General features: G+C 37.1%; 2 protein-coding genes and 2 pseudogenes across 2 annotated transcripts; 1 reads left to right on the top strand and 3 right to left on the bottom strand.

Moving 5' to 3' along the window:
• The first annotated feature begins 22,088 nt into the window (after positions 1 to 22,088).
• Positions 22,089 to 52,839, top strand: RMDN1 (regulator of microtubule dynamics 1). The gene is made up of 10 exons (XM_020970090.2): positions 22,089 to 22,318; positions 29,401 to 29,518; positions 38,008 to 38,095; positions 39,597 to 39,756; positions 40,307 to 40,396; positions 45,074 to 45,129; positions 48,045 to 48,132; positions 50,200 to 50,230; positions 51,831 to 51,964; positions 52,755 to 52,839. Exons 1-10 carry the CDS (start codon positions 22,190 to 22,192, stop codon positions 52,803 to 52,805), a joined length of 945 nt encoding a protein of 314 aa, XP_020825749.1. The 5' UTR covers positions 22,089 to 22,189; the 3' UTR covers positions 52,806 to 52,839.
• Positions 52,840 to 71,772: 18,933 nt separating this feature from the next.
• Positions 71,773 to 215,523, bottom strand: WWP1 (WW domain containing E3 ubiquitin protein ligase 1). The gene is given in 27 exon segments (XM_078153653.1): positions 71,773 to 73,459; positions 74,749 to 74,821; positions 75,164 to 75,260; positions 79,002 to 79,106; positions 84,750 to 84,870; positions 86,235 to 86,375; positions 86,460 to 86,593; positions 88,024 to 88,154; positions 88,157 to 88,182; positions 89,604 to 89,692; positions 94,638 to 94,709; positions 94,800 to 94,872; positions 103,914 to 104,042; positions 104,179 to 104,263; positions 104,367 to 104,421; positions 123,134 to 123,308; positions 126,253 to 126,348; positions 128,208 to 128,547; positions 140,189 to 140,373; positions 141,946 to 142,012; positions 142,113 to 142,250; positions 146,952 to 147,076; positions 156,512 to 156,650; positions 165,308 to 165,398; positions 170,216 to 170,266; positions 201,615 to 201,687; positions 215,435 to 215,523. Coding segments are annotated over 24 exon segments (2,766 nt in total). The 5' UTR covers positions 165,378 to 165,398; positions 170,216 to 170,266; positions 201,615 to 201,687; positions 215,435 to 215,523; the 3' UTR covers positions 71,773 to 73,359.
• Positions 184,365 to 206,646, bottom strand: LOC110196718 (E3 ubiquitin-protein ligase RNF126 pseudogene; annotated as a pseudogene).
• Positions 215,524 to 269,650: 54,127 nt separating the features above from the next.
• On the bottom strand, positions 269,651 to 271,235 carry LOC110196717 (spliceosome RNA helicase DDX39B pseudogene; annotated as a pseudogene).
• Between the last annotated feature and the right edge of the window lie 10,513 nt (positions 271,236 to 281,748).

Genomic DNA, 281,748 nt, shown 5'->3' with positions numbered 1-281,748 from the left:
AGTTTGCCTCAGTTTCATTATCTATAAAATGGAAATAATAATAGCTCCTACCTCCCAAGACTGATTGACGGAGAAATTGAGATCACATTTGTATAGTTCTTTGCAAACTTAAAGTATTATATAAATGCTAGATATTATTTAATGCACACCATAGACAGAGATAGAACAGAAAACTACCATTGAAACCTGGGGAAAGTGGTGACAAGGAATTGGGAAAATAAACCAATAAGTGAGAAAAGCTTGGATTTCCTCTGGATCACAAGAATTCCTCCCCCCCACCACCCTTGCCCCCCATGCAGTTATTTAGAGTACAAAGGTTACCCTGTCTTTGTGCTCCAGAAGGTAGCAGGCAACCCCACTCTTCCACTCTACCTCAGACACGTTACAAGGGATCACACCTTATTTTACTTTTGTTACTATTCACATTGGGGTAGCTTTGAGTGTTTCAGAAGATATCCTTCTTTCATCGATAACTCATTAACACATCATCTCCTCTAAGAACAATGGTTGCTCTACATAAGCCACAGTGTAATCCCAAATCACGATTTACATGCAAGAAGTGCCAGAAAAGACATCAAAGACATGTATGACTAGAAAAAGCTTCAGGAGAAGTAGCTCTAGGATATAGTGAATAGAGAGCTGGCCTCAAGTCACAAAGACCTGGGTTCAAGGCCTGCTTCTAACAAAGGAAGGTAAATTTTGAGGGTGAAGCCTACTTTGATATCATGGAGTTTATTGGCTAGATTTCTTTTTTAAATACCATGACTGAAATCCAATTCACTCTAGCTCTCCTGGGTTGGCCAACAATAGGTCCCTGCCTTAGCACCACTTAATGGTTATTTTTTGAGCCCAGATGACTCAGAGTGAATGTAAATAGTAATTGTTTCTCTTTTGGCCAGAAACAACCCGGAGGGTCTCCCCTTCCCAGTTTTTTTTTTTAATTAAACGGGCCATCCATTGGCCCACTTCTTACACAGCCCTAATCACTGAATGGATGTTGCCTCAAAGTGAGAACTTGGAAAGACCTTAGCTTAAAAAGGCCAAGGTCTCCTACTGCATGCTGGGTCAACTCCAGTTGTCCTGATCTATATCTGGCCATTGGATCCAGATGGCTAGTGAGAAAAAAGTGAGGCTAGGGACTTTGCACAGCCCTCCCTCACTATAATCCAATTCACTTGCAAGTCATAGCATCAACTTCCTAATGTCATGATCCTCATCAAAAACAAAGGACAAACTATACACACAACCTCTAATACATACAAACTGGGAGATTCTCAGCAAGTCCCTTAACCTCTCAGTGCCCTTAGGTAACTTTATAAAACCAAAAGTTACAAAACTGGTGCTGATCTGTATATTTTACATAAAGTTCCCAATACCAATAAAATCATGAGTTTCAAGATATATGCATGTATATATTTGATTATATATATGGTTTTATATATATGTACACATGTATATTTAAAGATTTCAGACAAGGATGGTTATGTAGCCAGAGTAAAAAAAACTGATGGACAGTCAGAGTGCTGCATTTGTACCCACAAAACATTAAAATACTTTGAGTAATACTTCCAAAGAACTACTTAGATCAACCATGGAGGATTTACACAAGGACATAGACAAGAATTACACAGGATAAGAAGGCACTGATGAATTGTACCATGCCCCAGTATTGAGTGTATTCACATTGATTGATCATAAATCCATTGAAGTACTTAAACATTTTTAAAGCACTAAACTAGTGACTAAAGATATAGAGATAAAAAAAATATGACACAGTTCCTACCCTTAAGCAACTTAAAGCTAATGGGGGAGGGGATAATGAAATAGGAACATCAATAACTGGTAACAAATTTAATTATAAAAGATCAAATGGATTAGGATGAGAAAACAGTCTCGGGACAAGAAAGGACAGAATAAAAAAAAAGCTAATTGGCAATTGGTACTACAGATAAGTAAGGATTAGTAAGAGAGTACAGAGCTACCCTAGAAGAATTCAGGTTAACTGGACCTTATAAATGCACCCTGGCTCTCTCACTGATGGGCCAATAATAGGTCCCAGGCTAAGCCCTATTTGGTCATTCTTTGGGCGCTGATTGGCTTAGAATGAATGTAAATAGCAATTGTTTCAGAAACCCTGAGAGTCTTTCCCTCCCAGATCTATATATTTTTTTAAATTTTAGTTTTGCTTTTATTTTATTTTTATATTCAGTTTCAAATTCTAGCCCTCCTTTCACCCCTCCCCCACCCACTGAGAACTACAATACCTATTTTACATACAAAGTCATGCAAAACATATTTCTGCATTAGCTATGTTCCACCCCTACCTGCTACCCCCCAAAATTAACAAGAAAAATAAAGGAAGGGAAAAAAATATGCTTCAGTCTGCACTCTGAGTCATTAGTTCTCAATCTGGAGGTGGACAGCATTTTTTATCATGAGTCCTTTGGAGTTGTGATGAATCATTGTCTTTCATAGTTGACTATCTTTACAATACTGTTATTACTTTGTAGATTGCGCTCCTGGTTCTGCTCATTTCACTTTATATCAGTTCATATAAATCTTCACAAGTTTTTCTGAAACCATGCCCCTTATTTTTCCTTATAGCACAATAGTATTCCAGCATATTCATATACCATAATTTGTTCAGCCATTTCCAAATTGATGGGCATCTCTTCAGCTTCCAATTCTTTGCTACCACAAAAGGAGCTGCTACAATATTTCTGTACATATATGTCCATTTCCTTTTTTCTTTGATCTCTTTGCAATACAGACCTAGTAGTAGTATTGCTGGGTCAAAGGACCTACATAAAACAGTCCAGAATGGTTGGATTAATTCATAGCTCCAACACAAGTGCATTAGTAGACCTGTTTTCCCACATGCCTTCCATCATTTGTGACATTTATTTTAAGTGATTATAGATTTTTTAATTTATTTCTTGAGAATTAGTGTGAAGGTAGAAAGATCATTAGCATATACCAAGCATCAGAAAATTGAAGTCCAGCAAATTCTAGTACTGGCTGCCTCCAACCAACTCTATGATATTGGGGAAACCACAGTATCTCTGGGCATCAGTTTTCTCATCTATATATTGAGCAAATGACTACCTGTTTTCCGAAGTCCTTTTCAATTCTAAAATTCCATAACTATGACTTTATAGTTCAGTTATATTCTGGGCAACTGAGTTTATTAAATAGTTGAGTGTTGCCTCAGTACTTGAAATCTTTGTGTGTGCATATGTGCGTATCACAGTATTTTCCCCTTGACTTGAGAGCTCTGGATTTTGGCTATGGGTTCTTTCAGAAGGTCATCATGGATTGGTTTTTTTCTATTTTTCCTTTTTCCTATGGTTCTCAAGGCAATTATCTTTTATGATTTCCTGAAATAACAACATTCAAGTTTTTCCTTAGTTGTATTTTTCTAAAAGTCCAATTATTCTCAAAATATCCTTTGGCCAATCATCCAGGGTTTTTATGGTAGATATTTTTATTATTTTTCAATCTTTTGAGTTTGTTCATTTTCTTGTTGTCTTCTGGAGTCATTGAGTTACGGTTGCTCAGTTCTCATTTTCAGGGAGTTCACTGAGTCAGTAAGGTTTCTCACCTTCTGTTTTATTTTTTCTTCTTCCAGTTCTTTCTTCTAGCGCTCTTATTTTATTTATAAATTTCATTTCTAATCCTGATTTATTTCTTCTTACTTCTCTTGGAGTCATGGTCGAGTTATTTCTTCTCCCCCTCCCTTCAGATTCTGCTTTTGTGTTTAATTCTTAGTTATATAATATTTCTTTAAAGCCATTTTCATATGCCTTCTGACTGCTCCTTCTCTGTCTCTTTTCCTGGATCCTGCTCCAGATAATGCCCTCTTACATTAGTCCTCCAGATCTTTTTTTTTTAAAGAGGCCTTAAACACTGAACAGGTATTGCCTCAGTTAAACTGAGACCTGTTAAATACCTTAGTTTTCTATTGGTTCTAATTCTTACTTACAACATGACTAATGTGAAAATATGTTTAACAGGAATATATATGTATAGCCTATATCAGATTGCGTGCCATCTTGCGGATGGAGGTGGGGAGGCAGGGGGAGAAACATTTAAAATTCAAAAGCTTATGGAAGTGATTGTTGATAAATCAAAATAAATTAATTTCAAAAAAAAAATAAAGACCTTAGTTTGAAAAGGCCAAGGTCCTCTACTGCATCCTGGACCATCTCCAGTTGTCCTGATCGATATCTGGCCCCTGGATCAAGATGGCAGAGGAGAAAGTGAGGCTGGTGACTTTGCACAGCCCTCTCTCACTTAAATCCAACTCACTTGCACGTCATTGCATCGCTTCCCTGATGTCATGGTCCTTTTCAAGAACAAAGGACAAACAGCAGCAACCTTATAAATAAATTGATCATGTACTAAAAGGACTGGCATCTATGATTGCTGAGCCACTACCAATGATATCTAAAAGATCATGGGATATGGTAGAGGTACCAGAAGATTAGAGAAGGGCAAATGTTGTCCTGATTTTCAAAGCAGAGAACAGTCTGCAAACTATAGGGCAATGAGCTTGACTTTAATTCCTGGGAAGAATCCAAAATGGACCATTAAGCAGATAGTTAAAAAGAGTAACTTCAAAGAGCCTACATGGCTTCAGCAAGAACAGGTCATTGCTATATGTACAAAAATATTTATAGCCTCTTTTTTTGTGGTAGCAAAAAGTGGAAATTGAGAGGACAACCATCAACTGGGGAACAGCTGAATAAACTGTGGGATAAAATTGTGATGGAAGAGTATTGTTCCATAAGAAATGACGAGAAGAATGGTTTCAAAAAAACCTGTGGTGACTAAGTGAACAGAATCAGAAAAACACTGTATACGTAACAATACTATTGTAACTATGATCAACTGTGAAAGACTTAGCTACTCTTATCAATACAATGATCCAAGACAGTCTGGAAGAACTAATGATGAAAAATCCTATACACCTCCAGAGAGAGAACTGATGAACTCTGATTGCAAACTGAAGTATAATATTTTCGCTTTCTTAATTTTTCTTGGTCTTTTTTTTTTTGCAACACAGCTAATAAGGAAATGTGTTTTGCATGATTTCATATATATAATTGATACATAGCATGACTTCTCAATGGGTATGGGAGAGCTTCTAGAGAAGGAGGGAATTTGTAACAAAAAATTTTAACCCAAGACACTCAGATTTTGATGATAGCCCAAACACCCTTGGAGAAGTGCTCGTCAGAGAAACAAGCTTGATCACTATGCCATCATTAAGTTTCCCTTGATCACTGAGTCTGCTATGAAGAAGACTGTTTTTTTGTTTTTGGTTTTTTTGGTTTTCTTTTAGGCAATGGGGTTAAGTGACTTGCCCAGGGTCACACAGCTAGTAAGTGTCAAGTGTTTGGTCTGAAGCCAGATTTGAACTCAGATACTCCTGAATCCAGGGCCGGTGCTCTATCCACTGCACCACCTAGCTGCCCCCTATGAAGAAGACTGAGGTCAACAACACCCTCATCTTCATTGTGGACTTCAAGGCCAACAAACATCAAATTAAGCAGGTGGTAGAGAAAAACTGTACAACATTGACATGGCTAAGGTCAGCACAGTGATCCAGACTGATAGACAGAAGAAGACCCATGTCTGACTTGCTCCATACTATGATGATTTAGATGTTGCCAATAAAATTGGAATCATCTAAACTGTGACCAGCTATCCTACTCCACCTACAATAAAAAGGTTTTCAGTATAAAAAAAAGAGTATTTTTTCCTAATACTGAAAATATGTGATGGATATGACTATTTTCCCTAAGAAAGAAAAGGAGGTAGTAGTAGTGGGTCTGAGACAGTACCCTGGTCAGAAACAGTCACAAAGTTGGGAGCAGTGAGTTGAATCAACATCATGACAAGGGGCCTTGCTGAGTCTCTCCTAGATATGGTGCATTACATTGCCCTTATGAGTACTTAGGGATGATATAAAGTGGGAGGTTTTATGAGGAGGAAAAGCAGACCTTACTGCTGATTGCAATAGGCTAATCAGTTGCTATGGGAGGGGGCAATTCAGACCCAAATGATCATCTGGGGTTCAAGAAGGGCATGATTCCATGATTGGCATTTTGAAATGCCTTCCCCAATAAAGGCATATTTCTGTGTGTTTCTCTTGCCACACCAACCCTTGAGAAGGCAATTAAGGTAATCTTGTTTGCGTTGCTGTTTCTCTTTGAGCATTTGTGTGTCTGGGATACTCTTGGTCCTTCCCCATTGGTTAGAGGTTAGCTTTTATTATTTAAGGAGTCTATGAACCTAAGGCCTTCATAATACAGACCAGAGGGGCAGCTAGGGGGCACAGTACATAGAGCACCAGCCATGGAGTCAGGAGAACCTGAGTTCAAATCCAGCCTCAGACACTTACTAGCTATGTGACCCTGGGCAAGTCACTTAACCCCATTGCCTAGCAAAACAACAATAACAATAACAAACAAAACAATAAACAAATAATACAGCCCAGTGACATCACTGATATTCTAAATGAGACCCTGCCCCTCCAACCACTAAGGTGGTCTGAGAAACTCAAGCATTATACCTGTTACTTGTTACAAACATTACACCAGATCTGCCTCTGACCTTGAATCTCCAGATAGTCCCATTATGGCCAGGCCTGCCATTAAATAAGCCCAGATCATGAAAGCATACTAAAGTTTAGAATATTTCTAAACCAGAAATAGGATGCCAGTGACCCTTTATCCAGAACCACTAGTCATGAACAGTCAATGAAACTGATTACTTACATAGGTTGACCATACCTCAAAAGGAGATAAATGCCCAGTTTGAGAAAACAGTCTTTAGCTTTTCCAGGTTCCCTCTTTAAGACCTAATCCTTTCCTCTGTTACTTTTTCAATCACACTCATACAGGCCTTTAAGATTTACAAAGCACTTTTCAGATAACAGTCTATCCCTTAAAAATGGATTAGGCACATACTACATACATGGTGCTAATACAAACGTGCTAGATACTGGAGATTCACTTAACCTTGTTTGCCTTGGTTTTCTCATCTATAAAATGAGCTGGAAAAGCAAATGGCAAACCTCTCAAGGGTCTTTGCCAAGAAAACAACAAATGGGGTCACAAAGAGTCGGACACAAATGAAATGACTGAACAATAAACTGGAGTCTCAGAGACAAAAATTGAACAGTCTTTGCCATCAAAAGACTGCTAGGTAGGTAATATAAACAGTAGCATCCTGTTTTACACATGAGGAAGCTAGGTCTTTGAAAGTTTAAGTGGCTTGCCTAAGGTGACATAACTAGTGAGGGATAGAACTGAGACTGCAATCCAAATCCTCTAGGAAGTCAGTGTTCTTTCCATTACATCACACTGCCTTTTCAGATTCATCCATGAAACCCAGTCAAGCATGGAACTGAGAACTGTACATTTACTTGCTGACTAAACTAGGCTATGATCTATAACTGATCTGCCAAGAGGAAAGGCTAATGACTGGGTTATGTCCTAACTGCTAGACCAGAGCAAAAAGATAATATATTTCTTTTAACAATGACTAATTACTTTCAGGGCAGTTAAGTGGTGCAGTGATTAGAATGCCAGGCCTGGCATTCTAATGCCACTGATCTTCCTGAGTTCAAATCTGACCTCAGACCCTAGTTGTGTGACCCTGGGCAAGTCACTCAACCTGGTTTGCCTCCAAGTGATATCTCGACTCACAGGTGAACTGGTTTTAAATGACACAGATTTGCACAAACTCATCAGCCTCACTCTCTTTTCTAGAGCCATCAAAGGCCAATGGCAAGAAAAAAATCAGGATGACTGGTGATGGCCTGGGATGCAGTGAATGACCTTGCTGCCTGCTATGTCTGACCAACCTCTAAGTGCTTTAGATGCCTTTGTGGCCCTTGGAACAAACTGCTCTCATCTACCCATTCTGCATGCTTGGGTTAAACACCCCTCTAAAATGGATTTGAAGCCTGTTAGTTACCCTCAACCTGCTTTAGCCTGTCTGCCAAGATGTTTCTTCCAAGGGTGTCTCTGCTGCAGAGGCTACAGCTTCTTGGAGCCATAGATGAGAGTTGAGTGCCAGGTACACACAGATGAGCAGCCCTGAAAAGAGTTTGGTAAGCCCTCACACCAGAGGTGGTAGTTGGCATAATACAAAGAAACAATTACCTCTAATTCTGGACCCTAGGCTTCTCTACACAGACTAAGATTTAGTTACCTTCTTTGGCTGCTATAACATACTGCTCATATTAAGCTTGTAGTCCATTAAAATCCCCAGATCTTTTTCAGATAAACTGCTTGAAAGTATGTTGTTGTTAAGTTGTTTCAATCATGTTCAACTCTTCATGACCCCATTTGGGGTTTTCTTGGGAAGATACAGGAGTGATTTGCTATTTTGTTCTCTAGCTCATTTTATAGATGAGGAATTGAGGTAGTATAGGGGAAGAAGAGAAGAGGGCCCAAGATAAAACCCTAAGGGTTACCTAAAGTTAGAGGATATGATTTGGAAGATCAATTAAAGGAGATAGAGAAGAAACACCAGGAAAGAGGGGTGTCCCAAAAACCTAGAGAAAAGAGAATATCAAAGAAGATAGAGGGATCAACATTGTCAAAAATTACAGAGAGGTCAAGGAGGTTCCACTTTTTTTTTTAAGGCAATTGGGGTTAAGTGACTTGCCCAGGGTCACACAGCTAGTTAAATGTCAAATGTTTGGTCAGAGGCTGTATTTGAACTCAGGTCCTCCTAACTTCAGGGCCTGTGCTCTATCCACTGCACCACCTAGCTGTCCCAAGGTCCCACTTTCAATGCTAACAGCAAGGAGGCTGCATTTAGCCAACCCAAGGATTCAATGCACAGGCTCACAACAAAATTCAACCCCACACTGCAATCTCCCCAGGGCCATGGAGACCTGGACTCCAGGTTTCAAAAGTTTGTTCAAGCACTGTGGCAGTACTCCAGGGGCAGAAACTTGCTGGGCATGGTGGGAGGGAAGGAGAAAGTAGGGATAGTAGTTTGTACTAGAAAAGATCTCTGCAGCAGAGTCATGAACAGAGGGAAAGTGAAACGGGCAAGACACATTTGGGCTTGAAACAGAGCTCAACACACCACATTACACCACACCACAGCTACAGAAATCAACCACATAGCACTGTGGAAGCTCTCTGAACCGCTCTGCTGGGCCAAAGAAATGAGAAACAAATGGAGTGGGACAGTCCACTGGAACAGGTCATCACGTGTCCACGTAGGGGGGAGAAGGGGTTTTCAGGACTCAATTAAGTTGAGAGGAAACTGCTCAGCCTTCCAATTGGGTCCAGTTATGTCCCCTCCAAAAATTATTTGTGGCACAGAGCCAGGCTGGTGATCATGAATTGCCAAAGTGAGAATACACTGAGTTGCTTTGAGACCAAGGAAGCCACCATCAGAGGACAGGGATTTAGACAGTGAACAATAAGAGGAAATAGTAAGTGGGGGGTGGAGTGGGAGCTCAAATTACCCAAGATCTCAGGAAGAAGAAAACTCAAAGACAAAAACTGCACACGAGCAGATAAATCAACAGGGAAGATATTAACAGCAAATAGAAATATGACCTTCAGATCAGATAGAATTCAGGTGTCTATGAATAAACATTGCTATAACCCGAGTCCCACATTAATGGGTTTGGGGAGTTTGACTACACTACAAAAGAAAGAAAATGATCCAACAACTGATGAGACAAGAGTACCCTATGGAATTTGAGCAAATACGGAACAACAACATATTTTTCCAGAGTGGTTTAAAAGACAAATGAGAATTATGAGAAAAGAATTTATGGCTTGCATAGCAAAAATAATAGGCAGGATAGAAAAAACTGGGATCTGCTGTGGTGTCTCACTAAAGAAATAAAAGAGAGAACAATAGAGTGGAAATACAAATACAAAGAAGTAAAGGACAATCTAGAAGAAGAGAAGCAAAAAAGAAAAGAAAAGAAAAAGAAAATATGTTCACTATGCAAGCAAAACATATTGATTTCAAAGACAGGATGCAGAGAGAAAACATAAACATCATAGATCTTCCAAAAGAACACAACAGGGCAAAAAAACCCTTAGCATCACAATTCAGGAAATAATAGAAGGGAACTACCCAGAACTTCTGAACATAGAAAATAAAGTAGCAATTGAAAAAATCCATAGCTTGTCTCTAGAAAAAAATATCCAAGGCTGCAACCTCCAAGACACAACATGGATAAATCTAATAATTCAATTCAGACACAACAGGTTCTGTAGAAAGACCTTAAAAAACAAAGGAAAGGACAATCTAATAGCACAAGACTATTCTGTACACACCATAAAACACAGGAGAGAATGAAATTACATATCCCAAAGAATATTTTAGGAAGAATGCAGCCTGGAGTGAACTACTCAGCAAATCTGAGCTTAACTAGAAGTTTAAAAAAAATGTTCAATAATAAAGAGAAATCTGAAATATTCTTAAAACGAAAACCAGATCCAACAAATTTATTTGCTTCTTGGAACACCCAGACAATAGGAACACAGCAGCCAAAGACAGCAAGAGTAACAGAATGACAGCAGAAATACCAGCAGTACAAGATTTTTTCTAAATGAACACAAGATAGGGATGAAAGCAAAAGTTAGGTAGAGGTAACAATGGCATTATGGACAAAACCTGGTGACACTCTGCTTACAAATGAATCAATATATTTTTATGGGATTAAATTATGAAATGAAAGAATGAATGAAAGAAGAGGAAGGGAAAAGGCAACAGAGGGGAGTGTGTGTTGTACATGGCTTGCAATGAGGGGAAGATGAATCAAGAAGAATCTACAGGGCAGTGGATGAAAGAAGGGGGAGAGGTTTGAAAGGGGAGAGGAGAGAGAACTTGTTTTGGTAATAAGCGAGGAGTCCTCTGATGAATGTTCCTATGGGTAAAGAGAGATATTCTGTAAAAGGAGATAGGGACATTGTGTGTTGTGGTCTAAGGGATTTGGTGCTTGAAAAGACCACTTGTCCTATCTTGAGAGGGAGGAGCTGGAATTCCTAGGAGCAACTGGTACCTGGAAGAGTGAGAGGGCATGGATCTAGGGAGGAGATTTTGAGGTGAATGGAGAAAAGAAGATAACTGGGGGTGTTGAGGTTTAGGGATGCTGAGAACCCCAAAATTCAAAGGCAAGCAATTGGCTCAAATGAATTCAACTCGCACCTTCTTTCAGCCAAAGACAAGGTTTATTAGAACACAGATTGGGGTGAGCAAGATTACTAGTAGGTCTGCTCTATTCTTGCACTTTAATGGAGGCAAGTCAGATCTTTTATAAAGAAGACTGTGGGAACAGAGAAGGAATCTAGAAGGAATTAAGGGTGAGAAGTGGCCAGGGGCCATCTGGAGGTAACAGACAATGAAGGGCTAGGCAAGGTTAGAGGTAACCAAGAACTGAGAGATTGGGCATAGGCCACAATGAAAGGCCAGTTGAGAGGATTACTGTGATGGGTCCATGCCGCAGGTAAACACCTGAGGCTTGACCTTGTGGGAAAATTCAAGAAAAGTTCAGGGGGAAGCGGGGTTTCCCAGAGCCTGTACCCTGTCAGGGGTGGGGAAGATATTGATTAATGGTAGACTGAATAATCAGAGATGTGGTGGGGGAGGTGGTGCTTTCATAGCACATTCTCTTCTCTCTCATCTGTAGGAATTAACTTTATTCTGGGAGTAAGGCATGATGGAAAATGGAAATCCAAAGAGCAAGTTCTACCAGACAGTGATAGAAACTATCTAGAGGGGAGAGCACAGAATGAATACCTCAGAAGTTTTGATTCCATGAGCAATATTGAGAAAAGAGCAGAACTAGATAATTATAAAAATAACAAACAAGAAAATGAGGGTCTACAGCAGGGATGCGGAACCTGCACCCTTGAGGTCACATCTGGCCCTCTAGGTCCTCAAGTGCAGCCCTTGGACTGAATCCAAACTTCACAGAGTAAATCCCCTTAATAAAAGGATTTGTTCTATAAAACTCGGACTCAGTCCAAAGGCTGCACCCAAGGACCTAGAAGGCCACATGTGGCCTGGAGGCTGTAGGTTCCCCACCCCTGATAGAGTAAATAGAAAGAAAGGCTGGATAATAAGAGAGTGAAAGAAATCTCCTCTGGAAAGGGTGCAAAAAAAATGAAATTTTAAAAACTGATCAACAGGACCAGTTGAAGAAGAGGAGAGGATGGGAGAAATCTACTTGACTAACAGAGAAGGAAAGGAAGTGGGGGCAGACTGTTAAATAACTAAATAAAAGAAACTAAGTAAAACACCAGAAGGAAAGAGTTAACTAGAAAAAGGAATAGATCCAGGGTGAGGGAAATAGAGCCATTGGGAATAGGAATGCCTTAAAAAGAATAAGCTAAAGTATCTGAAGGAACATAGTACTGTATTTACAACTGAAGAGGGAAAAGATGATCATAACTTTAAAAAATAGTAGACACAAATGGAGGACGAGATGAACATAATTTATAACTTTAAATATGCATGGATCAAACAATACAATAAAATAAAAAATTTACGATAGAAAAAACTCTACTATCTGTTGTTCACAAGAAACATATTTTAAAAAACACACAGAATAAAACTAATGAAAAAAATTTGATTCATGAAGTGAACTGAAAAAAACAGTAGTGGAAATCATGTCAACTGTCAAAGCAAAAACAAACATTCAGAACTTAAACGGAATAAACAAGAAAACTATATCATGGTTATAGGAATAATAGACAACATCAATATCAGTAATAAACATATGCTCTAGATGCCTTAGCATCCAAATTCATAAAGGAAATGTGAACTGAGCAACAAGAAGTCATAAACAGTAACATGATAGTGAAAGAAAACTTCAATATCCCTCTCTCAGTTTTGGAAAAATCTAACAGAAAAATAAACAAAAAAAAATATGGAATTGAACCAATTCCTGGAGAAACCACAGGGAAAAGAATTAAGGCATCTTCTAAATGAAACTGGAAAAAATATGCATATTTCTCAGTACCACATGGAATTTTTACAAAAATTGACCACATATTATAGCAAGCAAATATAAAAAAGCAGAAACAATTAATACATACATCCTTTATAGACCATAATGCAATAAAAATAGTCATGGTTCACGGACCACAAAAAAAACCCAAAACCAACAAACAGACTCAAATGGAGATTTAACAATAAAATCCTAAATAATGAATGGGTCAAAGAACAAATTATAGAAACAATTTATAATTATGTGAAAGAAAATGACAACAATGAAACAATATATTAAAATGTCTTGGATGTAGCTAAAACAGTCCTCAGGGGAAAGTCATATCCCTACAAACTTACATTAACAAAATAGAGAAAAAAAAGATTCATAAACTGAAAATGCAATTTTAAAAAATTAGAAAGCCAACAAATAAACAAATCTAAAATAAGCATAAGGGATATAAAAAATTATAGGAGAAATAGATTAATTAGAAACAAACCAAAAAAAATACAGCCTATAGAAATGATAAATAAAACTAAATGCCTGCTCTTAGAAAACAATATTAAAACTGATAAAACTTTAGCTAATTTGATTACAAAAAGGGCAGAAAATCAAATCAATAAAATAACAAATAACCAAAGTGAAATAACAACAAAACCAGAAGAAATGAAATGAATGAACAGAACATATGCACAGTTATATGCTAACTAACCTGAGAACACAAAAGAAATAGAGTAACACTTTCAAAAACATAAAACAGCAAAACTATCAGAAGGCCAGACAGAGATCTTAAATAACCCAATTTTAGCAAAAATAGATCTCATTGTAAAAGAACTATCAAAGAAAAAAACTCCTGGTCTTGATGGATTTACAGGAGAATTTTATAAAACTCTTAAAGAAGGAGTGGTACCAATACTTTATAAATTATTCTCAAAAATTGAGAAAGTACCCTACCAAAATCCATTTATGAGAGAAACATAATCCCAATACATAAACCAGGGAAGGACAAAACACAGAAAGAAAACTATAGGCCAATGTCATTACTGAATAGTGACTCAAATTTTTTAAACAAAATCCTCACAGACTACAGCACTTTATCCAAAAAATCATTTGCCATCACCAAGTGAGAGTTAAACCTGGGATACAAAGATGGTTCAACTTTAGGAAAATAATTAATATAATTAATCACATTAAAACCAAAACATTCAAAAATACATGATCATCTCAAAAGAAGAAAAAAAAATTACTCTTTTATGCTAAAAAAAACCCCTAAAAATATAAGCATAGAGGAACTTTTAAAAAATATTATGAAAAGCATCTATCTAAAACCAAAACCAAGCATCTTGTGCAATGGGAATACACTAGAATCTTCCTAAATAAATATAGGAGGAAAACAAGGATTCTAACTCTCTCCACTATTATTTAATATAGTTCTGGAAATGCTAACAACAGCAACAGACGAGAAAAAATGTTAAAAGCATAAAGACAGGCAAAAAAGAGATAAAACTATCTTTATTTGATGATAAGATGGTAAAGTTGGAAAATCCTAGGGAATTAGCAAACATACTAATTGAGACAATTAGTAGCTTCAGCAAGTAGAAGGCTATAAAATAAACCCTTAAAAATCAACATCATTTCTATATGATAACAACAAAACTTCAGAAGCAAAAATAGAGAAATCTCATTCCAAATAAGTACAAAATGCATAAAAGATCTGGGGGTCCATCTACCGAAGACTTGTATAGATTTGGTTACAAAGTACTACTTTAAAATGGTTTAAACATCTAGAGGAATATTTAGTGCTCATGCCAATGAGCCAATTTAGTGACTGTGCCAATATGATAAAATGATAATACTTCCAAAATTAATTTATACTTTTAATATTATGCCAATCAAATTATCAAAGAGATACTTTATAGAACTTTGTAAAATAATAGCAAAATTCCTTTGGAAGAACAAAATATCTGGAAAATCAAGGGAAATAATGAAAAAAATAGACTTCAGACTATATTATAAAACAGGATTTATCAAAACTATCTGGTATTGGTTAAATAGAGATAGATCAATGGATTGTTGTTTGTTGTTGTTCATCCTTCATTCTCAAAGACAACCAATGACATCATGAGGATGATGTCTTGACTTACCAGTGAATTGGGTTTTAGTGAAGTGGAGCTGTGCAAAGTCATCAACCTCACTGTCTCCTCCAGAGTCATCGGAGTCCAGTGGCAAGACAAGAGTCAAGATAACACAGACTAAACAAACAAGATTGAGAAACAATGGAACTCAATAACCCAGTGTTTGCTAAAGTGGAAAATATAAATTATCAAGGAAAAAAATTCCTTATGTGGTGGCAAAGAACTGGTGGCATCAGGGATGCCCATCAATTGAGGAATGGCTAGACAAATTGTGGTATAAGATTGTGATGGAATACTACTGTGCTATAAGAAATGATGAGCTTGACAATCTTAGAAGAACATGGATAGACTTGCACTAAATAATGAAGAGTGAAATGAGCATAAGCAAGAGAATGTTGTATACAGTAACTATAATTTTGTTTTAAGAACAAATTTAAGTGAATAAGTCATTTTGACTCTCATAAATATTCAAATTAACTATTAAATGTCCTATGAAGAAAGATGCTATCTGCATCCAGAGAAAGAACTGATAAATAGAATTATGTATAGAATGATTTTACAAACATACATACATACACACACACGCACACACATATTTGTGTCTAATGGTAGCCATCTTGGGGGGGAGAGAAAAAAAGGGGAAAAAAGAAATTTACGTGATAATTTTATTAATAGCAAGTTATACATAATAGATTTGCAGTTTCATGTGCAATCATCTTTTTTATTATATTGTTATATAAGTGCTCATTTTATTCCACAAATTAAAAATAAAATAAATAGGGGCAGTTAGGTGGCACAGTGGATAGAGCACTGGCCCTGGAGTCAGGAGAACCTGAGTTCAAATCCGGCCTCAGACACTTAACACTTACTAGCTGTGTGACCCTGGGCAAGTCCCTTAACTCCATTGCCCAGCCCCCCCCAAAAAAATAAATAAAAATTTTATAAACTGCTGGGAAAACTGGAAAGCAGTCCAGTAGAAACTGGGCTAAGATCAACACCTTGTATATTCCTCATTACACTCTAAATGGATACTGAACTTTAACATTAATGATCAGACTATTAAAAAATTAGAAGAGAAACAGTTCATATACTTCTCATATCTATTAGTCAGATATGTATTCTTAACCAAACAATTAGTAATTATAAAAGATTAAATAAATAACTGATTACATGAAACTGAAAAGCTTCTGCACAGACAAAATTAATGATTCTAGGATAGGAAGGGAGGAATCAAATGGGGAAAAAGGTCTTTATTTCAAATTTCTCTGATAATCCTATATATCTGTTATCCTATATATAATCAATTAATAAATGTATGTAAGAGTAATAGCCATTCTCTAATGGATAAATGGTCAATAGATATAAACAAACATTTCTCAAAAGAATTTCAAAGTCTTCACCACGACATGAAAGAATGCTCCAAATCATTCACGATGGAAAATGCTATCCACATTCAGAGAAAGACCTCAGGGACTCTAAATACAGATCAAAGCAAACTATTTTCACTTAAAATTTTTTTTTTCACGGCTTTTTCCTTTTGGTCTGTTTCTTCTTTCACAACACGACTAATATGGAAATATATTTTACATGATTGCACATATATAACATGTATCAAACTGCTTACCATTTTAGAAAAAGGGGAGAGGAGGAAGGGAGGGAGATAATTTGGAACTCAAAATTTTGTAAAAATGAATGTAAAAAATCACATAACTGGAAAAAATAAAATACTATTAAAAAGTAGGAAAAAGAAAGAATACCTCAAATCACTAATAAGAAAAATGAAAATCAAAGCAACCCTGAGGTTTCTCCTCAAAGCAGTTTGGAATTATGCAAATAAAGTGACTAAAATGTTCATATCCTTTGAACCAGAGATTCCAGTATTGGGCTTATACCTCAAAAAAGCTATCTATAAGACGAAAGTCCCTATACACACCAAAATAGTTATAGCAACACTTATTGTGATAGCAAAGATTAGAAACAAAGTAGATGTTTATCAACTGAAGAATGGCTCAACCAATTATGTTATGTGAATGTAATGGAATATTACTGTTCTGGAAGAAATGATGTTATGTGATGAGTACAAAGAAACATAGAAAGATCTACATGAACTGATATAGAATGAAGTAAGCAGAGCTAAGAAAACAGTATATATGATAACTTCAGTGACGTAAATGGAAAGAATGGCCATAACCAAAAAATCAAAAGTGAATGTAACAAAATTATAAAGAATAAGTATGACTCAAATGAAGGAATATTAGAAGACATCCCCAACCCACCACTTTACAGACATGGAAGATCCACAGGTATTATACATTACACATAATTTTGGACTTTTTCAATGTATTGATCAGTTACACTGATTTTTTCTTCCTCTTAAAAATACTATTTGTTATATGGGATAGTTCTCTGGAAAGGGGAGGGAGAAGAATATTGGCAATAACTATGGTGATATAAGAAACAGAAGACATCAATAAAAACATATTTTTAAAAAAAGAAAAAAACTAAGAGATTCTAAGAAACCAATTTCACAAAAACTAAATGGGGGTGGCACTGGGGGCTGGCTAGACAAAAATTAATGTTAAGAAGACCTGGGGGTTTGCTGGACTGTCAGCCAAAACATCTAACAAAATCTTGTCCTGTGTTGAGAGGCATAGTTTCCTAGGATAAAAAGGTAAAAGTTATCCTACATTCCAACCTGGTCAGACCACAGCTTTATTGTGTTCAGTTCTCTACACCACATTTTACAAAGGTCATTGATAAGCTAGAGAGCATTCAGCAGAGACAAATAAAATGACTAAGGGCCTAGAATTCCAGCCAAGTGAAGATCAGCTGAAGGAATCAGCTGATGTTTAACCTGGAGAAGAGGAGACTGGATAGCAAAGAGATAATAAGCATGGTAGAAACATCAGCAAAAGCAAAAGAGTCCCTGTCCTCAAGGACCTTGTCTTTTAATGGGGGGAGAATGTGTACATATGCAAGTATATATATATATATATATATATATATATAATATATGCCAAATGAATACAAGTACTTTTGTTTTTTAGGGGGAGGGGATCTCAAGAAAAGAGATCTTCATGTTGGAGGTGGTGCTTAAGCTGAGTCTTAAAGGAAACCAAGAATCCGGAGAGACGGAGGTGAGGAAAGAATATGTCCAGGTATGGGGGACAGCCAACAAAAACCATAGAGACAGGGAGACAGAATAATCATCATAATAAACCTAATATCTATGTAGTGCTTTAAGGTTTAAAAAGCTTATTACATTTGATCCTCATGACAAACCCTAAGAGGTAGGTGCTCTTATTATACTCATTTTACAGATAAGAAAACTGAGGCAGGCAGATATAAAGTGACTTGCCTGTGATCACACAGTAAGTATCTGAGGCAGGATTCGAATTCAAGTCTTCCTGACCCAAGTCCAGAATTTTACCCACTATGCCTCCAAAGTGCCTCATGTAGAGAGCTCCAGCTGTCCTGGAGATGCTCTATCCTTTCTCTGGAGCTATTAAAAAATGAAGTAGTTTGCTTTAAGAGGTATTGGGTTCTCCCTCACCGGAGATTTTCAAGCAAAGGTTGGATGACTATTTGTTGGGTATGTTTTTAGAAGGATTTTTGGGGGGTTATGAAGTGAAGAGTAGAGAAGGTCCCTTCCAAGTTTGAAATTGTCATTTTTTTCTATATTAAAAAAGAGGCCCTTATATATATTTGAAAAGGTGCTGGCTCTAGCCAAACACTTTTCATATCCTTTACAAAGATAGAGTTGGTTTTTTTTTTTCATTTTCGTGCTTCTCTTTGCCTGTTTTGCCAAACTAGAATGTCCTTCATTCCCTCCAATCTCACCTCTTTGCCTCCTGAAATTCTACAACACCTAGATTAAATGTGGCCTCCTCTCCCAGGCCTTTCTTTATCACATCAGCCAAAAAGTTATTGGATCACAGGATCTGGAGGCAGAAAAGTGACCCATTTCCATAGCTAGCAAGGAGCAGAACCAAGATGTGATTTCAAATTCAGCATGCTTTTGACTTCATTATCTTGCTTCTAGTGAGCCCACTATCCTACTATTGAACCTGTTCATGTGAAAGATTCTTTTAATAAGAACTATGATTTCACTGATATTGAGTGGGAACTTGGGTTGAGGAAATTCCCTTTAAAATGCAAATGAGCACCTATGCAATGTATAGTCTTAAAGACATTAAATGAATTGTCTAAGATCACAATGCTAAATGTCAGAAGTGGTGAATGAACCCAGGTTGTCCTGACTCCCAGATCAGCTTTCTATTCCACTATACCAACATAAAAAACAGAACCTGCTAAAACAGGATATATCAGTAAGAAACCTCAAGCTAGTCAAGTATCAATCAGTTGTGACGCAAATAAAACTGAGGTAAAGCATGTTTTCCCTGAAAGGGGAAATTATAAGGGTAAGGAGTTTAGACTCACAGGGTATGAGAGAGTAATAACCTGTGCCAGCTTGAATAAGTCTTACAAATAGAATTAAAATCAATTTTCGATTTTACAATTTGCAACATTGTTAACATAGAGTATAATAACAACAATAATAACTAGCATTTATATAGCACTTACTACGTACCCAGGCACTTAACAGTGCTTTACAAATATTCCATTTGTACTTGCAACGAAGAAAAATCTGATTTCAAATTTTACTTCTAAGATTAGCTATGGGACCCTGGTAGAACCTGAGCCTCAATTTCCTTATTTGTAAATGAAGATAATGTAAAATGAAGATAATAATCTTTGTCATAGCTACTTCATAGAATTTTTGTTTTAAAGGGAGTGTTGTGGTCTAAGGGTGCTGGGAACCCCAAAATTCAAAGGCAAAAGGCATGGGTCTGCCTTGAAAGAATTCAACTCAAGCCTTCTTTCAGTCAGAGACAAGGTTTATTGTATTGTCAATAGAAGTAGGCCAGACTCTTAAGGACAGAGACTGTGGGAAGATTTGGATGTGATCAAGGAGTGGCCAATAGTTTGGGGTGACTGGAAGATAAAAGATCTAGATGGAATTAAGGAGTGGTGAAATAGCCTGGGGTAGGGCCAGGTGCAGACAATGAGGGCCACAATGAAAGGCAGTTAAAAGGATTATACTGGGATGAGACTTGGTTCAGGGTCTTTGGGGTCCTTTTAGGGTCCAGCACAAATCCCAAATCCCATCAGAGATAATATATGAGTCAGCAAGTCAGAATGAGGAAAGCTGGCCTTAGAATTAGGAAGACGAGTTCAGGTCCCTTCTCTAGCACATAGGGTCTTAGTGACTTTGTGAAAGAACCTCCTAGGGCCTTAGGAAACTCTCTAAGACTATAAATTGCAAGGTGCTAACCTGCATTACTAGGTATTTTCTCACTCAAGAGCTCTTATACCAATCTCAGGTCCAGTTCCTATCCTATAAGACTAGAGTTCTGAACCTCGGATTAAGAGGTCTCTGGTGTGGCAAAAAGATTAGAGAGACATAGTTTCTGGGTAACTAATCATTTTATTAATAAGGCCAGCACATTATTAATAAAAGGATGGTCATTTGGCTGTCTGTCTAGACCAAAGACCCTTAATGGTGGTGGGGTCACAGTTTACATGCCCTTGGAAAAGTAGGTGTTCCTGGGGAATGGCAATCAACTTGGATTGGTTGACACAATGGGAGGTATGGCTATATTAAAATGAAGGTCTTGGAGTAGTGACTTAGGTCACTCAAATCTTGGTCAAAGAGATATTCCCTGTCTTAATAAAAGGGAGAATCAACCTCTCCCAGGATCTGTAAGAGCAAAAACAATAAGCAGGAATACACCCATTAGCCCAAACTTAGAATTTCTTTTACTGTCTGATTAGATCTTGGCCTGGGGTAAATCTTTAAGATAGATTTCCCACCCTGATTGGTTTCTGGATGAGGAAGTAGAAAAGGGGAAAGACCTTGGTCCTAATAAAATAGTCAGTTATTAAATGTAAGAAAGAAATATTCATTTCTCACACTGGATAGATTTCAGGTACCCCTTATCTTGGAAGAGAAAAAAATACATCTTTATTTCAATAATTGGTAATCCTATGAATTGTATTTTTTGCATTTAAAAACACTATTCTGTGAAGTGCCTTCCCTCAGTGAATTATTTATCTTGAGCTTGCTTTGTTTGCATGTTATCTCCCAATTAGATTGCAAGCTCCTGGAGGGCAGGGACTCTTTTTTGCTTCTTTTTGACAATGCCTAATAGTACCAACACAGTACGCACTTCTGGTTGTTTAGCTGTGTGACTCTTCTCGACTTGAGGTTTTCTTGGCAACGATACTGGAGTAGTTTACCATTTCCTTCTCCATGTCATTTTCCAGATGAGGAAACTGAGGCAAACAGGGTTAAGTGAGTTGTCCAGAGTTATAGAACTAGAAGTGTCTGAGGCAGGATCTGAACTTAAGTTTTCTTGACCCCAGGGCCGGTGCTCTATCCACTGCGCCACCTAGCTGCCCCGGGAGGAAATTTTTTAAAAATTTTATTATTTCTTTTTTTTAGGCAATTGAGGTTAAGTGACTTGCCCTGGGTCACACAGCTAGTAAGTGTCAAGTGATTGGTCTGTGGCCGCATTTGAACTCAGGTCCTCCTGACTTCAGGGCCAGTGCTCTGTCCACTTCGACACCCAGCTGCCCCTCCTAGGAAGAAATTCTTGCACAACGAACCTGTATCCCGTAGGTTACCTGGCATGGGGTCAGTTAGCAAGTCAACCAGCATTTATTAAACGTCTACTATGTTCCAGCTAAGCGCTGGGGATGTAAAGAAAGGTAAAAAAAAAGAAGTCCCCGTTCTTAGAGAGACCACAAGCAAACACCACGCCCAAGCCGGAACGAAGGGCGCCCCTTGGCGCATGCTCCGAGCTTAAGCGAGCTCGGGGCCGGGGTCTTCCCGGGAAGCTCCGGCCGACTTCTCTCAGTGGTTCGATAGGAACGTCCAGAGCCGGGACCCTGTTTCTCCTCGTGGCACTTTCGAGGCGGGAGCCTCCTCCCTGCCCTTTGCCCCGTGAGGGCCGGGGCCAAGGAGGGCTCCGGCCTTCGCGGCTCCACTCGCGGCTCAGTCCCAGCGATGGCGTTCGCGGTGCGGTTGCGCGGGCTTCTCCCCTACCTTCGCACGCGGCTCTGGGCTACGGCGGGGCCCGAGGCGGCGGGCTGCGGGCGGCGGGGCCGTCCGAGCCTTTGGCTAGGTGGCAGCGAGGTATTTCCTCCGCCTTCCCCGGGTCGGTGTCCGAGGTGCCCGTGGGGGTGGCGCGGTGGATGGGGGTGTTGGCTGAGCTGAAGGGCGGGGGTGAGGTGGGGGACGGTGTGAAAGACCCGGGATGAAATTCCGCCCCGGACCCCGCCTCGTCCCGTGACCCAGGGGGCCAGTCGCTTAACAGCTGTCGGCCTCAGTTTCCTCATCTGTAAAATGGGGATGATAGCAGCACCAAGGGCTGTAGTGAGGCTCTAACGAGATACCGTGTGTAGAGTGCTTTGCAAAGCCTAAAGCCCAGTCCACCTGCCAGCGACTCTTGGTCTCCGAAGAGCCCGGGGAGCTGCTGGGCGGCCGCTGCTGTCCACACCCGAAGAGCCTGCCTTCCTGACTGTCATTAAATACCGGTTTATTTTCACTTTAAGTAGGGTTTGTTGGTTTCTGATCTTTGCCTTCACTTCTAAAACAGACCAGCAAACCCTGCTTAGAACTCTGTCTCTTAAAACTACTCACTTTCTGACCCCTTGTAATCTGGCTTCGTTGCCCGCTGCTCTCACGCAGCTGTTCTTTCCAAAGTCACTAATATATTATCACCAAATCCAGTGTTCCCTTGGCAGACTTTCTACTTTACTGGCTGGATCCTCATACTTTGACCTCTGGGTGTATCCCAGGCTTCTGTCCTTGACCTGTTCGTTTCTTTCTCCACAGTTTTGCCCTTGACAACCTCATCTATTCCTATGTCTGGCTTCAGTTATCACCTCTATTTCTATGTCTCCCAATTCAGTCTCCTCCCTCTCATCTCCCCAGAGTGCTAATAATGTACTTCCAGTTGTCTACTGGATTATTTTACTTGGATATACATGTGCAATTGCCATCTCCTAGATAAAAGAATAAATAAGTGTTCCATGATTTAAGTATTTAATGACACTTTTATTCACTGCTCAGTACAACTAAGGAAAGAATGTCTTAGTGTGGCCTGGAAACCTAATTCAGCTCTGCTGGTCATCCTCAACTACTTTACTCTCACAACCCACATATCTGGGCAGTTGTTAAGTCTTGTAGCTTTTGTCTTGAGCTCAGTCCACTTCTCCGGTGGATTCAGTTATCATGGTTCAGTTATGCAGATGATTCTCAAATCGATTTATCTAACTTTACCCTTTCTGCTTACTTCTAGTCTCACAGATCCAGCTGCCTGTTGAACGTCTCAAACTGTATGTCCCATAGACATTTTAAACTCCACATGTCGAAAATTGAACTCTTTTTTCCCACTAAACCTTCCCTTCTTCCTGACTTTCCTTTTAATATTACGGGAACCTCAATCCTCTCAATCCATGGCTGGAAATCTAAAGTCCTGACTCTCTCTCCTCATATTCAATTTGTTACCTTGGTCTTCATAAACTCTCTTGCATACACCTCTTTCTTTCTTTCCTTTGATAGTGCTAACCACCATGGTTCAGGCCCTTATCGCCTTATACCTGGACTATCACTGGTGGGTCTGCCTGCTACAAATCTCTTTCCACTCCAGTTCATCCTCCACTCAACTGTCAAAGTGATCATAAGTGCAGGTCTGACAGTCACCTCAACTACTCAAAAAACTGCCTATCATTGGCATTCAGAGTCTTTGATAATCCAGTCCTCCTCTCCTTTTTCAGTCTTCTTGCACATTACTCCCCTCCACACACTCTTTGATACATTGACACTGGTCTCCTGGCTGTTCCTTCCCAAGATGTTCCATTTCTTCATGCATTTTAGTTCTCCATGCCTGGAATTTTCTCCCTCCTCATCTCTGCCTCTTGGCTTCCCTTGCTTTCTTCAAGTGCCAGCTAAAATCCCTCCTTCTACAGGAAGCTTTTTTTGAGTCCTCCTAATTGTAGTGTCAAATGTATCATGTATCTATCTTGTTTGTATATAGTTGTAAGCATGTTGTCTCCTCTATTAGACTGAGAGGAAAGCAGGGACTGGCTTTTACCTTTCTTTGTATATTTAGTGCTTAGCAGAGTGTCTGGCACATAGTAGGTGCTAATAAAGGCTTGTTTTCTGATTGACTGGAAGGGACATTTATAGCATTAATTATTACCCTCATTTTAAAATTACAGAACATGGCCCCCTCTCTGCTTGCGTAGTTGCATATCCATGTATTTGTTCACCTTTGACATAGAAGTTCTAAGGGTAGAAGGTTCATCTTAGGTTTTCTGCTCCTCTCCCCCAATCCCTCTCCTGTTGTACTTATACAGTTGCTTTCCCCTCTTTCATCTTATTCCTTCTTCCCAGTTGGTTTTGGTCCAGGTTCATTTCCTGTCTGTAAGTGCTCTTGTAGTCAAGCTTTATCAAAAGCATGTAGTTCTCAGCAATCAGTATACACTCACCTGTTTCATTTCATATACTTCCTTTTTGTGCTAGGTCCCAGTCTCACTCTATTCAGTTATTAGCTTTTAAAAATTTATTTAATAGTGTTTTATTTTTTCCAATTACATGTAAAGACAATTTTCAGCATTCATTTTTGGAAAGATTTTGAGTTCCAAATTTTTCTCCCTCCCTTTTTCCCCTCCACAATCCCCAAGACAGTAAGCAGTCTGATAGAGATTATACCTGTGCAATCACGTAAAACATTTCCACATTAGTCATGTTGTGAAAGAAGAAACAGAACAAAAGGGGGAAAAACCCATAAAAAAAGAAAGTGAAAATAGTATGCTTTGATCTGCATTCAAACTCCATACTTCTTTCTCTGGATGTGGACAGCATTTTCCATCATGAGTCTTTTGGAATTGTCTTGGATCATTGTATTGCTAAGAAGAGCTAAATCAATCCTAGCTGATTGTTGCACAGTGTTGCTGTTAACTGTATACAATGTTCTCTTGGTTCTGCTCACTTCATTCAGCATCAATTTAAGTCCAGGTTTTTCTGAAATCTTCCGGCTTGTCATTTCTTATAGTACAAATAGTATTCCCTTTTATTGGTATACCACAACTTGTTCAGCCATTCACCAATTGATGGGCATTCCCGTAATTTCCAATTCTTTGTCACCACAAAAAGAGCTGCTATAAATATTTTTATACATGTGGTCCTTTCCCCTTTTTTATGACCTCTTTGGGATATGGACCTAGCAGTGGTATCGATGGATCAAAGGTTATGCACAGTTTGTTTGTCCTTTGGGCATAGTTCCAAATTGTTCTCCAGAATGATTCAATCAGTTCGTAAATCCGTCAACAATGCATTAGTGCCCCAATTTTCCCACATCTTCAACATTTATCATTTTCCTTTTCTGTTATATATTAGCCAATATGATGGTGTGAGGGGGTACCTCAAAGTTGTTTTAATTTTCAGCAGACATTTATTAAAGTGCCTAGTATGTATACTGTTAAGTGTTTGCAAACACCAGCCATCTCCACCACTTGCCCAAATAGTTGCCAAATCCGTTTGGTTCTGTGACCAACCCTTACTATTTACTCTTAACAGCCACCTTCTGTTTTCTCCTGTAAACTATTATAACATAATATAATAAATATTGACATTATATACATATAATATGTTGTATATTTATATAAAATTAATATAATGCTTTTATAATATATAATTATATATTCATTTATCAATAATATATTATATAATAAATAAAAACAATAGAATATGAAATAGAATGGCTTCCTAACTAGTCTTCTTATCTCCAATCTATCTCTCCTCCAATCCATCCTTCACACTACTGCCCAAGTAATCTTTGTAACACACAATGTACTTCCCCTCTCAAAAACCTTCAGTGACTTCCAGTTGCCTACCAAATAAATATAAGTTCCAGATCCTGGTATTCCCAAGGCCCTCTATCATCTGGCTCAAATCTTTCTTTCCATCCTATCTCGTATTATTCCCCTTCTACTACTTACTCATTGTCACCTGTTTTCATCTTGTCTTATTCTGTCTCAGTGCCTTTGTTCATGCCACATCATCTCTCCTCCCACCCCATGTCTGGAATGTATACCCCAGTTTGAAGTTTTGCAAGGCGCTTGGTGTCTCCATGCAGCTTTCTTTGACCCAGTTGAAAGTGTGCTCTCCATGCTCAAATTTCTTATACATCTTTTTCGTAGACCTGTAATAAAGTTATTTATTTATATCTTCCATTCTAAATTGGATCATCCATGATAAAGAATCTACAGCAGTAGACAGGAACTTTCTCATCATCATGAAGTGGTTCTAGAAAGTATCAGGGATGATATCTTGAGCTTTCTGAGCCCATTTATTTGTATTTTCATACTCTTTCACTAGCAGTATGTGTGTATCTTCTATGGAATAAGATTTTCTTTACATACTTGGCATTGTCACTCAATTTTTGATGACCGCTATAGTGATCAAATGACAGTTGATTGTGCTAATTAAAGACCTCTGTATTTGCCAACATGCAAAGTTTAATACTTACGAATCAATGAACTTGAATTATTTTCATTATTTAATTTCAAGATGTTTTTCATACTGTTGCTAAACATTACAATTATGAACAATTCTTTATACTGTTTGCTAAAGTCTAGGGAAGTTAAGCAACTGCCCAGTGGTATAATTCTTCTTGTACTATAGCTATCATTTTTTGTGACTGAGTGAAATTTTCTCTTCTTGTACTCCAGGCACCAAGCATTTTTTTCTTACTTGTAAACCATTATGAAAATAAATGAAATATTAAGTTGTAGGTGTATATATATTCATATATGGATATTTATGTTTATTGGGATACTTTAAGATCTATGGTTTTGACTGATGTGGTTATTTTCTTCAGTAATATAATATTTTTCCTTTATACTTTAGTAGCCTTCATGAATTATGATGAAGAAAAACTGATCACCTATTGGCTAACCTTTTCATAATTAGTCTGAACTTATTGAGGCCTATACTCTAACACTTTCTAGAATAGTAGGCCCTTCCAGACCTTACTTTCTACTAGCATACCTGAGAGAAATCAGGGCCACATCCAGTAGAATGTCAGCTCCTTGTGGAAAGGGACTGTCTTTTATATCTGTATTCCCAGTGCTCAACACAGTGCCTGGCACATAGTAGGCACTTAGTAAATGCTTATTGATTAAATCTTAAGTGGGGAATATATACAACTGCTATTTCTACAAACTCACATTTATGTTGCACTTTAAGGTTTACCAAGTGGTGTCCTCACATTTTCTGACTTAAAGGCTCAACCTGATATAAGCTAGGAGTGCCAGTATTAATTTCTCCTTTTTACAGATGAGAAAACTGAGAGACATAAGGGAATGTAAATGACTTGCACATGGAGCAATTAAATGTCAGAGTAAGGATTAAAATTAATTTTCTAGCTCCAAAGTCCAGTATTCTTTCCACTGCAGCTCAGTTATATAACATAGATATATAATATTGTTTATATGAGTATGTTTGTATCATTATATTATTATATAAGTATAATAAATGTTTCTGTAATAGAGTACAACCTATATAATATAGTTATCCCTTCCACATTGCAACTTTTCCTATTGCAATTTTGATATATCACGGGTTGGCATAAAATATTAAATAGGAATTTGGGGGGAGTTTTGCAGAAGCTGCAGAAGACACACAAAGGCCAGTAGATGACACAGAAAAAGTTTAGAAACTCAGAAATGCGTAAAATATATGCATAGTATTATATAATATCAACCCAAATTTTATAATATGGTACAGCAAACACTCCATGAAAGAAAAAGAAAAAAATTCAGACTTAGTGATATGAAGGGAGGGCCAAAAAATTCAACATGGATTTTCCAGATTGTAGGGGGTGCTGAATCCCTAACCCCCACAATGTAGAAAGGATAACTATATCATATATTGCTGTTCAGTTGTTTAAATCATGTCCAACTCTTTGGGTTTTTCTTGGCAAAGATACTGGAGTGGTTTGCCATTTCCTTCTCCAGCTCATTTTACAGAACAGGAAACTGAGGCAAAGTTAATTTCTAGCCCACGTCATATAGCTAATGCCTGAAGCCAGATTTGAATACACACACACACACACACACACACACACACACACACACACACACACACATAATGGAGAGAATACCATACTTGGGAGCTAAAAATGTGAATTTTAACCCTCATTCTGACATTTCATAGCTTTATGTTATAAGGAAATTATTTAAATTCTGTCTGTGTGTGAGAGTGTGTATAATTGGGAAAGCACTATAACCCATAGGTACAACATGGAAAATTGTGGCCCTAGACCCATATACAGTAGAAGACAAAATACAAACACTAATTTGAATGCTATTTTGCTTATTTGGAGGAGGCACCAGTTGGAAAAATTCTGGATTAGATGCATTTTACTGGTCCATAGTTATTCATATTCCTTTGCGCTCTCATTTATTTTGAATCAGGACAGGTATGTAATAAGTAATACTTTATACATATATTAAAGCAAATTTCGTAGGACCCTCCCTCTGTCTCTCAGAGATATGGTTAACTTTTTTAACCTAATATTTTAAACTAAATGTTGGATTTTTTTAAACCAAAAATTTTTAGATATCTGGCTATCCCTAAGTATGTGAGTAAAAATTTTTTTATTTCTTACACTTTAAATATTTGCGTCATGGGGTGTCAGAAGGGGCAGTGGCTCTGCAGTCAGAGAACCTGGTTTTAAATCCCACCTCTGATGTTTACTTACTTTTGTGACTGTGAGCAAGTCATCCTCCCTAGATCTCAGTTCTCTCCTCTATATAATGCCCTGTAGGCCAAACATAAAATGAACTAGGTGGTCTCTGAGGTGTCTTCTACCTTCACAACTTCTGTCCAGCTTAAAAAATAACCTTATGAGTTGATGTAGCCCAAGATTTCACACAAGATTACCCCACAGCAGTTAGCCTTATTCACTAGACTGTGTTAAATCTTGCTGTCTCTAAGAAGTGATTATAAATGTTGTATTGGTGTGAAATTTGTCTCACTAAAGAATTTGTCAAAATAAATAATTACTTTCCTTGACTGTCCATTATCCTTAAGATGTGTTATTTAGGGGGAGGGAAGCAGACAGGGGAAAAATGATGTAATTTTTGTCAAGGATATCAAGTCACATTTTGCAGCAGTTTGATAACTGTTACCATTTGCTTCCTTAGATTCTTAGAAATGCTGTAGTTTTCAAAAGGGGCCTTATAATCTCAGCATTGTCTTATTTGGGCTTTGAAACTTACCAACTGATTTCTCAGTCTGCTGTGGTTCATGCTGAAGTCAATGGTAAGTGTTACTTCAGTGTCTTAAAAGCTTATTATTGTGGTTTTTAAAATGTAATGTTTGGATTATTTTTGTGTGTATGTGTGGGTTTTGTTTTGTTTTTTGGCAAAAAACTTATAGTAAAACAGGTATAGTAGGCATTGAACAAACATTTTCTACTCTTGTGAACTTGGTGATCTGGCATGACAATATGCCTTATTTCTGTCATAATTTGGGCTGCTTTTTAATAATAAATCATTGGTATCTGCCTACAATGATATAAAGAGTCCATATTACCAGCATTTTCTATTGCCCTCTTTTTGATCTACTCAAGAAGGAAGAAAAAGAAGTATAACAACATGGGCTTTGAACAGAGGATAACAATAACAGGCAAGGTACATAAATAAATATTTATTGAATTATAAAAAACAGAATTAATTAAAAAGTTAAAAACCAAAATAGGTTTTAATATTTTGATGTGAAATAGCCAACATATAAACAAATCAGAGCCAATATATATGTTTAGACATAGCCATAATAAAATTTTGAATATTCATGTATCTTTTTCATTGGCGAATTATCCATGCCCCTTGTTTTCTGACATTCGTGAAACCTACTACCGCAGCCTAGATAGGTAAAGGAAAAATAATTTTCCTCTAATCCGTTAGTTTTGCAACATAGTCCTGTTAAAAGTTGTGGTAGTTAAGGAATTTGAGGCCGTTAGCCAAAATGATTATCTTTGGATCTCTCAGTCTCCTTTCCTGGATTACCGTCTTTGACGCATCCCCATGTGTGAATGTAGCTTAGGACTCTGACTTGGGCCCTCTTCTCTCTAACCTCCACCTTGGAGATCTCTCAGCTCCCATGGGTTCAATTCTCTTGTCCATGCAGATGACTCTTATGTGTAGATGAGCAACCTTCATTTTTCTCCTGAGGTCAAGTCCCATATTCCCAGTAGCCTGCTGTACCTGTCCATCTGGTTGTCCCATAGCCTTCTCAAATTCATTATGTCCAAAACAGAACTCATAGTTCCCCACCTAAACTCACTTCTTCTCCTGACCTGCTTCTTTCTTTTTCTTTTCACCACCCTTTCAGTCACCTAGATTCACAGCTTCAGTCATCCTCAACTCTTCCTTCTGTTTCTACCCTATTTCAGCCATTCAGTTGCCAAGACTTGTCAGTGGGAAAAGATGGATCATAGGGAAATAGATATGGAGCTGTAAGAGAGACCATATAACCGAATTCCCTCATTTTACAATTAAGGAAACTGAGATCCAGAGAGGTGAAGGGATTTGGCCAAGGCCACACAAGTAAAGTAAGCATCACAGGGATTTGAACTTAGGTCCTTTGATTAAAAATTCATGCCCTTTTCTCTGTATTACCTCTTTCTCTCATCCATCCCATTCTCTACTTGCACAGCCAGCCGTCCCAAGTGAGGTGCTCCTTAGCTCTTGGCTGGACAATTGTATAAACGTCTGCCCCCATCCCTCACCCCCAATTGGTCTTCCTCTGTCCAGTCTCTTCTCTTTCTAATTCATTTCTGCACAACTGACACAGTGATATTTTGCACAGTGTCTAGCATGAAGTAGGTACTTAATAAATGATTGTTGATTAGTTGATATTCTGTTCTGTTTTTTTTAATGTAGAAAAACAATTCCATCATAAACACTTACAGTTAGTCATGGACAGTAACAGGCTGCTGGTTGGACAAGTTACCCCAAATGACATCATATAGAATGAATGGTCAAGGACTAATTCCATTTATGTGAGGTTGAAAAAAAATTTTTTTTTAAAGAAAGGAAAAAGGAAGAAAAGAAGCCATCCAGAATTTTAAAGCACTTGTCAGCTACCAATTGTTCTGTTTTCAGATTACTGAGTAGTCTACCAGTAGTATATCTGTCAGGTAAAAACATACACCTTTATAACCTGGTGGTCCCAAGTTAAAAAAAAATTCACAGAAAGTAAAGAAATAATATGAAAACATAGCTCAAGAAATATGGTTAGTTGATACCCCTAAAGCACAGCTTCTGATTATGTTATTCCATTTTTCAATAAGTTTAAATGGTTCTCTGTTGCTGCTAGCACAAAGTGCCATTGAAGCTCCAGAGCAGTCTTGGTTATACAACAAACTCAATCTGGAATCTTTGGCAAATATTTAATAAGAATACATTATATTTCTACAGTACTTGATGCTTTTTAAATAGTATACAATATTGTCATAAGATGTAGGCATTAGAATTATAAGGGTTCTTAGAGAGTGATCAGACAATCAATAAGCATTTATTTCTTAAATATCTGTTTTGTGACACGGATTGTACAAGGTGCTGGGGATAGAAAGGCAGTAATGAAAGTCTGTGCCCTCAAGGAACTTAAATTCTTTTGAGGAGACAATGTACACACACATGAATGCATGCAAGCACTCACATCTGCACATAGCAAATACAAAGTAACATGGAAGGGAAAATAGTAACATCTGAGGGGATAAATAAAAGCTTCACATAGAAAAGAAGTGTTAGGCACATGGCACATGGGCCACACTTGGCCCATGACACTCCTGAGTGAGGCCAACACCAGATTAAAATGAAATTGGGAAATATTTAACAAAATAAAAGTACAACAAAATACAGATAATATACTTTTCAGCTAAGTCATTGTGTGGTCCCCAGTGATCCTTATGTATGGGTTAATGGCTTCATTTCTATTTCAGTTTGACACTATTGATGTAGAAATGGGCGCAAGTTGAATTGTTAAGGAAGCTGGAGATTTTAAGGTGGAAATGAGGAGGGAAAGCAGTATAAGGATAGGGAGTTAGAGTTGGTATGTCAGGTGTGAGAAAGAACAGTTTACTTGAGAGACAGGAAGCATCCTGTAATCAAATTGGAAAGGAAGACTCATCAAGAATCTCATCATTTAGAGATCATTAAATCAGATCCCTTCATTTTCATAACTGAGGAAACTGGAGGTCAGAGAGATTAAATGACTTGCCTGAGGGCATACATTTAAGTTAGTATCAGAGTTTGGGATTTGAACTCAGGTCCTTGGACTTAATATCTGTACCCTTTCTACTCTATCACATTATCTTCTTTAATTTTCATAGCAATCCTGGGAAATAGTTGAGACAAGGATTTTGTATTCATTTTACAGAAGAGGAAATTGAAACCTAAGGAAGTTAAACAATTCAAGTAGTTCTTTATCTGGTTTAATAGAAGAACTACTTCTCTTTTCACTATCACTACATTAACTCTTTGTATTTGTGACTGCAGTCTCCTTCCCAGGCTGGAAATAGTTGTATTAGTAAAATGAATGACTAGATAACCAAATAAACCATTTTGAAAATTAAATGGAAGGTTAATATATTTTTAAATGAATATGACTGATGTTTTTTTTAAAAAAGAAGCTTCCATAATGGCAAAGTATAGTTAAAGATGTTCATGTTTTTAGATTTTTGAAATATTGTAATATTTCTAAACATTTTGTTCCTCTATAAAATGAATTGCAGTATCATTTATTTACATGTTTTTATTTTATATATTCTTCAATGTGTTTTGAAAATCACTTTTGGGGGCAGCTAAGTGGCGCAGTGGAGAGAGCACTGGCCCTGAAGTCAGGAGGACCTGAGTTCAAATCCGGCCTCAGACCAAACACTTGACACTTACTAGCTGTGTGACTCTGGGCAAGTCACTTAACCCCAATTGCCTAAAAAAAAAAGAGAGAGAGAGAAAATCACTTTTGATACTTTATGGCAGTCTCAGTAAGCAGACCTTGAATATTTTGAAAATTATTCTAAGAGTATAGGATATCAATTATTATTTAATTATCCTAATTTTCTTTAACTAAAAGTTGGATCATTCATATCTAATTTTCTATGAGATAATCCTAACCATCAATTTTGATTGTTAAAGATAAGAACTAAAATAGGTAATTGTAGATATTCTTAATTACCTTTCAAAACAATAATTCTATGAAATTTCACATTATTAATATTTACAAATTTCACATTGTTCCATATAATTATTCTCAAGTAATTTACACAAACATTGTGTTTGCTTTATAATTTCTAATCTTAATATCTTTTGGGAATTAGTATCTAATTTCATGATAATCTGCAAGCAATTCCTTAGTGAAAAATGATTTCTTTCTCTCCCTTTTTTTAATGCTTGGTCACATAAATTTAAAGTGTTTTGTCGCTTACTGGGATTAATTCATACTCTTTTTGGCCTGGGGGCTTTAGAGATGAATTAAAGATTAAGTTTTATTTAACATTTAGGATAGTTTTAATGTGAATCCAGTTATGTGGGAATGAAACTCAATTTAAGTAGATCACTGGGTGATTTTTGCCACTAGATGGTGCCAACAATTAACAGTGATTCTCACCACCCTCTACCCTCTGCAGGGATCTGGACAGCAGCCCTAACAAGTCTTGTAGCCTCTGCTGGAACACTTGGAGTGACAGGATACTCAATACTTTGCTTTCCTTTTTTTAAACAAATCTAATTGTTATTCAGTTCTTTAAGTGGAGCTTCCATTATAGAATATGCCTAATTACTCTTCTACCCGACGATTTTTGAAATACTTGAAGGCAACTATCCTGTCACTATTTAGTCTCCAAGCTATGACATCCCTCCTTCCTTTAGCTATTTCCCAGACACTATGACTTCAAGATATCACATCATTTTGGACATCCTTCTCTGCAAATATTTCAGTTTTATCAATGTCTCTTAAAATTTAATGCCCAGGAACAATGATGATACTGTATGAGACACTTTCATAATATAATTAAAATGTGGGAAAATGAACTTTCCTGGGGTGAATAAAATCGAATTATGCTATTAGTGCTAGAAGCACCCTGGAGAGGTAACACATTGAGTTAGTGGTGGGCTAGAGTTCAGATCACCATTTTCCTAGTCCAGTACTCTTCTACTCTACCAAGACAAAATTGGTTGCATGCACAATGCTTAAAAGAAGAATAGAGAAGCTATTCATTTCTGTGGGTCAATCTTCTTTCATTCATTTAAAAAATGTATTTCTTAAGGAGTTCCCTTCTCTTTCTTCATTAGGTGGTGATACTTGCTGCTTATGTCCACTTTATTAGGTCACTATTAATTTTGATTAGAGTCATTAGGCCTTTTTTATTAGCCATTTAGAGACAGAGTTCAGGCTCTGTTAACTCCGCTTCTTAACACCTAGATAGGAGCCCCAGAAATTGGTCGTGGAGCCATGCCAGTTGTACACAAAGGAGTATTTAACATTCTTTCGGGAGCAAAATCTGTTGTTTGGCAGAAAGAATGTAGTTACCCCTTCAAATGAGACAACCACAGTTTACTTGCTTGGGTATACGTAGAAAGACTGTGGCTTGTTCTTTCAAAAGTTTGAGGAAATATCTCTTAGACATCTTTGAGGTTAGTAGCTAAATTTAGAATTTCACTGTATGATAATAAGTAAAATTACATCCCAAGTTCTGTTTATCTTATATTTTAAAATGAAGTTTGGTCCATTTCTTAGAGTGTGGCTTCTTATGTCAATAATGTAAGCTTATTTTTAAAATATTTTCAGGAAAAGCACAGATCATTAAGCAAGTTTAAAAAAAAACCACCTGATTTGCAAATAATGTGGGGTGGTGCACATGCTCCCACCATAGTATGTAAGTCTATAGTGTCATAGTAAGTGTATTTTTTTCTTATTGACTGTACACTTTTGACTTTCATGAAATATTTTTTAGAATTAGGAAATAATATTTTAAAAGACTGCATTTATGTCATGATACTGAACTGTATTATTTAAGAAATTTAGAAATTAGTGATTTGAGATAATATAGAATAAAAGTGCATATAATAATTAGTTGAAATAATTGACTAAATTTATCCATAAATTTTTGCATATTGCCTCAGTCGAATGTGGAATTCATAGCTCAAGTTTTAAAAAGTGTCATCTTTCTCTTATGTACTGGTGCTCAGGAAAATAAAGATTACTCAGTACTCTACATGATTAGTAAGTAATACGTCATGTTACATGAACCTAATTTAGTATAATTAATTCCATTGTTGCTTAACATCAGATAATAAGACTACTTTTTAGTTATTATAAAAGGATGTATGTTCTTAAATCCCAGTCTTTTGAGATTGAATGATTGATGGAGAAACAAATTAAAAATAAATGAGATGCAGCAAACTTGTTAAATTAAGTCTGCCACATGATTTTTAAAAATATTTGTCATAGAATCTAACGAGATTAAAAAAGGTTATCAGGAAAATCCTGTGTGTTTGTATGTATAGGAATTTGTATATGTGTATATCTGCATATTTAGATATGTCTCTGTATATATGTATTGATATACATATTTACACTTATATACCTTTAAATAATTTTTTATTAGGGCACACAAATTAAAGATTGGATTAATTCATTGCAACAATTCAGTAAACAGGCAGTGCCTACTGTTTTCAAGGTACTGCACCAGGTGCTGGTGAAAATTTGAATTGAATAAAATTGAATATAAAATTGAAATAATGCAGATTCTTCTCTCAAAGAACTCTTCATTCTACTGGGAGATAGATTCTACTGCATATGGAGATAAAACATGTACAAAAATAAGTAATGTCATGAAAGGAGTGAGGAAAGGAGTGGAGCTGGAAGGAAAAATTTAGACTGTTCTTGGAAAATTTGAGGTAGGAGAAAATACTTTCAGCTACAGGAAACAGAAGGATTTATGATTATAAAAGGCCTTGAATACCAAACTAGGTGGTTTGTATATTATTCTAAAGACAGTAAGGATCTACTGAAGATTTTTTGGGCAGAGAAGAGACATGATCTGTGCTTTAGAAAGATAATTTGATAGTGCAGTAAAAAATAGATTGGTGAGGGGAGAGACCAGTAAAAAAGCCACCATAGCTGTCCAAATGGGAGGTGATAAGTACCTGAATTGATGATAGCTGTTTGAATGGAAGGAAGGGGATAGTTTTGAGGAATCAACGTGACTTGGCAAACTGGATTTAAGGGGATGAGGGAAAGGGAATTGTCTGAGTTGACCCCAAAATTATAAGCTTAGGTGACTTGAACAGAAATAGGGAAGTTTGAAGGAGAGGATTTAGTGGAGAAATCTGATAAATTCAGTTTTGGTCACATTGAGTTTGAGATTTTGGTTGGTGTACATTCTAGGAAAACAAAAAGCCTTAGTTTGTGGTAAAACAGTATTTTACTGCTTTTCAAAAACCATCCTTCCAGTGATAGGCGCAAAACAGCTTACAAAATTTGGGATTTTTGAAATTATACCTGACTTCCTAATTTGTTTTATAAAAGTATGACTAAAGAAATGAACGTTTAATTCCCTTATGGGTCATTTTTTCTCTTTATGTTCCCAGAGTGTCACACAGTGCTTTGCATACAGTAGACACTAATAAATGTTTGTTGAATTGAATTGCTTTAATTAGCTTCATTCAGTTACTTGGCCACAGTTTACTTGCTTAATCTTTTTATATTTTAACAGCTTTAGAACTGTTTCTTTTATAATGGAATTGGATGAGATAGTATGGTTGAATAATTCAGAAATTTACCATCTTTACTGCTGGAAAAACAACTTCAAACATATATCTTAGTAACTGTAGGTCAGTATCATTATCTTAGTCTATAAAGGATGATAAAATTGTTTTAAAAAGCTATCTCAAAGTCTTTATAGGTGAACTTTCCTTTTTCTTGTGTGTAGGGCTTGCTTTTAGCTTCATTTAGCTTAAAAGAAAATGGTAAAGTTTCTGTATGAACACTGTTATTACACTATTAAGGTATAGCTCAGCATTAGGTTGTGTAAGACAAGTAGCCTGCATTTTTATAGATAGAAATATGATTCCAAGTGCTTCATATTCCCATGGTTTTTATATGCAGTTTATTTTGTCAATTCTTTATGTGTTTCTATTTTTGCCCTTTTCTAAAACTCCCTGCCTTAGTTTTCTATTTTTTATTACATAGGTCATTTTATGTCATAGTTCAGGACTGTTTTTATTTCTCTGTTATTTTCTCCTTATGGATATTAGTCATGCTAACATGATGTTGGAAATTATTCTGGTATTGTTCTTCATTTTATAACAGTGAGAGTCATCAACAATGATGACAACTATAAGAAATAGAAAAGTTTGAAGGTACCTTGGGGTAGTTTTCATTATTACTGTTGATTCTCATTAGGGTAATTATCATCATTATTACATTTTAAAAGTCTTTTATGGTGTATTGTTTGATAGAATATCAGTATATTTTTGTCTTTTAGAATCTGTAATCTAAGCTTTTAGATGACAACCATATGTAATAATCAAATTTATTGTTTTGGAAGTGTTTTATATATCTCTGTATACATATATCTATATATATATAGATATGTGGATATCTATATATAGGCATAAATATGTGGATATGTATATATGTGTATGTATTATATGTTCATATTCTTATTAGATAGAACTGTTAGCATCTTTAATTTGGCTAAAACTCTTATTTATTGTCTCTCTCTTCCCTTACATGCTCTGAAGTTGAGGAAATCCTTGAACAAGCAGACTACCTATATGGCAGTGGAGAAATAGAAAAACTTTATAATTTGCTGGCCCAATACAAACAAAGGTATGCAATATTATTGTAGCCCAAGTTTTTTGACTGACATATCTTTTTCAACCTCTTGCTTTTTAAAAAGTAAAATGATGTCTCATGTTTTGGGGAGTTTTTTAGATGACTATTGTGTCCTATATTTCAAATTGGCTTGTTTTTAAATATGGTTGGAAGCTTAATTCACTGTATAGTATCTTCTATCTTACATAGAAGAAAAAGCATCTTATGTGATGGCAATACAAAAACAAGCAAAAAACAAGCAAGTTCCTGCTCTCAAGGAGTTTACTTTATTCTAATAAGGGAATATACTTGAAAAGGAGATGAAAAGGAGAGCTTGTTTGGAGAAGTCATCTAGGGAGTATCGAATTGCTTCAGGTTTGAAGTAAGAGTGAATGGTGTGAGGACTTACATGGAGGTTGGCAAAGTACTCATCAGAGAAAGAGACTATTGAAGTGAGGGTGTTGCCATCCTGAGAAGGCTGCTGGACAGAGGTAGAGAGGTCATTTAGGAAGTATTAGGCTAGTCAGATTTTAAAGTGAGCATGGATGGTGTGGGCTCTTTCTCAAATAGAGGATATCTTTGAAACAGAATTACTATATTTACCTGATTATCTCTGTTTTACAGAAGATTGGTATTCTGTTGTCTCTACTTATAAGTTGAAATATCATTTTTCCTATTCATCATACATGGTAATTTCACAAGTGTAAGTAGTCACTATGTTGTACAGTATATTTAGAAAAACAAACAGAAGAATATGTTTCTGATTCCTTTTCTTTAAAAATAAGTCTGATTTGCATTTGCTTGAAATAAAGCTATTACTCTTCTTTAAACATAAGTAATATATATGTTTACTTTAAATAAGTTATTGTTCCTTCTGGAAGATTTCATCATTATCAACAAATAATAGTACCCTGATTAACTAGGTTATTTTCCCTGACTAATGGTGTTATAAAAAGTTTATGCCAGAGTCCTTGAATTATACAAATACTACAACTAATATAAAATGTTAAAAATAAAAAGATTGATCTTATAAAGTATTGAACTAATGAGATACTTTTCAAGAATCTAAAATTATCCTTCATTTTCTCAAGTTCTTTCATTTAGGTAGTTTCTAGTTTGTGAATTTATAGTCATTCCATAGGAAATAGAGTAATCTTTTACCAAGTATTGCCTCTAGAAATTAAGCACTGGGTTATTAAGTCATATATATGTATTTGTGATTAGGCTTATAGTATGTTTTACTGAGTTAACTTTTTGTAGACTGTTTATTGGAATCACAAATTTAATGAAATGTTCTCCAAAGATCTGAGTAAGTTTAAAGAACAAGTTACTTAAGGAAGTGCTTTGTGCATGCAACTCTTATAACATTCTTCAAAAAAGTTTATAATAATTGTTGCATAGTATTTATACTCCTTCAGTCACTGAGCAGAGAGGCAGAATTGATTTATGATAGTGATCTCTAATCATAGAAGATAAATGAATACAAGTGAGGTTCCATAATATATTTCAAACCTAGTGAGGATGCAGAGTTGCTATGGCGTCTGGCACGGGCATCCCGAGATATATCTCAACTTAGTACTACCTCTGCAGAAGATAAGAAACGGCTGGTATATGAAGCTTTTGTGTATGCAAAAAAAGCACTTGAAAAAAACGAATCAAGTTCTGCAGCTCACAAGGTAAGATATCTAGAATATGCGACATATGAAAAATTTGAGAGATAATTTCTGGATAATTATTTTATTAATTGTGGCTAGCAAATAATTAATAAAAGGATGGTCATTTGGCTTTCTCTCATAAACCAAAGACAAATCATGGTGACCTTTCAACACTTCTTTGTCCTTGGAAGACTCTGTGTTCCCAACGGGCAGAAATCAACTCTGATGGGTTTACAATTAATGAGACAATGAATATTATAATGAGAGGTAGACCTATTCTAATGAGGGGCTAAATTCTGTGAACCCAAAAGACAACTTTATCCAAAGTCCTTTTATTCAGAACAAAATATAAGAAGGTAACTCCTAGCTAACCGTAGCCAGGGATGGACTTCCGTGGAGTTTCCAAAGCACTTAATTATAGAAATGACCAGAGAAGAAAGGATTCAGTCTAGGAAGGACTCTGTCCTTGAAGCTGACTGTTTCTTGAGGACTAAATTTTGAACCATTATGTCAAAAGTAATATTTCTAAAGCTATACTTAATACTCATTTTCTTTCTTTTTTTATTTGTAGTGGTATGCTATCTGTATCAGCGATGTTGGAGATTATGAAGGTATCAAGGTTAAAATTGGAAATGCCTTCATTATCAAGGAACATTTTGAGGTACTGGTGAATTTAGTTGTTAAATTGGATTTCTTTTCTTCATTTAATGTTGTTCTAGTCCATATAATAGGCCATATGACTATCAGACTGGACCAGAGTCACAGCTGATGCTCCTATTAATTACTTGTGAATTGTCAGCTTTGGAATATGAAGATGCTTTTCATAAAATTGTCAATTTACCTCTGTAGATATGGCTGCATGATATAACATATACATACATATTTCCTGACTACCCCAACCCTTAGGTTGTTAGTATATCCCTACATTACTTTGTATCTTGTATACAAAACCTCACAGTGCCTGTTAGTTGATGGTTTTTTAAAAAAAGCATTTGTTGTATTGAAGCAAAAATACTATTTTTAGAGGCTCTTCTCTAACAAAGTGTATTGGCAGAATCATCCAAAATGCCCTGAAAGATGTAACAACAGAGATAAAAAGCTATTCTGTTATGCTCCACTCGTTAATATCAAGCAAAGCATGAAATAAGATCTATATTCTCCAAAGATGTTTGACCTTCATGGATGAGGTCCAGCATAGTACAAATTAAAGAGACATTCCTATAGTTATTGAGGTCCTTCAGACACTCCTGCTGGTAGATGACATTGTGTTAATTGCATTAAGCCCTGGAACATTTCAGAGGTTCCACAATAGGAGTCATGAAGTCTAAAAACAGTTTAGGATAACTATCTCCACAGGAAAAACTAAATGGACATAGCATACCTATTTTCTAGACTTTGACATGCAGTTTGATGGACAACTTGTAGAGCTCATTCATGTACATGTATATGGGACAGACTTAACAAATGGATAGTAAGCTGGACTCAGTTAAATAGGAGAAGGGGGAGCAGGCTGCATTACTTTTGGGAAATTGCTCAGTGCTTTTAATGATCCCATACTTCTCCTTTAATCATTGGTCAGTCTTTTAACACCAGTTTTCTTCTTTGTGTTACCATATGGCTGCAAGTCATGGAATACCACTGATTTTGTGGATCATCCAGAGAGCAGTGATAAGAGTCGTGGCTGTATGAGCAGGCTGTAAAAACATTACAAATGAAGAATTATGCAGGAGAAGTAATGAGAAAAATGTTATCTGAGAAATGGACTAAAAAAATGGACTAGTTACATTGTAAGAGTGTAGGACAACCACAAATAGCTCATGTTCCCCAAAATGACAGAATAAGAGAGAAGGAAGACTCCCCTCTTACCCCCATCCCAGTACATCGAATGGACTCCCTTTAGTGAATTTATGGGTGAATGAGTACAGCAGCCACACGAGATGGTAAGGCATGAATGGATTACAGTCTACATCATTGGGGGGATAACTACATTAGGAAGATTATAGATCCATTGGGACAAGAAGGCATAAAAGTACCAGTGGTGTACCTTTTAATCTTAAACTGACTTCTATTGATGTATTATTTATACATATCTTACTTTTCTCTGCTGGGATCTTGGGAAAAAGGTCCATGTTTTATTCATTTTATATCCCTCCACAGGACCTTGAACAAAGCCTTGCCTATAATGGGTAAAAAAAAAATTTATAAAAATAGGAAGAAAGCATGGATGGATTTCAGTATAACTAGAAGAGCAAGTGCCCACACTTACAAAAGTATGGCTCTATTAAGGTACCCCTGAAGTATGTACACACATGTGAGTCTTACTTTGGGAGAGAGGAAGTACCTCATACTCACATAACATATACATGCAAATATGTGTATATCTGCATATATGCATGTGTGTAGGAAAGGAATAGACTCAGATAATACATGCCTATATGTATATGCATATGTGTGCACAACCACTTGATTGCATATATACATATATGTGTGCACATAAATATATGTACACGTATACATTTGTATATGTATATCTCCCACCCCCAAAAAGTATTCTCTGCTATTTTCTTGGGCCATGTATATCTAAATATTATTAGAATGTATTTTCTCTCAGCTTCAGTTTCCTAATCCATAAATTGAGGGATAGATAATAGTAATAGCACCTACTTCCTAGGCTTACTGTGAGGATCTAATGAGATAATTTGTGTAAAAGGCTTCACAAGCCTTAAGTGCTATACTAGTCACTCAGGAAGTATTTATTAAGCCTCCATGACATTTCCCAGCCATCTCTACTTTGGCCTGACTCCCTGATCATCTCTACCCTTCCTGAAATTCAGAGTCTACCCCTGAGCCCCCCAACTCTGAGAGATAAGCTTTCACCTTAGCTTGCTGGAACCTCCTGGTGGTCTTCTTACCAAGGTCTTCCTTCACCCCACTCCTGCCTTTTTCAGAATGAATTAGAGTAGAAAGAGGCATGAGACAGAAACCATTTGGGAACCTATTGAAGTAAAAGAGGAAAGGTGAGGAGGCGCTGAACTAGGGTTATGGCTAAGGCTAAATTTGCTCTTTTAAAAGTGGTCTTGGGGCAGCTAGGTGGCACAGTGAATAGAGCTCTGGCCTTGGAGTCAGGAGGACCTGAGTTCAAATCCAACCTCAGATACTTGACACTTACTAGCTGTGTGACCCTGGGCAAGTCACTTAACCCTGATTGCCTTACCAAAAAAAAAAAGAAAAGCAAAACAAAAAGGAAAAAAGGGGTCTTGAGCAAATAAATTATATAAGCAAGATTATGAGGAGAATATTTTCCTACTTAATAGAACAGACATACTATAAATATTTTAGAAATAAATGATTACTATAAATAGTTTAATTACCAATTATTTAGCCTACATTTTCAATATGCCAGTCTTTCTTAACCATTTATTAAAGCAGGTCTTCTACTAATAAACATTGATTTAGTTTAGTTTTTGAGGTAAGGTAGTGTGTTGATAAAAGCACTGAGTTTGGATTTAAAGTATCTGGCATCAGATTATGACTCTTGTTATTTATTTGCTTTATGGCCTTGGCCAAGTCATTTCATCCTTCTGGACCTCAGTTTCCTCGTCTATAAAACAACTAAATGATGTCTAATAGGCATTTTAACTTTAAACTCGATGATCCTGGGGCAGCTAGGTGGCACATTGGGTAGAGCACTGGCCCTGGAGGACCTGAGTTCAAATCCAGCATCAGACAGATAACACTCACTAGCTGTGTGACTCAGAGCAACTCAATTAACCCCAATTGCCTCACAAAAAAAAAAAAGGGAAACAAATAAATTCGATGATCCTAGTTACTCCATTTACAGGAAGCAAAAGCATACTAATTTAAGCATCTGATAAATACAATAAATAAATAAATCTGATAAATATAATAAATATATAAATAAATCTGATAAATCAAAATAGATTTATCAAAATAGATGAACTGGTATGTTTACTAAATTTGCAAAATTATTCTTTGCTTTGTAAATGGATTCTCTGACTCAGAGTCCCTTTCTTCCTTTAAGACACACTCAAATACCTTCTAATACCTGGAGCTTTTCCTGATCCCTCCCAACTGCTAGTGCCCTCTCTCCCAAATTTCCTTTTTATATGTATATCTTTATATAAATATGCATATATAGACATATGTATGTATTTATTGACTTTACAATTATCATATTATGTATGTTATGTATATTACTACATCTGCACACACATATACATTATATATGGTATAATATATACCATATATTAGGTTTGTGTGTTATATACGTTGGGGCTGTTAGGTCATACAGTGGATAGAATGCTAAGCCTGGAGTCAGGAAGATTCATCTTCCTGGTTTCAAATCTGGCCTCAGACACTTACTAGCTGTGTGACCCTGGGCAAGTCACTTAACTGTTTTGGCCTCAGTTTCCTCATCTGTAAAATGAGCTGGAGAAGGAAATGGCAAACCACACCAGTATCTTTGCCAAGAAAACCCCAAATGGGGTCATGAAGAGTCAGAAAAACAACTGAAAAACAACTGAAAAGCAGCATATTACATATAATATGTATGTTATAATGTAAAATGAAATATGTGTGAGTGTACTCATTATCTCCTCTATTAGAATGTAAGCTCCTTGCAAGTACAAATTATTTCATCTTTGTCTTTGTAACCCCATCACCTAACACAGTGCCTGACATGGATAAATACTCATTTATTGTTTCATCTTTTCCTTTGTATCTCTGGCACCTAACATAGTACCTTGCATATAAACAGGTGCTTGGTAAATGTTTGTTGATTTGATTTGAATTGTCACACAGCTAAGTAGCAGAAATGGTATTCAAGCAAAGTTCTGACTCTTTCCATTATGCTCTTCCCCTACAGCACGCTGCATGATATCTCTATAAATTAATCTACGAATGGAAAAGAGTACTTTGCAACTTCAAAAGGTTTTCTTGTGTTCTTACATTCTAACAACAGAAAAGGTGATTGCAGGCAGAGTGACAGCTAAAGACATAGAAGCATCCTCTTGTGTTTATTATTTTACCTGCTAGCCTCAGCCATCAGTTTCTGAGCTTCAAGCATGAAGGCATCTTCACCTGGTAGTTGTAGTCACTATTTTAGGTATACATTTAAATGAATTTTGTCAGTTCAAGTTGAATTATTAGTGTGAGGGAAAGTTTCAGTTCTCAAAGAGGAACTGAATTATAAAGTGTTTGGGGTTTTTTTTTACTTGTTTTTAATTATGTACTTTTTCTGACTTATTAGGCAGAATTTATAAACAAAAATAGCAAGTATTCAGAAATAAACTTTGATATTATTCTTGTTTCTTCCTAGAGAGCAATTGAACTGAATCCTAAAGATGCCACCTCAGTTCACCTTATCGGTCTTTGGTAAGCTTTTTTAATTTTTTTTTTTCAGCTTCTTGAGGAGATTTTTTTTCTTTTTTTTTTTCTTTTTGGTTTTTTTGGTGAGGCAGTTGGGGTTAAGTGACTTACCCAGAGTCATACAGCTAGCAAGTATTATGTGTTTGAGGCCAGATTTGAACTCAGGACCTCCTGACTCCAGGGCCAGTGCTCTATCTACTATGCCACCTAGCTGCCCCAAGATTTTTTCTTTTTTTTTTAGCTTTTATTTAGTATTTTATTTTCCCCCAGTTACATGTAAAGATAATTTTTAACATTCCTTTTTAAAACTTTTAGTTCCAAATTATCCTTTCTCCTTACTTCCCACCCCTCCTCATTGAGAAGGCAAGCAATTCAATATAGGTTATACATGTGTAGTCATGCAAAACATATCTATAATAGTCATTTTGTGAAAGAAAACAGACACAAAAAAACTCTAGAAAAATAAAGTAAAAAAAAGTATGCTTCAATCTGTATTCTGTCACCCATCATCAATTTTTTTCTCTGGCAATGGATAGCATTTTTCATTATAAGTCCTTCAGAGTTGTCTTGGATCATTGTATTGCTGATCACAGCTAATTATCTTACATTATTGTTGTAAATTTGCACACAGTACATTTCACTTTGCATCAGCCCATGCATGTCTTTCTAGGTTTTTCTGAGAGCATCCTGCTCATCATTTCTTTTTTTTTTTTTTTTGATTTTTGGTGAGGCAGTCAGAGTTAAGTGACTTGCCCAGGGATGCATAGCTAGTAAGTGTCAAGTGTCTAAGGTCAGATATGAACTCAGATCCTCCTGACTCCAAGGGTGCTCTATCCTGCACCATCTAGCTGCTCCCTATCATTTCTTTTAGTACAATAGTATTCCATCATAATCACACACCACAACTTGTTCAGCTATTCCCCAATTGATGAGCATCCTTTCAGTTTCTAAATTTTTATCCCCAGAAAAGAGCTGCTATAAATATTTTTGTATGTGTAAGTTCTTTTCGTTTTGGGATATAGACCTAGTAGTGGTATTGCTAGGTCAAAGGGTATGCATGATTTTATAGCCCTTTGGGCATAGTTCCAAATTGCTCTACAGAATGGTTGAATCATTTCACAACTCCACCAACAGTGCATTAATGTCTCATTTTTCCCACATTCCCTCCAACATTTGTCATTTACCTTTTCTGTCCTATTAAGTCAATGTAATAGGTATGAGGTAGTACCTCAGAATTGTTTTAATTTGCATTTCTTCAATCAGTAGTGAGTTAGAGTATTTTTTCATATGGCTATAGATAGCTTTGATTATTTCATCTGAAAGCTGATCATATTTTTTGATCATTTATCAGTTGGGGAATGGCTCTTATTTTTATAAATTTGACTGAGTTCTCTATATATTTGAGAAAGGAGGCCTTTATCAGAGAAACTTGCTTCAAATTTTTTTTTCACAGTTACTGTTGCTAACTATACTTCCCTCCATCCTATCCCTCCCCACCCCCATTTATTTTATTTTTGTTCTTCTTTCACCTTGTCCCTCCTCAAAAGTGTTTTGCTTCTGACTGTCCCTCCCCCAAAGCTATTTTATTTAAAGAAACTTGTTTTGGTGTATTTTGTAAGCAAATTCTGTATTCCGAAGTATATCAAAAGCATAATTTGAAAGTGCTTTTTAGAAAATGATTCAGTATCTGCAGGTTAGATCCTAGAGAAATATTAAACTTGGTTATAAAATCATGTGTTTTCTTCCTGTCTTCTCCAGCAAATTGCCTCCACAACTATTCTCCCTCCTCTCTAATCTTGGGTTCCTTCCTTTCTACTGGTTCCTTTCCTATAAGCAAGTCTTAATCTTCCCTATGCTTAAGCAACTCTCACTGTAGCCTCCCATTCCCTTTAAGCAATTGTCTTGTATCTCTTCTCTTTTTCGCAGCCAAACTCCAAAAATATTTGTCTTCATTTGGTCTCTCTTGCTTACTTCTCAACCCTTGGCAGTCTGTTTTCTGCTCTCATTCATCTCTTAATTGCCAAATGTGATGACTTTTTTCTCGGTTCTCCTACTTATTGCCCTTTCTTCCCGGATACCGTCTCTTTTGGGTTTTTGTGACACTGCTGTCTTTGGTTCTTCTCTCTGATTGACCACTATTTCTCAGTGTCTTTTGCTGGCTCATCATCTATATCATGCTTCTTTACTGTGAATGTATTCCCAAAGCACAGTTCTGAGCCCCTTTTTCACTCTACATTCTTACTTGGTGACCTCATTGGTTTCCATGGGTTTATTTATCTCTGTGCAAATGATTCTCAAATTTATATATCCAGCCTTCATATCTGTCCTGATCTCTAGGCCTGAATTGCCAGTTGCCTTGTGAACATTTATGTTAAGGATACCATCATCCTTCCAGTCCCTCAGGCTTATAATCTCCCTGTAATTCTTGACTTCTTACTTTCACTCACTCACCATATCCAATGATTTGCTATATATCACTCTTTTGTTGACTATTATTGTTTGTATTATCCTATGTCCTTGCAAAAATGGGGATTTTTATCATCTCTACAAAATTGTTTCTAACTTGACCACTTGGTTTGATTTTTAGTATTTTCTCTCAAACATTTCATATTCTTCTACCACAATTCACAACAAGGGCAAAGACTGGATACTATCGTTTATTTTCTTATGATGAAATATAGGAAAAAGGACCTTATAGGTTGATTTTGGTCCATTGCTGGATTTGCTTGATACTTTTACCATCAGCACCCATGTTAACTTAGTAGAAGTGTATGAAGAGTAATAAGTGAAGCAAACAAATCACTCGAAGGGAAAAAAATTTGAGTTTATACTGTAAAATCTTTAAGATGCATTAGATTTTGGGGCAAAAATGATTGCTAAAGTAGTTTGGGTACTTTTTAATGTTATTTTTTCCCCTCTAGGTGTTATTCATTTGCTGAATTGCCTTGGTACCAAAGAAACATTGCTAAAGTGTTGTTTGCAACTCCTCCCACTTCCACATTCGAGGAGGTAATGTAATGTCTTTTGTTCAGTTCATTTATTATGGAATTCTTACCTATATCTTCATTCTAGAGGAAACACAGATCACAGAATCACAGAATCCCAGAGTTGGAAGAGATCACCTAGTCACAGTCATACCTGAAAAAAGATTCTCAATACACCATACTCCAATACAGGCAGAGCTAGCTTCAGGATCAGGCATCCTTTGGCAGTTCCATTGCCCATTATATAGTTCTGGGTTGCAGTTCCAGGGTGGAGAGGAATGGTTGCAGTTTTAAGGGAGCAGGGGTCCTACTTGGGTGCAGGTCGTGGTTCAAAGGCAGAGAAGAGCAGTTCTAATTGTGAGGGAGAAAGGGGCCCTCCCTGGTTAAAGGCCAGAGCACAGACTCGGAGGGCAGTGACCAGAACTTTATTTACCCAGATGACATCGCCTTGGAAGCACTGAAAACTTACAGACCCTCACACTTAATTGTAAAAGTAGCTGGACGTGGAAGTCAGAAGATCAGGCCAGATATTCTTCCACCCCTAAGGTGAACAGAGCCCAACTCTAACCTAAAGTCTAAAGTTAAGAGACAGGCTGGAAAAATGAGCAAATGACCAAAAAAAGAACTTGATCATAAAAAGCTACTCTGGCAACAGGAAAGCTCAAGACACAAACTTGGAAGAAAATGACTTGAAAACATTTACAACCAAATTTTCCATGCAAAATGCAGATTGAATACAATCCCAACAAGAATTCCTAGATGAGGGGGCAGCTAGGTGGCACAGTGGAGAGAGCACCGGCCCTGAAGTCAGGAGGACCTGAGTTCAAATCCGGCCTCAGACCAAACACTAGACACTTACTAGCTGTGTGACTCTGGGTAAGTCACTTAACCCCAACTGCCTAAAAAAAAAAATTTTAAATTCCTAGATGAGCTTAAGCGAGTTTTTTTTTTTCAAAGAGACAGCAACTCTGAGGTACCACCTCACGCCCTTCACGTTGGCTATGATGACAGAAAATGAAAATGACAAATGCTGGAAGCAATGTGGAAAAAGAAGTACATGCACTTGCTGGTAGAACTATGAACCTGTCAGATCATTCTGCAGAACAATTTGTAACTAAGTCCAAACAGCTATATATAAAACTGTGCATAACCTTTGACCAAACAATAGCACTACTGGGTCTGTGCCCCAAAGAAATCAAGGAAAAAGGAAAAGGACCTGAGTGTACAAAAATATTTATAGCAGCTCTTTTTGTGGTGACAAAGAATTGGAAACTGAGAGGTGCCCATCACTTGGGGAATGACTGAACAGATTATGGTATATGAATGTAATGGAATACTATTTTGCTATAGGAAATGATAAAGGAGTTGGTTTCAGAAAAACTTGAGAAGACTTATATGAACTGTTGCAAAGTGAAATAAGCAGAACCAGTAGAACGGTATACCCAGTAGACAGCAGTATTATAAAGATTGCTGTGAATCTTTGTTGTGATGTGAAACAATATCGTGAAAGACTTAGTAACTGATCAGTGCAGTGATCTACTACAACACCAAAGGACTCATGATGTGAAGTGCTATCCACCTTGAGATGGACTGATGGACTCAGAGTGTAAAGTGAAGCATTTTTTCCTTTATTTTTCTTGCTTTTCTCCCCCCACCCATGGAACATGGCTGTTTCAGAAATATATTTTGTATGGCTTCATATTATAATGATATTATATTTTTTACCTTCTCAATGGGTGAAGGAGGGGCAGAAGAGGGAGAAAAAAAGAATTTGGAACTGAAAATAAAAATACAGAGAACATCCATTCTAAGAAGAAAAGTTGGAATATAAGACTGTTTCATTGCTGTAAGAATGAGACATAGGGGACAGCTAGGTGGCACAGTGGATAGCAGCAGCCCTGAAGTCAGGAGGACCTGAGTTCAAATGTGGCCTCAGACCAAACACTTGACACTTACTAGCTGTGTGACCCTGGGCAAGTCATTTAACCCCAATTGCTTTAAAAAAAAATGGAGACAGATTTTTAATGAAGAGTACCTTTAAAACAACTTTTAAAATATTTTTCTCCTTAAACATTTTTTTTTCCTTTAACAGGCTCTAAAATACTTTCAAATGGCAGAACAAGGTAATATTTTTGGTCAAATATATATATATACACATACATGTGCATATGTTAGACATTTAAATATAATACACGTTTAAAATTATGAGAATATGTAAAAATGTATGTGATGATTTCTTTAACAATTCATTTTCCATATTTGATGCATTTCACTAATTTTTTTTATTAAAAATGTTAAACTTAGAGAAAAGCCTAAGTGGAAAACATGCTTCTATTGAATTAAGAATCCAGAATTTTGAGGTTGGAAAGTATTTAAACATCAGTACTTCCAATTTCTCATTTTACAAATGAGGAAACAAAGGTGCAAGTGCCCTTACTTAGTAAATCAGATACAGAGATGATACCATAAACCAGGTCTTTTGGCATCCTGGCTAATGCTTTTCCCATTTAAAACAATGCTAATTTCTTTTTGAAAGAAAAGTATTAAAAAACTTTATTTAAAAATCAAACATTTATTAAAAGCCTACTGTTGTGTTAGATTCTAGAGATATAAAGACAAAAACAGTCTCTGCCCTCAAGGAATTATGTTGTACTGTAAAAAGAATGAAGAAAATTAGCTGTAAAATTATGACAGACTTCAACTTACAAAGTATCTTCATGAGAGTGGAATATACAATACATAACTATGAACTTAAGAATCATTACATGGAAATGTATAGATGACTTCAGATGACTAACACAGGTGAAGTTCCAGATCACTCACAGAGTACTGAGCAAATGGGATCAGTTACAGATTTATTTCTGGATGTTGGTTTTGAGTCTAGTTTAAGGGAGGGATTCATTGTTAAGAAGATTATATAGCATCACAGAGGTGGAAATTCATAAACTGTACATGTGATAAAGAATTCAGGTTTCAGTGAGTAGGCTTAGCACCTTGAGCATGAGTTTCAAATCAAGAAATAATGAAGTTAGTGAGGCTAGGCAGGTGTGACTCCTCATGAGTGATAATCCCAATAAAAGAAAAACTGTATAATACCTATCTTGTTTACTGTCTTTTAGCATAATGTGCTGATGTATACCAGAGCCTGTGTTAAGTACTAGGAAGAACGATGGACCAGGAACAAGTAAATCTTGTCACACACTGGCCATCTGTATCCTTAAAATAGTCACTTGCCCTCCTCAAGCTTTTTGTCGCCTCATTTGTACTTCTTTGAACTTATATAATCTTTCTTTTCTAACCACTTCAGCAACTGAAATTATATCTGTAATAGTCACCCTGAAAGTGGAATATTCAGTTCAGAACAGACAGATGAGAGAGCATGAAGTAATAAAACTGCTGTCTGGTCACACTCGAAATCACTTCGGCCTCAGTGGTGGTCATCTGAGAAGTGTGGTTTGTTTTGTTTCACATACTACATTGTCTTGTTTGGTCACAACACATCTAATACAACTGATGTAGATGTTTTGGCCAAAATTATAATTTTCCCAGAAATGCATTTGATGTGAACAGTTGCATAAAAAAGAACTACAGCAGTATGCTCCTTGCACATGAAAGTCATTAACCTGTTCATGAAATTTAGACAGAAAATCCATAGTCTTTACGAATCAAAACAGTGTAACTGCGACCAAATTGAGGTGAATATGTTCTTTCTTCTGTGTTCAGTGCATCCAAACTTCTACAGCAAAAATTTGCTTTTCTTGGGAAAGACTTATCTGAAGTTAAAAAACAAAAAGCTTGCTGCCTTCTGGTTATTGAAAGCCAAGGACTACCCAGCTCACACAGAGGAGGACAAACAGGTAAAAAGCTAAAGAGCTGACAAAGAGGTTCCCCTCTTAAGAAGAAAAGAAAATGTAGAATCTGACTAATAGATTAGAGCTAATTACACATCAGATATTAACGAACTTGAAGGAATTAGAACTGAGCCTTGTCTTCTTTTAAAATCATGAATCTGATTAAGTGCAGTACTAGTCATTTCACAAATTATATTTAATGGCCTTTTATACTCTGGTTTCTATATGAAAAATCCTTAGTTGTTATGATTGAACATATTTTAACCAAAAAAGAATTACTTGATATAGTATAGGATAATTTCACTAGTGTACTACTTTACTAAACTAAAGGAACAATTAGTAATGGTGTGAATGAGGTGTCATAGCCATGTACTGCCATAGAAAGTAAAAGTGTTTTGAAGGAATTGTATTTATTCATTGCCAAGAGACAGAATAAAATAATAGATTCTGTTGGTGTGGGAATTCTTGGAATATACTGACCATTGTTGTAAATTTAATTAATTTTCACCACTTATTTGTAAAAGAGGCAGGACATAACAGAATGGGTAGACTGTTGAATTTAAAGTGAAGAAGATTGAGGTTCACATATTAATTGTGAGACTGTGGAAAAATCATTCAGTCTTTCTGAGCTTAAGGAAATTCTGTGAACCTATTAATTACATGTACAAACCAGTTGTAATCTGTGTTGGTATAAGGAGCTCCCCTACAAACTGTAGGTACTGGATGTATTGATATATTTATGAAAGAATAGTGTTGGGCTCAGAATGTTGAGTTGTATTACTGTTTCTCATTTTAGGTACAAAAAGAAGCCGCCGAGCTGCTCAAATCTGTTGGCGACAAGAATTGAGAACTTTTACTTGAATAAAGCAGCACATAAAAGATTTCTAATAAATGTCTTTTCATTGAGTTAATCATGTCACAGCCAGCCCAGCTACTGTCACTAGCTGATGAGCAAGGCAAGTATTAGGCATTCCAGCTTCCAGTCTTGACAGGAAAATCAGTCTTTGATGATGGGAAGTGTAAACTGTATGGGAAGGTACTGAGACAGAATGGAAGTGCTCACTGTCCAGGTAATGGTTTTTCAGTGGAAACTCCATCTATAAACATTTAGGGCAGGGGGCATGTGTGAGAAGTGGCATATAAGAAGCAAGTTGGGATATGACCAGTTAACCAAAAGATGTCTTGAAAATAATGATCAGTAGAGTCAGTAAACATTTATTAAGTGCCTGTTGTGTGCCAGGCACTGTGCTAAGTACTGATTTAGGCTAAAGTGGTGCTTTTGATGCTCCAGCTTTTTGTCAACAAGTATTAATTATCCTAGTTGTCTCTGCCATTTTAAGTATATAACCTTAGTTGTGTGATCATTTAACAATTATTTGTCCAAATCAAGTTTCATTGGATAAGACTGAATACTTGTGTAGCATTAACTAGAAACATACTTTAATTCAGTAGCTGTATTTTTCCTGTGTAAACTACAAGAGAAATGAAAAGAATTTAGTAACTGCCCTACATGGAGGAAATGGAAAGATAATTAAACTTGGTACAAACCTGAACTGCTTTATCAAATTCCAAACAGGCTGCTGTCCAAATGCACACCATCTTAACTAATTATCATTTAATATTTTCACAGTATAGCTGCCACTTATTTTTATGAAATGTGGATCACCAGTCATCATGACTAGAAACCAGAACTCTTAATTCTCCAGTAGTTTAATGATTTTTCAGCCACTTCAACAGTTATTAGGCATCTACTGTGTGCACATTGCTCTAATTAGTACTAGGTTAAATATGAAGTTAAGCCCTGGTACCTGTCCTCTTATACAGTTATCCTTTCCACACTGCAATTTTCCCCATCGCAATTGTGATATATTGTGGAGTCAGCATAAGAAATTAAATAGAAGTTTTGGGGGAGTTATGTAGAAGTGACAGATAACACGGGAAGGCCAGGGAATGACCCACAAAAAAGTTTAGAAACTCAGAAATGCATAAAATATATGTAGAGTATTGCATAACATCAACATATTTTATCTTTTAATACCATAAGTATAGTTTCTTTTTTAAAGTTAAAATAAGTAAAAAGTTAAAGTTTGCAAAAAGAATGTGAAAGCCAGCAGGTAACACACAAAGGCTAGTATTTTTACTTAACATTGACCTACATATAGCCTATGACAGGGGTTGGGAACCTGTAGCCTTGAAGACATATGTGGCCCTCTAGGCCATCAAGTGTGGCCCTCTGAATCCAAACTTCACAGAACAAATCCTGCAGGTTCCCCACCCATATAAGAGGATTTGTTCTGTGAAGTTTGGATTCAGTTAAAGGGCCACTCTTGAGGACCTAGAGGGCTATGTGTGACCTCAGGGCTGCAGATTCCCCATCTCCAGACTGCAGATTCCCCATCTCTGACCAAATATTTAACCCAAAATTTACAATAAGGTACTGTTAACACCCCATAAAAGAAAAAGAAGAAATTCAGACTTCTCTGGTATAGAGGACCAAAAAATTTTACATATGGCCAGATTGCTGGGGCACCATACCCCTAAACCCTGTGATGTGGAAGGGATGATTGTAGTTTATAGTCTAGTAATGATATTGGGTACATGTACACCTGGATCCTTTGTTAATTGTAATACACGTTACATACATGTCGTTATTGTACAGTCATTTTCAGTTGTGTCCAACTCTTTGTGACCCCATTTGGGGTATTCTTGGCAAAGATACTAGAGTGGTTTGCCATTTCCTTCTCAGGCTCATTTTACAGATGAGGAAACTGAGGCAAATAGGGTTAAATGACTGGCCTAGGATCACACAGCTAGTAAGTGTCTGAGGCCAGATTTGAACTCAGGAACATGAATCTTCCTGACTCCAGGCTCAGCACTGTATCCACTGAGCCCGTGTATCCTCTATCCTCTATCCTCTCGCTCCAAATCTAGTGTTCCTGCCAAAATATCCCTTTAAGCTTTAAGCTCTAAAAGTGAAACTAAACCAAAGCATTTCAGGTGTCCTCCTAGGTGCCTCAAAAACATCAGTTTTGGAAAAGTGAAAATATTCACATGTAAACTTTAGAGAAGCAGAAAACAATGTTTTATGAGATCCAAAGGGAAAAAGATTATCAACCAAGGGTTTTAAAGGAGAAATAGACAAAGGAGGCAAAAACAGGGCTTTCTAGAACTGGGAGGAGCATAAGCAAAGGCATGGAGATGGAAATACATTTATTCAAGTACTACTGCATGCAAAAGATTGTGTTCAGGACCAGGGGAAACACAAAGAGGTTCCCCTCGTAGAGCTAACAGTTGAGTAGAGTGACAAGTACTAAGCCCAGTGTAATATTATATAAGTGTATTTGAGAACTACAGAACAGTGATATGTGAGGGCCAACAGGGACAGTTCTTACTAAATAGGAATCACAGAAGGCTGTGGGAAGGTGGATTTTTCTCCTCTCAGCAAAAGGTTAGGTAAGAAAAGAGAAGACAAAGAGAACCTGCTAGGTAGGCATGGATCAATTCATTCTTTTTCTTTTTTTTTTTTTTGGCTAAGCAATGGGTTTAAGTGACTTGCCCAGGGTCACACAGCTAGTAAATGTTGTGTGTCTGAGGTCGGATTTGAACTCAGGTCCTCCTAACTCCAGGGCTGGTGCTCTATCCACTGGGCTGCCTAGCTGCTCCCTGGCATGGATTGATTCTTATACAAAACAACAGACTGGGCAATGGAACAATGTTATGTAGTTTGGCTAGAGCACAAAGTGTAGGACAGGAATAAAACAGAAGGCTGGAAATTTGGGGTGACAACAGATTGTGAAGAGATTTGAATGTGAAAGGAATCATAACCTTTGTTATTAATTCATAGTGTCTGACTCTTCATGACCCCATTTGGGCTTCCTTGGCAAAGATATTGGAGTGGTTTGCCATTTTCTTCTCCAGCTCATTTTACAGATGGGGAAACTATGCCAAACAGGCTTCAGTGACTTGTCCTGGGTCACACAGCTAGTAAGTGACTGGGGCTGTATTTGAACTCTGGTCCTGACTCCAGGGCCAGCACTGTATCTACTGTGCCACCTACCTGCCCCTGCTTTAACTTTAGAGGCAATAGAGTCATGGCAGACTCTTGAACAGATAGACAAAGATTATTCTGACAGCTGTAAAAAGGAAAGATTGAAAGAGCAAGAATGTGGAGGCAAGGAGACTTGTTTGTAAGCTACTGCATTAGTCCAGACCAATTGTGACAAAGATCTATGGTGGTTGTAGGAATTAAAAGAGGACTATGTGTGTGATTGTGGATAAGGAAACAACTGGATGTGCAGAGTAACTATGTGGGAGGTAAGGGAAAGGGAAGACTCAGAAGATAAGACTAAGATGAGGGTAGTTATATACTCCGTTAATCTTTGTTGGGAAGAAATGTGAAAGTTCTTACTTAAAAGTACTTCCAAAAAAGTTTTGTCAAGCCATTTTTACAGTGCTTTGATTTAGTCTGATAAATAATAGTATAAAAATTGTTAACCCACATGTAGCCATTAAAATGCATTTTGCTAACAAAGTTGTATTGTTTTCACGACGTCCTTAGTTCCTATTTAGACTTTTCCAAAGTTGCTGTTTTTGAGGCACCCAGGAGGAGGCTGCAATGCTTTGGTATGTATTTGCTTTTAGAGCTTAAAGGGATATTTTGACAGGAGCACTAGATTTGGAGCGAGAGGATATAGGTCCAAATCCTATATCTGCCATTTATTACCTCTATGACCTTGAGCAAGCATCTTAATTCTCTCAGTCTGTTTCCTTATCTGTAAAATGAGGGGGTTGTCTACATTAATTCTGAGGTCCTTTCCAGCTCTAAATCTATGATTGTATAATCTAGTTCAACCCTCTCATTTTACATACATGAAAACAGACGCAGAGAGGTTGAGACTTGTCCAAAATCATAGAATTCAGTGCCAAATCAATTCAAGTGTCCTTTCCTCTCAGTGTTCGTGTGTCTCATGATAGAAAACATCAGTGTTAGGACTCTTTAAAATTCTGAAGTCCTATCCTAAACTGTGAACACTTCAGGATTCCTTACATCCAGAGGTTTTTCATTCTCCCCTACTCCAGTCGCCATAAGAGGCCCTAGGGAATTATTGAAAAGGGAAGAGGGCAATCGTGCCCTTCTGGAATAAATGTGAAGATACCACTAGTTAGCCCGCAGTTCACTGAGAAAGTTACTGAAAAAACCAGGCAGGTATCCTAAAAAGTCTGAATTGCGTAAGAGTTGCTACCTACACAGACAACCCCTGCAACCTCTGTTGGTCACATTAAGATCTATAATAGACCCCCTGACAGTCCTGTAAACATTGCATTTCTTTTGGCTACAATTTGTCTTGAGAGTTACATGTTAAATCTGAGAGAATAAGGGCAGTGAGATATTTAAGTTTGTGTAGACCAGAGCTTAGAAAATATTTTACAGTGAAGGACTTTGTCTCTGATTTTCCCTGCCTGGATTTTGCCTCCCTTTATCTAATAGGGCTAATTTCCAGTTCTTGACTGATGGTAACTGGATAGCACTAGGTTCTTTCAGTGGATCTGTGACATAGATATAGACACTCTCCTTCTCAGAGAAGAACATAACCCATCCATTCCATCTCATCCTGTGTTATTCTTGTCCATGACTTCTTACATTTTCCAAATGGGGTCCACCTTATACATGGGAGCCCTGCCTTGACATCTCTTGCCATTGCACAGATACCAGTGGATTCTTCATTGCTTCTCCCTTGTTCTTGCCCCATGAATGGCTCCCTTTTCTTTCTTTTCTTTTCTTTTTTTTTTTTTTGGTGAGGCAATTGGGATTAAGTGACTTACCCAGGGTCACATAGCTAGTAAGTGTATGGGGCTGGATTTAAACTTAGGTCCTCCTGACTTGGGCTCGTGCTGTATCCACTGCACCACCTAGCTGCCCCCGTTCTGATCACATCTTTGATGGCATCATTTATACCAAGAGTGTCAAACTGTATATCCACTAAGCAATGTAGCAGAACCAGACTAAAACGTAATTGAGAAATGTTTAACAAAAATACAACATGGAAATAGTAACGTGTGGTTTTCTAAGTCAGTATGTGGGAATAGGGATCCATTTCTCTCTCATTTCTACACCACAGCTTTATACCACTTCTCCCTTGTTAATAATATGTTCCAGCCTACTCAAGCCCATCCTGTGCTTCTTTTGGGTTAACTGCAGTTTGAATTCCCTGAAGATCACCATATTTCATGGCTCCTAGTCTTACAGTGTCACTAGAAAAATACTGGTATTTAAAAGGTAGATCTTTGTTTCAGTGAGCTTGAGCTTAAAAATGTTGTAGTTTCCCAAAGTCAGTCCAGCCTGCTGTCTTCCTCCTGTTCACTTCTGGGACTATATCATTGTGCATTTGATCTGTTTGTCCAAGATACATTCACTAATGGACCAGCACTCTTCTGAACAAAGGATGAATGAAAAAGCATTTAAGTGCTTACTATTAAGGGCAGATGATGAGGCCTGGAGGTCTTTAGGTTACATAAGTAGGTCAGGTGACATTTCAGAGGACTCAAAGCAGCTAGTAAGATGAGAAGGACCTTGGAAAGAATGAGAGTGATAGGCCTGGTGGTTCTCCATTTTATCAGAAGGAATAGAGTTGTTGACTCCCAATTCATTTAAGCCCTGGTAGTAGGTAAGCAGTCTGTGCTAAATGGGGAAGGCACCAGCTGACATTCCTGGATGAGTAAGATAATAACATTCCTCATCAGCTTGTTTTTGTTTTAAATCTCATTTAGTAGGCTCTGCAGTATTCTAGGGCTTGATGACATGAACACAATGCCATACACAAAAAGATGGGGTTATTTAGGCATTCTATTTCAAGATATTAATCTAGATAATTTATATTTGCATAAATATTCATCAATTTTGCCCAGATTGTCAGATTTATTGGCATATAATTGGGCAAAATATTTCCTAATAATTGCTTTAATTTCTTCTTCATTAGTGGTTTTCATTTCATTTTTTTTACTGGATATTTTTTTTTAAATAAAATTAACCAATGGCTTATCTATTTTTTTTTTCATAAGACCAGCTCCTAGATTTATTAGCTCAGTAGTTTTTTTTTTTTAATTTTCAATCTTATTAATCTCACCTTTGATTTTCAGGATTTCCAATTTGGTGCTCATTTAGGGATTTTTAATTTGTTCTTTTTTAGGTGTTTTTTTTTTTTAGTTGCACACCCAATTCATTGATATGTTCTCTTTCCATTTTGTTGATGAAAGAATTTAGAGAAATAAATTTTCCTGAGTACTGCTTTGGCTGCATCCCATAAACTTTTTTTGTCCTTCTATTTAATGAAATTGATTATTTCTATGATTTATTCTTTGACCCACTTATTCTCTAGAACTGATTATTTAGCTTCCAATTAAATTTTAATCTATCTTTCCATTGCCCTTTGCCGAATGTAATTTTTATTGCATTATGATATGAAAGGAATACATTTAATGCTTCTGCCTTTCTACTTTTGATTTTGAGGTTTTTATGCCCTGTTACATGGTCAATTTTTGTTATGTGCTGTTGAGAAAAATGTGTATTCCTTTCTGTTCCCATTCCCATTTTCTCCAAAAGTCTGTCATATCTCACATTTCTAATATTCTATTTACCTCCTTAGTTTCCTTCTTATTTTTTGGTTGGATTTATCAAGTTCTGAGAGGGGGCAGTTGAGATCCCCCACCAGTATAGTTTTGCTGTCTATTTATTCCTGTAACTTACTTAACTTCTCCTTTAAGAATCTGGATGCTATACCACTTGGTGCATATATGTTTAGTATTGATATTACTTCATTGTCTTTGGTACCTTTTAGCAAGATATAGTTTCCTTTCTTATCTCTCTCGCTGTCTTTTTTTTTTTTTTTTTGGTGAGGCAACTGGGGTTAAGTGACTTGCCCAAAGTCACATAGCTAGTGAGTGTTGTGTGTCTAAAGCCGGATTTGAATTCAGGTCCTCCTGACTCCAGGACTAGTGCTCTATCCACTGTCACCTAGCTGCCCCTCTTCCTTATCTCTTTTAATTAGGTCTATTTTTGCTTTTAATATGTCTGATATCAGGACTGCTACTCTTGCTTTTTTTTTAACTTCAGCTGAAGCATAATAGATTCTGCTCTAGCCCCCTCCCTTTACTCTGTTTGTCTCTCTGCTTCAAGTGTGTTTCTTGTAAACAACATATCATAGGATTCTGGTTTTTGATCCACTGTACTATTGACTTCTGTTTTATGGGAGAATTCATCCCATTCACATTCACAGTTATAATTACTATCTATGTATTTTTCTCCATCCTATCCTTCTTCCTGTTTGTCTTCTCTCTCACCTTTTCCTTCCTCACCAGTGTTTTGCCTCTGTCTACTACCTCCCCTGATCTGCCCTCCCTTCTGTAAGTCCCCCCACTCCCTTTACTTTAATCTCCTCCACTCCTACTTCCCTGTCAGATAAGACAGATTTCTGTATTCAACTGATTGTGTATATTATTCCCTCTTTGAGCCAATTCTGATGAGAGTAAGGTTCAAGCGATGCCCATCATGTACCCTCCCATCTCTCACTCCATTGTAATAAGTCTTTCGTACCTCTTCATGTGAAATAATTTACCCCATTCTACCTCTCCCTTCTTTCTGTACCAGTGTACTCCTCTTACTCATCCCTTAATTTTCTTACATCATTCCTTCAAATTCATCTTATATCCATACCTTCTATGTGTATTCCTTCTAGTTGTACTATCAGTGATATCATTTTTAAGAATTTCAAGTATCATCTTCCCATGTAGGAATGTAAACAGTTTAGCTTTATTGAGTCTCTTATGTTTTCTTTTCCCTTTTTACCTGTTTATGCTTTTCCTGGGGCTTGATATTGGAGATCAAATTTTTGGCTTAATTCTGGCCGTCTCCTTTTGACAGCTTGAAATCCTTCTATTTCATTGAATGAGTATATTTTTTTTCCTTTTGATGTATTATGCTTAATTTTGCCAGGCAAGTGATTCTCCTTTGCCTTTTGGAATATCATTATTGATCACCACTGATCTTTTAATGTTGCAGCTACCAACACTTATGGCTCCCTAATATTTGAATTATTTATTTCTGGCTATTTGTAGTATTTTTTTTCCTTCACCTGATAGTTCTGAAATTTGGCTATAATGTTCCTTGGAGTTTTTATTTTGGGATCTCTTTCCTGAGGTGATTGGTGGATTCTTTCAATGCCTATTTTGCCCTCTGGTTCTAGGAAATCAGAGCAGTTTTCCTTGACAATTTCTTAAAAGGTGTTGTCCAGATCCTTCTTTTGATTATGGCTTTCTGGTAATCCAGTGATTCTGACATTGTGTCTCCTGGGTCTATTTTTTTTTTTAAAGCAATTGGGGTTAAGTGACTTGCCCAGGGTCACACAGCTAGTAAGTGTCAATCAAGTGTTTGGTCTGAGGCCAGATTTGAACTCAGGTCCTCCTGATTTGAGGGCCACCTAGTTGCCCCCCTGGATCTATTTTCTAGGTCAATTGTTTTTCCCATGAGGCATATTACATTTTCTTCCATTTTTTTTCATTCTTTTAAATTTGTTTGATTGATCCTTGATATCTCAAGAGTCATTAGTTTCCGCTTGCCTAATTCTAACAAGAGTTTTCCTTAATTAGATTATGTACTTTCTTTTCCATTTGGCCAATTGTACTTTTTAAGGAGTTATAAAATCTTCAGTAGATTTTTGTATCTCCTTTTCCATTTGGCCAATTCTAATTTTTAAGCAGTTGATTTCTTTTTCCAGGCTGCTGACTCTTTTTTCATAATTCTCTTGCATACTCTCATTTCTTTTCCCAATTTTTCTTCTGCCTCCCTTATATGATTTTTAAGCTCCTTTTTGAGCTCTCCCATGAGTTCTTTCTGGGCTTGAGACCACTTCCCATTTTTCTTTGGGGTTTTGCCCATAAGTGTTTTGACACTGTTGTCCTCTTCTGAGTTTGTGTCTTGATCTTCCCTGTCACCATAATTACTTTCTATAGTCAGATTCCTTTTTGGTTGTTTTTTTGGCCTTTTTCCCTTTCTTTTAAATTTGAGTTCTGCAGCTGGGGTAGAAGAGGCCCTGTCTCAGGCTTCTTGTGCCAGTGGCTACAGGCCCTGGCTGTTTACCTGGTGCTGCACCGAGGCCCCTGGTGGACCCTTGTTATCTGGTGTTGTGCTAAAGGGTGGGGTGAGGTCCTGATGGAGGCTGTAGGAATCTATCAGCTTACCTGGTGCTAAGCCTGAGACCCAGTGGTGATTATCAAGCATGTGCTGAAGCCGCTGAAGTGTTTCTGTGTTAACCCATGGCTACACTGAAGCAGTCTGGCTGCTTGTGGTTGCCTGTTTGCTATGCGGAAACACGTGGCAGATCTGGTGCTGGTGGCTGCCTGTTTTCTTAGGTACCTGTAAGGTTGCCATTTACCTGTTTGCCCAGAGCTACACTGAAACTCATGGAAGCCTGCTGCTGGAGGTTGCCTATTTTCCTGGGATTATGTTGGAGTGGGGTGGTTTTCCAAGTGGAGTCTGCCCATCTTCCTGGCTATGCTAAGGCACGTGGGCGGGTCCTGGCATTGGCGTTTGCCTGCTCCACCAAACTGGGGCTCAGGATCTCCTGCTGGTTTGATGAGGCGGGACTTGCTGCAGCCTTTTTGGGATGCTTCCTGTCCTGGACTATACCCCACTTTTACCCAAGTGAGACAGACCTTTCTTGCCAATCTTCCAAGTTCCTTGGGCTCAAAAATTGTTTCACCCCATTTTTTGCTAGTTCTGCTCTTCTAGGATTTGTTTTGGGGTACTATTTTATGGTTGTTTAGAGGTGAATATGGGAGAATTATGGCAATTTACTGCTTACTTTGTCATCTTGGCTCCCAAAAGACTTCTTTTTTAAAATGAAAAGCTATTTCAAAAACGAGGTGACTGGATTAATTATTGGAGAGGCTGTGACACATTAATTTTTCATACTGTTCTCCTGTCTTTCAAACACACACATGCCCATACAAATAATAATGTGCCATCTGGCCTTTCAAGGCAAAGCTTTCACATATAATCAGACCATGCATTTGCAAATGTTTACTAAGCACCTACTGCTTGCAGAGCACTGTGCTAGGGGTTTAACACTGAAATGAAGATAAATAAAATGCAGTCCTTGTCATCCTGTATTTACAAGGGGATAAGCTGCCAACATAGATAATTGTAATTCATGATATTAAATAAACACATTAGAAAGGTACAAGCAATATGCTACATGAGGTAGAAAGAGAAAAGCCTTTATCTACCAAGATCTACTCCAGATATGAAAAGTACTGTGTGAGAATCTATAAAAAATAACCGCATACATACTACATATTCCCAGCTCTTACAACGTATGTTCCTTTCTACCTCTGTGGGCTATTTTGCTTTAGTATGTTATGTCAAAGATGGCTATTGCTGCTTTTTTTTTGTAGCCTCAGTAACAAATGTATTCTTGATGTTATCCCAACACCTTCACTAAAGTTCTATTCTGAAAGTCCTCCCTGACACCATTTTGTGGTGATGTCATTTTGGTCCTCTTTCAGAATGAAAGACAACAACCAATTCCATTAAGTGAAGATACTTTCTAAAGAGTATACCCTCTCATTTGGTGGCTTTTAAATCAATAAGCACTTAAGTGCCTACTATGTGCTAAGTAGCATGATGGCTCTGGGGATTCAAAGACAAAGATGAAATTGTCCCTGTCATCCACAGGGTGCCACAGCCAAAATCCAGAGTTTCTGTGTTAAAGAAAAAAAAAATATTGCAAGCATCCAGAGAAGGAATTTAATTAAGTACCAAGGAACCAGAGTCAACATCACACAAGACTTGGGAATTTCTACTATGAATTAAATATAGAATATAATATTCTAAAAGGCAAAAGATACAGGCATCCAATCACAAATAACATCTCTCAAAGCTGAACTTTAATAGAGTAGAGGACTACCAACCATTGCTGATGAAAAGATGAGAGCTGAGTAAGAAATCTGAAATACAGGAACAAGTGTCAAGATAAGCATAGAAAAGGTAAGTTTATTTGAGCAATCAGATAAAGGCTGTATGGCGAGATTCAGTGCTAACGTTCTAACAGGGAAAGAAGAAAGAAGTGTTCCTTCAAAACTTTAAGTAGTTAAACAAGAAAAACAGAGGACCTGGTTGAAGAGAGTTGGGAGGGAGCTGTTTCTATTTTTAGGGTTAAAGACAAAGAAGAGGATAAAATTAATACACAAATGTAGTAAGGAGGAAAAAGGTTGTAGAACTTTTTTTTTCTCATAATTTGGGTACATGAGAAGAATATACAGACATGAATGAAGGAGTAGGGAAAAAGGACATTAGATTAACTTTGATCTGGACAAAGGAGGATTTAACACTGACTGATACAACATGCAGCGTGGTGTATAAATTCATCACATTCAAGAGTGAAACAAGAGGGGATTAAGAAGGAAGGAATAAAAACAAGCAAAACAAACTTCCTAATCCTGAAGGGTGAAAAAAATTAAAGAACTGGAATCTAAAAAGAGGTGTCCATCAATTGAGGAATGATTGAATTGTGGTATTCCTGATGAAATATGACTGCACTATAAGGAACGAGATGATTTCAGAGAATCCTGTAAAGTATAAGCTGAACAGAATCAGAAAAATTTATGCTAAGTCAGCAAAGAAAAAATTTTAAAAGACAAGAACTCTGATAAAAACAATAACCAACTGTGTATTTTAAGACCTAGCAATTATGAAGCATATAACTCACCTACTGACATAAGTGATAGACTCCAGGTTCAGAGATCCAGATTTTTTGAACATGGACATTCTGTAGATTTGTTTTGCTTGACTAGCTTATTTGTTAAAAGTGTTTTTTATTTTCTGTTTTTAATGGGAAGTGGTGTTTGTTTGGGAAGAGGTTAGCAACAGTGATGCAAAAAAGAGGGTCATTTGGAAACATTTTCAGAGATGCACAAATAGAAGGAAGTATAGACGAGTATGACACCTTTGAAAGTAATGTGTGGAATTTATTATATACTTAAAGGAAGTGATAGAGATTCATGGTTTAATATACAATTCTCTTTTTGAGTTCTGTGTACATGGAAAACCTTTTTTTTGGTCATGGTTTTTCATGGAGCCCAATGATTCTTTTTCCCCACTTCCTTTCCTTCTATCATTTATAAAGTTCCTCTTTTTATTAAGCTATTATTAAAGAACATTTATCAAGCTCTTCTTGTGTGAAGTACTAGGCACTGGGGAAAAACAAAGTTTAACAAAGACATCCTGCTTTCATAGGGCTTACAGACTGGTAAAACACAAAATATAGTATTATCACATCACAGTCAGTTACCCCCATTCAAGTCTTCACTATTATGTCTTTTTTTAAACTAGCTGTTACCACCTCTCCCCAACCCCTAACATCATTACTGCCAGCAGTTCTCAAGTAATAGTTGATCCCTTTAGTAACCAGGTATTTCAATCACTATTAGTTCATCTCAGAAAATTACTTAACCTAAAAACATACGGGAAGCTACATCATTAAGATTTATTCTATGAAACAGGGCAAGCCCTGAAAATGATTAATTCAGTAGTGATTTGCTGAAAGCCTATACATTAGGGCTAGCTGTCCCTATTTTTATTACTTGTATCTCTGTTCCCTTATCTTCAGTTTGCCTGTGAATAGGCAAAAATAAAAGGTGTCAAAAAAAAGTCAGTAACTGATTTTTAACAAGAGTGTTAATAGCCAAGGTCCTCTAAAAATCCCCAGTTGGACATTCTGAATGACAAGATTTTGAGCTAAGAGCTAAGACTGATTAGAAAACATATTCATATGTGATTGGTATCTAATTAAAGAGACTCAGCCACATCTTCAAGCATTAACTTTTCTTACATGAGAAAAGCTTCACATGGTACTGAGCTTATTAAGCCTTTTCCTTTCCACAAGAGCGACTATGAGATTAAGGATTATTATAGCTTCAGTGTTTTGTTATTAAAAAAAAAATTTAAACTTGGCCCATTCTCTTCTTTGTCTCCTCCCAGTTCAAAATGTTTAATCTCTTAAAGGTTAGCATGCTCTTAGACTTAGAGTTGGGCTTCACCCATTCAAGCCCAAGTTACCTTTTTGTGGTCTTGGCCTTCCCTCCTGCCCCCCCCCCCCAATTCTGGCTTTCGTAGCCACTATAGCCATTCTGCATCTGATCATAGCTCTTTCCTTTCACATAATTATTGTTTATCGGATTTGTTCTTTGAACCATTTGTTATTTTGTTGCTTGGGCAAGGTTCTATGGCTCCTGCAATTCTTTTTTCCATGACTCATTTCTTTTCCCTTCCCCTCCCCACCCAAACTCATTTATAAAAATATTAAAAAACTCTTGCTTCATCTTTTCTAGGAATTCTAGTTGAATCTAGGCTGTGTTTTTTTCTTTGAGGTCTGGTTTGCAGATATTTTGGAATCATTCTCTTCTGGCTTTTTGTCTTCAGGGTACCTTTCACCATAATAGCTTTTTCCTATGAGATTCTTTTCTTGTTGCTCACTGTTCCAGCCTATTTCTTGACTTTGGACTTGATGTTAGGACTAGTCTCTGCACATTTTTGGTGGGAAGATACAGATCAATTATTCCAGGATTTCAGTAACAGCTCAGGCTAGAGACCTGCAAGCTTTTAGTGTTCCCAATGTGGTTTGATCCTGGGCAAAGTCTAACTACTGCTGGATTCAGCACTTATCAGCTAACTGGAAAGTTCTGTTGGTTCAAAATGATAGAATTGTAGGCTCCTCTTTGGTCTGGGATTTCTATCCTGGTTACTCCTTTGGAACCTTCAAGCTAGAAACTGCAACTGAGACCTCTTTCTGTTTCTAGGATCTAAGCCACACTAATACTGCTTACTTCCAAACTTGCTCCTCTCTCTATACATTGTTTAGAGTCTAGACGTTCCCAAAGTAGGCCATACTGCCCTCAGAGGGTCGCTGGAAAAAATCCAGGGGGGCAGTAGTAGTCTTGAGTGCAATTGAGGGGGGTGGAGCATGGAATAAAAGAGGCGGTGAAAGCATAAGGAAAGAAGATAAAAAAATTTTTTTGAAAAACCATTCGTACATGTTTCATCTGTTGTGTAACAGTTAAAATAAACATACAAAATCCAAGTTATAACCTATCAGTGGTTAAGTCTGCTGACAGGTCTTAACAAGCAAGTGTTGTCAGTGTGAGCATGCCGCACATAGTCAGAAGTCCAGCATGCATCAGCAGGAATATGTGTAATGACTTGTTTACAATATGATACTACACAGTTATGTGATGCAGTACTGCATCATCAAAATTTCAATGCAGGAAAAAACCCCACAAATTTATAATAAATTATTAATGATGTATCATTAAAAAAATTATGTATTGTTTCAAATGCTGCAAATTTCAAAACAACAACAAATGTTAAAGAGTTAAAGAAAGTAGATTTCCAGGGTGGAGGGGGGTGCACTGAGTAATTTTTTTGGGGGGAGCTAGGCAAGGGGGTTGACTTGCCCAGAGTCACACAGCTAGTGAGTGTTATATATCTGAGGCCAGATTTGAACTCAGGTCTTCCTGAATCTGAGGCCAATGCTCTATCCATTGCACCACCTAGCTGCCCCTAAAAAAATTTTTTTAAAGGAGGTGGTAGGCCAAATAAGTTTGGGAATCTCTGGTTTATACCCTGTAGGCACTCCTTACCTAAGGACACCACCCTTAGGCACAGGTATCCTTTTCAGTCCATCCTGGATCTGTGACCCAGAACTAGATAATGGGTGACAAAACTACAAAACTGCTAGTTGGCACCATTCCCACTCTTAGTGTGGGTCTCAAACCTCCTCTTGCCCTAGTACACTGATTTCTTTGTACTGGAGTGCCCTGCATGGCATGTTCCTGGCCATACTTCTTCCTCATTGTCACAGACTTCTGTCTCCCTATGCCAACAGAGTATGGAAAAATGACTGTCATTTTTTCTTCAATTCATCAATGAGGATTGAAACTAATTTGTTTTCTACATCTGCTTGGAAGTTTTTGGTGGGGAAAGCTTCCGACACTTCTTTGTGTCATACTGGCTCCACCTCCCAAAACACCCGCTACTTAGTAATTCATTGTTGTTATTATTTGGGTCTGTGCCTCTGTGATCCTGGAATTGAGTACCATTTTTACTGTATTATGGATGTATTTATTATTTCTGCATCTTTACACTTATTTGCAATATCTCTGTGCCATAACAGATGGTTAATTTTTGTTAAAAGTTCTATATGGTGCTGAAAAATACATATATTCTTTTGTAGACCCATTTAGAAAATGCATTAAGTGTTTTAATGCTAGTTTCTCTAGCAACAGTTCTCTATTTCCCCTTTTTGTTTATCTTTGGATTTATCAATCCAAAATGGAGAGATATTGAAATGTGCCACTGCTATTTTACTGTCTTCTTGTGTTACTTTACTTGTCATTGTTGCTAATTTCATGTGAAGGACATAAGTTCAATACTGATGGTGGTTTATTGTTTATGGATTCTTTTCAGCATGTTTTGCTGGCATATTTTCACACATTTAAGCTTATCTTCATAGAGTTCATTTTTGTTATCCCATTAATGAATTACCTCACATCTATCACATTTAAATAATTCACATATTGCAACTGGCATATTTCAGTGAAACAATATTAGAATTCATAGTAGGGGATTTTAATATAGATGCTGTTTTCTCAAACACCCTCTCCTCAGTCTCCTCAACTCACAAGACCTTATTTATACTTCACCTTCATTGCATCTCAGCCAACATAAAGCTATAGTTATGCTCTTGACTTCAGCATCACCACAAGTTCCATGATCAAGAATTCTGAAATTTCTTCATACAATAACAACTTCCTATCATTCTATCTCTGTGTCTAATTCTCCTTGAACCTTTTATTCATTCTCACCATGACCTTTCTCTGTACTTTCCCAGGATCTAGCCAAACTTTATTATTTTCCAAATCTTGCCCCTTTAGTTAACTAGTTCAGCCTAGTAACTATCATAAGCTATGTCCTCTTGCCTATTGCCATTCATAACTTCACAAATCTGATCATTTGACTTCTTCACTCCTACTGTGCATGCTGCTAAAAAGTACTGGCTGGGTCCATTGCAAATAGCCAGGCCCTAACTGCAGCAGGGTTATCTTTTAACTCTTTAATTCATTTTCTATCACCCTTCCCCCACAGCAGCTCTCTTCTCAAGCTTCCTCTACTCTCTTAACAGAGGGACAAATTCACCACAAACTTCCTCTTCTTCCCTACTCTACATGTCCAAAGCACTTAGCATCATTCCCCATTCTTCTTTCTTTACTCTAGTCTCTGATGAAGTCAGACTTTTGCCTGATCAGGCCAAATCTACTTAGAAGTGTGATAAGGCAGGTAGGTAGTAAAATAGCTAGTACTGGATGTAGAGTCAGGAAGATCTGAATTAAAATCCTTCCTCAGATTCTAGGTGTATGATCCTGGACAAATCATTTAAACCCTATTTGCTTTAGTTTTCACATATTTAAAACAAATAATGATAGCACCTACAACCAATATTTGGTATGAAAATAAAACAAAATAATATATGTAAAATGTTTTGCAAATTTTAAAGTGCTATAAAACAAGAGTTATTATCGATTCCATTTCCTCTTCTGGTAGACTGCACCACCCCACTCTACCCCTTCTGTTTTACTTTTCAACTTCTATCTACTAGGGAGATAATCCTAGTCTTACAAATCTGATAACTTTTCCTTTCTTCTCATCTTCCCAGACCTCTCTGCAACATTTGTCACTGCTGACCACTCTTTCCTCCCTTTCTCTTTTCTGGTTTTTCATGACATTGCTGTCTTGGTTCTTCTATGTATGTATGTGTATGTATGTATGTATGTATGTATGTATGTATGTATGTATGTATGTATGTATGTATGTTCTATGACACTCAGGCTCTTGGCTGGATCATCATCTATTTCACATCCCTTTCCTGTGTATGTATTCCAAGACTCTATCATGGGTTCTCCTCTCTCTACACTATCATTTAATGGCCACTTAATGATGATCTCTATGGAAATAACTCTCAAATCTCTATATTCAACACAACTCTCTCCAAGCTCCAATTAGAGATCTGCAACTGCCTAGTGGATATTTCCAACTAGATGTCCCATAGCCATCTCAAACTCAACATGTGCAAAATGTAACTCACTCTCCATCCTCCTCTATCAAATATACCCCACTTCCTGTCTTTGCATTTAAGGCACCAACATCCTTCTAGTCACCTAGGTTTGCAAGTTGTGAACACAACTTCTTCTTTATCCTCACTCCACATATCCAATCAGTTGCCAAGTCTCACCAATCCCACCTCTACATCTCTTGCCAAGTCTCCTCTCCAGTCACATGGAAACCAGGCTATTTCAGCTCCTTAGTACCTCCTACACAGACTATTGCAATAGTCTCCTAACTGGCATACCTACCTCAGATCTCTTGCTTTTTTATTAACTCATTTCCCACATAGGTGTCAAATTTCCCACGCTCAAGAAGCTTCAGTGATTCCCTATTGTGTCTAGGATAAAATACCAAAAATTCCTCTTCTTAAATCATTTTATCATTTCCTAAATAGTTCTAACCTATCTTTCCAGAATGATTTCACATTATTCACCCTCACACATTGTATATTACAGGCAAACTGATTTGCTGTACCAATACACAACATTCTACTTCTCTACCTCCACACCTTTGCACAGATTCTCATTCGTGAAAGTCTCACTTTCCCCTCTTCAACTCTCTGATCCCTTCAAGATTCAGCTCAAATGATGCTTCCTACAAGAGACAAAGCCCAATTGTCAGTCCTTCCCTAGAATTTGTATTTTGTTTCACCTACTTACCTGAATACAGTGGACAGAACAGTAGATGGAGGGCTGGACCTAGAGTCATGAAGATCTGAGTTCAAACAGTGCCTCAGACACCACCTTAGCTGTGTGACACTGGCAAGTCACTTAACTAAGTCTCAGTTTCCTCATATGTAAAAGGGGGACAATAATAGCACCTATATTTCAGGGTTGTTGCAAGAAAAAAATGAGATAATATTTGTTAAGGGCTTTAACCTTAAGTGATATATACATATATATACACACACACACACATATATACATATCTGTATATATGCTTTAATTATCATTATTATATACATGTTGTTTCCCCTTGAATAACTATAAGTTCCTTGAGGGCTGGGAATATTTACATTTTTGTCTATCTTCAAACCCTAGTAGAGTAACTGGGGTAATATAAGCTTGTGTAACTCAATTATAACTTATGTACCTAACATATATTTCTAAATTATTGTCTTTCTGTTAATTAAGAATCATGACATGGAAAACCGATCTTTAAAAAACCTTTCTACAATCAAACTATCTTAGTAGCTACTTCTCAATTGTTAGAATATCCTACATTTTCTCATATTTGATAACCCTCATTGTTTTTTTCAGAAACCCATGTTTTCTAAGGTGATTTCAATGTTATTTCTGAAAAGCAAAAATTTTTCAGTATTTAAAATAAGAATTACCAAAATATTTTTCAGTTTTAATATCTACAAAGAAACATACTACAGCCACATTTGTTAGCCTTGAAATCATATAATGTGGATATTATCTTTCATGTCTGATATGAATGTCTCCTGGTATAGTTTAAGCACATACACATCCTACTGTTTTTAGAAACATAGAACAATTTAATAACCACCTATCATGTAATTCTTTACATGCATAATTTTAAAAATCCTTTAGTTGTGAAATTATCCTGGTGTGTCAGAGTCAAGAATATGGGAAAAGAGTCTATGTAGCCAATGGGATCACTGCTTTTATTTAACCTGTACAGAATAAATTGTGAATTTTGAATAAAAAGGCAGAACACAATCTAAGTTAGTATGTAGAAAAATAAAATTTTGGCAAAGTAAAAAGTGTTATATCGGGAAAATAAGTAGTATGCCAGTATTTTCTGTACTCACCTAGCAGTGAAATATGTTACAGATATAATATTTTAAGAAATCAGTTTCGTGGGTATATAAAATTTTGTATAAGTTAATTTAATGGAATTTACAGTGCATATTGAAAGCATGATACAAATGGTAATTTTAATTTTCTTATATTAATAAGGAAGCACAGTTTGCTACAGGTAGCACTTAACATAATTCACATCAGATTTATAATTTGTTACACATCTTTGCAGTTCAGCAAATGCCCTCAATACTGGTAAAAACAATTCTAAAATGTTGTTCACTTAGGACAGAAAATAACTTTGTCTACATTTAAAAAATGACAAGATTTTAATATATGCTTATTTAATTCAGGTATATAGAATTTTACATGAACTTAAAGAGGGATGAAAATATTTCAAGACTAATAGAAAATCATTAGTTTTATAGTTTAAGTGTTCAAAAGCTTATGTAACTGTTGATTGATTTGGATTTATGTAACCAAAACTTGGAACATAAAAAAGTAGTGAAAGTTCACATTACCTTTCACCTATTTCTAAATATCAAATTACATCAGTTTATCATGAACCTAATTTGAACTATAATCAGAGATTAAAATTAAGCAAAACAAAAAAACCTCTAGGAATAACAGAATTTCTTTTAAAAAAAATTGAAAATTACCTAGCATCCCAAGGTAATATGTAAACAAACCTTTATGCTGCTCAATGAGTTGCGTCCAGTTCCTATAATAAACTGTTAAGTGGCATCAGTTGTATAGCATTCACTTTATCGTACGTGACTGTTATGTAGGCAAAGGTTTCATTCATTATTTTTGCCACATCATTAAAGTAGCAGAGAGGGGTTAACCTCAACTGTTATGCTTATTTTAAAAATAAGTTGACAGAATTAGGCATCTGTCTTCAGAAAAGCCAGCAGAATTTTTCTATGTACCCTAGGTAAGTGTTGACCTAAGTCTTTAATACCATCCTGAACAGCCATGCAATTAAACAACCTTGGGAGATATTGCATAAGGTAGAGCATGGAGCAGTTTGCACATTTTTGTTTCTGGATAATACAGCCAAGGTAAAGCAAATCCAGGTCTTTTTCAATGGTTGTAATGTTTCATATACTTAGAGCTCTATAAAACTAGAGCCACTAGTATATAAGTATATGTACACATATATATTTTAAATAAAGTCTCTTGTCTGCTTCAAAATTTAAGGGTGTTTGCTTTTTTACTGGTCAGTCATCTCAAGGGGGCAATAAATACAAGTAAAAAAGGCTGAACTGTTTTGCATATCTTTGTGGAAGAATGTAGAACATTTACACGTTTTAGAGTTCCAGAAAGGTCACTGTATGGACTGAACAGCTTATGTACAACATCTGTGCAATTTTACTTGGCTGAGTATTTTAATGCAAGAGCTCCTCTTGGACAAGAAGCCACAGTTATTCTTGTCCAAATCCCTCTGTCTCTTCTATTGCAAAAAGCAGTTTCTCCTTTAGCTGTTCGTAGCTTTTATATGGTGGTAGATCCAAACGATTAAAGCTGAATAAGAAGAGATAAAATAAGTCACATGTATTAGTAGTGAACTGCATTTAAGAAAATTATAATGTATTTTTAAACCTAAGTTTGAATACTTATCTGTAAAAACAGGGATAATAATAGCACCTACCTCCCAAAACCGTTGTGAGGATCAAATAATTATTTGTAAACTGTTTTGCAAACCTTGTAATACTATAAAACATTAGTTACTATTATTAATAATATCAACCTCTTAAAATTTTATTGTCCAGATACAGATATAAATTCTCACAGCATTCCCACAGAAAATTGAAAATACAGTCAGTATTTGTTTAATATAAGTGTTCCTTTAGGCAGCCCTGCCTCCTCCCTAGCTCTGCTGCCCCACAAGTGGCTTCAGTGCCTAGAGTGGAAGATCCCTGGCCTGAGGCTGCCCTGGCTCCCCACCCTACCCCACCCTCAACTCAGGAGCCAGAGCTCAGGCCTGCCCACTGGGGAGCTGAATGTGTGCAATGTGAATTTATGCAAAATGAGAACAGGGTCTTTATAGCCACAGAGGGTAGATGAAGATCATGTATATTAAAAGAAAATTACTCAATTACCTGCAATTCAAAATTATGCAAATATTTGTCTGCCTATGTTCCAGTTTCTTATGACATCTATAGTTCTGTGTCTTGATGTATAATAATACACACACACACACACACTCTCCTTTAACCATTCTAAGTATTCTAGCTCTCCTTTAACCATTCTAAGTATTCCACTTTTCTGCCTTCTCCCCCTTCCCACCCCCTGGAAACTCTATGCCTAAAATAACATTTTATACTTTCAAGAAGGAGTTTGATTCCTTGATATTTAATAAATATTTAAAAGAATACAAAATCTCAAATGTCAACGTTCCTAAAAAGAAAAAGAGTAAACTAACAATTTTTCAGGTCACGACAGTAGCTGAGGACGATGAATATTTGTCTATATAGGAAGGATCACACTGTAAAAAAAGAGCACCAGTTTAAGAACCAGAAAATGTGGACTCTGCTGCCTGTTCAATTCATCTTGTCTGGCCCTAATAATATTTTTAAAAGAATTTAAAATACTGAATTGTAATACCTATTAAATAAACTCAAAAGTGGTATTTCTAAGCATACTCATGGTGGAATCTAATTACAGGATGTTTGATACTAGTTTGTGACATACCAGCAACATATTTATATGCCATAAACAGAGGACTATGCACAATACCTCAGAACCAAGAGATACTTAAAGCCCCCTTGTATTTAAAAAAAAATTAAAAAAAGAGAGGTTATTAAACTCACCATGTATGACTTCGTGGTAACCAGGTTTCTTTGCCAACTTTTTCAATGCAAAACTTCTGAGGACCATTACTCCCTGAATTAGGGAAACAAAATTTAAATGGCTTGTTAAACATGTTTATACTTAGCAAGCAGTTAAATTTCAGAATGACTATAATGTCGTTGAGCCAAGAGTTTGTAAAAATTATTAGTAATTTAACTAGTTTTTTCACCCTTTTCTTATAACTACCTGGCATAAATTCTAAGTCTTAGTTCTGGCAAGTGACCCCATTTAAGCTTCAAAGAACAGAGACTCAATTAATCCATGGTATACTGCTAGTCAAAATGTTATTTCCGAAGAAAGAGAAATCTAATGATTACACTGCCCATTTGTAATCATAAATGAACCTACAGAGCAATTGTAATGAATCATGCATACCCATGAGCTCAGCAAATCCTCCTAAGGGTAGTCGGCAGGTTCCAGTGACAAACTGCATTAGACGCATTCTAACTTCATTGTCTGTCTCTTTCACAAACTGTGAAACAAAAATTATTCAAACTTAAAGCAACACAAAATCAATAATAAATTGCCTGGACCTGAAATGTTCAAAATACTAATATAAAACAATGAAACTATCTGGAAAATCATATGGCTTGGAGACGGCAGTATGTAATAATGAACAGAAAAAAAACACCAGTATGAATTTTAATCATATTTTCAGTTACATGCTGAAGAAAATTATTGATAAAATTTCTACTTTAAAGGTATAACAGATATATGTATATATATATATATTTTTTTTGGCTACACAATGGGGTTAAATGATTTGCCCAGGGTCACACAGTAAGTGTCAAGTGTCTAAGGTCAGATTTGAACTCAGGTCCTCCTGATTAAAGGCCAGAGCTCTAACCACTGCACCACCTAGCTGCCCCCAGACATTTTTTTAAAGACAAAATTAATACCAAGATTTTTAAAACTGATGGAACTAGTTGTTTTTCCAAACTCAAAGTTTCTCCACATAATTACAATTCAATGAATTTAAAGCAGATTAACAGATGGTATTTAAGAGATGAGTATTAGATCTGTTTTCCAAGGTGATTAGGGAAAAAGGAAAATAACCTATACGTCCTAAAATATTTATCATAGCCTTCTTTGTGATGGCAAAGCACTGGAAATTGAGGAGATGTCCATCAACTGGGGAATGACTGAACAAGTTGTGGTATATGAATATAATGGAATACTATTGTGTTATAAGAAATGATGAGCTGGTTAATTTTAGAAAAACAAGAAGATTTGCATGAAATAATGAAGAATGAAATGAACAGAACCAAGAGAACATTGTATACAATAACAGCAACATTTTTCAAAGAACAACTAAGTTATTTTGAATATTATAATTACTCAAATCAACTACAAAGAACCTATGAAGGAAGATGCTATCCACCTCCAGAGAAAGAACTGGTTAAACAGAAGTGTGTATAGTATGGTTTTACACATACATAAAAATCTGTTTCAAATGGTGGCCTTCTCTAGTGTGGGGTGGGGGGGAGGGAGAAAAAAAAATTTTTAAGTGCGCAGCAGAGAACAAAAGAAAACTCAGAAGAAAGCATAGAAAAGCAGGGTGTTGCTTTTTTTTATTTTATAGCTTTCATTTTTTAACTAATTTATTTTAACTTATCAACAATCACTTCCATAAGCTTTTGAGTTTTAAATTTTCCCTCCTTCCTCCCCCTACCCCCCCTCCCCAAGATGGCATGCAATCTGATATAGGCTATACATATAACATTCCTATTAAACATATTTTCACATTAGTCATGTCGTAAGGAAGAATTAGAACCAAGAGGAGGAACCACAAGAAAGAGAAAACAAAACAAAAGAAAAAAATATTAAGTAGTATGCTTTGATCTGCATTCAGACTCCATAGTTCTTTCTTTGGATGCGGATAGCATTTTCCATCATGAGGCCTTTGGAGATGTCTTAGATCCCTGTACTGCTGAGAAGGGTCTGTCTGTATCCATTATGAGCCTTTCCATTATCCTTTGGGTGACCCTTATTTAATTCTTTGACAACTTTGTTTCAAATGAAGCTTGGAGTTATTAAAAATACTCTGAAATTTTTCAAAGGAATTATAGCTTCATCTTGTCCTCTTATTTAACTCTGGGCCCACCTTACTATCCAATTGCACAGTCTAGTCCATTCAAGGTATATGCAATGTATGAATCCAGCTCATGGGTTGACCAGCTAACGTGCATATTACAATTGAGTCAACTGGCATTCTTTACCCATTTATCTTTCCTATGTGGTTAGTTAAAGGCAGCTAGGTAGTGTGATAGATAGAGTACAGAGCTGACAGTCAGAAGATGTGATTTCAAATATGGCCTCAGACACTAGCTGTGTGACCCAGGCAAGTCACTTAACACCTATTTGCCTCAGTTGCTTATCTGCAAAATGGGGACACTGGAGAAGGAAACAGCAACCTACTCCATTATCTTTGCCAAGAAAACTCCACGGACAAGTCCATGGGTCACAAGTGAATGACTGAAGGACAACAATGTGGTTAGTTAAGCCAAACTCAGTTTAATGATCATGGGTCTCATTAGGAGGTTCAGCAGTGTTCCAGGGCTTGATATAATCAGTACAATGTTATATGCAAAAAGGAAGTTTTTATCTTTTTCATTTATATTCTATTATAGGCTTCCTTTATAATTGTAAAAAGCATCTCTGGCAGGAATGCATTTCTTTGTTTTGTGCCTTTTTTTATATTATTAATGAGATGATCAATGGAAAAAAAGTACTTCTTTTGTTATGTTTCTCAATCCATCAATAAACATTTATTAAGGCTTACTATGGGCCAGTCACTGTGCTAAAGTGCTGGGACACAAAGACAGGCAAAAGTCAGTTCCTGCCCTCAAGGAACTTACAATCTAAAGGGGAAAACAACATATATACAAAGCAAGATATATACATATACATATTTTATATATATATATATGAATTAGCAGCTGGGAAGGGCTTCCTGTAAAAGATAGGAAGGAAAGGAAGCCAGGGAAAGTCAGCAGAGAGCGTGGAAGGAGAGCATTCTAGGCATGGGAGGTAGTCAGAATAAATGCCCAGAGCAAAGAAATGGAGTATCTTGTTTGTAGAACAGTTAAGATGCCATCATCAGTTCAGTAACTGAAGACCACAGGGCAGTCAGCAAGCTATAAGAAAATTGGAAATGCAGGAGGGGGCTAGGTCTTGAACAGCCCTGGATGTCAAATAGAGCACTTTGCATTTGATCCTGGAGGAGACAGGGAGCCTTACTGAGAAACGGGGAGATATGCTGAACCGGCATTTTAGGAAAATTGCTTTAATAGTTGAATGGAGGATGGAATGGAGTGGAGAAAGATGTGAGGCAGGCAGAACCACCAGCAGGTTACTGCAAAGTAGGCCAAGTGTGAAATGAAGAGGGCCTGGACCAGGGTGGTAGCAGTGTCAGATGAGAGAAGGGCAGGTATTTGAGAGATATTGCAGAGGTGAAATGAATAGGCCGTGGTAACAGATTGAAGGATGACTCTTAGGTTGTAAGCCTGAGGATTTTACGATTTTGATTTATAGATGGCATTCCTTGCAGGAGTGCCTTTAAGATAGCATTTTCCTCTACAGAATCACTTGCTTTTTTATAGTCAATAAACAGTAAGTAAAGTGAGATCTCACAATGTCTATATCTTCAATAATTGTGACTCAAGTGGAATTTAGCAGAAGCCTGGAAACTTCAGTCTAAATTTTGGATCTATTACATACTACCTGTGTAAACTTGATCAAATTAGCAGAATGTAAGCTCTCTGAGTGCAGAAACTATTTAATTTTTGTTTCTGTATCCTCAGTACTTTGTATACAACAAAGGCTTAGCAAATGCTTGTTGAATTGCAGAGAAAGCCACCAAACTTCTTAGGGCTCAGTTTCCTCAATTCCATCATGAGAGATTTGGACTCTAATGTCCCTTTCAGCTCTTCTACCTATGATTTGAAAGTACTTGCTGGGGCAGCTAGGTGGTGCAGTGAATAGAAAACCAGCCCTGGAGTTAGGAGGACTCGAGTTCAAATCCGGCCTCAGACACTTAATACTCACCAGCTGTGTGACCCTGAGCAAGTCACTTAACCCCAACTGCTGGGGGGATGGAGGGGAAGGGGGAAGGAGACTTGCTTACTTAACACATAAGAAAAGGTTAATACCTAACCTATCATTTTTTTGGCATAGAATCACATCTTAATTTAAAAGTATAACAAATCAATACCTGCCAGAACCAAATGATCTGCTTGCTATTTCTTGTGTAATGTCGATATACAGTATTTCTCTGCCAGTCTGCTAAATCAACTTCTTGCATGCCACACAACATCACCTGAGAATCAAGCAAAAGAAATGTTGAGTTAAATGACTATAAGATTATGATTTGGTACATGAACAAAACCACTCTGAGATTCTGAGGACGATTCTATGAATTATGGTGAGTGGGGGGACAAGTGGGAAATAAGATCACAATATATACTTCATAGTAGATGACCTTTTAGAGTAGATACTTTTTTAGCGCTTTACATTTCTCACTGAAAGATAATTTTAACAATGGTAGAAGGCTATGAAAACTGAAGAGAAAAGGCCAGAACTACTTATTTCCCCCAAGAGAAGCATATTAAGTCATACATAATGAAGAAAATGTTACTCCTATGTTGACCAAAAAAAGAACACAGTAAATACAAACATGCAAACTTAGGAACACTAAAACAGAAGCATCTGATGATATTCTTAGAATATACAAAATTCTATTAAAATAACAACAATATATTTGGTAGAATAAATATAGTAATACAATGGAAAGAATAGCAGACCTGGAGTCAAAAGCCCTGGATCTTAACTTTATGTATTACTAACCATGAACCTCAGAGTCCTTGTCTATAAAATTGAGATAATCCTAGATGGCTAGGTTATCAGAAAAGTAATTTCTAAGTTCTTTTTTTTTTTTTGGCTAGGCAATGGGGTTAAGTGACTTGCCCAGGGTCACACAGCTAGAAAGTGTCAAGTGCCTGAGGCCAAATTTGAACTCAGGTCCTCCTGAATCCAGGGCCGGTGCTCTATCTACTGTGCCACCTAGCTGCCCTGTAAGTTCTAAAGCTTCATATAAATGTAAGCTATTTAAGTTTTTAAAGTACTTTTAAGGTCTCTATGTGATTTACATACAATATCTCATCTAAGTCAAAACTGTGAGATAGGTACTATAAGAATTATTTTCTTCATTTTTATAGATGAGGAAACAGACTTATAGGGTTTAAGTGACTTGCCCATGGTTACAAGGTTAATGTCAGAGGCAAGATCTGAACATAGTTCTTCCCGTCTCCAAGACTAGAACTGTATCCACTATGTGCAATTCCTCATTCATCGGGCATCATTATAGGAGCAGCTAGATGGCATGGTGGGTAGAACACTGACCCTGAAGTCAGGAGGACCTGAGTTCAGATCTGACCTCAGACCAAACACTTGACATTTACTAGCTGTGCGACCCTGGGCAAGTCACTTAACCCCAATTGCCTAAAAATTAAAAAAAAAACCTTAAAAACATCAGGCATCATTAGTGAATAAGATGTTCCACATAAGTGACTATTCTAGATAAATGAATAACATTGGAAATAGGGAGGAAATAAGACATGAAAATAGGTAGATCATTTACACTTTTAAAGCACCAAACTTTTTTCATTTTCACATTTTTGGGGGAGTTATTTAAAAAATGTATTACATAGTATTAGTTCTACTCTTTGCTTCTTACCAAGCGATGTGAACATGGACAATCATATAGGGCCAAAACACCCTCACTGGTAAATCAGAGATACTATTATCTGTCCTACATACATTTAAGTGTAGTTATGAAGATTAAATGAGTTAATGTATGTGTAAGTGCTTTGAAAACTATAATACTTTTGTGCAAATGTAAGGTACTATTCATCTTTGGATGGCCGGCAGTTATAAAATCTGCAGTCATCTAATTCAAGAGATAGTATGGTACAGTAGAAAGAGCACTTGATTTGGGATCAGAGGTTCTATGGCTTATTATCTGCAAGACCAATGGCAAATCACTTAAACCCTCAATTTCTTTGGCTATGAACTAAGGAGGTTGGGCCAGATGATTGGTAAGGTTCCTTCCAGCTAGAAATAATTAAGAGTCACCCCTTGAGAGAGGCTCTACAAAAACAGGCACCGTAATTCACTCTGTAGTTGTGAATTGGTCTAGCCATGCTAGAAAACAATTTGGAAGTATGCCCAAAAAGTTACTAAACTCTTTGACCCAGGGTATCACTACCAACTAGGCCTATGCCCCAAAGAAACTGAAGAAAGATGAAAAGAATTTATATATCTATATCTATCTATCTATCTATCTATCTATCTATCTATCTATCTATCTGTATCTTTCACAGAAATTTGGGAAGACTTGTATGAATCACGCAAAGTGTGAAGAACCAGGAGAACAATTTATACAATAACAACAATACTGCAAAGACAAATAACTTTTAAAGACTAAGATCTCTCATTACTGTAGTGATCAACTATGATTCCAAAGGACAAATGATGTAGCATGCTGCCACCTCCTGAAGATGGACTCAAGATGAAGACAGAGACATACATTTTAGGATATGGGTCAATGTGGATTTTATTTTGCTTATTTACTACAAAGATTTTTCTTTTCTTTTCTTTTTGATGGGGAAGGTGGGAGAAAAATAAAGCTTGTTAAAACTGGAAAAAAATTAAACTGAGGAAAAAAGTTTCTCTTTTTAGTGTTTATTACTTTAAATCTTCTATGGATTGGGAAGCCTGATAACCAAGCTCATTAGCACATGTCAAATAAAAGTTAGTAAAGTTGTGCATGAGCACACTGAGGAATAAAATACCTGCACTGATTTAGTGACAGCTTGTGACAGTAACTTCAACCACTTAGTGGATCTTCTTATTTTCATTTGGTTTTTTGGCTAGGCAATGGGGTTAAGTGCAGCTATTAAGTAATCTTTTTATTTTCAAATTTGGGGCTGTGCTCTAGAACAGTGGTTTTCAAAGTGGGGAACACTAGATGATCAATTGGAAGTATGGGAAGAAAATATTATAACCTCTATTTTTTAAAAACAAGAAAGAAATTAAACTCCTATTTTTTGGGGGTGGATGGGTTAACTGTACCTTTTATTTTCATTACTTTAGCTACTGTATATATTGTTCTTTTGGTTATGATCACTATTCATTGTATCAGTTCAAATACAACTGATTTCTTGGCGACCGTGATATTCTAAAATTTGCAGTAATTTGTAATTGACAATAACATATACATATACATATATAAATACATATATTCTGGGAATAGATTGGAATCATTAAAGTACAGCTTCCCAAGTACAACCAAACCCAAACAAACCAAACTGACATAGTCATTCTCTCTAGGTCTGTATTTATGATGGTCATGTTTCACATGCAGTGAAGTATGCTGCAGGAAGAGTGTGAGTTCCATAATACAAAAGGGTATAAAAGCCTTTACTTGTCTGTTCATTTTTAGTATACTATAAGAGTAATGAAGTTGAGGTGTGTCTCATTTAATTAATTTATAGATTTTATTGTCTAGTTTTAACTAAACAAACCATCACAAAATGAAAAGTGGCTTAAAAATATTCTTGCAAAGAAATTTCATTTTGAAGATAAATTTACTTGTTCACATACAACTGAACAATCTGAAAATGGCAGAGCTGCCAATTTTAGTACAAGGTGTTTGTCAGTCATGTTACGATAAAGGGTGATAAAATCTGATCTGAAGAGGTGAGACCAAAAAAAATTAGAAACTATCAAAAAGATATGAAATATCAAATTATAGCCATTGTCCATAATAATGAACTCTGCCATAAGAATATATTGTGCTTTGAAATATTAACTAATGACAGTATGGTCATTATGATTATCAACACAACTAAAAACCAAAATTTTCTTGTTACAAATTAAATGTGTTCCCTATAAAAACCCTTTTATCTGCTTACTTGAAAAACTTGGAAACAGAATTTTCTAATTTGTTTTAAAACACAGTCCAAATAAAGAGTTTCAGTGGTCTTAAACTCATTAGTTAAAAATAGAGAAGTGAATGCAACAGCCTCTTATTAGTTTGTTAAAACAAATGTTTGACAATAGGAAAGATGGACATTTTACAAGCCAAATTTCAACAAAAACCTTCGCATGATTGTTGAATGGGTCTTTTAAAAAAGAATATAATGACTAAGTCCAACTAGAGGTGCATTTCTTCCATTTGTTTCTCCATATCTTTATGAAGTATCTTCTTTAGCTATGACAGGAATCATATCAAGTGTTAAAATGAAATCAAACCCACACCTTAGAATTGGTGTACCACAATGTATTTAACCATGCTTTTTTTTTAAAATAAAGTTTATTCAGTCATACTGCTCTGACTTATTAACATTCTGAGTGAGCAAAAAGGCATTTTGTATCATTAATAATTTTGAAATTTATTGTCATTTTTGTCCCATACTTTTCCATTTCTATTTTGTGTGTGTTTTGTAATATGCATAATGTTAATATAGTAGTGCATGTGTAAAATTTTAAAATAAAAATAATCTTGGGATATAGGCTCAAAATCTTTTAACTGGTAGAAATGATGATAAAAAAAAGTTTGGAAACCACTGCTCTGTGGGGGCTGGAGGGTTGAGTTTTCACAAACTGCTTGCCTCTGCAGAATGATAGTATTTAAAGTTTAAATATTTATTCTTCACAAATACTAAAATTTAAAATTGACATCACATTTTATTTTTAACAAATTTTATTTTTAACCTGAACAAAAGCTAATTTAAATGTATTGAAGAATGATCTCCAAATTAATCTATTATTTTTACTGTTTTAAAAATGAACAGATATTTATAGTGTAGTAATAACAGTAATTATATTGCAAAAGTAATTCGATGGAAGAAGAAAGTTTCAGAATTAGAAAGAGGAAATAAAGCTATGAGAAAGGATCTGAGGGGCTATCTTAAAGCTGATGTGTTTTCTTTTTTATTGCTTTACAAACTGCTGAATAAACATCTGTTGATTTAACTCTGTCCCAATGGCTTAACTCTCCTGCTAGGATGGTTTCCTAGGGTAATGACTGATAGCAAGGTAAGATGGTCATTAGTTGCAGCCCCAGTTAACCAAGTGTCTTACACAGGGGTTGGGATAAATGGATTCAAAGGCAAAGACATAAAAGTAAGGAATGAATAATCCAAGGAAAAATTCAGACTCTTCTCCTCCACTTTTGATCTATAAGGAGAGTAAGTGGCGCTAAGTAAACACAGGGAAAAGTTCAGGAATCTATGGTTCTTCCACCTCAGAAACTTTGAAAAGGTCAACTGAGAACTCTAAGTCTTTTCCAGTTTAGAACTTCAACCAAATCTTCCTGATTTTCTATACTTCTCTGACACCTTTCTTCTATAGCTATCTTTTATATTATTTCATTATTTAATTTTTAAACTCTTTTTGTTTTTTATATCTACAAGGAGACTGTGAGTGCCATGAGAGCAGGGATCATATCTTTGATCTTTTTATATCCCTATAAAATATAGCACAATGGATTAAACAAAATAATCACTACCTTAACCATAGCTATTTGTCCAGAATTCTACCCTCTCAAATCCTATATAATTGTAAGTCTGTATAGGCCACTAATTTGAGGAAACTGTTCAGAGACTACTGCCCATGACAAATTCCTTCAGCAAACTATGGCTATAAGGTAAAACTGCTTTTGCATGGGGGAGCTAATAATGGTTTTTACATTTTAAAATAAAGTTGTATTGTATTTAAAAAAGTAAAAACCATTTTTCACTAGTGCAAGGAGAGAGCCACAAGCAAAACCCCCCACCTTAGACGGTAAGATGGAAGGATTCAAAATTTTATTAATACAATGCATGTAGGCACTTCTCAGGGCAGAAAAAATCCCTACAAATTTATCATTTCCTAGAATATCTCTTTAAAAGAACCTGACCTCCAATTCTTTTTCATCAAAGTACTGAAGCCATTGAAGGGGAACAACTTCATTAAAACCATCAAGGAATGCTTTGGTCTGGTCTTGTACTCCTCGAGAAAAACGCCATTCTGCCATCAAACTGAAAATAAAGGAGATATTTTTAAAATGAACATCTGCATGGCAAGGAAAATGCTTACAAATTCTGGGATTTTCTATTACCATTTTCATGCATAAAGGCCTTTCTTCAACCCTCAATTTCCCAATGAACTACAGATATTTAGTTATTAGTATTAACATATAGTGCTATTAAATAAGCATATTCACTATAAAGAAGATGTGACATAAAACAACATATACGAGCCCAAAATTAGATCTATTTAAAATGGCGATGGCAATATTTTGGTCCAAAAATGATCATATGCTCAGGAATAAATCACACGATAAAAACTGCCACACTTCAGAATTTATTGTTATGTATTAAAGATATAATTCAGGTGGGAACAAAATAGATTTCTATTATCTACAGGTAGATGAACTGGGGGCTAAGAAAAAAAATTAAAAAGGTGAATAAAATAAAGTTTAACTTAGCATCAAAATATATTATACTCTTACTTCTTTAATACTTTCCTCATCAGGAAACTTAAATCTTTTTACATACCCTTACTAGAACATCCTCTCTTCCTCTCCCTATCAAAATTGTAACTGTTCCTCAAGTTCTATCTCCTCTATGAAGTTTTCCCCAGTAAAGTAATCTCTCCCTACCTTTTCTATATTCCCTTTGGTAAATGTATGGGTGACTCATTTGGCAATTATTATGTGAAAATAATTTGGCAAATATTATATGATAGCTAAGTTACTTTTTTTTACCTTTGTATATACAAACTCCTCAAGGGCAAGGATAATGTTTCAAATGTTTTTGTAGTAAATAGTGTTTAAAATGTTTTTAAAAATCTATAGCATCACAGTGCTTTTCACATAGATGGGCATGCCAAAATTATGTGATAAATGACTCATTAAGACATTCCTATCTAGTAGAAAGCTAAAGATAGCTTCAATTTAAGAAAAAACAAGAGACAAGGGAATTAGTGACTTCCAAAGGCTGGACATGTCAGTGGTTGGTCTAACTCGTTACTTTCTTACCAATGTTCTATATTGGGCAGTACATCTCAACCAAGATTCCAATGTTATTATAAAGAGTGCTTATGTTCAGATACACAAAGATATATTAGTAACAAATTAAAATAATACCATTAATAAAAACTTTGAAGATCAAGAGAAATTATGACCTCAGACTGTATAGACAAGGTAGGCAAAAACCATAAGTAATTAGCATTTTAAATCTTCTTTGCTGTCAAATTTTATATGAAGCATTTTGTGACACACAAAAAGTTCTAAATCATCTCGCAACAAATTTGGGGAGATCAAAATATTTTTTTTCCTCTAGACAATTAGTTTTAATAAAGGTTCTCACTAGTCTTATTCTATTGAAATACATCATCCTACCCAATATATTCTTCTTTGTTCTCCTCAGTCACCAGGATATTAGAACCTCCCAACTTCAGATCATGTGAAGTCACTTTTCCCAAAATCTCCATATCAACTGAAAAATACATTTCCAGGCCACATTCTTCAATGTTGTTGTCTCTGGATTAAAATAATAATATTAACAAAAAATATGAGCAAAAAAATTTCAAGAAAATGAGGTACTGAAAATAGAAACCTACAAACCTTATCCAGATGAGGGAATTATAGAATTCAGTATCAATAGATTCCAAATCTTTAATAGTAAGCTTCTTACTTAGCATACGCTTGTAGAATGGCAAAGAAAAACCAGTGTCAATAAACTTTCCATGAAACAGTGCCTGCCCAGAAAAATAAAAAGGTTGAGGTTTATATAATAACCACTATTTTTTCAGCACACAATAATTGAGAAATTAAAAAACTTTATAGTTGGTGAATGGCTGAATAACCCAATAGTAGGTCAATGCAATGGAATATTAACAACATTATTACAAGTAATAAATGGGGATTAAAAAGAGACTTGGAAAAACTTATTAAGTAATATGCAATGAAGAAAACAGGTCTGGATTTAATCAATTTACAAGCATTTAGTAAATTCTTACTATGTTTGCCAGGTAACATGCCAGGTGCTAGGGATACTAAGTCACTGTCTACTGTTAAGGAGCTTGTAGTCTGTGTGTGTGTGTGTGTGTGGAAGGGGGTGTAATATAGTCATCTATAAATGTGTATACAAAAAAAAAAGAAAATAAACACTAGGTAGTTAGGGAGGAAATCCAACATGATAGCTACCCCTCCCAGCTTTGTGTAATCTAAAAATTTTATAAACAAGCCATATAAGTCAATGATGAAAATGTAATGGGCACATGGTCAAAGATAAATCTCAACAGCAGAGGCTTTCCACTATACTGATTTGTTATGACCATTTTTGTGGTCTGATCACTTAAAGATTTAGAATATAGCATACTACTTCTATTTAGTCCTTATTGCTAAGAAAGCACACACTTTTCCTGATTCATATGTTTTAAACATATAAATACATAATAATAGTTGATATCAGTATGACACTTTAAGGTTTTTAAAGTGCCTTACTACATATTATCACATTTGCTCCTTGCAACAACTGTGTGATATAAGTAGGACAGGTACTATGGATTTCTACTTGACAGGCATTGGTCAAGAAAAGAAGCTAAGGAAATCTGAGGCTGAAGAAACTGAGGTTCAAATGGTTTAAATGACTTGCTTGTGGACATGGAGCTAATAAGCATATGAAGTAAGACTGAAGCTAGTCTTTTGACTCCTAATCCAGTACTCCATTACACCAGATTGCCTTTCTCTAAGATAGAATGACCATTATCTTTTTTGAATTCCTATAGGCTTAGTAGCTATTTGTAATAAAACAGAAGTCTATCCAGTACTGCCTGATTTGGTCCCCCTCAGTTAATACCACAAAGAAGAAAGAAGTAAACACTTTCTTTGGTAAATTAAATAATTCAACAGCTACACACATTTTGATGGCTAGGCTCAATATCAAGTGATTAGGAATAAATATCTTTTCTTTAAAAGACATATATAGAAATTAATTTTTTAGCACAAACTTTCTTGATTACATAGTTTTGTTAATATTCTGGAGCAAAATACATCTACCATTAAATCTAAAATGTACTCCAAATAGGAAATAATGGCTTCAGATAAGCAAAAATGTCACATATTTGATATCAGCAAATTCTAAATTCAGTTAACAAAATGGTAATATAAAAAATCAAGAACTAACCATAGCAATAAAGCGTCCAATGAAACAGAAGTATGAAAGATGATCTGGATTGATCGTTGATGCTGGATTAATCTGAAGACAGTAATTGCTTTTTCCAGCATACTCAAACAAACAATACATAGGATTCAGACTTCATGGGAAAGCAAAAAAAACCATTCTCTACAAGAAGGAAAACAGGATCGAGTCATTCTGTGTCTTCAGTTACTAAATGCACAAGGTATAAAACGAAATTATCAATGGGCATAAATCAAGCTAACACATCTCTCACCATACAAGCTTCATACATCCTTTTAATGGATGCAGGATAAATTATAAACTCTTCTGCCTAGCATGCAAGTTCTTAACTCTCCAAACTTATTTCTCACTAATCTTCTATATGTATAAGCTTTTCATGAAGTCTACTCTGTTTTTTAAACATAGCATGTACATTGTTCTACCTCCACAACTTTTGCTCACAAGGACTCAGCCAAAATGCCTTTTTTTGAGGGTGGGGCTGCAGATAGAGAATTCTCAAGTCCCATTTCACATCCTACCTTCTCCAGAAAGCACCCTTGATCAACTCTTATCACAGTCAATATTTCCTATGAATTCTCTTATCACACATTGTTTGTACCACTCCTTTCACAATTAGCATATGAAAACTTTTAAAAACATTTTCTAGTGTACATTTATTTTTCATGGGAAAAAAAACTGCATTCCAAGTATTTAGCCTATGCACTACACATAAGTATTTGTTACTGATGATGATATATACAATGCTATCAATACATAAAAAGATTTATTTTAGTAGTCATTGAATTATCAACAAAACTAAAATCATGAACAAAATAAATTTTCATTTCATTAATTCATCAAACATTAACAAAGAACTGTACTGGAAAAGCAGTAAATCATCACAAAGGTAAAGGAACTGGAAAAAAAAAGATGGGTTGGCAATAAAGCAAGAGTAAGGACTAATCAACAGGCAGACAGACTGAATTTTACTGGCATCCACATGACATAGAAGAAAGATGTTGGGTGGACTTTCTGAGGAAAAATTAGAAGACTGCATTTAATATCACACAGGATATTAAATATAGATGGACTGTGCACTGTTGGAAGAAGTATCCATATCAATAAGTTCACAGATCTGTCAAAAATATTGTAATATTATATACAAATGTCTGTTAAGTGCTTGGGAAGTAACAAGAATCTAACGGGAGAAGCAAGGTATACACAAAAATAATTTCATTACAAAATAAATACATCATGCAAGAGAAATTAATAAGGTCATCTGGGAGATCATAATCATCCAATTGAAAGGGAATGAAAAGGAAGGCTCATTTTGGTCAGAATTTCAAAAAATTTCATTAAAAATATAGGAGTGTCTCACTTTAATAAAACCTAAAATAAAAATATCTGAACTTATAGGAAAGATAAATTACAATATCATACATAATTACAAAAGAACTCATTGCAAGTAACAATTCTTTCATATCATTATTATTTCAACTCATTTGTGCTTTTATAAGAATGTATCTATTTCATAAAATGATGAAACCTTGGGATTTGAAAAGAAATAATTTATTTCGTCTTTTTACCTTGCCAGGCCACCATAATCAAGTCCTTCTTCTCCCCTGAATATTACATACAATCTCCTCCTCAAGTCATAGGGTTTTAGAGCCATGATCTGGTGAAAAAGCAAATAAGTTCAGAAACGTAAAAAGCTACAATCTTCAACATTCCCCTCATGCAAACAAATTGTTTAATGTCTATTTAGATCAAATGTTTCAACATTTAAGCAATGTGGCCCAAACAAGATTAAGATATAACTGGGAAATAGTTAACAAAATAAACAGAACACAGATAATGTTACTATGTTGTTTTCTAAGTCAATAAGCAGATCATCTTCAATCTATTTTAGTTTGATACCACTAACCTAGATAATCAAATTCACATAATTCCATATCTTACAAGACTTTAACTCAGTGGTATGAAAGTTGTGCAATTCTGAAATCATATTTGGAATCACTATTTGCCAAATAAGTCAAAGGGCTATTTTGTGCTCAGCAGAATTAGTCTAATATTCCAATAAATAAAGTCCTTAAATACAAACGTTGTATCTGAAAACATGCAAATCAAAAGTTAAGAGTTTTTACTATGCTTGACACTGCAGGGAGAAACAAAAGAAACAGGAGACACAGCCTGGGTCTAAGGAATTTTTAGTCTAGCTCAAAAGAATATAAATCCATGTAAAAAACTGAGAAGCGTACCAAGCTATATAGAGTCAAATATAAATATATATGTACTGAACTTTTTTCTAACATGAGCAAGACAATCTTCTCACTGTGACACCATCTATCCACATTTTTTGTTCATGTTATTTCTCCTTTTGGAAGATCAATCCCCACCTTTGTTAAAATCACATTTTTTTTTAAAAAAACAACAGCAAACATAAACATTTCAACATACAAAGAAAAATAAGAAAGAAGATTTTATAAGGAAACAAAACTTCTATTATGCATTTTTTCCCTTTAAACTATATATTACATTTTGGTCAGCTAAACGGTACAATGGACAGACTGCCAGGTCTGGAGTCAGGAAGACCTGAATTCAAATCTGACTTCAGACATTTACTAGCTATGTGACTCTGGACAGGTCACTTGACCTATTTGCCTCAAGTTACCTCATCTGTAGAATGAAATAGGGAAGAAAATGGCAAAGCATACCAGTATCTTTGCCAAGAAAACCCCCAAAACAGGGTCACAAAAAGTCGAGACACAAGACTTCTGGGAGCCATGATGGCAGAGTAAGCAGTAAATCACTGTTATTCACTTCCCAACAATAAAATAACACCCCAAAACAAATCCTGGAACAGCAGAACAAGCAAAATGTCGGGGTTAAAACAATCTTTCAGCCCAAGAAAGTTGGAAGACTGGCAAGAAAGGTCCATCTCACTCGGGTAAAAGGGGAGCACATTCCAGGACAGGAAGCATCCCAGGCAAACCAGCAGCCAAGCCCCACTTCAGCAAACCAGCGGGAGATCCAGAGCCCCAGTGTGGTGGAGCAGGCAAATGCCAACACCAGAAACCCTCACATGCCTTAGCATAACTGGCAGACACCAGCTTGGAGAACCGTCATGTGCTTCAGTGTAGCCCCGGGCAAATAGGCATCCTCCAGCATGTCAAGAAAGTAGGCCAAATTTACACATCCTTCAATGTAGCCATGGTGAAACACAGAAATACCCCACAAGGCCTCAGCATACTCCAGACACCACCACTAGCACCCTGGCTCAGCACCAGGTAAGCTGGCAAACCCCTATGGCTTCCAGCAGTGCCAGCCAGCCCCCCACCCCACCATCTCAGCACAGCACCAGACAAGAGGAGCCCCTGGGGGCCTCAGGGAAACATTAGTGCAACACCAGGTAAACAGTCAGGGTCTGCAGCCACTGGCAGAAGAAGCCAGAGACAGCGTACCCTTTCACCCCGGATGCAGAGCTCAAAATTAAAAAAGAAATGAATAAGGCCAAAAAACAAAAACAAAACAACAACAAAAAGAATCCAACCAAAGAAAGTTAATGGTGGCAGGGAAGACCAAGATATGAACTCAGAAAAGGACAACAATGTCAAAATACATATGCACAAAACTCTAATGAACAATGGGAAGTGGTGTCAAGCCCAGAAAGAATTCACAGAAGAGTTCAAAAAGGAGTTTAAGAAACATGTAAGAGAGGTAGAAGAAAAAATGGGAAAGGAAATGAGAGTGATGCAAGAGAATTATGAAAAAAGAGTCTATGGCTTAGAAAACTGCTTGAAGGGTAGAGTTTGCCAATTGGAAAGGGAGATACAGAAATCCACTTAAGAAAACAACTCCTTGGAGAGTACAATTGGCCCGGTAGAAGAGAAGTTACAAAAGCTAACTGAGGAAAACAAAAAGTCAGAAATAAATGAAATGACTGAAAAATATATTACATTTAACAATGTAGTACAGTACTAAAAATGCTCTACTACTCCAAAATCTACATTCCTTTAAGACTCAATTTAAGACCTACAGCTCCTTTGTTAAATTTCTCTTAATTCCACAATTTTTACCTTTTTATGAATTTCTACAGGACTTAATAGACAATACTCATTGGTTTTCCTGAATTAATTCTCAACTAGCAAAAGACAAGGAGATTCTTTCTTTAGGTCTCATTCTTCACCCAAGATTTACATATAAACTCCTTCCTTTACTGAATCCCATTATAGTCACATACCATAATACCACCACTAGGTCTATATCACAAAGAGATCAAACAAAAAAGAAAAGGACCTGTATGCACAAAAATATTTATAGCACCTCTTTTTGAGGCGGCAAAGAATTAGAAATCAAGGCGATGCTCATTAACTAGGGAACAGCTGAACAAGTTATGGCATATGATTGTGACTGAGTACTGTGCTATGCCAGTGGCTTCAGAAAAACATGGCAAGAACAATGTGAGCTGATGCAAAGTGAATGAAGCAAGAAGAAGAGGGAGATCACAGTGTACAGTAACAGCAGTGTTGTAATGATGACCAACTGTGAAAGACTTAGCTACTCTGATCAACAATTCCCAATGACTCATGATGAACTGATGAACTCTGAGTGTAAACTGAAGTATAATTTTCTCACTTTCTTTATTTTTCTTGCTTTTTTTTTGAACTATGGTTAATATGGAAATATGTTTTGCATGAATTCAGATGTGAAATTTTAAAAAAAGGAAAAATAATGAAGAGGGTAGTTTCATAAAAACTCAGGAAGACATATTACACTGGTGAAGAATGAAGTGAGTGGAACCAAGAGAACAATTTATACAGTAACAAATATTGTAAAGATAATCAGGTGTGAAAGACTTGGTAACTGATTAACGCAATGATCAAACACAATTCCAAAATACTCATGTTGAAACATGCTATCTACACTTCTAGTTAAAGAAGTAACAGTATATTAGAGAGTACAGACTTAAGTATATTTTCATCTATTTCTTTTTTTGGGGGAGGGGGAGAAACCACAGCTATTGTGTTTATTTATTTTGCATGACTATACATATTGTAATGGGTTTCATTTTTCTTGCCTTCTTGATCTCATGTTAAAGTAAAGCTCATTTAAGAATCACTAGACTTGAGGGCAGCTAGGTGGCACAGTAGATAGATCTTTGGCCTTGGAATCAGGAGGACCTGAGTTCAAATCAGCCTCAGACACCTGACACTTACTAGTTGTGTGAGTGGGCAAGTCACTTAACCTCCATTGCCTCACCAAAAAAAAAAAAACCACTAGACTCATTGAAAACCAAGATGAAAAAAGAGCCTTGATATAATTTTTCAAGAAATCAGAAATGAAATCATTCACATTTATTAGAATAAGGAAAAGTAAAAATAGAAAGAATCTACTGATCATATCCTGAAAGCAAATTCAAAGTGAATAGTCATAGGAACGTTTTAGCTGAAATCTATAATTCCCGTATTAAAAAAAAAATACGGCAAGCATGCAGAAAATTTAAGTACCAAGGAACCATAGTCAATATCACACAAGATTTAGCAGCTTCCCCTAAAAAGGAATAAAAATAATGAAATACAATATTTGAAAAGGTAAAAGAGATAGGTGAACAACCAAAACTAATTTCCCAAGCAAAAATAAATCCTACAAAGGAAGAAGTGATGAGATAGTAATGAAGAGACAGTGAAGAGAGAGTCTAGGAGTTTGGCACTCTAAAAGAATAGTTACATAGGATGACATGTTGAGGGAATCAAGGTCAAGGGAAAAACTTTTAAACACAGGTGAAACCTAAGCATGTTTATGGACAATACAGAAGGAGAATTTTTGTTATGTTTGTTATATTTCCATTCCATACTAATTCCCTACAATCCTAACTCAGGTGGATTATAATTATAAAGTTTAAGAAAAATAAAGCACACATATGCACATAAATCCCTATAAACACAAAAAGCAAAATTCTACAAATGATTGAAAATTCCAGTAAGTAGCATAGTTATTTTGAGAGTCATGTCTTGTCATGATTTAAAGGGAAAAAATTTTTCCCTTATAAAATTAGCAACATATTTGCTGAGACTGAGACTGCATTTAGGCTAAATTATACCATTTTCCTTTTATTTTCTTGGCTGATGTGCTAGGATTTACAAAACCAATTGGAGGGAAAGAATTGAACACAGTAGTTAGGCAAAATTCAATGAACTTAAAGGTAAGGATTATAATCTTCAGGCTGCTTTAACAGTCTTTCTTTTAACGCATGATGGGAAAGGGAGAGAAAATATACTTATTAAATATTTGAATAAAGTAATATTTGAATGTAAGTTACATTTCTTATTCCATCTGGAGAAGAGAAATTTTCATGAAAGTTCCTGACACTACATCTCAAAGTGCTTGAATGATAAATCAAAATTCACTGTATAGCTACTCTAAATCACTATTAGTACAAGTATAGATGGAATGTTGCACATTAAGCCAAATAAAATGTCTAAGTAAATGTTTGCTGTATGATTTATAAGTTAAAAAAAGAGTATCTCAATATTTATAAAACATATGATATAATAAAGCAATAGCATTTTTTTATTTTTTATTTTTTTGGTAAAAGTTAGTAATATTAAATATAGTCTTACCTGTTGGAAAGAGTCTTCAAATAATGTTTGCCGGGACACATTGATTTTCACATGGCTGGGAAGTGCATTAGACTAGAAATATAAATAATATCACTTAATATACATGTATGTTTTATATGAAGACAAAAACAAATATCTTTATGAATGTCATATTTTTAGTACCTGGCACAAATAACGGAAGTGTGCAAGTTTCCACCTAAAGCTGCGTTCATAAGCAATTTGTGGGCCTTTAGTTCTAAATGAAATAAAAAATAAATTAGTAGAATCATATAAACTCAAAGTCAGAATAAACCTCAAAGCTCATCTAGTCTAATATCACCCAGCTTCTACCTGAAGATCTCTAGTAATGTGGAACTCACTGATTGATACAAATTTTTTTTGAAAACTATTATTATGAAGTTTTTCCATATTTAGTTAAAATCTGCTTCTCTGTAACTTCAACATACTTTTTCTGCTTCTACCCTTTGTCAAGCAAAGAGAAGCTAATACTTCTTACACTTAAATATCAAAGTAAAAGTTATTAAGTTCAATTTTCAATATTTAATTTAACATATAATATCTATATATTTATTATATGTAAAGTATCATGTTAAATGTTAGGGATATGAAAATGAAAGAAAAATACCAAAACAAAAAAAAAGGCTCTAATGGAGCTTACAAAATTCTAAATCAAAATACAATAATTCCATTTTAAAAAACAGCTTCATCTTTGACTTACTTAAGTGTTCGCAGAGAGAGGGTGTTACTACAGCAATAGAGAAGTCCTACTCAACTATCTCAACGTGGTATGAAATGAACACTAAGATCTCAAGAGTTATGTCAGTGGAGTGCAAATCCTGGCTCTATCCACCCTGTACCAAGTAATGGACTGTTTTTGAGAAACGACCCAACTAATTTTGGAGCAGCTCATCTTCAGACGGCTGGTATGAAGCAGTGAAATATTTGTATAGTAATTTGTGAATCCCATCTATTAAGGTATAGAGGATTTAGAAGTAATTCTAAAGTCCCATTTATCATTGCTACAAACTATATTTGTAACTAAGAAATATATGCTTATGTTAGTTATTCTTACGAGATAAAGAATTACATAGAAAAGGTAGTTTATGTTAATGGTTGTTCTATATTGCATTTAACTGAAGATAAACTGGCTTATGTCAAGAGATGAAATGATACTTATGAAGAACAAGTACACAAATTTGGATAGAATTCAGAGTGCACGGGGAGACTAATGTATAATATATCTGGAAAGACAGGCTGGAGCCATATTGTGAAAGACTTTAAATGCCAAACAAAGGAGTTCATATTTTATATTAGAGTCTACAGAACCACTGATACTTTTCGAGCAGGGGAATAATATGGTTAAACCTACACTTTAGGAATATCAATTTGGCATCTGTACAGAAAATGTACTGGAAAAGAGAAGAGATTAGAGATGGGGAGAATAATAGGAAGCTATTTTGGTAGCTCTTTGCTACCGAAGAGATGATGAAGGCCTGAACTAAAGTGATCACTGGTTAGGAGAAAAGGAAAGACAGGAGAAAAAAATCAGAAAACCCTCTAAGTCCTCTAAATTTCTGTCACTTAACTCCCATGTGAACTCGAAGAAAGTGAATTAACTTCTCTGGGCTTCAATTTTGTGATCTATAAAATGAGACATGGATCAGATGGACCCCCATAATCTCTTCTAGCTCTGAATCTATGCTGCTATAGTCAAAGGCATTTTTGGGGATGGCCCAAAAGAGCCTTGGTGTAGACCCATATATGGAGGGTGGGACATGGATAAAGACCGAAAAATGAGACAGAGAAGGCACATTAGGCATTAGAAAGAGCATTAGAAGGAAATGACTAACCACTCCAGTATCTTTGCCAAGAAAACTCCAAATGGGGTCACAAAGAGTTAGCCACAACTGAAAAACTACTGAACTGCTGTTAAATATCACTGGCAAAAGCATATCTAGACGCTTCTCATCAAGAATACAGTACAATACAATACAAGAGCATATTATTTTCAAAAATTTTACAGAGGTGGGAAAATCGGTATTTATTGGTAGTTACTGAGATTTTCTTTAATTTTTTTTGTTAATGTCTGTGATTTTTTCTGATCACCTGGCATCTTTTCTTCTTTATAACTTGAGAATTAACTCAACACCCTCAAAATCGGGTTGCAAGCAGCTTGGATATACTTGGCATCTAACATGATTTAATCTTATTTTTTTAGTGCCATTTCTACTTCCTCATGGAACATATCAAAGACTCCTAATACAGTAGCTCAATTGTTAGTGATGGAAAAGAATTTGTTGCAGAAATCTTGCCAACTCTTTTTCCTTCTGGGGGGTATATCTGTTGTCTTGTGGCACAGTAAATTGAGCACTGGATCTTGAGTCAGAAAGACCCAAGTTCAAAGCCAGTCCCAGCACTTGTTAGCTGTGTGACCTTGTGCAAATGACTTCATTTCTCTGCCTCAGTTTTTTCATCTATAAAACTGGGATGAGAGATGATAACCTCTAAGGGGTTATCATGATAATCAAATAAGATATTTGTAAAGTGCTTTGCAAACTTTAAAAGCACTATATAAATGCTAGCTATCATTACTGATGTTATTAAATACTCTAGGGATGTTATCTAATTTAAGAGGGCCTGAGAAGTTTCTTATCTATCACCTTTCTATACACTTATTTTATGCCCATTGTTTCTCAGTTTCATTGGGTGATGATGATCTTAATCTTTCGTTATCTTTCTCAATAAGATTTTATGAGTTTTTATTATAAACTAGTATTATCCATGGCTGCCATTTATCTGTACTTTGTGAGCACCAGTGCTTGCTAGAAAAGGCAATTTCTAGGTTTATTTTCTTGTTGTGGTAAATGATTCATACAGACCAAACCTTCTTAGGAAATGGAAAGTCTATGTCACCACCTGTTCTACCTCGTGTTCATTTTTTGGTATCAGTAGTTTGTTTTAAACAGTCAGGTTAGATTTGAGTTGCATACCACATCTTCTATTTTTATTCCTTCCACTGATTTGGCATAAATATAGATTTTTGGACTCCCCAAAAATGTTAGCAATTTCATTCTGCGACAGTATTCAGTGCTTCATATGTCTATCACCTGACAACCCCTTTGAAAATACTTGACACATAGGAGATGTTAATATAGTACATGTTTTGGCCTCGTCATTTCTTATTCCTGAACCACGTTTTCTAACTTTTTTCTTATTTTCTCTTGATGCTCACCTTTACATTAGAGTTACAGAACATTAAAGTATATTTTGACTTAATTTGGAGGATCTATTTATTTATTTGTAGAATTTCTCTAATCCTCATTCTCTACAACAAATGCAGGCATACAAGCTATAATCATTTTCATGTTGTGGTATAGGTACCGGGGAGGGGAGGTTTGTGTTTTTTCATGCTTATCATGAATACTGCAATGCAAGATGATCAAAGGTTCAACGGAATGTTTATTTTTTGCTGCTTTTGGATATATCATAAAACCAATTTCACTAACTCTTATTTGTACCATCATGGAGAACCTATGAACCATTAAATTACAATTTTGTTTTGCCTTCTGACTTCAATCATAAGGTCCCTACCCACACATAGAATCCATTACCAAATTTTACTGCTCTTTACAACATCTGTCAAATACATTCCCCTTCTTTGGGCTCATATATCCAAGAACTCTTTTAGTTCCTTATTGCTTGTCACCTGGATTATTACAATAGCTTTCTAAGTGGTCTCTAATTCTCTAGTCTCTCCCCCTCCAATCTATCCTCTTTAAGCTGGCAAGGCAATTTTTCTGAAGTGAAGGCTTGACCATATTACCCCGCCTGCTCAATAAGCTCCAGGGTCTCCCCATGGCCATCAAGATAAAATAGCTACTCTTGTTTTGACATTTAAAGCTCCTGACAAATTGGTCCTTTTCTATATTTCCAGTCTTCTTAAACTCTACTCTCCATGCATTTTATGATCCAATATCCTGCTATGTCTCTAATACAACCTTCTATTTCTCATCTCTGAAACAGTTTCCCTTCCCATTCCAATTCCTGACCTCAGAATATGGTGCTCTGACATACATGTGGATGTTCTCTCAAATATCCTAATTTTCTAGTTCTTTAATCTACTCAACTTGTGTGACCTACTCCTTTATTCTACCAAAGGGAAAGTCACAAGAGACAGTCACAACAATGCAACTTTCAACAACTCTGATTTTTTCCATCTGAATTCCTATTATTGCATCACTTCCAAAGCCTTACAATTCCTAAACCTAGTCTTTACCTTCATTGTAACCTCAATACTTTCCTAGGAAATTACTCCTACTCTCGTTACACTCTTTCCTTCTTAATCTCAACTTCTCAGTGGACTAATTCAATTCTGTGCTCTCAAATCCCTTGTGCCATTGTCATCCAGATCTTGTGAAATTCCAACCCTGAATTACTTCCATCATCCACCTTCTTTACTCCTACACATACACTGACACAGCTAAAAGACACTGTGCAACACTGCTGATACTATAAATTTATATTAACTAATCTCAATATCCTTTCTACTCTTCCTAGAATGATTTTTTATGCCTTCACCACAGTGACTGCTTCAAATCTCCTCTTCTCTTTTCAAGCCTCCCACAGCACCTGCACCCACCAGCTGAGGACCTCAACTCATATTTTACTGTGAAAATAAAGGCCATTTGTGATGAGCTGCCTTTCTTCATCTTGTATACCTCATCCCCCACTTTCTCTTCATTTACTCTAGTCTCTGATGATAAAGTAGCTGCACTTTGTCCCAACCAGGGTCAACCCCTGTACATTCATACTTGATCTGATCCCTTTATGTCTTCTCCAACAGATTACATCATCCTCTCTCTCTCTTCCTTCTTCCTTTTCCTCTCTTTGATCTTCAGTGTCTATCAATTGATTCCTTCTCTGCTGCTTACAAACAAGTCTCCCCATCCTTAAAAAAAAACAAACCCTCACTAGATCCTATCATTCATACACACAATCCTTCTATACCAGACCTGCACAACTTGGCAATAGGTAGGGGTCAAAACTAAAATAGGCTAAACTTCTTTGGGCTGCAGATAGGTTAGACTAGAGACAGACTGACAATGGTTGGTTGCCACAGGTCCCATGACAGCTGCTCGTAATCCTTTGGTTGGCTGCAAGCAATACACAGGCTATATGTTGTGCAGGCCAGTTCTATACCTCACCTTCTCAGCCATACTCTTCGAAAAAGCTCTCTACATTTGGTACCACCATTTCTATTACTCACTCTTACTTCTAAACCCTCTGAAATCTAGTTTCCAACCTCATCACTCAAACTGCACTCACCAAAGATACCAATGACCTCTTAATTATCAAATATAATGGCCTCTTCTCAATATTTATCCTTCTTGACATCTCTGTATCATCTGGTACCATTTACGGTTCTAGATACTTTCTCTTCTCTAGGTTTCCCTGACAAGTGTTCTTTCTTGTTTTCTTCCTACCTTGATGGCTTCTTCTTAGTCTCTTTCACTAGATCTTCATTCAGGTCAAAGCCACTAATTGTGAGCATATCCTAAAGTTGTATCTTGGGTCCTCTTCTTACTATACACTCTCACTTAATCTCATAAACTCTCGTAGGTTCAATTATCATCCCTATGCAGAAGACTCTAAGATCCATATTAGCTCTTTCTACTTTCTCTTCTAAGCTCCAGGTACATATCAACAATTGCCTAATGAACACTTCAAACTGGACATCTTCAAGGTTTCACAAATATAAGATGTCCAAAAAAGAACTTGTTACCTTTTCTACCAAATTTATCCCATCCTTTCAGTTAACCAGGTTTGCAACTTAGATGTCATCATCTATTATTCAGTTACTCACTCCGTTTATTCAACTGGTTGTCAAAGCTTGTTGTTTCTTTATCTATAATATCTTTTGTATAGGTCTCCTTTTCCCCATCGTCAATACCCTAATTCACACCCGAGAAACTTCTTGCCTAGACTGTTGCAATAGCCTTCTAACTGATCTCTTTGCCTCAGATTTCTCCTCTCTGATCCATCTTTCACACAGCAATTTTTTGAAAGTGCAGGTCTGACCATGTCACTCCCCTACTTAATAAATTCCAGTGACTATTACCTCTAGGCATTCAAAGCTCTTCATATAACCCGGCCCTATCCTACCTTTTTAGTCTCCTTGCACTCTACAGACCAGCCACATTAGCCTACTTCTCTATCACAGAGGATATGTCCTATTCTATCTCTGAGTGTTTACAGGTGAATGTCCCCCATTTGTAGAATGCTCTTTGTCCTAAATTGTGGCTTTTGGAATCCCTGGCTGCCCTAAAGACTGAGCTCAACCTTTTTTTTTTTTTTAAAGGCAATTGGGGTTAAGTGCCTTGCCCAGGATCACACAGCTAGTGTCAAGTGTTTGGTCTGAGGCCATATTTGAACTCAGGTCCTCCTGACTTCAGGGCTGGTGCTCTATCCACTGCGCCATCTAGCTGCCCCAATTGAGCTCAATCTTTACCTTCTACAAAGGGCCTTCTCTGGTCCCTACAGTTGTGAATGCCTTCACTTCCAACATTACCTTGTATGTATCTTGCACATATCCATATATTTACACGCTATATCCCCCATTAAGATTTAAGTTCTTTGAGAACAGGGACTGTTCCATTTTTGCGTTTGTATCCACAGCACTTAGCATCCTGCACTGCACACAGTCAGCTGCCATCCTTCCATCATATTACATTGCCTCTCTTCCCAATTACAAACATGACATAGCTAAGGACAGATCAGTGGGGTATTCTGCAGACTCCTTTCATGTTGACATGGATCCTTAAAACACTACCCTTTGGGTATGATTATTTAATCAGTTCTGAAGCCACCTAGCCCATCTCTCTATCTTGTCCACCAAAACAGTATAAGAAACTTTGACAAATGTTGTGCTAATATTTAAGTATACCAAGTCTGCAGCAATTCCTCGAGCTATCCTTAGTAATTTATCAAAAAAGAAAATGAGATTAATCTGGAATGATCTGTTTTTGATGAAGTTCTGTTGTTCCTTGGAGTTAACTATTTAGCTTTCTAGATGCTTCCAAATCATCTTTTTAATAATAAAATCTTGAATTATGATGGTAATCAAAGTCAAGCATATTAACCAGACTCCACCAACTTCTTTTTTTGGTCTTTCTTTCCAGTGTTGTGAAATCTGCATTTTCTAGTCTGCTACTGAGACAGCTAATGCTGATCTTTACTATAGTTCTGTTGCATTTTCTGTGCATTCAAGATTATATGTTTTGGGGCTTTGCTCATGTATGCTGTTGGGAGATTAAAAAAAATAAAAGTTTGACTCTGAATTAGTCAAACCATCAGGACACTGACGACATAGAAATAGCAAGAAGCTGACTTTATTTCTAAGATAAGACATTCTGAGGTACTACCCTTTCAATAGAGACAATAAATTTGGGAGGGAGAGAACTGAAAAGAAAAGGTTAAATCAAATTCATTACTCTAGATTTGACAAATTAAAGTAATGCAAAGCAGTGTTTTGGGAGATTTAAAACATATCAGAATTCATATAATTTTAGAAGTTTTCATGCTATTTGCCTGCTGGCTACCCCAAATCAGCATGTCAAACTGAACTCATCTTCTTCCTCAAAACTGTATTCCCCCTGTGGAGGTTATTAACTCTGTCAAAAGTACAATCATTTTACTTAGCCACCTTTGAAACCTCAAGAATCTTTGGCTGCTTCTTTTACACTGAATCCACACTCAGTCCTCCCTTTAGATCCTTCCTTTGTAATGCCACTTGTATCTACTATTTCCTTTCTATTCCCTTCAATCTGGGTGCCATATTCTAGTAAAGCTATTGATAAGACTGAAAGTAACCATACACAGAATGGCAAACAGTATTGATAAAAGAGCTTAAGATCATATCCCTTAAGAATTAGTTAAAGGAATGGAGGATGTGCACAACAGAAGACTTATCAGGAGATGACAGTATTGTAAAGTATTTAAAGGACTGTCACACTGAAGAGGAATTAGGCTTATTCTATACAGTATCCAGAGGTAGAACTACATACAACTAACAGAAGTACAAAGAAGCTGATTTAGTCTCAATTCTATGAAAAACTCCTAAAATAGAGCTATCCCAAAGAACAGGATGTCTAGACAGGTACTGTAGGTTTTTCTTATTGAAGGTCTTCAAACAAAGGTTGGTTTACCACTTTGAGCTGTTGTAGAAAAAAATTTTGTTCAGATATAGGTTAACCAAATTAGCTAAATTCAGAGACATATATTCACCAATACCTGGATACTTGCCATTGTATTGTCATGGAGTTGTTGTTGTTGTTGAGTCATTTCAGTTGTGTCCAACTCTTCGTGACCCCATTTGGGGTTTTCTTGGCAAAGATACTGGAGTGGTTTGCCATTTCCTTCTCCATCTCATTTTACAGATGAGGAAATTGAGGCAAACAGCGTTCAGTGACTTGTTTAGGGTCACACAGTTTTAGTAAGTGTCTGAAGCCAGATTTGAACGTAGGGAGATAAATGAGTCTTCCTGACTCCAGGCCTGGCACTCTACCCAATGAGCCACCTAACTGCTCCCTAAATGTAAATACTAGATAACAAAGGAATTTGTACCGAGCTAGATACTTATTTGAATTTCTTTTGATGTATGTGGTTTTCTTACCCTTAAGTGTAGCACTTTAAAAGTGGCCCTGAGTTGCTTAGTTACTCCAGATTATAAAAGAATATAAAACCTGAGGATTAGAGGGAGAAGCCAGTACAACATTCATGGGGTGTCTGCAGTTATAAAAGAGCTGGGCAGTTCCCGTTTGTATCTTATATACCTTTTAGTGAACTCACAAGGTCAGAACAAAGAGGACCCAGGACAACTATGTAAGAGATATGCATGTGTTTATTTTATCTTATATTCTGATATTAAAAACTGATAATTTGGGGATGGTCTCTGAGCTTGAGTCATGTCTATCTTTCTTCAGACCTTGGAGGCAGGTACTATTTCTCATTTTTCTATTTAATCTTTATACCACTTGATAAAATACTTTGTACATAGATGGTCAAATACCTATCGATGAATTTAGCTTTAGTTACTTAGAAAAATCTGTATATTATTCTCCATCAATAACAAATTAAAAAAATTATTGCTATAGGTTTTATATCACAAACATAACTAAAACCTACTTAAACCATTCTCAGGTACTAAATTAGATACTGTGCCAAAACCAAAAAGTAAGTTTTAATTACTTTTAAAAAAAACTTTAGTTTATCACTTACACAGAGGACTTCCCAGTACGAGGATCCTTAAATGTTGTTGTCTTTGTGTTATGATCAACAAAATACTTGAGACCTTCTCTAGTATATCTGATTTCCCAGCCCTCTGGAAGGGGACTTTCAGGTAATAAACTGCAAGATAAATTTATTAAAAGAAATAAACATGATTTTTGACCATCAAAGATTTCCACTGCTATTTTAGTATATTTTTAATGAATATAGGCAAGCTACATGTAGTAGAAACTGAAGACAGTATACTCTCACTCACCCTTGAGTTCTTGGGTCTTCCCACTGTGTTGTTTTTGTGTTATGATTGACAAAGTAAACTCTGTCATTTGAATCTACTCTTTTTTCTTAAAAAAAAAAAGAGAGAGAGATAATAATAAAAATAAGTATTTAAGAGTCCTATAGCATAAAGTATCTTTATTTACCTTTAGAAATAGCATGTTAACTTACCCCAACCAGGTGGCAAAGGACCAAGAGGATCATTTTCTGCAGATAACATTGAAGCCTGATTTAAAACAGAAAAAAAAGGACCAAGTATTTGAATGTGTTCTTTATTTAAAAAATAATTTAAAAATCTTGAAACCTAGAAATGGTATTTAATTTCATAGTGCCTGAGATTGTTTCAATGCAAATTGAAACAGAGCAATGAATTTGAAAGAAAAGATTCCCATAAAAATATGTTTATCTGTGGTAAAAACGGTTGACCAGCTGTAGAGACTGCTTTCAAAATTTTTATTTCCCTAACAGAAGACATAATATGCGGGCAACAAAAACTACCAAAAGATCATTCTGCAAAAACAGGGTGGAACAGGGAGAAAGTAGGACAAGGAAGACACTTAAGAAACTATTGTAATGTTTCAAAATAGGTAAAAGTGAAATCTTTAAATCACACTGTTATTAAAAAAGAATTTAAAATGACTACCTTAACGATCATTAAAAATATAAGATTATTTGAACTCAGTTAATTCAGACTGTTTTTTTTCCTTTAACATTTTATATCTAAAATCAATATAATATTTGGGGGGGGGACACCAACTCAGTGATTTAAAGTACGGGCTTGGAGAGAATTAATACAAAATAACCATAGTGCTGCATTAAAATCTTAGAGTACACACACACAACTACACACACACAGTGGAAAGCTTAGTATTAAGGTACTATATTTGAGATGAGCATTTCAATGAATTAAAACCTCTAAATATTAACTACCGTAAATGGGATGGATCCTCACTGGGGAAAAAAAAGGTTCAACTCATAAAAATAAAATTTAAAAGAATAAAACAAATCTAGAATTGCTGTTACTTGAAAATCCATTTCTGGATTACAGGATATTTTATACTTTAAACACTTTGGCATTTAACTTCATATTTTTATTATTTTTGAAAAATGTTTAACAATTTACTATACGGTATTTTATAATAGATTAGTAATATGAAGTAGAAATTTTTCATTTGTCCTTGACTAGGTCACAAAATCAAAGTAATCAATATACATAATATTTTTAGTTTTTGTCTTTTTCTGGTACCCATGGAATATCGAGAATACTTTAAAATCAAAAGATACTAAAATGTCTTTACAACATGGCTCTCAGCAATCAGAAATTTCTCAGTTATGCCTTTCAATGTGTAAAAAGCTATGTGTTATGTATCATATCGTATTTACATACTTTTATCCATATATACTGTTAAAAGCAGCAAAGGCCCTTAATTATCCAACATCATATTAACAGCCTTTATTAAACACCACAATGTTAAATAAGCAATATTAAAAAAATTAATATTCTCATTTTAATTATAGCATAGTTTTCTCAAAACAAATTTACATTAGAAATTCAAAAAAGGAAAATTTCTAAACTGAAATTTAATAATCAACTGCTTAAAAAAGGGGAAAACCTTAGAATAATTCCTATTTGGATGAGATCCATGTTTATTTATCCACAAGGGCACTTTTTTATACGTATACATAGAGCAGTTCAGATAGAAACCAATCTGCACTGTTGAAATTATCCGCCTGTCAAGTGGAAAAATTAAAATTATTGTTACCATGTAGCTTTTCTGTTCCTCCTTCAAACTAACTTCTCCAATGACCCATGCTCAGGGAAAAACAAAAATATGACCCCAGAAGACTATCTAACTAGAATAATTTGGGATGGGATTCTAAGGTAAAATTTTAGACTGGTAGAGTTGGACACAGAATCTAAATTTACGCGGAAGAAAATTTCTTCTATCTGCCTATCAACCAATTCAGACTGGTGACTTGAGAGGCAGACTCTTGTGATATGTCTGTCGCAACTGGGTGAGAGTAGAGCGCAGTCCAGCACAGACTGCACCAGCACAGCCCCAGCCCTAGCCCCAGCAAACCAGGAGCAAGCCTTGGAAGTGACTGAATCAGCAGTGGCAGTGGCTGCTTCCAGAGCTCTCAGCCCACAGACAGTAAGGGGGTTGAACAACTGGTCAGAAGGAGATTACAAGGGTCTTTCTGCTAGCACTGAGACTGGACTGTGTTGTTCTGCCCATACTCAGATCTGGGTCACAGTCCTGGGTGGCAGTCCAAGGGGGAGGAAGAGCACTACCATAGCAGAGCTTGCAGTAGTAAAGGATGAGGGACCCTTCTCACAGTTTTAGAGGACAAAAGAGTGCTTGTGGTAACTCACATACCAAGGCACAGGATGGAAGAGTAGTAAACACCTCTCCTTAGATCACACCACCTTGAAGAACTAAAAATGTACAGGTCTTTAGAATTAGCTCTGAAAACAGCTGTAGCTTGGGATAGTGTACCCTCCACTGTGGAAGCAGAGCCCCACTTTAACAAAGACTTAAAAGTCAAGTAACAGACTGGGAAAACGAGCAAACAACAGAAAAAACTCTAACTACAGAAAGTTCCTATGGTGACAAGGAAAATCAAAACACACATTCAGAAGAAGGCAAGAAGTCAAAGCTCCTGCATCCAAAGCCTCCAAGAAAAACATGAATTGGTTTCAGGCCATGGAAGAGGTCAAGAAGGATTTTGAAAATCAAGTAAGAGAGGTAGAGGAAAAATTGTGAAATGAAATGAGAGTGATGCAAGAAAATAATGAAAAACAAGTCAACAACATGGCAAAGGAGACACAAAAAAATACTAAAGAAAAAAAACACACCTTAAAAAACAGACTAGGAGAGGCAGATAGGTGGCACAGTACAGCTCTGGCCTTGCAGTCTGAAGGACCTGAATTCAAATCTGACCTCAGAAACTTGAAACTTACTAGCTGTGTGCCCCTGGGCAAGTCACTTAATCCTGACTGCCTCACCAAAATAAGCAAAAACAAAACAAAACAAAAAACAGGCTAGGCCAAATGATAAAAGAGGTCCAAAAAGCCTGTGAGGAGAAGAATGCCTTAAAAAGCAGAACTGCCAAATGGAAAAGTAGGTCCAAAAGCTCACTGAAGGAAATAATTCCTTAAAAATAAGAATGGAGCAAATTGAAACTAACGACTTTATGAGAAATTAAGAAACAATTAAACAAAACCAAAAGAATGAAAAAAAAAGAAGACGACAATGTGAAAGTCTCACTGGAAAAACAACTGACCTTGAAAACAGATCCAGGAGAGATGATTTAAAAATTATTGGACTACCTAAAAGCCAGATCAAAAAAAAAGAGCCTAGACATTATCTTTCAAAAAATTATCAAGGAAAACTGCCCTGATATTCTAAAAACAGAAGGCAAAATAGAAATTGGAAGAATCTATTGATCAACTCCTGAAAGAGATCCCAAAATGAAAACTGCCAGAAATGTTATAACCAAATTCAAGGGGTCAGGGAGAAAATATTGCAAACAGCCAGAAAGATACAATTTAAGTATGGTGGAGCCACAGTCCGGATTAACACAAAATTTAACAGCTTCTACATTAAAGGATCAGAGGCATTAGAAGATAATATTCCAGAAGGCAAAGGAGCTAAGATTACAACCAAGAATCACCTATCCAGCAAAACTGAGTGTAATCCTTCAAATGAGATAGAGGATTTTCAAGCATTCTTGATGAAAAGACCAAAGCTGAAGAGAAAATGTGACTATCAAATACAAGAATCAAGAGAAGCAGAAAAAGGTAAACAAGAAAGGGAAATTGTAAGGGACTTAAGTTTAAACTCTTTACATTGCTACATGATATTTGTAACTCATAAGACCTTCTCCTTATTAGGGTAGTTAGAAGGAATTTATATAGACAGAGGGCATAGGTATGAGTTGAATGTAAAAGAATGATATCTAAAAAATAAACTTAAGGGATGAGAGAAGAATGTACTGGGAGAAAGAGAGAGGTAAAATGGGGTAAATTATCTCGTATAAAAGAGGCAAGAAAAAGCTTTTATAATGGAGGGGAAGAGGGGTCAAGGGGAGTGAGTGAACCTTACTCTCATCAGAATTGGCTCAAAGAGTGAATAAGATACACAGTCAACTGGGTACAGAAAAATCTCTTACCCTACAAGAAAGAAGGAAGGGAAGGGGATGGGGGGGTGACAGAAGGGAAGGCAGATTGGGGAAGGGGGGTAGTCAGAAACAAAACACTTTTGAAGACGGACATGGTGCAAGGAGAGAGAGAATAGAATAAACGGGGGGGTTAATAGTATGGAGGGAGCAACAGTAACTGAAAAAAAATTTGAAGCAGTTTCTCTTATAAAGTTTCTCTCAAACATATAAAGAACTGAGTCAAATTCATAAAAATAAGAGCCATTCTCCAACTGATAAATAATCAAAAGATATGATCAGTTTTCAGAGGAAGTAATCAAAGCTATTTATAGCCATATGAAAAAGTACTCTAATTCACTGCTGACTGGAGAAATACAAATTAAAACAATTCTGAGGTACTACCTCATACCTATGGATTAACTATTAAGACAGAAAAGGTAAATGACAAATGCTAGAAGGGATGTGAGAAAAATGAGACATTAATGCACTGTTGGTGGAGTTGTGAATGATTCAACCATTCTGTAGAGCAATCTGGAATTATGCCCAAAAGGCTATAAAACCACGAATACCCTTTGACATAGCAACATCATTACTAGGTCTGTATTCCAAAAGAGATAAAAAACAAACAAAACAAAACAAAACAAAAAAAAAGGAAAAGGATCTATACGCACAAAAATATTTATAGCAGCTCTTTTCTGGGGGCAAAGAATTAGAAATTGAGGGGATGTCCATCAAATGGAAATGACTGAATAAGTTGTGATATGTGATTATTATGGAATACTATTGTACTGTAAGAAATAATGAGCAGGGTGCTCTCAAAAAAACCTGGAAAGACTTGCCACGGGCTGATGCAAAGTGCAATGTACTATGTACAAAGTTAACAGCTATATTGTATTGAATGACTTAGCTACTCTCAGCAATACAACGATACAAGAAAACCCTGAAGGACTTAGGATGAAAAATGCAATTCATCCTCAGAGAAAGAACTGATGGTGTATGAATACAGATTGAAGCATACATTTTTTTAAACTTTTTTTTTCTTGAGGGTTTTTTTTTTTGGTCTACGTTCTCTCACAACATGACTATTACGGGTATGTTTTGGATGACTATACATGTTAACTTCTATTGAATTGCTTGCCTTCTCAATGGGGGGCTGGAGGTGGGGAAAAAGGAAGGGAAAGAATTTGGAGCTCAAAGTTTTAAAAACAAGAGTTAAAAATTGTTTTTACATGTAACTGGAGAAAAATAAAATACTAAATAATTTTTTTTAAAAAAGGTTATGGACAGGGTTACTAAGGTAGATCATAGGAAAGCTAAATAGCAAACTTAAATTTTACCAAAACATTTGATAAAGTTTCACTTATTTTTCTTGTGGAAAAGATGGAATGATATGGATTAGATAATTTTATGTTTCCCTTCAATGCAGGTTATGAAGAGAAAGATTTCCATTAGGGCCTGTGCTGCTTTTTAGGGCTCCAAGTCTCACAAAGAGACATTCCTGCTATAAATAAAGCCTTGTGAATAGTTTACAAAATTCCTCTGATCTACAAACAATTCTATTCAACTACAAATACGGGATTAGATTTCCCAAATGATAAATGTTATTTTTCAGAGGAAGAAATCCAAGCCATCAAGAGCCACACGAAAAAAATTCTCTAAGCCATTGATAACTAGAGAAATTCCAATTAAAACAACATTGAAGTTGCACTGCATGTCATATCCATCAGACTGACAAAGTTGTTTAAAAAGAAAGAAAGAAAGAAAACAGCAAATGCTGGAAGGACTATGGAAGAACAGGTACATTAATGTATTATTGATGAAGCAGTTAACTGGTTCAGTCACTGTGGAAAGTAATCTGGAACTCTGCCCAAAAAGCTATTCAATTGTGCCTACTCTTTGACCCAGTGATACCATTACCAGAACAAAGAGGAAAAGGATCCGTACATATAAAAACATTAATAGCAGCTATTATTTTTTGTGATGGCAAAGCATAGCTGAACAACTTATGGTATAAGAATGTGAAAGAATACTATTGTGCTATAAGAAATAATGAAAAGGGTTAATTCAGAGAAACCTGGGGAAACTTGTATGAACTAAGGCAGAGTAAAGTGACCAGAAGCAGGAGAAAAATTTAAATAAGGGGAAAAAGGTAGCAGGCACTATGCTAAGTGCCTTACAAATATCATCTCATTTGATTAACAATAACAATATCATACAGACAAACAACTTTGAAAGACTTAGGAACAATGATCACTGCAATGACCAACCACTACTTCAGAGGACATATGATGAATTATGCTAACCAATTTCAGATACAGATGGATGGACTCAAAAGTACAGATGGAGATTTTTTTTTTCTTAACATGGCCAATGCAAAGGGGCAGCTAGGTGGTGCAGTGGATAGAGCACTGGCCCTGAAGTCAGGAGTACCTGAGTTCAAATCCGGCCTAAGACCAAACACTTGATATGTACTAGCTATATGACCCTGGGCAAGTCACTTAACCCCAACAGCCTAAAAAAAAGAAAAGAAAAGAAAAGAAAAGAATATGGCCAATGCAGGAATTTGTTTTTTTACTTCTAGTACTGTTTAATCATTCTTCTGAAACTTGCTAAATGTTTTGGAAATATTCTTCTCTTTCAAGCTTATTGTATATATTATACTATTAACACAAAGCTCTCTGATCAAACTACTGTTTCCTTTGTAAATCTGAGAATTTGTAACAGTACTTTCCCTACTACCATCTCAGAACATTACATTTATTTACATGAAAATTATTCAGGAATATACACAAGTTAGGATATTATTACTAAATCTTTTATTCAAAGGATGCCTTTATGACTATTAGAATAATTAAAAAGCCTTTTCTAATAAGTACTGTGGGGGGCGGAGCCAAGATGGCTGAGTAAAAGCAGTGACTTGCTAAAAGCAGTGACTTGCTTGAGCTCTCCCCCAAACCCCTCCAAATACCTATAAAAAATGGCTCTAAACAAATGCTAAAGCAGCAGAACCCACAAAAATACAGAGTGAAATAATTTCTAGCCCAAGACAACCTGGATGATTGATGGGAAAGGTATATTGCGCGGGGCTGGAAAAGGAGCAGAGTTTGGGCGTGGGCATGCAGGCTGCAGTGAACCTAGAGCAGGCCTCAGAGGACTGAATCGCAGCCAGCTGTGGCGGTTTCCAAACTTCTCAACCCACGAATGCCAGGGGCAACTTAGAAGGTCAGTGGGAAAAGTCTGTGTCTGTGGTGGTATGAGAGAGAAGCGAGGTGGTCTCAGCTCCAGTTACTGAACTCAGCCCCAGGGTGGCAGCTGCCTCCTAACCTTCCAGCCCACAGACTGAGAGGGAATCGAGTGACTGATCAGATGGGGATTGCAGGGATCTCTTTGCTAGTACTGAGGAAGGAATCTCTTGCTTTGCCCATGCCTGGATCTGGGTCACAATTCTGGGTGGCGGTCCTGGGGCAAGGAGGAGCACTGGCGTGGTGGAGTTTGTAGTGGTGGTGAAGAGGAAACCCTCCTCAAAATTCCAAGAGAGAAAAGACTGTGGCCGGTCACTCAAAGACCAGAGCACAGGCCAGGAAAGGAGTAAACACCTCGCCCTTGATCATAGCACCTTGGAAGAACTAAAAATTTACAGGTCCCTAGAAGTATCTCTGAAAACAGCTGCACAAACCCCCGAAGCTTGGGACAGTACATTCTCCACGCTGGAAACAGATTCCTACCTTAACAAAGAGTTCATAATTCAAGTAATTGGCCAGGATCATGAGCAAGCAGCACAAAAAGAGAGTCAGACTGTATTATCTTATTCTGGTGACAAAGAAAATCAAAACATACAACCAGAAGAAGACAACGAAGCCAAAGCTCCTACATCCAAAAGCCTCCAAGAAAAATATGAATCAGTCCCAGGCCATGGAAGAGTTCAAAAAGGAGTTTGAGAAGCAAATAAGAGAAGTAGAGGAAAAACTGAGAGTGATGCTAAAGGAGACCAAAAAAAATACTGAAGAAAATAACACCTTAAAAAATAGCCTAACCCAAATGGCAAAAGAGGTCCAAAAAGCCAATGAGGAGAAGAATGCCCTAAAAAGCAAAATTGGCCAAATGGAAAAGGAAGTCCAAAAGCTTACTGAAGAAAATACTTCCTTAAAAATTAGAATGGAGAAATTGGAAGCTAGTGACAATTTGAGAAATAAAGGCACTGTAACACTAATCCAAAAGAATGAAAAAAAAAAGAAGAGAATGCGAAATATCTCATTGGAAAAACAACTGACCTGGGAAATAGATCCAGGAGAGAGAACTTAAAAACTATTGGACTATCTGAAAGCCATGATCAAAAAAAGAGCCCAGACGTCATCTTTCAAGAAATTATCAAGGAAAACTGCCCTGATATTTTAGAACCAGAGGGCAAAATAGAAATGGAAAGAATCCACTGATCACCTGCTGAAAGAGATCCCCAAAGGAAAACTCCTAGGAATGTTATAGCCAAATTCCAGAATTCCCAGGTCAAGGAGAAAATATTTCAAGCAGCCAGAAAGAAACAATTCAAGTATTGTGGAAACACAATCAGGATAACACAAGATTTAGCAGCTTCTACATTAAGGGACCAGAGGGCATGGAGTATGATATTCTGGAGGGCAAAGGAGATAGGACTACAACCAACAATCACCTACCCAGCAAAACGGAACATAATCCTTCAGGGTAAAAAATGGTCATTCAATGAAATAGGGGACTTTCAGGCATTCCTGAGGAAAAGACCAGAGCTGAATATAAAATTTGACTTTTAAATACAAGACTCAAGTGAAACATGAAAGAGGTAAACAGGAAAGAGAAATCATAAGAGACTTATTAAGGTTGAATTGTTTACATTCCTGCAGGGAAAGATGATATTTATAACTCATAAGTCCTTTGTCAGTATTAGGGTAGTGGGAGGGGTGATATCCGGAAAATAAAATTAAGGGGTGAGAAAGGATTATACTAGGAGAAGGAGAAACGGAGAAAATTACTTCACATGAAACAGACATGAAAAGGCTTTTACAGTAAAGGGGAAATGGGGGAAAGTAAGAGGAAATGAGTGAATCTTATTCTCATAGGATTTGGCTTAAGGAGAGAATAACATATACAATGGAGTATGGAAATCTATCTTACCCTACAGGAAAATAAGGGGGTAAGGGGACAAGAGAGCAGGGGGTTGATAGAAGGGTGGGGAGACTGGGGGAGGGGATAATCAAAAGCAAACACTTGTGAGGAGGGACAGGGTCAAAAGAGAGAATAGAATAAATGGGGGGGGTAGGACAGGATGAAGGGAAATATACTTAATTTTTCACAACAGGACTACTATGGAAGTATTTTGCATGACTACACATCTACAACTTGTATCAAGATGCTTGTCTTTTCAATGGGGAGGGGAGGGAGGAAGGGAGAAAATTTGTAACCCAAAGTTTTTAAAATGCATGTTAAAAATTAAAAAAAGAAAAAGAAATAAGTACTATGGAACCAAAAGGCTAAGCATTCTTAAATATTTAGAAAAATGAGATTTTTTTTAAAAAAAATCAAGTTGCTAATAAGAACTTTTTCAAGAAACATCTTATTATACTAGATAACAAATCTGGAAAATATCTTAATCCTGGAAGCTATCGGGACATAACTGACTTATAAACAGTTCTTTTATGTCTGTCCTTTAAGGTTTCACAAATGCACTAACTTCTATGGTACAATACAAAATTCTATTGATCAAGACGAGCAATATCTGCTGAATTCCAAACATCTAAGTAGAACCAGAAAATGGACTGGCTTTAAAATTATTCTGTATCAGTTCTATTAAAATTTTTACACAAAAAGAGAAACGTTTGGTATTGGAAATGGAAAATACAGACAATTTGTTATGTGTGACTAAGAGATTTTAAAAATCTGTTACTCTGTTAATCAATTTGTAATCCAAAAGAAGGCAGTCATTACACTAGTCCAATTAACTTCAGAAGTTTCTATAACTTTTAAATCATAAAGGCACCAAAGTTAGGAGTAGTTTAATAAAAAAAAAAGTGGAATGACTCAACTAACATACAAATAATTCACTAGAACTGATTCTAAAGACGCTTTTAACTATTTTTCACCTAAAAGAACATAATTACAACAACAAAATGTAACTGGACATATCTGTCACCTCACATAGTAGTAGTTCCTTTAATCAATACTTACAGTGAATTGAGTTTCCTGGATGACTTTATTTTCCCTAGGGATAAAACTCACCTCTTTTCAAGTAATGAAATTTTAAAAAGTTAAATATTTTGATGAAGAATTTTTAATACATATTATACACGTTTTGCTGTTTTAAACAGATAATTTGGAACATAATTCCAACCTGTCTTCATTACTCAGGCTCATTATTATGTTGATTACAAATATTAATTATTACATTGTGCTGTAATTTAGTGATACACTCATGGAATTTTAAGATGTGTAAACGACTGTCTGCCCCTGCATTAAATAGTCTCAAATTCCTAGGCTTTCTGATTTTTTTGTCTTCACTATCCAATGCCAGCTGCTAATTTCTCACTGCAGTCGGCTGTTAGCAGTCCCTCCCCAAGTTTCCTATTGTAACCTAGAAAAAAACTGAAAAAATCTAGAGGAAACCAGGTAACTGAGATTATTAAATGAGTAATTTTGGCTGCATTCACAATACTTAAGCGAACAGGCTTTTATGTGCATGGACTTTGTGAGTTATTCTTTTTTCTAATCAGAATAATTTCTCTTACTTTTGAGTTTGTAAAACATAGGATGACTGAAGCTGCTCTAAGTCTAAATGCCAGATAAGTAGGATTTTACTATACATTGACTTTCAGAATAATTTCCAGCCTTCAAAAATGACTAGTGTGGGAAAAAATTTTTTTTTACTGAAGCAGAACCCTAAACATAAGTATACAAAAATGCAAGTGATTTAGCTCTTAAAACAAGTTATCTTTTATTCCCCCTTGCTTTAAGCAAACTTGATATATGAAAATTCAGAGAGAGAAAAAAAAAAGAAAACTAGGGGGAAGGGAATGAGCACTAAGTGTCTACCATGTGCCAGGCAAATTATCCAATGTGCCATCCTGCTATCTCTAAAAGAACAAATAGGGAGACATGTACATGAATAGTATTCATTTTTGTGAAATGTGTTTTTATTTTACAGGAGGTTCCTTTAAATATTAAGGGCCCATAGTAAATTTTAGATTATTTTTCTAAAAATTCCATAACTACGTATACATGTATTCACAAAGGTATATATCTAACACCTCTTAATTCTATTGCTTTCTCTCTCTTAATTACTTCTTATTTGTTCTGTATAAAGTTTGCTTTGTATATATTTGTTAGCATGTTGTTTCCTCTAGGACACGGACTGTCTTTTGTCCTTTTTTCTATCCCAGGCCTTGAGCAAAGCGTCCGGCACATTGTAGGGCACTTACTAAATGTTTAGTGAATTGAATTGTATATGTGTGCATACATGTTTACTGTAAATCAAAGTCCACAAAGGAATCACTGAGATTTATGAAGACTATCAAGTCTTAAACCTGAATTGCTATGTAAAGCACTGTTCTAAGTGGCCAGGCTGACAAATCTTGTTTTTGCAAAGTCCATTTTATAAAAAAACCTATGTATTAAGTCAAAATTGGAGGGGGGAAAAATATAAAACACCTTTTGTATTCTATTTCTAGTTAAAAAAAAAGAAAAAGAAAATTGGTCGTGTTGCAATCATAACTGTTTGGGGAATTAAAGGAGATATATGCCCCCCAATAACCTAACAGGATCAAAATCCTCCCTGTAATAATAACAAGCACAACGTTCATATAGCACTTTAAGGTTTGCAAAGCACTTTACAAATATTAATTTCATTTGATCCTCACAACAACCCTGAGAGGTGGGTACCATTTTTATCTCCTTTTTATAGATGTCGAAACCGATGCAGGAGGAAGTTAAGTGACTTGCCCCAGAATCACATAGCTAATGTATGAAGTAAAATTTGAACTCAGACCTTCCTGACTCTAGGTCCAGCATTCCATCCATTATACTATCTTGCTACCTTAATATATTACTTTGGAGATGTCTAAGGTTCTGCCCCAGAAAATCTGAAGAAAGAGTTAAATGGATTTATCTCACTTAAAGGACAACTAAGGTTTCCAGATGTTTCTAAGAGGGACTGCTGAGACAGCACCTCTATGTTCAGAATCTTCCCTCAGACTTCTGGGGCCTTTACCTAAGACACCTCATTGAAAGATCAGCAATACAAAGCAGAGAAAAATTAAAGGAACTAATTACAGAAGCAGTGTTTCTGCTAATGTTAATCACAGATACATAGGTTAAGTTAACATATTGCTAGTCCCACAATACTATCTTCTGCTAAGCTTTGAGAACATCACGAAGCTCTGAAGGAGAAAATACAAAAAACTCTTTCCTCAGACGATTCAAATCAATTTTTCCTTCCAATCACCATTTCTCAGAGCAACTGCAAAAACTGAGATTAGCTTACTGTCTATACTTAAACAAAAGTAACCTCTCTTTTCTTCTGAGAGGACACAGGATCACAAATGTGAAGCCAGAAAGCACCTTAAGAGACCATTTGGTCCAATCATATCATTCTGTAGAGTAGGAAATTGAAGTCCAAAGATTAAGTGACACAGTTGGTAAAGCAAGGGTTCAAATTGTGTTCTTCCTAGTCTACCACAATAGCTCCCCAACCTCAAGGTTCTGAAGTACGCATGGAACTTTGAAGTGAACAATAATGTACTCCTGAGCCACAAATTTGGCAGTAAATTATTTACCGATATTTTGTTATTGAATTTTAGCCACACCTGTTCAAATTCATAAGTTACAGGAAAAGATATGCTTTTGAACAGCCTTATTACCTGTTGTTATAGAGACAAGTACTAAAAAAATGGAATACGGCTCAAGAATAGAAAACCGAAAATGAATATTTAATAATTGTAAGATCTACCTCTGTTACATCAGAATAATTTATATTTTAATCACCTACTTTAAATTAAAAACTAAATGAACTTTGGAAATCGTGGTAAACTATCTATAAGGTATACTGTTTACAGAGTAGCAAATATGATCCCAAATATTCCCAAATCAAAAGACTAACACAGCAACAGATAGTGACTGGCCTAGCTAAGTGGGAAGGCCCATGATCACCAGGGCATTCATCTATATTTAAATTATTTTGTTCACAACAACTCATGAAGAGCAACTACTAAAGTACTGGAGGGGTTATGTTTTTATCAAAGGAGGGAGTAGCCATACCAAAGAAATATCCAATCCTTTAAAGGACTGCAGTAACACAAGGACAAGAAGAAAAAAAAAACTAAATTAGTAAGAATATAGGAATTTAGGTAAAAGAGATATAAAAAAGGAAGTATTTCTCTTCTACTTTTTTCCTGTACTAAATTTATATTTTCTCAGGAAATTATTCTCTCTATATTTGTGACAATACTCTTAGTGACAGTTGCTTCTGGTTAATGTCTACTTATATATGGTTAATGTCTACTTATATATGATCATTCATACATTCACGTTCATTCAAAGATTAATTAATTGCTCTATATTAAACATTTTTGCTACATGGAACTATATACTCAGAAGTGATTTAATTTAATATAAATAAAACAAATATTAAATAACTCCAATATATGGATGGTTTTATATAAAACTAGCAAGTGATAAAAATGAAGATTTAACCAAATTTTCACTTTTCCATGGTGTAATATTATTGTCTAGGAGTAGGTAAAGCATTGTCAGAGATATTTTTAGTTTTATATATGTTGTTAGAGCATTATAGAACTCCAAACAGAGAAAGAATTCAGATATTCCATGGCTCAAAATTGTTTTTCCTTTCAAATACAGGTATTGAAAAATATCATTAATTCAGACTCTGTGATAATGCAATCTGAGACAGCCTGAAGTTTAACTAAGTATTTATTTTAAAAAAACAATTGTTCAGGAAGTACTCTAAATAAAGTTTCAGAAGGCATATTTAGCTCAAAGAAGAAAAGCAAGCTATTTTGAGGACTACGGGCACAGACTATAAATAAATGGATGCTAATTACATTTGAGTTATCTAGTCATTCAATAAGGTCAAGCAGCAGACTTCTATTTGGAAAGCAAATATCTATTTAGAGTTATGTCTTTAACACAATGTTAAATCTGGGTGTAATCTTAGAAACCACTGACAATCTTCTTCGTTTTCAGATGAGAATAGTGAGGCTTAAAAGTTAACTTAGATTACTCTTAAAACATTCTATAATTCAGGTTTTTTTATTCATTCATTCTAGCCTTTACTAACTGGTACTGTAAATACAATAAAAGCTATATATACATCAAACCAGCAACACTTGTCTAAGTTTGTTTTATACCTGCGGCACAGAGGAAAGAATGCTGGCCTTGAAGTCAGGAAACTTGGTTTGAACACTACCCCAGACTGTGATTAGTTACATGACCACATTCAAGGTGCTAAGCCATTCAGAGCCTCATTTTATTCTCCTGAAAAACGGGGATAGTAATACTTGTAACAGTAATGCCTCACAGGATCATTATGAAGAAAGAATGAGGCAAAAGTTAGAGAGAAATTTAAATGAGTTATTATTATGCATAACCATGGCTAGAAACAACAAAAATCTCTCATGTACACTGACAATCTTAGGAATGTTTCTATTCAAATCACCAGCCAGTTGAGGCATGGGGACTACAAGAGTAGATTAGTCCCTTTCTCACTTATGTAGAATGGGAAGGAAATCTGCTAAGAGTAAAAAGATTGTTCCACCCAATCACCTACCGTCTTTTGCTGCCTGTGGATACCTTTTTCCCCATAACTTTTAGGTTCTCTGTTTTTCTGTGTTGCCCAAAAGCACTGAATTTTCCCCCTCATCACCAACCCTGAAACTCAGACCTCCTCAGTACTCCCTGCTCCTGGGACACCCTCCTCCCTCTGTCTGGAGAGGATAGAAAGTGAAGAGCTCCTCCCAGACCCTACAGTTAAGAAGGCAGTGGGTAGCCTTTGCTTTCATTTTCCACCAGGATGTACTCCTCTGGATTTCATGACCCAGTGCTGGGTACCTTCTTGCCCCTCATTCCTCCCCACCCTCCAAAACTTTACACCCTCAAATTTAAGCTCCTTTTTCCATACTGTCTTTCTATTAAAAGGAGCTCAGATTCTGGGCTCCTTGAGGGGAGGGGCTGTTTTTCTCTCTTCTTTGTAACCCTGGCACTTACCATAGTATCTGGCACATGGTAGGCTCTTAATAAATGTTTATTAACTAACTTAGTACCCAGTCAAGACTCCTAGTATCCTAAAAAAGCACATCTCATCCAGGTAATAGGAAGAAATTGGAAAGAGTGGCCCTAATTCAAACTGGGTGTAAGGCATTTAAGATGGAGAGGCACTAGCATCTAGGAGGCATCAGAATGGATCTGATGTAGAAGGATGCATTTGAGCCAAATGTTGAAGGAAACTAAAGGCAGAGTTGAGGAGGAAAGCATTCTAAGTATGGGGGAACATGACCCAAAAAATCCCCTAAAAATAATGCAAGAACAAAAGCATACATTTACATCTCAGTTTGAGAGAATGAGGTCCAGAGATGGTAAGTGATCACACAGACCCAGAATTCAAATTCTGACTTCAGATCCAGTGTCATTTCTACTGCTCTATTGCCTTCAGTCTAACCACAACTATACTTATGTAATAAAGTCAGCCCAAGGAGGAGAGAAAAGCAGTTTTCTTTTGGTGACATGCAGTCCTTTCTATAAGAAGCCTTTCCCAATCTCCCCTAATGCTAGGACTTTTTCCTCTGTTACTTCTCAGTTATCTGCTTGTTGGTATGTTGTCTCCCTCATTAGACTGAGCTCCTTCAGAGCAGGGACTAAAGTTTTTTGGCCTTTCTTTGTAACCTCAGCACTCAAGCATACCTGGCACCTAGCAGAGGCTGAATAAATGCTTGCTGACTGAATGACTTTCCTCTAAAGAACAGAATAGGCCACTGCACTGGGACCCTTATTTATTTCTTAATTAAGTGGATACAACTCTCATGAATAGGACCTGCCCCATATTAAGTCAAGTATTCCTGAGATTCTGAGTCTCCAAGGGACTGTTTGCTTCAGTTTCCTCATCTATAAGAATGAGCTGGAGAAGGAAAGGCCAAACCACTCCAATATCTTTGACAAGAAAACGCCAAATGGGGTCACGAAGAGTCAGAGATGACTGAAACAACTGAACAAATACATTAATACCCCTGCAAGTTAAAGCCACTTGCTATGACATAGGGCCACTAGATCTTTTCTGCTATAGAAGTAGAGACCTAACTGCCTAGAACGTTCAAAGTAGCTTCTTTCCTTCTCTGTCCCTTCTTCCCCCATCTTATAAGTTGACCTAGGAATCAATGCTTTCCCCATCCTGGCTACTGTAGTTTTTCTATTCACTTCCCACACCCAGGCTATTTTGCTCCTTTGTTTTCTTGGGGTTTGGTTGCCAGCAGTCACAGAACCTTAGCTCTGAAGGAGATCCTTAAAAATATCCAGTTAAATCCCCTCCTTCCACAGATCAATCAACCACACAAGTATGGTTGTATTAAGTGCCTACCATGTATCAGGCAACAGGGATAAAAATCCGAAGTAAAATAGACTCTGCCTTCAAGGAGTTTACATTATAACCGATTTATAGATGCATATACATATATACACATATGTGTGTGTATGCATGTATGTATGTATATACACACAAACACACACACACACACACACACACACACACACACACACACACACACACACACCCATGTATAAAACAAAGCAGATAAAAGGTAATCTTGTTGGGGATGGTACTAGCAATTCAAGGCACCAAGACATGTCAATACAGAAAATGCTGCTTGAGCTGACAGAAAGGAAAAAGGGATTCCAAGAAGTGGTAGTGAGGAGTGAAAGCATTCTAGGCATGGGGGAAAAATCAGTGCAAAGTCACAGAGACTGAATATGTTGTGCATGATGAATAGCAAGAAGGCTAGATGGGAGAGTTCATACGAAGGAGTAATGTGTAACAAAGCTGGAAAGATAGATGGGACCAGGTGGTGAAGAACTTAAATACCAAACAAAAGAGATTATATTTAATCTTAGAGGTAACAGGAAGTCGCTAGAGTTTGCTGAGTATGGGGATGACCATGGTCAAAACTGCACCGTAGGAAAATCACTCTGGTAGCTGCGTTTGTGGGGGAAATCAGAGGAGAGACCAATTAGGAGGCTACTGTAATAGTCCAGGCAAGATATACAGAAGAAGTGAACATGGTTGGTAGCTGCATAAGTGAAGTTAAAAGGACTGATACAAGATGTTCTTGCCCAACACAACAAAACAAGCGATAAAAGGGGTTAATGGTATTTAGTCCAGCTATGCTTTTATCAAAATACCTGACATTTCTATAAAGCTTTTGAAAGTTTTATAAAATATTTTACATGTGCTTTTCCAAATGAACCTAACAAAAAAGATTGTGAAGCAAGTATATTAGCAATTATTAATGCTCACTTTACAGTTGAAAAACTGAGGCTTTGGAGAATTAAAAGTAGCTGATGAATAAGCATTAAAGGTAGAATTCAAACTCAACTCTTCTTCACTCCAGGATTTTATTCATTCTCCTCTAATGATTCATAAACCATGCCATCTGTGACTCCCTGAGTAGTCTTGGTTCCAGATCTCTGTACTTTCCTAGGCCACTAAGCAAAATGAAACCAAGATCTAAGCCTAGAAAAACTGTTTCCATCTCAGCTCCATCAGACAAAGATGTTGTCTGTTAGTACCTAGAATGGATATTAAAGTAACTAAGTTGTCAACATGAATGGAAGGAAAAAAAAAATTTTTTTAAAGCAGTAAACAAAGTCAAAGGCAGCAGAATCTTATGTGGCTTCATAAAGGTAATAGAGAAAATACAAGTTTTGGTTGCTTATTAATTTGGTTATATTGCTGAAGGACTTATCCAAGATTTCATTCTTCATTTTATATGTTTATTTGATGATTTGTCCTTGATATTTACTGTTTGAAATTAATGCTTCTTTAAAATGTGTTAATTTTTTTTTAAATGAGTTAAATTAACTCTGTTGCAAATAGTATTATAATATTAAAAATTGTTTCCTGTAGGACCATTTTTCTTTACTTGTTGCTTATGTAACAGGGTCAGCTATTTATACATTAATAACAGAGGGAATATTTATCCTCACACTAATATTATAAGAGTTCCACTGTATTTTATACAGTACAGCAATAATTCTCTAAATGGCATTCTACTGAACCTAGAGCTAACATACCTGTGACAATGCATCACCATTACTAGGAAAAAAATACACCCTAACTATGAAGAAACAAAATAATTTTCATATTGTAAAGGACAGATACAAGATAAAAGAACTGATTTTTACAGCAAAGAAATAATCCAAATGCCCAAATACCAGTGAGCATAATTTGTTCAAACAAAAGAAATATGGTTAGAAAACAAAAAAAGTAATAAAGGACACCCACAATTCTAAAGAAGCAATCTATGTATGCACACATATCTTTCTCTCTCTCTCTGTCTCTCTCTCTCTCATACACACACACACACACACACACACACACACACTCACCAGAATTCAAGTACTTAAAATAAAGATTATTATTCAATTACTTATTGTGCACTAAAAACATCAAATATCTAGCAGGCTTACTGAGGCAATACATTAATCTGAAGAAACAAAACACCTGGGAAAATGTTATTTTATAATATTCTAATTACCGAATAGAGGTATCGTTGGTTAAATTGTTGCATAGCTCCTTGGAGTTGGTTACGCTGAGACTTCCATTGTTCAAAGTTTCTGACTGATTCCATAGTAGGTCGCTGCCATGTTGTTGTTCTGGTGTTATGGTCCACATAATAAACTCTTCCACGATCATCAACTCTTCTTTCCCAACTTGCCCCCAAAACAAAACAAAAAAGCCCCAAACCCCCCATAATATGAGAAACAAAATCCTTTATTCTTAAAATTTTTGCGGCTTATGTTGCACTTAAAGCATTTAAAATTCAAGCTAGAGTCTTAAAGAATTAATGAAACACAAAATTTCCAAAATTATACATCCCTCATAAAAATTGGTAAAGATTAACTTGATATTTGTAGTAAGACTTTGCTTGTCTTGTACCACCATTATTATTACAATGGTTTGCTTACTAAGTATATATCAGGATTTTCTAAGACACCACACTCACTAGTTCTAGTGCTACTTTGATTTAATCACTATTTGCACACATTAAAGAAGATAATAAGGATGTCCTGAGCAACTATTGTGCTATGTGTAGAAGGTTCTACCTTATTTAAAGAGATACATTTTTCAATAAGTCAACAATTAATATTTAGTTCAGCTATGCTTTGTAAATTTCACATATTTGAAAACTCACAGCCATAAAGAAAATTGTTCTAGGCTAAAAAGAAAGCAGAATTATAAGACAAATTTGTTCAATAATCTTCTGAGTGTACTTACTCTAAGCAGGTATAGGGGACATAAAACAAACAAAAAATTGTAAACAATAGAATAAAAGTATCTATAAGAAAAAACTGATTAACAGAATTATTTCAGCAACAAATCAAAATTTGGATTAATCTATCCACATTACACTGTAGAAGAAATAAGACATTAACAATTTAATCTCACATTCTTTCCTCCTCAAACTGAAGAAAGAAGAATGAAATTACTAGCTAGATATACAAATATGTTTTAAAAAATTGCTATAGAACAGAGGTGTCAAACTACCAAGCCATAAATCTCACAGGTGGCTCAAACCAGATTAAAAATTGAGAAACATTTAACAAAATAAATAAAAATAAAATACAACATGTATAATGTTAATTTGTGGCTTTCTAAGTCAATATGGCAAGGCAGGAATGCACTTCTTTTTGAGTTTGACACCACTGCTGAAGAAATTCATGGATGTCTGACTGACAGTAGATTTCCAGGAAGAAAGTAAAGTAACCTTTTGAGACAAATATCATATTGAGTAATTACTATGCTCACATTTCAAGTCTTTACTGATGCCATCTCTGTGTGACCTTGGACAATTCATTTAACTTCTCCTGGACTCAATTTCTTCATCTGCAAAATCAGGATTCTGAAGTGCCTTCCAACTCTAAATTTAGGACCCTAAGATCATTTTCCTCAATGTGCAAGGCTCCCATAGCACCTACTAGTGCTCTGCTGTTTAATGACTTCTTGTGACATCAATTGTCTAATATAATCTCAATCATCAGGGGACATAGCAATATTCACTAAAGAGGCTAATTCTAAGGGAAAGAACAATTAACTTAATAAAGAAAATGGGGAGGTGTCATTCATACATTGTTCACCCAAATCCCTCTCCAAACCCTTAACTCTTATGAGCTCCCAGTCTATGTGATGTTTTGTACTGCTAATATTTGGAAGCTTAAAGCAGTTTTGTTTTAGATAAGAAGGGTGCTCAAGAATGAAAAGATTTGAAGGAAAACGCTACCTGAGGTCAGGAAAAAAGACCAGTTCTTTCATTAATATTGTAAACAACAACCAGTCAGATGACCTCTTATAGCATAATCATTATGTGGTCTAGAAAAAAAATAACTTTGCAGGATTTTCTGTAATCAGCAGGGGCAAAAGCATTGTTTCCATAAGCCACCTGCCAGGGTAACATAATTATTCTTTTAAACAAATATTGGAATGCCTACAAGAAAGAAGTTTAGCTAGGTGCTGTGAAAGAGACAAAAATGAACTGAGTGAGGAAGAGGAGACAGTCATACAATTAGACAAAATACAGGAGAATATATGATAAATATCACAAAGGCAATACATCCTATGGTAGGATCTGCATCCTATAACAGGATTTAGAAGAAGGAGATAGCACTTCCATTATGGCAGGGGTTCTTAAACTCTCTATGTCATGGAACCCACTTCTGATAGTCTGATAAAGCTCATGGGACCTTCCTCAGTTTGTTTTTAAATGCATAAAATTAAATACATCAGATTACAAAGGAAACCAATTACCGAAATACAGTTAGCGCAATTTAGACATGGAAGGGACTTCAACCCATCATTTCACAAATGAGGAAACTGTAGCTCTGAGAAGTCTAACTTCCTCAATACCACAGAAGAATTAAGTAGCAAAGTTAGGATCTGAATCTAAATTTGCTAACTTTAAATCCAATGCTCTTCCATGAAGAGGTAGCATTTGAGCTGAGTACAGAAAAGAATTCTACGTGTAAGGCATAGCATGAAAACTATGGCAAAAAAGCACAAGGTAAGGTTGGAATATGAGCAGACTGGTTTGGGTGGTATAAAGGTGCAGTAAAATTAGAGCAGGAGTTAAGATGGAAAAGTGTGGGTCAGACAGTAGAGGGCCTTGAATATCAAATCAAGGAGTCTGAAATTCATCCTGCGGACAATGAGAAGCATAGAAATTGTTTTGTCAGTTAACTTATGATTACATTTGTGGTAAAAGAATTTTACCCGCATCTGAATGAATTAATCACTGATTTGACTCAGTCTGGTACTTGTAAATGTGAGCTGTAAAATCATATAGTTATTTGCCTCTCTCTGAAAATGCATTTAAATACAGAGAATCATAAAACAGACGGCTATCATCAATTTAATCAGGACAGTACTCTTTTAAAATATTTGAAAAACTCTGTTTAAAAATTTTTTTCCCCTAAGGTTCAATCTCAGAAAAACCTCAGAAATGATTTAGTTTGCCTGAAAACTTAAACCAGTTCATCCTACACACTGGCTTATTAATGATGCCTTACAAGCAGAGTAAAAAGTAAAAAATTTTTTGATTGTACAAAATGTGAGTATCATGTGATTAAACACCATAAAAAACAGGTAAAGGATATACATTACCCTGGTGGTAAAGGCTGTGGCCTCTCCCATGTTGTAGTTCGTGTGTTATGATCAACATAATACGTCCTATCATGAGGATCTTTTCTCTGTTCCCACCTTTAAATAAGAGAAAACAGCAAAGACATCATGAAAACATCACCTTCTTGTAATATAATTGACATTAAAAATGTTTACCTAAAAGAATTAATAATACAAATGATCTGCCACAAAACATTTTATTTATAGATATTTTTTCTTCTACATTTTTCAGTTGTGGCTCATTCTTAAATATTTCTTTTCTACTAATATTTGTTGCCTAGGTTGAAAGGTATAGGAAACTCATAATAATAATGTCACTTTTCTTTTTATAGACTTTAGCTATCATCTCATTTGTAAAGTGGGTATTGCAAGTACCATTATCCTCATTTTGCAGTAAGGGAAATAGATGCTCAGTGAGATTATGAGATTTGCCCAATGTCACACTGGGGTCAGTATTTAAACTCAGAACTTGGACTCAAAATTCAATGCCCCAAATTTACTAGGTAGGGAAGAGTAGTATATCCAAAACTGAACATTAAGAGACTTCAAAATAATATGGAAATGAGATTTGATCAAAAGCTTCTAACCCTTAGGTCACATCTAGCATTTGGCTTAATTTCAACCACTAAATACCAAGAGATTATGTTGTCATTTAAGCCTGCAGCTAAAAAATCTGTCACTGATTTAAATGCCTTCAGCAGCAATAATCTAAAATGTCACAAGATGGGAGTGGTGCTCTGAGTATGTAGGAGTGTGCTTGTCACCATCACTCTTTCTCAACCTATGTTCTCTGCACCTTCCTTTGAGTGCCTGAACTTGCACACTGAGTTTTCTCCCATTCCCTTCCCATTGTATCATAGACTCAGATAACTATTATAGACAGAAATCATCTTCATGCTGAAAAGAAAAAGAGGCCTGGAGAGGTGAGGCTTGGCCATGGTCACACAAGAGCCAGGACTTAAGTCTGGTTCTTTGAACTCTGGACCTAGTGCATTTTCTACTTTATATTCTGCTATATTACAATGACTCACTTCACTTTTTCATGTTGGTAACAATCAATAACTAAACATTTATTAAATACCTTAAAGGTTTAATTTCTGATGAAAATAATATGTTCCTAAAAAGTATTTTCCCACTACATTTGGTGGAGTATAACAAACACGAATGAATCTTTCTTTGCTGATTTTTGTCATGGTTCCAGCTCATTTGGAACATAAATTTTCACTATAAGGGAATGTAGATCTAAAAGTTGTAAAAGAATAGGCTAACAGTATACTGACCCTCAGGAATATTCCTGGAGGTTTTTCATTTTTCACCTCAAATGAATCCTTAGTAATTGTTATTTTTGTTGTGATTTAACTTCCAATATCTAATATAGTTAGAAAACTCCAGTTAAAAGTCCAAATTCCTATTTAGCTACTTTTCTTCTAAACTGGCTAACTATATTTTGGTATCAAACAGACAAGGATTGAAAAATGACACTAAAGTAAAATAGAGGATTTATAAATGCCAAAAGCTCATCATCTCTAGTACTACAACACTATGTTTGAGGTATTAACATATCTAGAATAAACTGCTTCTAGCCATTATTTTTTATCATTAACTTATCCAAGCTCTTAAGAGTTTATAAAACTAGTCTTTTCGGTATCTTTATTCTCAAGATTCCCTTCTGCCAAAATATTACCCCTCAAAAGCACTTTATCTTTATGAAGAGGCCTACCAGATAAATCTGATTGTGGTCTGTTTAATATCATATATTTCAACTGTAAAATTGAGTCAACAACTGTTCTTAGTTTTAAAAATAATCACTCAAGTGAATAATAAAGTCTGGATCAAACTATTTAGAATCCACGTTTTAAATATGTAAAGTGGTATAAACACTCCATGCTTATATCAAACATCATCACACACATTACCATTAAAAATATCCAACATACCCTGGTGGCAAAGGTTCTGTAATGGAATTTCCAGGCTGTTGCCTTATAGGTTCTTCAGGTACATTAGAAGATTGTCTTGGTTTGGCGGTTTCAATAGCAGAACTATTTTTAAAATCAGAAGCAGAGTCTACCGTATTTAAAGTTTCATGTACCATTTCTGCACTGGCTGAAGCAAAGTATGCACTATTTTCAGAGCACTCAGGAATTTCTTGAGTTATAGGATCTGTAGTAGTAGTAGTATTAGTGCAATCAGTAGATAGGGGAGTTTCTTCAGATCCTGTCACAGTCTGAAGATCAGGTGCATTATCAATTGCTGCAGATGAAGATGATTCTCCATTCACTGCAAAACAAAAATTAAGAAATCTGTATCAAGCAATAACATTGCAAGTGTACTTTAAGTCAAATACTACCTGTTATCAAACACTCAATTCATGCTAAATATTATACTAAGTAACAAGGAAGAATGCATGTTCATATAAAACAACGATCATCTCTTCAAGGATGTACATCTTTGGGAAAAATAATGACTATCAGAACATTTAAGCACATTTAACTGTCCAGAAATTGAGAAAGCAGAACTAAAAAAACTAGAAAAGTCTGGCATCAATTAAAAAAATAGTAATAGGAAGGTTTTTCACCTGAGGGAGGGTCCAAACACCTTGATTATAACCTATGAAGCCTGTTTTTTCCCCTCTCCCTCTTCCTTTATAGCTGACAGTAAACATCAAAAGAATAGTATTGCCATGCTTCCTCAATGTAGTGTCAGGGGAAGTAGGCATGACAGTATTATCCAGAGGAAACTTTGATATGACCTCTAGGGAAGCAACACAGATCCAGAACATACGGCTATTAGCTTTCCAGGCTCCTTGACCTTTAATGCCCTCTTATGATCCAGCATGACTGGCCTTCTTGCACACAAAGCTTCTCGTGCTGAACCTGGGTCTTTTTCTGTAGCCTGTCCCCTATTCTGCTTTCTGGGAGTCCACTAACTTCTGTTTTATTCTCCTTCTAATTTTTTTCCTCAAAGAGTTCCAATTTCACTAAAACAATAACAACAACCACACCACTTCTTTCATTCCTTCTAGCAATTCTCAAGGGTCTTTTTGGCCAAGTCACTCTTTTCTCTGAAACTGCAAATTATGTTCTTTCTTCTAGGTTTCCCTCTTGGGCTTCTCTTAATCCACAGAATTTCTTCATTATATCTGAAATTTCCTCAAAATTTGTTCTTATTTCCAAGGCAGCACAATGGACAGAGTGCTAGACCTGATTTCAAATCTGGTCTTAGGTGATTCTGGGCTAGTCAGTTAATCTGTTTGCCTAAGTTTCTTCATGTGCAAAATGGAAATAACACATACCTTCCAGTGTTGTTGTGAGGATGAGATAATATTTGCAAAGAATTTCACAAACCTTAAAGCACTATATAAATGCTAGCTATTATTATTTATGGATTAGAAATTTGTGTTAGAGCAAGTCTCTGCTCCCTTCCAGGCAGGGAGACAGGAAGAGAGCAGTAATTAGCATGGGGTGACCTAAGGGCTTCATTAGCAGCAAGAAACAATGACAGACTAGAATCCAAGAAGATATAGGCCAATCCAGAGTCCAGGAAGTCTGGCCTGGATGATAGAATGAAACAAGGCCATAAAACTCTTATAAAAGGTGATATGTAGTCTTAGCCACTGAGCTCAGTTACATGAGAGCAAAGTATAATGCAAAGAAAGTCCACAATTCAGAAACTCTCATCTACAGAAACAAGTAAAAAGAAGAAAACACAAAATATAGTGAAGAAATACCTTGGAATAAGAAAAACCCAAGTAGTAAACCCAGAAGAAGAAAGTGGAGAACAAGTTCAAACAGTTATATTGAAAGAAAAAAAAAGAATGTTCTGGATACAACTGTACCGGGAAGAAATGAAACAGATACAAAATGGAATTGTAAGGTATGAAAGTGATAAAAAAGAATTAATACCATAGAACAGAAAATGGGAAACTTTACCCACGAACTAACCTCTGAAAATTAGGATGAGTCAAACAGAAAATTATTCCATGAGACAACTGAAATATTAAAACAAAATCAAAAGATTACAAGATAGAAAACACAAACTATAAGAAAAAGACATGGAAAACAAGTGGAAAGAAAACCAAAGAATCATGGGACTACCTGAAAATCACAACCAGAGTCACTCCCAAACAACTGGATACTATATTTCCAACAGTCAGAATTAAAAATTGCTCAATCTCTTAGAACCTATGGGCAAAGTTAAAAAAAGAATCCACCTATTGGAAGAAACCTCAAGAGCTCCCAGTAATGTCAGAGCCAAATTCCAGAGCTTCCAAGGTAAAGCAAAAATACCGGAAACAGCCAAAAATGAAGTGATGCAGTACCAAGAAGCCACAGTTAGAAATCACACAAGATTTGGAAGCTGTCAGTATTACAGAAAGGAGAGCTTTTAAAATGATATCCTTTTCACACAGGATTTTTACAAAAGCAGCCGACTGGCTATAGCAGCCCTGGACCAGTTGGGAAACGCTAGAATGGGCTTTCCTCAGCTGATTTGCAGAGATCTTCCCAGTGATTGAGACATGTGGTTCTTAGAAGGGCAGCAGCCCAGAAATAGGGTCTCTTCACTGGGAATAAGAAATCTCAGTAGAGCCATTGTGGGAGATGGAGCTCAGGGCCAATATTTCTCTTGCTCCATATTTCTCTTCACTACATCCCACTTCCCAGTCACACCTACCCCTCCAGGTTTCAGTCTCTTAGACCACGTCCCACTATTCAAAGCTTGGGGAGATGAGAAAATGAGACAGAAGAGGAAAGAATAGTCCTTTCTTTCACAAAACTGACAGTCCACTATCTATCTTTGCTTTTCTGGTTTCGTCTCAAGGTCCTAGAAAGAGTTAGATGGGCTTCTGTCTTACCCTAAAGAGATATATAACAATAAAGATGGTAAACCATCAATTTCACAATCACTGTGTTATTTGATTCTCACAAAAGCCCTAGGAAATTGATAGGACAGGCCCCCAAATTACAAAATTAAAAGAAAATGGCCCAAGGTCATACAACAAGTTTATAACAAGAGTTTGAATCCATGTTTGCTGATTGACAATCCATTCCTCTCCCTACTATCCTGGGCCCAAGGGAACAGGTTCAGGTGATAACCTAAGACTGGGCCTGACTTATCTGCAATCAAACCATGAATGAAAAGGAACCTTCTTCCAGGCGCCAAAGGACAAAAGCAATAGTCTCAGCCAAAGTAGGACATAGCTCTACCCGAGCAAAAAAGAAGCGAAACTAGAGAGGCTGGATTTCAAAAAAAGGAAAAATAATAATTTTAAAAAAAAGACAAAACAACAAGCAACACATTAGCAATTACCATATACTTGAATGTTCAAGCTTATTTTATTTTTTACATCTGCACTGGATGTGTTAAAAGTGGGCCATTCCCAATCCTGGAGGTACATTTTGTTTTCTCTAAAAATAAATAATAAGGTCTGCCAAATGAATTAATATATGTGTAAGTATGTAATTAAAGCCTTTGGAGTTTTGTGCATAATAAAAGATTTTTGTGATTTAAAAAAATGATATTCTTAAAAAAAAAGATACAATCAGGAATAACCTGACAAAATTGAGTATAATAATTACCACAAAGAAAAAAGGAGACCTTTAATAAAATTTTAATATTTCTAAGGATTATCATGAAAAGGCCAGAAGTGAGCAGACTTTGAAATGTAAAAATAAAGAAAAATATACTGAAGTACAGATATTTGATGAGTTACAAGAGCCTAAGTAAGGATGAATTATTTATAGGCTAACTGAGGTAAAAGAAACAAGAATCCAGGCAGAACCCTAAAGTATTCAAGAACAGTCATTAAGTCAATAAGCATTTATTAAGAGAACCAAGATGGTGGAGTAAAAAGGTAGTCGCTCTCACTCTCCCCTATCAACCTCTGAAAACCCAGAAAATATCACCCCAGAAAAAAACCCTGAACACCTGAACTAGAAGAAAGATGGGGAGTAGCAGTGCAGCAGCCCAGCAAACAGGTCTCCCAGTGCCTCAGCAAAAATAAGGGAAGCAGAACTACAAAAGGCCCCAGGCGGATAAGTACCCTTGCAGCATCCATCTGAAAAGAGCTGAAGAAAGTAACCTAAAGTCTTCCTAAAGTCTGAGCCTGGCTGATTCCAGCCCAATACCAGGTAAGCTGTCAGAACCTCCAACTGTCAACCAGGAAGAGATCCTGAAGCCCAGATGGTAGAGCAAGCAAACACCAACACCTGGACCTCAGAGTGCCTCAGTGAGGGCGGGAGGAACCAGAGGAAACCAGCTCAGAAAACCACCAGGTGCCTTGGCACTCTACTGCAAAGGAATCTCCCAGTGCATTAGCAGAAATGAGGGAGACAGCACTGCAAGGGGCCCCAGGCAGATAAACACCCTGCACCACCCATTTGAAAGGAGCTGAATGAAGAAAGCTAAAGGTAAGGAAAAGCAGGCAACCTAGAATTGCCTGAAAGTTCCAGCCTTGCTGATTCCAACCCAACACGAGGTAAGCTGCCAGAACTCTACAGCTTCCAACTGCCAACATAAGAGGCCCCAGAACGCAAAGCCAGTGACCAAGACTTAGGCTCCCAACACAAAAAGCTTGGGTCAGTGCCCTCTGTTCCCCAGCAGGAGAGTTCAATCTCTTTAAAGGCCAGGAAAAAAAGAAACCATGAGTAAAAAGAAATGTACCATAGATTCATATTATGAGAAGAGTTAAGATCAAGACAGAAATTCTGAAGAGAACAACATCGTCAACAAACCCACATCTGCAACATCAAAAGGGAATATGAACTGGTCTGAAGCCCAAAAAGCCTTCTTAGAAGAGCTCAAGAAGGATTTTAAAAGTCTAATGAGAGAGGTAGAAGAGTCCTTAAAAAATACAATTGGCCAATTGGAAAAAAAAGTACACTGAAGAAAACAAGTCCCTAAAAAACACAACTGGCAAACTGGAAAAAAAGTACACTGAAGAAAACAAATCCCTAAAAAATACAATTGGCCAATTGAAGAAGGAAATACAAAAACTAACAGAAGAAAACAATCTGTTAAAAACTAGAATTGGACAAATGGAAACTAATGACTCTATGAGAGAGTAAGAATCAGTCAAACAGAAACAAAAAAATGAAAAAATGGATGAAAACATAAAATACCTCATTGGTAAAAACCGACCTGGAAAATCATCCAGGAGAGACAATTTAAAAATCATGGACTACCTGAAAATCATGATGAAAAAAAGAGCCTGGACAGTATCTTTCAGGAAATCATAAAGGAAAACTGCCCGAAGTCCTAGAACCAGAAGGGAAAATAACCATAGAAAGAATCCACCGATCACCACCTGAAAGAGATCCCAAACTGACAATGTCAAGGAATATAATAGCAAAATTCCAAAATTACCAGATGAAAGAGAAGGTACTGCAAAGCAGCCAGAAAGAAACAATTTAAATATCATGGAACCACAGTCAGGATTACACAGGACCTTGCAGCTTCTACATTAAAAGACTGCAGGGCATGGAACATGATATTCCATAAGGCAAAGGAGCTTGGATTGCAGCCAAGGATCAACTACCCTGCAAAAATGAGCATCATTTTTCAAGGGAGGAGATGGATATTCAACTAAACAGGAGACTTCCGAACCTTCCTCATACAAAGACCAGAGCTCAACAAAAAATCTGATCTTCAAGTACAAGATTCAAGAAAGAAATAAAAAGGTAAATGGGACAGAAAGATACAAAATGTTGTTAATGGGGGGGGGGGACTGTTTGCATCCCTATAAGGGAAGATGACACCTGCAACTCTTGAGAACTATATTGTTATTACACCATGTTAAAGGAGTATACATAAAGGGGGTGGATATTAGTTGACTTTGATGTAATGATAAAAAAAAATTTAATCAAGTGGGTTAAACAAATCCAAGTAAGTGGATTAGTCTGATCTTAGAAAATGTACTGAAAAAGGAGGAAGCAGACAAGGGCAAATTACATTACAAGAAAAGAAGAAAATCCTATTACAGCAGAGGGAAAGAAGATATAGAGGGGTGAGAATTGTTTGAACCTTGCTCTCATCAGATTTGGCTCAAGAAGGGAATAACATAATCAGGTATGGAAAATCAAACTTGCCCTATGGGCAAGTAGGAGGGAAAAGGGGAAAGAAAAGGGAGGGGGGAGGAAAGGGAGGGAAGAAGTGGTGGGGGTGAAGGGGAAGAGGGGGGAGGGGGATAATAGAAGCGAGGAGAGACTGAAGGAGGCAGTGGTCAAAAGCCAAGTACTGGTGAGGGGGGAAGGAAGAGAGGAGAAAGAAAAGCATAAACAGGGGGAAAAAAGGATGGAGAAAAAGACAGATAGTAATCATAACTGTGAAAGTTGAATTGCTATCTTTTTTTTTCTCTTCTGTTGAGTTTTGTTTCCTCTTTCTGATGGTTCCTCCTATTGGTTTTAATTTTTACTTACAACTTCACTAATGTGAAAATACGTTTAATAGGAATGTAAATGTATAGTCTATATCACATGTGCACCATCTTGGGGAGGGTGGTGGGGAGGAAGGGGGAGAAAAATTTTAAACTCAAAAGCATATGGAAGTGATTGTTGATAAATCAAAATAAATTAATAAAATATGCAAAAAAAATAAGCATTTATTAAGTGTCTGTTATGTGTCAGGTATTTTACTAACCTCTAGGGGGATACAGAGAAAGGCAAAACATAGTTCCTGCCCTCAAGGAGCTCCCAATCTAATGGAAGAGACAACAAGCAAACAAGTACAAACAAGCAAACAACTGCAAATAAACTGTATACATAATAAATAGGAAATAGTTAAAAGAGGGAAGGTACCAGAATTAAGGATAGGAAAGCCTTCTTGTAGAAAGTAGGATTTCATCTAAGACTTGAAGGAAGCCAGGAAAACTGGTTGTCAGAGATGAGGAAGGAAAGCAACCCAGGCACTGAGGACAACTGAAAATCCTCAGAGCTAGACAGAGAATGTGTTGTCTGTGAAACAGCCAGGGGCACAGTGTCACTGGATTGAAGAGTATGTGGGGAGATGAGAAGGGGTAGAAGGGAGTATAACGTATAAGGAGACTAGAAAGGCTGGGAGGAAGGGAATAGTTTATGAAAGTGATGAGTGCAGTTGACCTCAAGAGGTGTGAACTGCCAGAGGGAGATAAAAAGCAGTTTAGAAAAAGAATGTAGAAGGCAGACATCAGAAGGGATTGGTACCAGACTTTGATCCCAACTGACCCAAGACTGGAGCAGGTCCAAACTGGTTTCTCCAGCTATACCAGAAGCCCAAGCCTGCTGTTCCTACCAGATATCACCCCATCCCTACCTAGCCTCCCCAGGCCTTCTCTATGGACTTTCAGGTGTTACACAAAACAACTTATATAGCAGCTTCTCCAGGATGTACCTCACATGAGAGTCCCTCCTCACTGAAAGGTATTTAACCCTTCCCCACTGGGCTCCTCTTGGGCACTCCAGCACTCAGTACTCTGGTGCTGTGTGGTGACCCTGCATTGCAATTCCCTTGCCTCCATTAAAGACCTTAGCTTTTGCTACTTTGGTAGTCTTTATTTCAGGTTGTCAAAGGATTCTGAATGCTAAACAGGATTTTCTATTTGATCCTGGAGGCAACAGGGAATCAGTGGAGTTTAATGAGCAGAGGGGTTACATGGTCAGACTTGTCCTTTAGGAAAATCATTTTGGTGGCTGAATGGAAGATGACCTGGAATGTGGAGAGACTTATGGAAGGCAGACCAACCAGGAGGTTACTGCATGTGATAATCAGGGTCGGCACCAGAGTGTGGCAGTAACAAAGGACAGAAGGGGGCATATTCAAAAGATGTTGTAAAGGTAAAATCTTGGCAAAGGGCAAAGGGTTTCCTTGACCAAGAGGCTGGACATGGGGTTGGGGAGTGGTGGCTGAATAGTAATTAAGAACATCTAGGCTATAAGCCTAAAAGGTCTGAGAGGATGGCAGTGGCCTAGACCAGAGCTTCTTAAACTGTGGGTCACTGACCCTGGTCAAGTCACTTAACCCCAATTGCCTCAAACAACCAACAAACAAAACAAAACAAAACAAAGAACTGTGGGTGGCAACTCATATGAGGTCTGAAGGGTCATGAATGGAAAAAAGTTTAAGAAGCCCTGGCCTAGACATTAATGAGGACGTTGGCGTATGTGTGCTGGGGGGAAACAGGTTAGAGGGAAAGATGAGCTTAGTTTTGGACATGTTCAGTTTAAAGAGTGTATTGGACATATAGTTAGAAATGGTTGAAAGGCACTTCAAAATGTGAGAGGTAAACATAGAAGTTAAGGCTGGATAGGTAGAACTGAGAAGTTCAAACAGAAATCTAAGAAGTCCCTGGAGCAATGGCTCCTAAGGGTGTGGTTTAATGGAGCCAGTGCAGAAGAGTTCTCTGTTTTACACTGGAGGCCTGGAGGTTCTCTCCTAGGACCTCCTTTTACAAAGCCAATTAAATTTGTTAAGAGTATCCAGAACAGATATGCTTTTAGGTGGCTGAGATGGAGAATTATTTGAACTGACTTTATAAAGATGAATTCCCCTTGCAGCCAGCTCAAAGATATGAGATTTGCAAGGGTTAGAGTTCCTAACAGAAATGGGTTTGATAGACTGGATTTATTCCTCTTTTGTCTCACTCCCCAACCAAGGCCCATCATATTTCATGCATATCTGAGGGGCAATTCAAGGCTCCCTTCCGGGTGAAGCTCCACCAGATTGGCTTCAGACTTTAGCTATGGGCCTCCCCCACCACACAATCATATATATACATGTGGGCTGTTCAACTGTTGGAACTTGAGAAAGATGCTGGGACAGTGTAAATACACATTCTGGGAATGAGAGAAATTATAGAGCCCCAGGACACCTTACTAAGTAGGTGAAGCTGGCTGATATCATCCCCAAGAATGTGTCTCCCAAAAAAAATGGATTTATAATAAAATAATTAATGGAAAACCACTCCAGTATCTTTGTCAAGAAAATCCCAAACAGGGTCACAAAGAGTCAGACAACTGAAAAATTACTGAACAACCACCACAAATTTACTTATAAAACTGAACCAGAAAATTAAGCACAGGGCACTTGGCACATAAGAATGGACTGTTTTTGGACATAGTTCTGGCTAATCCCCTCTGGTTCTTCCTTACTCCTTTCTCAACAAAGAGCTGTCTTAGCCTCAAGGTCCTTACTTCCTAGGAGGGTTTCATATACCTTGGAGAAGTAGGTTAAGTCCTCCTAAATTGGTAGACTTCCCTTCCTTTTGGATGATTCAGGGAACTCTTCCCAGAAAAGGCTTAGGGGACCAAAGGGTAGTACTGTTGGGAGGTGTCTAGTTTTCTTACAGCAAGAGGTGAGACTTGCTATATAATTATGGTAAGTGTGTTTTTACCAGGAAGAAAGGAGAACCCTAAGTTCACTTGGTGGTAATTCTGAGTCACTGGATGAGGCTAAGGGAGAGTCTTTATTTAGCCACTATAGAAGAATGGAGTAGCCCTTCCACAGAAGCCTCTAAGGGAGCAAAGATTTTGTCATTCTCCTAATGTAGGTTTGGGGAGGGAAAGGTTTAGTGGGTGGCAGCACAGGGAGAGCTTTGGTATCAACTCAGAACCCAAAATAAGTTGCATGCAAGAAATTTGTGACTTCTTAGCCATTTTAGTACAGATGATTCCGATATAGTAAAAGAAAACAATTGTTAACTGTGTCCAAAGTATCCACACGGAGGCCCTTGTATTCCTCAAGTTGCCCCTGCTCATCATTACCATCTCATATCAAGAGAAGAAATCTGTGGCAACCCTGAAGTGTAATCATCTGTACTGTGCTCGGATGTTCTTGGTGCTGCTCTGGTTCATCATCACCACTTTGCATTAGGACACCCTCCATGAACTTCAAAGATGTGGCATAATCTATCACATGAATTAGACTACAAGAATTTGAATCTAGGTCTTTCCAAAGGGGAGGAGGAAACATCTAGATTCCACTTTTTTGTTTTGTTTTTTTCCTTGTGACAGAAAGGTTGTCTAGTTATTTAAATGGTGTACTGTCCTTTACAACTGGCTTCTTAAACTTTTCCCCACCTTTCACATTGGCATTGCATGGCCTGAGAAGGGTGCAAGTACAAAGTACACATGCTTTGTATTCAGAACCAAGGCTGCAGTGAAGTTGCCCATGGGCAAGCACTACCACAAACACCTTGGATTCATTATACATTTTATTTTTAATTAATTTTTGGTTGCTGCATGTTCAGAAACCTTTCACTGTTACCAAATTTTGGTTGCAACCCACACTTTAAGAAGCACTGCTTTAGAAGATCATTAGAACTTTGCTATTAAGGGAAATATGTGACAGGATCAGCAGTTTCCTGAAAAAGCTTCTTTGAAGTCCCCAAGATAGCTTCCTCCCTTCATGAAATCTGATTGACCCCAGTTTCCCTAAAGCATTTTCCTGCTCTGGAGGCATTAAAGGTCACAGGTGTGTGTAGTTGACACCTCTCAGACTCAGAAGGAGAAATGGGAAAAATGTTACAGCAGCACTGAGAGAGACTAAAGGTTATGTGTTTTTATTTTGCCTCATTCTGCTTCCCCCCCCCCCCGCCCCGAGGAGTATATACTATGATGAGAAATGTAAAAGGAGGTGGGAAGAGAAGATTATATTCATCCAAGATTCTCAATTAAACAAACATCTGAAAGTTATAGGAAGACTGAGGCCACAGCACTGCTAGACCAATAAAATTTGAGAGCTTTCATTTTTAGTATCTTTTTTTTTGGTTAGGCAATTTGGGTTAAGTGACTTGCCCAGGCTCATATAGCTAGTACATATCAAGTGTTTGGTCTTAGGCCGGATTTGAACTCAGGTCCTCCTGACTCCAGAGCTGGTGTTCTATCCACTGTGCCACCTAGCTGCCCTGACAGCTTTCATTTTTAAGATGAGGACCAACTTCTAAATCACTTGGTAGCACCCAAGAATTCCACTCAGAATTTTTACAAAAGTTTCTACCACTTTCATCCTCATGCAAAGCATATTTTTCCTAATTCACATTCAGGATATATTTTTAAAAACAAATTCTTATTTAAAAATTTTTTTCAGGGGCAACTAGATGGTGTGGTGGATAGAGCATCGACCTTGTCGTCAGGAGGATATAAGTTCAAATCCAGCCTCAGACACTTGACATTTGATACTTACTAGCTATGTGACCCTGGGCAGGTCACTTAACCCTGACTGCGTCACCCAAATAAATGAATGAAGGAATGAATGAATGAATGAATTTCTGGCCTAGCTACTCACTCTACTATTTTTCATTTCAAGTGTATAATAGTATCAAAAATACATTCTGGATTAATTAACTTTCTCAAGATATCTCAGGAAGTTAATCACAATATGAAACACTTTTTCATGAGAAAAAATTTGGAACTCACAAGCAAAAGACTTAAGTATTCTTATAAATACTTGTAATTCAGGAAAAACCTCAAACATAAAGAATCTTCTTTCAATGTGTTTTGGTATGGACCTATGATTTCATCATTGTAGGGATCTTCTGGTGAAAAAACTTCCTCTACCAGTGCAGATCAGCAGCTGTTCAGCAACTTAAAATTTTAGAGAGCTGTCTGGGGGAACTAAGAGCTGAAGTGACTGGCCCAGGGTCACACAGCTACTATACATCAGAGAGAGGACTTAAATGAAGAATTCCTTATTCAAATGCAAGCTTTTTATCCACTACAACACAAAGCTTCTCTAAGAGATTTACAAAGGGAGCAAAACATGTAAGTAACATGAGAAAACTCAAATAACTCAATTTTCTTTCAGTATTTTTAAACCCCAAACTCTTATATAAATAGTATTAAGCAAATATTTTAAAGTTAAGAAACCAGTAAATAAAATAAAAATTGAATATTTATCAAACTTTATAGATTTTCATTAAGAACATCTTTCAATGTTTTTCATCTCTTACCAGTGTTATTGGCAGACTGAGATGTAAGTGGTTTTGAAGCTGGTGTATTTTTAGGTCTGGTAGCAACGTGAGAAGGAGATGAGGGTGTGCTGTCTCCATTAAGTACATGTACGCATAATGAATTTCGCACTACTGAATTTGTAGGTGTATGGTTATCTATTCCATTAGCAACTTCAATGGCAGATCTTAAAAAAAAAAGTACACAAATAAAACTTGACATAAGAACCATAAGGTATAAACTATCTTAAAAGGATATTTAGATTCAAAATTCCTTTCTTTGTCTTAAAACACAGCCATAAAATAACAGAAATGTATATCTCATTATATTACAAATTCAATTTTTCAACCAGAAGAAATGTACCGAGTGTAAGAGTATAAGCAATTCTAATGTTTAGATATCATAACACAAAATAATATGTAAAGCACACATTTCTCACAAAACTCACAAAGCATATCAACTTAATGAGTTGTAAAAAAGAATATAAACTTCTACCAGTGTCTATATCTTTATGAAAAATAACAACAATATTGAATCCTTTTAAAATATTATAGTAAGAAAATGCTAGAAATTAAATCAACAAATACTGATTGAGCAAGAACTATGTTTTAAAAAACACTGGTGTAGAAACTTCAATAACAAAAACTTTGATTTCCACAATAGGTCAAATAATGTACAGAAGAATTATAAAAGTTAACATATGGCACACATGTTAGCTCAAAATAACACCTTGAGATAGGGTACATGCTAGATATCTGTCCAACAAGGGGAACCACCTTTTTATGAGGTATTTCCTATATTTCAACAAAGAAAACCCTGAAGTCCTAAACTACCTTATATCAAATCTACTTAACATAATAAATTTCAGCAAAGTGACATTTAAGGTCTCTCTGTTTATTATAAATAATTTTAAAAATTCATAGTACCACCAAAATGAACTGTTACCTATGGCAAATAACTTTTTTTCCATTCCAACTTGTTTCACAGTCTTGCCTTGATTTTCTCAATACTGAGCATCATCATAAATATAGTAAATGTTTTCATTAAATAATATCTCATTTCTCTAATACTAACTTTTCAGGTTTTTATACAGGATACTAGGACTATTAATAACTATGTAACTCAACAAGTGTCAGAATTCCTTCATGGACTACTTTAAACAATAAACAAGTGAATTAAAAATCTTTAAGTCCTTATATATCTGGGCCTTAGTTCCCTTAAATTCTATCTTTTAGAGTCTTTCATACTGGTAAAATTATCCTAGAGCAAGAGTTTTAACCCAGGGGTCCTGGAACTTATTTTTTAAAATGTTTTGATAACTGTATTTCAATGTAATTGGTTTTATTTGTATTCCTATTTATGCTATTTTATATAATTAAAAACATTATCTTGGGAAGGGATCCATGACACAAAAAAGGTTAAGAATTCTCATGAGAAGGATCATCTTTTCTAGAGAACTGTTTATTTCAATATACTCCTGAGTGTGGGCCCAAAATATTTTAGACAACAATATAAAGATACATTTCTACTTTCTATTATTTAGAACTAAATTGTATTTATTACAAATCTAACATATGCCTGAAGTGTCTATGGAATATTTTTACAAAGAAAAAGGTACTATTTTCTTAGGAAATTTTGAATTATATTTGGATAAGAAAAGTTTAATTGCACAAGCATAAAAATTAAATTTGAAAAGTTCCAAATATTGGAAATGTGCTTCTTCTCACTGGCACAAATATTAAAATGAAGTATTTCTAACCTGGTTGTAGTCCTTGCTGAAGTTTCTCTGTTTTCATACATGGCATCACCATTCTGCTGTACTTCTACTAAATAATAAGAAACAAATAAAAATAGGGCTTTTTTTCTCCCTCAATGAAATAGCAGATATTATTTATTTATTTTTAAGAGGCATACAAATTCGCTTACTGCCTGTTGCTGAAGGGCAATTTGTTAGCGTTTCTTGCTCAACCACCAATCCATCAAGCACAACTGTCAGTTCACCAGTTTGTACTATTCCACTCTTGTTTTCCAAGGAAAGTTTTAATTGTTCTTTCACTCTTTCCACTACAAAAAAAAGAAACATTCAAATTTAGAAGCTTTTGACATGAAATGACATTCTTAAATAAAAATGAGATTTCTAAAAAACCAAACAAGCTTATTAGTATTATAATACAGTCCCTAACAACTCTGGGGAAACAAAAAACCAAAAAGCAAACAAAAAGTAAACCTTTTTAAATCTATAGAACTACATTCTCTCTCTCTCTCTCTCTCTCTCTCTCTCTCTCTCTCTCTCTCTCTCCCCCTCCCTCCCTCTAGCAAGATCCAACTTTCCACTTACTAGCTAAAAATCACTGGTCATCCCTCTCTCAATCTCATCTTAATCACTCCATCTTTCTATCTTTATCTGTCCACTTTCCATCAGGTTTATCTCTACAGTATACAAGCAGGTTAATAAGCAGACAGCTTGTGGAAGCCCAAGAGCATATGTAATAGCAAATGTTTCTGCCACCAATAAACTGGACATAGGCTCTTTTGAAATATTTGCCCTGAATTTAAATTTCTGCACTGGCAAAAGTGAAATCTGTTGAAAGTGTCAACTAGTTCTGATGATTGTGATTAAGTTCATGAACTTGATACTTAATGGTGTATACTCCAGTTATCAATAGAGTTCTTCCCTTCCTTTACCTCCAAATGAGCTAGGAACCAAATGCGCAAACTTAATTTTATTTAGTTACCAAGGACCAGCCTTATTGTGCTAAGTAAAAGCCATTCATTTCCAAAAACAAAATAAAATCAACAATTCACTAGTGGAGATATCCAAGTAGCTTCAATTACAGAACTTGTTCCCCATCCCAGTGAGAGAGTGAACAGACACTGTTTCCAACTATCATCACTGTTTTAACTTTTTCTTTTTTCTTGAGGAATCTTTATTTTCTTTCATTAGTCTTAGAAAATAAAATATTTTCTAAAAGTAGAACCCTTTGGGAAGGAGGTAGAGAAATATTAAAAATTCAGAATTGTAGTGACCCTCTACTATGAACAGTCCTTGAAAATTCTGTAGTTCTAGTTTCCCAAAGGTGCTAACAGCATATTCTGAAATTATGGGAATAGCTACAGCATGGTATTAAAGGGCTTCCATTATATTATACCATATATGAGCAACAGCACATGGAAGGAAGCATGGTATCATGAAAACAAATAATAGTAGCTTACATTTTTATTTTAAAGTTTGCCAAGGGCTTTCTACATATATATTAATTCATTTGATCATTATAACAACCCTATAAGTGAATTACTTCAGTGTTAGAGGTAGGATTTGACGCCAGGTCTCTTCTAACTCCAAATTTATCTCTCTCTTTCTCTAGAGCTACACTGGAAGTCAAGAGACTTGGCTTCTGGTCCAAGTTGACAAGCTGCATGACTCTGAGTAAGTGAGCCTCTCTGGGCCTTACTTTTTCAGTTACAAATCAAGAAAGGTTTAAACTTTCTCTCAAAGGCATCTTTCCAGTTTGAAAATCCTATGAATCAATATAATAATGAAACATAAAACAAAGGCATAGCCCAGAGAACTACATGTAAGAGGTTCTTAATGTGGTTTTTTTAGTTACAATAGTTAATTAGTATAAGCTATTATTTAACACAACTATGAACTCTTTGTATTGATGGCATTCTCTCCTTCTACAACAAACACTCTCTTCACCTAGTCACCCATCATCTTGGGTTTGAACTCCCTACCTTAACACTAACTAGTTCACAGTCACTCAGCACTTCCCCACTATGATTTCTGAAGAATAATGACATCTCACGATAACTAATATGATTTACAAAGTTCTTTTACTTACATTACCACATCTGAGTCACACAACAACTTAGTAAGAGGTAAGTATTATTTTCTGCATTTTACACATGAGGAAACAGACTCAGGGAAATTAAACAGCTTGTTGGTGGTCTTTTCAATAAGACAGCATTTGAACATAGGCTTTTTGCTTCTAGGTTCAGTTTTCTTTTTATTATACTGCCATACTGCCCCTCAAGGTATAATTTACTTTACTAAATTAATGAACAGCTAGAGATGACCTCCTAGAAAAAACTATACACATATTTCTCACATAAAACTGTATGCAGAAGAAAGGTTAGGATGGTTAGGAAGGAGTTAGTCCTAAGGAAAGGCTAATAGGGAAGATATTTTGGGTCAGGCAAATGTCTGCATCAAATAACACCAAACAGAATTTTTTTCCCTGTCGATAAGACTAGTCATTAAAAATAAATTTAAATTAAATTAACAAGGGGAGCAGAGCCAAGATGGTGGAGTGAGAGGAAGCAATATCTCCAAGTTCTTCTCCACAAACTTCTAACAGATCTAGAAAATGCACCAGCCTGAAACCTGATGGGGAAATGCAGAAAAAGTCACAGTGAGTCCTTTATCCAGCCTAGCTTAGTATAGGGAGACAGTTAGGAAAGCCTTAGGGCACTGGTCACAGGGATTGGTCCAAGAACATGGTGCATGGAGCATTCAAGATACAGGCAGAAGCTATACACCAAGGAAAAAGTTGGTAAAAGACCCACAGAGACATGCCCAGACCCACACAAGTACACTACAATAAGGAAAAGTACCAATTGGCAGCTTTGTTACCTACTACCTAGTCCTGGGTCATAGGTGCAAAGTAGAGTAAGATGGGGACCTATGCAAGGTCATGGCATTCCACCATAGGGAGGGCCCGCGTGGTGTAGAGAGAAAGATGGAAGCTCAAAAGCTAGCAGCAACAGCAGCTGTGATGTGGCTCAGACTTCAGTTGCAAAGCAGGGTCTCACTTCCAAAGTCTACCCTCGGCCTACAGAGGTATAACCAGGGTAGAATCCCAGGCTGAAGAAAAGCCTACAATTCTGCCCAATCTAAGACAAAAGAGCTTTTCAGCTGGCTGATGAGGTGAAGTCCAGCCACAGTCTACTTTTACTCAGACCTAAACCCAGGTAAGGATTTTGCAGAGCTCAGCCCAGGAGGGGCAACAATCAGACCTTACCCTGGATCAGCCCACTTCAGAGCACTGAAAGCTTGCAGGTCCCCAGCCAATCCTAGACATAATGGAATAACACAACTCTCAACACCCCAAGAAAGCTGCAAAGGGACCAGCACAGGCCTTCCCTCCAGAAGTGGTACAAAGCCAAGCCTTAAGTCCCTAGAAGAATGGGGTGGGGTGGGGGGGGAAGGGGAGAGAATCCCACCATAACAAGCCATTATGATAGCATGGACAACCAAGATATAAAAACAGAACAACTCCAAAACATCTACAATCATTGCCGCAGAGAAAGACACAGCCTGGATACAAAACTCAACTACAATTTCTGGAAAAGTTGAAGCTGCATGTTTAAGAATTTTTAAAAATGTTTTAAATAAATGCAATGAGTGTTTGAGGAAAAAAAGGAACAGAAATGACAACTAAGGAAGGAGGAATTGGAAAGGGAATTAACAGCTTAGCAGAAGACGTACAAGATCTCACCCAAGCAACAAACTCCCTGAAAATTAAAATGGACCAAACAGAAATCAATGACTTTATGAGGAAAAAATAAATATTAAAGCAAAGTCAAAAGGCTGAAAAAAAAAAGGAAAATGGAAGGTATTTCATAGCAAAAAATAAAATAGCTGACCTAGAAAACAGTGAGAAGAAAAAATTATGAATCACTGGACTATCTGAATGCCATGACCAAAAATAACCAAAACAAAAAACCTAAACATTTTATTTCAAAAACTCTTTTCTTTTTTTTAGGGCAACTGGGGTTAAGTGATTTGCCCAGGGTCACACAGCTATTAAGTGTCAAGTGTTTGGTCTAAGGCTGGATTTGAACTCAGGTCCTCCTGACTTCAGGGCCAGTGCTCTATCCACTGCGCCACCTAGCTGACCCCAAAAACTCTTAAAAGAAAACTGTCAAGATCTCTTAGAACTAGAAGGCAAGGCACAAGTAGAAAGAATCCATCAGTCACTTCTTGAAAGAAATCTCAAAATGAAAATGCCTAAGAACAACACAACAGAAATCCAGAAATTCCAAGTCAAAGGAAAAATATTGCAAGTAGCCAGAAAGTAAGAATTCAAGTACCAAGGAACCACAATCAGGATCACCCACGATTTGGCAGCCACTACTATAAAGAAGTGGAGAATTTGGAATATAATATTCCAGAAGGCAAAAGATATGGGCTCAAAGCCAAGAATAACACCCATCAAAACTGAGCAGGTAAGGGGAAAGGAATATGCATTTATTAAGTGCCTATGATGCCCCAGAAATTTTGCTAAGCACTTTACAAATGTTATTTCACTTGGTTTCCACAACAACCCTGTAAGATAGGTGCTATTATGATCCCTATTTTACAGTTGAGAAATTTGAGGCAAACAGAGGTTAAGTGACTTGCCAAGAGGTCACAAAGCTAGTAAGTGTCTAAGGAGACATTTGAACTCAGGTCCTCCTGACTCCAGGCCCAGTACTCTATCCACATGGCATTACCTAGCCACTTCCTTTCCCCCTACTCCCCTGCTTGCTCACAACTGCATCTAAAAACAATAAATGAGGGCTGCTGACAGAGAATTTATTCAGTAAATTCATAAGATGGATAAAGGTAACTGATTTTTAAATTCACCTTTTAAAAACTGAAATTACCTCATAATAATGAAGCTTTATAGGAAATACACCAACTGACTTCTTGCTTGCTCATGTAATTTTTAAAAATTTAAATAACATAAAGTAAAACAGTAGAAATTAGAACAAAAGACTTACATTTTCTATTGTGTATTTCAAGAGCTTGTCTCAAGTCTACTGTTGCTCTTCCTAATAATGCATCTGCTTTTAAAGTGTGATGACTCCACACTCTAAATTCCAATGTGGTCTGAGGTGTCACATTCCTATAGTCAAAAATCAGAACAAAAAAGATACAAGATATGAGGAATGACAATAGCTTACATTAATATAGTGCTTTATGTTTATAAAGCATTTTCCTCACAACCACACTGTGACACTGCAAAAATAACTATTCCCCTTTTTACAAATGATGAAACTAAAGTTCAGCTAACAGCATGGAGCCGTATGCAGCGAAGAAAAGATTCGAAGCTAGGACCCTCCTGAATTCAAGTCCAGTGCTCTTTCCATGCTATTAATACCTTTATAATAATTTCTCAATATGACTGTTGTTGTTATTCAGTCACATTCAGTTGTGTCTAACTCTTCATGACCAAATTTGGGGTTTTACTGGCAAAGATACTGGAGTGGTTTGCCATTTCTTTCTCCAGCTCATTTTACAAATGAAGAAACTGAGGCAAACAGGGTTAAGTGATTTGCCCAGGGTCACACAACTAGTAAGTATCTGAGGCTAGATTTGAACTATGAAAGAGCAGTCTTTCTGTCTCCGGGCCTGGAACTCTATGCCACCTAGCTGCCCTTCCTACTAGTAAAACCTCACAAATTCTGTGTCAGAGAAACCTAGTTTTAGTCCACAAGTCACCCAAAACATAGACTATAGAATATTTTAAAAATATTCCTTATTACTTAACTACAAACAAGAACTTGAAATGGACAAACATGACAAATAAGGATAGAGCTAACAAATAAAAATGATTTGTAATTATTATGTTAAAGTATAGACTTAAAAGTTTATTTTCCTTATATAGCAACTATATTTTAATATAAATAAGGGCCTATAAAGTACTTGACATTGGTTGCTAATACCTGGTTGACATGTTAAAACAAGTTTTTAAATCTGTATTAAATAAGTTCCATAAGATTTAACTATATAGCACTTTATCTTTGGATCTATGAACTTATCTGAGAATTAGAGAAAAAATGTCAAAAAATAGGGCAATCCCAGATTTAACACTTCCTTAAAGTCTTATTTATACTATTAAATTTCTTAGTAAGTCCCTTTTTTGGTATAGAAGATAGAGAAGTGAACTGAGAATGCAGACCTGGATTTGTTCTTCATGTTCTGACATGAAGTTCCCATGTGACCTTAGGAGTCTCTTTGCTTATCTGGGTCTCAATTTCATTATCTGTAAAATGAGGTTGGGGTGTGTGTGTGTGTGTATGTGTGTGTGTGTGTGTGTATGTGTGTGTCTACACAAGTACATGTATATAGTTTCTAATGTTCTTTCCAACTCTGCAACTTATATAATACAAAGATAAAAATTCGGCTTCACTTCTCTGACTATAAATTTTCCATTTTATTAACATTTAACTTTAATTTTATTTTTCTTAATTACACGTAATTAAAACTTTTTTAACATCATAAGTCCTTCTGAAATAGATCACTATATTGTGGAGAATAGCTAAGTCATTCGGAGAGTAGCTAAGTCATTCACAGTTGATCACTGTACGATATTACTGTGTATAATGTTCTGATTCTGCTCATTCTACTTTTCATCACTTCATGTAAATCTTCCTAGTTTTTCTTGCTCATCACTTTGTGGGTATATTCAATATTTTATTTTTCCCCAATTACATGTAAAATGAATTTTAACATTTTTTTTAATTGAGTTCCAAATCATCTCCCTCCCTCCTTCCTTTCCCCCTCACTGAGAAGGCAAGCAATCTAGTCGTACATGTTCAGTCACACAAAACATAGTTCTACATTAATCATGTTGTGACAAAAAATACAACCTCCCCTCTTCCAAAAAGAAAAAATAAAAACCAAGAAAAATAAGTTAAAAAAAAGTATGCCTCGATCTGTGTTCAGACCCCACAGCATTTTTCACCATATTTTTCATCAATTCCAGTGACAGTAAGGTTCAAATGTTCCTCCCCACCTCCTCCATCTTTCTCTCCACTTTACTATAAAAGCTCTTTTGCGCCTCTTTTAAGTGAGATAATTCAACTCATTCTACCTCTCCCTTTCCCATTCTCCTAGTCTCTTTCTCATCTCTTAATTTATTTTTTTTAAGATATCCCATCATATTCAACTCACACCCATGCCCTGTCTATATATATATATGTTCCTTCTAACAACCTTAGTAATGAGAAAATTATTAGGAGTTAAAAGTATCATCTTCCCATGTGGAGTTTGACCTTACTGAATCTCTTATGATTTCTCTTTCCTGTTTACCTTTTATGCTTCTCTTGAGTCTTGTATTTGAAAGCTAAATTTTCTATTCAGCTCTGGTCTTTTCATCAGGAATGCTTGAAAATCCTCTATTTCACTGGATATCCATTTTTCCCTCCATGAAGCATTATACTCAGTTTTGCTGGGTAAGTGATTCTTGGTTGTAATCCTAGCTCCTTTGCCCTCTGGAATATCATATTACAAGCCATCCAATTTTTAATGTAGAAACTTCTAAATCTTGGGTTATCCTATTATCTTTAGCTCCATGATATTTGATTTGTTTCCTTCTGGCTGCTTTGCAATATTTTCTCCACGATCTGAGAGCTCTGGAATTTGGCTATAATATTCCTCGGAATTTTCATCTTGGGATTTCTTACAGGAGGTGACTTGTGGATTTTCAATTTCTATTTTATCCTCTGGTTCTAGAATGTCAGGGAAGTTTCCCTTGATAATTTCTTGAAACATGACGTCTTTTTTTTAATTATGGCTTTCAGGTAGCCCAATAATTCTTAAATTATCTTTCCTTGATCTATTTTTCTAAGTCAGTTGTTTTTCCAATGAGATATTTCACACTGTCTTCTAATTTTTCATTCTTTTAATTTTGTTTTATTACTTCTTGATGTCTCATGGAATAATTAGCTTCCACTTGCCCAATTCTAATTTTTAAGCAGTTTTTTTTCTTCTGTGAGCTTGTATATCCCCTTTTCTATTTGGCCAATTGTACTTTTTAAGGAGTCTTTCTCTTCAGTGAATTTTTGTATATTTTTTACCATTTGGACACTTCTGGTTTTTAAGGAGTTCTCTTCAGTGAATTTTTGTGCTTCCTTTACCATTTGGCCTATTCTGTTTTTTAAGGTGTTATTTTCTTCAGCAATTTTTATGCCTAACTTTACCAAGCTGCTGACTTTTTTTCATGATTTTCTTGCATCATTCATTTCTTTTCCTAATTTTTCCTCTACTTCTTGTTTGATTTTTAAAATCTTTTTTTGAGCTCTTCCAGAAATTCTTTTTTGGGCCTGAGACCAATTTACATTTATCTTTGAGGCTTTGGATATAGCTGTGAGTTTGTGTTTTGATCTTCCCTATCACCACGGTAACCTTCTATTGTCAGGTTCTTTTTTTGTCGTTTGCTCATTTTTACAGCTTTTTCATTTGATGTTTAAGTTGGACTCTGCTCCTAAGGTAGAGGCAGCACTGTCTCACGCTTCAGGTTTTTTGTCCAGGTGTTCTGAACTAGTTCTGAGAATCTGTAAGTTTTCGGTTCTTCTAAGGTGGTATGATCTAAGAAGTATAGTTACTACTCTCATGGTCTGTGCTCTGGTGTCTGTGAGCAACTACAAGTAACCTTTTCTACCCTAGAACTGTAACCAAGGTCCCCGCTCCTCTGAGGCCACAAGCTTTGGTATGCTAGTACTCTTCATCCTCGGACTGTGACCCAAGATTGTGACCTGGATCTATGTATACGCAAATGTAGCAGAGTCTTGTACCCAGTGCCAGCAAAGGGACCCCTGTAATCTTCTGACCAGTTGTCAATCCCTCCTACTATCTGTGGGCTGAAAGCTCTGGAAGCCTCCACTGCCACTGCTGATTCATTTGCCCCCAAGTCTGCTACTGGTCTGCTGGGGCAAGACCTGTGCTGGAGCAGCCCATACTGGACCACTCTTACCCAATTTGATAGACTTTTCCAGATCTTGTACGTTATCTTGAACTGGAAAACTGTTTCATTACATCCTTTTGTGGGTTCTGCTGCTCCAGAATTCATTTTGAGGCATTATTTAAAGTTGTTTGCAGGGGAATTTGAGAAAGCTTAGGCAAACCCCTGCCTTTTCTCCACCATCTTGTCTCTGTCCTTTATTACAAATTTTCAATTAGCAGAGTCCGAATTAATAAAGTTTTACAGTATCTACTAGAGAAAAAAACAATATTCACATGGACCTGTGACCACATCAATGTTGTTCCTCTGGTGCTTCATATTAAAACATAGCCATCCATGATTGCTTGATTATTGTATAAGATTCTCGTCCATGTCATCCTTTCTATAAATCTATGAGAGGGCATTACACTCAAGGTGCTGGGTAGTCTTCCTCTTGTTCTCTGTAGTAGGGATTCTAGTGACTCATGCTACATTATATTCTATTCATTCAGAATCAATGAAATTAATGTGCCTTATATTTCCAAAATACCACAGAGTATAGATGACTCACAGAATCTCAGAGCGATCTCAGAGTCTATCTAAACCAGATCTGAACTGATACATACTACCATATCCCAATATATCATCCCGTCTTTTCGTTTTTTCCTGAAGATTTTCACTGAGGAAAAATGTACTGGCTCTCAAGGCAGCCCATTTCACTTTTAAACAGCTATAATTGTGAGGAAGCTTTCCTTTAGATCAAGCCACAACATGTTTTTCTGAAACTTCCCCCCTACTGTTCCTCATTCTGCTCACTATGTCAAAGCAGAACAAGTCTGGTCCCTCTTTCATGTGAAGGGATCTCTCAGGTTCCCCACTAAGTCTTTTTGGCATCACCAGTTAATTCAATAGATTGTACTATGACAAAGTTTTCAGTCTCCTCATAATCACACTTTCCTTTCTTTATATACCTTGTACCTCGTTAATGAACTTCCTAAAATGTGTCACCCCAAACTGAATATGATACCCTAGATGTGGTCTGATCAGGGCTGCTTATTGTGTACTGCCTCTCCCACCGTGGACAACATTGCTCTACTGATGCAGCCTAGGATTACAATAGCCTTCTTGGTTACCATATCACTATTAATTAATCTTAGTTTGTAATCCATTAAAATTGCAATCATATTAGCACACAAATGATTTAGTCATGCCTAAGATGAATGGATTTTCCACAAACAATAGCCTACAGTTCTGAGGAATAACCTAGCTTTAGCAAGAGATGTTCATCACGAATGACTAGTTACCATGTAATTAATTTTTTTGGTCATAATAACTCACAAAGACTATTTTCAGAGGTGTAAAGAAGCTATCATCTCATTCAATGGAGCAAGTACCTATGCAGATGAAATTACAAATCCTAGAAGTAGATGGAACACAATACAGATAATCAGGTAGGTCTATGGGCCTCTTAGCCACATGACCCAATTTCTACTCTAGGGCTTTATCTACTATTCGCATTCCTCTCCCCTTACACATATCGATATGTGAGTAATATACACACATAAACCCATACTCACATATGTATATATCTAGATCTATGTATAAATACATATATAAAGCTACATATCTATATAAAGACAGGTCTGGAGATACAGGTAGAATATAAATAGCAATTACATAGTATTTTAAGTTTGCAAAGAGCTTTACAACTATCTCATTTTATCCTCACAACAATCCTGAAGATGTGTTGTTATTATCCCGCTTTGCAGATGAAGCAACTGAGATAGAGGTTAAGTGACTTATCCTAAAGTAACACAGCTAGTAAGAATCTGAGGTCAAATCTGAACTCATGTCTTCCTGACCCCAGGTGCAGTACTCTAACCATGATGTTACTTAGCTAATTATAAATATTATATGAGGGGGAGCTAGGTGGCGCAGTGGCCGGCCCTGAAGTCAGGAGGACCTGAGTTCAAATCTGGCCTCAGACCAAACACTTGACACTTACTAGCTGTGTGATCCTGGGCAAGTCACTTAACCCCAATTGCCTAAAAAAAAAAATTATATGAATTCCTGTAAATACATGTGTGTGTACATATATACCAATACAGAGCTACAGCTATTTATCATAGATCTGGATATGTGTGTATTTGTGTCTGTGTATTGGGCAATACGGGGAAAGAAAAAAGAGAGAAAGAGAGAGAATAGTGGATAAAGTCCCAGACCAGAAGTCATGGCTCATGCGTTTTAGAAGTCCAAAGATCAACCCACTGATAGGTACTACAATTCAGTCACTTCAAGGACTAAATGATTTCATCTTGAGCAGGCTTCCTGGTCCTTAGATTTAGCCTCTCTAAATTTCTGTTGATAGCCTTTGTTAGTCAAAAATTAATTACCCAATCTATGGCAGTGAATATGTGATTAGAGAGAAGGGATCAAATGTCAGATATCTTGTGGCTATAGAAGCAATAAAATGTGGCAACTAACAGGATATCAATGAGGTGTAAAAATGACAGTGGCCTTAGAAGAGGGGAGAATTTGGGGGTAATGGTAATAAGTTATTCTGAGTTTGAGATGTTTTTAGGACATCTGGTTCAAAGTGTCCAATAGGCAGGTGGAGATGTAAATATGAAACTCAGGAAAGAGATATAACCTGTTTTATACATACATGTATGTGTGTGTACATGAGTATGTGTGTGTAAGGTATATATACATATATATATATGTATATATGCATATTATATACTTAAGTACACCCTATGGATGTGGATAGAGCAAAAATATATATACAAGACATATACTGTACTATGTATATCCAGCTCATCTCTCTCCTAAGTTCAACTGCCACATTGCCAACAGCATCTTGGATATTTCAAACGACGTCCCACAGACATCTCAAATTCAATATGTCCAAAACATAACTTAACTTCTTCCTCTTCTTTCCCCAGGCCACCATAATTTTTACAGTCCCCAAGGTTCATAACTTTGGCACTATCCCCAAGTCCTCACTCATTTTGCTTCCATACCCTACTGATATCCAACCAGTTGCCAAATCTTACTTTTTCTACATCTACAAACTCTTCTCTCTAATCATACAGTAATCAGCAGAGGGGTTTTTACTCATTACACTGAAAAGGTCTTCTAATTGGTCTCCTTGCCTCAAATCTCTCCCTACTCTAATCTATGCTCCAAACAATCTAGCTTTTCCTCAAGTGAAGACCTAACTACGTCACTCTATTCAACAAACTCCAGTGGTTTCCTACTGCCTTAGGATAAAATATTAACTTGTTTGGCTTTTAAAGTGTGTTTCACAACTTGGCCCCAACCTATCTTTCTGGCCTTGTTATACATTACTTCCCTTTCTATACTCTATGACACAGCCAAAATGGACTTCTCTCTCTTCCTCACAAAGGGAACTATAACCATTTCCACGCTTTTTCACTGGTTATCTACCATGTCTAGAAAATATTCCTTCACCTCTGCTTCACAAAAATAATTCTCTCCATTCAAGACAGAGCTCAATCACCACTTTTTTTTTTATTATGGGCTGAAAAAAATAAGCATTCCTATATGTAAAGTAGAAGAAGAGAATATGCATATGAAAATATTTATTACATACAGTGTGATTTTCCTTTTAAGCACATATTCAGATAATGTCCAGTAGACTAGAAGGCATACCATTAGGACAGATAGTAAAGTTGGGAGGACTTAAGAACACAGTGAAAGAACAGATGCTAAGGTCTGTTGATCCTCCATCTCACAGGAAGGCTTATAGCTGGTGACATCCAGCTCATCCAAGTAGTATGAACAACTACACTGCTATTCCCATCTAGCTGCCCCATGGGGTGAAGGTAGTCTAGAATGGCAGAGAGATGGATCAGTAAACAAGAGACAAACTCTACCCCATCTCTTCTCTGGTGAGGTCTCAGAGCCAAGGGGGCTTGAAGGAAGGATAAAGGAAAGGCAAGGGGAAAGGTTTCCATCTCCCAAGTAAGCGAGATAGGGCACAGACATCCGGGAGGGATGGGCAGAGGAAAGGATGCTCCTACTGTCAGTTCTTCCTGACTGGAATTTGAAGACGAATGTGTATGTATATGTGTGTGTGTGTGTGTGTGTGTGTGTGTGTGTAATTTATTTATTTATGATGACAAAAATATTTGATGACTTGTTTGTTCATGAAGTTTCTGTGTTGCTGTATAACTACTGTGCAGTAGGGCTGGGATTTACCTGAGGTGCTTTCCCACTTATATGAAAAGCAGCCTAGTCTAGGCCACAGTGGGTAAAATACATCAAGTCAAGACTGGCAACAGGCACTTATTAAGTACCTAATATTAATTGCCTTCAGTGATCAAAGTGATTTAGTGATCAAAACAATTAATCACTAAAAGGTCCTTCTTAGGTCTCAATTTGGTCACACGAAAACGAGAGGGTTGGACTGAATGGCCTCTAATATCTCTTCCAGCTCTGGCTCTGATTCTATGATCCTATAATTGTAAATCTTTGGTCTCTTTTGTTTCTTAATCATGAGCCAACATCTTCTCTTATGCTGATTTTTTACATCTGTCATGGAGTATCAAAGTATATAATTTATGATTTAATCAGAGGGTCTTTAAAAAAATCCTTTGTAAAATTTCTGTATCTCCTCAACAATATAAACTCCAACTATCTTCATGGTGGTCTTTATGCTTTTGCTTATAAACAGCACTGCAAGGCAACATAAGCAAATGTTTCCCTAAATTAAGTGTCTTGTTTTCTCTGGAGATAACAATGAAATCAACTCCACTAATGGGCAATTCCTTTATTTGCCTATCTTCATAGAGAATATATGAGTAAGCCCTGTATCTTCTGGTTTCTTTTACAATGAGAATGCAAATACTGATATAACTCAATTTCTCTAGTAGTACATGGAACCACAACTTGGTGGATAATGATCTTTCATTTAAGATAGCCTTTAACATAGACTGTGCAGTATCTGCCCCCCTTTCTACTATAGTGCCACAATGTCCATAAAGGAAGACTGAGTCATAGGACTGAATGCAATTCGTGTTTTCTTTATTTCATGGTTACTATGGCCAAAGAATTCATCACCTAATGGTTAGCCTCCTGGCAATGATCCTCTCTGTGCTTAGGCGGACTAGCCCTTGAAAAGTAGCAAGTATGTCACAACGAATATATTCTATGCTTTTCCAGGCACAGTAGCTAGATGATGCAGTGGACAGAGTAGTGGGCCTAGTATCAAGAGGACTCTGAGTTCAAATCCAGCCTCAGAAACATACTAGCTAGTGTGAACCTGGGCAAAGTCATTCACTTCACTTCTGGTTGCATAAGTTTCTTTATCTATAAAATGGGGATAATAACAGTACCTACCTCCCAGGGTTGTTGCGCACATCAAACAAAATAATAATTGTAAAGCACTTAACACAGTGCCTGGTACATAGTAGCTATCACATAAATGTTACCTATTATTATTGTTAGCTATAGTTCAAAACTGAGCTTATATACTATTTGTATAGCTTTTGAGAACCCACAGTCACCTCAATGCCATAATGAGGTACCAGAGTATGATCTGATGGTGAAATAATGTTACATACATACAAGTTACTGAAACAAAATACTTACACGGTTAATTGTTCATCCCACTTTGGATTAGAAGAACTACTAGATTTTGCTGTTTTCTTAATTTCTCCATCTACAGATAATTCTGCATAGATAGCTGTTCCAAACCAGTTCTTTTTTCTTTTCAGTTTGGCACTAGAAACTGACAGAAACATGATAATTACTAAAGCATATATCTTACAAAAAAATATGCATATACTGCATGTTCTAAAGCAACCAGTGTCCTATGTGTCTCAGAACCTGACAGAAACACAAGTATGCTGGTTCTTCTTAAGAACCGTCAGCATATATTATCATGCATAAGAAATGATGGGGGCAGCTAGGTGGCATAGTGGATAGAGCACTGGCCCTGAAGTCAGGAGGACCTGAGTTCAAATCTGGCCTCAGACCAAACACTTGACATTTACTAGCTATGTGACTCTGGGCAAGTCACTTAACTCCAATTGCCTAAAAATTAAAGAAAAAAAATTAAAAGTGATGAATATGAAGAATTAAGCAAAATCTGGGAGAAATCTCTGTGAGCTGACATAGAATGCAATAAGCAGAACCAAAGAAATATACACAATGATTGTAAGGTAAATGAAAGGATCACTAAAAGCAAACCAAACTCAGAGCAATTGAAAAACCAATAAAAGTTCCAAACAACAAAATAAAAAATAAATAAACATTCAAATCTGGCTTTCAGACACCTGACACTTACTCGCTGTGTGACCCTGGGCAAGTCACTTAACCCCAATTACCTCACCAAAACAAACAAAAAAATAAAACAAAACAAAACAAAAACCAAATAAACAAAAAAACCAAGCCTCTTCCCTCTTCACAGCTGAGAGGTAGGGGACTACTAGGATAGAATGTTGCATTTCCATAGACAGTCACTGTATCAGATGTTTTTGCTAAATTATTCATCTTTGTCAAATTGTTCAGCCTTTCTCCACAAAAATATTAAAAGCAGTCCTTTTTTGGAAGTTCTGAATTTCCCTGGAAACTAAGGGACTGCCCACATGTAGAGAAAGGTTGAACAAATTATGTTATGTGAATATGATGAATATGATCTAAGAAATGATAGAGGGGGTTACAGTTTCTGAGAAACCTGGCAAGGCTTATAGGATTTGATACAGGATGAAGTAATTACTTACAATAATATTGTAAAGACAAATAAATTTGAGAGACTTAAATACTCTGAATGAAACAAGCTACCCATCTCCTAAAAAAAAAAAGGTAACAGAATCAGGGTAAAGGTTGAAAAATATTGTTTTGGGACTTGGATAATTAGGGAATTTGTTTTGTTTTGCTTGACTACCCATATTTGTTACAAAGGTTTTGTTTTTCTTTCTTTTTTAACTGGGAGGTATAAAGTGAGAGAGGTATATTAATGAATTATATCATGCTTTTAAATTTGATGAATACTTTTTATATTACCTTATTTGCTAACACTAACCCCATTTCACAGATGAGAAATGAGGATGTGAGATTAAATGACTTGCCAAAAGTCACATCTGTAAAGTGTCTGAGGAAGGGTTCAAATTCAGATCTTTCTTGACTCTGAAGTCAAACACTCTATCCACTCTACAACATAGCTGTCTAATAGTAAGTAACTGTAAGATCCTTGGAGGAAGGAACATTTTTTCCATTCTCTCTTCACATCCCAGGATGTAGCTCAATGCCTTTCAGATTGGACTGACTGCTGTGACTTCTTTCAGGGAATATAAAAACCTGTGTCTTTTTCCACTCCCAACCTCCCCCCTACCCAGATTAAGCATCATAAACTTACTCTTAAGAAGACATTTACCTTTAGAGAAATAATTTTTTTTCCTTTCCCCCCCTTTTTATTCTTTGTTATGGGAGAAGTTTTCTGGGAGGGGAAGGGAGAGGGAATTTTTAGGAAATATAAGTGCTGCAAAAACTGAAGATATCAATAACATTTTATTTTTGACAAAAAAAATTAGGTACATTTCACAGCTATGGGTTAGGGAAAGAATTATTAACCAAATAAAAGATTAAGGTGATCACAAAAACTAAAAAAGATAATTCTAATCGTATCAAACTTTAAAAATTTTATACAAAATCAATACAGGTAGAGGGGCAGCTAGGTGGCGCAGTGGATAGAGCACTGGCCCTGAAGTCAGGAGGACCTGAGTTCGAATCCGACTCAGACCAAACATGACACTTACTAGCGGGTGACCATGGGCAAGTCACTTAACCCCAATTGCCTAAAAGAAAAAAAAACCAATACAGGTAGGATAAGAAAGGAAGTCATCAAACGGGGAAAAAAATATTTTCCTTAAATAACTCTAAAAAAGCATCTCATATCCAAAACATATAGAAATAACACAAATATTTAAGACTAAAAGCTATCTTCCAATGGAGAAGAGGTCAAAAGCTATGGAAATATCACAAACTATTAACAACCATGACAGACTGCTCCAAATCATTAACAAGAAAAATGATCATCAAAAACAACTATAAGGTTTTATCTCATATATGGAAAATTTACAAAGATGACAAAAGAGGGAAATTTATCAATGTCAGAAGGACTGAAGGAAGATAGGCACCCTAATACACTGTTCAAAAGACCCATTCTTAACCACTTTGTCAAGTAAATTAAATTACTTAAGTAAATTTTAATTTACTGTTACTGCACTTAGGGAAACCATACAACTAGCTCACCAAGAAAAGTACTCTTCCAAATTGTCCCATGTCCACAAATTATCAATACCAATTTACCAATATCAAATTACAAAACACCAATGTTCAAGCAGGTCCCTCAAGATCATTTCAGCTTAGCATCCCCACTTCTTAATCCAAGAAGTTCTTTGCTTCAGCCAGTAGCCATCTCCACTCTATTTAGCTCACTTCCCACTACCCACCTCCAGAGAATCCTCTCTGGCTCACTTTTCTGGCTTCTTTACTCAAAGTTAATATTCTTATCTTCTTCAACTAGCTAAATTAAGAAATCTTACCATCCTGCTTGCTTTTTTCCAGATACTATCAAGTTTATCAATGTTCTTTTATAAATGAGCACAGTATTTGAGGTATGATTTAACCAGAGAAGAACACTTTGATATTACCACCTCTCTAAACCATGACTCTCATAAAAGCCTTAAACTACACTAGCTTTCTTAGCCATCATATCACACGCTTGACTCCTATTGACCTTGAGCTTCAAAGTTCGCTAAAATTACAAGCTTCTTTTCAGGTGAACTGAATTGCAAACAATATTCTCTTCAAGGAACAGCTAGGTGGCACAGTGGACAGAGTACCCTCCCTGGAGTCAGGAAGATTCATCTTCCTGAGTTCAAATCTGACCTCAGAAACGTACTGGCTGGGTGACCCTAAGCAAGTCACTTAACCCTATTTGCCTCAGTTTCATCTGTGAAATGAGCTGGAGAAGGAAATGGCAAACCACTCCAGTATCTTTGCCAAGAAAACCTCAAATGGGATCACAAACTGTTAGACACAACTGAAACAAATGAAGAACAACAAAAATTATCTTCAAACCTTGGCCTCTACTCTTTTGCTTTTGAGGTTTTTCTATGTTGTTGTCTGCTACAAAGATACTAACACAATGATGAAAAATTAAAGTAACTGATGCTACATCTACAGGGCAGCTGATCATTTCTCAGAACCCTCTTGGCCATACTGTGCATCCTGGCTTCGAAACAGTGCAGGAACCACATACAAGAACACCAGAAAAAAACTCCTTGCCATACAAACCCTTAAGTGACTACTTGCCCAGAGTGACAAGTCATACACGATGACATCTGTGAAGATAGAAAAAAAAAATCACAGAAACTACAACCAACACACTATAAAATTCTTAGTCTACTTGTAGAATGGCTGTAATAGTCAGATCAAGGTATACCAGCACTTCAGCACTTAAGGAAATGTAAGATTAGCTTAAATACCTGATCCTGACCTACTCTACCTATAGGCAGAGTTTCTGATGCTCATTTCCACTTAAAGAAATCAGTGAAATTGGTCTGAGGTCTGAAGGTAAAAGTCATTGAACTCTTCACTTAATCATCACATAACATTAAGTTCCAAATGTATTACGTGATCCAAATATGTCATTAATAAAAAACAAAAAGGGTTTATAAAGGAGATACCTTTCAAACTATGGCTGGGGGGGGCAGGAAGGGAAGAGGAGAATGACACCACACTTTACTAAACAAAAGATTAAAAAAAAAGAAAATAATACGGACGTTTTCAATTATATAAAACTTAAAAGCTTCTGAACAAGCTAAATTAATGGTGCAAGAATTAGAAGGGAAACAGTTAATTGGTGGAAAATCTTTGTAATAGAATATTCTTATAAAGTTATAATATTCATAATATATAGGAAATTAATATACATATATAAGAACAAAAGTCATTCATTTCCTGAAAGATAAGTAATCAAAAGACATGAAGAGGCAATTTTAAAAAAAGAAGAAATGCAAGCTATCGACTGTATAAAAGAATGCTCCAGGGACAGCTAAGGTGGTGCAGTGGATACAGCACTAGCCCTGGAGTCAGGAGGACCTGAGTTCAAATCCAGCCTCAGACACTTAATACTCACTAGCTGTGTGACTCTAGGCAAGTCACTTAACCCCAATTGCCTCACAAAAAAAAAAATGAAGAATGCTCCAAATTACTACTAAGCAATCAAAAAGCATTTATTGATCACTTATTACATGCCAGGCAATGGAATAACAAAATTCTTTACCTCAAGAAACTTACATTCTAATGGGGAAAATAACATGTAAATAACTAGACACACACAAGCTATATACAGAGTAGATGGGAAAGAATCTCAAAGGAGAAGGTACTAGAGTAGTTGCTGATGGACTGAGAAAGGCTTCCTGCAGAAGGTGGGATTTAATAAGCACATTCTTGAAGGAAGCTAGGAAAACTAAGAGGAAAAGGGAGAGCATTTCAGGAATGGGGGACAGATGAGATGAAGACTTCTAGTGCTATTTGTAAAGAATATCAAGTATGCCAGTATAAGTGGTTTACAGAGTATGTGAAGAAGAATAAAGTATAAAAAGACTGAAAAGGCAGGAAGTGGCAAGGCTGTGAAGAGCTTTTAAAACCATAATGAACACTTTATAATTGCTCCTGGGAGGGATACCTCTCCTACAGGGAGTTTTCTGAGTGTGTGGGAAGGGTGTAGAGAGAGGGGTGGGAACTGACATGGTTAGACTTCCACATTTTTAAAAAAAACCACTTTCTTAGGTGACCAGATGTTGAGTGAGATTAATATATATATATTAAAAAGCTATGCTTAATAGAAGTTCACGGTTTCATACACAATTCTCTTAACTTTTTCTATCCATGCAGAACAGCAACACATTTGTAACTAACAGTTTAAAAATTTCTGGGCAGCTAGGTGTTGTAGTGGATAGAGCTCCAACCTTGGATCGGAAAGATCTGAGTTAAAATCCAGCCTCAGACACTTGACACTTACTAGCTATGTGACCCTGGGCAAGTCACTTAACCCCAATTGCCTCATTAAAAAAAAAATTCCCTAGGGCACTACTTAGAGGTTAAGTGACATGACATGCCCATGGTCATAAAACTAATATGTCAAAGGCAGAACTTCAGTCCACGTCTTCTTGACACCAAGACCAGTCATTTATCCATCATGCCATGCTATCTTTCAGTTTGATCTTAGGCTACATTAATATATGCATGGTGCCCAGAACAAGAGATTTGATAGCCTTTACTCTGCCCTTGTCAAACTCTATCCAGAGGACTATGTTTCTCCAGGTGTGGTTTTTGGCCCATGGCAGGTCCCTGTGACCTTTTCAGGGAGGCTAGAGGGTCAAAACTACTTTCCAAAAAATGCTAAGACATTATTTGCCTATTAAAAATACTTCTCCCTTTTCCAACTACAAATTTGTCTGTGTGAAGGCAGATTTTCTTCACATACTTCAACCAAAACAACATATCACACAGACTGAATACAAAAACAGACCTGAAAATCCAGCTGTCTTCAATTAAGCTAGACATAAAAAAGATTTGCAAAAATATGTAAAATAATGCCACTCTTGTCACTAAGTGGTTTTTTTTTTTATTCTGGAAGAGTTGCTTTTCATTTTAAAATATGCTACTTACGTCACAAGGTAACATGGGTAAGTTATTATTTTTAAATGCTACATATATTAAAGTTATCAGCTTTAATTTCTAATATGGTGAATATCAATAAAAATGACCCACATAAACAAATCTCTTCAGATCCTCAACAATTTTTAAGAATGTAAAGGGGTCTTGAGGCTAAAAAGCTGGAGAACAATAAGTATACTTACTATGTACCAAGTACTGTGCTAAGGGCTGAGGATAAAAAGAATAGCAAAAATAGCCCCTGCCCTCAAGGAACTAACAATCTAATGGGTGGACACAACATGAAAATGACTATATACAAACAAGATATACACACTGGAGATACACATAAATTGGGGGGTAATATCAGAGGGAAGGCACTGGCATTTGAGGGAGGGTTGGGAAAGGCTTCTAGCAGAAGTGAGATTTTAGCTGAGAAGAAAGGAAGAGAAGAGGTGGAAACAAGGAATCAAGGAGTGGAAATGAGGAAATGAATTCAAGGCATAGGGGACAACCAGGAAAAATTGGAAAGACGGAATACTTTGTATTAGGAATAATAAGGAGCCAGATCACACATAGTTTGTGAGACTGGGCAATGGGAAGAAGAGTGTTGCCTTCCACAGTAATAGGGAAGTTACTAAGAGGAGAATGTTTGTTTGGAGGGTCAAGGTGGGGGGGGGGGATGAATTCTATTTTGGACATGTTGACTTAAAGATATAAATGGGACATCCAGTTCCAGATGTCCAACCAGAAGTTGGAGATGCAAACCTAGAGATCAGGAAAGAGATTAAGGTTGGATAAATATATATGAAAATCATCCTCATAGCAATGATAATTTAACCTGCAGATAAGATCAAGAAACACAGTATGGCAGGAAAAGAAATGAGGGCCCACAACACAACCATAGGGGCACATCTGTGGTTGGCATGCATGATTTGGACAAAGATCCACTAAAGGAGATTGAGAAGGAGCAGTCAGATAGGTAGGATAACCAGGAGAGAATAGTGTCATGAAAATCTGCCTACTGAGAAGAATATCAAGAAGAGGGTGCCTGACAGTGCCAAAGGGTACAAAAGTCAAGAAGGGCAAGGACTGAGAAAAGGTCATTAGATTTGGCAATTAAGAAATCATTAGTGACTTTGGAGACAGCAATTTCAGTTGAATGATGACGTTGCAAGCCAGACTAAAAAAAGGTAATAAGAGAATGAGAATAAAGGAAGTGGAGGCACTGGCAACCTCTGACAGCCTCCTCAAGGAGTTTAATCATGAAAAGAAGGGGAGATAAAGCTAGTGGGGATGGAAGGATCACATAAAGGTTTTTCGAGAAATGAGGAGACATGGGTGTATTTGTAGATAGTAGGTAAGCAACCAGTAGATACGGAAAGATCAAAAATTAGTCAGATAGTGGGGATGGTGGAGGGGACAATATGCTGGAGAAGAAAGTGTTCCACACATCCCAGTTTAAAGATTATTCTTAGTGAAAAATCTGGAAGTCAAATAGGAGGCTGAATTTGCCCAAAAGGACAAAAGTGGTAATTTGGGTAGTGAAGAGAAGAGCCAAAGTCACTGATTTTTTAAAAAATCATTGAATCACAGCCATCTATAATGTTTTCATTTAATAGACAAGGAAAATGAGGTTGACAAACTAAATAAAGCAGAAGTTCTTGATCCCTTTGCCAGTCTACACAGTATGGATGCCTCAGATTTTTTTGAACACAAAAAACAAAATATTTAGTTTTACAAAGAAAACCAATTACAATACAATAGTTATTTAAAAACAAAAACAAAAAACGTTCCAGGAGCTCAGGTTAAGAATACCTTATAAAGTGACATGCCTAAGGTCACAAAATTATTGGGTGGTGGGTTAAAGAAATCTGCTACAGAAGCCTCTCAAGGACAACTATTTTGTAGAAGAAATTCAGAATGCTCAGTGGGCTCAGCCCAGCCAACCACTATAGGATGGCCAAGTCTTGAAGCCCTGTGAGTGCCGAGTTTTTAGCCCCTCAATGTATAACTCTTTAAGTTATCATCTGAACATATGCCAAAGAATAGTGAGAGAGCTCTTTAAAATGGATCATTAAGCATGAATAAAAATCCTGCAGGTACTTGGGTAGCATCTCCACTTTCATCAGGAAAAAGTAGAACTTGATGCCCCAGAGGGCTCTAAAGTAGGCCAGAGTTGGAACATGGCCTTGCCCTTAAAATAGTTACACAAAAGCACTGAGCTGAGCCTACAAAGATGTTTAAGTTCCATCACATATTCAATGGCTCTCATTCTGAAGTATGCCTTGCACAGTACTAAATATACATGTGTTCTTAATAAATAGCTTATGATGGTATCCAGATATATGTATCCAAGCCCTGATTACTGAGATTATAGTAAGATATCCAACAAGTACAAACTGGTACATTGAAATAGGTATTGTAAATAGAGCACTGGACTTAGAGCTGGGAAAATTGTTTTCAAATCCTGCTTGACAAACTTACTCTCTATGTGACCCTGGGCAAGTCACTAAAACTCTAGTTCTCAATTTCTAAATCTGTCAGCCTGAGATACTACACTAATCTCAAAGTGTGCGAAGAACAAATGAGCCACGGTATGTAAAAACCTTAAAGTGCATATAAATTCTAGACATTATATTATTATTCAAATAGAATCAAATTTGAATCAACAGTCATAAGAGTCTAAACAAATAGTTATAAATATAGTCAACTTACCAGTCACCTGAAGCTGTGATCTTCCATTGTGGTTATTACTAGTATCAGACCGTGGTGAAGCTGTGGCCATTTCCTAGTGTTCAGTTTTAGCCTATTATTTTTTAAAAGAGAGAGAATAATTTGTCATAAAATATGTATTTTAGTGATATTTAACTTAAGACATGTTATTTGAACCCTTTGAAGACAGACTAAGCTAAGACTCCTAAGAGGATAATCACTCTTTTCATACATGTTTATGTGGAAATTTATATACATTCTTGATAAAATAAAAATTCAAAAAAGATCATAAATTTAGAGCTGGGAGGGGCATCTGAATTCATTTCATCCAATTTCCGTATTTTACAAATGAGGAACTATGTTTCAAAGAGGTTAAAGCAGCCTGTAGAGGTAACATAGGTAATAAGTAGCAGAGCCAATATTTTAAGTGAGTTCCTCTAGCTTCTGATTGAAAATTTAGCACTTTCCACTGTACCACACTATCTCCATGTCTGTATTCAATATATAACCTTAAAAAAATCCTAAAGTCATTAAGAAAACAATTCCAGAAGATATTTGACCATAAACATAAGTGGAGCTGGTGATGCATGTAAAATCAGATACATCTTCTACTAAAGTATTTTACTATTTTCTACAGGAAAAGTACTTTATTAAAAAACCGTGGAATTATGAGATCACCACTCATTTTTCTTCTCTGCCAAATAACAAGGAATTTGATAAAAGAAAACTGGACTAGTATAAAAAGATCCATTTTTTTTTGGAAACTAAAATTAGAAGAATGTGGGGAGCAAATTTATGAGAAAATTAAACATGAACAATACCTTTCAAAAGCACCACTTAAAAGGCCAAAAATTATTAGCCTATCCATATCAATCAATGATTCACACCATTTAAGTTCCTAGGCACTGGGAATGCTAATAAAAAATGAGCAAGTCCCTGCCCTCAAGAAAGTTTATATTCTACTGAGAAGATACATATTCACAGATAAGTAAAAATACAGTAAAAGCCTGCCTTAAAACACTCAGAAGCTTTGACTGGCTGTATATGCATATAAAAAGGGCCAGAAAATGGGCTGAGTAACAATAACCATGCCCCTGAACTAAACTTCACTACTTTTCCCCTCAAACCAAAGGATAGAGAATACTGAGGTTTTGAAATGGGAGTACCCCAAATCCCAGAGGTGTTCAGTAATTAATGGAAAAATAACCACTAACTGGCCTGCAGTCTATTTCTCAGATTTCAAAACTAGGAGGTATGAGCACTTGGAGAAAGAACACTTTAAATGATCAAATTCTTAGAGCACACACAAACATTCTATAAATGGTTCTGGTCTGTTAACAACTGGCTTCCTAGCCAGAACTGGGGTACATTCAAGAGGCACTAGTCAACAAGAACCCATCCTTTATTTTTTTGTCTTTTTGTCTCTCCTCCGTACCTGGCAGTGTTCTAGAGAGAGATAATGCCATAAAGGGAGAAGTCTTGGAATGTTCCCATCTAAGACCAATATGGGACCTTGGAGTACATACAGGTCTCTACTCTTTGCCTCTTTGGGTTTATTTTTCACCTGTTTCTAGAGGAAGGAAATTGAAATTTACCACCTTATTTGGTGGCCGGGGGGGGGGGGGAGGCAATTGTGGTTAAGTGACTTGACCAGGTTCTCACACCTAGTAAGTATCAAGTGTCTGGTCAAGAGGCCACATTTGAACTCAGGTCCCCCTAACTCCAGGCCTGGTGCTCTACCCTCTGTGCCACTCAGCTGCCTCTAGGTTTTTCAAGGTTAGAAAAGCAGTGCTCTATCCACTGGCACATTATATTGAGCACTGATATTATTTCCTTATCTATAGTACCTTTAAGCACTTTGGAGTTAAACTGATAATTATTTTTCTATGTTTATTTTATTGCTGCCCTTTCAGAGAAAATAATTGCTATTCCTGCTTTTAAAAATACCTCCCTGAATAATTCTGCTCCACTCCTCGTGTTAACAACTCTGTGAATGTTTCAGGTGTTTCTTGTAAACAACATATTGTTAGATTTCATGTTCAAATCTCTCCTATCCTCTTCTATTTTGTGGGTGAAATCATCATTTTCACATTCAGATTCAACTGTTAATTGTGTTCTCCAACACGTCCTCTAATTTTTTCTCTTTTTTGCTCTTAGACCTTTCTCTGCAAAGAAGAAGGTGGAGAAAAGCAACTGATCAACACTAATAGTGTGCAACTGAAATATTTGGTTGCTACAACTTTGCCTCTTCACCAATATTAAATACTAATCTCTAGTATCATGCCTTTGAAATTTACAATGTCAGAAGCTTTACTTCTGAAAATTCCTTCCTACTAGTCTCTCTTAAACTCTTATCCTTTCATAGTAAATTGTTTCATTGAGTTTAATGTATGTCTACACAAAAACATGTGTATTCAACCCCATATTGCGTAATGTAGATCATTATAAGATACCTACTTCCCCATACCCTCCCTCTACTTTTGTATATTCTTTTTGTGCATGCCAATTATTGAAAATAGTAATTTCTCCCTCTTCTTTCTGATTTTTTCCCCAAATTTTTAACTTCTTCCTGTGCTTTCTTTTAGTGCCTGGGATCAAGACATTTCTTTTTCCTCTGTAACTCACATTTCTTCTTAATCCATAGAATCCGTTAGTTCTATTTGTTATTTTCTTTTACTTACTCATTTCCCTGGTGGGGCTTCATTTTTAGCACTTGAAGACTTTATAAGTCAATTTACCTTGGCTTGCACTACCTTCCCTAGTATTAACTCTTTCTTCACTTCCACTGGCTCCTGGCTTTTTGTTTAGATCTTAACTGGATGTAGCCATTTACTTCTGATGTTCTTATTAATCTGCTGGGGGTTAGGGAGAAGGGTGTTTTAGGCTTTTCTATAATCACAATATCACAATCTTTACAGCCTATATGAAAAAGGGAACAGGAAACAGACAAGTCAGTCATGTTGCTGTCTAAGGCCCTGGCCTACCTTCTAAAGCGTACTGCGGGTGGGGCTAGGTTCCAGCAATGGTATCTTGAAAAGACTAAGACATTGTTCAGTAGATCAGAAACCAACTTTGCAGTCAAGCAAAGTTGAACCAAGGTAATGAACTGTTCAAAGTTTGATACTGGGGGACTTCTGAGTCACACATGACTAAGATGGAGTACTAAACATTTTTTCAGATCTTCATGGCCTCTTAAATATCTCCAAGATAGAAATTATACAATAAAGCAACTTCAGTTGTCTTCATGGAACAAACACCAGGAACCCGAAAGAAAGTTTAAAAAAACAAAAAACCCAATAAGGTGACACCTACCTAGATCCCATTGAACATCCCCTCCCCTACCACCTACCATGATATCATTAACAAGGCTACATACAACAGAACCAAGGAACCAACCTACGGGCTTGCAATAAAACCAAATCCCACAGCCTGATCCCTCTTCTCCACCTTTCTAGTACCATAAAGATCTGGGCTCTAGACTCACAGAAGTTTGCTGGGGCTTGGGTGGCTATCATCATAACAAGGTTTTGTGCCACAAACATTTCTGCAACAGAGCAGAAGAACACAGGAGATAGGACAGGATATATATCTGGGCTTGATATAGAACTCGATTCCACTCCCATTTCCTACAGCCTCAGAGATACAAACTCCAAATGACAGAAATCATCCTAAACTGCAATAACACCAATGTGACAACAATATGAAGTGCTTGGCCAGAGAATGGAAAGGAATGGAAAAGGCATTTTGTGGGAGGATATTATGCAGCACTCTACTAAGCCTGAGGGAAAGAGCCACTTGAGTCACTTAAGGCCAGTTCTGTACCCACAAAAGTTGCCTGAGGCAGAGATACAAATTAGTGTACCATGAATTGCCCAGCATGGAAAGAGGCTGTGCCTTTTTGAGATCCAGCTCCCAAGGAAATGACCACAGGAGGGATGAAAGACAGAAAGTGAGCAATATAGGAACATAAGGGAAAAAAGACTAAAATGACCAGACTTGAAGAAGAAGAAAACTCAAATTAAACCTAAGTAGATAAATCAACAGGGAAAATGCTAGCCGTAGAAGAAAATATGCCCTCCAGATGCAGTAAACAAGTGCATCCAATTACATGATGAGACAGGGGACCCTGTGGAATTCAAGGAGAACATGGGACCATAATACTTTGTTTCAGAGTAGTTTAAAAGAGAAACAAGAATTTTAAGAGGATGCTTTATGGTCTGCACCGTAAAAAAAAAAAACAGTGACAGAACAGAAAGACAGTTATCTGCAATGGTGGGGGCAGCTAAGTGGTAAAGGGGATAGAACACCAGATCTAGAGTCAAGAAGACTCATCTTTCTCAGCTCAAATCTGGCTTTACACACTTACTAGCTATGTGACCCTGAGCAAGTCACTTAACTGTGTTTGCCTCAGTTTCCTCACCTGTAAAATAAGCTGGAGAAGGAAATGGCATCATTCCAGTGTCTTTGCTAAGAAAACCCCAAATGGAGTCATGAAGAGTTGGACATGACTGAAACAACTGAACAACAAAAAGATAAACAAAAGGGAAAATACAGATCTAAACAAATTGCAGGAGAAACTAGGGTTAAAAGATTTATGGTGTTTTCCAAATGGGATAGCAAAAGAATATACATTTTTATCAGCACCAGCACCACATGGAACTTCTATAAAAAACTAACCATGTATTAGGGCACAGATATACTGAAAAGAAATGTTAAAAAGCAGCAACAGTTAATACATCCTTTACAGACCATAACACAATAAAAAAATCATTGGTTCAGGGACTACTAAAAAAAAAAATAGGACCAGTACAAGTAGAGACTTAATAATGATATCCTAAATAATGAGGTGAAAGAAAAATCATAGGAACAATTATTATGTGAAAAAAAATTTAGAATGTTGAAATAACATACCAAAATTCCTGGGGTGCAGCTAAAGTAGTCCTCAGGGGAGAAATCATATCCCTATAAACATACATTAACAAAATAAAAAAATGAGGATTAATGAACTGAATATGCATTTTTAGAATTAGAAAGCTAACAAATAAACAAAAATTAAAATAAGCACAAAATTAGATGTAAAAAATTAAAAGAGAAATAGATCAGGAAAAAAAACATCAAAATGACAAAACTAAAAGCTGGTTCTTTGAAAGGACTAATAAAATTGATAACTTTTAGCTAACCTGATTACAGAAGAACAGAAAATCAAATCACTAAAATGGCAAATTAGCAAGGTAAAATGATAACAAAACCAGAAGAAGTAATCAGAACATATTATGTTCTATAAAACTGAGAACATACATACATAAAAATAGAGGATTAAGATGGAAATCTTAATCTAATCTCAGAAAAGGATATAGAACTAGCTGCAAAGAACCACAAAAAGCAAAAAACCTCCTAGTTCTAAAGAATTAAAAGAATAATTATGTCAAAATGTTAAAGAACAGTTAGTATCCATGATTCATAAATTATTCTCAAAAACTGAGAATGAAAGCACTATACTAGAATCTTTCTATGCAATATATAGTCCTGATGTCTAAACCAGGGAAGGATAAAACAAAGGAAAACTAGAGGCCTATCATTTAATGAATACTGACTCAAAAAAATTTTAAACAAAATTCTGTCAAGCATACTACAGCAATTTTTCTAATAAATTATTCATTATGAATAAGTTTGATTTATTCTATGGAAGAGGGGATGGCTCAACATTAGGAAACAAGTAACACAATTCCACTAAAAAACAAAACATCCTAAACCACATGTTCATCTTGATAGATACAAAAAAAGCCTCTGATAAAGTATAACACTAATCAAAAAAACAAAAACCTCTACAAAGTATAGAAAGAGGAACCTTTTAAAAATGTCATGAAAGCATCTATCTAAAACCATAAGCAAACATAATATACAATAAAGATACACTAGGATCTTTTCCAATAAATTCAGAATAAAACAAGGATAGCTACTCACCCCATTATTATTTTATATAGTTCTGGAAATGCAGTAAGCGATAGAAATTAAAAGCATAAAAATAGGTAAAGAGGAGATAAAACTTTTGATAATTTACTAGGAAAATCCTAGTGAATCAACAAAGACACTAATAGAGACAATAAATGCCATCCGCACAATTGCAGGCTACAAAATAAATCCTCACAAATCAAAAGGATTGTTATATAATGATAACAAAACACCCAAAGTAAGAACAGAATGGGAAACTCCACTGCAAACAACTATAAAATACAGAAAATATCTGGAGATAACCGACCAAAGCACTCAAAAAGTTTGTACAGATTCAATTACAAAGTGCTCCTTATAGAAATAATGAACTTAAACAGTAGAAGGAACATTCAATGCTCAAGGCTAGGCTGTGTCAACATATAATAAAAATGACTATACTACCAAAGATAATTTATTGTTTTAATGCTGTGCCAATTACATTAAATTAAAAGGCTTTCTTTTATGCAAACAAAACCAATGCAACCAAAATTAGAAGAAAAGCAGAAATCTTTACAGCTAGTGTTTCTGATAAAGGCCTCATTTCTCCAATATATAGAGAACTTACTCAAATTAATAATATAAACCATTCCCCAATTGATAAATGGTGAAAGGATATGAACAGGCAGTTTTCAGACAAAGAAATCAAAGCTATCTGTAGGCATATGAAAAACAGCTCTAAATCATTAAAACAACTCTGAGGTACCACGGCACACCTATAAGATTGGTTAATATTACAAAAAAAGAAAATGATAAATGATGAAGAAGATGTAGGAAAACTGGGACAATAATGCACTGTTGGTAGAGTTGTGAACTAATCCAACCATTCTGGAGAACAATTTGGAACTACGCCCAAAGGGCTATAAAACTGTGCATAATCTTTGATCCAGCAATACCAATACTAGGTCTATATCCCAAAGAGATCATAAAAAAGGGAAAGACCTACATATGCAGAAATATTTATAGCAGCCCTTTTCATGGTGGCAAAATACTGGAAACTGAGGGGATCCCCATCAATTGAGAAATGGCTGAACAAGCTGTGGTATATGAATGTAATGGAATACTATTGTGCAATAAGAAATGATGAAGAGGCAGCTTTCAGAAAAACCTGCAAAGAATTGTACAAACTGATGCAAAGTGAAATGAGCAGAACTAGGAAAACATTATACACAGTATCAGCTACACTGTGTGATAATAAAGAATGAATGACACAGCTCTTTTCAGCAACACAATGATTTAAGACAAGTACAAAGGACTCATGAAAGGAAAATGCTATCCACATCCAGATAAAGAATTGATGGACTCTGAACACAGATTGAAGCATTTTTTTTACTTTATTCTTTTTTGTTTTTTTCCTTTTGATCTATTTCTTCTTTCACAGCTGTGACTAATACGGAAATGTTTTACATAATAAACCATGTATAAACCTATATCAAATTGTCTACCACTTTTGGAGGGGTAGAGTAGGGAGGGAGAAACATTTGGAACTCAAAATCTTGTAAAAATGAATGCTAAAAATTGTTTTGACATGTAATTGGGGAAAAAAATACTATTAAAGAAGTGGGAGATGGACTGTTGTGAGGACAAAAGGGAAAAAAAAGAATAGGGGTTTAGTTGGATCACCGGGGTGGGAGTGGGAAGGGCAGGAGGGGAAAAATAAATGGTGTTCAATGAAACTACAAAGATAGATTGGGCTTCAAAAGCTTAATGGAAGAGGGGTAGGGGTGTGTGGGTGTGTGTGTGTGTGTGTGTGTGTGTGTGTGTGTGGTGTGTGTGTGTGTGTGTGTGTGTGTTTTAAAATCCTAAATGTGATCTACTGGAGTTGGTTTGGTCACAGTCAGATTTGTGTGTAAGGAAAATTACTTAGGCAGCTGTGTATAGGATGTACTAAAGTTGGGAAGGACTTTAAAGTTGGTCGACCAATCAGTAGTCTTGCCTGCAGTAATCCAGGCAAGAGGTCATGAAGACCTGAATGAGGTAGATATTAAACGGTCAGTGAATGGAGAGGTCAAATTTGAGAAATGTTGTCAAGGTAGTAACAGTAAGATCAGATAATTGCATGGATATTCAAGGTGAAGTAAGACTGAGGACAGAGTCCAGAATAATGCTAGTGTTACTAAAATAAGATACTAGAGTCCTTAGCATTTAAGATGGTGCCTAGCATATAGTTAGCTCTTAATAAATGCTTGTTGACTGATTGACTGGATGTGTTGCCCTATTTAATTAATATAATTTTACTTTAGAAAGTGTTATGTTGTACAAGTCTATCACTGTTGTTTTCTTATAATGTCTGTGATCATTTTATAAAATCCTGAGCATCAAGCCCTTGGTAAGAAATGCAACCTCTGTAACATCACACTTATCAGACTGGCTAACATAACAAAACAGGAAAATGATAAACACTGAAGAAGATGTGCAGAAATTCAAACACTAATATATTGTTGGTGGAGTTGTGAACTGATCCAGCCATTCTGGAGAACAATTCGGAATTATGTCCAAAGGGCTATGAAAATGTGCATACTCTTTGACCCAGCAATACCACTTCTAGGTCTATATCCCAAAGAGACCATACAAATGGGAAAAGGACCCACATGTACAAAACTATTTATAACAGAACTTTTTGTACTGGCCAAGAACTAGAAATTGAGGAAATGCCTAATGGGGAATAGCTGAACAAGTTGTAGCATATGAATAATGGAATACTATTGTGCTATAAGAAATGATGAGCAGTGAACTTCAGAAAAACCAGGAAAGACTTATATGAACTGATGCTGAGTGAAGTGAGCAGAACCAGGAGAACACTACATAGCAACAACCACATTATGCAATGACTAATTTTGATAGACTTATCTCTTCTTAGCAATGCAAGGATCTAAGACAATTCCAAAAGACTCTGATGGAAAATGCTGTCCACATCCAGAAAAAGAACTATGGCTTCTGAATGCAGATTGAAGCATATTATTTGCTCTCTCTGGTTTTTTGTTTTGTTTTGTTTTGTTTCTTCTTTCTCGTGGTTTCTGCCATTAGTTCTAATTCTTCTTTACAAAATGACTAACATGAAAATAGGTTTAATATGAAGTATATGTGGAGCCCATATCAAATTACATGCCATCTTGGAGTATGGGGAGGGAAGAGATGGGGAAATCTGTTCTAACCAGAACTACAACTACTAAACTTTATCCATAATAGTAATCATACTAAATGAAATCTACTGTCTCCTAGTTTTTGACTAAGAGATGTAGACAAAAACTTGATAATCCAAGAAATTAACAACATAAGAAAACAAAATTAATTACATTTCCTCAATCATATACAGTATCAAGAAGGTATAGAAAGTGCTCAATTCTCAGAAAAGCCTGGGAGTGAGGAGAATGGATGAAGGGAAATAATCCAAGGGTAAATGAATACAAATTTTGTTACATCAAATTTAGTCTAAACCTTTTTTTCTGTGCTATCACTATCAGATGTTTCATTTCTTCTAAGATACTTCATTTCAAATGTCCTTACCACTTACCCAGAATGTTGCCAAAGTGTCCCAAATGGTCTCACAGCCCCAAGTCCCCTCTCTATCCAATCTCTCATATAAATTGTTTCATAAGTAATTTCCCTTAACGGCAGATCTGACTATGTGCCTCCCTTACTCAATCAACTCCAGTGGCTTCCTATTGCCTCTAAGATAAAACTCCTATTTAACTTTTAAAGCCATTCATAACTTGACCCCAACCTATCTTTCTAGCCTTACCAGCCATGATACTCCACCTCCTGTGATTCAGCTTCTTCCTGTTCCTTATGCATGACGTTCCATTTTGCACTGGCTGTCCGTGTGCCTGGAATGCATTTTCTCTTTACTTTCACATCCTTGAATCCCGTTCAGAGACCATCTTCCGTGTGAAGCCTTTCTTACTCTCCTACTTGCTACTCAACTGGATTCCCTCTAGTAAATCAGGCAATCAAAGTGCCTTCTATGTGCCAGGCACTGTGCTAAGCACTGGGGGCCAAAAAGAAGCAAAAGACAGTCCCTGTCCTCAAGAGGCTTACAAATCTAATAGGAAGAGATAACAAGGAAACATAATAAACAAGATAAATACAAGATAAGTAAGAAATAATAATAGGGGAAAGGCACTGGAATTAAACAGGGTCAGAGAAAGCTTCCTGTAGAAGGTGTGATTTGAACTGGGACTTAAAGGAAGCCAGTGAGGTCAGCTGTCGGAGCACAGAAAGGACGGTATTCCAAGCATGGGGACAGCCAGAGACAATGTCCAGAGCTGACAGATGAAGAATCTTGTTTGTGGAACAGCCAGGAGGCCAGTGTTACTAGACTCAAGAATAAATGTTGGGGAGTAAAGTCTAAGAAGACTGGAAAGGTGGGAAGGGACTGGGTTATAATGGGCTTTGAATGTCAAAATGCAAAAGAGGATTTTGTATTCGATCCTGGAGGAAATAGGGAGCCACTAGAGTTTATTAAATAAGGAAAGTAACATGGTCAGACCTCCCAAATTACTTTGTATTTAACTATTCTGCACATATCTGTATTTATTCATTTTACATGTTACATGTACACGCACAAATACACACACATCAAGCGTTTCATTCTTTGTTATTTATATCACCAATGCCTAGCCCAGTGCGCATCATATAGTATACATCTAATAAATTCCAGTTTATTATTTAACTTAAGTAAACCTGACCACTCTTTCACAATATTTTAGTCTTCATTTGACAAAGATCAGTTTGTTTAATATGCTGTAAAAGTAGACTCAAGAAGGTGGAATAGAGTGAAATGAACCTAAAAAGGCAACACAGCCAGATTATAGAGGGTCTTAAATGCCAAACTAACAAATGTGGTCTTTATTCAATAAGCAAAAGTGATCTATTTTAAGGGTTGTGTGTAGAGAACTACTATGATTATAGGCTTTACAGTTAGAAAAGAATATAGTGATCTTCTAGTCTGACATGAACAGACTGGTGTGGTCAGAAGATTAATCTGGTAGTAACATGTGTCTGAAGACAGAAGAAACTCAAAGTACAAAGCCTGTTAGAAAACTACTTCAGCAGTCTAGCTCGGATGAAAATGAGGTGTGAGGATAGTTGTGGAAATCATAAAGATGAGATTGGTGGAAGACATGGTGGAAACAGAAATGATAACAGTTGCTGATTGACTAGATTATGTGGGAGCAGGGAAAGGAGTAAAACATGATTCCTAAAAGAATATAGGTAAATGGAAAAATGGTGGTGCCACTGACAGAATTATAGGTGTCAGGAAAAAAGGAAGATTTAAGAAAAAAGAAACTAAATGTATACACAGACAGTGGTACGTGAAATTGTTGAGACAAGCAATAATTTTTATATAGTTTCATTTTGTGACAGCAGTGGTTATGTGTATGTGATGCTAACATTAGGCTGACTGAATATGTGGATCATATCCAGATAACGTGAATTGAGGTGTTTTCCCAAACTTTAGTTAGTTCTCTCTCTGTTGACTGCTGGATTCTATGTCATATACATATTTCTTTTGCTCTGTTCTAAAGAATGGATACTGAACCAAAGAAACGTGCAAGAGTTGTAGCTTTTGAAGTACACTTGAATGCCTGTTAAGAGATATCATAGCAGCTATTGGTGTAAAGAAGTCAAACATTTCAAGGATCTTTCAAACCCACAATAAAACAGGATGAGTCACACCAAAGCCCAAAGGAAAGTGAAGTCAAAAATAAAAACGCCAAGAACTGATGAACTATTGTTGCAAAACAGCCTAATTAACTGGTTAAAACAAACAAACAAACTAACTAACAAAGCTTCAGAGAGGCCTGGCAAGCTGAACAAGTTATTGATTAAAAATAGCAAGTTCTATAGCAAGAACAGCCTTCTTGAGGCTAAAAGAAAAGCAAGACATTTCTCTCTCTCACAGTCTCTCAAACACACACACACACACACACACAACACACACACACACACACACACACAATTTGCTATTAAGAAAAAATGTGTTATGAGCAAGATAATAGAGTAATAAAGATTAGAAAAAGCTAATTTTTACTGATGAAATTTATTTTTTCAAGGTTATATCAAAATAGATAAGAGAAAAAGTTCGGGTGTGTCCATAAGATCTGAGTATCTTCACCAGACTGTAAAATAACCAACTTAACAATGTTTGAGGGATGTTTTACTTCTAGTGAGCCCAGATATCTCATTTCCATTGAGCTAATGATGAACTCTGATAAATATAACAACATGCTAAGAAGTAGAATTGTTTCTGAATTAAGGAAATTCCCAAAGTGAAATGGAATACAACAAAAAAACCCTATACCATGCCACATAAGGTTAGGAAATTTATCCGAAAGGTGGAGACAAACATGTGCTAACTTGCATGATTTAACTGAAAAGGGATTTGGGGCTATAATCAAAGTCACACTTGGAAAATAGACTATTCATTAAAAGTATGTTAAACATCCAATGTGACATGCAGTTGCTGATGAAAAATATTTAAATGTATCAAAATTTTGTTACTTAATGCCAAGTTATACAAAACAAGTGACTGTGACAAAAGGAAAACATATTGCATATTAAATGTTTTTTTAAAGATATAAAAAGTTGTAGTATCTCAGATCTACTTGTTAAGCTCTCTCTCAACGTTCAGTTTCACTTCTCCAACTGCCTTTTAGACATCTCAAACTGGATGACCTGTAGACATTTTAAACATAACAAATCCAAAACTTAACTGATTACTTTTCCTCCTCAAAACCTCCACTTTTTCTAACTTTCCTATTCCTGCCAAGCACACCACCATCCTCTAAGTTACCCAGGTTGAAAATCATGAGTCATCCTCAACTCCTCACTGTCACCCCTAATGCTGAATTTGTGATCAAGTCCTGCCCATTATGACTTTAGAATCTCTCTCTTATATGCCCCCTTCTCTCCTCATCACCTGTGCTTGGCCTAATACAATAGCTTGCTACTTGGTGTCCCTACTGCAAGTCTATCTCTATTCTAAATCATCCCCCTCTCAGCTGTGAAACTGATCTTCCTAAAACACCAACGTGACCACATTACCCTTACTTAGCCTCCAGTGGTTCCCTATTATCTCCAGAATCAAATATAAGATCCTAGTTGGTGTGTGACCCTGGGCAAGTCACTTAACCCCAATTGCCTAAAAAAGCAAATAATAATAATAATGACAATAAAATAAATAAATAAATTCTGGGGCAGCTAGGTAGCGCAGTGGATAGAGCACCGGCCCTGGATTCAGAAGGACCTGAGTTCAAATCCGGTCTCAGACACATAACACTTACCAGCTGTGTGACCCTGGGCAAGTCACTTAACCCCATTGCCTAGGGGGGGAAAAAAGATCCTAGTTGGCTTTTAAAGCCAAATAGGTTTCATAACCTAGCCCCTTCCCACATTTTAGTCATATTACACCTTAATCTCTTCTATGTCCTCTGCAATCCAGTGATTCTGACTTCGTTGCTGTTTTGTTTTGTTTTTGTACATGACACTCCATCCTAGAGTTTTCACTTCTTGTTCCTCATTGGATAGAGTACTGGGTCTGGAATCATGAAGACCTGAGTTCAAATTCAACCTCAGACTCTTACTAGCAAATCACTTAACCTTTGCCTGCCTCAGTTTCATGCAAGTATCACCTGCATCTACCCACCCCCAAGCATCTTGCCATTTGCCTCACTTGTCTTTTCTACACAGAAAAGGATCCTCTAAGACCAGACCTTCTCACCATCATCTCAGAGAGTAATCAACATTTTTATTTATGACTTGGTGCTTATCTCAGTGCCTGGGAAATACATTCATCTATGGGAAAGTCATTCATCTATGAAAATTTTCATTCATTAAAACTGAAAAGAGGGAAAGAAGGCAGGTCAAGTACCATTTGAAAAATGCATAGGAATATTAAACATGAGTTTCTAAAATATTTTAAAATCTATATCTCTGCATCTTTTGTAAATGAATAACTGGAAGTAACTTACTTGCCTTGGCAAATCTTAACTATTTCAGTAGTTGAAACACTATGTAACAAAATATATTTATATAATATTGACTTGCTTCTAAAGCACTAATTAGCTTCCAACTGCTATTAACATACAAATTCTTAGATCAAATACTGAAATCTACAAAGCCCCTATATTAGTTAGGGCCTGCCTACCAAAATAACTAATTAGTGATCTGAGGTTTGCAAAACTTCACCCACTATTTAGACAGTTTGTAAAGTAAAGGTATAAAACGCGAGGCAGCATGCTGCAGTACAAAGAGTGCAGGTTCTGAAGTCAAAGGGCCAAGGTTCTAACTGTAATAGCCATTAACTATATAGACAAATCACGTAGCATTTCTGAACCTTTTTCCTCATCTGTGTAATGGGAAATCTGGCCTCTAGAGTGCTTTTCAATTCAAAATCTACAATAACATGATTACCATAAAATCATACAGCCCATTGGAATACAAAAGGTGGTGCTGTAGGTAGTCTGGAAAATCTGAGTTCAAAAATCTTAGCCACTTACTAGCTGTGTGACCTTGGGCCAGTCATTTAACTTCTTGTCTCAGTTTCTTCAATTGTAAAATGGGGACGATAATAATAGCACTACCTCTCAGGGTTGTTGTGATATTCAAATGAGACATTTGTAAATAACATTTATAAAGCACTCAGCAGAGTCTGGCACACAATTGGTGCTGTGGAAATGCTTGTTGTTGTTGTTCTGCAATTGAAATAGAGTTGTTTGCTTCGACCAAGTTTTAAAGCCTTTCTTTTCCAGTTGGTAATAGTGTCCTTTCATTAATGTTTCTAAATAATCCAAAAAGAAACTTCAGGCAATATCATAAAATTACCCTTATAATCTAGTCCAAAGACAATTGTAACCTATTTATAAAATTTACTGAAGTTATGACTATATAGTCTGAGATGTTATTTAACTGGAGGTTATTAATACAAGTCCACAATGTTATTTAAGTTCTTTAGCATACCTTAAATCAATATTGTATTTATATGGATTGCCTTTTTTAATTAAAAAGGTAAATATAATTTTTTAAATGTTATTTTTTTCCAGTATGCTTCCATTACATCAGTTACTAAGAGAATTCCTAGGAAAATACCACTTGACTACATCAAGAATAGAGGGACCTATGGAATGGAGGATGGCCTATCAAGATACCAAATAAATTATTTACTGCTTAAGATGTCACTGCTATTGAGAAATCAGAATGGATGCATCACATAAATAAGTGTTACTAATTTACTCTTCAGAGTGGGAAGACTCCCAGTGATGAACATAGCAACATACATGTATGTTGTCAGAAAGCAAAATTTATGTTGGTTAATTATCAGCACTGCTACCAACATGACTTTGTTGTATATAGGCTTCATGCTTAAAAGATTTAGTCTTCCTAGCCAGTCCTCCAAGCCTTAGTAAATTTGTGATCTCTGCTTTGATCTGCTTTCTTCAAGGGAAGTTGGTTACATGATAACTGTATCAGAATATAACTAGTCATTTAAGTACTCTTGAATAGTACCTGTAATGATGAAGAAGATGATGATAATGACTAAGGGTATAGAAGTATTTTAGAAATGAAAATGAGTATGATCAGAAATATCTGAGCTGTGGAAAACTTATAATGGCAACCTCCAAAAATTTCATTCTAGCCACAGATCTTCCCATCTATATGCTTCAGTGTATTCTATACAGAGTAGTTTCACTCTTCTGCAAATATAAACTATTGTAAATGTATCAGATAATTTTCCAACTTCTTATGCTTGAATATATCTAGATTGTACTTTGTATATAATTTTGGGATAATTTAGCAGTTTTTTTAAAAAGAAAATTTAACAAAGCACATGTAACATTGATACTTCCATTATTTATGTATTTTGGTATGAAAGTAACTTAAAATATAAAATTCTGGAATAAAATATTTTGGGATAAGTTAATTACATAAAATATGTAGGTTTTCTAATCCTACATAAGGATTAAGGTACCACAGACATAGGTATCTTTTATTTGAAATGGTTTTATTTCACTTTTGCTTTTGTAAAACTGTTTTGCCTTATATTGATAACACAGTCATGGAAAGTAAATTCAAATAGTTTCCCATTTTCAACAGTTATCAACAAAAGAAAAAAAATTCCACAAATTATTTGAAATAAAAATGGTAAAATTAGTGCTTCTGCAAGAACACGAGGAGAAATACTTTTGATAGTAGTGGCTAGCAACTTAGAGACTAAGCCACATCCATATATGTATAAATATCTTTCCTCATAAAATACTATAGAACAGAGGGCTTTGGCCTTTTCTTTTGCCATAGAAGCCTTTGGCAATCATTTTGGTGGAACTTATAGACCTCTTCTCAGAGTAATGTTTTAAAATGAATAAGATAAAATACATAAGAATTGCAAAGAAGATCAATTCTATTGAAATAGTGATTAAAAAAAAGTTCACCCCAGTTTAAGAAACCCTGGCTCAGATCAATACTTTTACATTTTTATAGGTCCCAAATAGTAATTGACAAGCAAGTGTTTTATATTAATAAAAAAGACTATCATACTTAAGGATTTTACTTTGCAATTTATCTAGTTCATTTTTAACCTTGTCAATACTAAATTAGTCTATAATTTTTGTAAGAAGTATTTTAAAATATAATCCAATGATCAGATTGTTTACTAATGCAGGGAGGGGGGAAGGAAAGGAAGGAGGGATAGAATTTGGAACTCAAAAGTTTTTTTAAAAAAAGAATATTAAAAATTGTTTTTACACATAATTGAAGAAAAAAATTTTAAGATATACTTGGTTTTAAAAATAGAACCTAAGATGAAAATCCCACAGCTACTATCCTGGAAAATATACAATCTCTTCAAACATTTTAAGATAAAATATGGAATTAAAAGTACTGTGTTCAATAGGGGGGATCAGGACCTGAAAAGTTGGAATTAAATTAGTTGCAAAAATGATCAATACCTTAAAAATATCTTTAATATATTTAACTTTGAACAAATTTTCAACCGCAGAGAAGTCTTGTCTTTTAATTCCAATGTAAAGTAAGCCTTGGCCTTAACATAATAGCATGCTTCAGTTTTGTAAAATTCCAAATACTGCAATTTTGCAAAATGGCAGTATGTTTAATTTGTTTCTGATGTCTATTTGGATCCATGTATACAGAATAAAGCAAATTATCTTTCAAAATTTCTTTGTTAAAAGTAGATAATTTTTGAGAAATGACAGTTTCTGAACTGTTAATTTTGAGGCAACTATTAGGTCAAAAGTGTCCCCATAACTGTGACCCTAAAATGCAAGCTCCTCCCTGGCCTGCAAGCCCAACAGGTGCCTAATTAATACATGTGGAGGGATCAACAGTAATACCCAAAAGCCCCTCTTCTGCATCCTAGGGAGAACCTTCCCCTGATCCTCCTTGGAGGGCCCTGACTCTGGTTTTAACTCAGGCAGCTATGTGCCTCCCTCCCCTCATGAACTGTAATTCCACAATGGCAGCACTGGGTTTGGTTCATTAGCTGATCTAGCCAGTACCCAGAGAAGAACCTGTCACCCCCTGCTCATCAGTCATGGCCCAGAGTGACCACACAGGACATCCCACCAGCCCAGGGCCTGTGGTGCCTCCCCACTCAGTTATATTATTGTCATATTGGATCCTCCCTTTTACAACAGAAGAAACTGAAGCAGGCTGCTGCAATGACCTGCCAGGAGTCACTCTGCTAGCAGGAGTCTGAGGGCAGATTTCAACTCACATCTTCCAGACTCCAGGCTAGGCTGCCTTGGAACTTCTGGGTGATAAGTGAAGCTTAGTCTCTGTCCTCAAAAAATTACATGGGGGAAGCCATGATGGGTTTCCCTAATGGTAGATCAGCTGCCCTAGCAGTGAAGGTGGTCAAAGGAAACCTGCATTTCACAGGAAGGAAGCTGTGGCTTAGATGCTGCATTTGGAGCCTGACTGGACCCAGGTGAACCTGGAATGCCTTTTCCTTATGTCTAAAATGACGTTAGAATTATAGTATCTATAGTCAAACTGCAGCTCAACAGGGCTACAGTGCTTAGAGCAGCCCAGGCAGCTCAAGGATTTGCAGACCACCCAGATATATGGGCAACAAAGTTATGAAACTTATGGGCAGCCCACTGATTTCAGCTATACACAGGCTCAGACAACATATGGGTAACATAGGGGCAGACTGCATATGTAACCTCTTATGGACAGCCTCCAATAGGTTAAACTACACCAACTGCACCTCAGGCTTACAATCAGGCTATCCAAAGATACAGATATCACCACTGCCACAATTACAACCATTCAGGGACCATGCAACACAGTTTGCATATGTATTCCAGCCTGCTTTTACAACCAGCTAGCAGCTGCAACACCCCAGGATGGCAGCAAGCCCGCTTAGACTAGTCAGCCTCAATCTAGTACAACAGGTCAGCCTAGGATACAGATAGGTCTACTACAGTTACCCACAGGTGCCTGACAGCTAACCCATAAAGGCAGTCACCACACCTACATCCTACCCTCCATCAAAATAAGTGGATGAGAACAATTTGTTCCAATGGCCATGAAGGTGGCTAAAGCAAGCGCTGTGAAGCACTTAGAGCTTGGTCAGATTGAAGACATCAAGTTCATTGAGTATATCCCTCTGAGGGTGTTACAAAGATTAGTAGGGCTGCTGGGGAGAAAGGGGAAAATGAAAAATATCTCAAATCCACAACCACAGAGATGACCTAAGCATATCCATCCTTCATTTCAAACAAACTGCTAGGATCCAGACTGATGAAACACACTTAATGTGACCTGGGGGCTTTGTAAGCCAGCTCAGTGGTAGCCATCAACTGGCAGGAGACAGAGCTTCCCTGGAACTGTCAGATGAGTTGGAGACTGGCAGGCAGAGAGGATGGAAAAGGTCTAAAGGCCTCTGGTGTTTCCAAAGCTTGTTTAAAAAAAAAAAAAGAAAAGAAAAAGGAGGGTCTTTGGGTCTCTCCCACCCCATCCCCCTGCCCCCACTCCGTCTCCTGGGTTCAGTGTGGGGTAGGGGAAATTAGCTGCTCCCTCTGACCAGGAAGCAGATGGGCAATGGACAGGATAGGGTTTGGGGCAAAGGGCAAAGAGGGAAGAAGGTCGGGGGTGGTTGGTTGGACTAGTTGGTGGTGAGATTCACAAGCTGTTTGTTGAGTGTTCATTACTTTGTGAACTGGAAGAGGAGGAGGAAGAAAAATTCCTTCCGGTCGGTCCCAGGGGATTTGTGGCAGTGTTCTGTCCACTTAAGCTTTTCCAGCACTCTGGGCAGGTACCATGCTGTTCCAGCCACGTGAACAAATGCAGCCGTCTTGGAATAAGTGTAACTTATTCCTGGCCAGGTAATTGCCAGACATCCTCATCCAGCCTACAGTCATCTTTGCATACAGGACATTCTAACCCTGAACCTACGTGTTCCTCTGTGACTTGTATAGTGGGAAGATGGGGAATGAGTGTTTTCAAACTTATTAAGGAGCTGTGTAATGATCGAATCCAGGCCATTAGCACCCCACACTCGAATGGATTTCAATGCAAAACACCTAATGCCAGGTTTGGTATTGTTGCAGGTATAATAATTCCACTGACCAATTGCTGAATAATCCCTTCCAACACTGGGACGCCTACATGGCTGCCTGCCTGCCTGCAGCTGCCTGTGGCTACCAGGGAGACTGGTATTCTCTTTCCTGCCTGTTCTCCGAGTCCCTGGCATCCTCAGAATGCATGCACCCCTGAGCCGAATGGGGGAAATTGAAAGCTGTCATCAAAAATCCCAAAGGCAAACTGCCCATAGCCTTGTGGCAAAGTGAATAAATGCTGATCCACATTCTCAAATGGTTATCTGTTCTGATCCGTGGGAGCTGTAGCAGACTTGGAACTATTCTCAGTATTTCCGGGCTCTTCCAGAAGCTTCTCAATAAATCCACACTCACGCCTTGGGTAGATATAATCCAGCAGTCTTGGGAAGATCTTGGGCAAAAAGCAGTGACAGAAGAACCGTTCTGGCTGAGGCAAAGCCTCTACTATTTTCCTTCTCCCCCACCACCACCCCAGCCGCAATTATTACCTAGTTTTAACTAAACTAACCCTAACAAAATGGACAAGTGCCCTAAGAATATTTCTACAAAGGGAAAATTTTTATGAAGAAAGCACAAATGAACTTCAGGAAAAAAAAACCAAAACACTTCTACTCCTACAATGAGCAATTCATTAGTCACATTATAAGGTATAAATAATGATGACTTAATCAGATCCAATAAGATTAGGCAAAAATTGAAATTATAAAGATTTGAAATATAGATTTGCATCCACTCACTCAGTACACATTGTGCCTTGAGAGATTAGATAATCCACTGACCAAGCATATATTGTGCCTTGAGACACTGGATAATAATAGCTACCTTTTACATTATGCTTTAAGGTTTGGAAAGTGCTCTACATGTATTTTTATGTGATCTAATTTGAGCTAATGACAGCATAAAGACATTATGAATATAGCAAGACATTTAAAAACTATGCTTATTTCTGAAAAAAAAATGTCATTACTTAAAAACTCTCAAATCTGCACACTTCATCTCTGCAACAGAACTTCCTAACTGTTTAAAAATTTTCCAAATCAAGAATTTCAGTGGGTTTGGAAAGCATTTGTTAAAAATCCAACAGTTTCCTATTAGTTTGCAAGAACAGACTAAAGGGGCAGCTAGGTGGCACAGTGGATAGAGCACCAGCCCTGGAGTCAGGAGGACCTGACTTCAAATCTGGCCTCAGACATATAACACTCACTAGCTGTGTGACTCTGGGCAAGTCACTTAACGACAATTGCCTCATATTTTAAAAAAAAAAGAGCAGACTAAAATAAGATGGAAATTTACTAGTTCAATTTAAAGTTCAACACAAATTTATGACAGGCAGACTAGATGTAAAAATTAGTATCGTGATTTAGTAAGCATATCCAATAAGATACTTCTCCTATTTGTATCTGAGAACCTTTAAGTATCTTATTCATATGATGCTCATTAAAACCAAGTAGGAAATGAACTGAACTTTGAACCAGACTTTCAAATCACTGTCTCAAAAAAGTGTTAAAGCGATATTAAAAAAAAAAGTATATTCAATCATACTGCTCACACTAAAATATTAACAAGAAAAACAAAAAAAAATTTATCATTAAAACAATACCAAACACTCATGAACTTCAAAAACTGAAAAGCTTTTTAACACAGAGACTTTATTTTACTCCGCCCCCTAGAGACTTCAGAAGAAATTAAACCCATATAAGAACAAGATGAGGCAAATGTCATCCTTATTATCCTGTGTGTTACTGAATTATTCCTGATGATATAGTGAATCTACAGAAAATAAGTTTATATCCCAATACTTACTCAATTACAAAAAGTATCTGTTACATTCACCTGCACAGTATCTACCAACCATTAAATATAAAAGAATAATATCAGGATAACAACTTTTCCTTGGACAGTCTGTCTGAACCTATTAAAAAAGGATGAGAAGAACAAGATAACAGTAATGATAGATGGAGAGAGAAGCACTCTGAAGGAAATTTGAAATTGCACTAAACAGGGATTCTTAATCTTTTTACCTTTATTCCTTTACCCCTTTAGTAGTCTAGTAAAGCCAGACTTCTCAGAAAAATGTTTTTAAATGTAAAAATGAAATACATAGGATAACAAAGGAAACCAATTATCAAAATATCTTCTAAAAACAACTTTATGACCCTCAAGTTAAACCCTATAACAAAAGAAGATAGACTAGGGTAGGAAGAAAAGCTCAGGTGTGTCAGAAGCCATACTATGTATGAGTGTGACAGGATAAATGTGTAAGAGCAAAACCCACGAAGACTAAATTTTGGAATATTCTTTAAGGTAAGAAAAGAGATAAGAATTTTTTTTAAAGAACTACTAGGAACAAGATGTCCCAAGTGAATATATTTAAACTAAAGGAATGGAAGGATAGAAGATTTGGTATACTTTTATCTGGGCTGGAGAATGGGGAAATTTGTTTTAAACCCCTAAAATAAAGAGAAAGAATATAAAAATACAAGTAATTTCAAGGTGTATGGAATAGGACAAGGCAATAGGGCAGAGGGGTGGGGATTGGGGTGAGCAGAATTTCTGAGGAGACTAGGATGAGATTCATGTTAGGAAATCCAACCACAAGGACAAAATTTTGATTTTAAAGTGGCAAGATGGGAAGGGGAAAATAATACTATAATATAATACTGCCCACTAATTCTGAGTAGTATAGGATAGGGGCAGCCATTTCATTCTTATTATAATTCTAAAAGGAGTTGCACAAAGACTCAAAGAGCTGAAGGCACTGATAGCCAAGAAGGCCAGTTATCAAGGAAGCCTCTAATCTCAATCGCCACTAGCAAACAGAATTAGGGCCAGAGTGGTGGTAAGAGTGGTATCTCTTCTCTGTTCAGTACCACTCTGGTGATAGAGGACTGAATATTGTTGCTGATTTTAAAGATGGAGTGAAGGGTTGAATGAGGTGGGGGTCTCCTATTTCTTTAAGGGACTTAAACTTGTTCTAAGGCAAAAATGGGCAGAATAAACTTAGCAAGAAGGGCCACCTCATCCTCCGAGAACAAAATACTGCAACTCCTACTAATATTACATTACCATCACTCCAACATTTATATAGCATTTTAACACTAGAACAGGAATTTAAGAATATATCAAAGGATTAGGCTATGTCAATTGATACGTTATACATACATATACATGTATATGTACATATATATATAAATATTGGGGGGGCAGGGCTAAGCAATGGGGTTTAATGACTTGCCCAGGTCACACAGCTAGTAAGTGTTATGTGTCTGAGGCTGGATTTGAACTCAGTTCCTCCTGAATCCTGGGACAGTGCTCTATCCACTGCACCACCTAGCTGTCCCTATATTTTTCAACCATAAAGAAAACAGAGATAGTAGAATGAAAATTTTTATTTCAAAACAAAACTTTTTATATCAGTTGACATGCCTGGACCTTCTAGTGTTAAAGTTTGCAAGAACTTTACATACATTATCTTATTTGATCTTCACAATAATACTATGAAATAAAAACTACTACCCCCATTTTATAGATGAGTAAATTTATACTCAGAAAGGTTAAGTGACTTACCCATGGTAACACAGTAAGTACTGGAGGTAGAATTCAAACCCAGGTCTCTCCTGACTCCAAATCCAGTTCTCTTTCCACTACACCACGCTGCCTCTCTAAAGAAGAGATGTAGAGAGGATTTAAAGTGTGGAGGAGAGGAGGTAAGGGAGCTTATAACAGATGACTGTAATTTTGTTAGCAAGGCAAGAGGCAGGGTCAAAAGCAAAGCAGAGTAAAAGGTCAACATCACTACCAAATGAGAACACTGGCAAGGAGTCACCTTCTAAGAATAAGAAATGTACAAAAGCATATGCATCTTATTTCTTAAAGAAATCTAACCACTGCAAAACAGTTACCATAATCAGCAAGATGAAAGAGCCCCCAAACTTCTTTACTTAGTTGGCCCTTCACCTTCTTGAAAGTGAAACACTGGTCTGGAATACAAGTTCACTTGTAAAACATGAGAGAAGCTTATATTTGGACTTAAAGGGCATTTCTTAATTAAAAACAACAAAAACAAAACTGAATAAAGTTATTTTACCTATGTGATCCCTGACTGATATTTTTTCTGTCAGTGACCCTCAAAAGAAAAATGGTATCCTACTCCTACTTCACATAATTCCATAAAGCTAACACATTAAAATACCTGCTTTGGAAAAACCAATAATTAGCATGGGAAGTCTATATAGCCAAAAAAAAAGTTCTATTTACTTTTGCAGCAACAAGTTAACTATCTGAGATGTTACCAAAAATAAACAACAGAATCCAAGCTGTGAGGGAAAAAACACAAATTAACTACATGTAGTAGAATGTATCCTTTAAATTGATAACTATCTTATGATCTAAAAGCTACCATAGTGGACTTCTTGCCAGGATAGTTCACTGAAAGCAGGCCGACTGCCCAGCTCCCACATGCCTAATCCTGAAAAACCTAGAAATTGCATCAGACCAAATAATGGTCTCAAGAAACCCAAAATAAGAAACAGACTAGGCAAATAATCTGGTAGTCTCCCAAAGACCCCAGCCAGAGATGAAAGGCACTCAGAGACAAAGGGAACTTCCCGCAGTGGTCAGAAACCCACAGAGTATGGAAACTGGAAGCTACCACAAACAACAACCAGTCCAAGATAGTCTAGGACCATGGGCTCCAAATTCCCTAGCATTCTATTCTGAGATGTCATAGGAAGAACTAAAGATCCAGTACTTTGAACCTGAAAGATCTAGGGGGTCCCAACTCTAGGAGGTGGAGATTAGCACAGGGTGACCCAGACTGAAATCAAGTAGGGCCCAACTTACTCTATTCAAAAATCAGGAGGTGACGCCTGGCCCTGGCATAAAGCCCCAATTTCCCCAACTAAGTCTGGAAAGAGGAGAAAACCAAATAATTATAACAAATGGAGAGATACCCCAAAATTCAACCAGAAGGAATAACTCTATAAGCAAAGAGACTGAAAGGAAAAAAAAATGAATTTTCCACAAGGACTACATGAATATCTCAAAGAAATGAAATAGGAAGTTTAAAAAACAGAATAAAAGTTGAGGAAATGAGAAGAAATTAAATAGCTCAGAACATAAAGTAGTAAAATTAAGTAACAGCTTCCCTAACAATCATAATAGACCAAAAGGAAATTAATGACTACAAGAGAAAGCAAAAAACAATACAGGGAAAAAAGGAGAAAATGTAAAATATCTAATAGAAAAAACAAAAAAACAAGTGACTTGGACAACAAGTCAAAAAGAGCCAGTTGGTTGGACTACCTGAAAACCATGATAATATAGAGCCTGTAATCCATATTTCAAGAAATCAAAAATGAAAACCGAATCTGTCAGAATCTGAGGACAAAGTCACAATAGCAAGAAACCATCAATCACTTCCTGAAAGAAACCCCTAAAAGTTCCAGAACTTTCAGTCAAAATCCAGAATTCCCACATCAAAGAAAAGAATGGTACAAACACTCAGAGTTTAGTACCAAGAAATTATGGTCAGAATCAAACAAGTTGGTAGCTTCTATCATAACCAAAAGATACCTTAGAATGCAATATTCTAAAAGGCAAAAGATAAAGGCTGAGAGCTACAAAAGCTGAGTATCATCCTACAAGAGGAAAAATTGGACCTTTAAAGGATAGAGATGTTTCTCTTTCATGTATTTCTGATGAAAAGACCAGAACTTCATAGGAATTCTGAAATGTAAATATAATAACCAACAAAATCCTAGAAAGGTAAATTTATTTGAGCAATTGGAAGGGGCTACATAATATGGAGTGTATTATGGAGCACATTCTAACATGGAAAGAAGAAAGTGTTCCTTGACAACCTTAGTTCCCTAACAACTTTATGTCTTCAAAGGAAATGAGACAGTTAAATAAGAAATATAGAAGACCCAAGTATGGATGGATTCTTATCAAAGGTTTTTTTTGTTTGGTTTTTTTTTTTTTTAGTAAAGAGCTTATTTCTCACAATTCGGGCATGTGAGAAGAGTATTCATGGAGCAACAGATTCAGGGAGGAAGAATCCAATAAACTTCATTCTTACCTGACCTGGACAAATGAGGGCTGAAAACAGATACTGATACACACTCATCCTCCATGACAGGCTGGTGTATAAATACTTTAATTCAACAGGAAAACTGGTGGAAATGGCAGATGGGGTTAAGAGGACAGATGATACGAGGAAGGAATAACAGGAAAAAATAATAATAATAATTTTTCTCTTGACCTTTAAGGAAAGATTAAAAGAAAAAAAAAGCAAACAACTAGAAACTAATAGTGCTCCCATCATTTGGGGAATGGTTGCACAAACTATCATATATGAATGTAATGGAAGATTATTGAGGCACAAGAAATGACAAAAGAGAATTTCAGAGAATCCTGCGATACATGAATTGATACAGCGATGTGAGAACAGGAGAAAAAAAATTTTAACAGAACAACACTGAAAAGAAAAAAAATCTTTGACAGACCAAAGTAATGACAAATCACATTTCCATAGGACCTATGATAAAGTATGTACTTCTTAACAGAGACTTGATGATCTAAGATGAAGAAATACATATATTTTTGAATATGGCCACTGTACAGATTTTTTCCCCCTTAACTACATTTATTTGTACAGAGCTTTTTTTCCTACTTTTTTAAAATTAGGGGATGGGGCAAGAGGTGAGGTGAGCAATAAAGATGCCTAAATAAGAGGGCCATCAAACTTTTTTTAAATGTTCAAAAGAGAACAGAAGGAAATTCAGAAAGAAGTACAAATAAGCAGGATAGTTTCAAAAGCAATATGTCAAATTAATTGTACACTTTTTAAAAAAGCAAGTAGTATGAAATATACATTCAATTTCATATGCAAACTTTTTTGTGTTCTGCTTTGGTATATGGAAATGCTCATATGGGGAGATGTTTAAATTCAGAATAAAAAATTTAATTTTTAAAATACAAGCTACCATTAGCTAAATGTTTTTATGGTCACATGTTTTTAACTAAGCAAGCTTTAAAATGCTTCTCCTTTATGTGAAAAAAAATAGTAAATGCCATAGGAAAAGAAAGCCAGCAATTTTAAAACTATAAAAGCATTAAAATATGAACACTGATATGTAAAAGGGTCTCTCTTGTGAAGCATTTCCATGTATTTCTGAAAAACAAAGGACAGATTTCCAGGTAACCAGAACAACAAAGTAGAGGACTAGATATTTTTCTGATCTTCATGCCCTCTCAAATCTCTCCAAATCAAGAATCATATGCAAGAGATAAGGCTGTCTCTCAGGTCTAAAACCCCAAGAAACCTAAGGAGGTAGAAACTCAGTGAACTAACAGTTGTTGTTGTTCAGTCGTTTCAGTAATGTCCAACTCTTCGTGACCCCATTTGGGGTTTTCTTGGCGAAGATATTGGAGTGACTGGCCGTTTCCTTCTTCCGCTCATTTTACAGATGAGGAACTGAGCCAAAGACAGCTAAGAGACTTGCCCAGGGTTACACAGCTAGTAAGTGTCAGAGGTCATCTTTAAACTCAGGAAGGGATAAGTCTTCTTGACTTCAAGCCCATCACTCTATCCACTGAACCACCTAGCTGTCCCTATTAACCAACAGTAGAGAAAGTTAATGCCTAACTTTCTAACTCAGCATCCCCTCTTAACCCCAGAAACCATATTCTAACAGGGCTACACAAACAGACATAAGGACTTGCAACAGAACTCAACTCTGACTTAAACCCAACTCTATCGGAGAAGGCCAAAAGCCAGAAATTTGTTCTGCCTGGGAGATCAGTGTGGCAGTGCTTTGTGCTGTAACAATGCTCAGCCAGAGAACTAAGAACATGCTAGCATGTATGTATGATTAAATGAAGCCTGAAAAAAGAGGAGACTGGTATCCAGTTGGCTCACTCTGTCCCCTGAGAAGTTACCTGGACAGAGATTAAAGTTAGTAAAAAGTGAATTCCCCTGGGTGGGAGGAGGTTGAGCCAGCTATGAGGTCCAGCCTCTGGGGAAACTTCCATCAAAGGACAAGGAGTCAGAAGTAAACTAAAAAATAGTGAAATGATCAGCTATCAGGAGGAACAAAACCCAGTTAAAGACCTTGAGCACAAGAAGATAAGCCAACAGAAAAGACATTAATAACAGAATGGAATATGGCTTCTAATCATCTAATGAATACAGACATCTATGAATAAATATTGCAATACAAAGGAAAATGAATCAACACTTGACGAGCCGGAAGGCTTGGTGGATTCCCATGAGGGAAAAGATGCATAGCAGGATGTTCCTGAATGACTTAAGAAGAGAAGTAAGAATTATGACAGCAGAATAGAAAAATTTGAATCTACATTAGCAAATCTCACCAAAGAAACAAAAAAAACCCAAATGACCGGGAATATAAAAACATAGATGTGAAGGACAATCTAAAAGAGGAAAAGCAAAACACAATAATGTTAAAAGAAAATATGATCTCTTAATAAGCAAATTAAGTTGATGTCAAAGACAACATGAAAAGTCAAGGATTATATATCTCACAGAAAAACACAAGTTAAAAAACTCGAATACCATAATGCAAGAAACAATACAAGAAAATGCCCAGAACTTCTACAGTCTCCATGAAAAAACTTTTATCTTGAATACTCCAAGACATAGAAAAAACCCTTACACTACACACTCCAAAGACACACAGTAAATTTAACAGTTTCAATGACAAATGACAAATTCTGCAAGTGACCAGGAGAAAGATCTTCAAAGATAAAGTAAAAGAAATTTGAATAATACAAGCTGATTTGGCACTCACCAGAAACCACAAAATAAAATGGAATGCGTTCCAAAGAGCAAGATGCAGCCCAAGGTAACATATACTACAAACCTGTACTTAACCATTAATGAAGAAGACAGACATTCCATAAAAAAAGGGATCTAAAGCATTCCAGTAAATAAAACTGGACCTGAGCAGATTACCTGCTTTAGAACACTTCAGACAACAAAAACACAAGAAAGACAAATAGACACCAAGGAAGACACAGGTAACGAAATAAACCATTAAAAAAAAAGGGAGGGGGGAGATGAGAAAGATATCTGTGCAGTTAGTAATAACAACAACAATATGACAAAACAGAGTCCAGAGGTTTCTTTCTAATAGTACACAAGGAGATAAGGATGAAAATGAAAGTCAAATAGACTGATTGCTGTTGAATAAGTCTGAAACTAAACCTCAAGGACTAAACATCACAGTATCCCATTATACAAGTTAAGTGTTTTTTGTGGAACTACACTGCAGAATGGGCAAGTACATAACAAGGAAGAGGGAACAAGACAGATGATAAATGAAAGGTCAACAATTAAGGGAAAATAATTTCAGAAAGAAGAGAGCCTTCAGGAGAGAATGGGTGAGGAGGCAAAAGGAAGGACTGAAACAGGGGGAAAAAAAGTGGGAAATCTCATTTCAGTGTTGGGAAGATATACCACAGAAGAACATTTCCACAGTGGGAGAAAGATGTTTTACAAGGGATTTTCCTATGTGTAGCAGAAGATTGCACTAAGACATTTGGGACACCACGGGATGAGGACCTTACAATGGATATAATCTGAAGGGATAAGGCACTTAGAGGGGTCATCTATGTTACCATAGGATAGAGGCAGGGAACTTGTGGCCTCAAGGCCACATATGGCCTTCTAGGTCCTTAAGTATGGCCTTCTGACTGAGTTTTATAGAACAAACCGTTTTATGAAAAGGGCTCGTTCTGTAAAGTTTGGATTCAAAGGGCCACACTTGAGGACCTAGAGGGCCGCATGTGGCCTTGAGCCACAGGTTCCCCACTCCTGCCTTAGGAGAATCAAAGCTCCTGGGCAACACAGTGTTAAGTACTAGGCTTAGAGACAGGAAAACCTGCATTCAAATCTTTTTTCAAAAACTTACTTGCTGTGTAACCTTAGAAACCAGTTAAGTCACTTAACCTGTTTGTTTCAGTTTCCTCATCTGCAAAATGGGGATACTAATAGTACTTACCTCCTAGGATTGTTGTGAGGTATGAGATAATATTTGTATGAGATAATAATTGTAAAGCACTTAGCACAGTACCTGGTACATAGTAAGCACTACATAAATGTTAGCTGCTATCATTATCATGCTTAGCGCAATGTCTGAAATGAAGTCGGTACTTTGTTAAGTACTTGCTTTCTTCCTTCCTGGGGGCAAGTGATACCCAAAAAAGCAGGAGGAAAATGGACTAAATGGCAAATGTGGGGAAATGGTCATGGGAGAAAGAAAAGGGTAGTAATGAAGTACACTATTAGGGAAGTAGGAAAATGCCTACCATGAGGAACTATCTCTATTTCTATTCTATCACCTGCAAGCACTGATATTTCTAAAATTAAGGGACAACAGAAAAAGGGGGTTAGGAAGCAAGACCTACAAAAAAATAGAAAAACTGTTTAGAACAGAAAACAGGCCACCTAGAAGCTGTAATTCATGAGGAATAGATACTTTAAAAGACTAAATTATGAACAAAGAATAAAAGTACAGAGCAGACAGAAAGGAAAGATAAAAAAGGAAAAAATGAAGGGAAGAAATCTATTAGGAAAAAGTACAGAAACTGAAATTAAAAAAATAAAGTGAAGGGGACAGACACTTTTACTTGACTACTAAAGTGAGAAGAAAAAAAGGTAAAGAATTAGACAACCAGAGAAAACAAATAAAAAATTAGTTAAGCAAAATTCTAAAACTAGGGGAAAAGGTGACATACAAGAGATAAGAGGGGCCTAAGAGTGAAGGGAAGAAAGTTGGTGGGAATAGAAATAGCTTAAAGCAGATTAAACAAAATTAACTGAAGAAGCAATGTACCATCTTTACAAGAGGGGAGTGGGGGCAGAGTTCTAATTTTGGGGAAAAAATAATATTAAAGACAAATGGAGGGAAATATAAACCTAACTTTCATGACTTTAAATGTGAATGGATTAAAACAATCCAATAAAATGAAAAAGTGACAGATCAGATAAGGAAGCAAAACTCCATGTGTTGCTTACAAGAAATACATTTAAAACAAAGATATACATAGAACAAAAATGAGATAGAAAAAAATTTACTATGTGTCAGATGAATCCAAACCAGAGTTGTCATCATCCTATCAGATAAATTAAAAAAAAAAATTCACAAGGAAATTCTATTATGCTGAAAGGAACCAGAGACAATAAACTAATATCAAAATTATATTTATATGCTACTAGCATCTGAATTCAGAATACAAAAATTTACCGTATTACAAGAAGTCACAGATAGTGACCATGGAGCCAGAGATTTTAACATACCAGTCTCAGTCCCAACTCCCAAATCTAACAGAAAGACAAACAAAAGCAAAAAGGAGATCTGAACAAACTGATGGAAAAACTAGAGCTAAAAAGATTTATAGTATTCTACATGGGTCAGCTAAAGAACTTGCATATTTCTTTGCTAAACATAAACTTTTATAAAAACTGATCTTTTATTAAATCACAGGGGTTACTGTAAATACAAAAATGGTAAACATATGCTTTATAGTAAAAATAGTAATCAAGTACAGAAGCAGAAACAAAAGACCCCAAATAGAGACCTGAGGGAGATCTTAAACAAGTGGATAAAAGAACAAACCAGAAAAACAATAATTGTGTAAAAGTAAATGATAATGATGAAATAAAACACTAAAATTTCAGTTAAAAGTAATCATCGGGGGAAAAAATACATTATCTAAAAATACACAATAACAACAGGGAAGTTAATGAATGAAATATACTTTTTTAAAAAATTGAAAGCCAAAAAAACAAAAAAGAAAGAAAATGCCTGGGGATTGTGACCTTAAAAAAATGTTTTTAACATAACTTTCCATACAATTGATTTCCTTTGTAAAAGAAGATACAGTAAAAACTATTGAAGAGAATAAATTGGAAACCAAAAAACTATACAAATGAAAAAAAAACCTAACAGCTAGTTCTTTAAAATACTAATAAAACTGATGAAGCATCAGCTAATTAAATTAAAAAGAAGCCAGAAAATCAAATTGCCAAAATAGAAAACAGAGGTGAAATCACAACAAAACAATAAGAAATAAAAAGAATTATTGGACCCTACTGAGTGCAAGGCAAGCTAGGTGGCACAGTGGATACAGCGCTAGATCTGGAGTCGAGAAGACCTGAGTTCAAAATCTAGACTTATAACACTTACCAGCTGTGTGATTCTGGGCAACTCACTTAACACTATTTGCTTTACTCTCATTGGAGAAGGAAATGGCAAACCACTCTAGTATCTCTGCCAAGAAAACCCCATGGACAGTATGGGCAGACACAACTAAAGAATTGAACAAGTTAAATACGAGGCAGTTTGGGAGAGAGGTCACTAATAGCAGGGTGAATCAAGAAAGGTCTGATGAAGAAGGTGATCCCTTGGAGATCTCAAAGGAAGAGAGGGATCCTATGAGGCAAAGAAGATGTTCAAGCCTAGTTTTTTTTTTAAAGGTTGATTTTAAATGACAGTCTTTCCTAACTTTCCAATTTCTATCATCTATTGTTTACTATCCTAAATGGAATTATTTTGTAAATGTACTGGGAAAGCTAACTAAAGCAATTCTAGGATGAATTTTTATGCAAATTAAAGAAGCTCTGTAAAAAGGCGAATAATTATCCCCCTAATTTAGATACTTCATAATGAAAATGTTCATAATAGTTTTCTTTATATATAATACACCTTTTATGGAAATGCACTACAAATATAAGTCTCCCAAAATTCAGAAATATTAAGGGACAATTAAATTATTTCCATACTGAGTCTTATCCAGAGCCTATGTACCTCCATGAAAAAATATTCATCCTCTAAATTTTTTTTCAAGAGATCATACACATTCAGTTGAAACAGGAAAATCTCACTAAAATTCATTAAAATTAGCCAGTCCCAAACCATGGTTGACATCCCATCCAGCAGACCAACAGGACTCATAGATATCTTGAAATAATCCCTGCTTCCTCCCCACCAGGGATAGATCCCTCCTCTAGGATCTAACCTCCAGACTGCCTAGGCCTATCCTACCCAGGACAGTTAATCCCCAGGACAGTTTTGGATCCCTCTCTAGAGCTGAACTGTCTGGGTTGGTGGATGGGTAAAAACTCACTTAATTCACTATATATATATTATATATCTATATGTGTATGCCCTAAGCCAGAGGCTCTATACCTGGGTATTGTGACCTTTAAAAATTTTTTTTTACATAACTTTCCATAGAATTGGTTTCTATATAATCCTATATATTACAGTTTAAGCATTATAGAACATTATTCTGAGAAGAGGTTCATAGGTTTCAAGAGAATGCCAAGTGATAACACAAAAAAGTTTAAAACCCCTACGCTATGCTTTGTAGTTCCTTCAAGCCACCCACCAGGTCACTAGGGCCCATCCAGCAGGAATATATTGCCATTAAACCTGCTGACTTTCAATCAACCCTACCCACTTTCCACTACTGGCTCTAGGAACACCAATGAACACAACCACAGCCACCCTGCAATTGCTACTGGAAAGGAAATGACTGCCTACTGCCCTCTACCTCCACTGCCACGGATGTGTGTCTAAACCAAAAACTCCCGGTCTGGCCACTATCCCTCATTTTGTGTTACACCTCCCATTAGAATATACATTCATTTAGTGCACAGATTATTTCATTTTTATATTTGTATCCTTAGCACCTAACACAATGGCAGGCAGTTGTTAACTAAAGCTTGTTAATTGATTCATTGCTACACAAAGACTTTAAAGATGATCTAGTTCAACACTATCATTTCCGTCAGTCAGTCAATAAGCATTTATTAAGGAATTATTATTCGACAGGCACTGTGTTTCAATGCTGATGCTACAAAGAAAGGACAGCCCCAGCCTTCAAGAAGCTCACAATCTAATGAAGACAACATACTAAAAACACACAGGATAAACAGGAAATAATCAAGAGAAGGAAGGCACTAGAATTAAGAGGGACTGGGAAAAGACTTCCTGTAGAAGACTGAAGACTTGGAGGAAACCAGGGAAATCAGGAGGTAGAAATGAGGAGGGAGGGCATTCCAAGCATGGCAGACAGTCAGTGAAAATACTTGAAGCTGAGATGGAGGGTACTGTTCAAGCAGCAGGCAAGAGGGCCAGTATGACTAGAACAAAGAGCTCGTGGGGTGTGTAAGGTCTAAGAAAAAAGGTGGGGGGAAAGGTGAGGGAGGGGAACTAGATCATTAAGGGCTTTAAAATGCTAAACAGGATTTTATATTTAATCCTAGGGGTAACAGGGAGCTACTGGAGTTTACTGAGTAGGGGAATGACATAGTTAGACATGTGCTTTAGGAAAATTACTCTGGAGGTTGAATGGAGGATGGACTGGAGTGGGGTGATACTTGGAGCAGGCAGACCAACCAGTAAGCTATTGCCTGAGGAGATGAGGACATTTCAGGGTGGGAGCAGTAAAGAGAAGAGAAGACAGTATATTTCAGAGATATTAAAATGGTGAAAACAGGCAATAGATTGAATATGGAGGGTGAGAGATAGTGAGGAGTCAAGGATGACACTCAGGTTGTGAGCCTGAGGAAGCGAGAGGATGGTAGTGCCCTTAATAGTAAAAGAGACATTTGGAAGAGGAGAGGATTTAGGTTGAGCTTGGGACATGCTGAGTTTAACATGTCTACGGAACATCCAGTTCAAAATGCCTAATAGACAGTTGTAGATGAAAGACTGGAAGTCAGCAGATAGGTTAGTAGATTTGAAAATCTAATATAGAGATAACTGAATCCATGGGAGTTATGAGATCATCAAATGAAATAGCATAGAGGGAAAAGAAAAGAAGGCCTATGTTACAGTAGGACACTCATGGTTAGCAGGCATGACCTAGATGAAGATCCAGTAGAGGAGACTAAGAAAGGGGTGGTCAAATAGGTAGGAAAAGAACTAGAAGTGAATAATGCCCCAAAAACCTAGAGAGTATGGAGGAGAAGATGTTCAGCAGCATCAAAGGCTATATAAAGGTCAAAAAGGATGAGGACTGAGAAAAGGCCACTAAATTTGACAATTAAGAAATCACTGCTAAGTTCTGAGAGAGCTTTAGTTGAACAATGAGGTCTGAAACCCAACTGTAGAATGAAGAGGGTGAGAGGAAAGAAACTGGAGGCACCTATCATAGAGAGAGCTTTCTCAAGTTTAGGCAGAAAAGGCAGAAGAGATATTGGACAACAGTTAGCAAGGAAAGAAAGATCAAGTGAAGGTCTAAGGATAGGGAGACATGGGTCTTTTTGTAGGCAATAAGGAAGTAGCCATTACATAGGGAGAGACTGAAGATAGTGGAAATGATAAGGGGCGCAACCTGCTAGAAAGGACATGATGGAATGGGGTCATTTGTGCATGGAGAGTTTGCCTTGGCAAGAAAAAGGGCCACCTCTTCATGTGAAACAAAAGTAAAGAAGACAGCAGCAGAAGGCATCAGAGAGATATGAGATGGGAAGGAAAGGAAAAGAGGGAACTCTCAGGGAATGGGCTCAATTTTTTCTGTTAAGAAATGAGGCAAAGTTCTCAGCACAGAAGGTGGATGGAAAGGGAATCTTGAGAAGTTTGAGGAAGAATGAAAAATTTTGGAAGAGTCACTGTGTTGAGTGATAATGATTTAATTAGAGCGGTGTAAAACAACCGTTTAGCTGCCGAGAGGGTTCAGTTGTGGCTATGTAGCATAAATCTTTATTGGACCCAGTCAGAATAGTTGTATGATTTTCTCTATGTTCCATTCAGGCAGCAGATAGTGAGAGCGATACAAGGCTGAGGCTTGGTAGGTCACAACTGACAAGAGGATAAGGCAGCCAGGGACTAAAGAAGGGGACAAGGTGGAGTTGAACTGGTTCACCAACAAGTTAAGATAGGCAAAGGAGAGTATGGCTAGTTTAGGGGTGATGGCCTGAAAGAAAATTGAGGGGCTGAGGAATTGTCCACAGTGTGGACAAAGAGTAGAGTTTAGTACTGGAAGGTAGAGGAGGGGGTGGAAAGCCAATAGCTTGTGATCAAATAAGAGAATTTCAGAGTTCATGAACATGGAGGTGGTACATTTGTGGGGTGATAGCAAGACCAAGGGAATGATGATCTTTGTGTGGGGATAAGGTGGGATGGAAAAGTAAGGTCAGGAAAAATGAACAGTTTGAGGAACTAAGAGGTTAGGGTGTTTTTAATATGAGGACAGAGTTTGGGAGGAAAGATTCTGAACCAGACACTAGACTCCGTGTGGAAGCAAGAAAAGTGTTCTGAAGATCTGTAGAAAATAGTTATCAGGATTTTGATTGGGTGGTAGATGTGGATTCCATGAACTTAAAAAGAGGAGAGGTCACTGAGTGATAGTGGTAAGGGGAAAACTTCAAAGTGGCAATGGGGAATAAGGGGTATTCCAACTCCCCTACCTTGACCAATGAGTCAGGGGAATCAGTGAAAGTGAAGCCAGTACAGGAAAGGGTTGTCAGGGAGGCTGTGTAATCAGGAGGAAGAGAGGTCTCAGAGAGAGCTAGAAGATGGAAGGAGTAGGAAAAGGAAAAGATTTAAAATGAAAGCAAGTTTGTTGCCTGCAGTGTTTGGTACGGACTTTTGGGGGTTGGTGGGCTAAAGAGGATTGAAATAAGGAATCAGATAGTGTGGAGAGATTAGGAAAGCAGGGGTAGTAGGATATAAGTAAAGGAGGTCCAGGGAGATGATGTGACTTACTCAAGGATAAACAAATTAAAGGGCAGAGCTGGTATTTAAACCCAAGTCTTCAAAAACAGCAGTTTCTTCCTCCCTAAAAGATAAAACATTTATGATTGTTTATTGCAAAATAAAATAATGTTACTGAACAGGCAGGCAGGAAGTTTCCATATCAATACAATAGAAATCCCAAAATCTTGCTGTATAAGTTACTTTCAATAAGGTAAAGGTTATGTTAAGGAAAAACTTCAAGTTAGCACTATAGACATAAACAAGTAGAGATCACTGTTCAGTTACAAATTATAATGATGGCCTCCCCTAAGGTCCTTTCCAAATTTGTTAAACTGTGTCCATCAAACATGAAAGTAGACGAGTGCAGAGAAAAGAGCACTGAACCAGGAGCCAAAGGGCTACGATGTGCACATATTCTATTTGAGTGACCTTGGAGATAATAGCTGTTGGCCTACATCATGATAATTTCCTGAGGATTAAATGAGATAACTCATGTATAAAAGTACTACATCACAGTTTATGTTGGTGAATTCTGAAGTTTCAAAAAATAGAGTTATCTGCATTTGATATTTAAAATCTTTCCTTAGAATTCCAGGATCTCAGAATCTGAAGACACCTCAAAGGTTATCTATCTAGTTCAGCCACCTGGCCAATGTACAAATTCCTCTTGCAGTGCTCTAAAACATAGTTATCCAGCCTCTATCTGAACATCTTTACTGATGAGCAAATCACTAGCCTATGAAATAAGCAGCTCATACCATTTTTTGGACAACTCTAAGATTTATAGTTTTTCTTTATAATGACCTAAAATTTGCCTCTGTACAACTTTCACCTATGGTCTTCCTGGGACTATAGAGAACAAAACTAGTAATTCAACTCCTCCTACAATCATTCTTATTTAAGGATCTCACTTCTCTCCTAGATTGTTATTACATTTTCCTATCTGGTCTTCCCACTTTTGGTCTATTTCCTCTCAATCTGTCCTTCATATTGCTACCCTCAGTGCAAATGCTCTCTTCTGATCACACCATTCCTCTACTCAAAAACTTTTGGTGATGTCCTACTGCCTGCTGAATAAAGTATAAAATCTTGACCTTGACATTCAATACTCTCTACCATTTCCAATCTAAGCCTCACAATAGATGTAAGGTGAAAGTGAAAGGTGCAGCATCAGGAGGTAGTGAATCCATGTATAAATGGGGATCTTCATTGAAGGGAAGAAGAAGAAGGGAACAAACATCTATTAAGCACCTACAATGTGCCAAGTACTATTCTAAGTGCTTTACAAACACTACCTCACGAAGGGCTGGAAGACCACTCCTTGAGAACATTTTAGAGACAATTCTTTTTTTTGTGCCCTGGAATAGACGACCTCTGAAGTCCCTTCTAACTCTTGGGTTAAAAGGCCTTATAAGCCAGTAACTGAGGAATAGGGGTGGGGGAACAAACAACTAATGAAATTGCCTATTGAAGTATAGAGTGGGTGTGAATTACACTGATAGAGGAAGTAAACTTAAAAATAAAATCACAGATCTCTTGAAGTTCTAAGTAAATGTTTATTTAATAATAGTAACGATTCCTATAACACTTTAACGTTTACAAAATGCTTTCTCCAGAACCAGCCTTTCATAAAGATAATACAAGTATTATTGACCCTATTTTTTGAATGAAGAACAGGTTGGACAGAGAGTTTAAGTAACTGGACCAAAGTCATACAAACTAATAACTAACTAGTCACTTGAAAAAACACTAAGACAATCATTCTGGAAAGCAATATGGAACTATATCCAAAAAGTCACTAAACTGTGTGTAATCATATAATCCAGCAATACCATTGCTAGGCACAGTACCCTCCAAATGAGAAAAATAACCTATATGTATAAAATATTTATAGTAACATCACTTCTTGTAGGAAAGAACTGGAAACAAAATGGGTACCTATTAGCTGGGGACTGAGTGAACAAATCAAAGTATATGCATATATTAGAATATTATTATACTCTAAAAATGATAAATATGACTGATTCAGAGAAACCTGAGAAAACTTTTATGAACTGCTACAAAGTGAAATGAACAGAACTAGGAGAATAATTTACAAAATGACTTCAGTACTGTAAAGGGAAAACAACTTTGAAAGACATGAATGCTAAACCACTGAAAACAATGACCAATTATAATTCCAGCAGACTAATGAAAAATGTTTCCTACCTTTTGGCAGCATGATGATGGGCTAGAAGTACAGAATGAAAAATACATTTTCAGATATGACCAATGTATGAATTTTACTTTTTGTTACAAAGGAGTTTTTATTTTTGTGGGAGAAGGTTGAGAGTGGCACAAAAACTGACAGTGATGCAAAAAAAGTATGTCAATGAAACATGAAAAATTTTAATAAGAGAGAAGAACGTTCAAAAGGGGATACAAACATATAGGCCGGTACTGGTACTATACTGTTAAATGTACTATGTACCTGAAAAAACAAGCTATACATAATAAAGATTAACGGTCTCCTTTTTCAATTGTTGAACCAAGAAACGAAGAAAATTATTTTAAAAAAAAGAAAAAAAATATTTTAAAAAGTTTATTGTTATTTTCTGTTGTATTGCAAACTATTGTAAATACTTTAAAAAACAACAACAACCACCAGACCTGTGATTTCATAGGAATCTGAAACTCCCTTTATGTATGAAGATCAAAAGTTGCTTTGCCAGAGTCTTAAGACTGGATTTTAATCTAGGTCTTCCTGACTCTGAAGTCAGCTCCCAATTGCCTCCCAATACTATTCTTGCTTAATTACATTCACTATTTTTAACAGAAAGGGCAATATATATATGTTTTTAAAAATTATAATCAAAAAATCTGCTTCGACCCCTTGATTTAAAGGATCTATTCATTCTTTTAAAATTATAAATAAAACATTTAAAAAAACTTTCACATGTCCTAGGGATAATTAAAATAATCCTATGAATACTTTAAAAATAGATAATAGCCAGTATTTATATAGATCTTTAAGGTTTGCAAAATATTTTACCTGTTATCTCACTTAATCCTAATAATCCTGGGTAATAAGTGCTATTATTATCATCCCCATTTTAGAGATAAGGAAACTGAGGAAGAGGTTAAGGGAACTGTCTCAAGGTCACACAGTCAGTAATTGTGTCTGAGGCAAGATCTGAAATCCTATCTTTCTGACTCCAAGTCTAGCATGCTATCTTTGCTGTTCAACTCTTCTGTGACCCCCATGGACTATTTTGCCCATGGGATTCTCTTGGCAAAGATATTGGAGTGGTTTGTCATTTCTTTCTCCTGTGGATCACTGTTTTTTAGGGGCTAGACCTCTCCACTATGACCTGTTAGTCTTGGGTAACCCTGCACGTATTGCTCACGGTTTCATTAAACTAAGCAAGCCCCTCTGCCCCAACAAGACAGTGATCCAGGAAGGGCTTTTTTAGGCAAACTGGGTTAAGTGACTTGCCCAGGGTCACAAAGGTAGTAAGGGTAGATTTAAACTCAGGTTTTTCTGCCTCCAGGACCAGCACTCTATCTAATTCCAACCTAGCTCCCCAGCACTCAATTTACTACACCACAAATATATACCCTCTATTTTTGAAGTGAAACACATATATAATTTAAAAATGGTCAAAATTAATTTTAATCTTCTACTTCCCAAAATGAGGCTTTTCAGTGTCAATGGTCTGAACTGACTGGTCATTTGCATCGGCTCCTTTGTGTTCCCATTGCCACAGAACATCAATTTGAGCCATTTATGCACCGAGAGATATCCTGGCCTGAAAGAATAGTTTGACAGAGATCACAGGATCACAGACTTAATGCTAGAAGCAACTATGGAATTCATCTAGTAACAGTTAACGTTGGTAAGGGTGTAGGAAAATAGGTACATTAATACATTGTTGATGGAGCTATGAAATGGTGCAACCATTCTGGAACGTAATTTGGAATTATGCAAAATACAGTGACTAAATTGCCCCATACTCACTGAACCAGAGAGTTCATTACTGGGCTTACACCTCAAGGAAGCCACTGATAAGAAAAAAAGATCCCATATATTCCAAAATATTTAGAGCAGCACTTTTTGGGCTAGCTAAGAATTGGAAATAAAGTAAATGCCCATCAATCAGGGAATGGCCAAACAAACTGTGGCATATGAATATAATGGAATACTACTAAAATGATTTTAAATGATTATGATGAATACAGAGAAGCATGAAAAGATCTATATTAAGTGGTGCAAAGTGAAGAGTCAAGAAAACAATATACATAGTAACTACAATAATTTAAATAGAGCAACAACACACCAAAAAATTTAAAATGTAATAAAATTATAAAGACCAATTGGGACTCACATAAAGAGACAGGAGAAGACACTCCCAACCTTGCCCTTCGTGGAGGCAGGCAGTCCACAGCTGTCACACACTGCACATTTTTTCAAACTCTTTCAATGTACTGATTAGTTGTGCAGACATTTTTTTCCTCTCTAGAAAAAATACTATTTGTCATATGGGATGGCTCTCAGGGAGGGAAAATAAGGATATCTGGGATACCACAGTGATATAAGAAACAGAAAGCATCAATAAAAACATTTTTTAGAGGTAGGAAAGGGCTAGGTTATAAAAAGATTTGAATACTAAACAGAGGATTTGACATTTAATCCTAGAAGCAATAAGGAGCCAAGAGAGTTTACAGAGCAGGGGTTTGACGTGGTTGGATCTTTATTTTCAGAAAATCACTACTGACTAAATGAAAAATAGATTGGAATAAGGAGAAATTTGAGGGAAATTTGAGGCAGGGAGACTCAACCTGTTGCAATAATATAAGCTACTGAACACACTAGAAAATGGATCTTTCCTCCCATTACTCTCAAAGTATGAAGTTTCACCAGATCACTCTCAATTAAAATTGAAATCTCATCCATCACTATGGCTTCAACTATCACTTCTATGTGGTTCCAATACTGTATTCCAGTAACAGTAGCTCCTTCATATCCAGGACCACATTTCCAAATGCCAATAGCTAGCTTCATTTAGGTATACCAATTGGAACCCCAAACCTAACATAAACAAAACCAAACTCATGTTTTCTCTCCTTGCTCTTTTGCTGACTTTACTATTTGTTATGACACCATTATTTTCCTAAGTAGCATGGCTTCAAACCTCACAGTCACTTGACTTACAGATAGCCAGTAATTACCCCTAAAATCTGACTACTTTACCTCCAAAACCTCTTTGACATCCATACCCTTCTTTCCATTTCCACTGCCACCACCAGTAAACCAACAGGAAATAAGAAGGGTAAATGAGAAATTGGACTTATAGTTGAGTCTGGTTTCCAAATCAGACTGATATTTATTAGACATGATCACTGGCAAGTCATTTTACACCTTTCTGATCCTCATCACTTTAACTGTAAAAGAAAGATAATAGCTGTAATGTATACCTCTGTGGGTACTGATTAAGACAGTGCTTTGCAAACTTTACTTGAATATTTCAAGCACCTACCATGTGATAACTTGGTAAATTGTCTTTAAAAGTTGCTTAGGCTAAAAAACTCACCTTCTTGTACCAACCTGATAATGAACTTAAGTAGGACATGGTCCAAAACCAGTACCAGCATTGTATCTATAAACCTTTAAACTACATTTGTTGTTGTTCAGTCTTTCAATCATGTCTGACTCTTCGTGACCCCATGGACTTGTCCACAAGGTTTTCTTGGCAAAGACATTGAAGTGGTTAGAGTAACTGCCATTTTTATTGTTGTGTTAAGTCCATCCTTACCATTCACTTGGACTACTACAATAAGGTCATAGATTTAGAGCTGGAAGGGAACACAGAGGCCATCTCCTGCCTCCTTTAATGGCTCTCCTAGATTCCAATCTCTATCCCTAATCATCTGGCCCACCACTCTAAGGTCAATCTTCTTAAAACACAGGTCACATCGTGTTATTTCCATAGTAAGTAAGTAAGCAACAAGCATTTATTGAACACCTGTTGTGCCCTAAGTACTTCGCTAAGTGCTGGGGATACAAAGAAGGAAAAAAACTAGTCCCCAATCTCAAAGAGCTCATACTCTAATGAGGGAGACAATATACAAATACATAAATTGGAGATCAATCTCAACTAGATGGCACTAAGATTAAAGAGGACTGAGAAAAACTTACTGCAGGTGGTGGGACTTTAGCTGGGATTTGAAGGAATCAAAGAAAGCCAGAAGGTGAAGATAAGGAAGGAGAGAATTCCAGGCATGAGGGGGATAGCCAGTGAAAAGGTTCAGTCAGAAAATAGAGGATCATATGTGAGGAACAGCAGAGACCAGTGTTGGTTACAAAGTATATGGAGTGGAGTAAGGTGTAAGTGGACTGAAATGCAGGAAGGGACCAGGTTACAAAAGGCTTTAAAAGCCAACATAAGGTTTTATCTTTAATCCTGAAAGTAACAGAGAACTGCTGAAGTTTACTGTTTAAAAAAACAGAACAAAACATTCAGTGGCTCCTCATTGTCTATTATTGCCTAAAATCCCTGGTCTAGCATTCAGGGTTCTCCATACTCATCTAAAACCACCTTTCCAACCTCATTTCCCTTTTCTGGCCTATACCTTAGTGGCCTCAAAACACCATCCATTTTTCCACTTCAATGCTTTGCTATCTCCATCTAAAATGCCCTTCTGTCATTAACCAACCAGACACAACTCCTATTTTTCTGCTTACATATCGCCCTTTGTCAGCCTCCACACTGTTACTCGATCTGTACCTTCAGTCTGGAATTTCCTTCCCACTATCTTACCCTTCTTAAATTCTGACCATAATTACAGCTCACAAATATATGTTACTCTACATTCATCATCTTATTTGATTCCTACAACACTCTGTGAGGTAAGCAAAGTAATTATTACCCTCATTTTACATAGGTGACTTACCCACAGTCCCATAACTATGAAATGGAAGCCCGGAGATTCAAACTTAGGTCTTCCGACTCCAAGTCCAGTATACTGCTTTTCACAAATTGTCAATGATCTTTCCCTCAGAATTCCCTTTTTTTTTTTTGGAGGGGGTAGGAGGCTATGGGATAAGTGACAGGGATTACCTCTGACATTCAAACTTATAACTTTGTATTATAGTTAGGTTTGTGCCATATTCCCCTATTAAAATGTGTAAGTTTTATGAAGACTATCTTATCTAAACTTTGTATCTCCCTTAACACAGCACTCTACATACTAAATCTTCAACAAATGTTTGAGTTGAACCCTAGCATATAATCCTATCACTCAAGGTCCAGCTCAAATGCTATTTTTTCCATGAAGCCTTTCTTAATCACCCCAAATATACAGGGTCTTATTTTTTTTTTGCTCAACCCCAAAAGCACTTTCTTGAATCTATCTCATAGCACTTACACATTCTACTTTTTACCACAGTTATATTTGTATACTTATGTTAATGGTACAGTGGGGAAAGAATTGAACTTGGAATCAGAAAACCTGTGTTCTAGTCCCATATCACCTACAATGTGACCTTGGAGAAAACAACTGGAAGCTGAATTTTCTCATCTATTTCACTGGTGTGAGAATCATATTAGATAATGTATCCTCAGTAAATCAATTTACAATTATGTTAGCTATTATCCTCTCTCCTCTACATTATAAGGGCATTTTACATAGCAGCCATTTAATAACAAATATATTTGAGGGGTAAATACTTGAAAGCTGGAATTTTGTCATATCCTTGTATTCCTAACAATGCTTAACATTTCTTACACCAAGAATACTTTTCTGGCACTTATCTCTCCCCATACTACCCTCAACCAACTCTGTACTTTCCATAATGAAGATTATTGAGACAGAGGTAAAATGTGATCAAATAAGAATAATGAAGTGACAAAAACATCATTTTTTTATTTCCCTTCAAAATATTTAAATACAGTCTTGTCTTATAAATTCAAATGATTAACATACTGAGTTAGTCTCAAGTTACACAAATGGCACCACTGGTAAATTGAATGAAGATGTTATGTTCTCTAAGGAGGTAATAATAGAGTTGTAAAGTATGGTTGTGAACTATCAAGCCCCTAAACTGGAAGCAGTACAACACACATATCTGAAGATTCTTTTGGTGTCAAATAATTGTTAATTTGGCAACAAGTAATATTTTCCATGAGATTTGCCTAACCTCCTAGAAAGGGAATCGTATTTACTATCTCCATTTTTCTCACCTTCTCTCACTTCTTACTCCTTTACAATTTAATTTCTGACTCCCCACTCAAATGAAATTTTGTATTCCAAGTTTGCCAAGAATCTCATAACTCTTAAATACACTGGCCTTTTCTCAATCCTCATTCTACTTGACCTCTCTACAAGTTTTGAACCTACTGGCCTCCTCTTCCTCCTAGATACTCTCACCTATGACACTGTTCTCTCAATTTTTCTTCTACCTTTCTGATTCTCAAGTCTCTTTTACAAGATCCTTATCATCATTTTCCCACTAACTGTATATAACTCTGTCCTAGACTCTCCCTTTCTCTCTTAACTCTCTCCTTCAAAATCTCATCAGTTTCTGTCTATTCAATCATCTCTTTGCTACTAAAGATGGCTCTCATATCTACATATCCAACCCTACCTCATGGATCTGCTATTAGTATCAGTTATGTCAACTACGAGTGATGAATGTTGACAGGAAGACCTAGTTTAAAATTTTGCTTCAGACACTTACTATCTATGTGACCCTGGGAAAGTCACCTAATCTCTCTGAATCTTAGTTTCTTCATTTGTTAAACGGGGATAATGGTACCTATCTCACAGGGTGGTTGTAAGAATCACATGTGATAACAAGTACTTCATAAACATTAAAGCTCTATGTTATAATTATGTGACATTATTATTATAAGAGACACTCAACAAATGTTTACTGAATGAATCCATACATGCATACATGCACGCAAAAAATTTAAATAAGATCAACAGCATAAGATTTGAAAGCAGGGGCATATTCAAAATCACTGTTAGGTCTAATGAAGGCTTGATCACCCAATGTGAACATTAAAAACTGACAGATGAAGATAATTTAATTGCCAAGTCTGTGCTTTCCACATCCCTTGCATGTCTTCCCTTCTCTCTACTAACACTAGCAGCATTCCTGGCCTTCAATTCTGGTCCAGACAATTGCAATAACCCCCAATTGGTCTCTCTTGCCTCAACCTCTCCCGTCTTGAAGATCTAAATGCAATGAAATGAAATGAACCAGGAAAACAATTTCTACACTAACAACATTTCAAAGAAATACAACTTTAAAAAACTTTAGGACTCTATTCACTGCAAGAATGAACCACGATTCCAGAGGACATAAGCATGCTACCCACCTCCCAAAAGAGAAATAATGACCAATATGGGAATCTGTTTTGCTGGACCATGCATATTTCTCACAAGGCCTTGCTTTCTTTCTTTTTAAATGAAGAGTAGGGAAAAGAAGGTAGGCTAAAGGGTTACAGCAATCCCTTACAAAAAAAAAGAAAGAAAATGAAAAAGAGGGTCATTGGAGACTTTTTAATGCACAGATGAGAAAAAAGAGCAGGGTAGAAAGCATCATAAACAAGCAGGGCAACTTTGAAAGTTACATGTTGAATTGATAATATATTAAAAGAGATTCAGTTGCACATTCAATTATCTTCTGTGCTACTACATGCATGAAAATGTCCATTTCATTTGGTGTTTGTTAAGTTCAAAATAAAACAAAAAAAAATTTACGTCTCTCCCCTTTCCAATCTATCCTCCACACAATGCCAAGTGAACCAACAGCACAGGCTGACCACATTACTCCCCCAGTTTACAAAAAACACCCAAACAATTCTAGTGGTTACTATTGCTTCTAGTATCAAGTACAAACTCCTGTTTGGCAGTTCAAGCTGTTTACAATGTTGCTCCACCTAATCTTGTAGCATTATTATACATTATTCCCCTTTATGCACTGTACACATGACACTCCATCTCCCATCTCTGTCTTGGTTCAGTGTTTCTCCATGCTTGAAATGCAGTACTTAATCTCTATCTCCTGGAATCTTTGGTTTCTATCAAAGTTCAGTTCAACTGCCATTTTCAATATGACCCAGTCCCTCCTCTTTCCCACCAGTGCCCCGCCCTTCATTATCTTGTTTTTATTCTACATATTCTTACATATTTACATGTTGTCTAATATAAAGAAATGTAAGCTTTCTAAAAACTATGCTGAATCCACTTCCAATTTATGGTTACATAATCTCAAAACAGACCTCACTTTATTAAAGGCAATCCTAATTGGCTCACTATCCCACTCAACACAGAAGCTTTTCCAAACCTTTTCATCTCTCCTCAAGCCCCCTTGGCTCACCAGCCCTCCACCCTCTCAGCTGAAAACCTTGCTTCATATTTCACTGAAAAAACTGGGGCTATTTATCAAGAGCTCCCTCTCCTACTCTCTTCATTTCACATCACTAAGATGCCTTCTACTACCTTCTCTTCCTTCACCCCAGCGTCACACAACAAGCTGGCCTTTCTCTTTGCCAAGGCAAACCTCTACATGCACAAATGACTGCATTCCTTCTTGTCTTCTCCAGCAGACAGCCTCCTCTATCACTCCCAAGCTCTCATTTATCTTCAGCCTCTCCCCAGGCCAACTGGATGCTTCTCTACTAACTATAAACACATCATGTTCCCCCCATCCTCAAAAAAAAAAGAACCAAAAAAAGAACCCCAAAAAACTCTTACTTAATCTTTCTGTACCTGATAACTCTCATACTTCAGCTATCTCTCCTCCCTTTTGTGTGTGGCTAAACTCATTGAAAAGATGGGTCTACAATAGATCCCTCCACTTCCTTTCCTTTCATTCTCTTTTTAACTCTCTGAAGTCTGGCATTCAACTGAAAATGCTTTCTCCAGAGTGATCTCTTAATTACCAAATCTAGTGTCCCTGTCTCAATCCTCATCCTTCTGAACCTTTTTGCATCCTGACACTGTCTCTAAGATTTCATGACACAGCTCTCTCTTGATTCTCCTACCTGGTGGATTGCCCCTTCTTCAGTCTCCCTTGCTGGATCTTCATCCAGATCATACTCTGAGTGTCCCCCAAGGCTCTAGGCCCTCTTCTCTATTTCACTTCATGATCTAAGCTCCCATGGATTCAATTATAAACTATAAAAAGATTCTCAAATTTATTTATCTAGCTCTCACATCTATGCTTATTGACATGCTTACAGATACACGGATAACTGTTTATTGAACACATCAAACTTAATGTCTTGTAAACATCTTAAGCTCAACATATCCAAAACTGAACACATTTTTATCTCTAAACTTTCTCTTCTTCTTTACTTTCTAATATTTTCCAAGGTACCATTATCCAGTCACCAGGCTTGCAACCTTGCAACCCAAGCATCATCCTGGATTCCTCTCTCACACATATCCAACTCATTGCACAGTTCTGTTTCTACCTTCATAACATCACTTACATAGGCTCCTGTTCTCCTACACTACCACCACCCTGGTTCATGTCCTCATTACTTCATACACCTACTACTGCAATACCCTGCTTGATTGCTCTCACTTCGTCAAGTCTTTCCCCACTCCAAATCTACCCTCCAGTCAAAGTGACTTTCCTAAAACAAAAGTCTGACCACATCAACATCCCCTTTAATCAACTCCAGTGGCTTCCTATCACCCCTAGAATCAAATATAAAATCCTTTTGGCTTAGAAAGCCCTCCATAACCTGGCCCCTTCTTGTCTTTCCATTCTTTTTATACCTTACTACCCCCCACCCCCCACACACATATACTCTGAGATCCAATGACACTGACCTGCTTGCTGGGTTTTTTCTCCCTCCTGAAACTGACACTCCATTTCTGGACTTCAAGTTAGCAGCTAAAGTACCATCTTCTAAATAAATAAATAAATAAATAAATAAATAAGTGTGTGCCTGGCACACAGCAGGTGCCTAATAAATACTAGTTGATAGACTAAGACTTTCATTTTTGTCTTTTCTTCCTCAACACCTAGCACAATGGCTGGAACATGACTGGTCCTTAATAAATACTTGCTGATTGACTGATTTACTGTAACTCAAAAATTAGTGTTTTGGAAGACAAACCTTTTTTATATTGAGTTATATGAATACTATTATAATCATTCCATTAATGGTAAAAATAAAGCAATAAATTTTATGCATTATTTCATATCTCTTCCAAGGTACATGAACTTTAAAAAAATTTACATAACTTTATTTCAATATAATTAATTTTCTGACTTAAGCAGTAAGTGGTACAGGGGATAAGAGCATTGTACTTGAAGTCAGGAAATCCCGAATTCAAGTGTGACCCTGGACAAATCACTTAACTTCTTTCTGGCTCAGTTTCCTCAACTGTAAATTTAGGACAATAAATGTGCCTATCTCAGTGGGTTGTTCTGAAGATCAAATGTGAAAAAATTTGTAAGGCACTTAGCACTAGGTGCCTAGCATATAGCTGGATCTTAATAAATGATTGTTCTCCCCACTCCCCAAAATGCTTGTTTGTCTCTTTGTTGTCACATATATTTATTTCATGCATTTAAAAACATTTTGAGAAGAGGTCTGTAGGCTTTATTAGACGACCAAAGGAGTCCAGTGAGCAGTCCCTATCAGTTCACTATTAAGTTTAATTTTTAAAAAGTTAACTAGCTAGGAATTATTATAAAGGTCATTTCTACCAAAATTAATTTGCTATTTACAATCACCCAAATCAAAGAAGGCCTTTTTGAAAGTCACTTCCTTTGAATGTTTGATGCCCTGTGCTTCTGATTTCCCTATTTAGTTTAAAGAGAGACTTAGTGAGACTGTATGAACCTAAAATTAATAGTTTCCAAAGTATGCCATTTTTTCAAGAAGCTACAGACTAATATAAACCTATATATGCAGTATACACTAGATGCTTCAAGATTACAGCAGTCCAAATAATTTCTTCCTAACACTACTCTTCTTCACAACTACTTCTAATGAACTTTATGTGGAAATAGAAATCACTTCACGCTTTATTCATGTTTGCCTACACAACACAAAATATTTTAAAAGGAGAAATCAAAACTAGATTACTAGAAGTCGAGAGAAGTAGAAATGCCAAAGCAACGGACAATGTTTCTTTACAAATGAAGATAATCCAAAGCAAAGACATCCTTAAAGAGTGCTCCAATACCAATGGGCTGATGGAAAGAATGATAGCATAAAGGTTTAAAAAAAAAAAAAGGAATGGAGAAAAGACAAGGGTGAAAAATTGGGAGGGGGAAGGAAGAGCGAAGATTAAATTGTGGATGAGACGAAGAATAATAACTGGAAAAAACTACAAGGTCATGGGGAACTGCAGGGTCACAGAAGGGGGGTGCGCTAGGGGAACTGCGAGGTGAAGCATACGGAGCAACACGAAGAAGCCACGGAAAAATGCTGGGCTCGGGTGGGTGCTCCTGGGCGACAGAATTGTTAGAAGAGATTATTAAATGGGCGACTGGGAGGAGAGGTTACAACTGGAGCGGAGAAGAGGAGGTGAGAGAAGCCGGCAGGCAGCCCAGGACCGCCGTGGTCACCAAAACACTCTCCCCGTTTCGCGACACGAACACGGGCCTCCGGAGGTTCTCCCTCGAGACGAGACCCACGAACCCACCCGAGAAAGAGGACGAGCGCCGCTCTCACCTCCGCCCTCAGCCCGCCTTCCCGCCCCCTCCCAGCCTGGCCTGGGGGTGGGGGGGCGCAAGGGCGGCCAGGGCAGGGGGAGGGCCCGAGCCCCGAATCCCAGCCCGGCCGCCCTAGCCCCGCGATGCACGGCGTGCTTACCCAGCCTCGCCCGTCCGCCTGCCTGCCCAAGAGGTGGCGGCGGCGGCGGCGCCTCCTTCTCTTCCTTCAGCAGCCGGCGGCGGGTCTCCTCACCCCTCGGAGCCGAGGATTGCCATCTCCCAGAGGCAGCCGCCCCGGCGTCGGCCCCCGAGCGGTGCAGGCCGCCTGCAGCCGCGCGGACCCACGAGCAGGGGAGACCGCAGACTCCCGGGCCCCCTTCCCCCCCACCCCAACCCTCAGCCCCGAACCGCACGCCGCCTGGGTCCAACCCCACACCTCCTTCCGCGGGAGCGAGCTCCGACCGTCCCCTCGTCCGCGGCGTCGCGCCCCGAGCGCGCGCCCCCGCCCCCGTCACTGTGCCCGGGAGCACGCAGCACCGCCACATCCACTCCCCCCCGCCCCTCCACTATACTCGGGAGCGCGCTCAGAGGCTCGCCTCGCGCGCGCGCACGTGTTATGTCCGGGAGCGCGCACAGCGCCGCCACGGCCACCGCGGAGAAATCCGGCGTGACCCAGAAGCCGGCTCTCTGAGCATGCGCAGTAGCATCCACCAGGGCATGGCTCCGATTTAAAGCTTTAACTTGTCTGGGTCTTCACAGCAGTCGGGAAGGTGGGAGGAAGGGGGAAGAGGAGACGGTAGCGAGAGGTGAGAAGCCGACTGAACCTGAGAAGGGGCGGAGTTACTGCAGAGACTTGGGAAAGGGAGAAGAAGAAAGTCGTGGCTCTGACTTTCAAGTTTGTCAGCCAAAATGCTGGCTTGAGTTGGAGAAACCCGATGCACCCCTTAGCTGCAAAAAAGGAAAATGTTCTTGGACGGAAACGAGTGAGACATGTGACACAAGGCCCTGGGAGAAGGACTGTGTCTGAAACCTCTTCTGGTTCTTACCTTCCACCAGCAAAGCCCCAGGAGGCAGCGCAACCTGGGAGCCAAACAGGCCTAAGTAAATAGCATCTGGCTTCACTTGACAGCAACCTGCAACATTGACTTTAGAGGAATAGCTCCACAAGAGGCACTCGTTTTTCTCTTGCAAGTCGAAAAAAATGTACTTTTTGCAGATACTTGAGGAAGTTAAAACTGTTACACGATGAAAAAAAAACATTTCTCCCATAAAGCCTGCTATTACAAATGTTGTGTGTGATAATATCACAGGTTTGGGCTGCTTTAACAATAAAGGCTGCTTTAGTTCGATTCAAAGACTTGGAGATGAAAAGGAATTTAGGCGACCTAGGTAACCACACTTATTTTTGAAATAAGGGCACTGAGGCCCAAGGTTAAGGGACTTTGGGGGGGGGGTCACACAACTAACAGAAGTATCAATAGTGACCAAATCAAACAATAATTTTATGGTGACTACTACACTATGTTCTACACAGTGGAGCATGGGTCCAGGCTGCAGTCATGTAACAGAGATTTCTAGATAGCTCTGGTATGCATCTCTGGGAGAATGGAGTTCCTTTTTTGTGGAGAACAGAACACTGTTGGTATCCTTCAATGTATTTGCAGTCTAGGGACATGATTTTTGTTGGGCATCAGGATTGTTAGGGGACAGAGGGAGAAGAGGAAGATAAGGTACTTGAGAAGTATTACCACCCCATCCTAGAGGATAACAATAAGTTTAATATCAGCTAGTTTAGTTCTCCTTCTAACCCTATTACACAGAAGAAAATTGCAAACATGTTAGTATCTGTGATAAAAAATTTAAGAGTAAGGAGTCTCTGTGATCCTGAACAGAGATTAAAATCTCAACTCCCCTGGAAGGTGCTAGGAATCAAAGTATGTGTTAGGGTGCCAGCTCCCTTGCACATGCCTATAGCTCTGAGAGCTTCCTGTTTACCATTCAAGGTCTGAACCTTTTTGACTGGACACTCATGGGTTTCCCTGTCCCAGAAATCTTTCAGCCATTTTGGGGTTCATATCTCCTTGCATATACACATTTTCACATTGTCTTAGTTTTAGGGGACCACTCAAGCCCATTTAGGCATAGTTGCTATAATTATTATAATAACAATATTAGCTAATACATAGTGCTTAAGGTTCACAAAGTGTTTCACATATATTATCTCATTTGACCTTCACAATAACTCTGTGAGGTAGGTGCTGTAATTATTGTAGTTGGCATTTATATGGCACTTCAGTTTGTAAAGTATTTTATGTATATTATCTCTTTTGCTCTTTGTCACAACTCTATTTGTATCTTAATTGGTGTGTTGCTTATAAATATTTAATCGTGAGTCTAGTCATATACATATCATTATCCCCATTTTACAAACTAAGAAAATTAGGCTGAAACAGATTAAGTGACTGCCAGGGTCACATAGTTAATAAGTGTTGGTGTCAAGATTTGCACCCAAGTTTTCCTACTCCAACTCCAGTATGCTGTTGAATGCCTACATATCCAAGGTGATGTGAATCATGGGAGATTCTGTTTGAGTCAATCCATACTTCAATACCTCAGAGATCTACAATTTCATCAGTGTGTATATCCTCTGCTGTAAAGCGCCATACCTCTATAATTTAATAAATGCTATTTCAGAGTTGTCATGGCCAAAAATGCATCACTCTTTGGCCAACCAGATAATAGACCTCTCTAAAATTAGCTAAGCTGGTCCTCTGACAACTGCTATAGAGACCATCACAAGACCTATTCTTGAAACTTTTCCAGCTTCAAGTCTAACTTTAATCAATAGAATTATAAAATCCCAGAGTTGGAATAGACTTCAGAAGTCATTTGGTTCAACTTGTTACATTTGAAAATTAAAGTTAACTAAAAGACAAAGTTCCAGGCATCATCAATTTATTAGTTAGGCTAACAGTAAATAATAAATTGGGTCTATGGCCTCTGAGTAACCAAAGACCTTGAGTAAGGACTGATAGGGTCTTTTATAACAATTAGTAAGATGACAAGGCAAAATCTTGAGCAATATAAGTGTGTCTTCTGATTGGCTATTGATGACATAGTCAGAATTGAGATTATATTATTTGTTCCTCTCCTTTTGAAACCCCGTTGTTGTTATTCAGTTGTATGTGACTCTTTATGATCCCATTTGGGGTTTTCTTGGCAAGATACTGGAGTGGTTTGCCATTTCCTTCTCTAGATCATTTTACAAATAAGGAAGTTGGGGCAAACAGGATTAAGTGATGTCCAGGGTCACACAGGTAGTAAGTGCCTGAGGCCAGAATTGAACTCAGGAAGATGAGTCTTCCTGCTCCTGCCTACCTAGCTGCCCCCTTAACTAGAGCCAAGATATGTGATTTGAGTCACAAGAGAAAGGTTCTCCTGAAATGGGAGTTGCCACAGTAGTTTAAATTGATGAATTTTGACCTTTTGGGTTATTCAAGTTTCTTTGAAAAGTGAGTGATGGGTGGGGTTACAAAGGTAGGGGAAATTACAAGACAAAAACTTGATCAAGTTTCTCTGGGATGTGGTTATGATGAGGATAGGACCTGAACTCCTAAAAGGAAAAGACCATGTTGGGATCTGGACCCCAACAGGAAAAGCCCTAGACTTTCCTACATGTCCAAATCTCTGGCATTTGCCTGAACCTATAATCCTATCAACTTTAATTTTTTCAAGGACTGGAGCAGAGAGGAAACTTGCTTCAGGTTCTGAACTCCTTGAGAAAAGAGGGAGAATAACCTAGGGTGAGCAGACAACATAAGCAGGATCCAGACAGGATGATATCGATTGAAAAAACCCTGGTAATCAGCCTCTGAATGAAGACCTTCACCTTTAGGGAATCTAATACTCTTGGTTCATTCAACTACAGTCCCTGCCCTTTTTTCCTAATTTTTCCCTAAAAGGCAGGGAGGATGATCCAGGGGAATAGAGCTCAAGTTATTGAAGAGTTGGAAACAACTGAACAGCAACAACAAATCCATAGAAAATTTTCTTCATGTTGATTTGGAACTGGTATTTCTTCTATGACTTAGACATAAAAGGTAACATCATAAAAAATTAGAGGAGCAACAAAGAAATTATCTTTCAGAATTACAGACAGGCAAGGCCGCAAGCATTTAGTAACATATATCATGTGCTATGCACTGTTATTAACTGCTAGGTGATGGGGTTGGGATCTAGACCCCAGAAAGGAAAAACCCTGGACTTTCCAACTTGGCCAAATCTCTGGCATTCACCTGAGGCTCTAATCCCATCAACTGGCCTTTCATTGTGGCTACACTCAATCTCCCAATTCTGTTAACCTAGCCTGGCCTTCCTTTGTTTCACCTCCCTATGGCTCCCTGGCCATTTCCCACCCTTAATCCTAGCTAGGCTCCATTCTCCCTTGGCCAGGAGGTCCAGGTCCCAGGAGTTCTGTTCACCCCAGTTTACTGGTCACTCCTAGGTCCCTCCCACAGTCTTTCTGTATATAAGGCCTACCTTGTCTCCATTAAGATGCTCAGATTCCTAAAATCTAGCCACTGCTTAGATTCTAGTAATCTAGCCAATAGCTCACTAATATTCAGATTCCTTAAGAATCTGCCCAGTATGATGGATTGTTCTAACAAACCTTTCTTTGGCTGAAAGAAGGCTTGGGTTGAATTCTTTCGGACAGGACCCATATGTTCTGATTTTGGGGTCCCAGCATTCCTAAGCCCCTAAACCGCATCACTAGGGATACAGATATAAGCAAAAAGTCAGTCCCTACTCTCAAGGAGCTTACATTCTGATGGGGGAAGCCAAATACAAAAGAGAAATGAAAAATGGAGCACTGGCCTCGGAGTCAGGAGGACCTGAGTTCAAATTTGGCCTCAGACACTAGCTAACTGTGTGACCTTAGGCAAGTTGCTTAACCCTGATTGCCAAAAAAAGAAAAAAAAAAAGAAAAATGGAGGACAGAGGTACCTATGTGGGAAGCATGATGTTGAAGTCCAGAAAGTCTGAATCAAAGCCAGAAGGAGGATGAAGTTTGGCTAGCCTGGTACCCTTACCAAAATGGAGGCCTCTGGAGGACCTCCCCATTAGGAGAAGAGGGTTGGCATGGCAGAGAGATAGATGTTCCAGGGTGTGAAGGTCATAGGAATTGAAGGAAATTCTATGGTGAGATCACAGTTAAGGCATGCTGGAAAAGTCTAGAAAGTCAGAAGCAGAGCCAAGAGGGAAATTCATAGGGAAATAATTTATGACCCAATGAGGGATAGAGAGGATCACAGAAAATAAAATGGATACATATAATTATATCAAGTTGAAAATGTTTTGTACAAACAAATGAATGCAGCAAAAATTAGAAGGGCGGCCGGTAACCGGGGGGAAAATCTTTGCATTGAGTTTCCTTGATAATTGATGAATTGATTCAAATTTATAAGAATAAGAGCTACTCTCCAATTGATAAATGGCCAATGTATATGAACAGGCAGTTTTCTAAGGGAAAAATCCAGGCTGCCAAGAGCCATATGAAAAATCCTCTGAATCATTAATAATTAGAGAAATATAAATGAAAGCAACTTTGAGGTTCTACCTTATATTCATCACATTGGCAAAAATGAAAAGAGAGGGAAATGACAGCTATTGGAGGGGCTGCAGGTAAACAGGAACATTATCACATTGTTGTTGGAGCTGAAAATTAGTCCAGGCATTCTTGAGAGCAATTCTGAACTATGCCCAAAAAGTTACTAAACTATCTATTCTTTGACTCAGCAATACTATTACTAGACCCATGTCCCAAAGAGATTTTTAAAAAAAGAGGAAAAGGATCCATATGGATAAAATATTTATAGAAATTCTTTTTCTGGTGACAAAGAACTAGAAACCAAGAGGGTGCTCAGTAGTTGTGGATAGCTAAGCAAATTATGGTATATGAATGTAATATAGAATACTATTTGGCTATAATTATGAAATGATGAAAGGGACCGTTTCAGAGAACATTGGAAAGACTTGTATGAACTGATTCAGAGTAAAGTGAAGAGAACCAGGAAAACAATTTATACAGTAACAACAATATTATAAAAGAAAAAAAACTTTTGGTCAACAAAATGGTCAACCATCATTCCAGAGGATGGGTGACGAAGCATACTGTCCACTTCTAGACAGTGATGGACTTAGAGAGGATATTGCCAATGCAGGAATTTATTGTGCTTAGTTTTGCATATTTGTAACAAAGTTTTATTTTTCTTTATTTTTTTTCCCAAATGGTAGAGAAAGGAGGCATAGAAGGGAGAGAAAATAGATTTTTGCTAAATAAATAAATAAAATTTTAAAAGTCTGTCTATCTAATGATGTGTTATAGAATTCTGGATTTAGAACTTGAAGGGATAGACATTAAAGGCCATTTAGTTCAATCCTCTCATTTTGCAGATGAAAAAACTGAGGCCCAGAAGGGGAATGTGACTTGCCCATTGTCACAAAGGTAATAGGCAACAGAGACAGGATTGGGACAATTTATCTGACTATAAATCCAGTACTTTTGCCCCTTCCAGCTCTAACTCTTTGATCCTATGATCCACAATAGCAGGCTGCCTCTCATTGGCCCTAGTTTTGATTTCTAGGGCCAAAGTGGACAAGGTAAAATCCCTCTTTTGCATGACCATCATTCAAATACTTTTAAAAAAGCTGTCATGTCCTTGGTTTAATTCTTCTTTCCAGGCTAAACATCTGCAGTTTCTCCAAGCAATCATTCTGTGGCATGATCTCAGTTCTCCTTACCATCCTGGCCACCTTACTTTGAGCACACTTTAGTTTCCAGTGTCCTTTTGAAAATGCAGAGGCCAGAACTTAACACAATACTCCAGATAGATGCTGACCAGAGCATTGTACTATAGGACTTACCATCTCCTTTACCCTGAAGTCTAAGTTTCTGTTAATGAAGCCTGGGATCACATTAGCTGTTTTGGATGGCGCACCACACTGGTGACTCACAATGCAGTACATTTATACTCCTAGTTTCTTTTCCCTTATTCTGGCCACATTTGCCCTATTCTTTAGTTTTGCCACTGAATTTTTTTAACACAGGTATACAAATTTACATTTATTTTAGTTCAGTTTGACCTTATTATAGTGAACACTATCTTTACAGACATTAAAATATTTTTGGATTCCCTTTCTTTTCATCCAATATGTTAACTATCCTTTATAGCCTTGTCTTATCTGAAAACTTGATAGGTATGCTACTATGTCAACCGCACCCACCACCAACAACTACCTTAAGGAGGTCTAGTGGCTCCCTATTATATCCAGCTCTTTGTATGGCATTTAAAGCTCTTCACAAGCCAGCCCTTTCCTACCTTTCCAATCTTCTTGCATTCTACTCCACATATGCTACAATTCAGCCATACTGGCATTCCTTACATATGACATTACATCTCACATCTGTGTGCCTTTGCACTGGCTGTTCCTCATGCATGGAATGCTCTCCCTCCCAACCTCCAACTCTTAAAATCCCAGATTTCCTTAAGATTAAATTCAAGTTCTCCCCACTCCAGTTGCTACTGTTATCCCCTCTAAGGTTCCTTCCACTTACTCTGAATTTATATACTTGTAACATAATAATATGTTATCATATTATTATGACAATAAAATATCACTATATATTACTATTACTATACTAATATTATATGCTACTAAAATTAATATTGCTATAGTAATATAATATTGCATTTACATAGTCTTTTAAGGTTTGCAAAGTGCTTTACAAATATTATCTCATTTTACATTCACAACACCCCTGGTAGGTAAGTGCTATTATTTTCCCTATTTTCCAGATGAGGTGATTGAAGCAGAGAGAAGTTAAATGACTTGCCCAGAGTCATACCAGTAAGTATCTGAGGCTTGATTTGAACTCAAATCTTCCTGAATCCAGGTCCAATGCTTTATACATTGAGACACCTAGCTGCCTATAATGTATATCAATCCATAAATAAACATTTATTAAATTCCTACTATGTGTCTGGCACTGTGCTAATTATTAGGGATACAAAAAGAGGCAAAAGACAGTCCCTACCCTCAAGGTGCTTACAACCTAATGAGAAAGACAATATGCAAGCAAATAAATATAAAACAAGATATATGCAGGATAAATAAGAGTTAATTAACAGAGGGAAGGCACTGGAATTAAGAGGAATTGGAAAAGTATTCCAGCAGGAGAGATTTTAGTTGGAACTTAAAGGAAGCCTACCAGACCTAGATAAATCTAAAAACAATGATAAAAAGAAAGAAGTTAGTGTTGTGTAAGGATTTTAGAAAAATTAAATATTATAGACTTCTGGCATTTATTGAAAGGAAATTGAAAGCACTCATATTCCTTCTCTATGTACAGTACCTTTACAAAAATTAATTGCCTTAGGACATAAAAACCCACAAACAAATGCAGAAAAGCAGAGATATACAAATCCTTTACTAACCACAATGCAATAACATATATTAAATAAAGGGCTTCTAAAAAGCATCAAAAATCAACTGGATAATAAATACTTAATCCTAAAGAGTTAGTGAGTCAAATAACAAATCATAGAAATGAGAGATAACTTCATTACACACGTTGCAACAATAAGACAATACACCAAAAATTTAAGAATGCAGCCAAAACATTCCTTAGGGAAAATATATATATATCTTTAAATAATCTTATTGACAAAAAAGAGAAGGAACAGATCAGTGAATTTGGAAGCAGCTAAAAAGATTAGAAAATCAACAAATTAAAAAACTCCCATTTGAAATCCCCCTATTATAATGTGAACTGCTTGAGTGCAGAGACTGTGTTACTTTTCTATTTGTATCTCCAGTACTTGGCACAATGCTTGGCACATAGTAAATGCTTTTCATTCATTTGTTCTAACCATTTTTGTGGTTGTTATTCAATCAGTTATGTCTGACTCTTTGTGACCCCATTTGAAGCTTTCTTGGAAAAGATACTGGAGTGGTTTATTATTTCCTTCTCCAGTTCATTTTACAAATGAGGAACGGAGGCAAACAGGGTTAAGTGATTTGTCCAGAATCACACACCTAGTAAGTGCCTGAGACCAGTTATGAACTCAGAAAGATGACTCTTCCTGACTTCAGGCCCAGCAATCCACTGTGCCACCTAGCTCCCCTTCTGTTGTTCACCCTTCAATTTTAGAGGAGGACCAATGACTTGCCAGTGAATTGGATTTAAGTGAGGCAGAGTTGCAGAGTCATTAGCCTCACTCTCTCTTTCAGAATCATTGAAGACCAGCAGCAAGACAAAAGTCAGGACCCCTGGCAATGGCCTGGGATGCAGTGGATGACTTTGGCATCTTTGGTTACCTTCAACATGGTTTAGCCCATCTGCTGAGATGGTTTTACTGGGGCATGGCTGCAGCACATGCTACAGCTTCCTGGAGCCACTGGTGAAAGTTGGGTCACTGGTTGGACACCAAAGCGCCTCTGAAAAGATCTCAGTAAGCCTTCACATCAGAGGTGCTATACCTCCCTGAAAACGTCACATACCCCAGCTCTGGTTTGCTAGCCATGTGGAAAAGAGGTATACTTTTTATTGACTGTGGAAGCCATAACTGAGGGCCCTTCAAAAGGCCAAAATGAATTTCTTTCTCTTCCTATTTTCTGTCCTCAAGATAGCCAGTCTGAGAATTAAAAGGAATGTAGGAAATTCTTTTTTTATCATGTCCTGGATGGTGGGCAAACAAAGATTTTGAGAGGAGATCCAGAATGAAGTTTAAAAGATCAAAAGAGATCAAAATGGAGAAAATATCATTTCTTTTCCTTTCCTGTTCTTGGCTGAAAGTTCTAGATCTATGATTCTATAGCCCCCAATCAAATTATGCACTTTTTTTCCCTTTTTTTTTTTTTGTTAGGCAATGGATGTTGAAGTGACTTGCCTTGGGTTACACAGCTAATAAGTGCCAAATGTCTGAGGCTGGATTTGAAGTCAGGTCCTCCTGAATCCAAGGCCGGAACTCTATCCATGGCACCACCTACCTGCCCCTGATTGTTCATTTCTTGAAGAAGCTACTTCTTCTCTTTCTTTTTCATAACCCCTTAGTGCTGGGTACAACATTTGGTACCTGATGGGTTGAGGATTTATAGTATAATGAAAAGAGCTAGATTTAGAGTTACAGTATCATAGATTTTGATCTAGAAGGGATCTTGGAGGATCTAATCTAATCTCAAACCCAAGTCCTCTAACCTAGGCTTGAATCTTGGCTCCTACTTATTACCCATAATACCTTGGGTAGGTTACTTGACCCCTCTGGGCCTCAGTAAAAGAGGCGTTGGGTTAGATACCCTCTGAGATTCCTTTCAGCTCTGAATCTATGGTCCTCTGTTTGATCTTACATGGGATGGGAAGAAGACTCTGGCACCCTCTCTGGATGAGGGTTATTTCCTTTGGGAGGGAAAAGCAGTTGTAAATATGACAAGGGGTCTAGAGAAAAGCAGTCACTTGGAGTAGCGTAAGCCTGGATTCCTGATGAGAGGATGCACCAGTCCCTGAGAGGATTAGTGAAAATGATGCAAGGATGATGAAACTTGGTTGTCTACTTGAATGTGTCCAGAAAGGGACAATGAAAAAGGAGAATTCATTTAGCACTTGGTGGCAGGACATAAGCTGCCCAAAGGTTCTTAAATATAAAATAACCACTCCAATGCTATTACAATATTTACTTTTTTAAAAATTGCCTTTTTGAAGGTTTCTTAGCAAATCTAATCTCTTCTTCCCTTTCTTTCTCCCTTCTTTCTTCCCTTCCTTCCTTATCCTACCATTTGATCCTATCTGTGAATGTGGGCATTAGGAAATGGTGCAACCTCAAATCCATCTCTGTCTTCTCATCCTACGAAATTTTTGCCCACATCGTAAATCTGGTGTAGAGAATTTATTTAGCATGTGGGCAGCTGTTCTCTGAGTCTTTTAATATTTCATCAATTCAAAATGCCTTGATCTATGACCATTTGACTTCTTTTTCTGATTATATGGATCCTTGATGATGAATTTTACATCTTTTCTTGAGTGCATGTTGTTATTGGTAATACAATGCAGTCTACTCTTGCCTACTGTGCATCTTTCTATCACCTCTTGGGTCGTGTGCAATTTTATTTTTGTGAGATGGCATCCATGATCCATGGACATATAGCATCACTAAAAGTATACTAATTTTTTAAAAGATGACATTTACAGTAGCTTTTGTAGTAATCCATGCAAAATATTAAGTGTAGAAGTGGGGTTTGAATGATCTAGTGTGAAAAATAGAGACGTTTAAGAAGTTGTCTTATTTAAGGAACTTGTAAGTAGCTGGAGGGTAAACTGGTAGAATTCTAAACCTGTAATAGTGTTATGGAAAGAGAACTAGCCTGAAAATCTGGAAGCCTGGGCAGTAAGTGCCAGCTCTTTCATGAACTAACTATGTGACTTTAGTATCTTACTTAAACCTCTCTGGAACTCATTCCCCCCTATTTAACCTGAGAAAGTTGTCCTAAATGATTTCAAAGGCCCCTTAACTCTAAAACTCTATGATTGCAAGATCAGATCTGATATCCTTTTTTCCCCCTATGGGACATGCAACTCTTTTATTTAAAAACTTAATAGATGGGGGTGAAGGTATGAGGTGGGGAGAAATAATAAACAAACAATAGACATGTTAATTTTGCCGGCTAGGAAAATACATCAAACAAAAACTGTAGTGTTTTTGTAAGCAGAAAAATACAATTAATGTTTTTTCACTCCCTTCTTTCATATCCTATGCTATTACATCCTATTCTGACCTGTAAACAAAAATGTTAATGCGCTATAGGAGCTCACCACTTAAAGCAATTCTTGTACAAAGGGGAAAATTTATTTGAAATGTGAATAATTATATCCTATTTTCCTACTTTTACATGCTGATATTAATTAATTTTCTTAAAACTGGAGAACAATTATACTTATCTCAAAATATTAATAAAATATTATATGGAGAATAGTTTTTCCTTATGTAGGTTAAATTCCATCATATAGTAGATTTTAAAATATGGTAAATGCTTAAATTTTTTTTGTTTCATCAAATTTCACATTATTTTAAAACAAATTGTAAAACAGTCTCAAAAGCTACTACTTTTTATCAAAATTGTGTAACCACTTTTAGAATTGATAAGGATCATTTAAAGTAATAATTATAAATATGTATATATTCATATCTTATAAAGACATTTTGAAGAGCCAGAAAATAAGATAAAAGGAAGAAAAAGCATAATCAGACATTTCATCTAGTGATTATTTTGAAAAATCCTATAATAGAACAATGGTCTCACTCCATTCCTTCCTCATGTTATGGCTATAGGGGAGTGGAGAAGAAAGGAAATGCTAAGTTCAGCTGTGGATTAAAAGATTCAAAGATGGAAGTGGCCTAATTTTTGGCCACCAAAAATTTAAGCACAAGGAAATACAGGGGAGTTGAAGATCATAGATGGACAGAGAAGTGCTTCATGCAAAGACAGTTGTGTTCATTGTCTGGCCTGTCCTAAAACTACACCCCACCGTTCCACTAAATTCTATTTGGCATTTTACCAACTAGCCCCTTTCTAGGTATCCAGTTTTCTTACACTTTATTTCTTTCTACATATCAACAGTATAGTTACACTGGCCTTACTATTAATCCCATATGAAACTCCATTTCCTGACTCTGCACTAAGCTCTCTATTCTCATCTGGCTTCCCTGGCTTCTTTCCCAATTCCCTCTCTCCTTCCCACCCCAAACCACACTTCCCTTCTAAGACTGCCTTCTATTTACACAATATATATCTTCTATGTGCAATTTTTTTAGCATACTGTCTCCCTCAATAGAATGTGAGCTCCTTGAGGAGAGAGATCATATTTTTACTTTTCTTTCTTTCTTTCTTTCTTCCTTCCTTCCTTCCTTCTTTCTTTCTTTCTTTCTTTCTTTCTTTCTTTCTTTCTTTCTTTCTTTCTTTCTTTCTTTCTTTCTTTATTCCTTCCTTCCTTCCTTCCTTCCTTCCTTCCTTCCTTCCTTCCTTTCTTTCTTTCTTTCTTTCTTTCTTTCTTTCTTTCTTTCTTTCTTTCTTTCTTTCTTTCTTTCTTTCTTTCTTTCTTTCTTTCTTTTTTGTATCCCCAGTGCATGCTTATTGACTTGCTGACTGACTAGAACTTCTGGGTTCACAGTATATCACAGTTAAATATTGTCTGAGTCTGGGAGAAGAAGGTGGTGGTCAATATTGTTAAATACTTCAGAGAAGTCCAGAAAAGACCTTTACTATAGTACCACTTCTATATCTCATTCAATAATTCTTCTTTATCTTCCTGACCATAAAATATTGCCTAAAGCTCAAGTCTCAGTTTACTAATCATTTCTCTTAACACTTACATTTTGAAATGTCATCCACTTTCATGATTTTGACTATTACCACTATGCAGACTCTTCAGTTTCTATTTCCAGCCCTGTAGTTCTATGTCTGACTACCTGATGCAGTTTTCCAGTTGGATGTCTAACCACTGATTTGTTAGGACAAGGAAAAGATTTCTAGAAAGATGGCTGCATCAAACATTATACCTAAATCATTTTAGCTTCAGTACCTCAAAAGCGTAAGAAATGTAACAAAGGAAGTAAAAGTACAACAATAAAAAGAAGATACAGAAAAGAAATTCTTACAAGGTAATTACCACAAGGGGAAAAATCCAACAACAGCTGAGTATCTGATCTACTCTGTGCTCTGGATTTCCCACTTCCTGTTCCCCACTCCCTACTTTAGGTTCCATATCTTAAAAGCTACAGGCATAGAAGATGCTGTCATTATCGGTGGTGGTAGAGAATTCTACTGAAAATCTTTACCGGTTACACCACAGTCTATCTTTGTTATTGGCTCCCTAGTTTGCTCTGTGCCTCATATGACCCTCTAATCACTTCTAACTTTAGGCTTCAGGCTTTGTATGCAGCTACAAGCAGAAAAACAGCTTCTGGGGCTATTAGCAGATTGGAGGACTTCCATTAAATAGGCTTTCAGTAGCCACCTCAGCATCTACTGCTGCCTTGCTGAGGCGCCTCTCACTAGTGATTCAATAAAACTGCTCGCGCTCTCTCTCTCTCTCTCTCTCTCTCTCTCTCTCTCTCTCTCTCTCTCTCTCTCTCTCTCTCTCTCTCTCTCTCTCTCTCTCTCTCTCTCTCTCTCTCTCAGATGGTAGAAGTTCATGGGCTCTTAGATCCAGAAAGAACCTTACAGGTTAATCCACTGCTGCCATTTTAAAGATTAAGAAATTGAGGCTTAGAGAGGTTAAGTGACTTGTTCAAAGTCAGAAAAGTTAGTAAACTGAAGAGCCAAGATCCAAGCTTAGCTTCTCTGTTTCCAAATCTAGAACATTTTCCTCTCCATCATGCTGTGCCAGGTGCTGGGAAGCCAAATATATAAAATAACAGTCGTTGCTCTGGAGGAACAAAGAATCTCATGGAACAGGAAAGCACTTCATTAACTTGGCATGAACTGATAATGCCTTGGCACAGCAGGAGAGATCTGTTCACTCATCCCCAACCAGAATATGATGGATTTTATGACATTTTCTTTGGAGGAGGCAGAGAATACCCCAAAGACTAGGTGGTACAGTGGATAGAGTGCTAGACTTAGAGACAGGAAATCAGGAAGACCTGTGTTTAAATCTTACCTTAGATAGTTACCAGTTGTGTGACTGTGGGCAAGTCACTTAATCTCTCTCGACCTCATTTTCCTCAATTGTAAAATGGGGGATAATAATAGCACTTACCCTTCAAGGTTGTTGTGAAGTTCAAATGAGATGATATTTGTAAAGCACTTAGTACAGTCCCTGATACATTATAAATGATATACAAATGCTTACTCCCTTCCCCTTTCCTTCCCTTCTTCCTAGTTCATATTGTCCTAGTTTTCATTCCCTTCCCATTTCCTTCTATTTTTCCTATTTCATGTTGCCCTACTTTTCTTCTTCCCATCACTCTGACAATATCTTGCTAGGATGGGAAGTGAAAAGTGGAAGAGGTGAAGACATTGTGCAAAGAGGAGACAGGATAGCTGACCAGTATAAAAGTAGAGTTTGGAAAAAAAGACTGACAAATTCCCAGATTGAAGTTGATGGACCCCACCCATTTTGTGGGTCCAATAAATCCTAGATGTGTCACAGATTGAAACAGGAGAGAAAACCATGAGCTAGATGACCTCTCAGAACTCCTTTAAACCCCAAGAACCTATAAAATAACTTGTTTTAAAATTAAAGAGATCTTGTTTAGTAAGTTTGGTGTAAAGTTACCGGTTCACTGTTTGGAGAATATAAGTAACTTTATGAAGAAATTAGACATAGAGATAAGAACCAATTGCTTTAGGGACATATATGTTGATAAAATGCAAAAGATATAAGACAACATCATGCTTTATAGGGAACCGAAGATAAAGATTAAAAGATTAAGACTCTAGGGCTAGAGGGGTGTGTGTGTGTGTGTGTGTGTGTGTGTGTGTGTGTGTATGGGGCAGGGGAAAGGGAGGCTGGAGATAGTAAAAAAAATGTAAAATGAGTAAGCAAAGAAAAATTCCTCATGCAATGAAGAAATACAATGGGGTTAAAGAATCCCAGGAGAAAACTCCAGAAGGTAACAAATCTGCAATAACTAAAACCCCAGAAAAGAGAATGAAATGACAAGAACTCCCATAATTATTAAAAGGCCTAATTAAAAGAGTGAAGGAGAAAATTAAAAGTTTAATTACAGCTTTTAATGAAAATCTTGAAAGGAGAATTGATGGCTTAGAATAAAGCTAGAAAACCTTAGCAAAATGATAGATGCCTTGGAAAAAGGAATGAAGGAAAAGGAAAATATTAGTACAAAGTCAAAAGCCAGTAAAATTCAAGGAATGTGTAACTACACGTATCTATTATCAAACAACTACTAGAAAATGGTATACATAAAAGATGCTTCCCAAAAGAACATGATGAAACAAAAATCCTGAACATTGTATTTTAAGAAATCATATAAGAAAACTCCTTGGAAGCATTGGAATGGAGGGCAAAATGTAGCTTGATAGAATTTATAAGACACCATCATGGACAAACCCTTGATTTAACTTAGCCAGAAATATAATTGTCAAGTTTCAGGGCTTAGAGATCAAAGAGAAAATACTGAAATTGGCTAAGAAAAAAGCCAGCTTCCATGCCAAGGAATTGTTATCGGAATGATACAAGATTACATATCAGCATATCCTGAAGAGCAAAAGAAAAATTATTTGTATCCAAGAATAATAGCCTTAAAATAATATATAGGAAAGTATATGTAGGAAAATGTGATAAAAGTTTGAGAGAATTGGTGACTTCCCATCATTCCTGTTGGGAAAACTAGAGCTGGGAAAATTTGCAAATTGCAAAACAAGTGGACAAAACAAACTTAAGTAAGGTAAAAATGTTAAATACTTGAAATAAATAATGAACCAGCACTTATCTTCTGAAAGGGGGAGAAAAGATGGTTTTTTTCTTTAGAGTCTTATCCTTTCTAAAGGTCATTGAGAGCAACAGGAGATCAACTCTGTGCTTGGGAAGAAAAAAAATCTCCTCTGCATAAAAAAAAAAAAAGATAAACCAAACCTCAACAAAACAAAACAAGAAAATCCTAGGGAAGGAAATGAGAAGTGGGAGTAAATTTATATTTTTTGCAATCAGTTTGACACATGAGAAGATCATTCAAACATGGAAGTGGGCATCTCACAAATAATTAATGGTAATCATAAGGAGCATATCTTTTTTTTTTAACATGATGTTATACTTTTACAAAAATTGAATATGTGGGGCAGCTAGGTATTGAAGTGGATAGAGCACTGGCCCTGTAGTTCAAATCTGGCCTCAACATTTAGACATTTACTAGCTGTGTGACTCTGGGCATATCACTTAACCCTAATTGCCTCCAAAAAATAAAAAGAAATTTTTTAATTGAATATATGCTAGGACAGAAAGGACTCATAACAAATTCAGACAGACAGAAATATCCTTTATAGATCATAAAACTTATAGAATTAAAGACAGTGATAGGAACTGAATCTGTGATTTCATTAGTATACCAAACTCCCAGATGAGGAAACTCCCTCTATCAATGCAAATTGGCACATTCTTTGCTATTTATAATGTCAAAGAGTTGCCTAGAACACTAAGAGATTAAATGACTTGCCCAGGGTCACACAGCCCGTATGTGTCAGAAATGGGCCTCGAATCTATATCTTCCTTGCTCTAAGACTAGTTCTTTATCCACTAGTGGAAAATATAATAGTATTCTAAACAATGGAAACTGTTTCTTCTGTCCTTGTTGCTTCATTTGAGTACTAGACCAGTACTAGGCTAAGATACCTGAGAGCTTTGAGAGATGTGGAGAACCAGGGAGAGGTCTGGAAATAGGGTCTCTGTAAGAATTTGTGAGCAGCTAAGCCCAGTGATTAGCAAAGCACTGATCAACCTGCTTGACTTAGATCAGTAGTGATTTGACACTGAGACATTGATTTCTGCAAACAAAAGAGTGGCTATCCCCCTCTTCTAAACCACCTTTAGAAGTGAACTTGGTGGAGCATTCACTTTAATTCGAACCCTCTCTGAGGATTAATATGTTATAGGGGAGATTGCACTTCTGTTCTTGCTATATCTTCTTAGGGAATCTTTTTAAAAAGCTTTATAAAAGCTTGTTCAGTCATTTTTCAGTCATGTCCAACTCTTCATGACCTCAATTGAGGTCATGGTAAAGATACTGAAGTCGTTTGCCATTTCCTTCTCCAGTTCATTTTACAGATGAGGAACTGAGACAAGCAGGGTTAAGTGACTTGCCCAAGGTCACACAGCTGGTAAGTATCTGAGGCCTGATCTGAACTCAGGAAGATGAACTTCCTGACTTTAGGCCCAACACTCTAATCCACTTCAGCACCAAGCTGGCCCTTGTAAAAGCTAATTGATGTTAATTTATTAAAGGATATTGGGATGCTAATCGCTAGAGGGTTTCAGTGATATAAAGGAAATATAAACTGTAACTGTTGATTGGTATTGGGGAGAATGCACAGGAATGGAGTCTTTAGCCAATAGTTTTAGAAGAACCCTGCAATCCATCCGTGGTACTCCTAGAACTATTTGCAGGTGATCTAGCTAGCTGCTCTCTGAGGGCCCACCTCATTATCAAGAGTGGGAGTTGGGATAAAAATACTCAGAGATGATAAGGACTACAAAAAGGAATGACAAATACTAGGAATTGATAGAAACACAGGAAGATTTATGAAACTATTCAGAGTAAACAACTGGAACCAGGATAATGTATATAATGACTACAGTAATATAAGTGAAAATACCAAAAGACAACTGAACTCAGCTGAAATACAGTGACCAATCAGAGTCCCTAAAAACGAGATGATGAAATACGTTTTCCTCCTCTTCTTAGAATGGAAGGGGAAGCAGACTATGACGAGTAGTATAGAGTGTTGCATGTACTGTCATGTAGTTGCTATGTTAGATCGTTTTGTTTAATTGTTTGGTATGTGTGTTGCTGTCGTTTGCACAGTCTCTGCACACCAAGAAAGGCAACTCTGAGCATCTTCCATAACCCCATTTCATATTTTTTAAACAAGGGAAAGTTCTATGGGGGTGCTTATGTGTGTGGGATGTATCAAAAAATTACTGTGGCATTAAAACAAACAGATCAATATAACTGAAAAAAGACAATGTTAATAAATACCTGAAAACTATTTGAAATCACTAAACATCAAAGAATTACACATTAAAATACTTCACACCTAGAAAGCTGGAAAGGTTGCTAAAAACAGAGAAACTTTTTGTTGGCAGAATTGTAGGAAGATAGAAATACAAATTTACGACTGGTGGAGCTGTGAATTGGTTCACCCTTTCTGAGGCAGCTATTTGGAATTATGAAAAGAAAAACACCACTAAATTGTTGGTATTCTTTAATCTAGAGATTTCTTTAGCAGGAATACATTTTAAGGAGGTGTTGATATCAAGAAAAAAACCTCTACGTACAAAAATATTAACAGTAGCATTATTTTTTTGAGCTAGCACTTTTATTAAATATTTATTTAACGGATCAACCTTCTCCTTTTCCCAAATTGGAGTTTCTTCTTGTTTCTGTACTGTGGGTAGTAACAAAAACAGTTGCTGACAAAGCCAAATGGAACAAACTTTCAATAGAGAACATGGTTAATAGTGTCTTCAACTTTATTTTTCTTTCTAAAGGCAACGTGTAAGATACAGATCACAACAATGGTTTAGACACAGGACACAAATTCAAGAGAGATCTGACAGATGACCAACCAGAGGAGGGAGTAGGATAGCTGCTTCACAGGTCCCATTGCCTCATCTTCTGGACTAAGTCCTGCAGAGAAGATTTTTCCTAATGTCAAGTAACAGTAAAAGAAATGTTGCCATGTCAAATTTTGAATGTTATGCACCAGAACTAGCAAGCAGGAAAGTTCCATCCATTTGGCATGGCTCAGGGCAGCAATTCCAGGAAGGACTGCCCTCCAGCAGCTTTAGATTGGCACCACCCCTAGTGCTCACATGCCTGACTGTCTTCAATATTTCATTTGGCACAGCAAATATCAGTAACCCTGCTGCTTATGATAGTGATATAACTCCTGCTAGTGGCCTCTACCACATTGCTCATTAGTTCCCCATAAAAATATTTCCTATTTAAATACCCAAATGGGTGCATTCCACACAATCTGCTTGGCCCATGCAACAGATTCAGCATGTTTCTTGATGCTGTCAGGACCACAGCCCAGATCCATTGTTCTAGGAGGTGTATCAGAGGCCAAGGTGACTTGACCAGTCTTGGTATTATCAAATTGTTTCACTTTGATGCAGTAAAGAGGCAAAGGGTTCTTCACACTACTCTTTTCAGCCTTGGCCTTCAGGTCTTTGACAATCTTGGAGAGCTGCAAGAACACTATGAAAGAAATCTACATGGAAGACTCAATATTTGGAGCAAAGAAGAGAAAGGGGTCAAAGGTGACCAAAGTTCTGAGCCTGGGTAACCTAAAGAAATAGTTAAGTCAGAAAGAGAAACTAACTTTGGAAGATACTGGATGAGTTCAGTTTTAGACCTGTTATAACAAGATTGTCTTTTTCATTTGTTGATACATTTTGTTGGGCACAAAAGATTCTTCCCAACAACTTTTTTTTTAAACAAAGTACATTTGTTGGATTCATCTTTATCTTTGCTGTATGACACTAGCATCAATGGCTGTTTTTGACTAGATTTTTGTTGCTTTTTCATGTTTACTTTATCTACATGATTATAGTCATTGTGCATATTGTTCTTTTGGCTATGTTATCTTCACCCTGTATCATTTCATGAGTCTCCCCATGTTTCTCTGAATTCCTCATATTCATCAGGAGTTCTTAAAACATAGTAAATACTTAATGCTCAATGATCGATTGAGTAGCATTAAAGTAACATTCCCTGACATTCTTATTCCATAATTTGCTTGTCCATTTCCTATTGGCATATATTTTGCTTTCAATTTTTTTGTTATCCAAAATAACATGACTGGCACTAAATTGCCTTTAGAAAATTGTGTAATTCTTTCAAATTATTCCTAAATTGCTTACCCTCCCCTATCCACCAGAGGCTTAAAAGCTGATATTCTCTTCTCTTTAAGACCAATATTCTCTTCTTGATACTATATGGCTATAATTCATGAAATATCACAATTTTTGAACCATCAAAATTAAAAATAACTCCAACTAGAATTGGCCAAATGGAAAAGCAGGTAAAAAGTTTAATGAAGAAAATAATTTTCTAAAAATTAGAATTGGGCAAGTGGAAGCTAATGACTCTATGAGATGTCAAGAAGCAATAAAACAAAATCAAAGGAATTAAAGAAATAGAAGAAAATGTGAAATAACTAATTAGAAAAACAACTGACCTGGAAAATAGATCAAGGAGAGATAATTTAAGAATTATTGGACTACCCAAAAGCCGTGACTGAAATAAAAAAGGGCCTAGATATCATCTTTTAAAAAATTATTAGGTAAAAGTGCTCTGATATCCTAGAACTAGAGGGTAAGACAGAAATTTTAAAAATCTACTAATACCTTTCTGAAAGAGATTGCAAAATGAAAACTTCCAGGAATATTACAGCCATATTCCAGAGCTCCAAGGTCAAGGAGAAAACAATGCAAGCAGCCAGAAAGAAACAATTAAAATATTGTGGAGCCACAGTCAGGATAATCCAAGATTTAGAAGTTTCTATGTTAAAAAATTGGAGGGCTTGTAATATGATATTCTGGAGAACAACGAAATTAGGATTACAACCAAAAATCACATAATCAAAAATTGAGTATAATTCTTCAGGTGAAAAATGAGTATTCCATGAAACAGAGAACTTTTAAACATTCCTGATGAAAAGACCAGAGCTGAGTACAAAATTTGATTTTCAAATACAAGACTTAAGAGAAGCATAAAAAGCTAAACAAAAAAGAGAAATCACAAGGAATTCAATAAGGTTAAACTGTTTACATTCCTGCATGGGAAGATAATGCTTGTAACTCCTAAGAACTTTCTTATTATTAGGGCAGTTATAAGGAGTAGATATAGAGAGGGCATGGGTGTGAGTTGAATATGATGGGTTGATATATTAAAAAATACAATTGAGGAATGAGAAAGAGGAATGCATTGGGAGAAGGGGGAAGGAAGACATAGAATGGGGTAAATTATCTCACCTGAAAGAGGCACAAAAGAATTTTTACAGTTAGAGGGGAAGAAAGGGGAGGTAGACAGGAACACTTGAACCATACACTTATCAGAATTATCTCAAAGAGGTAATAGCATATTAAGTTGGGTACAGAAATCTATTTTACCTTACAGGAAAGTAGGAGAGAAAGGGGATAAGAGAAGGAGGGCTCTGATAGAAGGGAAGGCAGATTAGAGGAGGCAGTAGTCAGTTCTCATGTGAGGAGGAAGTATAAGCCTCTATTTATAAGGAAAGAGCCTGAATATAGAGAATGAGCTCCCAAATATAAAAGAGTTTGGACTGGATCCCACTTGTAATTTGTCTCACTTGTGAGGTTTGATGGGAAACTGGGTTTGATGCTAGAAATCCTTCCAGCTAATTGATGAATTTCAAAGCTAAATGACTCATGTAAGCTGCCGAAGTAACACCTTCCCAGCCCTTGTCCTGTTGAAGGTCCATCTATGGCTTATGTTTTCCATGATGGCTTCTCTTACTAGCTCTTGAAGATGATGATGAGTTATGTACTTCTCTCTTATGGGTATTCAGGACCCTCCTCTTCCTCAGCTTCTGCCTTGGGGAAAAATTGTGTCCTGTCTTTTCTTAATCTTGTTCAGAGCCACCATCATGAGATCACATCAGTCAGAATCTTGGTAATTACCAACTTTTGTAACAAGGAGAATATATTTACAAGCGATGAGAAAACAGTAAATAATTGGGAATGCTTTGCTTGGAATGCCCACTGCCTGGAACTTCAGCTAGAAGAAGACAGAATAGATTTTTCTCCCTTAATTCTTCTCCGCTCTTAGAGGGAAGAGAATTGGGAAATGAATAGTTGGATAATTAATGGAGGACCACTAGTCTTCCAGGGATGGAAGAAGGGGGAAAGAAGATACGAGGGACTTGGCATGTATATGGCTCACCAGCCCACCCCAGAATGGCTCAATGGCTTTTATCCTGTTTCATGGCCCCAATCAGCTGTCAACAGTCTCTTTACCTCAGTCTCTCAGCTCCAAACACTATTATTGCAATAGCAACCTTCAAGGATCCCAAGATCAGGGCAGACTACCCAGGGATATTCATATCATTCTGATCTCCAAACTTCCATGACTCCTTGGTGTGGCTTGGCCAAGAAGGATTCTCCATATCCTCCTTCTTCCCTGAATTTCCTTCCAATGTTCAATTAAAATATCATGGGTCCTTGTGAATTCTAGGTAAAAGAGTGTGTGGTTGCCATAGTCACTTTCAGGGTTTCATGTTCCCTTGGCAACGCTCACTAAACAGGCAAGCTGAGGAAAGGTTACAGCTGCATTTGGAATTCTCAAGGTGTATATAACTTTTTAAGCCATGTTTTTAAATCCAGCCCAGCCCTCCCAAATTGCTTTCAGCTGGAGATCTCCTGCCACTGTTACTGCCCACATTATCTTCCGTGTGAACTCTTGTCAGAATGGGAGAACAGTCTCCTCCTTCCTGTATTTTTTCTGCTTATTTTTTAAAAACTTAAGTACAGGACCTTCCATTTACCCTTATTAAATTTTGACTTTCCCCACAAAAGTCATGCTCCTGTACTTCATTGTGGTATTAAGGTGACCCTGGGTAATCAAATGATTTTGACTGTGGAGGTCTAGAGATTTCTACTAAGTTTGAAAGACTTCAAACAAGGAGAAGCCAAGCCCAGGATGGAAAGGCTCATCATCAGCTGTTGTTTACCTGTGTCCAATTCTTCATAACCCCATCTGGGATTTTCTTAGCAAAGATGCTGGATAGTTTGCCATTTCCTTCTCCAGCTCATTTTATAAAAGAGGAACTGAGGCAAAAAGGATTAATTGACTTGCCCAGGGTTACATAGCTAGTAAGTTTTTGAGGCCACATTTGAACTCAGGAAGATGAGTCTTCCTGCCTAGCACTCTACCCATTGCATCACTTAGTTGCCCTCATCATCAGTAGGATGGTCATTAGGTAATGGCATAATTTTTTGATCAAGGCCCACCCCAAAAAAGTATATAAAATGGCTCATAATCCTACATGGTCCCTTTATGTTTCTTTAGTATAGTAGCAGAAAAGGGGACAGAAAGCAGCTAAGAATCATACAGTGTTTAGACCATCTACATATATTAATTTAATTTTTGGTACACTAAATATAAACTTAGTCCAATGACCAACGAATTGTTATATTACTGCATAAACCCCAATATATTTATTTATATATTTACAACATATACATATACTGTTGTATGGATACTTTAATGTACATTTAATTGTAATGCACATACACAAAAGTAGAAATAAAAAAGATAAGGTAAGGATGAGATAAATAATAGTATAATTTAAAAATTCTTATTAATGGTACAAAAAAACCCTTTTTGCTTGAAAGCAATGTGACTGAATTGGCTGCATCTTTTTAAAAGAATCTCTGTTGTAGCATATTTAATACTTCTGTGATCCTTTGACACTAGCACGTTCTGAATGGTGTGCACCCCTCCAGATGTGTATGACCTTCAGATCCCCTTGTAATTCCTCTTTTACTCAGTCACTTTCTGTTCCTGCAGCCAGTGGACTTTCTGTTCCTGCAGCCAGTGGAATACAGCCTGCTCCTCACTCTGCTCTTCTAGGAGGCTGTGATAAACTTCTCTGGTGGCCAGCAAAGTGAAGGTGCCCCACTCACTTGATAGAAGGCCAGGAAAATGAGTATAGAAAAACACTCCTACTCTTTAACCCCATTAGGAAATGCTTAGGCTGACCAACCCAAGAACCAGCCACTGGGATTCCTTACCCTGGCCTATTAATCCTGATAGGACTTACCTCACCCACAGTAAAGCCTTAAAAAAATTCACAGCTGTCTCCTTCCAATCCAGAGGTAGTACATTTGACCCCAGGGACATGTGTATGTTCTTCATTCTCGGTATATTCCAGGGAAAACTCTTGTTGTTGTTTAATCATTTCAGTCACATCCAACTCTTCATGACCCCCTTGGGGATTTTCTTGGCAAAGAAACTGGAGTGGTTTGCCATTTCCTTCTCCAGCTCATTTTACAGACAAGAAAACTGAGGCAAACAGGGTCAAGTGACTTGCCCAGGGTCACACAGCTAGTAAATGTCTGAGGCCAGATTTGAACTCAGAAAGATGAATCTTCTTGACTTCAAGCCAGATATTTTGTCACCTAGCTGCCCCAGGGAAAACTCTACCCTTCCCTGTGTTACTACCTAAAGCTCTTCAGAGGTGCTCCCCACTTCACCTCCTTCTTCTCAAAGACCTGTTTCAGTTTGCCGCTAGACCCCACTGTTGACTAGTACCTGTGATAAATGTCAATGTAGGGCCAATAAATCTCTCCCTGAGTGATTTGGCATACATTATTTCCTTCCAAGTCCAGGCAACAGCCATCTCATTATCCTGTTGAGCACAGCACTGTGATTCAGGATATGAATATGAGGGCTGTGTGTCTCAGCCTTCTGTCCTAGCAAACAGAAATTCCTGGTCTTTGAGAACTGCCCTATTAGCAGAGGAACTGGACAACTCTTGAAATACCTAGGTAAGCCCAGGGAAATAGGGTGAACTTATACATAATTGTTTGTTCTTATTTAGGTATTTGACCAACAAAACTACCCAAACAAGTGATTTTATTTTTAAATACTTTTTAAAATGGGAAGTACAGTACAATAATCAAATTAAGTCAAATAACATACCATAATAATCAGTGAGCATAACGGCTTTTTTTTTTAAAGCAGGAGTCATATTTCCCTGTGTGCATACTTACCATTCATGCTGCAAAACCAAACAAAAGAAAATTTTCTCTAATTTCAGCTCAGCAAAAAAGTTTTTTTAAAAAATATAAATTAATTCCTCTTGATGTTGTTTTGCTCAATGAACAGTATCATACTTTAATTTCCTATTTATGTTTGTATATATTGTGGTGTTTTTGTATGAAGATGAGGAACAGCAAGAAAGTCAGTTTGCCTGGACAGTAGAATATCGAAAGGGGAGAGAGGAAATGAGAATTGGATGAGAGTGGAAAGGCGGGTTAGAGCCAGGCTTTACAAGGCTTTAAATCCCGAACAAAGGAGTTTACATTTGATTCTGGAGGTAAAAAGAAATTACTGGAGTCTATCTGGCGACACGTGTGACATAGTTAGACATATTTTAAGAAAATCACTTGGGCAGGTGTTTTGGAGAATGGATTGACATAAGGAGAAGGGAGACCAATGAAAAGACAATTGAAATAGTCCACCTGAGCCGTGATGAGAACCCTTACTAAGGTGATCATTTTGGGAGTGCAGAGAAGAAGCTATATGCAAGGTTGTGGAGACAGAAACAATAAGATCTGGAAAAGGATTGGATATGTGAGGTGAATGGAAGTAAAAAGATGAAAACGACACTGAGATTGCAAACCTGGAAGGATCATGGTATCCTTGATTGGAGGGTCACATATATGGCCCACAACATGAGCCAGGCTGGAACCAGATTCAAATGTTATTTGGAAATATTTAAGAAAATAAATAAAAAATACAATCAAACATAGATTGCATTACATATTAAAACTATGTCAACACGTAATCTGCTGGGTCCTTATGTATTGATTAATGGACCCCATTTCTATTTGAGTTTGATACCACTGCCCTTGATAGAAAAAGGAAAGTTTAGAAGAGGGAATGAGTATATAATAAATATAATGTAATGAGATCTGCAATGCAGATCTCAAGCCATCCATTATGCTTATCTTTTGTGACTCACTTTGTAAACAAAAAACAATGGTGGGGAGTAGGGCAGGAAATGCTAAGGGGAATGCCACAGCCAGGAGGAGATTCAAGGGCTAAGGAGTGGGGATGCTAGGGATTGGGGAAATTCTCTCAATGGTACCTATGAAACTGCTGCAAGTGCTGGGTTTACAATATACCCTGAGAGGTCAATGCCCAATGAAGAAGGAGGGAGGTTGCATGGAACTGGAAGGGGGAATTGTGTTGGAACCCCACAATTACAGGGATGGTGGAATGCCACTCATGTTGCTACCCTCAATTGATTAGACCTTGGAACTATGCAATATCCCCGACTTGAGGCAGCTCCATCAATGTTTCCAGATGCCCAGTGTTGTTCAATGGCTTAATTATGGCCTACTACAATCCTTCAGTCCTCCAAATCCTCATCCCCACAATGACCTGGGTGGCTGGGGTCATTAGCAACGACCACCCCCTTGGTCTCCAATCTCACCAAGACAGACGCCAACTCTGGATCCCTTTATTATATCTGTATCCTTGAAAGCCCTCACAGTATTTGCATTGTTACCTGCGTTGCTCTTGCCTGTCATGATTCCCAAGTTATTGGGACCCATATCATTGCATATACTTGATTCCCACAGCTTTGTCCAGAGAACTGTTGCCTATAGGCCAGGGGCGGCTTCTTTTGGCCATGGTGTCAGACTTTCTCAGCTATGCAACTTTGTCTTGATGAGGGTGAGTTGAGGGTGTAGCATACATGCAAGACTTGGGGCCATAGCATTCAAATCAATTGTTACTTTTAATATTGAGCTTGCCTATTCCAAGGTCTTCCAAAGCATGTCAAGTTAAAAGAGCCAGCCCCTCGGGCAGCTAGGTGGTGCAGTGGATAGAGCTCTGGCCTTGGAGTCAGGAGGACCTGAGTTCAGATCTGGTCTCAGACATGACACTAGCGGTGTCACCCTAGGCAAGTCACTTAACCCCGATTGCCTCACCAAAAAAAGCAAAGCAAAACAAACAAAAAAAGAGCCAACTCCTAAATACTTCTCAGAGAGAACCTGCCCCTCCAGGTGCCTAACCACATAAGGGCTCTTGCCTGTACCCCAGATTATCCACGTAAGGGCAACTCCATCAGATGTTGCCTGCTGCATTGTATTTGTCTGTGGCTTATTTCCAGTCCACCAAACCTGAGTTTGAATCCTGCCTCCCACACTTACTAGCTGTGTAACCCTAGGCAAATTGCTTGACTTTTCTGAGCCTCAATTTTTTCATCTTTAAAATGGGAATGATAAAAGCAGCAATTCGCAGAGTTGTTTTGCAGATGCAGCCTGGCAGCTGTTCCTGCAGATAGCACCGGAGCTGGTAATTGGCTGGCTTTCTGAAAAATAAACGTACATGGCACACACTTTTAAGTTTAATCTGCATTATTAAAATTTTCTTCATCACTTTATTGTATCTAAATCAACAAAACAATAAATCAAGATCTGATTTGTAGTTTTTGTGGATTGCTGAGGTATAAATGCTTGCAACGAAAATTTGAAACAGCTCCCCTGAAATTAGCCCACTAGTACAAGTGGGATCCCTGCTACAGACACATGGTACCAATGACCCAGAAAAGAAAGTGCTTGCCACCAAAATCCTTGTCACTGTCAAATGGTTCAATATCAGAAGCTGGTATTATTTTAACAATGGAAATGACATTAAAGAGACTTTTAACATCTGCTTTGCTGATGTACTCTAAGGACCATGGGACTTTTCCACCAGACTTGCAACTAAAACTTTAGATGTGTTGTCTCCCTCATTAGAATGTGAACTCCTTGAGAGCAGGGATTGTCTTACTTTTCTATCTGCAAACTCAGAGCTGAGTACAATTGTACTCAGAGCTTAGTACAATGCTTTGCACATACTAAACGTTTTTTGTGGGTTCTGCTGCTTTAGAATTCCTTTAGAGCCATTTTTTTACAGATATTTGGAGGAGTTTGGGGGAGAGCTCAAGCAAGTCACTGCTTTTACTCTGCCAACATTTAATGAATGCTTTGTTACCTCATTCATTCATTGTGAGGATTCGGTGTAATATGTGTAAATCAATTACAAGCCTTACGGTGTCTTATAAATGTCAGCTACCATTATGATTTGCTACTCTCCATGGTACCAGAGAGTATGTGGTAGCAGGCTTATCAGAGCTATGTTGACAAAATTTTCCCCCTCCCCCTCTCATTTTAAATTCTTCCTGATTCAAGTCAGAAGACTACAGGCAAATAAAATTTACTTCATTTCACCTTGCTGTTCTTCTCCATAACATTCCTCTGCTTCTCTGAAGTCTAGACTCTCTAGCCCCACCTTATTAAGCAGTTAGAACCAGACAAACCACAAGGATGGAAAACACAAGAACACAAGATGAAATTAGTTATCTAATGAAATCTATAAACTTGTTATTAACTTTTTCCATCCATTTTCACCTTCCTTACATTCTACAACAATATGGCCTTGACTGTTAGTTTTAATCCTTTCTCTAGCACGAGAAAATGCTTTTGATGACTAGCGTTTGCTGATTTAAAAAGTGAGATCTACTTGTTTCTAGTGGACTGTACTAGTCAGCTACACACTTTTCTCTTCCTTTAGAATGCTTAAAAAAACCCTTCCCTTTTCCTCTCATTCACGTGCATACCTATCTATGAATATACTAGTATACTTTGTTGGATCTATGCCAACATTGATATGGGCAATTCTTCAATCAGCATTGATCACAACTGATTTTCCCTCCTCCACCCACAAGTTGTGTGTAGCACACCTGTCACATATGAGGCCCCCAGAAAAGCTGCTCTAGATTCAAGGTAATAATAATAATGATGATAATAATAGGTAACATTTATATAGCACTTACTATATCCCATATATTAAATTAAAGAAACAGTCTTCTGGGAGAGATGAAGAGATTATGGGACGCAATCATGAACTTTTGATTGATGACCTGGAGAGCACTCTGGAGCTGCAGGGGAAGTCAACCTCCAACATCCTTTGGCTTCCAGTGCCCACTACCCTATAGATTGCTAAGAACAGTTTTCCCCAGGTGAAATCTTTTCCTCCCCTTAGGAGCTGTGATTTAATCTCATTCCTGAAGATCTCATCTATTCTTGTATATTTTCACCTACTCTAATCTATATCACATTCCTCATTTCTGCTTACTGCTTATTTTGAGAAAAAGTTATACTAGTTATTGGTGACTGTTGTTTATATAACCAATATCTAGTCAAGGGAGCCAAGTTGGCAAGGGAAAGGTAAATGTTACCCTCCTCTTGAGAATAATTAAGGGAAGAAGCTTTTATTCTAATTCCTGTTACATCACTTAACTAAAGATATTTGATGTATGGTAGTCATATTCAATTCTAGCCAGATACCCTTCTTGGAAGTAGGGGAGTGGAGAGGTTACCTGGCCATGAAGATCCTGCATCCTACCTGCCCTTCCTTCACTAGGTTGCTGGCAGCTCTGGAATGACCCTTCTCCTACTCTTTGCCAAGATGGGAATTATAGTAACCCTTGGAGAAAGGGGGGATCAAATTTCAGATCAGTTATATGTCCATTTCACATGCAGACCAATCACATACATATTAGAGAGCCTCACAAACTAATGTATTAATATGTGTATCTCAGTTCAAAAGGAATAGCCAATTTATCTTCACAAGATAACTGTAAAACCTTTTGTCTTTAAGAAATTAATGCCGTGATTTTTCCATGTACTTTGCTCTCAGCTGAAGAACAGAACAGCCGTCTCCCATCTTATTCTTGCCAAAGCTGTGTAGCTTAATCTGTGTACAATACTAGCTTAGTAATTAACAACAGCTATTCATCCAGGTTACCATTAGCTACACAATGACTGAATTCTTTTGGAAATTTGGTTCAGGCAGAAAGTTTAAAGGGAAAGTATCTTATAGCAGAACCACAAATGCAGCCAAATATTGAAAAGGTTTAAAATCATTCCATTTGAACATTAAAGGAAAGGAAGAAGAGAGACCAAAACAGAGGGCAACAAAATTCACCTCCACGTACCAGCCCCAAACCCTTTCAGCAAATATCAGTGATCAGAAAGATGTAACAATAGAGAGGTTGTCCTGTGTTTTATTTGTTGGCAAGGGGGAAAATCTATGACGGTGGTAGGAAGAGATGGAAGACTGTAAATGTTACAGAAAATAGAGCAATCCCAAAAGAATAGCAGAAGAAATAACAACCATTACAAGCATACCTTGTTTTATTGCTCTTCACAGATATTGCATTTTTTTTTTTTACAAATTGTGGCAACCCTATGTTGAGCAAGTCTATTGGCACCCTTTTTCCAGCAGCATGTACTTAAATCATGTCTCTGTGTCACATTTTGGTAATTCTCAAAATATTTCAGACTTCTTCATTATTATTATATCTGTTATGGTGATCTGTGATCAGTGATCTTTGATGTTACTATTGTAATTGTTTTGGGGTGCCATAAACTATGCCCATATTACTTAATCGACAAATGTTGTGTGTGTTCTGACTGCTTCACTGACCAGCTGTTCCCTCTGTCTCTCTCCTCAACCTTCCCTATTCCCTGAGACACAATGATATTAAAATTAGGCCAATTAATAACCCTACGATGGCTTCTAAGTGTTCAAATGAAAGTAAGAGTAAATTGATGCAGCAAGCTTCATTGTTGTCTTATTTTAAGAAATTGTCACAGCCACCCCACCTTCAGCAACCACTACCCTGATCACTCAGCAGTCATCAACATCAAAGCAAGACCCTCCACCAGATTACAACTTGCTGAAGGCTCAGATAATGGTTAGAGATTTTTTAGCAATAAAGTATTTTCACTTACGGTATATACATTTAAAATATACAATACACTATTATATACTTAATAGATTATAGTATAAACATAAATTTTATATATACTGGGAAACCAAAAAAAATTCATATTAACTCTTTATTGTGATATTTGCTTTACTGGTGTGGAACCAAATTCAAAATATCTGAGGTATGCCAGCAGCACCAGCTGTAGCAGCAGCAATAAAGATGGTAGAAGATAAGGGGTAGTCTCTGATATGTGTTCTGTAATAGCACAATGAAAAGATTAGTACTAGAGGCAGGACTGACAGATCCATCTTCTCCTCTCCTCTTCCCCCACTTACATACATACACACACACACACACACACACACACACACACACACACACACACACACACACAAACATCTTAAGATTCAGCACACTGTCAGGGGATGGTTAGCTAACAATGGACTGGTTGGTTTTTATTTACTCGTTTGTGTTACCTGATAAGATCAAGGCTATTTAAGGAACAATGGGAACTAAGCAGATACTGGTGATCATCATACCAGTGCACTTCGGTCTAGGGATGACCATAATTGGTAGGTCAGGATATTGGACAGGGTGACAGATTCAAGGGAACTTCTGCATTAGTGATGGTCTTAGTGTTCCATCCTTCCTTCTCCTTTCCTGTGTGTTAGTGATTGTAATTCCCTGATAATTCAGGGAATTTCCTTCCATGAAGTTCAGTGCTAGGTGAGTTTGGTCCTGTGCTGGGGGAGGCAAAGACCATGGATTCAGGGGACCTGTTTTATTTAGCTGTTTGTAGGTTGTAGAAGAAGCCAAGTATAAATTGGCCTTCTCAAGAATGAGATTGGGATATGAAACAGCCCCAAACTCTACTATCAGGTGTTCCAAAGGGTCAGACTGTGGCTTCTTTGCTGTTGCCATAAGATGTAGCGGTAAGTTTAAGGGAAGTCTCTGACTGGGAGAAATACATGGTTTCTGAAGTTCTTCACTGATTAGGTAGAGACAACTGTCATTTTACTATCATACTCTCATTCTTTAAATGTGAGTTATCTCCTACAGCTCTGTGCTTTGCCCTCTTTTCTCCTTTCTCTACACTTTCTCTTGCTGATGTCATTCATGGCTTCAGTTATTAGCTCCATGCCAACTGGCAATCAAATTCATGTATACAACCCTAATCTCTTATATGAGTTGCTCTTCTGCATCTCTGGTTGACAAAACAGGCATCTCCACTTGGATATTCTATTTGCACCTCAACGCCCCATGCTACCTTTCACATACTTTACTCCTCTCCACATACTCTATGACCCAGTAACACTAGCCTTTTGGTTGTTCCTTATACATGACACTCCAGGCATTTTATTGGCTCTCCCCCATAACTGGAATGCTCTCCTTCCTCATCTTCAGGCTTCCTTCTAGACTCAGATCAAGTCTTGATTTATTCAAAAGGCATTTCCACCCCTTTCCATTCACTGTTAATTTTATCCCTCTGCACTTTAAAATGATCTTATTTGATGCTGGGCACATAGTAGGTGCTTACTACATATTTATTGATTGGATTGATCCTCACAACAGCCTCGGGAGGTGGGTACTATTATTATCCCCATTTTATAGATGGTTATGACTTAAGGTTAAATGACTTGTCCAGGGTTACACAGCTAAGTGTCTGAGGCTGGATTTGAACTCAGGTTGTCCTAATTCCTAGCACTCTACTCTATCCACCTAGCTGCCTTGTATGGAGATGCAAATTCCTTAAGGGTAGGGACCTCATCTTTTGCCTTTTTTTTTTTGTATCTTCAGTGCTTAGCAAAGTTTCTGGAATATAGTAAGTACTTAATAAATTCTTGATGACTTGAATATTTCTAAAATCATCCTCATCATCTTCTCCACTAAACATTGAGACAATAAATATAGACTTTTCTTGACATACATCTAAACAAACTAAACTATTAGCTCAAGCAATCAATCAACAAGTATTATTAAGTGCCTAGTACATCAGGCACTGTGATAGACACATCACAGTGATGGGAATTCAAATACAAAGCATGAAACCATCTCTACACTCAAGCTTGCCTTCTAATTGCTTTTGTCCTGCCCTTTCCCAATTGCCTGCATTTTCTCCACGCTTAGAACACACTCCCTATTCATCTTCATCAGTTGGAAACCTTTGTTTCCTTCAAAGTCTAGCTCAGATGTATGGAAACATATTAAAAACCTCCTTTATATTTTCTTTAGAAATATTAAGAAATAATATATTTTCTTCTAGAGACCTTTCCAGACTCTAGGAAAAAGACCTTAAGAAAGATTAGTTAGGACAAAAGAATAAAGAAGTGTTTTTTTTAGGGAAATGGTTAAAGGTAGAACTGAACCTTTCAACAAAGAATAATTCTTGTCTTGCTTACATCATTGCCTTCTTTCAGAAATTCTTTGGTTATTGACCCATCTAAGGGTAGTATCCTTTATACTGGCCCACCTGTAGTATTTGTTGTCTAACACCCACTCTTCTCCATTGAGAAAGGATTGTTGTTGTTTGTCCATTGTTTTAGAAAAGGATCAATGACATCACAGGGTAGCATCTTGGCTTACTCATGAATTGGTTTTAAGTGAGGCAGAATTGCAGTCATCAAATTCTTTCTGTTTTCCAGAGTCATTTAAATCCAGTGGCAAGATAAAAGTCAGGATGACTCAGGGTGGCCTGAGTTGCAGTGGATGACCTCAGTGTCTTCAATGTCTAACCAACCTCTAAGTGTTCCACAGCACCTGCTTTAGCCACCTTCATGGCCATTGGAACAAATTGTCATCTGCCCATTCCAACCCAAGAAATCTTCATGTGCTTGGGGTAGACATGCCCCTAGATCACCGAAAGTTTGAGGCTCATTGGTTACCCACAGCCTGGCTTTGCTTCTCTGCTGAGATGGTTTTACTGGGGTGTGACCGCTGTACATGTTACAGCTTCTTGGAGCCATAGGTGAGAGTTGGGTGAGAGGTGGACACCAAAGGTGGATGAGTAAGTAGCCTTGAAAAGGGCTCAGCAAGCCCTCACACCAGAAGTACCAGTCCTCCCTGAACACCTCATATAGAAAAATGATTAAGATATCAATGGAAGGGAGGAAATCCCTTTGTTTATCTTTCAGAATGAGGTGATATTCTGGGAGGAATGGGATTTGACTTGGTTGCTCAATTCTGGAATGTTAACTATACTATTTTAACATAATCTCTTCCTAGTTCAAGTTCCTGGATATAACCAAAGACAAATTGGATTAATGTATAATTAATGGATGAGAACTAACTGGTTAGTGATATGAGAGTCACTTGTGAATCAGTGGTCTGTATGCATTCAAACCATTCACCTAATTTGTAACACCTCATTAGGAGGATAAACAAAAAAATGACAATGCATAAAATTAAAACTTTTATCCTGTGTTTCTAGTTAAGACGTCAGTTGGTCAGTCAATAAACATTTGTTAAGCATCTACTATGTGCCTGAAAATGTTGCCTGAAATCTTCTTGGAGCAAAGAGTTGTGTCTGAGGGCATGACTAGTTTGTTCTCTCTTCAAGCTAGAAATACCTTGGATGTAGATTAATTTTAAATTAAATGCTTTCCCTGGTTTCCTTTAAGTCTCAGTTCAAGTACCACCTTTTGCAAGGAGCTTTTTCTACTCCTCCTTAATTTTAGTGCCTTCCCTCAGAGATTATTTCTAATTTATTCTTTATAGATCTTGTTTGCATCTAACTGTCTACATGTTACCTCCTCCATTAAACTGTGAGTTCTTGACTGCAGAAAACATATATTTTGTGAGGCATTTGGGGTTAAGTGACTTGCCCAGAGTCACACAGCTAGTAAGTATCAAGTGTCTGGTGTCTGAGATCAGATTTGAACTCAAGTCTTCCTTACTCCAAGGCCAGTGCTCTATCTACTGTGTCACCTAGCTGCCATCAGAGAATATTTTTTTGCCTTTCTTTGTATCCCCGAAGTTTAGGACAATGCCTAGTACATAGCAGGTGCTTAATAAATGCTTGGTGACTTGACTTAGCAAACTTGAGCATAAAGCAGAGTATAGTATTAGTGTGAATATTTTTCCTTTGACCGACAGTCCCATCTGGTTCCTGATAATTTCTCTGATGCTCCCAGTTGAGATTTCTTCTCCTTTGAATTTTCCTGTGGCCCTTTGTTTAGATCTCTACTTCACCCTGTTTTCATATAATAGCCTTGCTATTAGATTATAAGCTCCTGGAGGACAGAGACTGTCATTTTACCTCTTAATATCATCAATGCCTACCATGATGCTTTTCACATAGCTACTTAAAAATATTTGTTTAGTTTTAAATGTTTTTCACTTACCCCTACTGCTCACACTTGCAGCAGGGCCCAGGAGGATGGAAACAGTTCCAGATTATCAGATAGATACACAAGGCCCAGGCGTAGTGTGAGAAATGATTATTAATAATCAATATCTTGGAGGAGATTCAGAGGCTCTCCCTTTTTTCTAAATTCCTCATTTTAAAAGTTCAATTTTTCTTCAGTAGGACATTATTGATAATGAGATTGCATTGATTCTCTTTGATATTGGTCAGATACCACCCAACCTTACAAGAAATTAATCTAAGGTGGGGAAGCCCATTGTGATCTACTCAAGCTTGTCTAGATAGCCCAAGACTGAGAGTGGTCTGGCATAGCTGGGAGTGGTCTAATATAGAGATATTTTCTCTGTCCTGAGGTTGCATCAGCCCCTATTGGAAGTGTATATAAACTGTGAGCCTGCCACCATGACTGTCTTTGGTCTAAGAGAGACAAGCAAATGACCATCCTTTTATTAATAACCCACTGGCCTTATCAATAAGGTGATTAAATTACCCAGAAACTATGCCTCTCAAACCTTTTTAAACATCACATTAATGTTCCCCAGGAACCTTAGGAAACCAATTGGAAGAGCTGTTGCATGGTAGAAGCTTCAGACCTCAGGTTTATTATACTGGTTCCTCTGCTGTCTTCTCTGTTCATTACACTGCCATTTAGCCTCATCTTCAGGTCTTGATCTGTTTCAGTGCCTATGGGAAAAGAACATGGTACTGAGGAGGTCTAGAGGTTAGGAGTCCTGAAATCCCAAAATCACAACACGTGGGTCCTGTCTGAAAGAATTCAACCCAAGCCTTCTTTCAGCCAAAAACAAGGTTTATTGAAGATTCACCATATTAGCTAGACTCTTAAGGAATCTGAGCATCTCTGGGTTATTGGCTAGATTGTGAAAATCTGAGCATCTTAATGGAGACAAGATGGACATTATATACAGAAAGATTATGGGAGGGATCCAGGAGTGGCCAAGTAGTCTATGAGGTAATAGAATTCCAGGGAAATGGAGCCTAGGTGGGATCAAGGGTGGGAAGTGGCCTGGGGCCATAGGGAGGCAAGACAATGGAGGGCCAGGCTAGGTAATTGGGGGATTGGGTGTAGCCAAAACAATGGAATCAAGGCCTCTTGGAGCAAAGAGTCATATCTTAATCTCCTTGATCAAGTGGGAGAATTCAAGGACAGTCTAAAGGTTTCTAGGGCCCATAGACAAATGGAGCCCAAATTTGGACAAAGGTCTCACTTTGGGCCCATACACCATCAGTACCCACAGGTGGGATATGCCTGTGATCTCTGCAGTGTCTATCAAACTTTCCTTCCTTCTTTTCTTCCTTCCTTCTTTCCTTCCTTCCTTCCTTCCTTCCTTCCTTCCTTCCTTCCTTCCTTCCTTCCTTCCTTCCTTCCTTCCTTCTTTCCTCCTTCCCTTTCTTTTTCCCTCCCTCCCTTCCTCCTTCCTTCCTTCCTAAATGAGGGTGATGGTCCACAGTCCAGACAGTACAATCAGAGCTGTGAAATAATAGAAATTGGTGTTTAGTTCTTTAACCTCTCTTCATTGCTCTCATACTCCCAGTTGGCAGTACCATTAAGCTATTCATTGACTGCCCAAAGCCCTGAATTGTGGTCCTTGAGTGAACTCTGTTTCTCCCAGTAGTAATTTATGTTCCCATTTTTTCTCTTCCTTTTTCTTAGTGTTTTATGCCCATTCCTTCAGGGACCTCCCAGTGATTGAAGCTAAGCTGAAAAACTAATTTACAATGGGGTTTTAATGACCTTTCTGTTACAATTAGGTACATTTGCATGTGATTACATGTGAAAGCCAGAGTTTTAATTAGGTTAGGTTAAGGGGGGAGGAAAGAAGGAAAGAAGCACAGTGCTGCCATCCTGGACTAATTGATATACATACTGTGCTTCCTAATTAGCCCAGGTCTATCACTCTGTCTCATTGCCATGATGCTTTCTATGGGGCCTGTGTTGCCTCCCAACCCCCAGAGATGAACTGGCCACATTCTCTGTGGGATGGACAAAGCTGTAAGCCAATGAGTGACTGCTAAGGCAGCTAGGTGGCACAGTAAATAAAAAAGCTCACTGGTCCTGGAGTCAGGAAGACTTGAGTTTCAATCCTGCCTCAAGACACTTAGCAGCTGTGTGACCTTGGACTAGTCACTTAACCGCTGTCTGCCTCAGTTTCCTCAACTGTAAAATGGGAATAATAATGGCACCTACCTCCCAGAGTTGTTGTGAGGATCAAATGACATATTTTTAAAATGCTTAGCATAGTACCTGACACATTGCTTCCTTCCTTCCTTCCCTCCTTCCTTCCTTCTTTTTCCTTATTTCCTTACAAACAGTATGGTTCCATGGATAGAATGCTGACCTTGGAGTCAGAGGACCTAAGTTCGTATCCAAATTACTAATGTGACCTTGGATAAATCACATGACCTCCCTGGATCTCAATTTCCTCATTTGTAAAATGGAGGACTTGGATTAGATGTCTACAGAGGTCCCTTCTAACTCTAGAACTATGATTCTATGATAAATAAATTCACATTATATAACATAGAATGCCACTGCAAACGCTTTCACATATGTAGGAGATTTCAACTAAAGAAAGAGATGTTCATGTTAAATAGCATAGATAGACAGAGACAGACAGACAGACAGATAAATAGATAGGTTGGTTGTTCTTTGTTCTCAAAGAGGATCAAAATGTCATCATCATGTTAGAGTCAATTTACAGTGTGTCTGACTGTGGCTGAGCAGACCAATATGAACTTGGAATGTTCTACTACAGGTTGGGCACAAATAGTCCATGTGAACATTGGAGGTGGATTCTCTAAATTTGCGCATCTCATTTTTCTTTTGAGCTACTTCAGCTTTGCTTTGCTCATAGAGCACAGCAGCTTCTCTGATGTGAGCATACCATGCTGAGCAGTCCTGTGTCAGTGTCTCCCATGTCACACAATCAATTCCAAAGTTCTTAAGAGAGACCTTGACAATACACTTTTTCTGATGACTATGTGAGTTCTCCTTAAAATAGCCTTTTTTGGCAAGCATGTGTTTGGCATTCAAACAACATGGCCAGACCATCATAGTTGCACTCTCTGCAGCAGAGTTTGAATGCTTGGCAGTTTAGTTTGAGAAACAACCTCAGTGTCTGGTATCTTATTTTACCAGGTGATCTTCAGAATACTCCTAAGACAATTCAAATGAAGTGATTCAATTTCCTGGCATGGCACTGGCATACTGTCCATGTTTCATAGACAACAATGAAGTCAGTACAATGGCTCTGTAGACTTTCAGTTTGATAGTCAGTCTAATACCTCTTCTCTCCCACGCTTTCAAAGCCTCCCAAACACTGAGCTAGCTCTAGCAATGCGTGCGTCAAACCTCTTTATCAGTGTGTACATCCTTGGAGAGTATACTGCTGCGGTAAGTGAACTTATCCACAATATTCAAAACTTCTCCATGGAACTGTGGTTCCACATATGGACAGTGTGGTGGTGGCTGATGGAGCACCTGTGTTTTCTTGGTAGTGTTAGGCCAAAATTAGCACAAGCAGCAGAGAATTGATCCATACTTTGTTGCATCTCAGCTTCAGAGGCTGCATTGAGTGCACAATCATCTGCAAACAGAAAATCATGCACCAACGCTCCCTCCACTTTGGTCTTGGTTTGTAGCCTTTTCAAGTTGACTTTATCATCAGTGCACTAGCTGACCTTGATGTCATTTTCATCCTTGTTGAAGGCATCTGACAACATGGCTGAAAACATCATGCTAAAAAGCACTGGAGCAAGCACACAGCCTTGTTTCACTCCATTGGTGACTGGGAAAACACAAGAGCATCATCCATTAGACAGAACCTGAGCAAGCACGCTGTCATAAAATTGATGTGCAATATTGATGAACTTCTCTATGTAATCAAATTTTGACATAGTTTTCCATAAACCCTCATGACTAACAGTATCAAAGGCCTTGGTCAGATCTACAAATATTGTGTACAGACTTCTGTTCTGTTCCTGGCATTTCTCCTGGAGTTGGTGGGCAGCAAACACCATATCAACTGTTCTTCAGCCCTTTCTGAAGCCATACCGGCTGTCAGGTAGATGACCATCTTCCAGGTGAATGATCAGCCTATTAAGGAGGACTCTGGCAAGAATCTTGCAGCAATGACTAAGATACACACCCCCCCTGTGACTGTCACAGGACAATCTATTTCCTTTACCTTTATAGAAATGGACAATGGAGGCGGAATAAAAGCAGTGACTTGCTTGAGCTCTCCCCCCAAACCCTTCCAAATACCTGTAAAATGGCTCTAAACAAATTCTAGAGCAGCAGAACCCACAAAAAGACAGAGTGAAACAAATTTCCAGCCCAAGACAACCTGTTATGGTTGATGGGAAAGGTCTGTTGCTCCAGGATGGGAGAGGAGCACAGTTCAGCGTGCAGGCAAAGACCAGGCCTCAGCAAACCTGGACCAGGACTCAGGGGACTATCTGAAGGGGGAGCTGTGGTGGTTTCCAGACTTCTCAACCCACAGACACCAAAGACAACTTAGAAGGTCAGTAGGAAAGGTCCATTGGAACTTGGTGAGAGAGGAGCTTGGTCCAGCCCCAGTGCTGTTGCAGCCTTGGGATGGGTGGGGTGGCTGCTTCTGGAGCTCTTGGCCCACAGACAGAGAGGGATCAAGTGGCTGATCAGAAAAGGATTGCAGGGATCTCTTTGCTGGTGCTGAGGCAGGATTCTCTTGCTTTGGCCATGCTTGTATCTGAGTCTCAGTCCTGGGTGGCGGTCCTGGGGTGAGGAGGATCACTGGCGTGGTGGAGCTTGTAGTGGTGGTGATGGAGAGAGAATACTCCTCATAGTTCCAAGGCAGAAAAGATTGCTTATGGTCACTCATAGACCAGGCCAGGAAAGGAATAAACATCTCACCTTTGATCATACCACCTTGGAAGAACTGAAAATTTACAGGTCCCTAGAAGTATCTCTGAAAATAGCTGCACAAAGCCCCTGAAGCTTGGGACAGTACATTTTCCACACTGGAAGCAGACCCCTACTTTAACAAAGAGTTTAATAGTCAAGTAATTGGTTGGGAACATGAGCAAACAGCACAAAATAGTCAGACCACAGAATCTTACTTTGGTGACAAAGAAGATCAAAACACACAACCAGAAGAAGACAACAAAGGTCAAATCTCCTGCATCCAATGCCTCCACGAAAAATATGAATTGGTTCCAGGCCATGGAAGAGATCAAAAAGGATTTTGAGAAGCAAGTAAGAGAAGTAGAGGAAAAACTGGGAAGAGAAATGATGCAAGAAAATCACGAAAAACAAGTCAATAGTTTTCTAAAGGAGACCCAAAAAAATACTGAAAAAAATAACACCTTAAAAAATAGACTAACCCAAGTGGCAAAAGAGGTCCAAAAAGCCAATGCCTTAAGAATGCCTTAAGAAGCAGAATTGGCCAAATGGAAAAGGAAGTCCAAAAGCCACACAATCCAGTGTCAGGACAGAGTCAAGAGGACTGGTTATGGCTTTAGATGGAGTGGATGACCTTGGTATCTTTGATGTCTAACCAAGCTCTAAGCCCTCCACAGTGTCAGCTTCAGCTGCCTTCATGGCTGTTGGAATAAATTGTTCTCAGCTGCCCATTCCACCAGAGGAAGTCTTCACATTCTTGAGATAAACCGCCCTAACTCACAGATGGGTTCGAGACCCATAGTTACCCTCAATCTAGTTTAACCCATCTGCCAAAATGGTTTACTGGGGTGTGGCCACTTCGCATGCTACAGCTTCTTGGAGCCACAGGTGAGAGTTAGGTGGAACAGGTGGCTACCAAAGGTGGAAAGCAACCCTTACATCAGAGGTTCTAGTCTTCACTGAACACACCCTATACTCCAGATAGATAAACGGATAGAGAGATTAATAGATTTTGTGATCTATTTTTTCTTGCTGACTTTAAATAACACATACACATATGAATCAATATCTTTATTGTGACAGTTTTGCTTTCATGTTGTATTCCTGGATTTTATAAGGGGGCCTCTGTGTGATAGACCTACTCTATACATAGTTATGTTTATGTAGGTATATTTATGCAGAGCCAAGGAAATTCACAAGTATTTATTCACAATATTTATTAAACAGAGTGCCAGGCACTGTGAAATAAAATAAATGAAATGATTCCTATTTGCTAAACAAAATGAACTACAAATCATTTCTCCTTTTCTGTTCCTCCTTCCCCTAACCCTCATTATAATGACCAAATATTTTGAAGTTTAGTTTTAGCAGAAGCAAAAAGAGAGCATCTGGTTTCCTCAGCTATTAAAATAGTGACCAAACTGAAGCAGAGATTAAGAAGCAAGGAACTACATAGAGCAAACTCAGAAGCAGGCTCCCTAAATACAGAGCCATCACACCTGCTAGTTCATCCCCAAATGCCTCCTGCTTTGTACTTGGAATGGATGACAGCAGGTTGAGAAATGTATCCCCAGGAAACTAAAGATAAGCGTGAGTCGGGGGCAGGAGTTGGAAGCAGCCATGTTTTATCTTAATTAAGAATCAGCTGCGATGAATGGGTGTGTTGGACATGTTACTAAATTAAAGTAAAGCTAGGACATGAGAGCTTGCATGTTGACTCTCATTTTGTGGGAGCCAGAGAGGGAGCAAGCACAATGCTTTTCACTAAGGTACAGAATTCAGAGGTAGGGAAGAATTGATCATTCAGACTCTTCCTGGGAAAGGTCACACAGCTCATCCACCTGCTATCTAATGTGAAAATCCTTCTCCTTGATCTGAAATAATAGTCTAACATAATTTGGGTGACATCAGGAAGTAACTGTGTGATTGTATTATAGCAGGTGGTTATGTTCTCCCTAAATTACTACTGAAAAATGTTTGAATTTACCATGTACACAACAACTAAGATTTGGGAGGTTTTTATTGTTGTTTTTCTGTCATGTCTAACTCTTCATGACCCCATTTTGGGTTTTACTGGTAAAGATACTGCAGTAGTTTGCCATTTCCTTTTCCAGCTCATTTTACAGATGAGGAACCAGAGGTTAACAAGGGTGAGTGACTTGCCCAGGGTCACACAGCCAGTAAGTGTCTGAAGCTGGCTTTGAACTCAGGAAGAGGAGTCTTCCTGACTGGAACTCTATCCACTTCACCACCTAGCTGCTCTTTAGGTTAAGATTAAAAGATGGGAATTCAGTTTTAATTTGTTTCAATTCAATTTGAGATTCCTGTGTGTAGTGTCACTTTGAGGTGTTCTTGAAAACAGAGATTCTTTTTTTTTTTAACTTTTTTTTTTGTTTTTGTTGTTTGCCTGGTGTTATTTATTTATTTATTTGTTGGTTTATTTGTTTATTCATTCATTCATTTATTTAGCTTTTCTCCTCGGCACTTAACACAATGCTGGGTATGTAGTAAGCATTTAATGACTGTGAATGACTTAACTATTCTCAGCAGTACAATGATCCAAGACAACTCTGAAGGACTTATGATGAAAAATGCTGTCTGTCCCCAGAGGAAGAACTGAAGGTGTCTGAATACAGATTGAAACATACGTTTTTTACTTTATTTTTCTTGAGTTTTTTTTTTGTCTATGTTTTCTTTTACAACATGACCATTAGGGATATATTTTGCATGACTACACATTATAACCTATATCGAATTGCTTGTCTTCTCAATGAGGAGGGGATGGGGAGGTAGGAAGGGAAAGAATTTGGAATTCAAAGTTTTAAAAACAAATGTTAAAAATTGTTTTGACATGTAACTGGGGAAAAATAAAATGCTAAATAAAGAAAAAAAAATACTTGTTAACTGATAGATTAATATTGAAATATCTACACAGAGTGAGTATATTAGGCCTATTTATCTTAATGCCCTGAGCTTTTAGTAGAATTTAATAATTTGGACTGAATTAATTTGAATCACAAGAGGCAAAATTATACAAGAGAAATAATATTGGATTAAAAATGCTCCTGGGTTGTAAAGCCTAAGGAAGTGAAGTCTTTGTGATTCATTCATTTTGGGAGCAGCCACAAAGTTGGAAAATAGTTAGGGCTTGATATTCCCTATGTTTGGTTTGTTGGCCTTAGTTAAAATTTCCATCAACCCAACCCAAGTGTGAAGACCCATTCCCCAGATTCCTCGATTAATTTGTCACACGTGAGGAAGTCTTTGTTGCAAATTTCTCTGATAAAGGGCTCACTTTTAATTGATTTAAATTTATAAGAATAAGAGTCACTTCCTCAATTTATAAGTGGTCAAAGGATATGAATAAGTGGTTCTCAAAGGAAAACATCCAAACTATCGAAAAGCACAGAAAAAAAATGCTCTAATTCACTAATAATTAGAGAAATGAAAATTAAAGCAAGTTTGAAGCACCACCTCATACCTGTCAGATTGGCAAAGTTGACAAAACAGGAAAATGACAAATACTAGAGGGACTGAGAAAACAGGCATGTTAATGCGTTATTGATAAGCATGTGAATTGCTCCAGCCATTCTGGAAAGTAATTTTGCATCATTCCCTCCAAATCACTAACTATATATACTTCCTTTGTCCCAGTCATACTACTCCTTAGCCTACACACCAAAGAAATCAAATAAAGACGATATGGAATGATATGTGCAAAAATTTTTATAGCAGATTTTTTTTTGTAGTGGAGAAGAACTGGATACTAAGGAGGTGTGTGTCCATCAATCGAGTAATGGTTAAACAAATTATGATATATGAATGTTATGGGATACTATTGTGCTATAAGAAATGAGGAAAGGGATGGTTTCAGAGAAACCTTGAATGACTTGTATGAACATTGATGCAGACTGAAGTGGGGAGAACCAGGGAAATACTACATACCTTAACAACATTATAAAAACGGCTTAAGAACTCTGACCAATGTACTGCTAGTCAGATGAACTGATGACATCAGGGAGAGACAACATGTGAACAATCAGGTATAGTTGTGCAACTAGGTACAAGCTACACCTAATTGTTTACATGTTGTCTCCCTCATTAGATTCTAAATTCCTTGAGCAGTGACTATTTTCTTGCCTTTTAGCCTCATGTTACTCCTTTACTCCCCTCCAGGTAAGAGTCAGTCTCCCTTGGAGTGCTTTGGGCAAGATTTCTGAAATATCTATTAGAGTCTTCCCAGAAGCCTCATTTAGAATAAACACACATGGGCACCACACACGTTACAAACATATTCTGCAAACAAGTCAAAGACAGAGAGAAAAGTCTCACATATTCAAAAACATTTCTAGCAGCATTTTTTCATTTTATCAAATAAGTAGAAGAAAAGGGGGTTCCTATTGATTCCCAAATCACTAAAATATGAATGCAAGACAAGATTAATTGGTAACAAGATTTAATTGGTAATTGGGACAACTTGTACGAATTAATGTAAAGTGAATAGAACCAGGAGAACAATTTATGAGATGTCTACAAGAGTGCAAAGGAAAACAAATTTGAGACTTTAGAACTTTAATCCATGCAATGGCCAATCATGACTCCAGAAGACTGCTCATGAAGCATGTTTCCTACCTCTTAGCAGAGTGATGATGGACTACAAAAATAAGGCATACATTTTCAGGCATGAACAATGCACAGATTTGTTTTGCTTGGCTATTCTTGTTTGCTTCAAGAGATAGTTTCTAGGGACAGAGGAGGGAGTTGTTAGAGGAAGAGTTCTGCTCTCACAAAAGGGAGCAGAAAGAAGTTCAGAAGGGGACACAGTGAGGCAGCAAAATTTTGTTACTATCTCATGTTAAATCTATATACATTAAAAACATATGTAATAGAAGTTTATAATTTCATATGTAATACTCTTTGTGGTTTTTCTTTGTATGTGAAAAGTTCATATTTGTTGATGTTTAGGTTCATAATATTTTTTTAAAAGAAAATCACTGACAACTGTATAGAGGATAGATTGGAGGCAGAGATAATAAAGGGATTATAGCAATAGTCAAGGTGGAAGAAGATGAGAGCCTGCTCTAGGGTGTTAGCCAGGTGAGTGGAAAGAAAGAGATGGTTGTAAGAAATACTGTAGAGGTACAGGAAATAAGACTTGGGAATTGATCAGAAGTAGAAAGTGGGAGAATGAAGAATTTGCAATCTCAGTTTCATTGCAAATCTGGGTAACAGGAAGTGTGATGGTGCCCTCAATAGAAATACGGAAGTTTGGAGGAGAGGTGGAATTTGGGGAAAGATTATGAATTCTGCCTTGGATGTTTGAATTTGAGATACCCATGGCACATCCAGGTAGATATATCTAGCAGGCTGGGAGAGCGATTACGGCTGGATATTTAGATTTGAAAGACTTCTTCATAGAGATGATAATTGATCCTATAGGAGCTAATGAGATTCGCAATAGAGAGAATATAAGAAGAGGAGAGAAGGGAGCCCAGAACAGTGTGGGTGATGCCCACCTTGAGTGGGAGGGAGATTAAGGATGATTCAGTAAAGTATGTAGAGAAGAAATGGACAGATAGGTAAGAGGAAAACCAAGACAGGGCAGGGTTACAAAAATGAAGGGAGAGTGGCCAGGAAGAAAGGGATGGTCAAAAGTGTGAAACCCCAAAAAGACATCAGTGAAGTAGAATGACAGCTGAGAAAAAAGCTATTGGATTTAGCACTGAAGTGATTGGTACCTTTACTGAGAATAATTTCAGTCCAGTTGCTGAAATCAAAGTCAGATAACAAGGTGCTGAGGAATGAGAAGTGAGGAAATGGTGATGAGTATTAATAACTCTTTCTGAGGGTTTGGTTGTAAAAGGGAGAATGGCTATATATTAAAGATTTAGAGGAGGGCAGGTCAGATGAAGGGGTTTTTTTTGTTTTGTTTTGTTTGCTTAGGCAATCAGGGTTAAGTGACTTGCCCAGGGTCACACAGCTAGTAAGTGTCAAGTGTCTGTGGTCAGATTTGAACTCAGGTCCTCCTGACTCTAAGGCTGGAGCTCTATACACTGTGCCATCTAGCTGCCCCCTTGTCCTGTTTTTTAAGGACAGAAGAAACCTGGGTATGTATTAAATAGCAGGGAAGAAAGCAATGGTAAAGAGAGACTAAAGATGTGGGGAGAGAGACAGACTGACAGAAAGAGAAGCGGGGGGGAGAGAGAGAGAGACAGAGAGACAGAGAGAGAAAAAGCACAGAAATGATATAAGAGAAAAACTCCTTGAGAAGATGGGAGAAGATGGAATCAGGAGCTTAAGGCATTGACCTTAGCAATGCATTTTTCAAGTATGGAATAGGAAAGAAGAGGGAGCTCAGGCAGACAGACAGTCTCTATTTTCTTAGTAAAGTAAGGCAGATCCTTTGCTGAGAGCGATGGTTGGAGAAATATTGTAAGGAGGCTGAGTAGAATTAAGAAGGTACAGAATACCTTTTGTGCTAAAGGTAAAGAGGAGAGATCAGACATTAACTCAAGAAGGCAGCAAGGTAAAGATGTTTTGTTTCTTCTTAAAGGATAGGATAGCATTTTCAATGGGTTCTTATTCTATTTTACAAGCAAATTGTTCCAACTACAATTTGGGTGTCTTTTCCCATTGATAGAGGAGGGGAAAAATACCCTTTATCTCTACTAGCATAAATAGCTTTGCCTTAGAGTCAAAACATCCATCAGTCTGTATAATAATTACATCATGATTATTATATGATGTATAGTAATAATTATATCATATACATTAAATCTTAATAGTACATAGTAATAATGATATAATCATTATTGTATGACATATAGCAACAGTATATATAATATAGCATATAGTAATATGTATATAATTATATAGTAATAGTATATATGGTAATAATTACTTAGCATATTGAAATTGCACATAATATATAATATAGTAATAATGACAGTTATATAGTATATCATAATAGTCCATATAGTAATAATTATATACTACTCATTATTTTAAAAGCCCATAAAATAATTATTATGTTAAAGACCTTTAAAAAATTTTTTTTGGTGGGGAGGTAGCATTTTTAGTGTAACCATAGTCCCAAAGCCCATTGTATGAGACTTTTTCATTATTGGTGGAGATGCAGACTCTAGAGTTGGAGTGAAATGGAGTTGGTGAGAGGTGATAACTTCAGTTCTCAGCCAATCTCCTTCGAGTCTCCCACTTTGAGGTCTATTTAAGTAGGAGTCTCCCTTCCAGACTTTCCAAGCAAGGATCTTCTTTGAGTGCAGTGTAGAGTTAGCTTTTAGGTTTGAGAGAGAAGATGGAAGAGGCCGACACTACTTGGGGCTGCTGAAGGAAAAAACTCTGAGAAGACATGAGAGGAGTTGGCAGTCTTCATCATGTATCTATTCTCAGTTTGCTACTGTAGAGACTTTGAAATTTCCCCCTTGGTTGAGATCCAGGACCCTCACTCTTGGTTGAGCTGAGTTATCTTGCTCCCAATGGCAGAGCTCCTTCACTCTGTATTGTCTGGTATATATTATCCTCTGTATACCCTCTCTGATTTCTGTTTTGCTGCAATTTTCTATTTGTTATGTGTGTTCATTATGGAACTGGTATTAGATGGGAAATGAGTCAAACCTTGAATAGACAGCTTGGTTTCCCTCTTCCTGCCAGAAATGCAAAAGTTAGATGGAACCTGATCATATCTCCTAAAAAAAAGATATTTAAGGGAACACATAGATACACTCCTAGCCTAGTAGACCCTCTCTCTGAAGAGAGCAGATTCATGGCCTCTGGCACCAATCTCCTGCTTCTGTCTTCTGGCAGGATGGAGTTGTCCTCTGAGAAGGGGAATGGGGGAGATGAGGCTAGAGATGTCTATTCTGCCTCCCTTCGAGACAGAATCACAGCAGACATAACTATACGTGTAGGGCCTATTTTCTTTCTCTCCTATCAATCCATTAGTTTAAATTATAACTTTTGCTTGTTTGGGAATTTATAGGCAGTTGGGACTTGAGGGAATTGGAATGGGTGGGCCATCTTCTTGGTTAGCCAACCAATGGCATGGCAGAAGCCATCTGCTGGTATCCACTGATCAGGCAGGGCTTCACAACATACATCATATGAGAAGCCGTCACCCCTGAGTGTGAGCCAAGTTTCATCACAGATATCTAATGTGCCAGCACCTCAATTAACATAGACTCATCAGGATTTTGCCCTCCATGGAGCATGCATAACGAGACAACCCTGTCCTAAGCCAGTGGTGGAAACTTCTGATTCTGAGTAGGATGATGAAATACTCATCAAGGTGGGAAAGGGTAGGTCTCCCATGTTGTAGAAGTAATATCCTATGGTCCTGCCAGAGAATAATACTGTAATCTAGTGTTTGCCCAGGTTCATTGTCAGTAGACTAGGTGATCTCAATGAACCAAAGCAGAAATAATAACCAGGAACAGGTGGGACTAATCTAATGGTGCCTATGAACTGTGTTCTGAGATTAGTACACAGATACAACTTCCCTACCCTAGGTCCTGCCCTCCTGTCAATCCTTCAGCCAAAGTATATAATGTTATTAGTTACCTGCAGGTGGTCTTTACTAGAAGGGCAGTCAGATGATTGGCAGAGCTTTGAAAACTTGTGTGAACCCACTGAGCTGGGCTAAGAACATAATCCAATAGTGCAACTTGATCTTTGCGCTAGAAACACTGATAGGTGGTTCATGATGAGGTGAGCGCTATGCTCAGGCTAAGCCTGAGACAGAAACTGCTGCTGCCAATATTGAGGCTAAAAAGGGAGTGCCATTTATAACTGTTTGACCCCCCTGAAATGATTGGCCTTTAGGTCTTAGGCCCACTGACTTTATGCTTAGACCCACTGATTTTATGCTGTTTTGGACACAAATAACTAAGGGGGAAAAATAGGCTGTTGTCGTTGTCACAACAATATTTGAATATCATTGAATAAAAGAGGATTCCAGATTTGTTATCCATTCCTTCTAATCACAGAATCAACTATTGTTTATCTTTATCAACTGAGGAGGTAAAAATCAGAACTTCACAGAGTCAAGTAAACTAAAAATTGACTTTGGTGTTTTTGTCCCTACATAGGCTCAAGCAAAGAGGCTACAGATAGAATTCTGTAGTTGAATAAAGAAGACCAGTCCTGCCTCTGACACTTATTAACTTTGTGATGAGCCTTAGGCAACTGTAAATTGCACTACAGACTATAGTCTTTCAATGGCTGAAAGCCAAATTCCTTGGTGTGTTCACATGTGAATATGCATATTTCTGATGACCTGAGAATTCATTTCTAAATGGTTAGGGCATTAAGCAAAGTCCTAACTCAGATTTCAGCTTCTCCTCCCTAATTTGTCCTTGTTTTGTCTTCTCTCAAGATTGTATCATGGAGTAAAACTTGTTCCAAAAACTTTTAAAGTCTTGGTATTTCATAAATCGTCCAGCCATCATGTCAGAAAGGATAAAATGAGAATGTGAAATAACAAGTTAGTAGATTAAGCACTGTTAGGGAGAGAGTGTGACCTGGTGGAGAGTGCTGAACTCAAGGATAATAACACTTGACTCTAGGCTTGGATGCTTATAAACTGTGCAATTACAGACAAATCACTTAACCTGGCTGTTCCTTCAAATATGGATGATAGTATCTGTAGTACCAACCTCACAGGGATGTTGTGAGGTTAAAATAGCAATGTCTGTAAGGCACTATACAAACGTCAGCTGTTATTCTTACAAAGATCAATGCAAAGTTCAATATAATCAGTAATGAGATTATTCTGGGTACCTGCTGTAAATAAACCTGAAGTAGAGGCAGTAAAGGGGTTCTGTGGACAATGGAGAGCTAATTACAAAACAGAAGTATCTGGTTGCTATTTTAAAAATGAAGCTGGTGCAAAGAATAAGAATAAGATGGTTCATGCAATTCCAAGTAAGAAACATGCACTGAAGGCTGAATAGTAAAGGCAGGGAAGGAGAGGATGTTTTCTAAACAGAGCTGTATAAATAGGAAACCAGTGGTAACACTTAACTAGGTCTCAAAGCCTGAGCTCTCTGCCCTCTCACACACTCAAGGCACTTGCAAGTGTCTGACACAGAGGACTAATTCTTTTTGAGCAACTGAATTGTTTCTTGTGATTTTTTTAAAAAAAAATTTTGTCAGTGAGTCTGTCAATGAGCATTTATTAAAGCACCTACTATGTGCCAGGCACTATGCTAAGTGCTGGGGATACAGAAAGTAGCAGTCTCTGCTTTCAAGGAGTCCACCATAAGATGGAGGAGATAATATGGAAATAACTAGGTATAAAAAAGATACATATCAGATAAGTAGGGAATAATTAAAAGAAGGAAGACACTAGAATTGAAAAGGACCTGAAAAGACTTCCTATAACAGGTAGTAATTTATTTGGGACTTGAAGGAAGCCAGAGAAGCAAGGAGGCAGAGTTTTAAAGAATTTTGAGGTAAGTCCAGTAGAGACTTTATTGATGCCACCTCAAACTTTTACCTCTTCCATCACGTTATCTCATGTTATGATATTGTCACCAGGTAAGATGTGGTGCCAGCGAACTGCAACAATGACTTTCTTAATCAATTTGGTTCAATTTTCTGCCTGGATTTCATAGGATTATTTATTTACAACTCTGTACTGTCAGATTTATTTCACCGTTTATAGCCAGTGGTACCCAGCCATATGCATTTAAAGATTTCTCCTCATTATCTCCTTTTACTTTAAAGTGAGGTCTATAGCATCTTTTAATTTCTGGATTTAATTAAATTTAAATATAATGTAATTTAAATTCTGCTAGAAGCAATAGGTGAACCTGAAGATCCACTTTTCCTTAGTACCGGCTTCAAGAATCCCACAGCTACTTCCATTAACACTTTCCACTTCAGGCCTAGCCTAGAAAGGTTATAATTATTCTTCCTGCCTGATTCTGTCATTTCTGCCAAAGTATCTTGTCAGGAGTGTACACATAAAAAAGAGACTAGAATTGTAGAGGAACTTAAAATTACAATACGTTAGGACCAGTTGTTGAAAGAATTGATGGTGTTTAGCCTGAAGAAGATAGCACTAAGGAGGTATTTGATCACTCCTTTCACAGTCTTGAAGGATTTTCTTCTGAAAGGATTTAAACTTATTCTTCTTGATTCTAGAATGCAGAAGAAGGATGAGTAGGTGGAAGGTCTGGGGAGGCAGCTTTCAATTCAATACGAAGAAGACCTTTATTTTTAAAAAGTTACTTCTTTTCAATTAAAAGTAATTGTATTTTCTCTCTTTCCCACCTTTCACCTAGTCCCATGGGGGGTGGGGGGGTGGGAAGAGAAACAAATCAAGCAAAACAAAATCTTACATTTGCCATCTTCAAAAATGTATCTTGGTCTACAAAAATATATCTGCATCGTGAGTCTATCACCTGTTGCAAGGTAGTTGGCATTCTTTATCAGTCCTCCAGTATCATTCATTAGATCTCTTAAGTCTTTAAAGATTGTCTTTACAATGTTGTTATTGTATAAATTGTGTTTTTGGTTCTTGCTCACTTCAGTCTCCATCAGTTCATACAAGTTTTTCCACGTTTCACTGAACCCATCCCTAGCATCATTTCTTAGAGCACAGCTATATTTCATGGCATACATACACCATACTTTGTTCATCCATTCCACAACTGATGGACGTCCTCTTAATTTCCAGTTCTTTGCTGTAGCAAAAACAGCTGCTATAAATATTTTTGTGCACATGAACTTTTTTCTTTCTTTTTTTGATCTCTTTGAATACATCCCTTCTAAAACAGAATTAAATGAAAAACTAGTATTCTATATCCAGACAGTATCTTGACTGAAGATTTTCCATTCCATTACACTACTTGTGATTCTTTCCTAGTACCTCATTTTTCTACCTCTGCAGATGCAGTTATTGTCATGCAGGTCATTAGTTTCTGACTCAGTCCTCAGCGGCATGCTCTTTTCTGTATTTTCAGTATCTAGATAATAAAGATTGAACTTGATTACAAGTAAAGAAGGGCAGATGCTTTTATTATTTTCTATACTAACTTAATATTCATTCTATTCCAACTCTAGCTATGGCTCAGATAACCATCCTGATATCTATTTTGGTTATCACAACGAATTTAATCTCATTGATAAACTAACTTGGAAAATCAAATGCAGAATGGGTTGATAATGATAGAACTAATTAAACAGCCAGCTTACTCTATCTAGATTTAAATACATATATATATATATATGTATGTATATATATACATACATATATACATATATATATATATATATATTAAGTGGATTTCCTGATTTTTATGATCTATTCTCGTTATCATTGGTGATAATAACATTAATTTATTTATGGATTAGAATGCTTTTGTATGTGCAATACCTCCCTCAAGTCTCACTTTGCTTAACTTTCAAAGGCACTGGCAGGTTTGGTCCCTAAAAGGTTGATTGCTAGTACTTTCAGGACTCTAAGAATAACTTGAGGGTGAATGAATATCCTTTTGAGCAATAGTTCATGGGGCCCCACTCATATGTTTCCTATAATCGATCAGGCAGTAGAATCAGATAGTTCTTTAGAAAAGACTTTAAAAAAAACAATATAGCAAGAATGGTAATTACAAAGTATTTCTCACCCCTCAACAACATGGGTGCATTCTGCCACAAATACACACAGAGTTCATGAGGGGAACAGGGGGCATAATCTTAGACTGCAATGGTAGTGGGGTACATGTGTAAGGGACACACATTGCTCAGGCAACCACAACTCTAGAACTATGGAATCTTGCTACTCTTTCTTTCTCCAAAAAGTCCTTATAATGTTCATTGTAGGTTGTAGCACTTGTGATACAGCTGTATTGCCTCTTTGCAAGGTGTGGTGACTTGAGTTGGTGGGCGAGTCCAAGGTTGGGCTGGGTCAAGCAGATCATTCAGCCCCTGTGGTGGGCAAGCAGGATTAACTGCTCCTGGACTGGGAAACAGCTGCCAGCTAGGCAGTTCTGCTGCTCGTCTATTGCTGCCTGCCTGGGCCAAACAGGTTGCTCAGCTTCTGGGCTCTTCTGAGAACGTGATGTCTCTGCTGGATGGGGTATTTGTGTGAACTGTTCCAGCTTGCTCTTAGGTACGCAGCTTTATAAAGTCTTTTTCTACTGGCTTGGCTGGGTGGAACTGCTACCAATCTCTTCAGCCAGAATGCTGTTTTTAGCTAAAAAGTTCTTTCTACTAACAACTTTTAGCTTCGAAACAGCAGAAGTCTTTAACTCCCAGAGAGCCTCAGCTCTGATATTTGTCCTCTCCAGGCAGGACATGGGAGAGATCTAGCCTCTTCAGCAAGACAGTCCTTCAGCATCAAATGTTTCTTTTCTCAATAAGGCACTGCACTTGCCTTAAGGCGATTACTTTCAATTTAGTTAGGACCACCTCCCTACTCCTTTGAGGATCATACTCTAAGTGCCTAGGGACAAAAGCATAAATGTAATCTGTCGGCTAGAGACAAATTATTTTCTGGCTGGCCTCTTCATGTGTAATTTAGCTATTCAAGCCTCAGACTCTTTCCAGAGTAGGGATATTTATTTTATATCTGCCAGTCTTCTGCTTTATGTTTTCCTTTCGTTGTTTCATTTTTAGTTTTGTTAAAACAAGTCCAACAGGGCAAATCAAGAAAGGAGTTTCGAGGATGACATGAACAAGGTCTTTGAGTAGGTGGCAATAGTATCTCCTTTACTTTAGTGCCCAGGTGTTTAGCTCCTGGGAAGGGAAAGGGTATATCATACTCCAAAGAAAGTCTGAGGCCTCTACCATGTCTGCTCAATGTAGGAAGAAAGGTCCATTTCATCAGACAGTTCACTAATGAAATTCACTTGCAAATCAAGACATCACCCATCTGATGTCATTGGTCCTCTCTGAGGACAAAGGACCAACAACAACAACAACAATAATTCACTGATGTTGACCTTGAAGTGAGCCTAGATATCTTTGAGGATGTTGGCATCATTTTCATCTAACACAAATGTCATGACAAACCCTTTGTACTAAACCAATCTGCCCTGGTCACTCCAAGTTCTCTGGCATGTTGTAGTTGAGGGCAGTGTTCACTCATTCATTATCTATGCTCTGGTCAAACAGGATAGCGACCATGAGAATATGGCCCTGGAAATCCTTGAGCTGCTGATACTGGGACGACCTCTCCCCTCGGGACATCCTACAATGGATATGGCTGGGAAGTTCTATTTCACTGGAAGTTGGGCCAGTAGGATGCAGTGCTGCACAAATTTCACAAAGAGCTCTACCTGGTTGAACTTAAGAATATCCAGGAAGTCAACGAGTTTTTAATTCTTCTCATTGTCCCTCAGTTTACATAATACTGTTGCAGCCCATGTAGGTTCGGCTCTGTCTCATCATTTATGAAGATCTCCATTGAATTTTTCATGAACATACCAGGCAGATCTTTTTGTTCTGAGTGGCATTCAATATCATGAACAACTTCCCTTGATGGATTATGTGGAAAATTTCCTGGATATTCATACATTTCACAGTGGTTGAGCATTTTGTTATACTTATTCAGGATAAAATCTTTTTTCAAGAATGAGATTTTTATTTTGGGTCGGGATCCCCATGACAATGAAGGGTAGCTAGCTGGTGCAGTGGATAGAGCCCAGGCCTGGCATCAGGAAGACTCATCTTCCTGAGTTCAAATCTGCCCTCAGACACTTTCTAGCTCTATGACCCCAGGCAAATCATTTAACCCTGTTTGCCTAGGTTCATCACCTGTAAAATGAACTGGAGAAAGAAATGGCAAAGCACTCTAGTATCTTTGCCGAGAAAACACCAAATGGGGTCACAAAGAGTTAGACACAACAACAGTAACTCCATAACAATACATGGGCAATTCTTCCTCTGTACCACCTCTCTCATCCTTCGTTATTGATAGATTACTAAAAACCACCACCACCTTGACATTGGGCATGTATTTGGAGAAATACTCATATTCCTTGCTAATCTGAAAGGTCACTTCCTGAGTGTGACATATAACTAGCAGAGAAATCTGACCAGTGACTGGCAGAGATTACTGCAGCATGGCTAGCACAAACACAGCTGTCTTTCCTATGCCTGATTTGGTCTGGTACAAGAAATCTATTTCCAGGATGGCCTGAGGGATACACTCATGCTGAACTTCAGATGCTTAAAGCCACAATCTAGGATAGCCTAGAGTAGCTCTGGCTTAAGTGGAAAGTCATAGAAGCCAGACTTCTGGAGGGAGATGTAGGAACCTTCCACAGTATCCTTTGAATGGGCCTCAGCTCCATCCCTCTTGGCTGCTATCTCCACTTCATCATCTTCATAATCCAGGAGTTCATTGTCCATATCCTTCTCTCCCATGGCTGGGTCAGGGGAAGGGCAAGTCTAAATAAGCTCTAGGAACACTAGGGCAGATGAGCTGGTGTGGTAGAATTTCGAGGAGCGACAAGAGGAAAACCAAGACACTGATTTCAAAGTTGAGAGCTGAACAGGGGAGAAATGCTTCTGGTGGTGGCAGCAGTGGTGACCTAGGAAAGTGGCCTCTACTTCTAGTCCCTGCTTTCCTCACCTCTTTACGTTTCGATATCTCTTTCTGTGCCCCCAAACTCCAGCTTTTGGTGAAGTCTCATTAGGGAAACTCCTCTTGCATAGGAATATATGCATTAATTAATTTTAAATAAGAGTATCATAACACTATTTCAGTCATTTCCTCAAAGTCTCCATCAGAATTCTTTGTTCATTTATTCTCATTTTTTCATCATGTCATCATAAGGTATACTCTATTCTTCTAGTTCTGGCTTCTTAAATTTCAAAAATTATCATCATTATTATTGTTACTGTTATTGTTTTGGCTTTGCATTATTGCTGTAGCTAACCTCTCTTTGGGAACCCTAATGTTGTTCATGCAGGTTCAGAGGTCTTTGCTGTTTTAGGGGCTTATCCAGGATAGATATTGAGCCCTTTGCATATGTGGAATCCTCTGGAGAGATTCTATATTTGAGCCTTTTGTTATTGGCTATTCTAGTTTTAGGGATTGAATTGGCAATTTATTTTTCTTTCTATTATTTTAGGGTATAATTGTAGAGTCAGTTTTTCCATTATGTTTCCTTTACAAGACAGATAAATTCCTTTTGAGATGATTTTTGCATAGTTGGATGTTAAAGTACTGATCCATACTAAACTACTACTGAATCTTTTACAAAAATTGATATTGAGGCTAATATGAGAAGTTTGACTTTTGCGCTTCTAAAATGCTGGTGCTTATCTAATAATGATAATATTAATAGCTAGCATTTATGTGGCACTTTAAGGTTTGCAAATTGATTCACAAATATTATCTTATTTTATCCTCATAATAACTTTGAGAGGAAGGTGCTTTTTTTTGTTTTTCTTTTTTTTTAATTAATTTCTTTTGATTTATCAACAATCACTTCCATATGCTTTTGAGTTTAAAATTTTTCTCTCCCTTCCTCCCCACCACCCTCCCCAAGATGCTGTTCGATCTGATATAGGCTATACATATACATTCCTATTAAACTTATTTTCACATTAGTGATGCCGCAAGTAAGAATTAGAACCAATAGGAGGAACCACCAGCAAGAAACAAAATTAAACAAGAGGAAAAAAAATAGCAAACAGTATTCTTTAATCTGCATTCAGATTCCATAGTTCTTTCTTTGGATGTGGATAGTATTTTCCATCATGAGGCCTTTGGAGATGTCTTAGATTCTTGTACTGCTGGGAAGGGGTATGTCTATCAGTATTAGTCATTGCACAACATGGCTGTTATTGTGTACAACGTTCTCTTGGTTCTGCTCACTTCACTCAGCATCAGACCATATGAGTCTTTCCAGGTTTTTCTGAAGTCAGCCTGTTCATCATTTCTTATAGTACAATAGTATTCCATTACATTCATATACTACAACTTGGAAGGTGCTATTTTTATCCTCATTTTATATATGAGAAAACTGAGGTGAACAGAGGCTAAGTGACATTGTATTTATGTAAGGGACTTATTGAATTGGCACCAGATAATCTTTAGGAGACACAGACAAAGAGGACACTTCATTGAAGGAAGCAATAAAGAGAAAAATTTTGGAATGGTGAACATGCATGGGAAGTTGGCCTCCATAATTTTCATGGACTTGTTTGAAATTCTGGTTACTGTTGAGAATGTACTCTCCCTAGGTAAGAGTTGGAGATAGAATAATCACAAGCAAAAGAAACTTCAGTTTTGTAAGGCAAATGATAAAGGAAGGGAGGAAAAGAAGAGAAAGAAAGTATAAAAAACAGCCTATAGGTTTGGGTTGAGTGAAGAAAGAATCAGCATATGTCAAAGACAGAGGAAAAGAATATGTATAAATGTAGCAATATTGTATGTTATAGTAAAGAACAGGCAACAAACTGGATACTCATCAATTAGGAAATGGCTGAATAAATGTATAGCATATGAATGTAATGGATACTACTGAGCCTAAGAAGTAACTAATATGCAGGTTCAGAAGAACTTAGAAAAGACTTTCAGGAACTGATGCAGAGTCAATGAACATAACTAAGAGAAAATTTTATGTAATGATGACAGTAATATAAAGGAAAACAACCTTGAAAGACTTCAGAGCTCAGATTAATGCAATGGCAATTTATGACTTAAGACTGATGATAAAGCATGCTTCCTGCCTCTTGTCAGAGAAATGATGGATTGAAGGTGAAGAATTGTTCATATGTTTGGAAGTGTGAAACTGTTTTGTTTGACTACACTTATTTGTTACAAGGGAGGACTTTTCTTTGGGTGACAGATAGTTGTAGAAATACAGAATGGATAGCTAGTAAAAGTGATACAAAAAAGGGGAAAAAAGGAAAGTATTAGCAAAATATTTGAAAAATATACAGAAGATAGCAGAAGGAAGATGAAAAGGGGACAAAGACAAATAGGGCAATTTTGTTGATATCATGTTAAATTTAACATATTTTTAAAACGAACAGAAGTTCAGTGTTTCATGTGTAGTCCTCTTTTTCTGTTGTTTGTATATTGAAATGTCTATGTTGTTTATATCAACAAAGACTTTTCTTTAAAGAGCCTTTCTACAGAATGCTGAACAAGTGATTGTCTAGCTTTCGTTGTAAGACTTCTAGAGAGAGAGGGAACCTCTTGAGTCCCATTCCATTTGTAGATAGCTTTAATTGTTCTTTTTCCTTACGTTGAGTCTACATCTGTATTTTTGCAACCTTTAGACATTGTACTTAGTACTGTGCTCTTGAGCCAAAAAGAATACGCTTTCCACATGTCAGTTCTTCATGGGGTACAGAAGAAAGAGTGATAGATTTGGAATCAGAGGATCTGGATTCAGATCCTGGCTCTGATACTTATTGATTGTGTGATTATTAATTAATTCACCTATCCTTGCTGGGTCTTAGTTTTCTCATCTCCAAAATGAAGAGTTGGATTAGATGATCTCCAAAGTACCTTCTGGGTCTAAATTTATAATCTGATAAATTCCTTTCCTCAAGCTGAATATTTCTAGTCCCTTCCACTAGTCATCATATGGCATGCTTGCTACTATACTGATTCTTCTTCTCTGGACCCCCTCTAGCTTTTCAATAATCTTCCTAAATTATAGTGCCTAGAACTGAGCAGAATCTTCTGGATGTGATCTGAACAGGGAAGAATCCAAAAAGACTATCAATTGCCTAAGTTCTGGACACTATGCTTCTCCTAAGTCAGCCTAAAATTACATTTGCTATTTTTGTTTTGCCCAATAAATCTTTCTCTGGTTAGAAGGCTATACATGTATATTATATGTGTGTATGTGTGTGTGTGTGTGTGTATGTATAATATATATGTCACATATAATACATAATGTCATCCCAAGGGATGGCAGCCTTTGGGAGGAGTACTGAGTTCCTCAAAAAGAAATACATGGATCTTGATTTCCTAGGCAGCCAAGATCTATGTATCTCTTTTTGAGGAGCTCTTGGTAGCTTCTCTACCCACAACCCCCTTCTTACCCCGCCCCTCCCGCAACTGCTGTCATCCTTTGGGCTGAGAATATGTCCAGTCTTAAAACACTCCTCTTGGGCTGTGTGGTTAAGCACATGTCTAGCGGTGGCATGTGGCTACTCTTCTTTTTTCATCAGCAGCTGTGCTTGGTTTCTAGTGGATACCACAGAACATCAGGTTCCCAAGTACCCCTTGATCCCCTTTTTTATCCCTCTACCCCCAGCTTTTCAGCTTCCTTTTGTTTATTGCCTTCCTCCATTAGATTGTTAGTTCCTGGAGGGCAGGGATTGTCTTTCATTTTCTTATTTGTAACCCCAGGGCTTAGCACAATGCCCAGCACATAGTAGACACTTAATAAATGTTTAGTGAATTCAACTGAACATGCTTTTGCCCCAAGTCACCACAAAAAAAACTCTTGGATTGAGGAGAGGAAAGGGAGAAATCCCCTTCCTGCTTTGCCAGTAATGAGGTCATGTATGTGAGGGTTTTTTTTTTCTTCGCCTGACACCTGTGAACTTGTTTTTTGCTGTGGTTGTTGTTACTTTTTGATAGCTGTATTTCAATACAATTAGTTTCCTTTGTAATCCCATGTATTTTGTTTTATGCATTTTATTCTGAGGAGTCCAAAGGCTTCACCAAATTGTCAAAGGGCTCCATGACTCAAAAAAAGGCTAAGACTAGGAAGTCAGATCTCTGATCTATTGATTTTCGCATTATCATAGAGGCAAACTCAAGGCTGATACTGCCAAGAAACCCGACTTCTCCACTATAATGCTAAATTCTGGTATAATATTATTTAAGTAGCATACAGGTCTCCTACAAAGAAGATTGGTTGATCAGGGGAGCTCATTTGATTGCCTCACTTTCTCCCACCCCACCCTCCCAATTCATGTCTGGATTGCCTCCCCACCATTGTCTATTGGAAATCTATACATCATTTGTAGTGTAGCTCAGATGCTGACCCTTCTGTAAAGCTTTGTCTAATCTCCCCTAGTCAGTAAAGATCCTTTTTTCTTGGATCTAAAATACTACCTTTTTTTTTCATCTCTCTCATATTTATTATATGTATGTGTTACCCAGTCTGAAAATACAATTCAACAAACATTTATTAAGCACCACGTGCAAGGGATGCTGGGGACATGAAGATAAAAATGAAAAACGTTCTATACACTTAATGAGCTTGTATTCTTGAAAAAAACAAGGATTAATATGGAAAAAAATGCTTTGACCATTGTTTGCATGTTTTTTTCTTACCTACTTTCTCCTTAACTCTCTAGTTCATGCCTTGAATGATAGTAATACTCTGAGAACAACTGTACAAAGTTTTGTCTCTGCAGTTGTATCAATCGAGAAATCTTATATGATTTTAATGTGTGAATAAAAAGCACCTCGTTAGATTAGAGCCCTTTTTTGCTTCTTTTTTTTGGGAGGAAGAAGAGGGAGAGTGGGACAGGGAGAATTATTTTTTTTAAATTATAAATGTAGCGAACATCCATAAGATATTTAAAAGAAAAAAGTGATTAAGATTGTATATAATCAGTAAGTTTCCATTATTTTGTTTTTTAAAGTGTATATTAACATTAATAAAGTAATTTTAGAGGTCCTATTCATTCTCTTCTGAAATTTTCTTCCTTGTATCCTCCTTCACTTCTTTGCTGTTATTATTACTGATATACTTATAGTCAGAGTATATGTTGTTTTGGTTCAGCTTTCTTCACTCTGTATTAGTTCATGTTTTCCCATATTTCTTCTTTATATTTACATTTCTTATGGCATTCTATTCCATTCATATACTACAATTTAAAAAAAGCCATTCCCAAATCATTGGATACATATATTGTTTCTTGTCTTTGTAGTCATGAACCATATCTGAAGACTTTTATAGAGATATGTCTTCTCTTCCTGAGCTAAAAATCCTGAGTTCCTCCCATGATATGCATTCATACAAAATTCATATAAAATGATTATTGAGAATCCAATAAGATTGAATCTAGTTCATGCAAACCTAAAACTAGTTCTAGGTCTTGGGTTAAAACAAATTCTACTTTCAAGTTTCCCTAAGTCCTTTCCATTCATTCTGGTTTTCATAGTTGAACTCTTGTTTGTATAGGATTTTTTGCATTATCTTTGTGTGTATGTGTATGACAGGACTTTTTTTTAATTTCAGAGAACATGACTCATTTTTCATGGAACCTGTGTTCATTTTAGTCTGTACACATTTCCCTCCCCTCATAAATTCTGAGGTGCCTTAGGGAAAAAATAGTAACATATCTTTGATGTATGTTGTAGTCAGTGGAAACTATGAAAGGATATTTATAATAGTTTAACTTTTATTTGTCACAGAGGATATGACAAAAGTCGATCCTTAAGTTTTAGGTTTTTTAACTCTTACACCCACTTTATAGAGTGAATTTTAAAATTTCATATTCTGGGAACTTGGGTCCTACAGCGGCTCTTTCACTATGTGGCCTCATATAAATCACTCTCAAGACCTGAGTTCCTTCATTTGTAAAAATTTGGGGTTGATTAGAATTTTTCTTCTTTTAGTTCTGAAATTCTATTATTTTCATTTGGTGCTCAGGTAACTATGCATTTAGCTTACAAATAAGTAGAGAAAAGAGTTGGAAAAATGTATTTCTCAGAAATATGTAAATAATAATATTTGCTAACAAAATTTTTATTCTAGGGTATGATAATGAAAAATGAGATTGATACATTAGTAAAGTGCAATGTAAAATAACTCTTTATAAGACTAGACAATAAAATTTTTTAAGTGAATTACATTGGTATCATAGAATTTCAGGATTAGAAGGGACCTTTGAGGCAAACTCTTACCCAATGAAGAAATTGTATTTATCTGTAAATAAAACTTTTTGAAAATATTGCATAGAAAATTTTCTTTAATACTTCCATTTTCTGTCTCTTCAAGGGCCAAATAGGCAGACTCTGTGCATCAGAGTTGGGCAGCTAGGTGGCAGAGTGGATAGAGCATTGGGCTTGGAATCAGGATGACTCAACTTTATAAGTTCAAATCTGGCCTCAGATACTTTATTAGCTGTGTGACCCTGGGTAAGTTATTTAATCCTGTTTGCCTCAGTTCCTCATTTGTAAAATGAACTGGAGAAGGAAATGGCAAACCACTTCAGTATCTTTGCTACAAAAGCCCCAAAATGGGGTCATGGAGACTCAGAGATGGATTGAACAACAAAAATGCATTAGAGTTAATCTTGAGAGAAAGTAGTGTATACTAGCAGATGCAGGCAATTTAAGAGCCAGCATCTTTTTGAGGAGCTTTAGGCAAGGAGCTAATCTGCATAAAATATGGATAATACTTATTTGCTTTACCTAGGAATCTTACTTACACGAGTTAAGGTGTGTAGAATGCCTTAAAGATAAAAATAAAGAATAAAATGAGAGAAATCATAGCATAGTGGATAAGGGGTCAACTTGGGAGGTGGCAAGACCTGGGTTCAAGTCTGTCTCTAATATGTACAAGCTATGTGAGCACTGGCAAGTTGCTTGACCTCTCAAGGCCTCAGGCAACTCATAAGACTAAAAGTTACCAAGGAGTCACTGATCTATAATGGTGGCAGAAGAGACCTAAAGTCACAGGACTGGACTTTCCCTCCCCACCCCAAAAGCATGCATTTGATGAATGTCACCTTTTCACTTAAAAAATTTCAGTATCTCCCTATTATCTATTTAGTAAATTTTAAGCTCCTTTTGCCTGGCTTTCAAAGCCATGCACAGTTTGGGCCACTGTTTCTTTCTAGCTTTATCACATTATTCTCTTTTATGTATCTATGCTCCAGCCATATTGGACTCCTCTTTTCTTCACCCATGCTCCGTGCTTCTTTCCTTCCTTCCTTGCCATTACTTATGCTCTTCCCTATTCCTGGAACATCCACTCCCCTTTTACCTGTTCCATCCTGATCTGTTCTTTCAAACCTAACTCAAATGCCACCTCTGTCAAGAAGGCTTTTCTGTTGAGAATGATGGACCTCTTGGAGGAATTTGTCTTGCAGTAATTTGTCTTATTCTGCTATTAGAATGTTGACTCCATTAGGGCAGAGACCATGCCTTACCTAAACTTTGTACCTGCCTAATACCTACCTTACTGATCTTCACATAGTAAACATTTAATAAATGCCTGCTAAATAAATGAATGAATCTGTTCAACAACTATCTGAGGTTACTAGTACACATATTATACCTATTTCAGAAATGAGGAAAGAGACAGTTTAGTATAATGGATAAGGCACTGGATTTGGAGTCAGATGATCTGGGTTCAAATTCTTCCTCAGATGCTTACCCTCTAGTATCTCTCTGGGCAATTCTGGGCTCTCAGCCTCAGTATCCTCATCTGTAAAATGAGGTAGTTGGATTCAGTGGTGTCTAAAGTCTCTTCTAGCTCTAAATCTTTCTTTCAATGATTATATGAAATTTAGGCTCAGAGAAATTCAGTGAATTATCTACACTCACAGAGCTAGTGAATTACAAACTAGAACTCAAACCTAGGTCTCCCCAGCGCAGGCAAAGACTTCCTTCCACTTCTGCCTCTAGGATAGAGGTAGAAATTTCAGGATCACTGACTGTGTTGCCAGTAAATCATTTGCAAACTGTTAAATGTCTGCCCATTGGTGTGACCTGGTTTGCAAAGGCATCAGGACACCGTGCCACTCTCTAATTTCTTCCTCAGTGAAGTCATGAACTGTAACCCTACCTACTTCTCTATTTTAATCCTAGTTAGCACTTACTTAATGCAAACAGTACATAAATGCCAGCCACCAAAACTAGCATAAAATGAAAACTGATTTATGCATCTTTTTAATCACTTTCTCTCTATCTGTTGTACATCAATTCAGAAATCTTCCAAAAGAACAAGATGCAATGCTTTATCTGCTACTATTTTATTATTTCTACAAATGAACTTCACAGAGATTTTTCATGGCCCCTCAGCTGGAAGAGTTGACTGAGATCATGTAGTTGGACCCATACCTTACTGAAAATTAGCTATAACGTCCCCAGTAAGTGAGCATCCAGCTGCCGACTGAAGACCACTAGTAAAGGTACCTCCTGTGGCAGCCCCTTCTACTTTTGAATGGTTCTGTTGTTTAGGAAGATTTTCCTGACATCAAGCCTAAATCTACCATTTTGCAATGTCTTCTTGCTGCTTTCCTTTGGGACTAAACAGAACAAGTCTAATCCTTCTTTCTCATCCCTTCTAAACACTTAAAAATAATCATATTAATAGCATTTGTGTAGCATTCTAATGTTTGCAAATCGCAAATAGTACCTCATTTTTATCCTCACAACGACCCTTCATGACCCCATTTGGGGTTTTCTTTTCTTCTCTTTTTTTGGTGAGGCAGTCTTAATTGACTTGCCCAGAGTCACAAAGCTAGTGAGTGTCAAGTGTTTGAGGCCGAATTTGAACTCAGGTCTTCCTGACTCCGAGGCTGGAGCTCTATCCACTGTGCCATCTAGCTGCCTCATTTGGGGTTTTCTTAGCAAAAATACTGGAGTGGTTTGTAATTTCCTTCTCTAACTCATTTTACAAATGAGGAAACTGAGGCAAACAAGGTTAAGTGACTTACCCAGGGTCACACAGCTAGTGTCTGAGGCTAGATTTGAACTCAGGAATTTCCTGACTCTAGGCCCAGCTCTGTATCCACTGCGCCACCTAGCTGGCCTACTAGTATTATCTACATTTAACAAATGAGAAAAAAAAAAAGAGAGAAGCTAAGTAACTTTCCCAGGGTCACTGAACTAATAAGTGTCTGAGACTAGAGTTGAACCCAGGTCTTCCTGTCTCCAACACAAGCACTCTACCAACTATATACCACATTGCCTTCTCTCAGCCTCCACCTAGCTGCCTTTGGTTTCTTCCACTGACCTTTACATGGCAGGATTGTAATGCTCTTCATGATTGTCCTCCTCTGACTTTCTGGGTTCTACACAAGCCCAGAGGTGTGTCTGATTCCTTCAGACAATCACAAAATATTTCTTGCATGATGTCATTTGTCTTTATCCAATGATCAAAGCACTTTGTTGCTCTAAAATTGATTAAGGATTTATTTGCCTTGAGTTTGATCCATTGATTAATTGGGCATTATAGATGTACCTCACATTTAAAAAAGAATCCTTACTTTCTTTCAAGGCTCACCTCAGGGGCATCCTCACTGAGGAGGCTAAGTGGCCCATCTGGAGTGAGAAAGACTTGAGCTCATATCTGGTACCAGCCACTTACTTGCTAGACGATCCTGCTCAAATCACAAGCTCCCTCTCTACAGTTTCCTTAACTGAAAATTGGGGTTAAAAATAGTACCTATCACCCATGGTTATTGTGAGGATCAAATGAAATAATATTTGTAAAGTACTTAGCACTTTGCTTGGCACATAGTAGGTGCTTAATAAATGCTTGTTTCCTTCTTTAACCCGATCAGCTGAAGAGTTGATAGAGCCTTCCACCCATTCATCAGAAATTACTTTATATGTAGTTTATTCATGTTGTTTACCTTCGAAAGAATGTAAGGTGGGGGCAGCTGGGTGGCACCGTGGATAAAGCACCAGCCTTTCAGATCCAGCCTCAGATCAAACACTTGGCACTTACTAGCTGTGCGACCCTGGGCAAGTCACTTAACCACTCCGATTGTCTTTAAAAAAAAAAGAATGTAAGGTCCTTGAGGGCTAGGACTATTGCCTTTTTGGGACCCCCAGAACCTAGCACAGTGATTGGCATATAGAAGGTGCTCAATAAACACTTGTTGAATGAAACTATAATTTTATCGAAATTATTATGAAAATGCTAACCAGGACAAGGCCACGCACAGATTAGTTGAGCACTACCTTGGAGACTCTCTTACCAAAAAAGGA

This window comes from Phascolarctos cinereus, unplaced genomic scaffold (genome assembly GCF_003287225.1).
Source record: "Phascolarctos cinereus isolate Bilbo 61053 unplaced genomic scaffold, phaCin_HiC Scaffold_4;HRSCAF=312, whole genome shotgun sequence".
NCBI lineage: Eukaryota > Metazoa > Chordata > Mammalia > Diprotodontia > Phascolarctidae > Phascolarctos > Phascolarctos cinereus.
Note: the sequence above shows the minus strand (reverse complement) of the source record. Positions and strands in the feature narration are given on the sequence as shown.

Coding starts and splice junctions, on each gene's coding strand:
- RMDN1 (XM_020970090.2), top strand. CDS start 22,190: ATGGCGTTCGCGGTGCGGTTGCGCGGGCTTCTCCCCTACCTTCGCACG. Junction 40,397..45,073: donor TTATCAAGGAACATTTTGAG/GTACTGGTGAAT, acceptor GTTTCTTCCTAG/AGAGCAATTGAACTGAATCC. Junction 45,130..48,044: donor GTTCACCTTATCGGTCTTTG/GTAAGCTTTTTT, acceptor TTTCCCCTCTAG/GTGTTATTCATTTGCTGAAT.